We start from the raw sequence: 288,358 nt of genomic DNA on the forward strand, positions 1-288,358 counted from the left end.
AACGGCGTGTACAACTGCGTTATCTAATTTTGAATCTGGTCAAAATTACAAGGAGGTGACAGACCCATGGGTAATTGCTGCCTTAGAAGTATTGAATTGCTCCAATAAATCTTATATTTTGGTGTGGACAACAACTCCATGGACCCTTCCTTCAAATTTGGCAGTATGTGTTAATCCAAATATGATTTATGTTCGAGTCCGTGACATTAAATCTAAAAAAGTGGTAATTTTAGCTGAAAGCAGATTAGAATACGTATTTAAATCTGCAACAAGTTATGAAATTCTTGAAAAATTTGAAGGAAAAACATTAGCTGGTGTGAAATATAAACCTTTATTTCCATACTTTATTGAAAGATCTGAAACAATGGGAGCTTTTAGGGTACTATTGGATGAATATGTAACGGAAGACTCTGGTACTGGTTGTGTTCATCAAGCTCCATATTTTGGAGAAGATGATTACCGTGTGTGTTTAGCTAATGGTGTTATAACAAAGAGTTGCAGTATTGTTTGTCCAGTTGATGACTCTGGACGATTCACTGAAAAAGTTCCAGACTTCCAAGGACAGTACGTAAAAGACGCGGATAAAAATATTATGGCTAAAATGAAAGAAATGGATACATTATTTTCTCATGGCCAAGTTAGTCACAGCTATCCATTCTGTTGGAGGTCTGATACGCCACTTATATATAAAGCCGTTCCTTCATGGTTTATTCGCGTGGAACATATGTCAAAAAATTTATTGACTTGTAGTTCTCAAACCTATTGGGTACCAGAATTTGTAAAGGAAAAACGTTTTGGAAATTGGTTAAAAGAAGCTAGAGATTGGGCTGTAAAAACTGATTCTACATTAAAAAAAAAAAAACAAAATAATAGAATTCTTATTTTTAGGTTAGTAGAAATCGATACTGGGGAACTCCAATACCTATTTGGATGTCACCAAATGGTGAAGAGGTTGTTTGCATTGGAAGTATTGAAGAATTAGAAAGACTATCTGGACAAAAGATAACTGATTTACATCGAGAAAGCATTGATCACATTACGATACCTTCATCTGTTCCGGGTGGTGCCCCCTTGCGCCGTGTGAAGGAGGTATTTGATTGTTGGTTTGAATCTGGTTCTATGCCTTTTGCTCAGCAACATTTTCCGTTTGAAAATGAAAGAAAATTTGTGAACTGTTTTCCTGCAGACTTTATAGCGGAAGGAATTGATCAAACTCGTGGTTGGTTTTATACGCTGCTAGTTATTTCAACAGCTCTTTTTAACAAGCCGCCTTTTAAGAATTTAATTGCAAACGGCTTGGTGCTAGCTTCTGATGGGCAAAAAATGTCCAAACGTAAAAAGAATTACCCCGATCCCATGGATGTTGTGCATAAATACGGAGCTGATGCTCTACGCTTGTATTTGATTAACTCCCCTGTCGTAAGAGCGGAAAATTTGCGGTTTAAAGAAGAAGGAGTGAGAGATGTTATCAAAGATGTTTTCCTACCTTGGTATAATGCGTATAGGTTTCTAATTCAAAACGTTGTCAGATTAGAAAATGATGAAAAAATTCAATATTTCTATAATCAAGATCGTCATCTTAATGGTATTAAAACGGCGCCTATAATGGATGTTTGGATATTGTCATTTAAAGAATCTTTAGTTGATTTTTTTGCTCAAGAAATGAAAGCTTATAGATTATATACTGTAGTGCCAAGGTGATTTGTTCGAAATTGCATGATTATTTAACATAAGTTTGTTTGTATTTTTTTAGGCTTACAAGATTTATTGATCAGCTCACCAACTGGTACGTGCGTTTAAATCGTCGTCGCATTAAGGGCGAAACTGGAAAAGAAGAATGTATTCAATCAATTGATACTTTATACGATGTCCTTTTTTCGATGGTCAAAATGATGGCCCCATTTACTCCATTTTTGTCCGAGTATATTTTTCAACGTCTCAATTTGTTACAAGAAAAAACTTTAGATGGATCTGTACACTACCAAATGATGCCTATTGTAAATAAAACTTTCATAAAAAGAGATGTTGAAGTAGCTGTGCAACATATGCAATCTGTTATTGAGTTGGGACGTGTTATGCGTGATCGCAGAACTTTACCTGTAAAGTACCCAGTTCCAGAAGTCATAGTTATACATAAAGATGAAAATTACCTCAAAGAAATTCTTAATTTAAAAGACTTTATAATTGGCGAATTGAATGTTCGTAAATTAACTGTTAGTTCTGACAAAAACAAATACGGCATAACGTTGCGTGCCGAACCAGACCATAAGAGCTTAGGACAACGTTTAAAAGGCGATTTCAAAGCTGTAATGGCTGCTATTAAAAGTTTAACAGATTCTGAAATACAAAGAAGTCTTTCAAACAAGAAGTTTGATATATTGGGGCATGAAATTGATTTAGAAGAAGTCAGAATAATTTATTGTATATCGGAAAAATTGGGCGCTCATTTTGAAGCTCATAGTGACAACGATGTTCTTGTTTTGATGGATATGACCCCAAATGATGAGTTAATTGAAGAGGGTTTAGCCCGTGAAATTATTAACCGCATACAAAAATTAAAAAAGAAAGCTAAATTAATTCCAACTGATCCGGTTTTGGTATTTTACTCAATTAACCAGCAAGATCATGTAGTTAAAAAAGTAGCGGAAAAACACAAAGATTTGATTCAAGCTACGATTAAATCATCATTCTGTGAATTCGAAGACAGTGCGGCAGAAAGAAAAATTATTATAGAAGAATCTTTTGAGCTGAAAGGAACCGAATTACAAATATCTATTCGGTCTCATGAAGTACGCGTAATGCCTTGTGTTCCATGGACAAATTTAGTTTTAGATAAAAATTTACCTCTACGATTTTCAAAGTCACGAGAGGCTAGTTTATTACTTCAAAAACCAAGTGGTGAGTTTTTAACATTGGATGAACTACAAAATGAAATAGTGATTTTATTTGGTTTATATGGTATTAAATTTTATATAATGTCTGATAAAACCGAGTTAAAAAATATAAAGTTAGCACAAGGTAAAACTTTATTAGTGACAAAACAAAGCAGCAATTATATTGGAGATGCAAAGGAATCTGCTGGATATCCATTTTCTAATTATGTCAATTGCGAATTTGATGGTAAAAAATTCGTTATTTTTTATGAAAATCCAGTAGGAAAAAACTTTGAAAAGGAAAAGCATACACGAGAGATGTTACAATATATCTACCCCAATTACAAAAGCATTAAAGACGTCAAAATGCAATTTAATTCTATAAAATGAATCTACATATAATAAAATATAAAAGAAGAGTAACATCAGATTGCAAACTAAAAAATTTTCATTTTGTAATATTTTGTAAAAGAAGAAAAATAATAAATAATGTTATAAAAGCTTAGGTGCCAATTGGCTAAAATTTTACTAATATGTATATAATTTTCCATTATTCATAACATACATATGTACACTACTCCAAATCCACTAATTCTAAACAATCCATTATAATACATTATAGAGATAAGCGTTAAGTTAGAAATTTTCGAATGTAGAAGTGTATCACGTGATCATTTTTCTCAATTTTTTTTAAGGCTGGTTTAAAAAGTAAACAAAAATGTTCATGATTTTGGTTTTATTAATGAAGTTTGTAAATGAAAAAGAAAAAAGAGTATTATTTTTTAAAAATAATATAAAATGTAGAAAAAAGAACTATTTTTTTTAGAAAAACAAAAAGATGCATAAAAACAAATGGATGTTTTCTACCATATGCAAGTAAATATTATTTTTAATAAATATGTAAAAGAAATATTTGTTTTAGTTAATTCGTTACTCGAATATTTATCAAGTTTTTATTTTGCGAAAGAACATTTGTTTTTGTTTTGTTTTAAACTAAAATTCCGTGAATAAACTTCGAAAATGCGCAAACGACGTAAACTTTACAAAGTATCACATTCCAAAAAGTTTGGTAAAATCTCATGACAATATATGTAAATTCTTAAACGTCAAATTTTACAAAATCTGAGTTGTCTGAGTTTACGAATACTCTACTGCGTTTTTACTTTCAGTCAAAGCTCAAATTCTTAAACGTTTAAAAAAAGTCAAATAAGCGTCAAAATTGTAGATTTTTTTTTTTTACATGCAGACAGTCTGACGTAGTAATTCAGTAAATAAATTTAATGTATTGAGTGACTATCATTACGTTAAAAATAATATAAAAAATATTTTTTTCGTTAATTTTTAATATGTAAGTATAAAATTATTTTAAATCTAAAAAAAAATTTTTTTTTGTTTTGACGTTTACAGATGATCAAAATTCAAAGTCAATTACGGGTAAAAAGTTTACTACATTTCTGTCCATAAAAGTTTTATACGTCAGACAGTTTGCAGACTGAAAACAAATTTTGACGTTAAAGAATTTGCGGTATTCCTTTTCCAAAATGCGTTCTATACGTATTGGATACGTAAAAAAAAAGTAAATCGGATTCCGAAAAATTCGAGCACGCTTTTCTTATACATATCATACAAATGTTGCCAGAAATAACCAACTAAAGTTGCATATATTTTCAGCAATAAAGTGCTAGTTAAAGCGTTATGGAAATCACGGATTATTTCGGATGTCATGGATGACATTATCACCCATGTGGGGAAAAAGGCTCTGGTCATGTTTTTAAGATTTCAATAAATTCTACACTACAAGAAAAAAAAGTGCATTTCTTTTTTTTTCGAGGCATTAAGTTAATTTTTGTGCATTTTTCCAAATTTGAGAAAATGTACATTTTGATATTAACAAGCTTGCTAATTATGTATGAAATGTGTCCCACAATGTATACTCGTATAATAATATATATATATATATATATATATATATATATATATATATATATATATATATATATATATATATATATATATATATATATATTTCATGTGTATACTATATTAATTAAATTATTATGCTTCATAATTTATAAAAAATATTGTATGGGTATTCGCTTTTATATTAAAATTAATAAAACGAAATATTTAAAATTGTTAGTGTCTAATTCACTGATTTAGCTAAACAAGCGCATCAGGGACTTTAAAACTTATACAAGTTTCTTTACAACATTTTTTTGGTTTATTTTTATATAGGGAACAACTTGAAACGACACATTTTTTATAATGATTATAAAATTATAAAAGCACTGTAATAATTATAAAACTTAAAATCAAATAATTCTAAACTTAAAATTCAATAAAATTTTTATTAACTTTATTTTATTATTAACATATTAACTTATTTTATTTTTAACATATTCTATATTAAAAAATACAGCACCAAATTTTTTTTTGCGGTACATGCAGATATGGCGGTACAAAAAAATGGGGAACAAACTCGAAAATATATCAAAAATATAGTTAAAATTTCGGGTTTGGTATATTGTTCAGAAAACTCCAAATTTGATTTTAGTATAAAAATTTTTAGGTTTTAGTTAACTTTTCGTATAGAAATGAAAATAGGTAAAAATTATAGTTCTTCCAAATAAAAAAAATGGTTTTCAGAAATGTCATTTTGTCTTGATATTACAAGAAATCAGTATTTTTGTTAAATATATTAGATAAAATGAATAGATAAACACTCCAAATAAAAAAATAAAATAAACACGGTCCTTTTACGACTTTGACATTGCTTGGAGCAAAAAAAGAGACAACTAAAAAGAATTTGGCTTCATTGTTTTTTTTAAGACACTCTTTCCTTTTTAAGACACTCTTTAGTATTTCTAATTCGTTGATTACATAGATTTAGCAACTTTTTAACTTCCACAGCGACAAATCAAATGAAATTGAGACAGCTGCTTTTTTTAGTGATTTTTGAATGATTTTGATTGAAATTTAATGGCTAGCGACTCTTTTAATTTTTGTTCTTTTTATTTAATTTCAGTTACTTTCAAAATTCTAAAAATTGTACTAACTTTTCATCGCTTGCTGGAAGAATTGTTTTTGTCAGTAAACAACTCAAGTTTTTAAAAATGGAAACACAATTAATTTTCAAATTTGGCCTACATACTTATTGTGTTATTGCGATTATAAAAATAAATTGATAAATAATCGATTTTAAACTCGAAAATATATTTAATCAAAATTGTAGTCAATACTTCGAGTTAAAATTTGAAGTTTTGATATGTTGCTCAGAAAACTTCAAATTTCATTTCTATCACTGTTCTGGTAAATATTAGGTCATCGCAACGCAATAAAAAATTGTTCTGAAATGTTTCAATCGGGTTAACTTCGATATAATTTATATGTTTTTCTTAAATTTATTTTCTATTGAAATTATTTTTTAGTTTGAAAAAAAACTATTGAAGAAGTAGATCCTTTAATATAAATTAATTAAATTAAGGAATATAAATTAATTATAAGGGAAATTATCAATTAAAGGCATTTAATTGATCCGTTTTAGATTCTTAACTGAAACCTCTTCTTGAAATCTTAAAAATATTTTTTTTGTGCATAATTATAGTTGATTTTTAATAATTAAAAATTTTACTTTTGCAGATTTATTGCTTAAATGATATTAGTTATATGTATATACAAAAATATAACCAATAACAATAATATATTATTTCTATACTATGACTTTTTTAAAACTTGAAATATTTCTGTTGCGTATATAAACAAAATTTTTATTAATGCTTTCGAAGTTTATACATGCTATGATTTTCGAACGTACTTGTTTTTATCAAACATTTTGTTTTTGAAGATTTCAAGTTTTAATTTGTCGGAGATATATTGTATTAATTTGAAGTTAGCACTCATTATTCAAAATACCCAATAGTTTAGTTTTGAGTAAAAGTTTTATTGAAAGGAAAATATGCAATTTAGAATTTATTTTGATTTGTTTTTTCGTAATATAACTCAGTACCTTTTTAAATGTCAATGAGGAAGGTTTGTATCGAAAAAATTAATTTTAGGAAATATATTTTTAATTAAATTTATTTTGAATGCCTTCTTTTGGCAATTTTTTTTTCAAAACAACCAAATAAAACTTGAAAATTTATTTATATAAAAATATTTCTATTCCTCTACGTGGTGGTCTTATACTTACCAGGGCAGTGTTTCAATATAAATATTGTTAAGTCTTATTCAACATTTTCAAAGAAAATTCGAAATGAAAACAAGCAAAAATCGTCATTTATTATTTTAGGTACAGGCCTTGACTCTTTTTCAATGTCAAACCATCAATATTTTATTGTACATTCTTTATTGTATTTCTGTCAGCCGTGTGTACATATATGGTGTGTACATAGTCTTGTCATTGTAAAGTTAGCTAGCTATTTACCAGTTAACACGGCTGACGCGGTTTCCGTGACTTCAATATTGCTGTAAAAAAGATTTAAGTACGGTATTAATACGGTTGTAGTGCAGTCTCAGAGCTTTCAATACCTTTACATTGTAAAAAAACTACTAAAGCTTTTTGTACATTTTGGAATATAATTTTTACAATACTATTACATACTTTGACGTTTGTTTGAAAAGTTCAATTTAAAGTTTTATGCAAAAGCTAATTTTTCACGAACGTTACCAAGTTATTAAAAACATTGCATTTTTATGCTGCATTTTAGGAAAAAAACTTAATAACTAGCACTTTATTACTGAAAATAAATGTACATAATTTATTTAATTGGTTATTTATGGCAACATTTATATGTAAGAAAAGCATGCTCGATTTTTTCGATACCTGATTTACTTTTATTTTACGTCTTCACTACGTATAAAACGCATTTAGGAAAAGTGTACAATGTCAAGAGCTTTTACTAAACTTTTTGGAATTTGATACTTTGTAAAATTTACGTTGTAAGCGGATTATTGAAGTCAGGAAGACACACGGCTATTATTTTTATATGTCAAAGTACTATCTACTTATTGTGTTATTACGGTTATAAAACTAAATGATATACAAATTCTATAGCACCTTTCAGTAGAAATATATTATATGTATGTGCATGGATAATTTGTGTTAAAAATTTTGCTAAATCAATCTACTAAGAAATATTTTATAAATTTTAGTGCAACAGAGTATGCAAACTAATCAAAAGTTTAAGAAGTATGAGAATAATATGGAACGAATTCGGGAAGACTCCGCAGAAAAAAAGAATTTTTCAAAGTATGCTAATGCTCAAAGTAATTCAAATGTATTGAATAACTGGAGGATACCAAACAAAAATGTCGAAAAAAATGGTAAGAGCATACCAAATTTTCAAATTTACGGAACTTCTAGCAAAAAGATTAGAAAAAAAATTGAGTGTGCGGACAAGCCAAACTTTCAAAATAAAATGAATGACGGTGGCACAAGTAATATTTCAGGAAACAAATTTAATAACAGTGCCACATCTTTGAAATTGGATAGAGCTGTTAATGAAATGTTTCCAGAGGAACTAAGCATCTTAAATGAGGAACCTTTGAATACAACGAATCCATTAAAGGCAATTTTTGGATACGTTCCAATGGATGAAGCCAAATTGTGTAAATTTTCGGTAAACGGGGAATGTTTTAAAAAATCTAAATGTCATTTAAATCACGAAGAAAAATTATTGGAAGGATGGACAAAAGATAAGGTTGGTGTTGTAATATCAAACTGCAATGAGCCTACCCATCCAGCTTTTGGTACATCTTTCCAAGTTATACCAACATTCATAGAAGAAAGTGGCTATAAATTTTATGGTCAGATCATATCGCATGACCTTCTCAAATTTTATGAGTTAATGAGCAATATTAATTTACCAGAGGAGCTCGAAAAATTTGAAACATATTCAGAAAATCTTATTCCGACCTTAGCCGAACTAGTATTAGCTAAATATTCAGACGGTTTATTTTATAGAGCCCAAATAATGGATTATGATGAAATTACAAATTCAGTTTTTGTATTTTTTGTTGATTATGGTAACAGTGAAAGTGTAGCTGTGGAAAATATTAGAAAATGGAAGAGTCAATTAGATATTGTATCATTTCAAGCTTTGCATTTCACTTTAGATGGTATTAAATGTGCAAGCACAAAGGAAACTGAATTAAGAATGTTTGTTGAAAAAAATATATTAAACAAATTTTGGCATGCTTCTGTTGTAAATCATTTTGATAGTGTTTATATAAAATTATTCAACGATGACTGCGACATTTCGAATGAAATTTTAAAGTTAGGACTTGGTGAAGTAAATGAATCAGTCAATTTATTAAATAAGTTTGATAAGCCAATAAAAATACCAGGATAATACTTTATTACATTAAATATTTAATAATAATTAAGCTTGGACATGTTAAAATCGTTCAAAATTTGAATATTAGGAACGCGTTTAAGTCAGACATATTTTTAGATTAAATCACCTTTTTAATAAATAATATGAGCTAAACCTAAAAATTAGATTAAGAAAAAAATGGGATTCAAATAGTCAAACAAGTGAGAGAGCAACACCAATTGTATTTCAAATTTAATTATTGTAGTTTTGTACTTGGCGTGGATCTTATGTAATATGTAAACATTGTAAATAATAAAGTAAAGTTAAAAATTGCTAAATTTTTTTTTTTTTTTCTACTAGTTGCCTTTTTCCTCCGATAGTGGGGGGGCGTGATTCTTACCCTAAAAAATTACCCAAACTCTGAACGGATAAAACTGGTCCTACAGACCAACTATTACCTCCGCGCTAACTTGGTTTTTCCGTATAGGAATTAAATACCTTCCATAAGGAAATTAGTATTTCGTGTTAAATCGAATGCTTCCATATTTACATGCTGTTCTAGACGAGGCCTATACCTTGTAGCACAACTCCTAATTTCATCCACAACTAAAGGAATTCCTAAGTCCCTGCGGACATCACTGTTACGTATATATCATGTCGCATTTCCCATGCCCCGTAGAACTTTATTCTGAAAGATTTGAATTTTGTCAATGTGAGTCCTCTCGGCACAACCCCACAGTTGAATGCCATATAGCCATATTGGTTTAATAATTTGGCTATAAATTAATATCTCATTATCAATTGCCAAATTGGACTTACGACCTAGGAGCCAATAATTTTCTCTATATTTATTTTCTAATTCTATGTGTTTCTTTTTTATGTGCTCTTTCTACGTTATTTTGACATCTAAAGTCATTCCTAGGTATTTTGCTGAATTATAGATCGTTACGTTCGTTCCATTTAAGTTAATTTGTGGTGGATTCACTATTTTCCGATTGGTGAAGTTTATGTGCACCGATTTTGCTTCATTCAACTTCATTTTCCAATCCCTAGTCCACTGGCTTATTTTGTTACTTGCGTCCTGCAATTTTTTTGTCGAATCGTTAATGTTCCCTCCTACTGCCAATATTGCAGTGTAAAGCAGGTACTTTTTGGCTTCAATCTCCTTAATAGTAGTTTTTCAAAAAACTTAGACATTGGTAACAGTGAAATGTGTCGGTAAGACTTTGTTTCCCTCAAGGATTTGCCGGGTTTGGATACCATAATTATTTCTGTCACTTTCCAAGCAGAAGGAAGATCTGGTAGCTCTCTCAGTACTTCCGCAGTAATAAGATCAAAACCTGGCGATTTTTTCAACTTCAGGGATCTTATCTCTTCCGCAATTTCTAATTGAGTAAGTGGAGCTATGCTGCCTGCTTCATTTGCGATAGATTCTGCCAAACTTACATCTGAAGTTATTCTGTTTGGCGTGAATATGCTTTCGAAGTGATCAGCAAACAATTCGGCCTTCTCTATATTGCTCCCCAACTGCCATTTGTTTTCATCAGTGGCGGAGCGTGCTTAATCGATCTATTTTTGCTCTTTGCCGCCTTCCATAAGGAATAATTCGTTTCCTTCGTAGCTGACAAGTTCTTTATATAATTCGTATGTTGCCGATTTAAATTCTCGGATTTTTCTTTTAAGCACCTGGGAAAGTCTGTTTAAAACACTTTTATCATCAGGGTGACGCGAACGTTGCCATCTGCGTCTGGCCCTTCTCTTTTCACCTACTAAATCAGTTATTTCTCCAGGATAGATATTTGCTGTCGTTTTGTGCTTTGACATTTTTGTATTGTTCCATGCAGCTTTTTGTATGATTTTAATAAATCCTTCTTACTCCAGATCTAATTGTTCTCCTGATTGTATATTAATATTTACGTCAATATTATTTATTTCGTATTTAAAGCTCGCCCAATCTGTAGTGCTATTTGTCAAACTGGGGCTACGTAATGTTTTAGTTATTTTTTCACTTAGTTTTAATATGACAGCAGAGTGATGCGAGTTAAAATCATAATTATCTTCAAGGCTTAGACAGTTTTCTGATATTTTTTTGGTTATAAAAAAGTCAATAACATCAGGAATTTTGTTAATATCAGTAGGCCAATAAGTAGGAGTGCCAGTGGAGTGATAACAACAACCTAGTTCTTGAATAGCTTTTCTTAGCTCTCTTCCTTTGGTTGAGGTGATTCTAGAACCCCAATCTGTATGTTTTACATTATAGTCACCTCCTATTAGATTTCGGTATCCATGCTTGTACAGGAGATCTTTAAAACTATTTTTCTTAATGCTGCAATTTGGTGGACAGTATACAGCACCAACACTAAAGTTATGTTTAGTCGATTTAATTTTTATCGAAATGAGCTGAATTTCAGCCGTTTCAATCTTGAATTTTTCATTATGTTCTATATTTCCTTTTATTAGTATTGCACTACCTTCTCTTGGCTGATTGCTGGGATGTACCGCTTTATAGCAATTTCTCCTCCGACAGCAAACAAATATCTATATTTCTCGTTTGGAGAAAGACCTCCAATTCTTATTTCTTATTAAGAACACCATTAGCATTGCAAGTTACTATACGTACCTCATTTACAAACATCTTTTCTTAATTTTTTTGGTGTCCCCGTATACACCTCAGTGTATGCATTTTCTATTTTTAGTAATCTTTTAGAGATCTCGTCAATTTTAATCAATATACTATGCATCATTTGCATAATGTCTGCGTCAGTTATTTTTTTTTGTGGGATTTTGTTCTCAGGTTCCTTCTTTTTCCTTTTTTTTGTGGGGTTTTGCTTTGAAGCGCTTGTGAATACGATACTCCCTTTAACACCTTGATAGGTGTTGTTATTCTGGCTATTTTTAGAGTTCTTTGCTCATTAAATTTAACTTGATTTTGTTTTTTTTTATTCTTTTTCAATCTTCTTTTTTGCAATTCTTTTGCAACCAAACAACCTTGATAGCTAGCAGGGTGTGCCTCATTACAGTTCGCACACTTGGGCTGAAAATTATCCTTCTTATTGCACTCTGCTGTCATATGATTACCAGCACATTTTACACATCTAACCTCTCTTTGGCAAAACTTTTGTGTGTGTCCAAATCTCTGGCATCTGTTGCATTGCGGAATGGATTTGCTGCTTCTAAGACCTTCAATTTTTATTCTCATGTGCTGTAAGTAGTCTATTTTATAGATCTTGGTTATCTCTTCGGAATGGTCAAAAGATAATATAAAGAGCGGAAGTTTTACTGAAATATATTTTCCATTTTCTTTTTTCCTTTTGATTTTATTTACAACATCTAGACATTTAAAGCCTTTGCTAATGAGCTCTTTTTTTATATCCTCTAGTTCACACGATGGATGGGGATTTCTAGCCATCACTTTAACTGGCCTCGTCGGTTTATTCTCATACGTGTGCCACTTCAGGCTAGCCTTATTTATAGCTTTTTTTTAGTAATCTGTATTCATTTTCATTTTCCACATTTTTTTTAATTGGTCCTTATTCATTTTTTCGTTTATTCTTTCTTCTTTTAATATCTTAACTATGTGGGAGTAGTTTTTAATTTTGCTCAATATATCCGGTGGCGGCTTGTGCTTTTTTTGATTTTCAGCCTTTATTTTAGGGATGGTTCATTACTGTTTTTAACTGCCCACTCTGGATTTATTTCAGGAGACTTTTCCATTTTTCGCTTCTTTGCATTTTTCAGTTTCTCTAGCCAGTTCTTCCTCGTCGGTTTCATATACAATAACTTCTTTGTTTTTCTTTTCTGTTGATGCATATTTTATTTGATTTTTAAATCTACATTCTCTGCCTGTAATTTGCAGATCTCATTTTGTAGAACCTTACAAAGACTCTCTAACTCGCTTATTCTCGAATCCTAAGAATCCAATTTACTCTCCTGTATAAGATACCTTTTCATATTACCCTCTTGGGTTTTTTGTCTTCTGCAAACTTGTTAGACTTTTTCTCAGAGTTATCATCTTTAACTCTGCCATTTTTCTCTGCAATCACCAATGAGGGTGATCACATGACCCCCGATCTCCATATAAATGTGTCCATCAACGCCGATCTACTATGCAATAAGTGGCCTCCCCCAGAATCCAGGAGACCAGCTCCGAAGATTGTGGATTTTCCAGCAATACTGGCCACCTGGGGTATTCAATCCTTGTGTTTTGTTCATTGCATTTGTTTGTTTTATTTCGGAGTTTTCTTCTCCTAGCCTTTGAGAATAATTTCTTTGAGAATAATATGCAAGGCAGCATATGTAATTTCTGTCGTCCCCCAGGGATCAGTCGCAGACCAGAAAGCCGCTCATTGTGAGTCCGCCGCGTCTGGATTTCCATTGGGGTTTTAGAAAACTCTTACCATAAGCATACCTTACTGTGGGTATTTCGTGGCCCAATCCGCCGGGCGTAGGAAATTCTAAAATAAAGAAATATTTCCTTTAATTCGAAAAAGACACTTTATATATGCTAATTTTTTTTTTTTTTATTTGTTTATTAATTCGGCCAAAGTATAGATTTTGACTAGAACATCTTTATCTCTATTAAAATAATATTGGCTTATAAACTATTGATGAGCCAGGTCATTTAGCTTCGTTGCCAGTTGCCAGTAGGTAAAAGCTTCTTCGCTTCCTCATTTTGATGATTGCTTAATTTCTCTTTGTGTTTAGAGGCAAATCTTTTGATTTCATTCTCAGCACTTTTAATTTTGAGGTCCCTATGTAGATCTTCGTTGCGAACATACCATGGTGCGTCAACAATCTGCCTAAGGATTTTGTTTTGGAATCTTTGTATGATTTCTACGTTGGTTTTTTTCGCACAACCCCAGAGTTGGATGCCGTAGGTCCATATTGGTTTTAGCACTTGTTTGTAAATTAGGGTCTTGTGGATAGACAGACAGAAATTTCTGCCCAACAACCAATTTAACCTTCTTGCTTTCATGTTCAATTGCTCCCATTCCATTTTTATATGCTCTTTCCATCTTAGTTTCGCGTCTAGGGTCATACCCAGGTATTTTGCAGTATTTGAATGTGGAATAGTTTTAGAGTCGATAGTGATCGGAAGTGTTGCAATGTTTTTATTTGTAAAGTTTGCATGTGTAGATATTGTTTGTCAGTTTTATACGCCATTTCTTTGCCCAGCTAACAACGTCATTAACTGCCGCTTGATAACGGTATTTTCTGTTCGTTAAATATGATTTTAAGATTAAGTAATATTGGAGTGGGAGGTCGTGATGGATTTTAAATTTAAGACCTTCGTACCATACCTTATGGAAGGATTGCGACACATCTAGAAGAACACCAGTACAAATTTGTTTAGACTAAAGAGCTAGTTCAATTTGATTGGTAACTCGGTGTACCTGCTGAATAGTCATATGTCCTTTTCGGAAGCCAAATTGATATGATGTTGAATCGATGTTGAATTGATTCGATGTTGAATGATGTGAACTAATCTTTTATGCAACAGTTTTCCAAAGACTTTCGACATAATTGGCAGCGGCGATATAGGTCTATACAAGGAGACCTTAATAGGTGATTTTCCTGGTTTTTGTATAACGAAGATTTCAGCGATTTTCCATATTGTGGGAACGTACATTAGTTGAAAGCAGGAATTTACGATATCTTTGAATCTTGATAAAACAATGTCAGGAAGGTTTTTCAAGATTTCGCCATCGAAGCCCGGAAATTTTTTGCTACTGAAACTATTAACAACTTGAGTTAATATAATTAAACTATTACAAACTTGAGCTCGGCTAATGTTGTTAACGGAAGTTCCGAGTTAGTTGTTATATAGTTGTTATTTTCTTCATGGCTCAGTTTAGGGAAAGGTTTAAACAAACTTTTTAGATGAAAAGCAAAAATATCGGCCTTTCCCTTCTCAGTTTTTGTCCACTAACCGTCTGGTTTCTTAATTGGCGGATCTTGAATTACGGGACGATGAATGTTCTTTGTAGCCTTCCACAATGAGTACTCTGTTTCCCTATCGCTCTCCGGTTCACGTGGATATTTACTGATAGACTGATTTTTAAATTCATCAAGTAGATTTTACAATTTGTTGTTAAGTTGATTTAATTTCGTTTTATCTCCTGGTTATTTTGACACTTGCCACCTTTTCCCAGCTTTTATTTTATCCTTAATTAATTGTAAAATCTCGGAAGGATAAGTTTTTTGCACCTTCTTCGATTTGGATGGAAGAGTGCTAACGATCGCAACTTGCTGTATGTCAGCTGTGAGTTGCTCTTTGTCCAGTTGTCCATATGTGTGAATTTCGTGATAAAGCTGTAAAAAGTACGTTAGTTTCTCCTTTGAAATTGATAAGAAATTACAGTTTTTTTCCTTTGCTGCTTTAAATAGAGCTCGACCCCTAGGAGTGACTAGTCTGGAGCCCCAGAAAGTGTGTTTAGCATTGAAGTCGCCGCCTGTTATGAAGCTGTTATCGAGATGATAATGTCTGAAAACTTATATTTTTGGATGGAAAAACCAGGTCGACAGTAGATTGCTGATATTTTAAGTACCTTATTTTTAGTCTGAATACAAACGGTAGTAATTTGGATACTGGATGTTTCAACCTTGTAATCTTCATAGGGTAGTAAAGTTCTTTTTACAAGTGTAGCTGTAAAAAGAAGTTATAGTTATGAATATTAACATATGATTGACTGGCGCCTCAGAAACTAAGCATATGTCAATGTCGTAACAACTAAGAAATAATTGAAGTTCTTTTAAACGGGATAATAGCCTATTCGCATTCCATGTGGTTATAAGGAACGAATCATTACTTGTACTGTTTGTGTTCATTTCTTAAGTTGAACTGTTTGGGTTTATTTGTTTCACTTAAAATTTTCTCGTACAGCTTTTCATGTTAATCCAGTTTACTAATAATGTAGTTCAACAGCACCTTGATTGAGTCCTCATCAATTTTTCTATGGTTTTTTACAATATGTGCGTACGTTTTTTCGACATTGTTGCTGCAACTAAAGCTATTTATAAAGTATCTTTTGAAGTATTATCCTTCATAGTGATTTTGGCATCTCTCAATTTGCTATCATTTGCTTGGTTTTTTTTTTGGTGCGAAAAAGGATTTTTTTCAGATAACAAGTTAAGTCTATAGCTCGCCGGATGATCGCCATGACAGTTGACACATTTTGCAGGTATGGTTTTATTCACCACACAGTGATTTGATGGATGATTCTGGGCACATTTGACCCATCTGTGACTTCTGTTGCAGTACCTTTGGGTATGATTGAAGGCTGGGCATCTAGTACATTGGACAATTCTGCTGACCTTTTTACGAATCGGTTCGACTCTATCTCTAATACCCATGATAGAGGTAATGCTGTAGATCTTTTTTATTTCGTTTTCTTTGTTGAATGTTATAGTGAATAATGGCATTTTAATTCTTCTAACGGTTCTGGCACCGTTTTGGTTCATAATGGTATCATATTTGCCGCACTTATTATATTAAACCCCTGCATCAGCAGGTCTTCGAGGATGTCCTTTTCTTTACAGGACGAATCAAGCCCCCTTTCTACAACTCTAATTGGCCTAGAAAATTTGCCTTCGTAGGTATGGCATTGTGTTTGGAGTTGGTTCAGTCTCGCTGTAAGTGCCCTATACGAGTCACTATTTAGAGTATTAATCTTCCAGTTCTGATCCTTAATCAGGGTAAATTTACATCATTCATTTGATATAGAGGTTATTTGATAGAAGGTTTCAATTTAGATTCGTTTGTTTTAATCGCTGCTTTCAGCGATGTGTTTTCTCTTAATTCTTTGACTTCTATTTTAAGTTTTTCACATAATATTTCAATTTCTAACAATCTGTCTTTTAAAGTAACATTAGAGATTAGGTTAGTATCAGATTTAGAATACTCCCCAGATACACTATCCTCTAACCTTTCTTTTCCTGCGTCTTCACTTTGTTGACCCTTTTTGGATTTCCGCTTGCCAAACGCAATCGATACGCTAGATTTTTCGGATAAAGAATTAACTTCTGTCTTAGCTGCAGATGCATTTGCCATGGGCGGAGTTGGGTTGATTGACGTACTTCTATCGGAGATCATAGTTGTCGGATTTGCCGACGTCGAAGTTTCCCCCCTCCCCCTCTCTAGAATCCGTGGGGCCGACCTCCGTAGAGGGTCGATTTACCAAATTACTTAGATTTACCAGCTGGGGAATTCAATCCTTTTGTTGTTTTATCCATTGCTTCTTACTTTAATATATGTTAATAGATAGTTCGTGCGCCATATATCCACATTATCAAAGTTTATTTTCTACATATTTCGAACAGAAGAAAATTATTTCCTATTGCACACGAAATGCACTTTAACAATATATTGTTATAATTAAAGGCCATTTTCGAAATAAAAAAAATTCTCTTCACCTTGAAAATTTTTGAAAAATTGGAAATTGAACATATTTAAAAATGTAATTGCAATTATTTTGAAAGCAACTGCAAGAAATTGTAACTTCACACTTTTTTCTCAAAACTTCATTATTTTAGTTTTATAACATATTTTTGTGATACGTTTTGTAAGTGACTTCAAATTTTTAATTAAGTTACTTGATGACTTGCGATGTTATAAGTAGCCGACTGTTGCGATAATATTTTTCACTATAAAATAATCTAATCATAAAATTAATGAATAACTTCAGATCTAGAATATGTTGATATAAAACAAGTAAAAGTCAAACCAAAACCTTTTCATTCAAAAACTCTTCCATCGTATTGAGTATTAAACAATAAAATGTCATAATAAATACATATCATTAGTTATAAGTTAGTTAAATGTAAGATTTTAAGCTGTTGAAATTGATGGAATAACCGGGTCTCTGCACTAAAAGTGTAAAAAACTAAAAAATTTGTTTTTCGTAAACGTTTCGAAAAAATGTTTGCAGGTATTAAATATTTTTTTCTAGACGTTTTAATCACTTAACAAGTGTTTTTCCTGTGTAGATAAAACAACTTTTACACAATACGAAATGTGCTATAAACATTGTAAAAATAAAGTTCAAAAATGTATGTCTGAACATTTGTACAGTTTGGATTTTATTAAATACAAAGGCGAGCTAATCAGTGTAGACTATAACTTTTTAAGTGTCAAAGTCAAAATAATTGTTAATGCTGCAATTTAAAAAAACTGTCTTTTCGTTACTTACATTTGAAATATGTATGTTTTTTTAAGTGGGTAAAACTTAAAATGATACTTCTAAGAATTTTTTACTGAGTTTTGATATTTTTTATAAATTGTTATTTTTATTTTACGAAATTTAACAGAAATAAAATTTATGTTAGAAAAAAAAGAAGAAATGAAATATTAAAAATCTACTTTAAATTGTTTGATTAGTTTTACTTGCCTCTTGTATTTTCTAGCAGAATCTATTTTTTCCGTTGCAATTTCGAAACCAAAAGCCCCACCAAAGTTACAAAAGTTTTTGGGCCATAATGAAGTTCATTTTTCTACTTCACTATACCCTGCTGCTTTTCGTCATCACAAAAAAATGCTAATCTACTTTTTCCATTTATGTACAATAAAACAAAAATCGTGTTTTCGAACCTAAATATATATTAGTTAATAAGTCATTCAAAATTGTAATTAATTACTTAAGTTTTATAGCTCGAATTTTTATTCATATTATAAGTAATAATCAACATAATTTTTAAATATGTACATACATATGTATGTATGTATCTTTTATAATTAGCAATATCTATTAATTTTTATGATTTTTTTTACAAGTTTCAACAACTAAAAATTATTCATAAAATAAAAGCGTATAATCTGTAAAAGTATTGAAAGTGAATCTATTACTTAAAAATAAAAGAGAACAGTACATATGTATGTATGTATATGTTTTTAAGCAAAGTATATCTATTAATAAGTTATTCGACTCGTTCCATTCCGTTTGCATCTTGCTTCCAAATTCTTAAAATATTATATTTTTTTTAGAAATATATGGTAATAAGAGTTGTGTAGGCATGAAAGGAACAAAATATTGTAAACAAACCAGTGTATCAAAAACATTGAACTGAAATAAAATTAAATTAAGTTAGGTAAAAATTTTATTATTTTTATTTTGATAATAACAAAATTTATTTTATTAAAGTTAGGTAAAAAATTCGAAAGTATGAAAACAAAACAGTTCGAAATTTCATGTATGAAGGTTTACGTGCATGTACCTGGTACAGTAGGTAGGTTATCAGGTAGTAACGTAGAAATAAAGTAATTTATAAAGAAAAAAATCTGATGTGGTCAGCACACAACCGACCGCATTGTGTATTGCCTAATTAAATGAAAGTGTTACAGAATATTACAAAAATGTCTGTTTAATACTTCTTTCCAATTTTTAGGACATTAGTAAGCTTATAGTTAGCATACCTAGAAAAATGTAAATTTGGCTCTTAGTAGAGTTTCGCTTTGTGCTGTCCGAATTCTCTGAAATGCTCGCCGGTTAGTTTCGGTAACAACCAGAACTCAAATATCAAATTTCAAGAAATTCTATCAATTCGTTCCGTAGATAGGGTGAAAAATGTAAAATCGGCCCGCAGATCAGTTTTCGAGCCCTGATCTTTTCAAAAAATGAACATGTTCATTGTTTTAATACGTGGAATTCATATATTAAATTTCAATGAAATCGGTTGATTATTTCTCTTTATATACACAAAAATGTATATTTGGCCCGTTGTAAACGTCCAGTTGCCGATGCCTGATTTCTTCCAAAATATAGAAATTTCCGCGGACGGTCGAGCTGAGCTTATATATAAAATTTCAAGTAAATCGGTTGAATATTTTCTGCAAAATGTTCAAAAACAGGCCCGCTAAAAAGTGCAGTTCCCGAGGCCTGATATATACCAAAAGTTGATCAATCCGTGCCATGGTGGAAATAAACTTACATATAAAATTTCATCAAAATCGGTTCAGCCGAACTTGAGATACACGCGTGCACACACAGACCGACAGGTTGCTAAAAATAATTGGCAACAAATGAAATTTTCGTGTCGGCTTTTTTTCATCTCAAACACTTCAAATAATGTTTACCCATTTTTATAACAAAAATATTTTTTCCACAACTATTTAAAATTTTTTTTAATATTATGCGTCTTTTCAAAATTTATTTTTATTATTTTTCAAAATTATATTATATAAATTATAATAATTTTTTTAAACACTTTTTTTCTTCGCTTTTATAATATAATACACATTTTTTGCCACCTTGTACTGGAATAAGTTACAAAAATAAAACTCCCGCCTTTAAAATTCTTAATATTTTTTCCTATACTTTATATAGGGAAAAATACGGAATAATACTAAACTTTTATTAATGTGGTTTTTTTTGACATCAATTATGTAACAACGAATTAGAAATACTAAAGGAAGGAGTATTCTTGTTTCTATCTCCCTTGCACTCCCTAAAAAATCATACCTTGAAAAAAACGTAGTTAAGCCACAAACTCCAGGTAAGTATATGTCTTTGCTCTAAGTATATTGAGCCTTATTCTAGTTGTCGCGTCACTTACGTGACATTTGTCGTTGTCGCTGTCACATCACTTGAAATGTGGTATTCTAGTTGTCGAGTGACGTGACTGCGAGAAATAAACGAAAATGAAACGTTTCAAGTGAAATTGATACATTTTAAAAAGAAATTTTGGCGAGTAAAGTTCAAACTAAAAAAAAAATTCGGTGTATATATTTATATTTTTAATCCGAGGGAAATAAAAAATGTCTTCATTTGCATTATGGTTTATGGATTCATCAGACTCCGAGAGTAATGAAATTGAAAAAAAAACAACAATTAAGGATCAAAAGATTTAAGATTAGGGACAGCTCTATTGGATTTGCCAAATGGAGTGTTATTTACATTTACATTTACATTATAACCGGATGGGTTATCATAGCTTAAACGTTATGTTAGTATGTGTAACATTGCTTGTTAAATATTTGTAAATATTTTAATATAATGTGACTTAAAGGTTTGCGATCATAAAATGCGCAACAGGTATGTGGATGCTAATAATCCGGGATCATCTCATGATTCCTTTATTGAAAATTACCTGAAATTTATTGTACATAAATTAATTAAATTTTAAATTAAACTTATGTTAAAATTACCTTCTGCCATAAGCTTTTCTGTTAGCTGGTTCCATTTTGCATCAAACTCGCATTTGCTTATGCAGCTATTCTCAGCAAATTTAAGGCCTTTCGCAATAAAGGCGTTCTCCGTCATAAAATTTCCCAATTCTTCAAATTGCTTTCTTGTTGTTACTTTTAAGCTAAAAATAAAAATTAAATTATATATTATATGGTTTAATTTATGTATTAAATTACAAAATTTATTATTTTTTATATTTTTATTATATTTTTATTAAATTGTTTTGTTTAAACTTACATTTTTAGTGTATCCATCTCGCTTGTCACTTATTAAATACATTTCGACAAAAAACGTCGTTTCACTACGACATGTGTCGCTCTACAACGACAACTGGAATATACCTGAAACACATTTTCCCGCTATTCCACGACACGTGTCACTGTAATCGCCATTTAGAATATCAAATTCAAGTCGTGACGACAATTGTCGCTCTACTTCGACAACTAGAATAAGGCTCATTGTCAAACTGAAACTAACATTAAATGCCAAATGTGGTTGTTTTTTTTTTTTTAGAAAAGTACATCGAGCTTGCATAAAAAGTAAACAAAGAAGATTTTGTTATTTTATTTATAAAATTAGTGCAGTTTGTAAATAAAAAATTATAAAATATTTAATAATAACTGTTAAGAAAACTTAATAAAATATAACAAGTGAAAAAAAGAAAAAAATCTGTTGAAAATGAAAAAGGTGAACTATACACCTCATTCAGATTTGCAACAACAAATAGTTTTATTACACCATATTAATGTGAATATTATTCAATTCAATAATTAAAAGAAATATTTATTCAATAGTGCTTTGATTAATTCTTAATTTGTAACTTTATTAAGTTTTTAGAACTGCAAATTATCGCAACTTCTTTGATATAACTTCTGTTCGCTTGTTTAATAAACTTCCTAAACAAATACGTCCTACTAGAAATTTAAATAATTTTGTTAAAAATGTAAAAGAATTGCTTTTGGGTTTTGAACATAGGGAGGTAGATAATTAGTTAAGTAACCTAATTTGAATTAACCTTATTTTAGTAAAATCCTTAATCTAAATTCTAAATAATGTATAAGTAAGTCTATTAATGATAGTAAATGGTATGAATGAATTTTAAAATTTTTTAATTTTTTTTTGAATTTAATTATATTTTGTAACAGTAATAATTATAGATACATAGAAACAAATATTTTATTGTGAAAATTAAAATTTTTGTGGTATTAAGCAATTCTAGTTTATTATTATATAATTTTGGGGTAAATAATTTGTGGCATTTACACTATTTTCTTTCATAAAATAACGATGCCATATTTCTTATTCTCTTATTTTAAACAAACTTTTTAATGATATAGAGAATAAAGTTTTAAATAAATAAAAATAAATAAATAAATAAATTTTTAATTTTGCGAAGAAAACATTTGTTTTTGTTGAGTTTTAAATTAAAATTATTTCGAGTGACATCATTTTAGCAGGACTGGATTTTGTTAAGCAAAATGAGTTTTTGTTTGATAAAATGTAGCATATATTTTAAATATTTTAAATTGATCTTTTTTTGCATCACAGTTTTCCTAGAAATGATGAAAGGAAATATATTTTCCTTTATAGAGTGAAGATTTGGTCACCAAAAAATGTATAAAGACGATGCCGTTGCCGATTCTGTTGAATTCAGTAAGTAAAATAAAATTTTGGCGTGTATAATTTAAAAGATATATTGTTTTAGAATGAATTAGTATGTGAAGCTCAATTAATGAATAAGGAAGAAAACGACAACATACCATCTACTTCAGTGAGTAATAACCATCATATTAATTAAAATTTGTTAAAAATTATACTGTTTTAGAGTCATTAAGATTTATACGTATTTATATTAATTGTTATTAATATTGTTTAGAGTTTTATTTTGTCTTTTGAATTATTTTAACTAATTTATCATTATTTTAACCAAAAAATAATAAAACATAAAAAATTAAATTTATATTTGAACTATTGTCATAATGCAATTATTATGATAGTTAAACTATTCATTATTATCAAATTAAATCAAACAAAGTCTATAATACAATTTAAAATCACAAAATAATATATTAGAAAATACAACTAGCTTTTATATTATTTATTTAAAAATAAATTATAAGTAAGGTACCTATTGTATAAATTTAATTTTTTAAAAAAAAAAAAATTAAAAAAAATAAACTATGTGAATAAATCTCTTTATTAACCCCAATAACCAAATGATTGTGGAGTTGGTTTTGGTCTGTATACAGGTTGAAGTTGTGCTCCCGATGCTAATAAATCACCATTTCCACTGTTCCCTGATGAAGCTTGTGCTCCATCACATAATAACCAAAATTGCCCTTTTTTTAAGTTATTTGCTTGTACCTCTTTACATTTTATTTTTTGAGCATTTCCCTTAAATATACTTGCAAGTGAAAGAAGTACTAATAATATAAAAATCAGCAGCTAAAAATAAAGAAAATAAATGAAAATAGTTTATTAGAAAATTTTCAGTTTTTGTTTTAAATAGTTAACAAGAAAACTTTTACTATTATGTTGCAATTATGTGACATATGTACGAATTACGAGCATTGAGGTATACCAATTGCAGACGACTACTTTAAAAGTATCTACATAGGCTATACTAAGCTTCGTAGTCGCTGATTAATACAATATAAAGATCTATGAACATGTAGAATACCATAGAATATTTCTTAGGGCGAATTTGCTAATTTGAAAAATCATTATAGAAAAAATCTATTTTAATTTTTCGAACCTATTTTCACATTGGAATATTATTGATCCATATTAGATGCTTTTTCTAAAACAATCTTGGAAAATTTTGCCTATTAATTTTTCGTTTTTCATATGATATGTTGATAAATAAAACTTTTTTTGCGCGTTAATTAATTTTATATTTCAATTTCATAAAATATTTGCTTGGCTTTACTTACTCTAAACATGTTCAATGTAAAAAGATGCTTAAATTGTTATTTGCGAGTATTAATTAAAGCAACAATAAAATATCCTCTTTTTTTGATTTACTCGCAAAATAAAATTTTCCTATTCAATTTAGGTATTTAACTGGCTCAATTATTACACCAGCTTAAGTTTTTATACTTTCAAGATATGCCCACAAAATGCTTCTCATTTTTTTGTTTTGATTCGTTTATTAATTCGTTAATGATTTTGTCTTATCACGGAATTTCGGAAGGAGAAGAAATAATGAAAAAATCAATTTTTTATTTGTTTATTGTAATTTCACTTTTATTTTTGTTTAGTTAAAAATTATAAAAGCAAAATGAAATTTATAATTTTTCTTTATAACGGAATTTAACACCATTTTACTTGGATTTCATTATCAATTACATATTTAAACTGAAAATTAAGTTTTTACACAAATTTTATGTCCAGATGTATGTGTATATGTAAATAATTGTTGTCATCAGACAAGTCGTGACATATTTGTATACACAAATTTATATTGCAAGTTGTGAAATTCTGATGTATATATGTATATATGTGGATATCATGATGAATTGATGTATATACATATGTATGCACGTATGTTTATATTATAAACAACATGATTCATTTAGTTTAGGGTCTGATCGTCTATCTCGCTATTTTACTAGGAAAGTAAGAAGCAAGTGAGTAAATATCATATATGTACATACTTGTGCAATGTAATTTTCGAGTGAGAAGAATTATTTCGATTGCGTATCTCGTTTTTTTTTTAAATTGTATACAAAAGCTTTTCACTTTGTTTTTAAAAGTGAAACATTTAGTCGATAATTTAAGAAAAAAAGCAAAAATCTTATTTAAAAATGAGTAATCTTATTTGAAAAGTTAAACATCCATTAGAAAATACCTATAATTCTGATTTGAAAGTGAATAAAAATTGAGTAAAAAAGGCGAGATACACGATCAGGCAGTTAAGCTGGATTCATTGGTTCGTCGCTTTTGCGACGAGCTGATGTATTTTGTATGAATATTTGAATTTTTGACATTCTCTTTATTTTAAGTATAGCTTTTTTTCTTCCTCTCAAAAAGTTGAATCAACTTCAACTTTAGTGCGGAGGTTTTTTAAAACGTCAAATTTACGGATACTGAACTATTACAATTAATTCTTGTCAAAAAAGTATTAAATATGTACATCATAATAAAAAAAAAACGATCAGCTTTTGTCTGACAAACCAATGAACAATCAAGAGAAAAAATAATTCGACTACAAATAGCTTAGTATAGCAGTGGAAAATAAAATAAGACGTAGTACTCGTATACATATACAAAAAAATTTGACCTATTGAAAATTAAAATTACTCAAACAGATTAAAATTACTCAAACAGAAACAGAAATTTTTTATTTCTTTATCAGTTACCTAATTGATGTTAACTTTTTGTTTGGAGTACCGAAAGTTTTAAATTTCACGTAATCGTTATTCATCCGTACATATCTTTTGGACAATATTCGCACAGTGCTAAGTTGATCATTTTGCTCAGAATAAAATCACCATCTACTTAGGAAGCTAGTTCTTCATAAATAATTAAAGAAGTGAAAATGTCAATATTATTTATTCTTTTATATTATTCATACTATTTTATTTATGTCTCTAGAATTATTTTATTATAATATTAAAATTTTAAAATTATTTACAAAAATTTTTATATTACTTCCAAAATTTCGAATTATGTCAGATAACGAAGTTTAATAATTGAAAACGCTTCATGTTTTATTTTGTTGTTTATTTCAGTTATTTTGAATATGTAAAGTCAAGGTCACTCAATGGTTGTTGATATACATACATATGTTTTTATTATTGTATTTCCGTAGCATAAAAATCACTCAGCAATTATTATTAATGATAACATTTTCCATTGAAATTTCAAATAAAATAAATAACTAAATTTTTGGTGGACTAAGGCTAAAACGGGCCCAGTGCAAAGTCGTAATTCCGGGCCTATTTTTAGGTACGATAAATACTTTGCGTTTGGTGGTGTGGTTACGTGCGTATAGTATGTATGTAGTTTTACTCTCCATATCGGTAACAAAAATCAATTCTTAATAAAAATAAAGTTGTGTCAAAACAATAAATTGTAACTGGTTTGCAAAGTATGACTTTTCCCTTCAACAGGTGAAAATATTGCTTTTAAAATAATCAATATCACATAGGATGAATATCATTTAGGATGAATAATGTACGAATTCTTTGAAATAAATCAAAAAAAATTCAAAGAAGCTTTAATATAAAGCTCGAATTCGAAGGGTTAATTGCGTCAGTTAACAGAAATAATTATATTTTTTAATGGTATGGCATTTACCGTTAGCTTACTGTATTTATAGAAATTCGGAATGGTGCCGAAAATTCGAATTTTACGAATTTCGAGGGACGATTATTTATTATAAAAAAATAAAAAAAAACGGATTTTGGATAACGGGTAATTTTAACGGTCATTTTGTTTTTTTAAAGGTGAACGAAAAAGCACTTTTTTATACCCTGCACTTCGTGAAGGGTATATTAACTTTGGTACGGAGTTTGTAACTACTTGAAGGAGTCATTTGCGATATGGACATATGTATATATATTCTTGCTCAGCGTAAAATTCTGCGTCGATTTAGACATGTCCGTCCGTACGTCCGTCCGTCCGTCCGTCCGTCCGTCCATCCGATCGCACGATAACTCAAAAACGAATAATACAACCGACACCAAACTTTCACAAGTTTTTTCTTTTGTGCCAAGGACGAGCCCTATTGTTATTGGACTAATTCGCACAACGGGTTCGGGTAGCTGCCATACAACTCAAAGAGTTTATTTTAAATATTTCAAAAACTAATAAAGCCATAAATATAAAATTGTATACATGTGTCCAATTATACTCTACATGCTCTAAATATTATAATGGGATAGCTGCACCGGTTCGGGTGGCTGCTATACAACTCCAACAACAAATTTTTTATATTTCGCAAAATAATAAAGTCAGATTCATGAAACTTGGCAATTTTGTATTCTGTTATAGGTCAGATATATTTCTGAAGTTTTGGTTGAATTGCTTGACAGGTTTGAGTAGCTCCCATACTTATTTTAAGTATTTGGAAAAAAATAAAGTCAGATTCATGAAACTGTGCAGTTGTATGTCTAGTTATAGGTCAGACATATCCGTGAAGTTTCTATAGAATGGTTTCACAGGTTTGAGTAATTGCTATACAACAACGAAAGGTGCAGGGTATAATTCGATCGGTTTATACTGACTGAAACGGTTTTACTTGTTTTTATTTAAATTGCATTTAAAATTATTTTCTCATAAAGATATGTCAATAATTGTACATTTATATCATGTCAACGATAGAGTCAGATTTTTTCGTAAGCAGCAATATGTTGATTCACAGCGCTTCAAATTGTTGAGGTTCAACATTTAGTATACGTATATTAAAAGTGTATCAAAATATTTCTACTTCTATAAGTTTTACTTGTACACCTTATTACACGAGGGTAATATTAGCACGAATTACTGTTAGTTTTAAACATTGTATAAGCGGTATCAAAATTTAGCGCCGTGTGTAATGTGTGTAATGTGAAGCATGTTTTGTATTTTCATTACAATTCAGGCAAAAAATGTGGAAAGAAAATCTACTCATAAAAAGGATAAAATTTTTCGTTCCTTTAGTTTGCTCGTTACAAAAAAGATCTCTTACTCCATCGCATGTTATATAATGTTACAAACTACGAACCGATAGTTTGTTTCCATATTTTCGACACAAAGTCAAAATTCGTGACAAGTGAAGGATAACGAAAAATTCATTCATAATATTTCTATAGGTTCTTGCTTAGCAAAATCAACATAGTGTTGCTTAATTAGCATTAATAAATAACATCATATTGTTAAAAGTGTTAAAAGTTTCCATTACATACCTGTTTTCTGATAAACAAAATAACGTTAATAATTGTTTTAAAAATTTCCTATTTGATTTAATCAGTTTCTAAAAATGAAGTATGAATAATAAAATGATTTTTGTTAAAGATTTTCATTATTGTAAAAGTGTTCGAGTCGATATTGTTGTAAAAAGTTTTTGATTTCATTTGATTTCCTATAAAGTTTTTTTCCAGTTAAAGATCTTTGCATGTGGACTTAGCGTTCTTTTTATTTTGTTTTGGAACTGAGTAAAGAGAGTTGATGAGTTGGTTATTGGTGTTGATACTTCTTCAAAATTTCTGTACATGTAGAGTAGAATGGATACATGAATAAATTTTGATGTAAATACTCTCTTTAGAAAAATTGTTTGATTTATTCCTTTTTTAAAGTTTTTGTTATATACAAAAGTATGGGAAATGGCATTTTTTAGTAATAAAAATTGTATCAAAACTGTAAGAACTTTTTACATCCGCGGAGCCAAAGCATAAACTTACATTTCCTTTACCTTAAAATATCATAAAGAAATATCAATATTTCTAATAAATTCTGTTTTGCAGGACACCGTGAAATAGTTTGTGTAGTAACTTTAACTTCAACGATTTGAAGTTAAAACTACAAAAAAATAACGATTGAAGTTATTTTGCTATAGAAAATTTCATATTCCCCTTTTCATAAAAGCTCATTGATTGAATGTTAAAATATATTAATTTTAGGTCATTTGTTTTTTGGAAAATATAAACTTTTTCAGAATTCTGTAAAAAAAAAAAGTTAACAGATTTTATAAAACCTACTTAAAACATTACAAAATGCAAAATTGATTTTTAGCATCCATTTTTAAGCAAACGTCGATTAAATTTTTCATTTTTTAATACTATAAGTATTAAAGGTAAATGTGGTACTTCAAAAACCATTACGTATAGTTGCCCTATTACTGCTTATACCATTTGTGATACAACTAAGTTACAAAGTTTCTCACATTACAAAAATAAATTAATTACTACTTTTTTTTAATGAAAAAATTATCATCTTAGAATAGATGGTTATATGTATTTTGATTTTCATAGATGTAGATTCATTGATGCGATATGTTATTCTAAATTCCATTGAATCTTGTTTCATTGAATCGTCAAGTACATAATAAGTTTTAGGTTGATAAATTTTGTAGATATTTCATTACTAAGAATTATTTTTCTCAAAAACTTCAATATATATTCATTGGAAGTATGCAGAACTAAATCATGTAAACTTCGACAACATTAAAATTCATAATTTTTGTTAATTTTAGGTTTATTGATTTATTTTGTTAAAATTATATTGTGAAATTCTTTAGCCAAAAACAAATTAAGCTTGACCATGACACTGACTAAATGTATTTAAGAATTTTTCCGGCAATTGACCATTACATCCGTAACGTCCTAGTTGGTGGATAGCACCATGGTCATAACAATTTATAACACCATCTCCGTTGCAATCTTGACCCCAATTTGCCATGTAACCCTGAACTGTTTGCACTGCACAATTATAATCAGTAACACAATTTTCAAAAGCTGCAATTGAAAGAAATTTCAATTTTAAGAATCTATATAATAATTTAAATCATAATTATATAACTGGAACAGTTTTTAAAAAACCGTATATGTATATTCAACAATTAAAAATTATAAAAGTTAGAAAGTATCATGTATAGTATGTATGTAACCTAAGTGGTAATAAAAAAAAACCAGATTTATATGTTCTGATTTTATTACACGATATATATAATATATTCGTAAAATATATCTAAAAAATTTTGTTAATAATTAAATGATAAATTTATCCAATTAAAAAATACTATATTTGTTTTACAATTGAAATTAACAAAGTTAGAATTATAAATTCGCAAAATACTACTTTTTAAATTTCGGAATAAAACTTTTATATGGTAACTTCAAGTGAGAGAGTGAGAGAGTTTTACTATTTTCTTTACATAATTCAAAAGAATATTAATCTGTTTACAAAGTAACGTTACAAAAGAACATTTAAGAATTTAAATAAAGTTGGGTCAAACCAATGGTTTGTATTGTAGCAGTTTTCCCTTAAACAAGTGAAAATACTGTTTTTAAATACAGTGTATATATACATATCTACCACTATTAAAATTATTTTCATTCATAAACGAAACTATTTCTAGGATTGCATATATTTAGGATGAACGATTTATGGCTTTATGCAGTCTTTGAAATAAAGCAAAAATTAATATAAAAAGCGGTTAACATAATGCTCGATTTTAAGGGCTAATTGCGTGAGTTAAGAAAAATAATTATATTTTTTAATGTCATTGAATTTACGGTTAGCTTTTTGCACTTAAAGAAATTTTAAAAAGCTTGTGGTTTCGGAAATATAGAGCGTCAAAAATTCAAATTTTACAAATTTCAAGAGACGATAACTTGAGAGGGGATGGAGATGGAAAAAAAATTTCTTCTAACGAAATTAACTATTTGTTAATGTCTAAAAGCTCCTAAAATTTCAAGCTTCTACAGACTGGGGTCTAGAAGAAAAACTACGTCAAAAATTTGGAAAAAACGGATTTTAGATGACGGTAAATTTAAACGGCCATTTGGTTTTTTTTAAGTTTGACTATAGTATGCCGCGATAGGAGAAGCAAGGCACTGCCTTTCTGCGTTTGCAAAATTTGAAAAATGCTCAAGGTTTCACCGCAATAAATATTTAAAAAACGGCATTTTTAGGGTTTTGGGGAGTTATGGAATTTACCGTAATTTACCTAAAAATTTTCTTCTACAGAAATAAGTTTCTAGTAAAGATAAAATTTCAGCTTTTTACTTTCAAGAGTGTAGAAGTTTTGTAAACAGACACACGGACAGGCGGACGGACAGAGTGAAAGTAATAAGCACTTTTTTCCAAAAATTTTTCGGAAAAGTGCTAAAAATGAATGAATATTTATGATCCATTGGGTTGGGAAATAGATGTTGCCATTTCATTTGTATGTATATAAAGCTCAATGCCTCATATTGGGAATATTAAAAATCTATAAAAGAATGCTATTTCAAAGATTTTGTAATTTTTTTAAAACTTTCAGTTTCAGCTTTCACCGTATGAATAACCGAAAATCCTTCATCTTTTTGAAAATATTTAACAATTTAAGTCATATTTGTGCTCCTCATGTTGAATTTTTGTAATTTTCGAACCTATATTAGAAATATTTGCTACGTTTCTTTACTAATACTTTGGTGTTCGAGCTTCACTGAAGTTAACTAACTCTTTAGCAACTTTCTAAATATAAATTAAAATAACTACACCACTAAAAAGGTGTGAGTAAATTTTAATATGTTGGATTATTACACATGTTTGCATTAAACAATGTAAATTCAAGCAGCATGAATGCTATTCATACTTCATATATTAAATAAAGATGTACTCGTACGTAGTGATATAAAGTGCTATATGTAGGTTTTTTAGTTTCTCATATATAATACATTTTATAATTTATACATACATGCACCTTTATTTAATAAAAGGAACGAAAAACTTATATTTTTCATTTTATATCAATACATACATATTTAAAAATTCTAACTCGAAATCATTTGAAATAAGCCTTGATCACCTTGCTTACGATCATAGATAACGGAAATACGTTAACGGTATAATTTGACTGCCTGCTTGTTTTTATTTTATTTTTATTTCTATTTTATTTTACATGCTTAGGTTAAACATATTACAATATAATGTACATACGTATCAATTTACATATTTTGACTTACAGAAAACTAAAATCTATATTAAATCCAAAAAAAACAATGGTTGCAGAAAAAAAACCATACAAAAGATTACAGATATTCTAAAATTACAATACACTTATTATTATTAATTAAGTTAGAAATGTCTACAAAAAGAATGAATCATCTAGAAAAGAGAGTTTTTTTATAGAGTCTATTGTTAGTGTGAAATCAAGTATGTTCTTGAACATGTTAAACAGGTTCAACATTCTACTGACAGACTCGTGCCTCCCATAATTAGTTCTATGAAAAAGAACTATAAAAACACCAGGAGAACGAAACCTAACATTAAAATTGACGCCGATCTTATTAAAAATATCGGGAGAAATCAAATCATATTTCATATGCGTCTATTACTTAAATTTGGTAAGTCAATCAATTTGAGCCTGTTCTCATAATGAGGAAAGAAATGGAATCTTCCCAAGGTGATGAAGCGCAAATTGCAAAAAATTATTCTGAATCGACTCAATCCTATTATTATGAATATTGTAAAAAGTCGACCAAACTTGTGAGGCATATTCTAGATGGGAACGAACCGGAGGCGAATATCAAAATATAGGAATCTTTAAACTCCCTTGACTAGCGTTTGTCTTGACAAATCCCAGTATAGAGCTTGCCTTGCCAATCACATAGTTAGTTGTATGGTGATTAGCGAATTATAGCTTATTATCAAAGCAAACCCCCGGTCCATAATTGAATCAACCCCACTAAGAATTTGACTATTTAATGTGTAATCTGATATTATTGGCTGTATCTGCCTGGAATAACACATTTGCGCATTTACTAACGTTGATTTTCAAGTTGTTACCAGTGCAACTACAGAACGAATCATATTGAAAATTTTCATATTATCAGCATAAATTATCACTCCACTGCAATTCAAAACGGACGCTACGTCATTAACAGCTCTGATAAAGAGCAATGGACCCAGGAGGCTTCCCTAGAAAACTCCAGAAGTAGCCACAAGCGGGGATGACACCAATGAATAAAAAAAGACCCTGCATTTGACTTCCAGAAAGATAAGAGCCAACCCAACTTACACAATTATTCGGAAATCCTAATAACCTCAACTTCCAAAGAATTAACTCAAGATACCAAAGAATGGGTTTAAACGTCAAAGGCTTTCCTAGAATCAGTGTAAATCACATTGTTTGACACCCATCTTCCATATATTTAAAAAAACAGAGGCAGCTTCCACCAGATTAGTCATCGTTGATTTCTTCTTCAGAAAACCGTGCTGGCAACTACTAATAAATGCAATGCAATAGGAGTAACTGCTAATAGATATCATTAGTTCAAAAACTTTTGGAATGGTCGAAAGTTTAGCAATAGGACGATAGTTTACCACATCACTTTTATTGGCCATCTTATGAATCAGTCTAATGAAGGCTTCCTTTCTAACGGAAGGGAAAATTCCTGAGGAGTAAAACTTTTTGAAATTAAAAGATAGCGGAGCCGCTAAAGAAGAACAGCGCTTACTCAAATTTATTGCAGGAATGCCATCAGGCCCGGGAAAAGGGATGGAAAAGATTGAGGAGGTATTTTTCAGCTGTAGACGAATTTGTGGCCAAATTGGAAAAAGTGGTTTTTGGAAGGTTATTGATGTGTCGAAAATCATCCAAGTTCACTGCAAATGGAGCAGAATAGTACAATTTGGCGAAAAAGTCACGAAAAGTTGATAAATCATATAGCTATCACATTTCTTCTTATGATTAATAAATTTCCAAAAACTTCTAGGATTATGTATGATGTCGTAAGAAATTCTTAAAATATATCTACATACATATCATAATGTTGTTTAGCTACTAACAGAAAATTATCATACTCAAGCTAAAAGTTGCCATAATCAGTAGCACTCCCAGAAGAAAGATGTTTATGTCAAAATTTGTTTTTTTATTAACTTTCACAGTTCCTTAGACAATTATGGACGACCAGAATCGAAATCCCTATTCCTTATAGTTGGAATAAATAATTAAAACGCATCAAATATGATTTAATAAAACATACTCGTCATTGACTCGATATCAGAAGAAAAATCTGCAGAAAAATCGTAAGTAGAAAAGAAATCATTTAAAATCTTGAAATTAGCCTTGAAAATGGCTATCCTTGAATTAAACAGGTAGGAAGGGGCCTCGCCCGTATATGGTTAACCCTTAATCCAATATGCAAAACAAATTGGAGGATGAAAGAAGTCAACTTTAACCGATGATGGGGCAGAACGATCAGAAGTAAAAACCAAATCCAATTGCTTTGATTGGTGTTTCAGAACTGACGAAATTTGCTGGAAATTATTCAAGTGAAAGGAATCCACAAAAGATAACTCCAGCTCATCACCACAATCTAATGAAACCAAAAATGGTTCCTCGTTATGTGTCGTCCATATTATTTTAGGAAGATTTAAGTTTCCAAAACAGAAAATCTTGTCGTGTGAGCTAATAGAATTGCAAATGTTTTCAACTATTGAATAAAATTTAAAATATACGTCAGAATTACAATTTGGTGGTATATAACAATTTACCAGCACAAGTTTTTTAGAAGTTAATTCAATTTTAACCGCAATTATTATACAATTCAAATATTTCAATTCGACTGAATTCTGTTTGCTTTTGTAATATCGTTCATATGAAATATACATTCTCGCAGTACGAACATTTGTAACTTTTTCATTAACACATTATAATAATAAAGAATGCATAGAGTTTGTAAAAAAATTTTTTCCTAATATATGTACATAAATGTATTACATGTCACAAACATTCTTTTATTATATGAAAACAAAATTAGAATTGCGTTGCTGTAGTAAAGTTTTCTGTTAATTTCGTAAGTTAAAAACATACAGATGTGCATGAATAATAATTCACAACATTTCCCTTCAACTACTTGAAAAACAAATTTATCACAGTCGCTTTCAACACGTTAATTATAGGACTGAAATGCCACAAAATGTAAAAATTTAAATAAACCATAAATACCTGTAGGAGAGTCTATAGCTTCCCCGTTTATGGTATTATTTCCTCCATCAATCCAATATGGTTTCGTTATTCTAAATGGACCGCAAACATATCCGTCGATACATCCAAAATTAGGGTCACAACCGGTAACAGTATCGCAAATACATTTTAAACAATTTTCACTGACAGGTGGCAAGTCACCTTTAATAAAATTTAATAAAAAAATAGATTCAGGAAAATTAATTAATTTAAAACAAAAAATATGAATGCAATAAGCATTAAACAATGCAATAATATCAATTATTTTAATTTTGCTACAAATTTAAAAATGTCTACTTATAGGTTTTTTGTTTAATTTTTCATATATGTAATTATAATGTAAGTTATATAATTTTATCAATACCTTGAGCTATCACGACGATCATTACCGTTTTTACTAATAGAGCTGATGTAAGAATTAATCTCATTTTGAAAAAAGTTATTTTTCAACACTTAGAGCACTCAATACTTTGAAAATAAAAGTTAAACTAAGCCCAATACAGAACATATAATTATATTAAATAGTATTGAAGATGCTAAAATAAAAGTATGAAGTAAAGTTGAAAAAACAGAAAACCAGATTCAAAAATGTTAATGCAAAAATATTGAAAATATTTTAGTCTTATTTTTGTTTTTAGTAAATTGGCTTTGGTCAATATTTTATTCATATTGAAATAAAATATTACAAAAGAAAAAAAAAATCTATATCGATAAGAGGTGCTAATTTTAGACTTTCTTACGTACGATGTCTACCTAAACACAAAATTTTTTGGAATTTAATCATTTATGTATTTTATATTGTTAATTTGATGCAGGTATTCAAAACTGAGATCCTAAGATTCGAAAAGGTTAATATTTACAATGTCAATCGGGTTTTACTCTAACAATATTAGTAATCATTGGCAAAATCTCTTCGATAGTTTCTCTGACTTCCAAATTGCGTTAACAGTACATTACTGCTTAATTATCGCTTATACATACATTGAATTTTTCAGTTAGACTATACTGCTGCAATTTTAATGTGAGAGGTTTTGGAAATATCAACTTGCATATCAAGCTTTCATTTTTTGTTTTGAACGCATAGAAACATTCTTCTAGTAATTCTAGAAACGTTCATTTGTGAATTTGTCTCGAACATATTTGTATATGTGCAAATATTTAAATTGATTATAGCTTAATAAAATTAATGATTTTCGTAGCAGAAATTGTTTTTTGAAAAGAAATGTGTACTTCTAAACAAAAATGTATTAATCAAACAAAATCTGGTAAAAATATGTAGTAAAAAGATTTTCTATCACTGCCCGACCTTTGATGTTTTAACCATGTTGATTACGTAATTTTATTTGGCTAAAAACTTAAACTTTAAAACCAGTTTATTTTCTCGGTGATCTCGCATAACATTCTAATCGGGATTCTAAGTTCGTGATTTCTGAACTTTTTTAAGCACTAGGCATATATTTTTGTGTAAATTATGTATGTGTACGTACCGGTATAAAATTTTGTATACCAACAAGTCTATCCGCATACACGTTTATCACGCTTTAATTAGTTTACCTAAAACGTATTCATAAAATCAACAAGTAAAACTTATAAAGAAAATTACATACTTATTTTGTTTTAAAAATATTTAAAATAGAATAGAGAAACTTAATTTATAGATAAAGTTGTGTGAAGATAGTGAAAGTTATGTATCAAATAGGAAAATGTTTTGATGCTCTTATAATGGATCCTAAAGATTCTTATTTTTCCCCAGATTTAAGTATATCATATATAACTACGTGCAAATTAATACCAGTACCAGAAATTTTCCCAAACTAACTTTTTCAATTTTTATGATAATATTGTTGTAAGACTGAAATATTTGTGTGCTTTTTTTGTAATATTGAAATGAAGTTATTAGTATAAAAAGAAAAATGTGTACTACTAAACATTGGTATAAAATATTGATGCCCTTAATGATGGTATACTTTATGTCACTGATTACTTAATCACCCTGTATACGAGTATATATGTGTATGCTTGCATATATAATCGTCATCGGTTATTTTCAGTTACGATAAACAAAAATTCGGATTAAAATTTAGTTCTAATGTATACGTAGATTACACAATTAAAATATAATTGAATAAACTCAATCTCCGATCTAGAAAATTCAGTAAATATGTAAAGTGTGTAAATATTGTGACTGTGCACCTGTATGGGCTGGGGAAATCCGGCTCTGCCCAGAAAAAGTTTTTCGGGCACAGTGATAAAACTGCTGTGCACATCCTTTGCGACTACCCGGTACTGGCTGTCTGGCGGCAGCCGGCAAATGTTTGGACAGGGTTTCTTAAGCGTTCGGGAACTGCTGTTCAACTCCCTCCGTTGTCTCCGGTGGCCCGGAAAATACTCCTTCCTCAATCGATTCCTTTAGAATCTATTGTGACTGTAGCTTCTATAGAAGAAAAACTTTTACGCTGTAACGATAACGCAAGCCTCGTATGCTAATGTATAATGTATAGATGTACACATTCTCAATTCTGCGATTTTCTTAAATGGCATTATCGAATATACATATGTAATATAATATGTTAATTACGTACTTTTTAATGTACTTTGAAATGAATAAGATGCTTTAAGCAAATTTCGGCACAAGAATTTCAAATAAAAATATAAAAGCCGCAATTTAATTTATTAAAAATTTTATTCTTAGCGTTGTTTTTTTTATTTTGCTTTTTTATATAATGTATATATATTTTTTTTATTTTTTTCCTTTCATTATAACAAAATGCTTACAAAAAAAAAACTTAAAACTAAACAACAATTAAAAAAAATTATTTTTAGTTTTGAATTTTTTATGATAATTATTCTTTCCTTTAATTTTTTGTATGCTTTTGTAGTTTTGTTAGACATGGTGAAATGTTATGCTTAATAAGTTTTTATTATATAATACAATCAATTAAATTAGGTCGTATAACTAACTATATTATTACATATACTTACATACATATATATATATATACTTTTTTAAAGTAAATTAATATTAAATTAAATATTTGCTTTCTAGTTTCAATAAAATAATTAATCGTTTTATATGTTTTAACTATATTACAATAATTACAATTTATATAACAGGTACTTAAGCTCTTAAGCCCAGCCAATTTGACTGAAATGACACGAATATTCAATTAAAAGAAATTTTCCGCCTTACAGATTTCCTTTTTATGTTTCTATACTTTTTTTCCTGTTAAAATACTCTTACTTATGCCCTTTCAATGAATTTTTTTTCGTGCAACTTATATTTAAATTTTGCATTTTAAAATAAAAATTTGTCACAGTTTGTTTATACATTTTCAAATACAAATTGAAAATGATATTCTTCGATAGCACTTCACTTCCAAACAAAAATTGTTTTTAGGCTATTTATACTTGTTTAGTTGGTTTTCAAATTTTCTTGTTGAACTATCAAAGTTTTCATAATTGTTACTGTCAAATATACTATTAAAACAGTATGATGCTTGATAATAAAATCGAAGGCAATTTTCAATTTGTTATTTGAATATTTCAACGCTACTATTTATAATAATGGTTTCCTGCATTTACTATTAATATTTTTTTAAAATTTATGTTAAACTTATATTTATTTACTTATTTTAATTAATTTTTAATGTACGGATTCTTATTTTTGAATATTTATTTACAAAAATACTGCGAAAAATTCCCTTAATTATTTTATAAAATTTCGGTTTAATTTTGATATAGTTAAATAATTTTAATTTTACAATCACAAATATTTTTTGTCATTTTATATAAATAATTTCTAATCAATTTTTTTTAAATTAAATATTTAAAGCAAATAACACAATACACTATTCATTATGATTAAAATACAAATATACAAACGTATCCTTGTAATAATTTTGAATTTTAAATTAAAAATTTTATTGGCAGTAAAATTCCTTTGAGAAAACTGACTTTCAATTTTGTTTTAGGCCTTAATATTGTGTTCATATGAAGATATTCAATAATTTACAGAGCATTTTCTTTTTAAATGATTGAGTCCATTTAGGAAAGAAATCATATTTAAGTAAGAACTATAGTTTAGGAATTCCTTATAAGTTTTTGTTTCTTTATATATACATACATACATATATTAGTTTTTTGAAAATTTTGATTTTTCTCCATATCTTAGATTTTTAAACTAAAATAGTCTTAGAAATTAATCACATATTAAGATGTCACCGGAGAATTTTAAAAGCTCTGCGACGATTTTCACATAAGCTATTCTTTTATTTAAAAAAGTGCTTGACAGTTATTAGTCATGTTTTGCATTTACTTTTATGGGATACATTAAGTATATTTATATTAACATAGTTTTTGTTTTTGTAATATCCTTAATTTTAAAATAATTATTTATATATATTATGATTAAATTAATTGTTTAAAGACAGTTCATTTCATAAATAATAATTAGTCCATTTTTTTAAATATCTTTAAATTAATTAAATTTTTGCATTTTTACATAGTTTTGTAGTTTTTATTTGTATTTTTTAATAGTTTTTTCTTTATTAGTTTGCTACTAGTAAATTCGAACAGTTCTATTTTGTTGTTTTACAATGTATTTTACATATACATACATATATATTTTATTTCCTATATTTTTTTTCATTATTAAAATAAATTTTTTTTTCTTTATTGACTTTATTTAATGCCTTGCGGCACTGTATTGTTTTTTTTTGATTTAGTGTCTTAATCTATAATAGTCGCAACCTTTCAAGAAAACGTTTTGGTAATTTGCAACGTTTAAAATAAAAACATCGAATGCACTTTTTGTTTGGTTTTCCCATAATTGAAAAAATTTCTTATTTACAGCCATTTTAAAAATATATTTACACATACATATATATTTTGGTTGTTCACCCTGTATGATCCAAAAAATTGAAGAATTAAAAATGGGAAATTGATATTTTAAAAATAATTAAAAATTTTGTATTACAAAATTTATGTATTTTAGTTTGAGAATATTGAAAACCATTCCAAAAAACCCATAGATATTATGGCTATAACGAATATATTGAGTTAGTTTGGAAATGCTAAGTTAAATTTGGTTTTCCGTTAATATTGAAGGGAATGACAATTATGATACGAAACTTAGTTTTCCTTTTTCAGTTTTTGAAATGTTTGTTTTATTCCAATTATATTAGCATAACTTCTTGTTTTTTAACGGTGTATGAGGTTAAAAGAAATAGAATTTGATTTTTATAAATATGCAAATTTCTCATGCACAGTTATCATAAATTGTTTATCCAAGAAATGAGTACTTTGAAGCCCTTTAGAGAATCTAATTGAACGCTGACTTCAAAATTTCAAAGCTGTACCTAAATTTCCACAATTTTATCCTGCATTATATACAAATATTGAAATTATCTGAATTTATATCTTAACATACGTAATATATACCGATTGTTAGAGGAAATTGATTACATTTTAATGTGTCAAAAAAAAAAAGAAAGTTGCATTTCTATTCATTATCAGTAGAATTATCATCACCATTTTGAGATTCTTTTGAATTATTATGATCTAAAAGTATCACTTGTTCTCAGTCTGTTTGAGCTCCAATTTCACATGGTCTAAATAAAATAATTGCCAGCATTAATACAAGCATTATTGGTAAAATAATTTGTACAGCTAATTCTTCCGTTTTTTTTTCTTGTCCCGGTGAATCTGGTGGTGATGTTGTTAAGTCATTTACTTTGTTACCATTGAATGTCAATGTAACATTACGTACATTCAATTTTGTACGTAACGGTTCCATTTCCGCAAAAGAATTCGTATGAACCACTGATATTGTTTGTGTACAATTACGACCATAAAAACCTGGTTGACAATCACATGAATAATGAGTACCATGATCAAGACATCTAGCTTCATTTGCACAAGGATTATTTGATGGATGACAGAAATCAATTTTTGTTTCACAAAATTCTCCTAAAAAAGAATAAAAAATATTCGTTCAGTGATAGATTTTATTTTAATAACTTAGGGAATTCATTCAAGTAAGTAATAAGTTTACCTCTAAATCCTGGTTGGCAACGGCAAGTGTAACGTTCTGTACCTTCAATACATGTTGAATTATTCTGGCACATGTTCTTTGAGCAATCATCAATGTTTTGCTCACATCTTTCTCCTGCATAACCAGCTAGGCATCGACAAATGAATCGACCTTCTTCGAACAGACTGCAACTACCATTGTTGCGGCATGGATTACCATAACATGCATCAATTTTATGTTCGCATTGTTTACCATAATAACCAGATGGGCATTTACATTCAAATTCTAATTTTCCATCAGTTGATGGGAAGCACATACCACCATTTTGGCAAGGAAATGAATAGCAGAGATCGCATTTTACTAAAATTTCATTGCTTATTTTTCCATTGCATAAAAATTGTTCCACATTTGTATTCAAGACAATTTTATCAATCATTGATGGTGGTCCTTGACAGGTTGCAATACCTTCCTCAACATAATTAGTTTTTATCCAAGTTGAAAACCATTTTAAATTGCAGTCGCAATACAGTGGATTGCTCCCAAGTGCACTAAAAAGATATTAAGAAGGCATAATTCATTATTTAAAATTAATTCGCTAGAATGTGAATTAGTTAGTAATTTTATTTTATTTTTTTTCTTAATTTTTGTGTACGAATTTATTGTAAATGGTTATTCGCGTTTATACCAACTAAACCTTTTATTTAAGGGTAATTTATGTTGCATTTTATTAAACAAAATAAAAATATTTACATATGCGTTATTGATCTTAAATGTTCAAAAGTTCCCTCTGATATCATTGATATTTTGTTTCCATGCAATGATAAAATTCTTAGATTATTTAACCCAATAAAAGCATGTTCTTGAACGCACTGAATTTTGTTATTTGACAGAATTCTGTAAAAAAATATAAAATTGAAAATTTTGAAAAATTTAAGAAAAAAATTTTTTTTTATGATTTAAGAATAAATTTCAATACTTTTCAAGATTTACAAATACTTACAATGTTGATAACTTTGTTAAATTTTCGAATACATTGCTTGGTAAGATTAAGATGTGATTGCTGCTGAGATCCCTGTAATGGGAAAAAAAGAGACCAGTAATATAAATGATACTATATTTAAAATTATATTTTGGAGTTTTGAGTAATTGAGTAAATATATCATAAGTGAATAAACAACTCTGTTGAATTGAAAACATTATTTAATTGTAACCATCGAAGAAAACGTTTTCGGTTTGTCAATAATAATTTAAATACTTACAATCTTGTTAAAGCTTTTAAATGCTCAATTCTAGATGAATCTATTTCAATGATTTCGTTTCCTTCTAAAAATAATTCAGTTGTTTCTTCTGGAATTCCTTTAGGTATCTCTTCCAAACGATTTTTAGAACACCGCACAACAGTTCCCATGCAAGAACAGGCTGATGGACAATATCCTTCACCTAAGCAACCTTCATTATTTTCAATTGTACATTTAAATTCATGAACTGGTAAATCTTTAACGTGAGCATCAGCAATTTCAACAGGATAATTACATCTGGGGCTTCCTCCTATAAAATTTTTTTGCCTTAACCAATTTGAAAACCACGCCAAATGGCAATTGCAATTAAAGGGATTAGATTCCAAGTTTCTAAAGAAAGAAAAAGCACACGTAAATATTTCTTTGTTATTCATTTGTATTTTGGGTTTCTTATTCAATCCATCGAATATAATTGTACTTACAATGTGTGCAAAGATGTAAGAGAGTCAAACGATCCGGGCATAACACACGAAATCAAATTATCGTATAACGATCTAAAAAGAGCATATTTTTTACAAACTTTATATTTGAAGATCTTTAAACACAGGTTTTTGAAAAGATTTTATTTTTAATCTAATTAGTTTTTTACTTCAAGTTAAAGTACTTACAGCGTCTGCAAATTATCCAGACCAATAAACATTTTCTTATGTACTTCACGTATTTTATTTTCACCCAATAATAAATCTTGCACGGTTGTAGCGTTTTTAAATGCGTTTGGCTCAATTCTTATTATTTGGCTGCGTCTTAAGTCTAATTTGACTAAATTAGGTAGATTACTAAAAACTCCATTTGATTTAATATGACTTAATTCATTATCATTAAGTAACCTGGAAAATAAAACAGATAATGTTGTATTTTATTTATAAGTGGTTGAAACTTTAGAAAATAGAATGATAACTATAGCACTGCCCTGGTAAGTATAAGGCCACCACATAGGGAGAGCAGCTCTCATTGTCCTTTAATGATTTTTAAAAAAATGTATAGTTTATACATTTAGCCTCAGGACAGTGACTATAGAATAAAACAAACATTACATATACATATACAGTGCTGCATTTATGGGAAGACTCAACAGGGTATTCTACAACACAGCTTGCACCAAAAGCTCAAAACATTCTTTTTATCCATTTTGACCGAGCAACTGCCAAGAGAGAAAAGCATTTTCCAATTTGTATTCTAACTAATCCGAACCGCTAAAAAAATTCTAATCTTGTGTTTTGGTTTGTCAAATTGGTAAAAATTTCTTATTGTTTGAATATCCTATGTATAATTATTATGTATTAAAAAAATTTTCCCACTAAGAAGGTTATTTAAGACAAGTAGTTGATAATCTACACATTTTTCGCCCAATATAAAAATTCCAAGCCCTATTAGCATACCTACATAGTAAATTCGGCTCTGCATGTGTATACTGTAATGTTGATTTATATACATATAAACTTACAATTCTGTTGTATACTGTGGAATATCATGCGGAACTTCTTTGAGACCTCTTGCAGAACAATCTACTGTTGTACGATCACAACTACAACGTGCTGGGCATTCTGTTTCAGCGCGACAATCTCCCACATATTTGGTACGTGCTTCCTCTTCTAATGTACCTAAAAATGTAAAAAATTGGGAAGCATTAAAGTTTTTATTTTTTTTAAAAGTGTGAATCTACATACATATGCAGTTTAGAAAAAAAATTAGAAAAAGTTTAATTGTGATTTGCCATGTTGATCACATGTTTTTAACCAACGTGGAAGCTTAAATAATAGATTGACAGCATTAGCAAGCTACTTCGATGAAGTTGTGCATAAAATTAAATTTTTTTTTTCGTTTTAAATTAAAAATATTAAATAAAAACAAATTTTTTGTTTTCATAAAAAAATACGAAAAAATAAAATAGAAAAAAAAGAAAACAAAATCACTTAGTCATCGTTACACTCCGTTTAGCTTTCGAAATTGAGAATAAACAATAATATGCGAACTGGATAATACATTGTGAATGGTGAGGTCTTCAAAAAGATAAAAAAGAGATATAAAAGACATTTTAAGAAAAAAATTAATTAAATAAAGCCAAAAGACCAGCGAAGCAGGAGTGGTTGCTAATAGCCTTTAAGCTATAAGAGAATTTTAACAGAGGGAAAAGTATTAAAATTTTAAGCAATATAAAGAAGAAATAATTTAAAAAAAGAACATTAAAAAAAATTATTTAAAAGTGGGAGAAAATTTCAAAAATTGGGTCATTAGAAGGGATAATTAAAGGATAAATAAAATAAAAATTTAATATAAAACATTTTACTCTTTTATCTTGAAAGTTGTTTTCTTTAAAAACTGTGTTTTATTTAAAAACTTATTTGATTTGCTAACAAAATGATTAATTCGAATCTTGTTCTATCATTTGTCTTTCAAAATTGACAATTTGTTGGACATTTAGATGGGAAATTGATTTTATAAAAATTTGTAACTTGATTGGAAAATTTGAAACCTGATTGGAAGGGGCTTTAAAAAAAAGCTTTAAAAAGAGAAAATTTTACGAAATTTTGCTTCAAAACTTTAAATTTTGAAGAAGAAAAGTCAAGGATTTACTTAAAATGCCGTTGAACATCTATGAAAAAGAAATTTTTGATTCACTTTATGTGCTAATCTACATATATAGAAACGTTTAACGCATCGCTTAATAAGTCCGTTGGATGGCTAATAAAACAACAACATTTTGACATAATTTGATTTTATTCATCAACATAGTCTCCTTTTAAGGCTATGTCATTCCAGCGCTTCTCTAACTTTTCGATACCATTTTTGTAGAACAACTTATCTTTTCCTTCAAAATATGCTTCAGCTTCGACGATGAGCTCCTCATTCGATCCAAATCTCTTTCCTTGGAGCATCACTCAGCCACTCAGCCACTCAGCCGACTGTCGATTCGACTTAGGAGTGAAATGGTGGATCCATGTTTCATCCATTGTCACGTAGCGACGCAAAAAATTCTTTTTATCACGATGAAATAGGACCAGACATGCATCAGAATCATCAATTCGCTGTTATTGATCCGGTGACAAAAGCGGCATCCATTTCGAACAAAGTTTTCTCATACCAAAATGTAAACACACTGTGTTATGATACCTTTACGGCCTCGGAAATCTTCAATTTCAATTTGCTGTCGGATAAGACGATTTTATGGATTTTTTTAGTAACTGCCGAATTTGGGCGACCGAAGCGTTCAGCATCATCGGTGTTTGTACGACTACGTTAAAAACCACCGAATTTCTATATCTTGAATATCTGGAACTTTCTAAATGTCGGAGAATAGTTCGAGATAGAGGGACTCTCAATAAATAATACAAAATATACTGGTTTTTGCTTATATATTTAATAAGAATAATATGATCTTATCATAAAAAAATAAAAAACAAAATATTACAATAATGTGACTATTATAATGTACTTATTAAACTCGAATTTTTTATAGTTTCTGAATATTTTTTTAAAGAAATGATGACTGAACAAGTTGTTGATAAAATCTTTATTTTTTCTATTGTTGACAACGTACCTTTTGCCAAGTTGTATTTTAAACAAAGATTTTTTTAAATTATGAATTTTACTAATACAATATCATAGTTGCGGAATTAATAAGAATGTGCTTATTACACCACTTTCGGCGTCACTATTTAAATTAATCTTTTGTTTAATTAATAGTTATACACTTAATTTTCTTGCTGGCATTTTTAATTCGTTCAAGAATTTAAAACCTCTCGACATTAATGAAAAAGTTTATGTAAAGTAATAGCTACACTTACATTACACACACACCTTACAAAAAATGTACAGTTATTTTTATTAATTTTTACTACACTCTGTTGTAAAAACAAAAACACATGCATACATAATAATATAGCAAGCTTTTTTTTTGTTTTACTTCTTAGTTCGAAATAAAGAAACTTTGTTCGTCGAAATGACATAAAACCGTTCGAGATATAAAATATATGAAAACATATTTCAATGCGCTAGGTAAACAGAAATAGTTCGAGGTAAAGAAAAGTTCGTCTTATAGAGAGTACGAGAAAGAGATGTTTCACTGTATTATAAGAAGAAAAATGTGTAAAACTATCTGTTACAGAGTGGGTGTCACATACCAATCCGAGAAACAGAGAATTTATCCAGAACATTTTAACATGCTGAATTTTTTTTTTGCTTTACAACGTCAGTTCCAAAAAAGGACTTATAAAGCTGCTTTGAGGCATTGCAGATTTCTTCAACTTAGCGTCTAAGAGAATAATGATATTAAAAACACCGGTTTGACATAATGGTTAGTTTTAACTACATTTTATCATTTCAATGTTAAACTATTCAAAATTAATTTATTCAAATTGAAAAATTTAAATTTTCTATCTTCAAGGGTGTATAGAGGTTTTTTCAACGTAGGAACGGGCAGGCGGAGTGGAACTAATAACTAATTTATTTAAATATTCAGCACTTATTTAGTACTTAATTGACTGAAAAATTTGAAATCAATTTTGATTTTTATTTAAACTTTTAAACATTTGGAATTATTTTAAATACAATATAATAGTATTCCATGACTAATATAATACGTAATCAGAGTGGTAATTTGATTAATTCTTATTAATATAAATGTTCATATAGGATATCACCCTAAACTACTAGAGCTTCCCAAACTCTATATTAAAGATCAACACAAAATTTTGTATCTTTTTAAGTTATTTTTATAGGTAAAATAATAATACTAGAATATTATTAGGAATTAAATATAGAAAAATTACCAGTTACTTACATTTGAACTGATCATCTGTTAATGTTTCAATACGTTTTTTATGCATACGTTTTGGTCCCTCACATTTAGCACCACTAGTTTCAATAGGATTTTTATGTAAATAATCAGCTAGCCATTTTAAATTGCAGTCACACATAAATGGGTTCCTTGCCAAGTGTCTGTACAAAAATCAAAAAATTGTAATTTTAATGATTTGATAAGAAATTACATTTTACTTTTAATTTCCGAAAACAAAAAACTTATTCAAAGAAAGTGTTTTTTACAGGTTTTGACGAAAATTTAAGTTTTCGTATTTTCGGTATTCTAATCGGACTTAAAATTTATGTGACATAAGTGTTTTACATCATCTGTGATAAATTTTAATTTAATCGTTTACAAATATTAATTTTTATATTAGCTTACAGTGTTTGTATAGATTTCATAGATTCAAATGTTCCATCAGCCAGTGACTGAATATTATTATCATATAGAGATAATAAACTTAAATTAAATAGGTCGATAAATGTATCCTTTCGTATACATGATATTTCGTTTGCATTTAATAGTAACAATTCCAATGCTGTCAATCCTCGAAAAAGACCAGCAGGTAGATCCTTAATGCGATTTCCATAAAGAACTCTGTAAAAAAGGATATAAAATTGTAATAAATCTAAAAAAGTATGATTTTAATTTTATTTAAAATAGTAAAGTGGTTCCCTTCAAGAAGTGAAAATTCTGCTTTTAAATACACTGTATGTATACCTATCACACTATTAAAATTATTTTCATTCATACACAAAACTATTTCTAGGATTGCATATATGCAGTCTTTGAAATAAAGCAAAAATTAGTATAAAGTGGGGGTACTAACATAATGCTCCATTTTAAGATTTAATTGTGTGAGTTAAGAAAAATAATTATATTTTTTAATGTCATGGAATTTACCGTTAGCTTTTTGCATTTATACAAATTTGAAAAAGCTTTCGGTTTCAGAAATATAAGGTGTCAAAAATTCAAATTTTACAAATTTCAAGAGGCGATAACTTGAGAGAGGGTGGAGATGGAAAAAAATTTTCTTCTAACGAAATTAACTATTTGTTAATGTCTAAAAGCCCCTAAAATTTATAGCTTCTACAGGCTGGGGTCTAGAAGAAAAACGACATCAAAAATTTGGAAAAAACGGACTTTGGATAACGGTAAATTTGAACGGCCATTTTGTTTTTCTAAAGCTTAACTATAGTTTATCACGCTAGGGGTTGCAATAAATAGTTAAAAAATGGCATTTTTAGGGTTTTGGGGGGGTATAACTTCTAGAGGGGGGAGATAGGTAAAAATTTTGTTCTACGGAATTAAGTTTCTAGTAAAGATCTATGTACGTATTAAATTTCAGTTTTCTATCTTCAAGGGTGTAGAAGTTTTGTAAAAAGACACACGGACAGACGGACGGACGGACGGCCAGAGTGAAACTAATAAGCACTTTTTTTCAAAATTTTTTTGGAAAAGTGCTAAAAACTTCATAGAATGTCCTCCACGAGACAAAAATTAAAAATAACGCAGTTCAATTTTTTCCCTGAGAAGCATTAGATTTGTCATCCCGTTTTTTTTTATAAAACTGAGAATACTACACAAACAAATTCCAAAACAAATATCATATAGCTAGCTTTAATTTTATACAAATGATATAAAAGAATGGCGGTCTGATAAATTATTTATGAAACGAATAAGTCTCGAGGCTACATTTAAAATAAATTGATTTAAAAAAATTCTAATGTGATAATAACCGACCGCAAGGCTTATTATCATGCATTTTTGCTAACTACTTCCTTAGTCATGGTAAGAAATGTGAGATTGCTGATGAATGCTGCATCAAAACAATATGGACAACTATTAAAATTATAAAATTAGAAATTTAAAATTTCTTTATATTTCTGTAGCTCAGCTGGTAGAGGGTTTGCCTAGAAGTGGTAGGTCAATAGTTCAAGTTCATTTCGAAAAGAAAACTTTTCAGTTTTTCTGCCTCGACTCATTCATTTGCCAACTTCTGTTGTATGAAGAAATTTTTATTTTTTATTTCTATTAAATATACTTACAGTGTTGTTAAATGGCTTAGTCCTGTAAATGCGTCATACGCAATTTTCGAAATATTATTATTCGATAAATCAATTCGTCTCAGGCGGCGGAAATTTGCAAATGCTTTAGGCGGAAGTTCCGTAATATAATTTTGTTCTAGCCTCCTACAAAAAATAAAACAAGAAACGCAAAAATATGTATTTAGAAGTTAATTTTAACAAATAAAAATACTTCAACAAATTTACTTTATTAATACTTTGAAGTAAATTATTATTGTTATTATTATTATTATTATTAAATGTCATTTTTGATTTTGAAAGAATGTGAAAGTATAAACAAATTCTTACAGCTCTGTTGCATCTTCAGGTAGTGAATTCGGTACATTTGATAAACTTTTCTCACGGCAATCGACGATACCATCGGCACAACGACAGGGATGTGGACAGCTACTGGTCATACTACATTCTAAAGGTGCATTTTCTGCTAAACCTAAAAAACAGCATGTCGAAAACAAAAACCTTCATTAACATTTATTTCAGTAAAAATTTATGTATTATGTATATTAAAAGGAACAATAGAAAGAAGTACAAGAAAAGCATGTTTGCCTATTTCAGACAAAAAAATTACTAAAGATGGGGTTAAACAACAATGTTTGTAATAAAAAACTTCACATCTTCGCTTTTGGTTTGTTTACAAGGTTTTTACAATTTTTGAGATAGAAAGATAAAATTTTATATACAAATAGATTTCTGCAGGAAACTTATTTCTCTAATAGGCTAAAATTCTATCCATTTCTATTCTGCTTTGAAAAAGCCCTCAAATTCATAAAAATGTTATTTTTTTACAATTTATTATAGTGTTATTTTCCGCACCTTATTTTTCTGTAAAATGCTGGAAATTGCAAAAATTTCTAATATTTTACGAAGACCAAAAACTATTGATCAATGTCTTGCCAATGAAATATATAATTATAAATGTATTTATCTAATTTGCCGTTAAATTAGACTATTTTGTTGTCATTTCTTTTCCTTTTTATCGACCGCAGAATATAATTTTTATAGTAACCTGATCGTGGTTTGAACCCGAGACCCTTCGATTAAACGAACAGTGTCTCAACCACGGCACCAATGATCAGGTTGCACAAATAATTAGTATTTATACGAAATTGCTTACCAGAGCATTTGAACTCTTGATCCGGTAAATCAGCAACATTTTGTCCTTTTAATTGACTTGGTGATTGACATTTTGTGTGACCGGTCGTTAATAATGGTGCAGCGCGTAAAAATCTTGATAACCAAGCTAAATGACAATCACATGCAAATGGATTCTCTGATAATCGTAATGCTCTCAAACTATCCAAGTCATTTAAGACATTTTGGGGCAGAAGTGTCAAATTATTGTTGTTTAAAGTTCTGAAATGAAACCAAAATGAAATTGGAATTACATCGACGTTCAGTTTTTTTAAATATTTAAATTAAGAATTAAAAATAAAGCCAAAAATTAAATAATTTTAATACTATACTTACAATATTTCTAAATCAAATAATCCTTTGAATGCTAATTCATCAACACACATTATTTGATTGTTGTCCAATTGAAGAGTTTTCAATGACACAGCACCTTTCAAAATGCCTCTTGGCATCGCACGAATTTCATTGTTTGATAAATCTCTGAATGATTTTATTCATATAATTATGTAAAATTTGTAGTTGAAGCAAATAAAAGTTGAGAATAATTGCAAAAATTTTCAAAATCCCCATCAGAATACAAAATAAAGAAAATTTAAGGAAAATTTAATAAAAGTTCGGTTATTGAAAAGATAAAAATTTTTTAAAAATATAGAAAAATATATGAATATTTTCAAAAATATAGAATAGAAATTTATTTCAATCAAGAAAAAATTGAAGGAAAGAACCCAAGAAGAAAAAAAATATAAAACAGAAGATATAAAGTAAGAAAAATATAAATGGTTGTTAGGCCCTATCATCTAACTTTTTAATTATTATTTCTAATATTTATCTGAAAAAAAATGTTGTTAATTTATATTTTTTAACAATATGTATGCACTAATAATTTTTCAATTAAGTTCCCTTTAGTTCCCTTGGTTTTATGCATTTTACGGTAATACCATGCAAATGCGTTATGAAAAATTTGTAAACAATAATAAAACATTAAACTCTTTGAGTGCTGCAAAATCAGAAACGCATTTGCTTATAGTTGTATATGTATATGTAAAAAATGTTTACAAGTGGAGGGTGGAGGCCCGAGAAAGTAATTGGAAATTGGTATTTATACAATACCAAAAATGGCGTTTTATATAATTTAAATTGAACTTAATTGTATACAACTAAAATACTTTTTTTCGAATCTTTATTTAATGAAAAATCATGGCATGTATGTGTCCACTTACTTGCTCTGATGGACAATGTGTGCAACCGTGTTTTCTGATGCACAAAAATTCACGTGTTGGGCTAATACTTAAAAATGCAGCAATACTGTTATTTTAATAAGGATAGTTATATAATAAGAAATACAATCATGTAAAATGTATTTTTGTTTTTCTTTTTTTTGAGAGTAGAAAATAATGGATTTTTATTATTTTCTTTATGTAATCATTCTGTTATTCGTAGCCTTTTTTTTCATAAGCTTTTATTTTGGTCATATTTTTAGTCACGTTACTCGCCCTAGTTATTTGTCTGTCTGATCATTTGCTTTCTCGTGTATGCATCGGTTTGTTAGCGAAACTTATTTATCGCTTACTAAGTACATAAAGACGAGTGTTTTATAATGTGCGTTAAAAATTGTTCCTTTTTACTTATTTCTTTTTTAGATATAGATAAATTTAAATAAATATTTGAAAGACGTTATACTCGTACATAGGTAATAAAACATTTTGAACTTTTATAATAAAAGAAAAAAAAATTGTATTTTATTAAACCAATCAATCTCACTTTTAATTTTTTTTAATTTTGCAAAAAAGTAAGGAAAACTAATCTAAATTAAAAAGCATTTTAGGAAAAATTCATTAATTTGAAAGCAAATCAAATAATAAATTGCTAATATTTTTTTGCAAATCTAAAATAAAAAATTACTTGCATCTAAATTTAAAGAAAATTTTTTGTTTATGATAATTTTTCAAATTTTATTCAACTTGACACTCTCAAACTTCTAATAAAAAATAATAAAAATTAAGGTGCTTTATAATAAGTAATAATTTACTATTTTTAAAATATGTATAATAAAACTCTAAATTTGTTAACCGTCATAATACAGTGTATGTGTTAATGTATGTGTGCATATCTTGTAGTTATAAAAGAGCCCATATTTATATACATAATTTTACATAATTTATCAAATATAAAATTTAAAATAAAAATTTCCTAAAATATGCATTGAAAGAAAATATTTTAAAATTAATTAAATTAGAAAAATATAAATTTAAAATTAAATTAAAAGTAAAGAACTGGTAAACAATGTAGATTTTAAGAAACATTTAAAACATAAAAAAATTAAAAAAAAAATTATTAAAATTTACTTACAATCGCAAAAGATTTGCTGAATTCGTAACAAAATTTTCAGGAATTTCCTTAAGTCGATTGTTGTTCAATCGTCTGTTCACATGCATAATGTTTTTGATATATTTCAAATATTTTATATTTTTGTTGTGTATTTAAAAACCAAACAAAAAAAACAATAAAAAAAGAAAGAAAAATATTTTTTTGATAAAAAATTTAATCACACATTTTATTTAATACCAAATAAAAAAAGCAAAATTAATAAAATAAAATAGAAATGTAAAAAATTCTGTCATTTAAATAAAAAATATTTTGTTAGAAAGTGTGAATTTAGATATTTTTACATTATCAGCAGAATCTATTCATACGATATCTGTTGGACGAAATACGAAGATATATTTTAACGTTTTGATGAGTTAAGAAATAAATTTATGCATAATGTTTTAAATTTACAAACGGAGATTCCTCTATCCGCATATCGATCTACTTGTACCAGCGACAACCAAATAATTTCCCATCAAATTATCAACTTTTAAAAAATCGCTTTTATTAGTTATGACGCGAAATCTATTAAATATGGATTAGATGGAACTAGTGAGTAGTTTCCATACGACTTCAAGTCAGCAGATGTTCAGAAATTATTAGTAATAAAAACACTTTTATCGACTGAATTTGAAATTTTCAAATCGACAGATTTAGTTTTTTGGTAGCAACTTAATATTTTCCGAGGAGCGTGTACAAAGTAGCTAACATTTATACATGATATATTCAAACTTTTGAGTTATCATTTTAGGTTTTATATATTATTAGAACAATAATAACTAATAAGTTATATATCAATTATTGGAGTAAAGCGACGTATTTTTTTGACGAAAATGCTCGAACTCGATATTTGTATTCTTCTGAATTTGAGTTCGAAAAAAGAGGTGCTAAATAATGATTTTAAATTAAACCAATAAATGGCACATTTTTGACACTATTTTATATATAAATGTAAGTACATACTTGTTCATATTGGTCATTCATTTCCATACCTTTTAAAACTAACTAATCAGAAGTGTTAAATTAGATTAAACTGCAATCGCGTAATATGTATTAAGAAATAATTAGAAAATGCCAACCGGCAACAAACAACTTTTTTATTTTTCTAGGTGGCAATTCATAGAGGAACTTTAAATATGACAGAATCTTATACAGATATGTTTTTTACTTTTCAAAAACTGACAATATAATCGTAAACTATAATCAAAAACAAATGTGAGTATGTAAAACGAAGAATCCATTTATAGCCATACTGTAGTTTTTTTTGTTTTTATTTGTTTAATGAAAATTATCAATAATTAAGTGTTTTTATCGATCAATTTTCAAGTTATTTTTTATTTTAAGAGTTTTCCTTGTAAATGTATGTACATACTACCTATATGTATGCATTTACCTAGTTAATTTACTTTTTATTTGTAAGAGTTAAAAAAATGAAAAGTATCTTTAATATTATAAATATCTTAAAAGATTTAAAACCTTGGGAATATTTGACAGTTAACACACTTGTAGACATTTTCAAAAATTCTTTTAAAGTTTCTTATTTTTCGTTCCTTATATCCCGCGCTACATTTTTATTTAGAATAGAAAATAAAACTTCAAAATTTATGTTGAAGAAAGTTTTCAAATTATATATGAATGTAATTTTAAAATTTAATTTGTAGGAATTTTAAAACTTTCTAAATATTTTCGGCAAAGTTCATAAATTACGTTATTTCCTATAAATGGATTCTGTTACGCATACTTATTTACTTACATATTAATTATTTTAAATGCAAAAAAGATATTAAAACTAAAAAAAATTAATTATTCTAATAAATCTAGAATTAGTTTTTTACAGATAAGTAAAATAATTAAATAAGTATAAATTATTTCAACATTTAAATGTTAATACAAAACATATTAGGCAAAAGTGTTAATCAATTAAGGTTAAAACATAACGGCGCTTAATAGATTAACGAACTAATGGTAAATTAAATAATTTTCGTTAAAAACCAAATCATATTTAGAAATCTATGAAAATTTAAAAACTTTTAGGAAATTAAAGTGAAAATTAAAAAATTTTAATTAACTATCCACAAATTATAAAAAGAAGAACGAGAAATTATTGAAAATAAAAATAATTTAACGGAAAAATTAATACAGCATGAACTTTTAGAAATTTTAATTATACTTTTTGGGAAATTTTTAAAAATTTAGAGCTTAAAACAAAATTATAATCAATATTGCAATTCTTAAAAAAATAAATTTTAAAAAACAAAACATAATTGAAAATTGTTGTAAAGTATTTATAGTGATTTCTTACATTTTCTATCAATTAAATTTTTGTTTGCATTTTATCATTTATTATGCAATAATGAATTAAAAAATACTATACATAACATTCATGAGATTGATGGGAATACCGTATAAGTATATAATATTTGAAATGAAATAAAAACTTCCAAATTAAAAATGTTAAAAATAACAGAAAACAGAAAGAATTAAAAACAATTTTAAAATTGCGAAAAACTCACAATCTCACTAAGGAGGTTAACTCATTCATTGCACCCTTCTCGATTGTATGAATTTCGTTGTCTGTTATTTGCCTGAAAATAAAAAAACAATTATTTTTTTTTGGGACTAAAATATTAATAAAAAGTTTTTTACGCGAAAATTTTAAAATTTGTATTCTTAATATTTTTAATAAGTTCGATTATTCCAAAAAATTTAAAGAAAAACGGTTAATGTCACTCTGTCAACAGTCCGTCTGTTCATCCGTGCACCTTTTTACAAAACTTTTACCCCCTTTAAGATAAACCTCTGAAATTTTACATATAAATAGATCTTTACTAGACACTCATCTCCCAACAAGAAAATATTTACCTATCTCTCCCTCTGAAAGTTATAACTCTTCAAAGTTCTAAAAATACCATTTTTGATTATATTGTAACGAATATTTTTGAAGTATAAAATTTTAAACGAATATTTGTTTAAGAATATCTAAATTTTAGTAGTGTAAATTTGGTTAGTTTAGATGTTAGTGGGTAAAGTAGAAGTTTGAAATGTAAAGAAAGCCTTGTAAATATAAAAGCAGTCGCTTCCCTTGTATAAAGTACATTATTGTAATATTGTAAAGTTTGAACAGAGTTAAAATTTAGAAAATTTTTGTGCCGATACAAGTTTAGGTATAAGAAAAATATTTTACAATGTTTTGATTTAGAAGTATTCATTTTTACCGCAAAAATTTTAGTGCACAAAAAAAATTTTTAATTCCTGTTTTAAGAAAAAAATTGTAAAATTTAAGTTTTTAAACATTGCACACTTCATGTGCACAAAAGTAGAAACTGAAGTTAAATATTGAACCTGAAGCGAATTGTCGAATATGAATTATGGGTTAAGCTGATTATAATGGAAAACATATAGCTCAAAACATGAGTCTTCCTTCTTTATACAAAATTGATATCAATTTAATAACTTTTCAAATTCTACAAAGAAGAATATAAAACTAATAAAGTTGAGTCAAACCAATGGTTTGTATTGTACCACTTTTCCCTTCAACAAGTGAAAATACTTCTTTTAAATACAATCTATGTATACCTACCACACCATTAAAATTATTTTTATTTATATTTTTTAATGTCATGGAATTTACCGTTACCTTTTTGCGTTTATAGAAATTTGAAAAAGCTTGCGGTTTTGCAAGTATAAGGCGTCAAAAATTCAAATTTTACAAATTTCAAGTGACGATTTCAACTTGAGAGGAGGTGGATGTGGAAAAAAATTTTCTTTTAACGAAATGAACTATTTATTAGTGTCTAACAGATGTAAAATTTTCTAAAGTGTCTAACAGAATTTCAGGCTCCTACAACGTAGGGTGTTGAAAAAAAACGTGATCAACAACTTGAAAAAAACTGCTTTTAGATAACGGTACATTTTAACGACCATTTTATTTTTCTAAAATTCGAGTATAGTATGCCGCGATAAAGGAAGCCAGTCAATATATTTCTGCGTTTGAAAAATTAAAAAAATGCATATGGTTACACTACAGTAAATAGTTTAATAAATGGTATTTTTAGGGTTTTGCGGTGGTATAACTTTCAGAAGGGGGGGGGGGGGGGGGAGATAGGTAAACATTATGTTCTACGAAAATTAGTTTCTAGTAAAGATCTATGTACGTATTAAGTTTCAGATTCCTATCTTCAAGGGTGTAGAAGTTTTGTAAACAGACACACGGACAGACGGACGGACGGACGGACAGAGTGAAACTAATAAGCACTTTTTTCAAAAATTTTTTTTGGAAAAGTGCTAAAAAGCCACATCATAAATTTACAATACTTACAGTACTCTCAATCTAGATAAATGTTGAAAATCCGAATCAAATATTATTGTAATATTATTTCCGCTAAGATCTCTGTAATTAGAAAAACAAAATTTAATTAAAATAAATTGTATATAAAAATTATTATATTAGGGAATTTACTATAATTTGCTACTTCTTTAATTTAAAATTGATAATTGCCCATTTTAGTCACTATGGGAGACACACATTTTAGTTAAATATGGGAGTATATTAATACCAAAAGTCATGTGATATCTATATTATAAACGAGAATAAGGAGGACAGTTAATAGATAAACACTAGAACTGTTTGCTTTAGGTGGTTAGTGAAGTAATAAGCATGTGGATCTTATACAATAAGTTCCGTTCAATTAAGCTGAGCTTAGTTTTGCAGTCACCCATAATGTCAATAAAAACTTATATGCATTTGCATATTGCGTTTGAAATTGCACTTCGTTATATACTGGCATAACATTTCTTGAAATAAATATTTCACAGCTGTATTTAACAAATATCAAAATATGACGGTTTGAAAATATTTTTAAGTACATAAAATATAAACTAAAAAAATCTTGGAACGTAAATTCTTAAATATCGCAGTGCTTCTCTATAGTTATGATACGATTAGGATTAGTGTTATTACTAAGCCATTACTATGTTCATCAATTTTAAAATCAATATTCTACGACACCCAACCACAACAAACAGAGTACAAAATATTAATAGTACCAACTAATTTCTTATTTCTGTTATTTTTGGATTAATTTTTATTGAAGTTATGTATTAGCCTAATGGTTTAGTAATTTTTTTTTTTGTTGTGTATACGTACTTATATCTGGTTAATACAATACTGTTATGTATTGTTATATCTGCACATAACATAAAAATTATTATTATGCTCTATAGAATTTTGAAACATTTAAGAAGCTAGGGAAGTAATACACGATATCGTAGAACATAAAAAGAGGAATAAAGTAAAAAGGAATAAATTATATAGCATATACGAATTTTTCGCGTATAAAACATCTTATAAAGTCTTCCCATCGAACATATACGAGCACAAAGTGTCTGTCTCTAACCATATCGCAAACATCCTCTCTCCGCTTGTTTATTAATTTTTATAAACGGAGATTGGAATTTCTTCAAACGTTCTAACTATATACTTATATAAAATATGTACCATAATAATATTATATAAGACACTTTGAACTTTTTCAATTTACTTTATTAACATACATATATAACATATCTGTGGTAATAAGGAGAAATTCGGTATAACAAATATTCAGTAAATAGTTTAAGGATTTTAATTGATCGACTAAAAAAGTTTATAGTTAAAGTATAAAGTATAATATTTGCTATAGAAAAAGCAAATATTTTGGTACACAGAATTAGAAATGGAAGTGCTTGTGTATAATATAATTTTGACAATTTTGGGCAAATGGAAGGGAAATCAAACCTCCATTCATTGTCATGGACAACGTTTTGGTTTCATTGTTACGATGAATGAACAATGTTCAGGTTTCCATCTCTTTCTCATTTTACACCATTTTATAACTTAATTGAAATTGAACCTATCTTAAGTTGATTTAAACTGTTTCACTCTATACCACAGGTGCGTGGATATTGTTTAAACACAAAAAGGAAATACATCTTTCTAAAAGGAGAATATAACTGTTGTAGAATAATGATAATAAATGAGCACAAATCGAGATTTACTTCGTGAATATATACATGTATATATACATATTATATTAATAAATATTACACATTTATATATCCAAACAAATATATTGCAAGTGCAACATGCACATACATACACATTTACACATACACATTACACATTTACAGATGTATGGGCTTTCAAGTTAATATTTTGGAATTATATACTTTTTATTTTATAAATTCGAAGTCGAAGGAAGAGTCTATTAAAAAGGGTCGAGTACACATAAATAACTAAGCCGTGTACATTTATGTTCATGTGTATATGTATACGCACATAGCATATAAGAATAATATGGGGTGGAAAAGCAAGCATAAAGAAAACAAATAAAAGCAAAACAATAATAATAAGCGTGATTTGATTTTAAAAAGAGAATCTAGTTTTTGGGGATAAGACATTATAAGGTTCAATGTTGTAGATTCAACAACCCATTACAAATGAATTTTTTTTGTTTTAATACAGAAATTCGTTTTTGTTTTATTTTTGTTTTATAAATACGCAGTTTGCACACTAAAAGCAACATTTTTTTTGCCTTTAAGAAGAAGGTGTTAGACAGTTAGACGATTCTATTGATAATAAAACACCATGGCAAAGGGAAATAATCTTTTGCTACACTTTTTATTATAAAAATAAATAAGTGTATTATGGAAAAAAATTAATAATTTTCTCAGATTTGTAATAAAAAAAATTTTATTTTTTTGTAAATGTTTTTCGTTTTCTTTTTAGAAGCTTTTCATATTTTACTTAAAGGTTTTGTAGAGAGAAAAGAAAAATAACACTTTGTTAGGAATCGTATTTTATACTGGAACGAGAAATTTTTTCTCGGGTGATTTAGACTTTTTCGTGAAAAGGATGTTGAATAAAGGTAAAACTTCCGTACGTAGTTTGCGAACAACCTCAATAAGAAATCAACCAAAGATTGTAGAAAACACATTTACACAGTTTGTACATTTACATAGATGCCTTAAATAACAAATATGAGTATTAGAAATATTAATTATTTAGATAAATTATTCATAAAATATACTCGATACAATAAAAATAATAAAGATATTTTGTAAGTATAACATTTCATATATATTATAATATATCGTTAAATGATTTGTAATCTAGAATGATTAAATGGATGGTATATGTTTTGAATTATTTATGAAGAGCTCATATATGAATGTAAATTGAATATTAATATTTATAGCTGATATAAGCAAAAAAAATCTGGAAAATCCAACCAAATTGATGAACGAACAATTTAAACACAGTATGAAAAGAAGGAGACATAAAGAAGGGGGCATAAAATTAGAATTGATGTTAATATCAAAGCAAGAAATTATTAATTATAAAAATATGTATATATGTATATATTATATATACTGGGTGATTAAGAAAGGTATACAACAACATGTATTAGTCTAATGTACCATAATTTTTTTTAATGTTCCAGTACTTAAATTGGAGCTTAAGCAGCTGAGAACAATTCTATAAAAATAATTTCAAGGTTTCAAATTACGAATTTATCTTTCTTACGAATTTCTCTGGTTAAAAAAACGGGAAAATCAAATAAGTGAAAAATTTGATTTTACGTAGAGTTCGAATGCTTGGTATTCCGAAGGTACATAAAATACAAAATCAAACAGCATAACAAATTTAACTCTTACTAGGCCTTTCAGAAACTGTTTGTTTAAAGTTCCTATCTTTTTCGGAACGGAAGTTATAATAAAAAATACTGGGATAAGTAAAAATTTCGTGAAAATTCGTTAAAATCCCTGGAACTCGGAAACTCTTGAGGTTTAGCACCCAGTCCGGAACAAATGTGTTACCCATTTTCGATCCTCTAATGAATGGTGTATGTTGTTTTATACCTTTCAGAATCACCCTGTATATAATGAGTATATATACGAATTTCTGGAAAAAGATTTGTAACAATTAAAAAGTAAAAATTGTGTCCAATGAGACTTTTGTTTAACATGTACAAAAAAATTAAAGGCGAACTTAAAGTTTTTTTTTGCTACATATGTGAATATGTATGTATCAAAGCAGCCCTCATCATAGAGTAATAAATATTTAATTGTTATGTAACCAATAAAATGATTGTTGAAAATTTTTTTTCCTTACAACTGGAAAATTAATAAGTAATTTACAAGTTCAAATAATCAGTTTATTTTATAAAATTAACTTCCCTAATTTTATAATTAGGTCCATAAAATTTTGGTGTAGCTGATGGTTCTATATGTTCATTTAAGAATTAAAAATTTGCAATAAGAGATATTATTGCGACCTAACTTTCTATTGTCTGCAGAAGTCTTGAATTCGGTGTATTGAGTATTCCTCAATTTACTTTCCTTTATTCTGTTTTCATATAAGTACATTTAACATAAAATTTATTTTGAAAACTAATTAACTAATTCAATTATGTTTGCGGGTAATCATTAATTGAACAAACTTTCTTAGCAAGCACAAATTGTTGATTAATTTTTTTCTTTATTCAGTTTCTTCCCCTGGCCCCAGCTCAAAAGCCGCCTGGCCACATAAATTTACAATTAAAATTTAACATTATATTAATTATCCCCATTAAAGGTTTAATTTGAAAAATATAAAATTAAAACATATAAAATAATAATCAGTAATACATCGAAAAGTATAACATAAGGTAATGAAATATATATGAACTCAATAAAAATTTTCTGTTATTATAGAAAGTATTTTTATAATATTTATTTTATAAGCATAAGTATTCAATTATTAAAAATAATTCGTTCGATTATTTTCTTGAAGTGAAAGTACAAAGGTTGCCCATTTCTCTCAATTCACTTGGTAATTCATTAAAATGCTTTAGGCAGTTATATAAGCTATTTTGTTTCTGTTTCTCTGTCCTAAAAAACTTTTAGGGAGAAGTCTATCTGTCAGCCTGTTGGTATGTATATGCATCTCAAGTTGGCCTGAACCGATTTTGATGAAATTTCATATGTACGTTTATTTTGGCTATGGCACGGATTTATTTTTGGGTTATATCAGACGTCTGGAACTGGACCTGTTTGCGGCCCAATTTTACTTTTTTGTGTATATAAAGAGAAATAATCAACCAATTTCCTTGAAATTTAATATAGATATGAATCTATAGATTTTTTGTAAAGATCAGGGCTCGGATTCAATAATATTATACAACAATATTCCTTTTTTTCGATTTTTTCGATTTCGATATTCTCCGGGCCATTAATTTTTGCAAATGTGAGGAAAACTCGGTGGTTAAGTTGAATATTTCCATAACAGAAGAGAGACATCTTTTTGAACGACTGTTGTACATTTTTGTAAGTCATTGAAGAAAAAAATTTTGTATAAAATAAGATTTGTAGTACTCTATTTTTGCTCGCTCGCCAGCTGTGCTGAAATTGGAGAAAGCTTCAATGTTATGTCACCTAGAAAACTAACTTCCCAAATTGTTATTTGATTCCCAAATCTGAATACATTATAGTCAATGAACATATTCATTGGAAACCTCTTATTCTGGGAGTTTCAAATCATATTTAATAATGCACTTGTCTTACACACGCACGGAGTTATATTTAAAATTTCAAAAAAAAAATAAATCATTCGAAATTGTCTTTAAGCTAAGTGTATACAATGGTATATAGCAGTGCATTTTGATACGAGACACCTTGTATATGGAAGAAAAACCTTAATAAATAATATTGATTAAATGTCCTAGTTAATGTATCATTATTTGTAATAACATAAATTTTAATATAATTTTATATCTATTATCTTAAAATTTAATTAATCCTTTATTATAATTAGGTAACAACAACAAATCAGGGCATTGTGTACCAATGTAACCAAAACAAAAAAAAACACACTAAGAGAAGAACAGCCACCCCTTCTATTACATTTTTTTTGATATCATAAACACGAAAGTGTGTTAATTTATATGTAAATATGCAATACCAAAAATGAAACCCTTAATATTTTTTATATACATATGTATACCGTAAGTATATATTTTAATAATTTAAAAATAAACAACTCCGGTTTATAAAATATAAAAAGAAAGGAAAATAAAAATATAAAATACTGAGTAATAAACAACATAATGTTCATATTTAAACATGATTTTTAAATTTAGGGAAACATTTTTAAGTAAAACCCTCTTTTTATATATAAAAAAAAAAATATTAATATATTGTTTGGTTTTTAATTTCTGTATCGTTTAACGTAATTCTAGACCTCAACAATTTTCATAGTTTTTTATTTCCAATAATATGACGTGCATATTCAGGCAGTAATGGGGATTCAGCAGCTGACTTGCCACATTTGTGCATATTCACGTTCCGAAAGTGACACGTTTTCACGAGCTGTTATGGAGTTCTCAAACCTTTTACAATGTCATATATTAAAGTTAAGTTCGCTGTAGAATCAAAATTAGTGTCGAATTTATTGTTTTTGAATGGGTTAAAATAATTTTGCATATATTTTGTAGCCAAATTCAAAATCTTTTCCGGTGAATTGGGAAATTTTTATAGCACATTACAAATAAATGTTTTCTCATTTGGTAATGTTTTTATTTGAATACCAATAAACTTGTGTCCATCAAAATCTTCATTCTTTATTCAGTTATTGCCAATAGCTATATATATAAGTATATATACATATACTTTTACTACATCATTCATATATCAAAACTGAATTATCGACGAAATTGCTATATATATCAAATTCCTTTTAGTTTTACTTTATCTATGTAATTGAAATGACTTTAGCGCGTTTAACTATAAGATGTATTGAAATACGTGAAAGAAAAATTATTTCTACTTTGAATAAAAATAGTACGAGTTATCAAATATTTTATTTCCAGAGCAGAATATGATCTTCGAAATGGTTTATAATCAATTTAGATATACGTTTTTTTAATTATTTTAATATCCGCATTGTCTTTATATGTATGCAAAAATTATATATAATACGAGTATTATATATAATTTGGATAAATATTATGAAATGATTCATATTTCAAATAAAGACACATATTATAATATTCGATATACAAGAGTAACAATTGTATTTCATTAATTAAATATGGCACGTGCCTTAACTATGTTACTAAAAATGGACCATACTTACAATGCACATTACGTGTGCATAACCCACCCCTCGTATGCATATGTAAAAAGTCAAAATTTTGTACTAGTCTATCAATTCAAAGTAATATTAATATATTATGATATATATTATATATTATAATGTTAATATAAAGTGATACGAATTTTCAAATTGTTTAAAATGTATGCAACAGTGGCGAGATTACCTAAGTTATCTTAATTTATTTCTTTAGTTAATTATTGTACGAAAAAGGTCAAATTCAAATAAACGGCTTCTCTTTATTGGGTAGTTTAGTAAATCTGTTTGCTTTTTACGTTTTATAACTGACAGTTGTCTACCCTATCGTATATTTTAAAGATTGCACCTGAAAATATAAATACAATGTGCATGTTGCGTAATAAATTCGAAACAAACTATAAGTGGTTATATATTATAATAATATACTTATTTTCCTTTATGGTTAATACGCTTGTGTACCCCTGCAACATTAATTTTGTGCATTTACTTTAACACATGCACAATGTGAATAAAATGAGCAATCAATTCGCATTAACAAAGTTTAATAAAACACATAAATTTTAATATGACGAAAGTAATGAAATTTGTCTATTAAATAAATTAAAATTGTTAATAAAAGCAGATTTAGACTTTACATAAAGGATTTTGTCCTATATGCAGTCCCAGTAAATTATTGTAATAATAGGTAAATAAAAAAGAAATCAAATGACATATAACTTCAACATTGTGTTGACGCGTATAGAACTTCGCATTGAGGAATAGAAATACTGCCACACTAAAATCCCACATTTTCACAATATCATTATTTCTTTAAATAGAACGAATTAGTTTTTTTTCTGAGAGTTAGAATATTCTAATTCTAAAAAATAATCCAACGAGTTAATTTATTGTTAATTTGTTCTCTACGATAGCTAAATTTTTGATGGTAAAATGTTTGATGCCAAATTTTTTATTTAATTTAATTATATGTTTTTTTACAATTTTTTTATTTAACAGGCTTTAAGGTGATAGTTTTTTAATTATAATTTTAATGTAAACGACTGTTTTATTTACTTAATAAATTTCCCAATAAAATCCTACCTTTTCTTTGTATACTACTAATACTACAATTTGAGGAATTTTTAGACAAAGCGCTCAAATATCACTTAATATAAAATTTTAAAATTTTCATAGTACTTCGTTAATGATGATAAAAAATTACAATATTGAGAGTAACAATCTTCAAAAATATTACCACAAAAATTATTTGTTGAAAAGTCATTAAAAATAAATTTATGATTAATTTATGGCAACCCTTCTGCAAACAAGTCCCTTTTTAATTTGAAAACAAATTCGTAATTAAATTTATAATAACTAAGAAAATGTATTTATTTGACAAAGCACAACAGAACCGTTAAGGAAAAAAGGATAACGACATATCCAACACTACTTCTCAACAAATTGCCGTATACTGCCTTTGTTTTGAAATAATCTTCACTAAAATAACAGTTTATTGAAGTTTATGAAATTGAAATTATATAATCATTACAACATTGGTACAATTATTAAAAATTAGATTTGTAGTGAAATTGTTATTTGTTTTCTACAGTTAACATTACTTTGTAAATAGGTTTCCGTAAGATGTACGTAATTGTTATAAAAAAAAGTAAAACTAGTTAAACTATTCCAGAAGACTATGACAATAAGTTTTAAACACTTCTTTACAATTTTAAGGAGACTAATAAGTTTAATTAACATACAGAAAAATTTGATTTTGGCTCTAAGGGGAATTTCATTTTGTGCTGTCCGAATTATACGAAAAGTTCCTCAGTGACTTCTGGTAACAACCAGAACTCAAATATTAAATTTCAAGAAATTTTGTCAATTCGTTTCGTAGATGGGGTAGAAAGTGTAAAATCGGCCCCCAGATCAGTTTCCGAGCCCTGATCTTTTCAAAATATTTATAGATTCATTGCTTTAATACCTCGAATTTAAATATTAAATTTCAATGATATCGGTTGATTATTTTAAACGTCCAGTTGCTGACGCCTGATTTCTTCCAAAAGTTAGGAGGTTTCGCGGGGGGTCGAGCGAAGGTAATATATGAAATTTTAAGTAAAACTGTTCAATATTTTCTTCGTAATGGGCAAAAATGTAAAACAGGCCCGCTAAAAAATGCAGTTCTCGAGGCCTGATATATCCCAAAAGTTGACCAATCCGTGCCACAGTCGAAATAAACTTACATATAAAATTTCATCAAAATCGGTTCAGCCGAACGTGAGATACACGCGTGCCCTTACAGACCGATAGGTTGCTAAAAATAGTTTATTTACACTTCCTTACCACGGAGAAGTGCGTTCTCACCAAAAACGCGATATGTAAAATTTTTTGCCATCACATAACCTACCTATTGTACACACAATGCCGTCGGTAAAAAAAAATAAGAAGAAACATTAACGGAATGGTCGAATGTTCTTTCTAAGAAGGAGAAAATTTCGGTAGTTTCAATGAAATAAGTTGGGGAAAAAAAACTTTTTATAAATTAAGCTTTTGGGAAAAATTTTGAAAATTTCGGAAAAAACGAGTTCGAAATAAAAGTTAATTTAAGATTATTCAGGATTTGTAGTTATGGTTCATTTATTTTATTTTTAATTTGAATTTCATTGCGGTTTGATGGAAGGTGTCGTTCACAAAGGCTGTTTCATGCTTGGTGCTTTTTCGAATGAAACCTCTTCCAGCACTGTGCTTATACAATATGCCTTTTTTTTTGTTGAAAAAATTATAACTTTTAACCCTTATAAATTATGTCATGCTAAATTTCTTTTGTTGTTTTTACAGCAACCAGGTTCCAAATAAACAATCCATACTAATGATTTTTACGAACAAAATCAATCAACAATAATTATTCCTAGTGGAATGAATCTTTTTATCCTCTCTTTTGTATTTTACTTGGTTTTTTTTTTCAGCCTTTCTCATTTTATAATTTAGAAATTATCCTTTTAAAAATAAGAAAACAAAATATTATAAAAGTAAATTTTATCATTTTATACCCTTTCAACACTATTAAAACATTTCTTCAGCCTATTTCGAAGATTTCTCTCTTAGGATTTATTTCGTAAACCTATAAACATAAAATAAAAAATAAATACAAAATAATAAAAAAAAATCTGATGTGGCCAACACATAATCGACCGCTATAAATAATATATTGTCTAAATTAGTAAAAGTATTCCAGAAAATTATGAAAATAATTTAAAGTTTTAAACACTTCTTTACAATTTTAAGGACTTTTCCAAACCATTACAAAAATTAGGTTGATTATTTTTCGTTATACATGCAAAAATGTATATTTAACCCGTAGTAAATGTCCAGTTACTGACATTTGAATTCTTGCAAATGCTATAGCAAGTTTTGCGTACGGTCGAATGAAACTTATATACGAAATTTCAGGTAAATCTGTTGAATATTTTTTTCAAAATGATCAAGAATGTAAAACAGGCCTGTTAAAAAGTCCAGTTCCTGAGGTCTGATACATCCCAAAAGTTGATCAATATGTGCGATAGTCGAAATAAACTTACATATAAAATTTCATCAAAATCGGTTCAGCCTAACTTGAGATACACGCGTGCACACATAGGCCGACAGACCGACAGGTTGCTAAAAATAGTCTATTTACACTACCTTTCGGCGGAGAAGTGCGTTCCCACTGAAAACTCGATAAGCAAAATTTGTTGCCATGACATCGCCTACCTTATTGTATACCCAATGCGGTCGGTAATTATGAATACATGTCTGTGAGTATATTCACATATGTATGTGTCTGTGGTAAGTAGCAATATTAAAGAAAAGAAATGAAAATAAGTCCTAAAAACACAAACTAAAACAAAAGACAGTAATTCTTAAAGAATATTTTTAAGACCTAATTTTGCCGTAAGCATAATAATCACATACATGACAGATTCTTACCTAGTTAAAGAAAAAATTTTGAATGGAATATGTATCAAAGGGATTTGGTATTGCTTATAAGTATGTACCTTTATATATATAAGTGCATAATCTAATACGTATACAACAAAGTGACGTGCTTTTCTTAACGCAAGTAGGTATATTGAAATATTTTAAGTTTTTATTTTTTACAAACATACATATACATATAGATATGTGTAGCTTCAATTTCAATTCATTCGTTTAATATCATATTTGTGTGTATATAAATAACGTAAAATCTCATCACATCGCTCATCAGACCTTGAAGGCACACACTGAATTGGAAAGAAAAACAATTTTTGTTTCAAGCTTTATATTTGCTTAAGTTTTTTTCTTGTTCACTCATCCCTTTTTTATTAAATGGTTTATTCGTTTATGGATTATAAACACGGAAAAAAAAGAATCCAAAAGTAATACATTTTATATTGCAGATTTATTTTCTTGTTTTTATGATTAAAATATGCAGTGAGAAAATATAACAATGTGGGGACAGGGGAGTGGTAAATAGTATTTTTTATGGGGAACGTTATACTTCATTTGCCTAACTTAAATTTTTATGCCCCCTCACTGAATTTATAGCAAAGAGAATATAAAATGAAAAGTGAAATTTTCCTTATGAAGTTTAAAATAATTTGAACTTTAAATGAATTGAGTTACGAATTTGTTATTTTTGACCCCTTAAACCAGAAGAGGACTATAAATATATTTTAGCAAAACTGTCCAAAAGCAGCGAAACTCAACACTTTTTCCAAAACCAATTAATTTTCAACATTTAAAAATAGCAATAACTAATTTGATGGGAATTTTGCAAAAAGAAGTTTCTCAGTTTTCATAACGGAAATAATATTTTCCAATTATTTTGTTTAGATTTTAAAATTCTCAATTCATAATTTCAAATCATTATTTTGCTGTTGTCAAACTCAAAAATTTTAAAAAATTTGTGATGAAAAGTTGTAATATAAAATTTGGAAAAAGAAAAAATAAGATATGTGTGATCAATAAACCGATACATACTCTTCTGAATTAAAACCGTTAATACTCTTTTACGATAATTAAAATTATAAGCAGCTACATACATGTGATGTCGTCAAACTTTTTGCACAGTTTAGGCATTTTAGCTTAATTGGTCAATGTAACACACTTGATATTGTGAAATAGAATGCTAATAATTTGCGTTCTAAGTTATTTTGTTTAAAAATATTCTGATTAAAATATATCCAAACGGAAAAATTACACATTATTTGTGCTTATATTCTTAAATGTGAATAAAAAAGTGTAATAAACTAAAATATAATAATAACAAGTAAAAACGTTTCAATCGGTATAAACCGATTGAATTATACCCTGCACCTTTCGTTATTGTATAGCAATTACTCGAACCTGTGAAATCATTCTATAGAAACTTCACGGACATGTCTGACCTATAATTGGACATCCGACTGCCAAGTTTCATGAATCTGACTTTATTATTTTTCCAAATATTTAAAGTAAGCTTTTAGACTTGTATGGGGGCTACTCGAACCTGTCAAGCAATTGCATCAAAACTTCACAAATATATCTGATCTATAATCGGACACACAACTGCCAAGTTTCATGAATCTGACTTTATTATTTTTCCAAATATTAAGAATAAGCTTCTAGACTTGTATGGGAGCTACTCGAACCTGTCAAGCAATCCCACCAAAACTTTAGAAATATGTTTGACCTATAATTGGACACACGACTGCCAAGTTTCATGAATTTGACTTTATTATTTTTCCAAATATTTAAAATAAGCTTTTAGACTTGTATGGGAGCTACTCGAACCTGTCAAGCAATTCCACCAAAACTTCAGAAATATATTTGACCCGTAATTGGACACATGACTGCCAAGTTTCATGAATTTGACTTTATTATTTTTTCAAATATTTAAAATTAGCTTCTGGAGTTGTATGGCAGATACCCGAACCTGTCAAGCAATTCCTCTAAAACTTCAGAAATATATTTGACCTATAATTGGACACATGACTGCCAAGTTTCATGAATCTGACTTTATTATTTTGCCGAATATAAAAAATTTGGCGTTGGAGTTGTATGGCAGCCACCCGAACCGGTGCAGCTATCCCATTATAATTTTTAAAGCATGTGTAGAATATAACTGGACACACATATACAAAATTTTATATTTATAGTTTTATTAGTTTTTGAAATATTTAAAATAAACTTTTGGAGTTGTATGGCAGCTACCCGAACCTGTTGTCCGACTTAGTCCAATAACAATAGGGTGCGTCCTTGGCACAAAAGAAAAAACTTATGAAAGTTTGGTGTCGATTGCATTATTCGTTTTTGAGTTATCGTGCGATCGGACGGACGGACGGACGGACATGTCTAAATCGACGCAGAATTTTACGCTGAGCAAGAATATATATATATGTCCATACCGCAGATGACTCCTTCAAGTAGTTACAAACTCCATACCAAAGTTAACATACCCTTCACGAAGTGCAGGGTATAAAAAACGGAACAATGTACTAACCTCAAGACGTAGTGTAAATAGCTGTGCAGATAAATAGAAAGAGTATAGCAGAGATAGATAGAAAAAAACTCTTTTATTAGTTTTAGTATATTATAATAGTATATTACTATTCTTTGGGAAAGGATAACGCAAAAAGTGAATATTTATATAGTACATCATACTTTTTTTTTTAGAATAAGGCATTTATAAAGCATCACCTTGAACAGAATGGAGGAAAATGAGCAGCCCTGTTCGACTCCTGTTCGCAGCTCTATTTTGTCGCTCAGGCGTCCCTGATAAAGCACTGCCGATTCCGCATCTTCATATTTTGCTCTTATTATACTTATATTTTTTGAGGATTTCCTCTATTTGTTAGGGAACACCATAGTCAACAAAGGCGATGTACAACGACGAGTTCCACTCAATTGATTGTTGAATGATTATCTTTAGTATCTTAATGATTATCTTTAGAGGTTTTTGAAAAATGGGTTAAAGACGTTTTCATCAGTAGAACTGCAAATGTATACCAAATTATTGTGAAAACAATCTGATGTGGTCTGTGCATAACCGACCGCAATGTATATTGTGTATCGAGATTTCAATTTATATCTAAGTATTCTTTGAGTATGATACTATTTGATCAACTTTAGGAAAAAGTCAGATCTTTGGAATTGGCCTTTTACGTCGGAGAGATTTTAGGTTTTTGACTAGTTTTAAGAAAATAATCAGCGTATATTCCCGAAATTTTATATAAATTCCGCTTGACAATACAACATATCTTTTTGAGAAAATCAGATGTCAGCAATTGAACTTATTAATTCCGGATTTAGATTTTTGCTTATTTGCAGAAAATAATTATCTAGATATAATTGCTATTATTAAATTATTAAAACAATGAATCGAGAATATTAGTGTTCGAAAACTTACACACTAATGGCCGACTTTATATATTTGGTTATATCTGAGAAACTGATTGACGAAACTTCTTCGAACTAGTTCGAAAATATTGAATTCTGACCGCTAATGAAATTTTCTCGGAAAATTTGCAGGGAAATCGGATCACGGAAAATGAACTTCAACAAAAACCTTATTCACATTTTTCTAGGTAAATTAACTATGTTTACTTCTATGTTTGATAGAATTTAAAATAAATATCTAAAGAAATTTTCATAATCTTATTCACTATCTTAACAATGCGGTAATCACAGTTGTTCACACCAGATTTCTCTAAGCACAATCTAATCTAATTGTATCCATCCTTAAAATAAGTGATACCAAAAACTAAAATCGTATTCCTGGAGAGAACTGTTTTCTAGGGTACTAGGGTACTCATTCAAATTCTAAGGTTAAATTTTATATTTTTATAGCCTGAGTTTTCATTAAATCACAAAAGGCAAAAATATAATTTTTAAAAGTAAAACCTTTCTTGATGCGCCGTATTATTTTGTTGCCATTATTAACAACGATGCTTATGAGATTTGATATGATAATATTCAACGCTTTGCAAGTATAAAACCTCCTGGCCACGTAAGTGGACTACTTGCTGGCTACGTAAGTGGAGTACCTACTGGTGACGCAAGTCGAATATATATACAAATTTCAATGCTGAAATCATCAATTATTTTATAAGCGTTTTGTATTTACTTAGTTTAGGATCTTAGAAAACCTTTTTTGCGCAAGTATTTTGGATTTCTCACATTACGCTTAGCTCATTGAAAATTAATTTCAATTTAACACACAACTAAACGTTTAAGATTCCCATCAAATGTTTTGTAAATGCATAAAAGTACATGGCATATAGATAAATACTTAGGTATGGGCATGTAATAATCATAATAATGTACATACCTAATAATAATGATTAAACAAATTAAATAGATAGAAATTTTTGAAAAAAGTATGTATATATACACGTGTATGTATTTGTTTCAGCACCCTAAAATTTTCATAAAAATGCGTTTCTTCGAAGGCTTTAAATAACTTAATAAAAATATTATGATGAACATGGATTAAAGTCACAACTAAGATCCTTAAACAAGTAAATACAAAAAAGATACACTAAAAATAATCGAAAATATTGTTTTGGGGAAAATATTGAAAAAATGAGTAAAAAAAAGCCATAAATTGTCTGATTTCCTAATGCCATAGTAACAGAGTAGAATAGATTTCCCATTTTTTCTCTTGGTTTTTTTTTGCATGTTTCTTTGTTGTTATAAAAGAAAATTGATACTTCTTATCTATTTATTATCCTGTCGTTGATAAATACAGAAAAAAAATGTAAAATAAAAAATTCTGCATGAAACTTAGTGTATATAGTGATAAAAAAATATCAGGTTTCTCTGCCAATGTAAGAACATAAATCTACTTAATAAAATGTATTTTTTTAATAAAAATTTATTTTTGTATTTTTTAGCATTCTTATATCTTAATGTGCTTTGAAAACTAATTTTTAATTAAAAAAAAATGTTGTTGAGGCAAATGACCGACTCGATTTTTTATGTCGATCTCCCCCCCCAAAATACGTTATATGTATATACTATCTATAAGAAGTTTGTTTTATTATCAATTTTGTATACATATTTAAATTTTATTTAAAATATTTTTTAATGATCTCATTTAAATCTTGAAGAGATTGATTTTTACGTTGAATGTAATGTACATTAGTTTGTTTTACATTATTTAAATTTGTTTCTTCAATATTTTGTTACTATGTTACGAATTTTAACGTAATACGGAATTTTAACAATTACTTAACAGTTAACATGTTATAAATTTGGGCTTGGTTAATAATAAGAAAAAAAAGGCTTACACACTTAATTTGATTTGGTCGTTGATTTTATTTCATTAAAAAATACAGAAAACGAAAAAAATAGAGCTGACCATGTAAACTCTGTGATACCCGTACGAATTTGTTATTCGAGTTATGAATATCCTATAGCTGACTATGGTACATAATTTGTCATATTTACATATTAAGTTATGTAAAATTTCGGTACTGTGTGCTTTTTGTGTACAAAATTTAAGTACTTTTCAATATTTTCTAACATATGGCTGAACTACTATTGAAGCTGTACGGCAGCTACCACAAGGTTAAGCAATATCAACTATTCTTATCGCACATAACAGCCCTAATAACACACTTATTTTTACGAGATTTCTATATTATATTTCCAACAATTTCTGAGACAATGCCAAATACCTTTTGAAGTTGTATGCCAACTAGCAGAATGAGGCAAGCGATTTCAACGACTTTTATCAAATACACTGACCCTAAGATATTCGTTTGTGTGAAATTTCAATACCATAGCTTTTACAGTTTCTGAGATATAGCAAATAAATTTTTGAGTTGCATGGCAGGTACCGGAACAAGTACCACGATCATATGTTAAATAGGGTTCTGGCATTTAAGTACTTTAATAAATAATGATTTATTATGAGTGAATTTAATAATAAAAATTTCTATAATTTGTGAAATTTGATGAACTTAGCTCAGGACAAAAATATTTACTTGAGTCTATATCTCAGAACATTATTTCTAGGCATTACAAAAGGTAAGGCAAATTTAGTATACCCTTCGAACATATGTTCGTACAGGTATAAGCCCTCAATTCTTTTCTTACTTATTAAAATTCATGTTATGGTAAAAATTAATAGCATTTTTCATATATCTTAATAGAATTTTTCATATACATATGTATCCAGTGCTGAAGCCGGTAATTCAGATATAACATTTCCGCGAAAATCGATTCTGCTGAACTTGAGATACAGGACTATGATTACCAGGTTGACATTTCTCAAAACAGTTTGTATTTATGCTTCCCTACAATGGAGAAGTGGAATACCAAAGAAAAATCGACATGCGAAGTTTGAGGCCATTACAATAAGTTCCCTTATTGTAAGTCATGTGATCTAAATAATCTAGTATTGGCGTGCTCTAAGGTAAGTCTAGTATTGTACGTGAGTTATTGTGTTACTCGGCTTCTCTTGAGTTGTTAAAATATACCTGAACGAAAAGATTCTTCCCCAAATGTAGCTTCTGCTTTGCCTTTTTTTTGTTACGACAGCTTATAAAGCTAAAATGCTGGATTAGCTTGTTTAAGGTAACTTAGACTTTTATAATTTCCTTAAAAAGAATTAAAATTTCTTAAAATCTGGAAGACTTATTCCTTAATTAATTTCATATTATTATTTCTATGAATGAACAAACTATAAAATATCATCTTAATTTTTCAACATTTGCTTTTATTTGTTCACCATCTTTGGCTTTCATATAGACGTCCAATTTTATTATACAGGTATGCCAATAACTTTTTATAACATTGTCTAGAATTTCAAGTTCATTTACAAAAAAAAATTTATTAATTTTTTTGAAAAAGTCTTTGAATTTTCATAAAATTTAATTTAAGGAACATGAAGCATCTTAATAAATAATCCCTTCAAACGAATAAATATTAAGTGTTTGTAGATGGAGCGTTAAAAGTAATATAAATGAGCGAAAAAAGAAAAACTTCATTAAAATCCCACTTTAAAATTTGTGACAGGCCCAAAAGAAATGTTTTTAATGTTTTCATACAGAATTAACTGATCAGCAGACAATTGTATGCAAAATTCAACTCGTTAATGTTATATGAAAACAACAAGCACCAAGATTAACAATAAATCTTAAATATATACATTTATATATTAAGAAAGGTTAGTTTAAATAAGTGTTAAGCGAAAGGAATTTTTTGGTTTTGAAGGAGAATAGATCGAACTAACGGTGTTTAATTTGTGATACCCGTAGGAAAGAATGATTTTAAGAGTTGTATGATACTCGTAATTGGTAAACTTCTTCCTTTTCTTCTTTTTTTGAAATTACTTTTTTAATTCAATAACTTTTGAACCTGTATGACAATCACACATAGAGTTTATACAGTATCATAGAATTTTACTAAAACTAAAAGTCATAAGACTACAAATTTATTTTTAAAAAATTCCTTGTTTCAATAGCACATTCTAAAATATAAGCACAATTTTTAGGTTGTATGGCTGCTATCAGTCATACAATTTTAACGGATCTTTATCAATTCCAATACTGTAGCTTCAAATTAACTTACAAAAGACAACCATGCAAATCATTGTTTTGATTACATTAATTGATTAAAAAAACAATTGGTTAAATTGGCACTACCAAAATTGGAGCTCAGTAGCCGTATTAGTTTCGAATTTCCAATTGGAACCAATTTGGAAAAGTGTCAACCCTACTTTTACAACTATAAATATATAATGCGTATAGTTTAATTCCTGTATGCCGCGCGTCAGTGCTGTAATATTGATTTCCACATATTGTATGCTGCGTCGATTTAAATTTAGCGGTCATATAGGATTCTGGCATTTATTATAATTTAGAACATCTATGTATATATATATATAGATATATACATAGAACTATGAGATATGTATATCAACGTATATACATACATATACGTTATATAATTACAATTTCAATACTGTTTGAACATACATACGTTCATATGGGTATGACATGTAACAATAAAGAAAAGTATTTTATGTAAGAAGAAGCAGTTTTGATCAAATCAAGTTAAGAGTAATTTTTGGAAAAATGTGAACACTAATCAAAATCGAATTTAAAAAGTTCCCATTTTTCATTTACGATATTTTTCTACCGACGTTTTTCTTACTTTAATGTCAGCATTTTAGATCCGTAAAAATAAATCTCAATATTACCATTTTACACACATGTACATATGTGATACATTATCACATATGTAATGTATATAAGTGATACATTATCTGTGATAATAAAATAAAATTTGAATATGTGTTTAAAATGTTATTAATTTTACTTACAATTTTTCAACTTCGGGTGGTATATTTCTTGGTACTTGTATTAAGTTTCTATGTGAACAATCAACAGTTAGTCCGTCACACTGACATTGTCTTGGACAATGTGTTTCGCTAATGCTGGCTACTTCAAATCCTTCATCATTAATATAAATTTCAACTTCAGCATCAGCAAATGGTAAACAGTTAACTACACAATATGAAAAATTTGTTATACATACTAATAATATAGTTATAATTACATTAAATATTAAATTTTTATGTATTTTAATTTTAATGTTTATGTTATTTAAATTAGATTTATTATTGGTATTACAACAATTTTTCTTGTTTATAATACTATTTTTATAATTAAAATTTTGATTATTACAATTATTTTTATTATTATAAGAACTGTAATTATTACTATTAATACCGTTATGATTATTTTTATTATTAGTATAATTCAAGTTATAATTTTGACTTGAATTTTTTGTTCTATTTGATGATGTCATTTTAATTTTATTGTTATTATAATAATTTAAATTTAATTTCGTTTTCAAATTATGATTAAACTTTTTGGTACTATAAACTAACGGTGACGAATTTTCCATTTTTTTTGTTTTTTTTTTGTCACTCGTTTTTCACTTTTTATAAATGTCTACATAACACTTTGTGCCGTTATAAATATAGTTTATAATATCAAAGCATAATGTATGCTTGTTTTTGAGTTTGACTTTATTTTTTCTTACTCTATTTTGATAACCTTGTCATTACTAATATATTCAACACAGCGTTTTATGAAAATCAAATTAAATTACTTATAGCTATTCGATATTATTAATGCGAATTTTATAATGAGTTCTGTGTTATTTAAATAATTATAAATTTGGAAATTAATTTCTGAATTTCTATACTTTGCAATTTATGGTGAAATTTTTTATGATATCTTTTAAAAATTTTGAAAATAATTTCCATTTATTGAGCTGGGGTTATAAGATTTCCATATTTTCAAGTTGTTTATAATTAAAAAATATACTTTATATCCCAAAGAATTAATTATAACACCTTGCAAAAATTAAATCAGTTTAACAGTCCTACTCCTACACATGCAAGCGCAAATGTATTTATAATTTCTTTTCCTTCGCAGTAAAAAAATCAAAGTTAATTGATATTGAAAAACTGAGGAAATGCTGTCATATTTTAAGATTATGCTGCTTCACAAATTCACAATTAAAACATAAAATTATAATTATTTTTTGATTTACCACGAGGTATGATTTATTTTATAACTTATTTTTATGGTCCTGATGACGCTAATAGACATTATACGATTTGATAATTTATTGCAGATAAATATTTAAATTTCTTTTCGAAACTCCTTTCAATTGAATTAAATTAATTGAAGTAACTCTTGTGCGCTATCTTTTCTTCTTAAGTAAGTTTTGCAGTTTATTATAATTTAAAAATTGGCTGCAAAATTTTGTTCGAAATTTAATATATTGCACTTGACCAGTTTTGTCTTTATTCGTCCTTTTTCTTATTGTTTTTTTAGTTAAATATTTTTTACCTTTTCATATTTGAATTATTTTATGTTAAATTGTTTATTTATTATATCAATTTTAAAATTGGTATTATTCACTTCGGTTTACAGGCTTCCATTTGCAACTAAAGAACTGAATCTGGAAATAAAATTTGGAGAAATAATTAATTACAACAGAATTGTGAATTTGAAATAATAAAAATGACTTGTAAATCAAAAATCATAATATCTGTTTTGAAATTATTTTGAAAGTTGAAAATAATAATGAGAAATTAAAAATAATTCAATTTCTATTTGCTCTACTTCAATTTCAATATAATAATTCAATTTCTATTACAATTATAATAATACGAGTGATTAAAATAAAAAATAGTAATAATAATAAAAGCTTTTATTCAGTATAAAATAAATTGCAAGTATAAAATTTATTGTTTTTCTATGAAATTTTTTTAGTTCCTATTTGTGTTTCATTTTCAAAACCAAGAGTTTGCACGTACGATCGACGGACATAATATGAGTTCAAATTGTTTAAGACTTTCTAAAAATCAATTTTGTTTTGTTCATGGTGACTCTCCATTCATTTATTACCTAATGCAAATTTAAAGATTTTTGTCTGTTTTGATAATGAATACTTAGGAAGGTTGTAACAAATCACTAAAACCCGCTTCCATCGACTAACCGTAATACTACATGATAGTTATAGCAAACAATTTCTGATTAATAATAATTAAGTAAAAAATTATATATATCTCAAATTAATTTGAATTATTTGCTCTATCAAATAGCATGTGTGACAAAAATTATTCTAAAAATCACATCTATTTTTGCAAGCATTTTATACTTTTAAATTTTCCTCACATATTTCATTTCGGATAAAATTTATGGATTATAAAAATTTCTAAAAAGACTTCCACTACTTTATTATAGTAAACTTAAGTAATAAATTTTATTAGAAAATTAAAAATAAACTAAAACTGAAAGTTAAAAATATCTACATGAAATTTCATATAAGAAAGATCCCATATGACAAATTTTCTCTTTGATTAGAGGTCTCTGTATATTATATGTAAGTATGTACATAGCACCAACTATACACTTTTTTACCACATAGGAAAAATATAAAAAGAATTTGCAACGCTGTTTATGATATTTTTATATATAGGATTGTGCGACGAAGAAAAGAATTCAATAAAACAAAACAATTTCTTATGAAATTTAATAATGACATAAATTTTGTGTAACATTTTTATGATCGCTATAAAGAACAAAAAAATTTTTAGAACAGAAAGTTAAATAAACTTAAAGATTAATATAAGATTTTTGTAGGAAAAAAATAAATGTGTCCAAAATTTAATGAAAATCTCAAATGTCGAGTTGTATCCTAATATCCTAAAAGTAATTTAATAGAATTTTGTCTTTGGTAGTTAAGAATTTCAAGGTTCTTTAAGGTCGGATATTTCAATTTGTCTTAAGATTATCCCTAGTATCTTATCATTCAATACTCATTTGTATAGCTCGCAAAATAAAAAATTTTAGACGAAAAATAATAGAAAAAGTTCATTTTACAGAATTCATCTTGATCTGCTTAAGCAATTAATTATTTAATTTATCAAACAAATGTACGGAAGTCGGCCGAACTTCCAGTTTTTAAATAATTGCCACAATATAGTACAAATATTTTATCTGCTTTAACTCTTATAAATTCGCGTTGTTATACATTATTATTAGACATACATCATTTAGTAATGCATAAGTATACATTTAATGTCCTTCACGTTATTTTAGAATTGGCACATGAAAAAATATCGAAATTTTATATTATTGTATGCAACGTTGAATTTAATCTAACAGTCTTGTAAATTAATTGTGATGCAAGAACCTTTCTGTTATTCCCTTTTGAAATTAAAAACTTTATTCTCAATTTTAAAAGGCAATAGCAAGAGTTTTTTTTATTTCGTAATACCAAATTAACAAATTCGTGAAGCATTTGCTTTCAAAAATAAATGCTTTATAATCACTCAAGATTGTATATTAAAAAACCTTGAAAAACTCGATAAATTTTGATGTTTATGTTAATAAAGCAAGCTGAGAAAAATTTGTTTATTTCAAAAGTTTCCTTTTTTTTGTGTGTCTGATCGTTTGCGAAACTGACACATCCTTCAATGTAGCATATTGAAATTTTATGAACAAATTGTACTTATTTATTTACGAATTGGACTTTAAATGTCATAAAAATTTTTTCTAACCATTACAAAAGTTCTTCAAAATATTAAAAATGCACTTGTTTTACAGCTCACAATAAGGTATAGCAGACCCCTTAGTTAAACCATAAGGTTTAATACGAATATATTTTTTACTGTTTAATGGTATTAATAATTTTTAGAAGCAAATATGGTTTTTAAAGCTTGTTGAAGCTTTCTGTAAAATATTTGTCTATGTATATGGGAGCTTCTTTATTTTTGAGTCGACGAAAAAGTTTATTTACAAATATTTACTTGTTCCAATTTTGTTTTAAAATACATCGAAAATGTACATATGTATATATTTATATTGTTCATAAATTAATTCTCAAAAATTCAATTAGTTTATATCAAAGTGTGCGTACAATTAATGAAATTAGTTATTATTTTTTCTTTCTAGCCACTACGTTAAAAAAATAGGGAAAGAATTTCAATTCAAAGCTTTGCTAAATTAATACAATGACTTAATATACATTAAATAACTTTCATACATACCTATGTACATAAAACGATAAAAAAATTAAAATAACAAGGAAAATTTGTCGTCTTCTGAAAGAAAAAGTTCAGAACGAAAGACATAATTTGAAAGATTTAAGATGTGCGTTTCACTTACATATTATATGAATATAACCAATATGAACCATTGAACATAAAATGAAGAAATATATAAGCGCAGATTGTTTCAATCTGTGTTAGCTTGAAACGAGACGGTAAAGTATATATTACACTTTCATTTCAAAAGTGTCTAACATTACATACATATCTTTATTTTAATGCCTTCTTAGAAAATTTCAAGAAGTGAATAACAATGAATAAATATATCTACATAATTTTGTACGAAAAATTTTTGGAGTAATTGGTTAATTATTATGTTTTTCAAGAGTTTTTTTTTAAAACTACTGAAAAAATTTATTTTTTTTCTTGCATCAAAAAAAGCTCTTAAAAATGTAGTTATATTCTAGTAGAAAACCCTAGATATGTACATACATATATACAAATATCGATATTGGGTTGTTAATATATACATATATTAAATATGTTTATATATGTAGATAAACTTACAAATTATTATGATGGGAGTAGATAAATAAATTAAATAATCTAAACATTTGTTTATCTCCCTAGCTTTCGTATTTTTCCTATTCTTTTCTCTTAATTTTTCTTTACCATTTTATTTATCCCTTTCCCATTTTCGTGATATAAGAACGGAATTAAATCACATGCTAAGTATTCAATATAAACAGAGTGTTCCCTATCTAAGCGCTCTGCTATATACCATTGCATAGGCCGTTTAGTAGACAAAATTTTGTTATGTAGAGACGATATTCACAGATTAATAGATTCGAAGTTGCAGGCGCTTTAAGTGAATCTCGATCGATTTTTTAACTTTTTTAAAATTTTAAGTATAACTCCATGCCTGGGCAAGACATTAATAAATGTGATTTAGAAACCTCAGAATAATCTACACTGACAAATATATTTAGATTTCGGAATCACTTCGTTAATTTTCTAGGTGACGTAATATTCGAGCTTTATCCAATTTTAGTACAGTTGATAATCTTGTCAACTAAGCTTTAATTTGGTCTACGAGTCACCCTACCTACAAGAAAAATATCCATATACTTTTACACATATTCGAACTCGCTTTATAGAAACTCTTCTAAAATCACATAGTTCTCGACGTCAAAATGTCTAATTTCATTCAATTTCGCTCGCTTAAAACCACAAAATAAAAATTTGACAAAAGAAATACAAAAAAAAATTCAGAGGAACAATTCTTACTTTTTTAAGCAAAAAGTATAAATCTTTTCCTGAGCATGTTTCAGTATGTTATTAAGCGTGTTCGACTGTACTTTCATTCATATACCTTAAACTTTCAAAAATTGCATACATTTATAAGATAAGCAATGTATGCAATCTCTGAAATAAAACAAAAAAGAATTAAAACAAGTAAAAACGTTTCAGTCGGTATAAACCGATTGAATTATACCCTGCACCTTTCGTTATTGTGTAGCAATTACTCGAACCTGTGAAATCATTCTATAGAAACTTCACGGACATATCTGACATATAATTGGACATCCGACTGCCAAGTTTCATGAATCTGACTTTATAATTTTTCCAAATATTTAAAATTAGCTTTTGAAGTTGTATGGCAAGTACTTGAACCTGTCAAACAATTCCATCAAAACTTCACAAATATCTGATCTATAATCGGACACACAACTGCCAAGTTTCATGAATCTGACTTTATTATTTTGTCGGATATAAAAAATTTGCTGTTGGAGTTGTATGGCAGCCTCCCGAACAGGTGCAGCTATCCCATTAAATTTTTTAGAGCATGTGTAGAATATAATTGGACACATGTATACAAAATTTTATATTTATAGCTTTATTAGTTTTTGAAATATTTAAAATAAACTCTTTAAGTTGTATGGCAGCTACCCGAACCCGTTGTCCGAATTAGTCCAATAACAATAGGGCTCGTCCTTGGCACAAAAGAAAAAACTTGTGAAAGTTTGGTGTCGATTGCATTATTCGTTTTTGAGTTATCGTGCGATCGGACGGACGGACGGATGGACATGTGTAAATGGACGCAGAATTTTACGCTGAGCAAGAATATATATATATTTCCATACCGCAGATGACTCCTTCAAGTAGTTACAATCTCCATACTAAAGTTAATATACCCTTCACGAAGTGCAGGGTATAAAAATTGTTATATTTTTAATTACATGGCATTTACCGTTAGCTTTCTGCATTTATAGATATTTGGTAAAGCTTAGAGTTCCGCGGAAATATAAAATTTGTAAAATTCAAATTTTACAAATTTCAAGAAGTGATAACTCGAGAGGGTGTTGGGAGGTGGAAAAGTTGCTAAAATTTACGACATCTACAATCTATGGTCTAGAAGAAAAACGATACCGAAAATTTGAACAAAAAACGGATTTTAGATAACGATAAAGTTTAACAACCATTTCGTTTTTTTTTGGTTAAAGCATGGTATAACGCTATAGAAAAAGTCAACCACTACTTTTCTGCTTTTGCAGAATTTAAAAAATGTTTCTGGTTTTGCTACAATAATTGCTTAAAAAATTTTTAAGTCTCTCAGGAGCTATATCTTTTAGATATATAATGGTGTAGAAGTTTTGTAAACATGTCCACAGACGAACGGATGGACTGATGGAAGGTCGGACGAACGAGAAGAGTGAAACTAATAAGCACTTTTTTCAAATTTTTTTGAAAAGCGGTTAAGACGCTAAGTGATTGACTATTTCGAATCTACATCTTCTTTAAATATATGTAAAAAAAAGGTCGGTGAACGTCACTGAATGCAGGGATGTTAAATATTTATAATATTTATATACAACTTAATTAGAAAATAAATTATGATAAATTGTAGAAAATAAAAATAGATTTTGCTATTGATTTTAATTTTATATTTAAGGTTTATGAACGCAATTTCTTATTAGATCTTTGCATCTTGAGAGTGTATTTTATAATAAATTTAACATGCTTGTGCCAAAATAAATAAAATCGGAAAAAAGTACATGCAGATTGAATAACTTATATGTATGTGTATGTGTGTTTATAAAAATACTAAATGTAAACAAATACAAATGCTCACCTTTCTTATGGTTGTTAATTTTTCATACATTAATAAATCTGGGAAAGTTATTCAAAAACCTTTATACCACATACTCGTATTTTGCCTTTGTCTTATACACTAAGTAGTACCTATACGAAGAAGAATTCAAGTAATCATGAAAATGTAGTTGAACTGACTGGTGACACTAAAAAATTGGGAAGTAAATGACACACGTATAAATAATTGTAGATAAATATCTTATGTGTGTTTGTGCAATATTGATATAAATAACGCATAATATTAACAAAATTAAATTAAAAAATTTCAATCATTTGAATTAAAACGAATTACAGAAAAATACATACATAAAATGATTAATTTTTATTTGGATTTTTATTGCCATGATTTATAATTAAGTGGATATTTTTAGACTATCTTAAATGACAGAACACATAATTCAAAGAAACCGTCACAATTTTGATGGTAATTCTTGTTAGGTTTTACGAGATTTAAATAACAACACACAAAGTCCTACATGAAAAGTATATGAAAAAAAGATAATAAATAAAAAATAATCAAAATGTGTAAATTTAATCTTTTATAAATTTGAGGAAAATAGCATAATTTTTCTATTTTATAAAAAAAACTTTGAAACGTAATTTATTTACTGAAATGAAATGAATTTTGAAGCATATTACATAGTTTTGGTGAGTTTTTAAACCTATTAATGTAAGTGTAAGCGATGTTTTGACTACTTATTAAATTTTGTTTAAAATCAAATATGTGGTTGGCACAGGACGGAAGTGCATTTAAAATGTTCTACTTTAACCGTAAGAGTGTTACCTAACCTAAGCGTCACAAAAATGATGCAAGAGTTTGAATTGAAAAATTGCGCCGCAGCACAAAACTACCGCGCGCATCAGTGTGTTTTTGGTGCTTCGTGGTAGTGGACGTATTCTAACATCGCACATAACTTGTTACGAGGGTGCATATTTATACATTTATGCAGTTTTTATATATTATTAAGGAAAAATGGCCATGTTACTTGTTATTACTTCGGATGATGATTCAAACCCTAATGATATCTTGTTGAGATATGTTTCTTTATTATTTTCATTTCCAAAAGAAATAAAAAGTAAACGCTACATGATATTTTATGTTTATTTTTTATATAAGTATCTCAAAACATTTGTTCATTATTTTAAAAAAAAAGAATTATAGTAATTGATTGATATTTGTCTGAATTAATTATAAAAATAATTAAAAAGCAATTTTCATATATATATATTCACAAAAATTTTCATATATTGCTTAGCACTGAAACAGTTAATAAATACAACCTTTATTGAACTTTATAAATTAATCAAAGAATGCCTTACAATATTCAAAATTTTAGGAGGTTTTTCTAATTGGAATGTCATTATTTTAATTATAAGCAATGTCTTATGATTTCTTGATTTGCTCTTGATGTATTACGATACTTTTTTTATGTATGCTAAGCTAAAGAATGAAAAATACCTAATTCTACATTTTTTGCATCTTTTTACATTACTATAAATTAATGATGAATATTATAAATTTGCAAGAGTGTTATTTGGGATGTAAAAATATTCTATTTTTGTTTTACTTTTAATCTAGTCAAATTTACTTAAGTATTTTACATTTACATCATGATTCTGTAATGAACCGTAGTAATAAGTAAATTTGAGTTCCATATAGACAAATTTATTAAATGATCAATTCAAATATTTACTTTTTTGTTATAAAATTTGAACACTTTGCAAAAATTTCATTTATTCAAATTTTTAAGTTATGGGAGCTACCCGGACCAGTACCTCTATCACATACATTTTAAATAGGGTTCTTGTATTTACTATAATAAATCATTTGTGAAAATTTGATGAGATTCATTGCTAGCTCAATTTTTTTTTTTAGTAATTGTTGGCAAATGGTAAGGCAAATTTCGTATAACCTTTGGACATACGTTCATATACGGGTATAAAAAGTCTTTATTACATTTTTCCAACTGCAGTTGTTTTAGTATAATAACACAAGCAAAATTCATTTCATTCCTTTATATTAGGTTCCTATTAAACCTATTTACATACCTATTTACATACCTCGTATGTATGTGATATACAAATGTAAATACATACATAACGTAATATGTACAAAAACATTTTTGTTTAATGTATAGAAAAATCAAAGCATGCAGGTTCCTAGAGTTTACGCTTACTTCTATTACATTTTCTTATTTTTTTTAGATTGTACAAATCATAGTGAATATTTCTCAGAGGTATTCTTTTGAAAATAATATGTTGGTACAGGTACGAACGTATGTGAATGTATGTAGGTAATATCGAGTAATAGATTTCTAAAAAAGAAATGTTTATTTTAACTGAAGTAAAAATGGTTTTACGCTAAAATTAAAGCACGAACTTGAAAAAGACAGAAAAAAACCGTGTACATATTATGTATATGTAGTTTGCGATAAAAAAGTACAAAAATAAATTGCACATTCGAATTGGTTTTAACTGTAGTGTTATCAACCTATCATGTCATATATGCTTTTCGTATTTTTAAGTTTTTTTTTAATTTTATATTGGAATTAAAAGAAAAAATTTTTGTAAATCATATGCATAATAAACTGGCATATATGTATGTATATAATTGTATAAAAATTAATTTTATACATACATTATTTCAAAGTAACCTAAACAGTGATTCAAAATAATTTTTTTAGACTTAATTTATCTTTTAAAAATGTGTACGAGAATTCTAAAAATTGGGACCTAATGAAAATTGTCTATAAGGAGAGCCATTTCGATCATAAGAGTTTCAGCTATCAAACATCCGCTATAGCACTTTATTGAGACCCATAATCGAGATACTTTTTTAATACATTTTTAATTGCATAATTACGTTACACAAATTAACGAATTAATGTATTCAAAATAGCTAGAAATACTTTATATTTCAACAGGCCCAGATATAAAAAAGTTTGCATGATAAATAATTTTGCTAGGTAAGGATTCGGAAACGTTGATTCCATTTGAAATATCTTCACAAAAATTCGTTTTTTATTTAGAGTCATTTATTTCGCCTATATATAATTTAACTGCTTTCAACTAGAACCAGAAGAATTATGAATATACTTAAGTTTCATTTTTTTGAAATTAAGTATGTTAAAATTTTTTTTCGCCTTGCCAAACGTTGAGATTTAGCCTATATTGAACATATGTATTTAAATCCGGAACTGATTTTCGTTATTCGTAATTGAAAATGTACTTTTTTATGCGGAGCAAATTTTTTTCCAACTTGTTTTTACTTTTTTTTTGGTATTAGATTGCAGACACAAAATAAATGCTGGTAGACGAAAGCATAAATTTTTCATTATTATTGCACTTACATCATTTCATTACTTTTATAGCAAGTTTATTGGAATAGTCGAATATTTAATATGTATTATATTGACGGTGCTGCGGTAATGTTTTTAAAGTTAAAAATTTATTTTGTAAATTTGAAAAAAAAGAAAGAAAAATTTAGTTACTTTTCTGTCCATAAAAACTTAGATATAAATAAAATATTTGCATGAAAATAATTTCAGCCTATTGAGGTCAATGTTCTATGAATTTAAAATATTGGAATACCTGTTTGTGTATAAAAGTATTTATAAAGATTCTACATTTGCACAAAAATGTACATTTATGTATAAGAATGTGTACATAACAATAAGTGTAATAAGAATTATATTTCATGTCATAGATTCCACAATTAAGGTTCATATGAAAAATATATGTATTGAAAATAAAGAAGTAATAAAATATTTACTATATCATAAGTGTGTTTTTTGTGCAATTACAATTCATATTGTACAACAAAATAATTGAGAGTAGTATTTATTGCATAAAGTAGTGGAGGTTATGTAATGGCACAGAATTTCACATGTCAAGTTTTCGGCCAAAAAGCACCTCTTTATGGAAGGGAAATGTAAATAAACAATTTTTATAAAGATGTCAGTCAGTGGGTGCAATCATCAACTTCAGTTTCGGCTGATCCGATTTGAATGATTATTGAATTTTTGAGATATTTCAGGTCTTAGGAAGTGGCTATTTAGTGCAGATCGATTTAGATTTTTCATTATTTTTAAGAAAATATTCCACAGCTTGGCTTATATTCTATAAAAAAGTTTCGTTTGGCAATATCTATATTTTCGACGAAATCTCAGCAAAATATAATGTACTGATCTATAGATATTTTTTCCCATGTACAGAAAAATAATCAACCGATTTCCTTGAAATTTAATATTTTAAATCAGATTGAAGTAGAACATTTTTGGGAAATATAAGGACTCCAATCAATTTTATATTTTTTACTTTATTTAATTTCTTGAATTTAATATTTGAATTCTTTTTACTTTCAAAACTAATTGGCGAGCTTTTCACGGAATATGAATTAACATATTATGATCTCTACTAAGAATTCCATTTTTCTAGGTACTCGTATGTAAAGAACTTGGTTGTTATTCTACTTGTGTAGAGATTACTAACTAAGTGTTTACTAGCGCCCTTGAAATTTGAGAAAAGTGTTAAAACAACATTTTTTTATCTTGGGGAAGTATTTTGTCCAAACCAGTTCCGAATTTTCAAGTTTTTCCAAAAAAGGTGGCACGTAAATTTATTTTGAGTGAAATCGTTTCGTTGTTTTCATTTAGATTCGAATATTTATTTTCCTTGTTTCAAAATAATTAATGGGATAACGTATTAAAAATCGCCAAAAAAATTGACAAGTAAAATTTTCATTTAAACTAAATTTTACACATAATTTTAAACGCCAACAATGGATTATAAAGATAAAAAAAAAATTTTTATACGAAAAAAAATTTTTTTATAAAGATGATTCAGAGGCATTTTTTAGCCTATGATCCGACAAAAAAATGCATGAATTGATATTTTTATAGACTTCAATCAAAACCGCATTCAAAAAAACCAAAACAAAATTTTGTGTTCAAAAAGGAACATATCGTTATTTTTTGTTCGAAAAACCTTACGGTGGTAACGTTAAATTTTTGTTTCGAATTCGTTTTGTTTTGAAAAGTTTGACCCAAAACAAGTTACATACCGCACACTAGAAAATAAATTCCGAAATAAAAGGTGCTGATCACATCAATTTGTTTTCGTCTACTAAAATTCGAACAAAATCCAGGCGTGTCTAATGCAGAATTGTCTAGGTCTGATCCCAGAGGGACCGCAATGGAAAAAAAACCTGGCTCTGTTAATAGCCGTATAACTTATAACCAAATATGAAATATCCGATTATGACAATATAAATGCGATAGGGATATTTACCAAAGTGTCGGCAGAAGCCACGGCTGCCGGCGAGGGCTTGGTTGAATGTTCAAGACGCCAGTGGAAAAAAATCACTCAGCGGAGTTGATGAACCCTGAAACAAGGTAAATTCTACTGAATGCTAGTTACTGGGTCTGTTTGGTGGCCAAGAAATTACAAATAAAAAGTTGGGTCAAACCAATGGTTTGTATTGTAGCACTTTTCCCTTCAACAAGTGAAAATTCTGCTTTTAAATACAGTCTATATGTACCTATCACACTATTAAGATTATTTTCATTCATATACAAAACTATTTCTAGGATTGCATATATTTAGGATGAACAATTTATGCAGTCTTTAAAAAAAAGCAAAAATTAATATAAAGTGGGGTTAACATAATGCTCGATTTTAAGGGTTAATTGTTTGAGTTAAGAAAAAGTTATATTTTTTAATGGCATGGAATTTACCGTTAGCTTTTTGTGTTTATAGAAATTTGAAAAAGCTTGCGGTTTCGGAAATATAAGGTGTCAAAAATTCAAATTTTACAAATTTTAAGAGGCGATAACTTGAGAGGGGGTGGAGATGGAAAAAAAATTTCTTTCAACGAAATGAACTATTTGCTAATGTCTAAAAGTCCCTAAAATTTCAAGCTTCTACAGGCTGGGGTTTAGAAGGAAAATTAAATCAAAAAATAAGTTTTTAAGATCTATGTACGTATTAAATATCAGCTTTCTATCTTCAAGGGTGTAGAAGTTTTGTAAACAGACACACGGACAGACGGACAGACGGACGGACGGACGAACGGACGGACAGAGTGAAACTAATAAGCACTTTTTTTCAAAAATTTTTTGGAAAAGTGCTAAAAAGAAGGGCTAGACGCAAGATTCGTGTCACCCAAACTATAAAATGATTGTGAATAGACTTTCTCAAAAACTCAAAAGAAATATCTGTAATTTTAAATCAGTATCATAACAAAATTATATTAAGGGCTTATCGGCAACTAAAGAAACGAATTATTCGTTGTGGAAAGAAACGAAGAGTACCAAGAAGCCTATTAAGCGAATCCCCAACTGAAAAAAGCAGATGGATCATGGGCGAAAAACAACAGGCATGAAGCTGAACTATTTACTGATCACTTGGAAGGATTTTTTCAACCAAATTAACAGAATTCTAGTATTTCTTTTGTAGAAGATTTTGATATGGATTAAAGCACTATGGCTTTATTTAATGAAAAACAAATTTGCCAAGCGATAAAGTCTCTTAAACCGAATAAGGGCCCAGGTGTACCTCATTACTGCTGAGATATTGAGAGGCTGTTGAGAAAGGTTATGGCATGAAAAAATTGATAAATGCAGCAGTTAACCTTAGGTATGTTCCTAGTGCTTTAAAAGTAGCGGAATTTATTATGATAAGAAAACCGGTGAAAACGGGAATTAGGCAAAGTCATATAGACCGATCTTTTTACTACCAATAATATCAAAAATTTTTGAAAAATTGTTTTTAACCAAGCTGATGACTATAATAGAAAATAAGAAATTGATTCTAAACCATGAGTTTGGTTTTTAGAACAAAGCATGCAACAATTAACCAAGTACACAGAATAACAAATAATGTGGTAACGGCGTTTGAGGAAAGGCAAAAACGTTCGACAATATTTTTGGACGTGGTCCAGGTGTTCGATAAAGTTTGGCACGACGGTTTATTATTGAAAGTTAAGAAATTGATACCTTTGCATTGAACCTTTGAAATAAAAAACAAAAACAATTTTAAGAGGCATGGCATTTACCGTTAGCTACTTCGGATTTTTTGTTGTATAGAACAATAAATAAGAATTAACACAATGCGAAGTTCAACTACTCAATTACCAGACGGAATTAGCTGAAAGTTGTATGATTTCAAAAATGAATCAGCCACAAATATGGATAAAGTGCTGTGGCAGCATTTCTGTGCCTTCCTTCACGGAATCTAGACACAAAAACGCGATATAGTAAAACTAATGTTTAGGGGCATGTCCATTGTGGCCAGGCACCCAGGCAAGCGTTACTCTGTTTACGTTGTCGTCTATTATGACATGACCGCACACAAGCTGCGACTCTGTGTACTTCTCCTATGTACTTCTGCTATACCTTTAAACCACACTCCTGGGTTAATAGTAAACTTTGGTTGCTTACTTACTTGTGATAACTTATGTAAGGCTGGCCGTTTGCTAGATATTTTGTTATTGTTATGTTGTTATTATGTGAAAGTGTAAGACTGGATTCTGATAATGGCCTTGAGTTGACCTTTACTGCATCATGATTTGATACTACTCTAGGTGGTTCATTGTTTAGAATCTTCATAGGTAGAATTATAAGCGATGTAATCAGGCGTTTAATTTCTCCGTTTTTTGTTTTAAGTGTGACTACTCCTGTAAAATCATTGTGATTTTTATGCTCTTCTAATATTCTCCCTAAAGTCCATCTTGAAAGAGGTAGGTTATATTCGCGAATTAGAACTAATGAGCACCATGTTAAGTTATATTGGTTGATGCAAGTTTTAACGTGCTTAGAGTCTTACTAGGTATTCATTTGACCTATTCATCTAGAATTGCTGATTCATTTATTTTACAAGTTCCCATCGTCGAACTCGATTTTCTTGCATATTTATCACATTTTCTGTAGGTACATTAAATAGTTTTGAACATTCTATATCATCTACGTCTCCTATAAATAGTGTAAGTGAACGGAAGTTTAAATTAATTTTGATTAGGGTTGCTAATTCTTCAAATGTGAGTTAAATATCGTCAATAGTTTTTGGGAGATGACGTTTTACAGATTTTACTCTGATTTCTCATAGTTTACCAAAATGGGGAGGGCCTGGAGGAACAAAATGCCATTGAATTGACTGCTCTGATACAAAATGACACACTTTCTCTTTGGTTGTTAACTAGTTGTATTATACTACAAAGTAGGTACCGTTGTCGCTGTAAATAGTCGCCACATTTCTTAGACAAGGTGGAGAAATGGTTACTTTGGCTGCAGGTAGATCACCCATAAGTTGCCCAATAGCTAATTTCTGTGTTTTAGACAGTTTGTTCTATTTTGATTGTGGAACATAGTGCAATTTCCAATTCAGTTATTGTAAGTTGTCCAGTATTTTCCCATTTTGGATTTTTTGCGTTAGTGCAAACTCCATAAGCAAAGGCGATGGTTCTTTGGCGTTTTGGTAATGTTGAAAATCTTTCAATAGAGAGAGTTGTGATTTGTGTTCTTGTTGATGTATGGGAACAATTTTTTAATTCCACCTGTGTTGGCTAGAATGCCTTGTCATTCACATTTATTGTATCATTATGCAGCCATTCTGGTCCTGCCATCTAAAGTTTGTTTTCAATAATTCGTTATTCCAAATAGTCTTCCTTGGTGATTGTTAATTGATTTTAACGCGGTTGGAAACGAAGGTTTTCCACTTGCTTGGCTTTTCTTGAATTCAGTAAAGTACTACTTATTAATCGGTCCATCCATACAGTACTATATATGATACTTTTTAATCATCTGCGACCTTATTAAACATTAATAATTCTGCACCTTTTACTTCTAGTCGCGGAGTTAAAAGTTTTTGTATCCATGAATTCATGAAGTTCAATTAGTTTTCCTGAAGTGTAGAGAAGCCACCGTTGAACTTTTACGTGATCTATAAATTGGAATTAGTTTCGAAATATGATGTATTTGTCGTGTAAGCGTGACGGTAATAGTTCATCCCAATCAAATTTTTTTTCCATATGTCTTGTAGAATTTTTTTGTTGGTTAATACAACTCAAGTGGGTCGAAAATTCTGGAAAACTCTGAAAATTCCCATTTCAACGCTATTTAGGATACTTACAAGTTGGAATTTATCTTGTATGGCTTGTTCAATTGTACCGCTTCCTGACATTACGTCATTTAAATACATATCTGTTAGTAAAATTTTTGCTCCCACTGGAAACGTATTTTATTCATTTGTGCTTAGTTTTTAATCGAACCATTTCGCAAATATCTCCAGACGATTTTTTGCATATTCCTGTCTTTTTTAAATGTCTGCCGTATCTTCATCGGGTTATAACAGAATTTAAATCTTGTTGAAGCTTAGGCCCTGTCCTCATGACATCATTGATACTTATGTTGTTGGACAACTTACAAGTTCCACAACTACAACTCGAAGTTTCGTGGTTACGCTTACCGACAGGTTGCTAAAAATAGTTTATTTACACTTCCCTATTATGGAGAAGTGCATTCCCACCGAAAACTCGATATGCAAAATTTGTTGCCATCACAAAACCTACCTATTGTATACACAATACGGTCGGTAAATATAGAATTCAGAATAATGGTTGTTAAAAGGCAAACAAGGTTGTTACAACAAGTTTCGTAAACATGTCCACGGACGGACGGAAAAAATTTTTGAAAAAGTGGTAAAAATGAGGATTCTTATATAAAAAAAAAAATATCATGTACCTTTTTCGAGGTTAACCTCATCGAAAATTATTATTCTGTATTAAAATTTAAATTTCTTCTTAGGAAGGCATAAAATCTAGGTTGTCTGCATAAAAATGATTTTCAAATTATATATTTCGTTTTACAATTTCAGTTCAAACACAAATTTTTAATTTATGTTAAAAATAAATTTTATTCACGGAAGAAAATAAATGAAGGTTGTAAACCTCTAGTAAAGTGTACTTATTGACCAAATTGAAATTTACTTATTATATATTATCACAATACTGCGACATAGAGGATAATCGAATATATTAAAATATTTTCTATAACATTCATGTATATGAGAAAATGAATGACAAACATACTTTACGTTTGTTACGCCGACATGTGAATGGAAGAATAGGCACAAATCGGTTCGAAGTTGTAAAATACTTATTATTTAATATTAATTACAAATTTTTAAACATGTATGTCAGTTTTAGACGTATTTATTATATTTACTAAATTTGATTTTATGAGAGAAATTAAATAGAATAACCTTTCACCAAAAAGGTCTAATAAAACCTAAAAATTTAAGATAAAAAATTTTACAAAATTTGAATTTTTAAAATGGTTTTAAACAATCAATAAAATAAAAGACTAATCTTTGACAATATTAAATTCATTCTTATAAATATTTAAAATTTCATGGACATTTACGAATTGTAATCAAAAGTACTGAAAATAAAATACCTACAAACTATACATGTACATATGTACTTACATGTGTACATTTAAAAAATTTCTAATTATTTAATTTTCATTAGGGTTAAGAAAGAAATGAGTGACTAATGTGTAAATGCGAGTATGTTGTAAGTAAAATGTGTAGAAATAATTACACGCATAATTGCATAAATATAATAGTGAAATGTTTTAACGCTTGAGTAGAGTTGAAAATCAATTGTCTAGAAATATATTTATTTTTTTATTGTAAAATTTATTTTTTAAGCATTTAATGTTGTTTTTTATGTCTTTTTATTTTGACATTTCGTTTTTTATTATCTAGAATGTGCTCTTCTTGGTTTGTAATATTTTTATGAACGCAGAACTATTCTGTTACTCATTACTTAAGAAGAGGTTTTTTGGATATCTTAAAGTTTGTTTGCAAATTTATAATTCCAGATTCAAACTGCCTTCAAACATTGTTCCGAAGAAGGGTTTTCTTGGAAAAAAATTGATAGCGTAAAAGAAAGTATAAAAAAATAATCGTATGTCGCAACGTTACCTAGCCGTTCCCACACATGTGTGAATTTTTTCTAGCAAGTAAATAGAAAGCAAATTTAAAAAAAACGACAAACGTTGTTCTGTTTTTGGCTTTCATTTATATTTCTTATTCAACAATGTGACATTTTATAGATTCAAAATAGAAGAGGCACACACAGGATGCATCAAACATAAAGTTTGTATATTTTTCTTCTTCGATTATAAGTGCGCAGTAAAATTATTTTTATTATCTAAAATGTAAAATTAAATGTTTTTATTTAGTAGTTTTTGTTCTTTTATATTCTTGGTTAATGACTGATGGCAAAACAAAATTTAAATAAATAGTCTTCTATTTATTTATTTGTTTCATACTCATATACTGATATACAGATATAAACGTATACGTACACAATATTATATGTACATACTTAGTATTTGTTTCTTAGTTTGTTTACAATTTGGAAAATTTAATAAAGCCTTTGTGATAATTAATAGGTTTAAGTACAAATTAGAACAGCCGCAATTCGATTTATTTGGAAAAATTACAGCTTAAGTGTATTATATGTATATGTAAATCATTTAATTTATAAATTTTGATCCAGAGTATGAGTCTTTTGCAACTGACATTCCTCATAAATACCATAAAATTTTACATTTAATATTTTATGGTATTTATGAGGTTTTTGAATTCCTTAATCTTTCTATGGATTTAGATTTGTTATTTGAAGTCTAATTTAATTTACAAGTCGAAAAACTAAGAGAAAACTTAATTTAATTAATTTAATTATTTGTTAACATTCCTTTTTTGCCTTTTTTGTGTAATATTATTAGGTATTATGAAATTTTTATACGATTCCCTACTGAGATTTTTATAATCGTTAATGAAACTCTTTTTATTTTATAAAATCGATAATAGATATTGTCTTGAAAACTTCTTGTAAAATATTGTTTATAAACTGAAAGTATTAATTTCATGAAAAACAGAGGCGATTTCTTAATCTGACGTTAATTGGATTTTCATTGTACCCGTATACATAATTTACTGGATTTGACAATCATACCAAAGGCAGGTGCATACAAACTCAGGGTAATTTTATTTAAGTTTTTCTTTTTTTTATTTCGTGGAACATGACATGTGTTCAAATCTTGATGCGGATACGTATGTATAACATGTTTATTCATATTTCATGCATGTATGTATGTATATTTTACCACATGCAAATAGTACAAGTACGATATTAGGAAAAAAATTTAATTTAAAAATTAGAATGTTAAGAACATGCAAACTTTTCACTTAAATTAATATATAAAATGCAATAAAACCAATAGGAATATTTTATTTGTTAGGTCAGCGCAAAAGTAAAGAAAGCACTTTAAATGTCAATCATTTTGATAGAAAACATTATTATTCATTCGCATTTTATTCGCAATTCAATTTAATTATTAACAGGGAATTATGTTTTAAATTCTACACAATGATAGAAAAAAAAACTGTTGTTTTATAAACAAGGAATGCAGTTGTTTTTGAGATGATATCACTGAAATCCTTGAAATTTTTCCATAAACTTTTGCGAAATTACAAATTCAGTAGAGAGAAATTACAAATTCAGTATAGAAGAGATAAATTTGAACGTAACAACTTGTTGTTGCTAGTGCAAGTTCTTGTACAATCACAATCAAAATTTTTTTTCAAAACGTGACTCTTTACCAAAATTATTTTTACATAGTTTAATTTTTATATGAATTATGGTCTCGAATTATATGAATTATGTTCTCGAGTAAATTATTTTTAAAGGTCATTGAAACTAATGTTTCAATCGAATCAAAATTAAATAAGCTTCGTGCGATGATATTTTTAGTTATTTAAAGAAAATTTGGTTATCCTTGAGCGCTGTTATTCAGATGGGTAAGGAAATTGAATTTATTTATTTTCTATGATAAGACGAATTCTAAAAGTAATATTAATATCAAATTGAAAAACAAATTTGAATTTATTTTAATGTTGGTACATAAATGATTTCTTTAAAACTTTAATTTGTTCAATAGGCTAAACATGTAATCTTATATTAATCTTTGTCAATATTTAAATAACGAATAGACTTTTTCTTGGTAGGAAAAATCATTTGAAAAATTCATTTGAAAAAGAAAATTTATGGCTTATCATTCTTTATTACTTAAAATCTAAAATTGAAAGGTCACATATGAAGTGAATCGATTCATCTAAAAGTTAAAAACTTAATGTGTGTTCAAGTCTGATCCTATAATTGACTTCCAATATGAAATAAATTAAAAAAAACTTTATGGAATCATAATAATAATCTATTTCTCAATAAAGTTACATATATATGCATAGGCTACGTCATGTAGATTTTATAAACATTGTAGACATTGAACGTTACAAAACAAACTTTGAGTTCACAAAAAGCTTTGGAAGGAAATTCATTTCATATTATTAAGGTTCCAACTTACTTATTCATTTTTATTTTAAAAATTTTATTTCTTAAGCTTTGTTTATTCCTATGCTTAACATTCCTAAACTCTGAATAATAACTGGTATTAAAGGTATAGATACATATGTCCAACAATAATAGGTTTCTAAAATCCCTGCATAGTTTACAATTAAGATGCACGTAATAGTGCTAATTTTCTAATTTTGAAGAATATTTTATGTAGAATGTATTTGTCTTATATATTTGTATGTACGACATAATCTATGTGCTTTATAACTACTTTTACATTTTCTAAAATTCGAGTGTGTATGTGTGTATTTTTAAATTTTTATAACTCAAAAAAAAAAAATAAATATTGTAAGAAAATTTGATTTTCACAAGAATTTTTTGTCTTTTTTATATCTTAAATTTTGTACCCTTTGTTAGAATTTTTTTTTAACACACAAGTAGTAAAGAAAAAAAAACAATGTTCAAAATAGAATAAAATTACGAACGTGTGTTATGGCAGTATACCGTAATCTATAAGTCAAGTAACATAATATGACAGAGGTGAGTCGAATCGGATATATGTATGTAATAAGATGAAAATGTGTCTGTAAAAAAAAGGTATAAATAAGGATATGAGAATGCCAAATGATGTATGGATCTACTTTCGATTTCCGCAAACATTATTGACTTTGATTTGTTTTTTGTTGTTTTTTCCCTTTTCCTTTTATTTTTTGTATGTTTTGATAAACAAAGTTAAGAAAATTAAAGGAAAGGATTTACCGTATAAGTTTTGTGAATTATTGCGAATGTAAAGGTTAATAATATAGAGAGATTTGAAGAATAAAGTAATTTTGGGTTTTTTGAAAAGTTAGTCAATATAAAAAAGTAAGAGGACAGTTTTTTTTTGAAGTATGTTAATAAAGGTTCTTTAGGAAAGGCAAAAAAATAAAAGAAATGTTGTTAAGATCAATCAAAATTAGTCTTATGCTACTAAAGTGTTTAAAACTTCCTTAAAATATTTGAGTAAAAAAAACTACAAAATAAATTTTTCTTTTGAAAAAAAAATTTTAAAGAAAAAAAAATTTTTTTCCCTTTCTTTGAAAAATTGAAGAGTCATTTTAGGATTTGATTTACCCGAAAAAAAGAACTAAGTTTTATTACGAAAATATAATTATAGACTTATCAATTCAATGTGCCTATATAGATTTGATTGGATTAGAATACTTACGAGTATTTTTCTGTTTCCAAAGAAAAGGAGTTTTAATTAATGTTGTATAGTGAATGAAGTACATGTAAATAAAAAATATTAGTTTTTCAATTGATTTTATTGATTGTTTTGTTTTGATAAATAATAAATTTGTATGGAATTTTATGTTCCTATATCTATTATCTGTGATTGAATTCTCAAACTTTTTTTGAAAATTTTTAATACTCGCAATCGAATATATTTTTCTCTTGCAAGCAGTATGATGGGTCACAGTTTGAAGCTGAATGAGCCGCACTTTTTCAAGTGCAAAAATTTTTATTACAGATATACAATATACCTAGTGTATTATAAATTTTTCAATATTATAATTTTCGTGCTAATCTTTTAATCGGATAACCCGGTATTAACATTCTTAGTAATATTCTATTCGGATAATATTTGATCTTAAAGTTATAGGTTACTATGTGAGTGTTTTTGAAATTTATATATTCTTTTGTGAAAGTGAAAATTTTACTAAAAATTACAAAAATAAGAACAGAGTTACTGTTAATATTAATTATTTTCTCTAGAGTTTTGTGTTTCCATTGAGATACTACATTAATTTCCTCAACGAAATGTGACATAACCTTCTTATAATCACAGAATATTTTATCGTAACTATGGTATTCGTATAACCATTTAAATAATAACATATGTACGTAGTCACTTTAAATTGAAGCGAACGTACAAGTACCCAGTTGAGGAGTGTTGTTATGGAGTAGATTAAATTTCAAACATAAGAAGGTGATTCCACTTTTATTTCGATTTTAACTTCTACTTTGTACATAGCACATATATATATTGAATTGAGTTTATTCTGGAAAGATAACAAAAAACTCACATGTTATACATACAATTTTGTATCTTTTCAAAAAAAAATTGGAATCCCTTGATTCACTTGTAGATGTCTCCTTAACAACACTGTCAATGAACTTTTAAAGTAAAATATTTGAAATAAAATCCCAAGAGAGTTTCTAATTTCCCAAATATTTAAATCCTTTTCCAAAGTAGACTTCATAATTTGGAAATTAAGATAGAAAAATTAACACAATTTGAAATTAACCATATACATTAAAAATCAATTGTTGCTCAAATCAAAAATAGCATTAAATACATACTTTCTGTTATGGAGAAATTTTTTAGTAGAATATGATTGGACGTCACTTCAACTATTATTTGTTAAAAAACTTTTTTATTTTTACATTGCACTTCTAGAATCCGTTAACAAGATAACCAAATAACCGTTTAATCGTTTAAATGTAAAAATCCTTTTTTCGTTTCGTAAAATAATGAAATACTTATTTGGTTAGACTTTCTTTTAAAAAATGTAAGTTATAAAATTTATAGATTTAATTAAAGATATTGACTGTTAATTTTATGAAAAAAATCTAATATAAAACTTGAAATTGGACTATTTCATAGTATACTTAATTTGTAGGCACATAGTTTTTGCACGAAAAAACTTGCTTTCCATAATCGTATTTCTAATATTTTTATATATATATATATGTATGTAACCGACTAAAATAAAGATTAATCGCCTAAAAATATAAATATATGTATATAGATATACATATGTTACAAAATATTCTAAATAAAAAAATTTATAGCAGGAAATTAAAAAAAATATTTATTTAAACTTATCTAATTGAATCATGGCTAACCTAAAACAAAATTTTTTACTATTACTGGTTTATAAAGAAGCATTTTTCAGTTAAATGAATTTAAATTCTTACAAAAATTAATATTTTTCAATTTATTTTCAAAATTTCAAATGAAGTCGCATACTTAAACAATTTTGCATACTTATAGGCTAAAGTGTTAAAAGTATTAGCTTGCCAGTTTACCCCAGTAATATATATTTTAGGCAATTTAAGAAAATAACTTTTAAATTAGCGTGTTAATTTCTTTTATAAGAAACAATTTGACTTTTTGCTTTATAAAAGTTTAGCAGCGTTTATGGGAAGAAAATCGAGGTTGAATTCTGTGTTTTGATGAACGATTGAAAACTGTTCAAAAAATTAAATACAATAAAACAATCTAGTTGTGTTGAGATTTAAATGTTGTCTTTCGATAATTTAATAATAAAATGTATAAGGTCAAAACCTGGTCTTGTTTTACATTGGGAAATGAAAAAGAGAATTTTAGTTTCTAATCCTTTTTCCGAATTTTTCGTGTCACCAAAATTTAACAAAAAAAATACTTTAAAGTTCTGAAATTTTAGAAGAGAATTCTTTTAAATAAAAGCATTTTTTTATAATTTTTTTTTGTTTCTTAATAAAAAAAAGCAAAAAGAGAAAAGTTATCTTTTTTCAATTTTCTTTTTGATTGCGTACTTTTCAGGATATTTTTTGTTTTATGTTTTTGTTGTTTTTAAATTTTTGTTTTTAAAAATTTTAAAGTTTATCGTTTTACTTTCAACTGATTCGTCTTATATATGAAAAATATTTTTTTTTTATTCTTTCACATAAGACTTTAGGGGTGGTAATCATGCCATTTTTTTGTAGGGTTCGGGTTTTTTCCCTTTTTCCGTTTTTGTTGTTTGCTTTTAGCGAGCCAATTTTGCTTTTTCTTTTATTACAAAAATTTTTCATTGTTGTGTAATGCTATACCAATAATTTTTATGGAAAATTTTTTTTTTATTATTATCTTTATTGTTATTCATTCTTGTTGTTATTGTTTTCTTTTCTTGTATTTCTTTTCAGGCTTTTGTTTGCTATTCAATGGTTGAAATTTTGTCTGTGTTTACTTAGCTGAAGTTTTCCATTTTGATTTTTCATATTTTATATTTATTTGTAGTCGTATACGAGTATTTTCTATTGAAAAAGTTTTATTTTATTTTATATTACTTATAAATTTTTTCTTGTTGGCTTATTTTTTTTTTTGGTCACAATGGGGGTTTCGAAACAAAAAAAAACAGAAAAGAGAAAACAAATAAAACTTCATATTTCAATTGAGAAGCTCGAATGAATGCTTTAAAAATGACAACATGCTTTTCTTCAATCCAGAAAGAAAAAAAATTGAAGTTAGGAGATTGGTTTTTTTTTCTTGTGCTGGGACTTTTTCCTAAATTTTTACTCATTCTTCAATTATTTGACTTTGTACTTTTTTGTTTGTATTTTAGATTAACAATTTGTATTCTTATAAAAATATTTTCTTTTTCATTTTCGTTTTTGTGAAAATGAATGACGCACAGATTATGGTACATGCATAATTTTATATGTGTAAGTATACAGAGCTATGGAGGAAGGTGTTGGACATTTTCAATCGTTTATATTGGAAATCTAGCCATCAAAATCTTAGAGTTAAGGAAATTTACCAATTTCGTTTAAATTGGTTTCCACGTGAGAGTATAACAAGTAATAAAATGAATCACCTCAAATTTTACTGCTTTACACAATCTGATTAGAATACATTCAAAGTTCAAAAATCTAGGAAATTTGAGTTTTGCACTCAGTATAAATGTGTAAATATAACTATAATATTATAAGTAGCTATTTTTTTTTTATAAGAATTTCAACTATTGCATTTAGTAATATACTTGTCCCAACTAAATATTTGTTCTAACTATATTGCATTGCTAAATTTTTAATAATATTCCATTTCATTTGAAATTTTCTTTTGTCGTGGATGAATGATAATACATTTGGTTATAACGTATAAAGAATAGATTTAAGCTTAAAATTTAAACAAAATATAATAAAATAACAATATCGACTTATAAAATTTCAACAGTCCAACTCTTTGTTGGCGCCAGTGTATATTTATAAATCAAAATATTATGAAATATAATATATTTCATTCACGCCTGTGTATCTCTTTTTTTTTAAATAAGAAACTTTTAATATACATTATTAAAAGTTGTTTTTGATTTGTTTGAGCTGAGAAAATATAAAAGAAAAGTTAATAAGTAATAGAAGTAAAATGGAAAATTGACAATAATAATAGAGAAACATAGTTAGCTTATTTAATTTAAGTCCTTTTGGTAACTTTATGAATGAAAAGACAATATACAAATACTTGATAATACCATGGTAAACGTAAAATACTCTTGTAATAGTACTTGATAATAGTATGATAAATTGAGCTGCATTTTAATTTAGGATGATTGAATTTAAATCAGTGCTTGTACTACAGCAAAGTACAATAATAAACAAACAACAATAATACGCTTTTCCATTTATTTAAAATAAAAATTAACATTTTCAGTGTGATAACGCCTTTCCTTTGGACAAAATTGTTCTCCTGAGTTCTATAATGCTTTACAAATAGTGGATCTTTTATTTTTATGCATAAACGTAAAAATTACTGTAATATTATTCTAATATAATGTTAAACTCTTCATCTAATGGTATATACATCACTATGACACTATGCCTTTGTAGTTTAAGAATAATTACTAAATATGTACTCTTTTACTTCTTGCATACAATAAAGGTTCCGCAAACCGAAGTAGCAGTGGTTCGCCAGCGCTATTCTGCGTCGCACCTCCACACCGATGTCATTGGCAGAGTTTACATTGTTTCCCAGGTAAATGAACCCCTTAACTACCTCAAAATTATATGTGTCAACAGTTATGTTTTGGCCAATATCATGAAAAGTGGCGGGTTTATTTGCTGACAGCAAATACTTCGCCTTGGGCTAATTCACATTCAGACCCACGTTTCTTTGCCTCTTCATCAATCTGCGCAAAGGCTTCGAGTGAGCGATGATATCGGTGTTGGCAGTAAAGCCCAACAGCTGTACGGATTCAAATATTTGTTCCAACACCGGATTGAAAAAGTCGCATCACAGCGCATCCCCTTGTCGAAAACCGGTGCGCGTCCGGAAAACCTCCAATGTATTTTTTCCGATCACCATCGCACATGTGGTATTTTCTAGCGTCATCCGAGATAATCGGATAAGTTTGCTCAGGAAACCCAATTTTGCCGTCGCTTCATATAATGCGGCGTGATGGATGCTGTCATAGGCAGATTTAAAATAGATGAAGAGATGGTGAGTATCGACTTGAAATTCGTGGGTCTTTTCCAGGATTTGAAGAAGTGTGAAGATCTGGTCGTTGGTGGATTTCCCAGATCTAAAACCAGATTGATAGTTTCCTATTACGATGTCACAAAGTGGCTGTAACCAATATTTATTAGGGATATTGCACGATAGTTGTTGCTGGACTTGGTGTCACCCTTTTTGTGGATTGGCCGTGTGACGCTATCCTCGGACATATTTTCCTTCATCCAAATGCAGTTTATAATCTGGTGTATGCTCCTAACCAGAAAATCACCTCCAGCCTTGAGCAGCTCCGCTGGCAGGTGATTCTAACCAGCTGCCTTTTTGTTCTTTAGCTTTGGATGGCGTTGTTAACTTCTTCAAGGTCAGGTGGAATTACGTCTTCGTTGTTAACAGGGGTGTTTGATGTGAATGCTTCGCTTCCGGTGTATTCTCTATTCAGAAGTCGCTCAAAATGCAATATCCCTTCCTCATTTGTCATTAAATTTCCCGCACCATCGTGCAGAGCACACGTGTACTGCTTGAATCCAGCTGAAAGCTGCTTCGTTTTTCTATAAAAGCTCCTTACTTCTGCTCTGTCTCTAAGTTGTTCTATAATAGCCGCGGCAAATATAGACTCTGAACTGAGTCGATATTTGTCCCCATGATGGTCGCATTATATGGATATCTCGGTGTGGGAAATACTTGCTAGTTATGACCATGTTGAAGAACGCCGCCCGAACGATCAGGCGAAACCCAATGTCATTGGTTGTATGGTGCTGATGGTTTCTTCAAATACTTGTTCTCAACCCATCTTCGCATTAAACTCCCCTAACAAGATTTTTCATATTGTGAGCAGGCTCCATATGTTTTGTAGAGGATATCGTGAAAATTCTCCTTGACGGAATCTTCTGCTTCATTCGAAGGGGAATGTGCCCATATTAGGCTAATGTTATAGAATTTAGTCCTGATGCGCATAACGGCCAAATGCTCATTGATCTGGTTGACTTAAATCCGATGACGCTACGCTTAAGCGTGTCATCAACCACGATTCCGCATTAGATCCAACCAGTTTATCCGAGGCTTCATTTAAGTCTTCCATAACTATCAGATTTTACTGGTAAGGTTGTTAACCTTACGCCAACCCCAAGCCGGGGGATGAAGGCGCACCTACAGTTTTGGCCAGTTCCACCAGCGAATGCTCATAAAACTGTTACCAGGGGCAATCACGTGAAGGTATAATAAACATTTGCCCAGGAACTTAAAACAATTGCGCAACTGGGTTAGCAATCGAAAAAATTCAACACATTTTATAATTAATTTCATCAATAATTTATAATTGTTTTCATTAGCAATAGCAAGATTTATAGTCGAACCATTGTAGGTTTGCAGATTGCTTATTTCTAAGGGAACCGAGTTGGGCAGGAGTACCCCCCGGCTCACCGTAGCCATTCGCGGCTTATTGCAGCCCCATACATAAAACAATTGCGCCGCCAGACAGACAGTACCGGGCAGCCGCAAAGGATGTGTACGGCAGTTTTATCATTGTCCCGTAAAATCTGCAGTGGGCAGAGCCAGATTTCCCTAGCCCGTGAAAAAAATCGCAATAGCGCGAGCCCGGCTCCTGCTTATCGCCACCAGCTCCGCGTGGAGCTTCACCGGACATGTTGGAAGAAAAATTTTCGTATTCCAGCGCGAGCAGGCAGGCCAAGGTCTCCTCCGCGCCAGTTCATCGGCAACCTCGAACCCACACCCAAATCCGTTTTGGACCCGTCCGCGTACCGCAGACTTGAAGCCAACTCAATATATAACTTTATATAAGTACCGGGCCGCCTCGCTCCCACGTCCAACGATCGGAAAGCAGAACCCGGTACCTGCGGCCGAAATTCTATTGCGCACGCTCTCAATAAAATATTATTGCGCCAGAGAGAAGACGATAAGTCATTAGCCGAGGTTCCTTCACTTTATGGAACTGCAATCCAATCCTTACCTCCAATCATTACCTCCAATGCAGCAGCGGGAGCCATCTGCATCATAATTTAACAGTCGAATCATAATTTTACCGATAAATAAACACCGATCCTCTCAACTAGTTTATTCGGAGAATAATTTTTATTTGAGATTTACATGCCGTTTACAGTTTTATATATCGGCCAAAAAAAATTTAATAAATTCAATTTATCTTAAAGTTTTTAAAATGGCACTGTGAAAACTTATCAAATATTAATTCATTTTCTCTCTAGATGAAGAAAAATATTTTATACATAATCTTCATTACATATACTTTCACAGTAAACATTTAAGAGTAATATAAAATTTCAAGCTAACAAAAACTAATTTGTAATGTTTTGTTTTCTAGCAGAAAATAACAGTAAACCATATATACATGATTTGCAGACGATTCCTTCAAGTGTCTGGCTTCTTTTACCACGGGATACTATATTTGAACTTTAAAAAAAATAATAATCTTTAAAATTTACAGTTATCTAAAATCCGTTTTTTTTTTCAAATAAAAAAAGTTTGTAAAAGTCTGAAATTTTAATAGATTTTAGACACTAATAAATGGTTAATTTCTTTTCATGTTCATTTCAAAAAAAATTTTCCCATAACCACCTTTCAAGTTATCGCATTTCGAAATTTGTAAAACTTCAATTTTTGGCACCTTGTATTTCCGAAACCGCAAGCTTTTTTAAATTTCTAAAAACGCAGGAAGATAAAAGTAAATTCCATGTCATTAAGAAATATGATTATTTTTCTTAATTCACGCAATTAACCTTTGAAATCGAGCATTGTTAACACTTATTTCCTTTTGCTTTATTTCAAAGACTGCAAAGTCGTTCATCCTAAATGTATGCAATGTATATGAATGAAAGTAATTTTAATAGTGTAGTATCTAGGTATAATGTACATATGTTAGGTTGTTTTTAAAAGCAGAATTTTCACTTGTTGAAGGGAAGAGTGCTACATTATAAACCATTGGCTTCACCCAACTTTATTCATAATAATTTTTATTTTTAGATAATGATTAGCCGTTATCTAAAAATAATTCAGTTGCTGTTGTGAAATATTTCAGTATATTGAAAAAGTACTTTATCAGAACTTTTTTTAATGATTTCAATAAAATGTTCAATATTCATAACTTAAATATTTTTAAGTAGGTTTTTAAAAATTTTGCTTTGTGAATCTATAGACATTCTAAAGTACACTCAATTTTAAATTTAATTTTAAAAGCTCGCAAATAATCAAATTGTTTGATAGCGAATTTTTTGTTCAAAGTCTGATGACAATTTCACAATTGCATAAGATTTTTAGCTAGATTTGTCTTGTAAATTTTGCGCACAATTGGAGAGTTACTTTCAAACCCTTTTATTGAAGTCTTGTTTCTCACCTCTTCTTTTTTCAAACTATATTATACATATTCAACTTTTGTTTTAATTTTACATTATACTTTTAGTTTTGGTAAAAATCTATAAAATGTACTTTCATAAATATTTCTAAATATTTTTGTTTTCTTAATACCATCAAATTATGTCAAAAACTTTAATTTTTTTCGCATAATTTGAATTAAATTTGGCACATTTTGTATTGAAATTGCATAAAATTGTATGTATATTTCGAATTTTTATTGATAAAGTTGAACACAATTTTTGAACAGTTTTTGCTATACATTCAGAAAATATGATAAAAGCCAATTTTTTTGAGAATATGTTAATTGGTAACTTTGGTTTAGGATTTGGCTTTTTCAAATAAGTTTGTTCTCTCTTTTAAATGGAGAGTTTTCCCCGAGTCTTTTAGTAAATTATTAGTTAGACTTAATTTAGTGAATGAATTGCGGATATAAAATAATGGCAAATACTGAAAAATTTCAATTAAAGAGTTCAATACTTTAAAATGCAACAGCAAGATGTTTAAATCCATTTTTTAGTTAAAATACTTTTGTACTGAACTGTAAAAATTAAAATACAAATTTAATATCATGGGCAGTAGCAAAAACTTTGTTGATGTTTTAATTTCGTGCTCAAAAGGACAAATCCCGAACAAGTCTAAAAATCAAATTTAACAACGTCATTTGATTTTTAATAAATCTCCACTGACGATTATTAAAAGCAGATAGTTCACAATTTTTACCTTTGTAGCCAACTTTCTCATTTTGCAAAATTTTCTCACAACTATACAACTTGTAATAAATATAATATGATGCAAAAAAATATGTTCAGATGAAAATAAAAACCAAATATTAAATAAGAAATAAAAAAAAAAACAAATACTTCGTAAAAACATAAATTACAAAAATGTATTTTTATATGAAACAAGTGAAAGGTCCTTGAAAAATTATTCCTTTTTTTTCTCCTCTTAATCATATTAAAGTTAATAATTTTTTCTGCTTTTTTGTTAAGTTTACTTTTTTTATTCTCGTATTTGCAGTCTTATATCCTGCACACACAAACATTTTTTTATACCCTGCACTTCGTGAAGTATGGAGTTTATAACCAACTGAAGGAGTCTTTTCCGGTATGGACATACATATATATATATTCTTGCTGAGCGTAAAGTTCTGCGTCGATTTAGACATGTCTCACGATAACTCAAAAACGAATAAAGCAATCGGCACCAAACTTTCACAAGTTGTTTCTTTTGCGCAAACGACGGCTGCTATTCTAATTGGATCAATTCAGACATAATATCCGTGAAATTTCTATTAAGTGATTTGACAGGTTCAAGTAATTGCCATTTAGCAATCAAAGTTATTTCTAAATATTTCAAAAACAAATGTTTAAACTCAAATTGTCAAAGTGCTGGGTATTATTTAGTCGGTTTATACAGACTGAAACGTTTTTACTTGTTTTAATTTAATTTTATATTTTTAATGCTTTTACATGAGAAAAAGATTTAATCCAATCATAAAAGAAAGGAATGGACTAAGTGAAGCAAAAACAAAAATTAAAAAAAAAAATAAAACACAAAGAAACATAAAAAATATGAGAGTAGCAAACTCATATTCTACATATGGCACAAAGTTCATAATTAACATGGAAAAATGGTGACTTTGTTGCGAAATCAGTTAGCAACAAGAAAAAACCATTTTTTAACATGCAAAATAAAGTGCACTAAATTATACAAACATTTATTTTCCAAACAATTTAATTTGTTTCCAAGATCGGTTGTTTTGTGCTAGGAGAATTTTTGGCATGATGTACACAGCGAAAACGAAAATTGCAAAAAAAATTTAAGTATTGTAGTATTTTAACCGTATGCACATTTAAACAATTTTATGAAACACATGACTGAAATTAGCATTAAAATCAAATGCTATGATTAATATAATTTTGCATTGTTTTACAATTCTTAGTTGAGTTTTGAAAAAATGAAATTGAACTTTTATATAGTATTCAAAACGTTTACGAATTTCAGGTTTTATGAACTTCGTTATTAAACTGACATAATTATTATATATGTTACATTGTATGTAGAAATGGGTAAAAATAAAGCTGTAAGCTAATTCAAGAAATTAAGCAACCAGCTCTCTCTTTTCAGACTCATTTGGAAGATTTCCCTCAAACTTATGAGTTTTGCATAAAAATGAAAAGAAAAGTTGTTAATTGGCTGATTATCAACCACACCAAATTGATGAAGAAAATTAGTAAAAAAGGAGTGAAATGACTTTTTATAAAAAAAATTGAAATATTATTTTTAATGTTGTCCTTAAAATATAAGCACATCAATGGTCATCAATCATTTTATTACCATTATTATATAAAAATTTTTCTATGAAGTTTTAATTTTCTTTTTCAGGAAAATTTATGTTCTACGAGTACTACAGTTTTGCTAAAAAATATATAAATTTTTTAAATAAAAAAAGGTTCAAAGTTCAGAGTCTTAAAAATTATTTATGCTAGATAAAAAAATAAAACAAAAAAAATATTTATAAAAGTATACCAATATATTGTGTGGATAAATTTTATACATACAGGGTGACTCAAAAACAAGTGTGCAGTTAAGTACAGCATCATTCAGAGTCAAAGACTATTAAAAATTTTAATATATTTTCTTACAATGAGTACGTCTTTTTTGCCGTCATAATTTGCGATACTAAAAGGGATCAGATTTTCAGCTAATCAGATTTTCTTATATTAATAAAAACGAAAGTAATTGCACATGTTTGGGACAGATTTATATTTTGCAATAACATTTTGAAAAGTGTTGAAACACAACAAAATTAACAATAAACAAGAATAAAAGTAAAATCGGGTATATATTTATACAACAGAAAACTTACTTTCAGAAAAACTGGCCTTATTCAAAAATTCTCTTTGTGGAATTTGTCATTTAGTTTTAGTAAGCCTTAAAAACATAATTAAATTTTTATTTAAGAGAGTCATCGAAACATTTAAATTAATCTAGGCCAAAAATTAATAAATTAAGTTGATTTCGTAGTTGTGTGATAGGTACTCGTATTTTAGAAACTTAAGACTTTATGGTGATTATGTTATTAAAATTTTAAATGCAAAATTACAATTGTAATCACTGCCGCCTTACTACTTTTTGAAATATAATAAACTTATACAATTAGCGTTCAAACATTGAAACATATTTGGTACTGATATAAAAAAAATCATTAAACACCTGAATTTTTCCATATCTGTATGGTCTTGAAGTTCTGAAAGTTTTATAAAATTCAACAATAACCCGTTTTCAAAAATATCACTTTCAAAAGTTTTTAAACCTTTTATTTTTATTTCGACAAAAGTTTCACCAAAAAGGAAACTTTCGGGAAATATTCCCTTTCAAAGTCTATATTTCGAATTTCATTGAGCAAATGTAGTACAAAAATATTGAATTTCTTCAAATTTATGATATTAATAATAGCACAAGCTATCACAAATATAACTGAATAACCCTGTAGAAATGCATATAATATGTGATATTAAACAAAACGATTTACAGGTGTTCAACAAAATTGCTTCACAGAAATGCATACTTTTATGTTTAAGCAAGTAAAACCCTTGAGTGCAAATATGTATATTTAAGTTTAAAAAATAAATATGTAAGCATGTATATAAATACATTACATACTCATGTATATTATGTTTTGTGTACTTAAGGTATGTAAAGGAATTTTATAATTCAATAATGAGAGTTCCTTTTCTCTAACTTTTTGAATTAAAATGAATTTCTCATCTTTAGATGTGTACTTGTGCTATTTCTTATTTCAGAAAATAAACTCAGCATTATCATGTGTACATATATGGAAATTTTTTCATTCTCTCGGTACTATGCGTTTTCGTTTTTCTTCTTTTTCTCAAGTATTGTTGTAAATATATTTTATTTTTGTTCTTTTTAGTAATTTTCTTTTTTATTATTTTATTATATTTTATCCTTTTTATTTTTTGGTTTTTATATACTTCTTTTTTTTTAATTTTATTTACAGCAAATCAGTGAATAGAATTATTGTAGCATAACATTTTAACAACGTTTTCTAGTTTTTCTTTTTCATTTATATTACTTTTTTTCTACTTATCCTTTTCCTTTTAAAAATAAATTTATTTTAATTTTATTTCTGTTTTTGATGTTTTTTTACTAGAAAAATAAAAGGAAGTTGTAAGTAGTAGAAATTGCTTCACACTTTCATTAAATATCACAGCATCATTAACTAGGCTAAAAAACAATCTTTTTTAAAAAAATAGAAAAAAAATATACTATGCCACCAATATATAGTATTTACCTACGTCCTACCGTCATTATCGCAATAAAGCTTCAAAATGATTTTAACCATACTTTTGTATAAAATGATTATACAAAAGTATGATTAAAATCATCAACGATAAAATTACCATAGTAATCACCCATTATTATCAACATCATTACCACCACCCTTTTATTTTTTTAGATTTTGTAATCTGTATCTACATACATATATAGTGAAATTGGTATGACAAATGTTCTCGTTCATCTTAAAAACAGACATGAGAAAAAGGACGAAAGAGAAAATGTTTTTTGTATTTCTATATGATACAAACATTGTGTAGACAAATCGTTTATGTTATTAATTCAAAAAAAAGTAAAGAGAAAATTATTTTAAATTGTTGAACTTTGCAATAGCTATACAGGTTGATTCACCAACAAATTAGAAGCCATATATCACCGGGTAGAGTGCCGAAAATGAGTAAAATTTTGAAATTCTATTTTTTTTTAAAATGCAAGTTATAGATAAAAACACTTAAGTATGTTAAAATTTCGTCAAATTTTTTTAAAATCCCTGTATCTCGGAAACGGTTCCGATTTAACACTATGTTCGGAACAAAAATTTTGCTTATTTTTGAACCTTTTTATATATTATTATTATTATAAAATTTTTTTTTGATTTTCAAATTTAGTAGAGAATGAATACAACGTTCGCTGATGATACTGCAGTCATAGCAGTAGGCAATGGTAACGATAAATCAACTGAAAAATTGCAAAGGGCAATAAATAAGGTTCAAACTTGAACGAAAAAGTGGCGACTGCAGCTGAATGAATCAAAATCTGTTCACGTTGATTTCACGAACAGAAGAATAAATAATAAACCTGTTTCTAACAATGACGTAATTGTTCTTCATGAAAATAAAGCTAAGTACTAGGACATGACACTTAATGCTAAGTTACGTTGGAAAGAACACGTTAAAAAAAGAAAAAGAATGAAATAATGACACGCTACAAGAAAATGTACTTTCTTTTAGGAAGAAATTCCGAACTATCAACATATGTGTAGGTTGGTATTTATCAAAGGTATCAAAGAACCTGTGTGGACCTATGATATACAAATAATTCAAACATTTCAAAATAAGGTGTTGAGAGATATAGTAAATTCACCTTGGTACATATGTAACAATGACATCCATGGGGACCTGAAAGTGAAATCAGTTAAATCTCGGGTAGTGTAATTAAAGAACTCAAATGTATTTGTGACATAATATATCTGCTGTTAAAAAAAATATTTTTTTGAGGTGAGAAATAATTGGATATTGTAAATATAACATTTTATTTAACTTTTTGAAAATTCCTTAGCAAATTAGAGCCAACACAAAATTATTTTTAGTCATAAGTGACAAGATTATAATGTTATAAATGTTCAAAAAAAAGCATTTATTTAAAAAAAAAATTTCGAACTTCTACCTAATGGCTCCTAATTTATTGGTGAACCACCCTGTATATCACACAATTCACAAAAACACATAGCAAAAGCATCATTGTAGAGAAATTCCAATGCATTATAAAATAAAACATTCAACAGTATTACAATTTAAAAGTTATTATTTCAACTGATGCGGCTATTAATTATTTATTATACGCGAATATTGTAATTACATATTGTGATCGCAGTTATGAAATTAAAAAAAAATACAATTGTTGACAGATTGTTAAGCTTGTGGAGTTAAAATGTAAGAAAATAATTTTAAATTAGCTAAAATTTCTCATTATAAAATAGGTGGCTTGGTTTTTTCGCTCGACTTATATGGGAGAAAGGTAAAAAGCTTATGTTTATGACTTTTCTGCTTGCAATAGTTCTTATATAGTAACAAAACGCCCAACTTTTATAGTTAGAAGTTTTTTTTAACATAGTTTGTTTTTAACATTTCATCTTGGTTTTTAACATAGTTTACGTGAAATATTTTTGGTGAAATATACTTTACATTTTGACTTTATATAAATAAATAAATAACTGAAGTCATTATTTCAGGTTTCTTCTATTTCAAAATTTTCTTTCGATAACTTACTTTTATTATATTTTCCTACTAAAAAATATTTCTAAGACTTAAACAGATCGTTCAATTAAAGGCAAGAAAGAAAATAATTTTTACAGTTATTTAGTAAAATTTCAATATTACATTTTTCTTTACAAGGAATTATTTGTAAAGTTGTTGGTGCAAAAATTGCAATATTGTTCAAAAAACTGATTCCCCAAACCTCGGATTTTTTATTTTTTATAAAACAAAATAGAACAAAAAAACAAAAAATAGTTGAGAGTGGAGCAGATTCTTTTCTTCCTTCCGTCCTAGAATAAGAATAATAAAAATAATATAAAAACAAAATAATTTACATTTTTATTTTTTACGAACGGAAAGGGATGAGAAACATTAAAAAAGGAGAATTTATGAAGGCAAAAAAACAAAAAGCAAAAGCTAAGTTTATTTTTTTTACACACAATAGGCGTACTAAGGATGAAAATATATTTTCCGTGAAATTGTTGTTCTCTTGATGTATATATGTGGATGTGCAATACCCTTATTGTAAAGATTATGATTTGGTTGTAAAAGTTAAAAAGCGTGAAATATTATATGTTTTATTACGTCGTTACAAAATATATAAAGCTCTTGTATATAATAAATTTGTTTCACAATTTGTAATAATAAAAAATTTAGTGAGGATCAAGTTTAATATTTAAGTTATATTTATCAAATCAACCCCAAATCAATCCTATCAAATTCAATCCTAAATGTCTACTAGGATTAACTGATTGAGTCTTCTTGTCTAATACGAAATTATTAAATTATACATTCAATTCAATATAAAGTATTCAATGTAATTTCTATGCAGTTTGTCTGTATTTATTAAAACATTAATTAAAGATCAAAACATTTTCAATTACAGAATTGTTCTGGAATTCTTTCAGGGGATGATTTTTACTTCATAGAAACAAAAATAAGTAAAAATTATTTCAGAAATTTTTTGCAATTTTATATTCAAACGAGAATAAATATAGTTTATAAAACACAATAGCTCTAATAATATAATTTGTGAAATATAGACAAATAAATTTTGGATTTGTATGGTAGCTATAAGAACCAGCGCGTCGAACAAGTATAATTTAAATTGCGTTCTGGCATTTACTTATATTAATAATTTGTGAAAATTTGGTAAGGTTAATTCAATTAGATTTTGAGTTGCCGCTTAGGTGGACGGACAGACATGGTTAAATCGATTCAGAATTCGATGCTGATAAAAACTTATACTTGAGTCTGTTACAAACGGAAAGACAGATTTAGTATACCCTTCGAACATATGTTCATTCAGGTATAAAAAATATTTCGAAAAATTTTTCGTTTCTAAAATTTTACAATATGAGTGTTTTCATCTGAAGAAAATTTTAAATTAAATCAACTTATTACTAAGATCATCTTCTTTAAGATTAATAAATCTTTAATTCAATCATATATTGAGTCCATGCTTCTCGTTGAATATAAGAAAATGTGAAAAGAGTATAAACGTAATTATCTACATATATGTGAAAATAATATGTAAGTATATAATTATTCGTTTGGCTTTTGAAAAATATTTTGCTATTAAATGACGTCAAAATGAAAGAAAAAGAGATAATAAAAGAGAATTTTATACTCGTACATTTTACTGCTTATGTTTAGAAAATCATAATGACTTTCGAAATTACATTATAAATATACATATACATATGTATATACTTACATATAATAAGTTTATTGATACATATGATATTATATACATATGATTTAAAAAGCTCAGAATAAGGACCTTCTTATAAATATCCACATTAGTTATAACCTGTTTACAAGACTTTAAAGTTCGAAAAATTTTAAAATTAAACCTTTCATTTTTAAAAAACGTTAATTTCTCTTTACAATTTAGTGCACTTTGATATGAGATGTATATATACATATATGTATATATATATAAATAATATATATATATTTTATATATATATGTATATATATTTTATATATATATGTATATATATTTTATTATATATGTATTTTATTATATATGTATATATATATTAACTATATGCAGGAGCAGAAGAGGGTAGAAAACATTATTGTTTCCAATTCAAAAAATACCCTATAAGTACTTAATACACAAGTACACCGATCATTATTACAGCTTTAGAATGTTCATTTCATTTTGAAAGTTCAAATTTATTTTTTAATTTTCGAACAAAGAAGAATTCATTTTGTAGTATAAACATACTCGGTATATATACATGAATATCCGTATTTGAATTATGTTATTATAATAGCTTGATCATTAGTGGACCATCAAAAATACCTCGCTAACATCTGTCTCCTTCATTATTGATCTTCAGATATCTTATAGAGTAAATTCTCTCTAAAGTATGTACATATAAATCAAAGTATATATTAGTTATAAATGAATACATTTGTAAATTATAAATATTAGTTATAAATGAATACATATATATTATCAGGCCATCAAAGCTCTGAGCTGACATCTATCAGCTCAACAAGTTCGTAGGATCGCATATAGATAGCGATAAAAATACCGAATGCGTATGATTTTTAGAAAGTACGAACCAAAGTCAAAGTTTCATGACTTTCCGAGCATTATTTACCAAGTTAGTGTGTGAACGATTGAATTAACTTTTGTGAGTTGAAAAAAAATGGAAAAATCAAAATTTCGTGTGCTCATTAAGCACTGCTTTTTGATGGCAAAAAACACGGTGCAGACCAAACAATGGCTTGATAAGTGTTATTCGAACTCCACTCCATCGAGACAAATGGTTGAAAAGTTGTTTGCTGACTTTAAAAGTGGTCGTACAAAACCTGAAGATGCTGAACATTCCGGTCGCCCAAATTCAGCAGTTACTGAAATATAAAAAAAATTCATATAACCGTCTTATCCGACCGCAAAGTGAAATTGAATGAAATTGCCGAGGCTGTAAAGATATCAGAACGCAGTGTGTTTACTACATTACACGAACATTTAGGTAAGAGAAAGCTTTATTCGAAATAGGTCCCGCGTTTGCTAACACCGGACAAAAAACAACAACGAATTAATGATTCTGAGGCATGTCTGGCCCTGTTTCTCGTAATAAAAATAATTTTTTGCATCGTTACATCACAATGGATAAAAGATGGTGAATTCCTGCCCCATCCACCATACTCGCCTGATTTAGCGATTATTGGCTGTTCTCAGATCTCAAAATAACGCTCCAGGGAAAGAGATTTGTATCGAATGAGGAGGTCATCGCCGAAACTAAAGCATATTTAGAAGAAAAAGAAAAATCGTTCTACAAACATGGTATCGAAAAGTTAGACAAGCGCTGAAATGACTGTATCGCCTTAAAAGGAGACTATGTTGATGAATAAAATCAAATTATGTCAAAATGTTGTTGTTTTATTAGCTATCTATAATTCTATAATTCTAGCCATCCTACGGGCTAGAATGCGCAACGTTTGCAATTTTCGTTATCTATACCTTCCGAACCGCTAATTGTGCTAGGAATTCAATTTTGATTTATGTTTGTAAATTGTTGGGTTTTTAATTTTATTTTTCCCTACTTCAAATTTTCTATCTTTCTTTCCGCTTTTACAATATACGGTATTTTTCATTGTCCTTTGCAGTCCGCATAAAAATAGGAGCATACACAATGAATGAAAAATTAAAAGTGAAAGATCACTTACATATTGTGTGGCTTTTTAAAGCAAAAAGAAAAAGCAATTACAAAATTTCATATTTACAGTTATTTGTACGTAATTTAAAAAATATACTAAAAGAAATTTCAGAAACACGCAAATTTAGAAATATGGTAGAAATGGTGAGCGTAACTTAATGTTGTATTAAGCCATTCAGGCCTTATTGTATATTCATTATTATATTTTCCGTTAGTTGAATAATATCCCGTTATTCAACCTTGTTATGTACACTTTACTTAGAATGAAAATTAGTTTATGTTTTTTTATACCCTGCACTTCGTGAAGGGTATATTAACTTTGGTATGGAGTTTGTAACTACTTGAAGGAGTCATCTGCGGTATGGACATATATATATATTCTTGCTCAGCGTAAAATTCTGCGTCGATTTAGACATGTCCGTCCGTCCGTCCGTCCGTCCGTCCGTCCGTCCGTCCGTCCGTCCGTCCGTCCGTCCGTCCGATCGCACGATAACTCAAAAACGAATAATGCTATCGACACCAAACTTTCACAAGTTTTTTCTTTTGTGCCAAGGACGAACCCTATTGTTATTGGACTAATTCGGACAACGGGTTCGGGTAGCTGCCATACAACTCAAGGAGTTTATTTTAAATATTTCGAAAACTAATAAAGCTATAAATATAAAATTTTGTATACATGTGTCCAATTATATTCTACACATGCTCTAAAAATTATAATGGGATAGCTGCACCGGTTCGGTTGGCTGCCATACAACTCCAACAGCAAATTTTTTATATTTGGCAAAATAATAAAGTCAGATTCGTGAAACTTGGTAGTCATGTGTCCAATTATAGGTCAAATGTATTTCTGAAGTTTTAGAAGAATTGCTTGACAGGTTCGGGTACCTGCCATACAACTCCAGAAGCTAATTTTAAATATTTGGAAAAACAATAAAGTGAGATTCATGAAACTTGGCAGTTGTGTGTCCGATTGTAGATCAGATATATTTGTGAAGTTTTAGTGGAATTGCTTGACAGGTTCGGGTACTTGCCATACAACTCTAAAAGCTTATTTTAAATATTTGGAAAAATAATAAAGTCAGATTCATGAAACTTGGCAGTTGTATGTCGAGTTATAGGTCAGATATATTTCTGAAGTTTTGGTGGGATTGCTTGGCAGGTTCGAGTAGCTGCCATACAAGTTTAAAAGTTTATTCTTAATATTTGGAAAAATAATGAAGTCAGATTCATGAGACTTGGCAGTCGTGTGTCCAATTATAGGTCAGACATATTTCTAAAGTTTTGGTGGGATTGCTTGGCAGGTTCGGGTACTTGCCATACAACTCCAAAAGCTTATTTTAAATATTTGGAAAAATAATAAAGTCAGATTCATGAAACTTGGCAGTTGTATGTCGAGTTACAGGTCAGATATATTTCTGAAGTTTTGGTGGAATTGCTTGACAGGTTCGAGTAGATACCATACAAGCCTAAAAGCTTATTCTTAATATTTGGAAAAATAATAAAGTCAGATTCGTGAAACTTGGCAGTTGTGTGTCCGATTGTAGATCAGATATATGAAGTTTTGATGGAATTGCTTGACAGGTTCAGGTACTTGCCATACAACTCCTAAAGCTAATTTTAAATATTTGGAAAAATTATAAAGTCAGATTCATGAAACTTGGCAGTCGGATGTCCAATTATAGGTCAGACATATCCGTGAAGTTTCTATAGAATGACTTCACGGGTTCGTGTAATTGCTACATAATAACGAAAGGTGCAGGGTATAATTCAATCGGTTTATACCGACTGAAACGTTTTTACTTGTTTATTGTTTCCATTGCTATTATTAAATCGTTGCTTCCTTCTCTCCTCTTGTTTTTAATTTTTTTATTCATCCAAAATGAAAACTAAAATGAACAAAATGTTCTGTAATTATAAAATCTATACGAGTATACATTATGTACGTGGTTGTAACAGTACAGACAATTCACTTACTGTAATAAACAAAAAATTGAAAACAATATTTATCATGAAAATGGAAAATTTAAAATCCATGTTTAAATTTGTGAAATGAATTTGTTTCTCGTATGGATTTTAATTTTAAACATACATATACAGAAACATATTTATTTTGCGGGATGTTAACTCTATTGTAATTCATTTTGAAATTTTCCCGATTCAACGGAAAAACTAATTAAAAATGTTTGTGAATTATCCACTTTTTGGTAATACTTATGTTATAATTTCGACATAATTAGAAAATCAAATTTTCGATAAAAGATCGATTGCACCAAAAAAATTCACGGCAACTGACGAAAGAAAATTTTGTAGAATTAAGTAAAATACGAAAATTTGAAGCTCCTATACTTAATTTTTACCGACCGTATTGTGTAAACAATAGGTAGGTTATGTGATGGCAACAAATTTTGCATATCGAGTTTTCGGTGGGAACGTACTTCTCCATAGTAGGGAAGTGTAAATAAACTATTTTTAGCAACCTGTCGGTCGGTCGGTCTGTCGGTCAATTTCATATATAAGCTTTGCTCGATCATACGCAAAAATTCCTAATATTTGGAAGAAATCAGGCATCAGCAACTGGGCGTTTACTACGGGCCAAATTTACATTTTTGTGTATATAAACAGAAATAATCAACCGATTTCATTGAAATTTAATATATGAATTCCCCATATTAAAACAATGAACATGTAAATTTTTTGGAAAGATCAGGCATCGGCAACTAGACTTTTACTACGGGCCAAACATACACTTTTGTGTATATAAAGAGAAATAATCAACCGATTTCATTGAAATTTAATATATGAATTCCTCATATTAAAGCAATGAACATATAACTTTTTTGGAAAGATCAGGGCTCGAGAACTGATTTGCGGGCCGATTTTACATTTTTCACCATATCCACAGAACAAATTGATGGAATTTCTTGAAATTTGATATTTGAGTTCTGGTTGTTACCGAAACTAACTGGCGAGCATTTCAGGGAATTCGGGTAGCACAAAGCGAAACTTTACTAAGAGCCAAATTTACATTTTTCTAAGTATGTTAACTATAAGCTTACTAATGTCCTAAAAATTGGAAAGAAGTATTTAACAGACATTTTTATAATATTCTGTAACACTTTCATTTAACTAGACAATACACAATGCGGTCGGTTATGTGCTGACCACATCAGATTTTTTTTATTTTATAATGACTTCTAAGTCTATTATATTTTTTTTTACGACATCTAAGAGCTCATGAATTTTATTTGAAGAACTGAGTTGATTTTAATGTTGTCTTATATAAGATTTTGCAAAGACTTTCTTTTCATTTCCAACGATCCTTTGTTGCAGTAAACAACTTAAAATACAACATCTTAGTAGCTGTGTGGGTTTTTTAATATGTTTTTAACGGTTTTTCTGTTGAAATAAGAAACTGTTCTTGTATTTTACAGGAATTTCTTTAGATACAGAGAAAAATTTATTTCATATAACATCAACATTAAAATTTTTGGAATGACAAATAATCTATCTTTTGGCCTTTAGTTTTTTTTTACCTCAGCCTTTCACTCCTTTTTATGTATAAGCCTTATAAAAGCTTCCTTCCAAACGGACGTAATAAATTTTGCCAAATATATTTTACTGAAAATGTTGCTTAAGGATAAGTTCTGGATTGTTGGAAATTGTCGGGATTTACCGCAAAAGACGAAAAAGTATATGAATCAGCAAAGTATGTTCGGAAAAATGTCGATATTTTATTGCAATATTATATTTTTGTTTGACTATTATGTGTTAAAAATAAAAATTATGATTCAGAGAAAACATAAAGAATTGGGTGCGTTCAGCCAACCTATTAAAGTAATTTTCTGCTGAACGCTTATTTTTTTAATCGGTTAACTTAAGCGATTTAAAAATTTTGAAGCAAAAAAAAGTATCTTTAAAAATATAGTTAAGAATTTACAAATACAGTTTACTTATATTATAATTTGTATTATTATAAAACTTAGTTCTTTTTACTACTTATCATCATCATTCTTCATTCTGTTTGTCTTTTTAAAAATTCAAAAATGAAGAAATATAAAATTGACAGCCGTCACTCATGCTAAATGTCATATTTTTTTAAATTTTTTTTAAAATTTCCGTTTCTGAAATCCGAATAATAAAACACTGTTCGTGAAAATAGAAAAGAAGTATGCAGGCGAAGACCCAGTTTCATAAACTGATTTTACGATTTTCCGGACTTTAACTTTATTTGATTCGTAGTCGTTTATAAGCGGAATTTTCCAAAATTCTCTAGCAGTGTTGAATTTCCTCAAAGGATCAATCGTTTTAAGTTTAGTTTTTGTTTGGTTACTTTTTCATTAAATAATCTATACAGGTTGTTCAAGATTCAATGGTATTCCGAAAAGAAGGTGATAGAATGACTTCAGACGAACAAAAACACCTAGTGACATTTTATTTTTTGGGTCCTCCTTCTCAAGTTAAATTGATAAACAGGTAAAGCTAACTTTATATATTAATTTCAAAGATAACTAAATTCGTCTTCTAAAGGTTATCATATCTATTCGTTTCAAAAATATTGAAGTGCAAAGTCACAATTTTTAAAAAATTTTTGCAACAAATTTTACTTTAACCGTCATTTACTCCTAAAACCAGTTTACTAATTTATCGGTTTTTTTTTACAGGAAGATGAGCGTTGTATTCTAGCCTTCATTTTGATATAACACAATGTCCCAAAAATTCAGAAATAGTATGTATATCAGCCGAAAACGTGGAGTTAAAACATTAAAAAAATAACTAAATTTTCTATTGCTTCAAGTTTTAAAATACTAATAAACTTAGTTTAAAATAAATTTCAAAATTACATTTCAAAGATACTTTTGTATTTCCCTTTTCAAATTCAACAAACAAAACACAAAAGTAATACCCACAGTACCATACTTAAGATCATGTAAAAAATTTTAAGTCGCACACATTATCACTCGTGTTTAAACTTTAATTAACATTTTTACACCATTTCTAGAGAAAACATTAAACTCACACTTCACACATTAATTTTTGATTTTTTTTAATAATTTTAATTTCTGTATCTCTTATAGATAGAATGTGTTTGTAAGTTTAGTTTGCTTGAGACAAAATATGTGTAATAATAAGAAATACGTGTATGTTTTTAGCAATTAAAAAAACAAATTTTTAGCGTACCTCAAGTAAATTAAAAACACCCAGAAAATTTTTTGTAAATCCCAAAAGAAAAGTTCTATGCGAAAATTGATTTTTTCGTTCTTTCAGTTTCTCTGCTTCTTCGTATTTCTTCCGTAGCATATTTTCCTTTAAAATAACATGGGTCTATATTTGTACTTTATGTTTTTTTTTGTTTCGGTTTTCGAATGTTAGGAAGGAAAACAAAAAAAGTTGGGTCAAACCAATGGTTTGTATTTTAGTACTTTTCCCTTCAACAAGCAAAAATGCTTTTTTTAAAAACGATCTATGTGTACGAAACTATTTCTAGGATTGCATATATTTCGGATGAACGATTTATGCAGTCTTTGAAATAAAGCAAAAATTAACTGAAAGAGGGGTTAACATAATGCTCGATTTTAACATAAGGGTTAACTGTCTGAGTTAAGAATATAATTATATTTTTTAATGGCATAGAATTTACCAATAGCTTTTTGCGTTTATAGAAATTTGAAAAAACTTGCGGTTTCACAAAATAAAGTGCTAAATATTCAAATTTTACAAATTTCGAGAGGTGATAACTTGAAAGGGGGTGGAGATGGAAAAAAATTTTCTTCTAACGAAATAAAGAGATTTGCATACTCCTGTAACGTACGGTGTAGATGAAAAATGGCTTCAAAAATTTGGAAAAAAACGGGTTTTATATAAAAGTAAGTTTTATCGGCCATTTTGTTTTTTTAAAATTCAGAAATGATATGCCGCGGTAGAAGAAGCCAGTCACTATTTTCTGACTGCGTTTGCAAAATTTGGAAAATGTTTATGGTTTCACTGCACTAAATTGTTAAAAAATGCCGTTCGTAGGGTTTTTGGGGGGTATAACTTGTAAAGGGATGGAGATAGGTAAAAATTTTCTTCTACGAAAATAAGTTTCTAGTAAAGATCTATGCACATATAATTTCAGCTTTCTATCTTTAAGGGTGTAGAACGGACAGAGTGAAACTAATAAGCACTTTTTTCCAAAAATTTTTTGGAAAAGTGCTAAAAACAAAAAGAAATTTATTAAAGTGTAAATTTCCCGCTAAGTATTTTTTCTTTTCTTCTAATAAATTATTTTCAATCCTGAATACAAAAGTGAGTTATTTTTAATTTTTTTGCAGAAATTTTGAAAAAAGCTTGAAATTAAGCAGTCTTAGTATGAGGACGGATAATGTTTTATTTGCCGGTTACTGATAATTGTTTAATAAGTTATAATTAATTTAGTTTGTTGATTTAGAAAGAAGTTTTCGAAAGATTGATTGCGGAATCCAAGAGTTTCAAAAGATGTTTTGAAAGTATAAAAGTTTTTTTTCTCTGATAAATTTAAAATAATAAAGAAATTGTTCCATCTTAGCCATAATAAGTATGTTAGATAATGGATTGAATGTTTCGTTGTTTTTCGAAATTTATAATTTGATTTTGTTTTAAATTTTAAATTTATTGAAAGTTTATATTTTAAATTGGGGCAAATATTATTGTATTCTTGTTTTTATTAACTAAAATATTAAAATATAAAATCATTTTGATATTTTAACATTCAATTAATTGCCGATACAAATTGTAACATTATATAAAATTAAATTGACAAGAAAACCTCTAAAACATTTTGTGTGTCGATGGTATTTCCAAATAACTTGTTTTCTATTAATTTAAAAAGTAATCAATTTTGAGCAACAGTTTTTCAATAGAATAAAGAATAATACATTTGTTCCAATAAAATTTCTGTCAATGTAAAAGGTTTGTAAAAGAGAAGCAATATATTAAGTAATTTGTAAATTTAAAAACAAGTAATGGAAATTAAAGGTATTGTTTTTAGCACGAGTGTAGATTATTATTTCTGTATTTCTGTAATAGCATGTTGAAAAATGAATTTGAAGGTGAGGCTTTTTTCAGTTAGTTTTAATTTTTTTAAGCTAGAATTTATTTTGAGACATTGCTTTTGGATTTTGGTATAAATCTTTAGAATTTATAGTTTACTTAAAAAACGTCGAGCTGTATTTATAATAGTCAAATTTATGAGAATTAATGAATATGGAAGCATAATTCAGTGCAGCATATAGGAACTATTTTAAGAGCTTTCAATGTGCACACCAAATATAGATTTGCTTCAATATTTGAGATAATATTTGATGTCCATAGTCTTTCAGACTAAGACTTTACATTGTCTATGAAAAAAGCATAATATTCTGGACATAGAAGATATATATATATATATATATATTGAAAAGTTTTGTTCGCTATGACAAATTATAAGAAATAAAGGGTAATATAAAAAAAGGAGTTAAAACTTTGAAGATCTTCGGCAAAGCTTAGGAAACCAATGAGTAGTAAAGTAAAATGTACAAAATTAAAATTCATTATGGTCATTATTTTTTCAATAATTAAAATTTTAAGAGGGTAGATATCCATATGTCGGCCAATTTAACAGCTATAATGCATAATGTCATGATAGTTAACTCATAACTGCTATTGAAGTTATTTTAATTTCATCAAAATCAAAGTGAAATCAACAAAAAAAAGTAGAGCTCTTTAATTTTTCAATTTTGCTTAAAAAAAATCCAAGGACTGTAGACTTATAAATTCGCTAAATTACAAAAATATTCTGACAGGCAGTTCAAAAGCAACGTTAAATGTTATTTTAAAAGCATAAAACACAAAGAAAAAGGAATTATTTCTGTAGTGTGAGCGATGGGAAAGGGATTTAAAAAAAAATGTGTATAAAAAAACGAAGAAGAAAAAAATTTAAATATATATTACTTCGGTAAGGATAACAAAACTGTTGGGAAATAAACCTTCGTAATTTAAAAATAAAAACAAAAGAGAAACACAAACAAAAAAAGAAAAAGAAATTTGGTTCTTCTTCCTTTTTTAAAGTAATTCCACTATTTAAGTCTTATTCATTTACACATAATAATAAATGCCTACCAGCCACATCGAACCTGTAAACCTGTACAAGAGAAGAGCATAAAAAGAAATTTGCTAAATAAAAATGGTTATTATTAAAAATTCTTCATTTTTTTGGGTAGGAAATTAATCGATCAGGATATGGAAAGAAAATTAAAATGAAGAGAAGAAGAAAGCAATTACGATGATTTCCATGATGATTTGGTTGAGTAGTTTCACATATTTTTTTGTTTTGTTATAATAAGAAAGCAAGAAAGAAAAATGATTAAAAGGTGATGGATTTGAAAGAAAATCAATATAATTTTCTCGCAAAAATGGTAATAAAAATATTTTTTAAAGTCTTTTAAACTTTAAATAATATAAATTAGACCAGAAAAATTTTTAAGAAGGGGAAAAAGAAAGATAAATGTTATTTAAAAGTTCATCTGAAAAACACGAGACAAAGAAGAATTTGGGAAGAATGGGGGTGCAAATTAGGAAAAAATTTTGTTTGGCTTCTGTTAATCACTAGTGTTGCCACTGGAAGGAAAAAAAATCATTTTCATTTCCGTTTAATCCATAACCACTTTCGTTTTGGAAATTTAAAACGTTACCAAAATAACAAGGTGCTGTTATGTGATCAAAGTAAAACAAAAATCTTATGTAAATTTGACCTTTTGTTGAGACACAATCCTATTTCCCTGAAAAGTCTTTCAATTTTGAAATAGAGATACACGAAAAAACTGGCATTTCATTAAAAAGAATTTATTACGTTTTTCTCTTTATTACGAGAAATACATAATCCTAGAACATGTGAAAACTTAAGAAGTTAAATTTGGTGCCGTCACATAACCTTTTTCTGATTAAATATTGCGAATAATGTGTTTCTATTCTCTTTGAATTTCGTTCTTTAGGCAAGACTATACACATGTGTATGATTATTTTGGATAAATAGCAAAATTTTTTTTCAACCGCAGCAAAATTTGTGACAAATCAAGGAGAAGAAAGAAGATGTTCAAAGAACAATTTTTTAACAAAGAAAAAAAATTTCCATTTTTGAAAGAGAACTACTAACATGGCAACCTTGTTAACCACCTTTGCTCCTATTTCTTTGTTTTTTGTATTTTCTTATGGCTTTTAGTCTTCGACAATTATGAATGTAATTTAAAGTTTTGTAAAAGCAATCAATGTTGGTATTTATTTATTCCTTACAGCATGACGAAAGTTTTTTAAATTCTATAAATATTTCTATATGCACTTATTTAGAATATTTCAATTTTCATAAACGTATAGGTAAACGTTATTATTCTGCAAGTAAGTTTAAAAATTATTTAAGGACGCAATTATAGTAAAAAAACTTACTTTATCATTGATTTCATTGCGTTAAAAATTGTTGTAAAAATTTAAAATATTTTTTTTTTGTTACTGTTACTATTACAATTGTTATTTTTAATGTAAGTTAAAATTTCATTCATCAACTTTTTAATTTTTGATTCAGTGTAGCCCGTGTTGTTAAACTGACGGGTTGTCAATTATATAATTAGAAAATTTTGCTGTAACTTCGTCAGTATGCTAAGCATGAAGAACTTCTTTATTGGAACTATTTGTTCCAATAAAAAATATAAAATGTTTTAATAATATTAATAGATATGTATTTACCTTATATTTTTTTAAAGTTGAAGAATAAGAGAAAAATTCACTGGATTCCTTAGCTGAAATATAAAACAAAATAAATTTAGTATAAAGTAAAAGTATACGTAGAATAAAATGTGGTTCTGTGTAAAATACTTAATATAACACAATATTATTATTTAAGTTTGTAAAATTATGGAAAATTTTAACACTCAGATTTTTTTTGCCATTTACACTTGTTAAAGAGAAAATTGATGGCTGCATCATAATACTCCTACTACTTATATACAGAGCAGAGTAACTGCTATGCAACACTCACTGATTTTCATTTATACTCGTAACGTCAATAATGTAAGTAAAACAGTATTAGAATATAAGTTATCTCAGTTTGCAATATAACAGATGGAAATAAGGAAATAGTTACCGTTAAGAAAACCAACGATTGAACGACAGCGAAATTGGGGATTCACTCTGACATTTATAAGATGATAATAATTAAAGATGTTTATATTATTCGAAATAGTTATCCATATTATTAAAATAAAAAAAATTAACATGCAAACATGATTTTCAACTCTGAATAATTACTTAACTTACTAACAATCCAGACCAATCAACAGAAAAATTAAGAGATTGAACGACAAAGTGTGAAATTCACACAACTATTTCGAATGTATTTCTTAATTAGGACTTTCCCCTTGATAAAGTAATAATATTATTTTTAATGGTAGTTTACTTCATTATTTAAATTTCTTTTATTCACATAGCAAAATTCATATATTAATTGATTGCATATACTTTGGTAGAACAAAAGAAAAACATTTAAAGAATCGTTAGCGTAATAGTTGAATTGGACGGTTAAGTTGTTGATTCAAGTTAAATAATTATACTTTTCGATTCCATGGAATTTAACGTTATAGAAATTTGGAAAAGCTTGCAGTTTCCAGAAATATAAGGTGCCGGTAATTGAAACTTTACGGGTTTCGAAAGGCATGAGAGGAAATGGAGGTAGAAAAAAATTTTCTTATAAATTATTTATTGCCTGCAAGAAGAACGATATAAAAAATTTGAAAAAAAAACCTATTTTAGGTAAGGGTTTCTTTTGACGGCTGTCTTTTTAATACTCAATTGTGTCGCGCTGTAGCTGTGGCAGCAGAAGTATGTCGCCACATTTCTGTATTTGCTTAATTTAAAAAAAATTGTGATTTCTTAAAAACTGGCATTTTTAGGACTTAGTGAGGCGTAATAAAATTTAAGCTTTCTATATATCAAACGGTGTAGACGTTTGGTAAGTAACCATACGGACAGAGTTAAACTATGTATAATAACAGCTTTTTTTCCTATTTTTTTTTTGTTAAAGTGTTAAAAAATTACGTAAAAATCTTTGTATGCTAAATAGCAACTATTTTTGTTAAAATTTGAAAACGAATAAGAATTTCTTAACAATAAAAAGGCATATAAAGTGGCACTATTGCCAACTATTGTTTGAGTTTTTTTTATTTAAATATTTTGAAATATGGTGTGGCTAAAGCTAAACCGATATTGCAATTTTTTTTAACTAGTGTAAAAGCGAAAAATGAAAAAAAAAAAATTGATTTCAAATTTTTTTTTTATTTATACGTTCACAAAATGATGGCAATCACTTCACAAAAAACAAACAAAAATACAGACAGAAATATTTTTAACACTGTAACATTTAAAAAATAAAAACTCAACGTATCTGAATATATTGAAATTTCATGGTTTTATTGTTGAAATTTCACAAAAATTTTTATTGCAAGAGATTACAATAGCTGGCCATTGTATTAAATTCAAACCTAAAACAAATTTGAACACGTTACATATGCATATTGCCTAAAAGTAAATCGATAAAAGATCATAATGATTAATCTGTGGTTAAATAAGTGACGTTCTTTCGGCCACAAAGCCAAAAAAAAAATATTTTTTAAGCAAAAAAATGCTAATGCAAAAATTTTAAATTTCGCATTTATGCTCCGATTTTTTCAAATAAATTATTTAGTTTTTTTTTTCAAGAATGAATGATTGCTTGGATATATACATAATATACATGGATCTACAATCATATGAAAGCATATACATACATAAAAACTTTAATTTGAAAATTTATTACATAATTTACAAATCGCTTGCACATTGAGCAAATTTAAAGTGTTAAATTGCACTTACAATAAATGCATGCATAAGCAGTATAAAATTAACGAGGATGTAAATGAGGAGTATAGTATTTGAAGTAGGACGGAAGTAGAAAAATAATGAGGGGAATTACATGGCCCGTAATTAAGTCTTTATTAATATTTCAAGCTTCGATTAACTACATATATACATACATATATACTTTTTGAAAAACTTTTAAAAATGAAGGATGTGTTTTTTAATATACATGTAACCACAGGGTGTTTCACATAGGGTGGCAAATAATGTCAGAGTTGATTCGCATGTTCGCATATTTTTTGAGCACATTTAAGACGTTGCACTGGAAAAACTATGGGAGATTGAGGAAAATATTATATGGATTAACTTTTACATCTCATCATAGCGCATCGAAAAATATAAAAAAAAAAAAGATAATAAAAAACAAAAATTCTGATCTTAAGGAGATGTATCTCGAAAACTATGATTCAAATCAACTTAATTGTAAGTTCAAAAATAAAGAATCATTAATGATCTGTAAAATAAGCTCCTTATGGTAACTTTATGTTGTATATAGTTTCGAAGTATAAGCATTTATTTATATGCAGGAAAAGTCCGATAACAACAATATTTTGCTGGAAATGGATCAAAGAATCAGTCCTGAAATTATTTATACACATTTATATGAAACTCCAAGCGACACAAACAGTAGTCAGGTTTGGTTTTGGGAGTGGAACATGATTTTATATGAAAATTCTGCTAGTTAAAAATTGATACGCAAATTTAAATAAATATTAATAAAGTTGCGTCAAACCAATGGTTTGTATTGTAGCACTTTTCCCTTCAACAAGTGAAAATTCTGCTTTTAAATACAGTCTATGTATATCTACCACACTATTATAACTATTTTCATTCATATACGATACTATTTCTAGGATTGCATATATTTAGGATGAACGATTCAGTCTTTGAAATAAAGCAAAAATTAATAAAAAGTGGGTTTAACATAATGCTCGATTTTAAGGGTTAATTGTGTGAGTTAAGAAAAATAATTATATTTTTTAATGTCATGGAATTTACCGATAGCTTTTTGCGTTTATAGAAATTTTAAAAAGGTTGCGGTTTCGAAAATATAAGGTGTCAAAAATTCAATTTTTACAAATTTCAAGAGGCGATAACTTGAGAGGGGGTAGAGATGGATGGGGTATAACTTCTAGGGGTGGGGAGATAGGTAAAAATTTTGTTCTACGGAAATAAGTTTTTAGTAAAGATCTATGTACGTATTAAATTTCAGCTTTCTATCTTCAAGGTTGTAAAAGTTTTGTTAACAAAAAAAGTGTCCACAGACGGACGGACGGACGGGCGGATGGACGGATGGACGGATGGACGGACGGACGGGCGGACAGAGTGAAGCTAATTAGCACTTTTTTCAAAAAATTTGTTGGAAAAGTGCAAAAAGTCGATAATGATACAAATGTATATATGTGCAAGCGTCTATAAAAACCAGCAAACCACTACTTCATCACAGCTCAGCGTTTTATTTTATGGAATAATCAATTGATGTTTCCAAAACAATGCAATTAAGTCAATTGCAAAAATTTTGAAAATCACATAATTAAATTCCATTCTGTTTTAAACAAACGCATACACAATTAAACATACAAGTTCAATTAAACATACAAGTTAATTTATTATACTTAGTTTTTGACATTCTTAAAAAAATTGAAAATATTAGATTTAATAAAATTGTTATTTAAGTGGTTTTGTCGTTTTTTTATTTTCACAAAATTTATGAGTCATATAATTCATCATTCATTATGATGAGCGTATCTATTTAATTGCCTATTATTTAAGTCTTCACATACAAATATATTCTGTGTGATTTTGTTTACTTTATTATCAGGTGCAATGACATATTTGGGTAGAAATTGTTTTTTTTTTCAAATGACTAATTGCTTTTGATTCGATAAAAGAAAAATATCCAAATCATAAATTTATTATTTTTTGTCTTTAAGGTTTTCTTAAATGTGAGCAGTAATTATCCTAACGAGATTTAATCGAATAATCACAATTTATCAAATATTTAAACGTTATCAAAAAATTTAGATGTAGAACTACAAAATATTTGCAATTTAATAACATTAAATTTTAAAATTGCCTCAAATTCGTTTAACGAAACCATTTTCAATGTGATATTTACTTATTTAAAAATTATAGTAAGTGAGAGTTACGCAAAAATACTTCTGAATTATTTTCTTTAAAGTTTGATAACCTTAAAACTTTAACTGAAAAGTTGTTTTAAAATAAGGTTTTTTTGGAATTGTACGGTAACGAATTGCTTATCACATACATTCAATTAATTGTTCTATAATTGAACTACAATTTTAGGCGTTAATACATACAATTTTACTATTTTATGGAATTGATAAGAAAATATTATTTTCGTGAGTAACATAAGTAAATAATGATTTATATAGACAAAGACAAAGAGAAAATAAAAATTCAAGTTTATGTAATTAACATTTTTTGGACCATGACTCACGGAATTTTGGGTAAGAATCGCTGATATAATAAATTTAGCAAGAAACAATTAAAGTATGTAAGTATGCATTCATATTTATAATTTAAGAAGTAATTAACTTTTTATAACTTTCATACATATATTTCAAGTTTAAGTTAATTAAGATCATATAAAAGATCATATAAAAAGGTGAAGATCATATAAAAATATGACGTTATAGAACATGCTTAATTCAAAGTGAATTAAAAGAATGGTGTCACAGTAAATTTTCTACCATATTTTTCTATATTTGAATAGAATATATACATACATGTAATTAAGGATCTTAAAGATTAAAATAAATCGAGAAAGAATAGAGTTGACTTGTCAACTCTGTGATACCCGTACGAATTTGTTATCCTATGTGCGAATAAATATGCCATAACTGACTATGGGACAGACTATAACTTTAAGTCGCCGTATTTCCATATTAATTTATGCAAAATTTCAGTACTGTGTTTTTCAAAATACTATGTGTGCCCAACTACTATTGAAGTTGTATGGCAGCTACCAGAAAGAGCCAAGAAATTTTAACGAATTTTATCAAGCACATTGGCCCTACTAATATATTCATTGCACACAAGCGAATCATTGCACACAATCAATATTGCAGCTTTTATAGTTTCTGAGATATAGTCAAATAACTTTTGAAGTTGTATGACAGCTTTAAACAAATGCATACACAATTAAACTTACAAGTTCAAACCGGTTTGGGACCCCGATCATGCCCAATTTAAATAGGGTTCTGGCATTACTATACAATAAATCATTTCTGAAAATTTGGTTAAAATCGACTCAGAATTCGACGACGAACTCGACGCAAAAACATACACTTGAGTCTATATCTATGACCGTTATTTCTTAGCGTTACAAACGGTAAGGCAAATTTAGTATACCCTTCGAAAATACGTTCGTACGAGTATAAAAATACAATAAATTTGCGAAAACGCGACGAAATATACGAGTAATATACTTATGTAAATATTCTTATTTGAATTATTTTATTTAAAGATTATTATTTTTTATGTTATTTAACATAACAGCATAGTTAACTAACAGAAGTTAGTTATTAACTATAACAGCAGTTTCCAAACATTTCTAGTTAACGGCGCCCGGTAGTTATATGTGAGGAATCGCAAAGTATATAAAATATAGTATTTGTTCTTTTCAGTTCATATACTGTATTAAAATTACGGAAATTTAGTAACATAGTTATTTTTTAAATTAATGTAGAATTCATAATGAGCGAATGACGATGCTGTGAATAATTAGCCAAAATATTTATATTGTGGCTATCATACATATACGATGAATACCAGAATGTTTATGAAGCTCGTGACATTTGGGTTGGGAAATATTGTTTCACCTCATGGTTTAACCTTCTTTTCTGACAAATATTTTATATTTTTTAAATGCCCAGTAAAATTTTACTACAGTAAATTAATACACAAAACATTTTTAAGGGATAAAAATGTCAGCGTTAAAACCAACCCATCAGACTATTCAGAAAAACCAAATTTATGCAAGTCGATTACAACTTTTTTAAATTTATAAAAAAAATAAATAAAACATAAAACAGCAATAGAAAACCTCGCGAATCCTGTCAATTTCAATGTAAAATATCATTCTTAATATAGTAATCTCCTTGCCCTCCTCTTATAAAAAACGTTTTATTATTTTGACTTATGGCCAACCATACAATACCGTTATTATTTTCTTGCTAACATTCTTATTTTATTTTATTTTATTCTTTGTTCACGAAGAAAATAAAAACTTTTATAGAAACCTCACAAGAACTTTCATTATTATTTCAAGACCTCTTGTTTTCCCTTATTTTTCTTGTAATGAGATATCTTTTCTTGAAGGATTATGAAATAAACAAAAAAAGAAGTTTATAAAGAAAAATGCAAGAAACAAAAAGAAAATAATATTTCCTTTAGGCGTTTTAGCCCCGACCCTCTACGCTGATTTTTATTGGAATTCTTACTAAAAACACCTTAACTTAAGGTTTTTTTTCTTTTTCTGTCTGTCATAAATGAAGAAATTAAAAGTTTGACGGTGGTGTGTCACCGGAACATATGTTTTGCAAAAGAATGATTATAGTTTTCGTTTTTTAGAAAAGCGTTGTCTTCAAATAGAAATTTTTAAAAATTATTAGATTACCTACATACGTACAAAATTCAATTCAAACAAATTTATTTTTTATTAATTAATTAATTTTAAAACAAAAAAGCTACGAGTGGTTTCCGAGTTGATTAGGTTATCATTGCTTTTTTTTTTAAGTTACAAAACCTCGTGAAACTGCAGGGAAAAAATATAACTATACAAATTTGCAATTCGTAAATTAAATATAAACCACTAGAAATAACAATGTAAAAACAATTTTTGTAATGAAAACAGCATACAATTGAAGAAAAATTTTAATTATGTTTTTAGTAATAAAATACAAAACCTGGAATATTTGAATATTAAAGTTTTACGAATCGCAAAATTTTCAAATACGGTTCTAGTGAAAAAATATTATCTTAAAGCAGTTTTATTCATGCTGTAACTTTAATATCAACTTAATTTTGGAAATTAATTGAGTATAAATACATTTACTCAGTAAAAAAAGCCGCCGCAATAGAAAAGGTACTTTTTCTTTATAGAAGAATTTTATGTTTCAGAAATTTACATCGAAATTCTCTTGTTTTCCTGAGGTAGTTCATAATTATTGTAAATTATTATAGCATGCATTGAAAACATAAGATTTCCAAACATTTTTTTGTGGTTTTTCCTACAAGCAAATCATAACGACAGAATTATGTAGTTAACCAACCCATTTCATCGATCATTGTTTTATTGCATGTTTTATATAATAAAATCTCTGTAAATAATTACTTAAGGGTAATAGCACCTAAAACAAAAATTATATATCTCTGAATGTGAAATATTTTACTAAATAATTTCTGTTTAACAATATCATATATAATTCTAAAACAGTAATCAATTTCATAAATGCATTTTTATTGCAATTAGAAAATTTTGAACCAACTTACACAAGTTTAATATACATTGAGATCATACGGAATTAGAAGGGTCAATACCAAAGTTTAACATTAATTTATTGTTTTAAAACCTTAAGCAGAAGAAGAAAACAAATTTCTGAAAAAAACATCAAAAATACATTTTCATATAGGCGCAACAAACAACAGATCAAATGGTTAGTTTTCGTTTTTAAATATTTTCAACTTATTTTCTCATTAAATGCATGCAATTCTATATTTTTTTATGATAAATCTATATCCTACCGGGATTTCGAAATTCAAAAAAAAATAATGAAGAAAATCAACAACATTTAAGTGATTTGAGAGCTCAAAAAAAAAATGAAAAAAGAAAGCAGCGTTTTGGAAAAAAAATAAAAAACCAAAAATTAAAAATTATCATTTCTAAAATTTTATGAAAAAGTGCACCACAAAATATCGCTTCGATGTTTTCTTTTCGATTTTTCCTTTTGTTTTTGTAATTTTAAATGAAATATGATGATAAATTACAATCACTTTGTAACTTGTAACATTTTTTTTCAAACAATTTTCTTCTCCTCGTATTTCTTCTGGTTGGTTTGGCATTTTGAGTCAGTGTGAGGGCATAAATAAATATTTTACCTTATCAACCATTTTTTACGTTTATTAACATTTTCATTTTTTTCAACAAAAAATATTTCAAAAAAATTTATTTTGAGCTTTTCGTTCTTGAAATGAAATATTTGAAACTATTAAAATTATCTTTGAAATTCCTGATCATACCCTCAGCAGGTAAATTGTATGGCGTATTAGAAAAGATATACACATTGTAGAAACCGGGTACACGAGTTGAATTAAAATGTATTTTTGACTTTGCAAATTTTACGATATTTTTGGAAATACTAATTATTATTGAAAGGATGGCATTTAATGAAAAAAGATAAAAGTGTGAAGATATACATAGTTTAAACTGTCGTCCAGTATTTTAAATTATTTAAATTTGTTCATTCATGATATATGCTTTAAGTATGATCCGGAAATTAATTAATATTTGATTAGATTGGAAATCAATATGGAACAATAAAGGTTTTATGAAAGTATGTGAATAATTTTGATTAGATTCAATACAAATCTAATTTCCTATGAATTTTATTCTTTCTGCATTTTCATGATATATTTTTGGATTATGTTAACAGCGAAAAAACCTCATGGGTTCATGTTATCGGGGATTCTCACTATATATTCATATTAACAGGGAAAAACCCTCGAAATTTAAATTGCTCTTATCAGAAAATTGCTTATTTCTTTGGGCTTTCTGTAATTTCAATAATAGTTACTGTTTTTCTGTGTGAAAACATGACTTAAAATTTTAAAAAGTCTTGTTGCAAAACCATATGAAGAACAAACTAACATATAGAGTACTTATAGGATTCCAAGATTCATAGATTTTTGAAACTCAAGCAAAATTATCTTAAGTGGAGTCAAAAGTAATAATCCTTAAAAAAATTAGAATTTGTTTTGGTAGATTATATTTTTATAGTCACTCAAATTTTATAACCAACAAGATTATAATAAATTAGCGATTCTATTCAGCAAATTTTTGAGTTTATTTCACAGTTGTACGTGTGAAAATCTTTTGCCATACAAATATGCTCAATATTCGATTCTATTGCCATACAAATAAGCAATTGCATTATTTGTATAGCAATAGAATCAGTTCGTACTGTTTATTATTTCTTAGAAAAATATTTATTTGCAAATTATATGTACTGCAAAGTTACTGCAATATTTTAGTATATTTAAATTAGTATTGCCTACTACATGTGCAAACCGGCTCCAATGGCTACAACTCATCAAAGTTTCTATACCATTCGAATTTGAAATAGACATGAAATTAATTTAAGTACCAAAAGTATTAAAGTTTCTTTATATTCAATTTTTCTTTCCTAAAATACTGTTGCCATCAAATTAACATTATTCTAAATAATATTAAATTTCAATACCTGTTTACAAAAATATCCTATAGATTGTAAGTTTAACTTTTTTTTTCAATTTTTGTGTTACGTATTTATTAGTTTGGTTGGGCTCCAAAAATAATATAACAATGTATTAAATAATAGACAAAAAACAATAGTCGAATAAAAAAGTCTTTTGTGCTTTAGTATAATGTTGATAAAATATAGGTGGTGTTGATCACAATGATGATTATGATGAAGACGATGATGTTGGTAATTGTACATACAATAAAAATAAAAATTTTAACAAAAGAGTTCTAAAGGTTATTATTAAAACATTAGTGAGCCATGCAATCGATTATCATTTTATTTTTCATTCAAAGGGAGAAAAAAAAACAATATTTTTTTTATCGATCTTCAAGAAATCTTTCAAGCTTTCAAAGAGAAGTTCTAAACGAAACGAAATTTGAAAATCTTTTTGTTATACTCCCTTTGCTTTTTCTTCTAACCATGAGGCCTTATTGTTGAAAATGGTAAAGAAAAACAAGAAACCGTTTCAAACTTTTGAATTTGGTTGCAGCTATAATAATTAATTTACGTTTTTTGAACGTTTTCTTTTTTATTAAAGAGTTTAAAAATTAGGCATCAACCAAAACGACTGGACATTCCTACGAAAATACAAAAGATATGTTTTGATTCAATGATCGTTTGATGATGATATTTTGTGCATAGAATCATGGATGTACATATACATTCACACTTGGTGTATCTTTGAATTTTCATGTTTTTTTTATTGCTTAATTGTAGCTAGGCTGTTATGGTTGCGGTTGTAATTTATATTCAGATGTTAATGATGTGGTAATAATCTTTTTTATTTTTGAAATTTTTTTTCTCTTTCTTTAATTTTTTTTTGTCAATAATATTTTATTCTGTAGTAACTTGGAAACGATTTATTGAATCGCAGTTAAGTCAATTAAGTAAATTTGACTTTTCTTTTCGTTTAAGTTTCTTTATAATTTTTATATACAAATTATTCGTATACAATGATACGTACATATGAGCATGTGTAGATTTGATGTACATGTAGTTTCGGGGCTATTAACAATTAACTTTTTTTTCTATGTCATTTACAAGCATAGACAATTTTATAAGTAAAAAGCAATTAAACTATATAATTACTAATAAGCATAGAGTTTGGGTTGGTAGAAGATGGTTTTTGAACTGATATTCTTCCACAATGTAAATGACAACTATATCCATTGTACGTTTATGGCAACAATATTTTCTTCTCCTCTGAAGCCTTATTTTACTCATTTTTTAAATTAATTTTTTTTGAATTTTATTATTTCTATTACATATGTAAATAACCCGATTGCGAACCCGAATACTTTGGACACAGTTTTTTAATTCAAAACTAATTTTGACTTTGGCCCTATTGACTTTGTGTACAAAAATATTAAACTTGAATAATATATACACGTATATACATATTTCAAGTTCTTAAAACGCTATTAGAAACTCGCTCTAAAAGTGAATAATTGTGAAAAGCTCGTCTGCTCTCGAATGCTTTATAAATACATCTGAGAGCTTATCAAGCAATGTCAACGGGAAAATGTTTTTACTGCAATTAATATCAAATTGACTATTTATTTGGATCATCCTGTATTATTGCCCACGTGTGTAATAAAACAAATTAAAATATCTTGCTTTTTTACTCTATTATGGCATAGCGTAAAAATTCAAATATTGTTTTTAACTATAAGAAGACAATATTTGTTTAATGTATTTCAATTTCGGTTTTGTTTGTATTCATAAAAGATGAAGTAATGCAATATTAAGCAAGTAGCAGTTAATTTTTAAAGAATTAATGTGCCAAGACTTTATACAATTGCAAACGCAGAAAATGTTCGATCTGATTGTGATCTAATTATTATTCAAATAAAATTTTCGTTATTGTGATTTAAATTTTGAGTTGTAATGGGTCACTTTTATCACAACATTCAGTATAAAATAATTAATACACACTAAATACCTACATTTTTATAAAAGATTAGAGTTTCCGAATTCTAGATTAAAAGAAAAAAAAATGTCAAAGAATCAATAAAATGTCCAAAACAGATATAATGGCAATCATACGCGTTTTTAATGGTTACAGTTAAAAATTTTAAACAAATTTTGTCTTTTCATTTTTTTTTGTTTTTGGCCTCTATCGTCAAATTATTAATTTGATATTTGGCATTTTTGATATCTTTTTAACTTTGAAATAAAATTTTATGTCAAAAATTTTGACCTTTTCTAGAATATTTTTTTTTGAATATTGTTTGTCAAAATTTTTGAAGAGGGACCTTTATAAATTGCTAGTTCGTTAAATTTCAAATGAACAAAGAAGAAAGAAATTTTGTCTTTTTTTCTTTTATAGCAAGCGGAAAACAATTTTTTTTTTACGAAAAGAAAAAATTTTCCATATTGCTTTTTCAACGGCACTTATTTTGTATATTTTTTGATTATATTTTAATGTTAAATTAAGTACAAAATGTGGAGGAATAAAAAATACTTGGTATTTTCATTTCTTTTAAAACATTTTGCAGTAGAATTTTCGTTTTGTATCTTCTACTTAATTGCGGTTCTCTTAAATTTTAATTTTTTCCTTTATTTTCTTGTTAAATCTTTAATCATTTGTGACAGATTCGAAATAAAAAGAAAAACAATAATAATAAAAATTTTATTTATAGCCGTTTTCATATTTTTTTTAAATTCATTTGAAGAAATATGTATGTATATGTATATATATTATATATACATGAATGCATATATAGATATAAGAGGAGAAAAATGATTGAAGTGGGAATATTAATGTTCTGGGAACATTTTATAAGTATAGTAACGTACGTACATTATATGAGAGCACTTTCGAATAGATTTATTTGAAATAAAGCTGTAGCACGAAAAGAAAAGTTGAACATAGATTAAGTTTTATTTTTGGTAAAATTATTGTAGAAATTATTAAGTATTTGAAATATCGTATATAGACATATATATGTAGATTTATTAAATTTTCAAGAGTTCTATAAGTAGGTATATCATTTTTATTTAACTATTTTAATAAAAATTATATTAATTTAAATTATTACATAGTGAATTTCTTTAAGATTTAGAGAAGCTTTTTAGATACGTTACAGCTTTTACAAATTACAAAAATTCTTTAAAATTCTTAAAACTTTTAGAATATTAAACCAAAACACTATTCTAATAAATTTTGCTTATTACTCCTACTTGATTCCAGTTAATATATTAGCTATTATTTTGATCTGAAAAAAATGGAAATCTAGCTTTAATAAATAAGGTTTCCTCATTATTGCTTTAAATTAAAATGAGTTTATCTTCTATTGTAAGGTTTTTCTCAGTTCCCTGATTAAACAATAATGCTTAAATCATGTTTTTTAAAAAGAAATCTAATTGAAAAGTATTGCAATATTGTATAACAAGAAATAAGTATTTTGAATTGGGAGCTCGACCTATCACATTTGAAAACTGTTATGGTTAAAAACAAATTTTAAATATATTGAATCCAAAAACTTAATATTCAATCGAATTTTGCCGATACGCGAATAAATCTACTAATTTTATAGAGAAGTATATATGTAATTAAAATATATGTATGTAATTTGAAGGAATGCTAATTACATTCCACAGAAATATGTAATTTTAGAAATTAGTGATTAACAATTTCTGCACCTGAAAACAAAATTATACTACAAAGTTGATTTAAAAATTTGTTATATAGAAACCGGAACATATCTCATAGTAAAACTGTTTTAAATATATATATATGTATATATATACGATATGTATATGTATGTATGCGCACGTAGCTTAAGATCTAACTAAGAAATAAGAAAATATAAATAAGAAACGATAAAGATAAGAATGAAGAAAATCTAAATAAGAAAACGATTTATTGAAATAACTCTCTTGTTAAAATATAATTTTGCATAAATTTGGGAGAAATTTTTTAAAACTTTGCAGAATTTATTAGATTAACCTATTTTATATTGTATTTGCTTTTACTGAACTTCGTTAGAGATTACAGTATCAAAGGAATAAGAAGAAAAATTGAGATTTTCGAACTTTGAGGCATCTTTGAGAAATTTTTCCCTAGTGTAAAATAAAATATTTAACAATTATATATACACATAAATAATTAAAAAAAGCCGCTCTCGTCAAAAAAATTATGAAAACCAGTCTGAGATAACCGGTATATCGGTTCGCATTTGAATGACTAATTCGAAAAACTTTGAAGAAAAGCCGAGTAAGTCTGACACTTGTTTAGCTTTTTATGATAGAAAAATTAATTCCTATTAACAATTATGATGTAAAATTGCTTTTGTCAATTATATGCTTTTAATTTATACACTATGCTTTTGGTTTACATAGAATAGTTTTTTAATAATTTTTGTTTTCAGGAATAAGAAGACCTATTGCATGGAGAGGAGGGAAAATGCAAAAAAAAATTTTTTTTATAAGTGAAAAATGGTTTCGCTTTTGTATGTATAATTTAAAATTTAATCTTTTTACTTTAAATAGTGTAAACCGACAGACATACAGTGTGCACGTAATGTGTTATTGAATTCTATGAATGTTTTATTGAATTTTGCTAGGTAATTTTATATTAAAGTTTTCAATTTAAAATCAAGGTGTTACTGGAGTATACAATAAAAATTATTAAGCTACTTACAAAGGTACGTTCCAGGAATTTAGAAAATAGATTTGTAAAAGAAATATTTGTTATTAAAATTGATAAAAAAAGGAAGTGGAGTAAGCATAGTTTTTGTTTTAAAAAATGCGTAATCAAAAATTAGGTACGTACGTTCACATTTCAAAAAATCTGAAAGCTTATATTTTTTATTATTAATTTTCCTCCTACGTACGTCTGATTTGAAAAAAAAAAACACAAATCAATTCATATGTTTTTTTCATGAAAATTATCTAAATTTTTTTATTTATTTTTAACTTTTCTCTGTAAGAAGAAGAAAATGGAATTTCATCTTGTTTCAACTCAAAATTTTCCTTGATCTTTATATTGAAAATTGTATATTAAAAAAGACACACAATATTATTTAAAGGAAAAAAATTTTAACCAACCCAAAACACAAAAAAATAAAACAAAAAATCATAAAGGAGTAACTCTAAAGAATCAAAATTATATAAAAATAGAAAAAAAAAGAATAAAAAACATAATAAAATTAGATAATTTTCCTATTTAATAATAAAATTGTTTCATATTACGAATTTTCAGTAAATTTCCATTTGACATTTTTAATGTTCTTCTTTTTCATTTAATTTTGTTTTTTTTGTTCATTTTTCTACTTGATATCATTTTTAACACGCACAAATAACCTAATAATCAAGTGTTGAGACTAGATATATCATATCTCTCCAATATGAGACATAATACAAATGGTGTATAGTACACGTAGATTGTACATATGTATAACATAAATGTAAACGCCTGCTTTCATATTTTACTTTTATAAAACAATTTTTTTTATTTACTCAAATTTCATACATAATGTACACACACATGGGCACATCCACACATATAATATTTATGACTTTTATACATAAATTTTTTTTTATAAATTTTTAATATTCAGGTATCATAATATCTACTTGCACGTTAGAAAATCTACATATGTTCAATAAAATAATAACGAGAACATAATAAAAAAACAAAGACCAAACAAGAACCATATAGATAAAAGCCATTCGACATTTTACTTACATGACAATGAAAAATTCAATGAAAGTTTAATACAAAATAATAAAAATATAAATACATACGAGTATAACAAAAAATGAAAAACGAAAACAAAACAAAAAACAGAAATACATTTTTCCTCATGGGGAATGAATGGAATCTACTCCTAGTACATTAAATGAAAATTGGTAAAAAGGAATAATTTATTAATTGTATACATATTTACATATACATGTAGTACAAGCAATATGTATGTATGTAAAATATTAGCCTACAACAGTAAAACCTCTATATATAAAATAATGTTCTCAAGAGACTCATAAAAGTTTTTTTTTTGTTTTGGAAAGGATTGTTTGTTTTAGATGGTATCATAGGCAGTTTGATGAAAATTTAAATTTCAAGTTTAATTTAAAAATTGTTATATAATATAACACATCTTTTGGAAGATATTTTAGTCTTACACCTATCATCAGCATAATTAAATATGTATTTCCAAAATGTGTCTTAGTTTATAAATGATTTGACTTAATAATAGAACTCTCTAACCGAACGCATTTCGGAATCGCATATCGAATTTTCGTATATTTATAGGACAATATTTGGAAAAACTTTTGAATTCACTAATAAAAAACTTTTAGTGAATTGTACAACTTTTTCTGAGCACACTTTTGCAGGTCATCTCCCCTCGAACCATGACACAACGGCATCAGCATGGAATACTTCAAAGTCAGATGAATTTGCGTATTTTAATAAATGTTGAGAATTGGCAATATCGACGTCTGCAATGTCAAAATGAATTCATTCTATAGACATTTTATAGAGATTCTCCTGCTTATTATAATTGCAATATAATCTAGTAAGAAATAACAAATGAGCGATTGAATTTTGTAAAATGTCCTTTTTGTTAAAATATATAAACACAAAAATATGTACGCAATACAAATATGGAGATATATTATAATATTATGAAGCATTTATACCAGTATTGATTTTATTTACTTTCCCTTGTTCTATTATATGATAAAAGAAAAATATACTTGATATGTAAGTAATAAGTACACAAAATTAAAATACATTGTCTACAACATACACACAAATATAAATTATATAAGTATTTAGAAATAGAAAGTAATTAAATGAATATATGTATGGTATATGAGAATTATAATAAGTCTATATTCACATAACATTCAAATGTGTCTATATAGAGGTTTACTTAACTTTTCTCCACCTAATACTTACCCCCTCTATTTCATTTCATTCAAAGTTGTTATCATAATAAATACCTGAATTAAATATAAAAAATCATTTTTAGTTGGTAACTTTTTTCAACATAAAATATTTCTTGACGTGATTATTCTCAGTAATGTGGAAGTCATGATTGCTTGACTCTTTAGGTACATTGTCGTTGGGTACTGAGCATTGTACATACGTAGTTATTTATCTTCATTATAATAACATATCAATTTTTTATTAAGTATTCTTTTCAAATTTCTCTTAAGGGAAATATTTTTTTTTGCTTTTTTCTAAATATTTTTACTTTTATTCTATTTTTGTTTCTTTAGTCTGCGAATTCGGATCAATAATCAAATTCTGACAACAAAGGATAATTATTACATTTATATAATACGGTAGTTTTTCTTTAGTAGGTGCATAAAAGTAAATGATTATGAAAGCAAAATAGGAATACTTTATATTGTGGCTAGAAACAAAGGCAAATCATATAAGATAGAGAGAGAAGGAATTTGGCTTTAATATTACATAACTTACTTTTATTTGTTTAATAACCCCAGAAAGGGAAACGTTTTTAGTGTACGACTATGCAAAGACAAAATATGTATACATATACATATAAAAAACATGTGTAAAATGTGTAAATATATAAGTATGTATGTATATAAGTTTGGAAATCAATATGTTTTGTTTTAATATTTTATTTTTGGCTTTATTGTTTTTGTACTTTATACCGTTATCTAGTCTTTTTAATGACTAAGCGTATAAAAATGTCTCGTGTCTCTTAAAAAGTGCCTAAAATAATTAGAATTTTTCACTTAATGAACAAAAAAAAATTTAATATTAATGATAATCAAAATAAGCATACTTATTGTTTGAATTAATCAAGCGATTGGAAAGGATAATTATTTGTGTAAGTTGTTCTTCGATATCGGTATAAGTTTTTCTTCTTCTTGTAAAGAAAATTTAAAAATTTCTTTAACATTTCATTTTGTAAAAACTTTTCAAGCACCAACTCTTTGTTGAAAATTTAAGATAAGAGTACATTAAAATAAACATTAGTCGCTTGAGTAGTTTTTATTATAAATCTATTTCTATTTCTTTATTTTAAGGATGACCTGTCTTTAATTTAATAATGAATATTAATACTTAAAATACACGTTATGTACCTGCAAAAATTCGAACTGTTTTAATCGTTTAAGCAATTTAAGGAAGTTTTGTTACTTAAGTTACTTCGCAATTTCTTCACTGGAATGTCGGATGGAGAATTTTTTAGCGTGCACATTTATTTTGTAAATCAATTGAGGTACAGTATTTGAATTCTATTACAAATCTGGATTTCTCTCAAAAAGCATTAAGAGGTTACAGTTCCTTACCCTAAATTAGGTTACAACATCAGAATATGTGAAAAGATTTTCTCACACAGCTTTGTTGCAATGTAACGACTTGCTCGTTACAAAATCACTAGGTACGTAAGCCTTTTGTGAATTTGTAACAAAATTAGTTTTTATACGCATTAAATAAAAGTTTATATCTGAAGTATGATACTCGTATATTTAAAACAACTACAAATGGAGCAAGAAAAAAAATTTTTTTAATAAGTTGAACATTTTTTTCCTCCATCTTTATTAAAATGTCGGAATATAATTTCAATTTATTGAAATAATTTTTAACATACGACGGTGTTATAACATTGGACACGCAACTAAATCCATTTTAATAGCCATTCCCCATTTCTTTTTTTTTATGTAATTTATATACATATACATATGTATATACGTGTGTACATATGTATACTTTTTCGCTTTGATTATTATTATCGTCATCAGCGTCATCATTATCATCATCATGAAATAAGCTCTGTACATATTTTTTCTTGTTACTTTATGCGTTTAATAAAACATAGCATTTTGTTTGATATTATTTTTAAAGCATATTTATAAGCAATATTTACGTACATATTATGTATAAGGCTTATACATGTGCATATGTGATACATATACAGATTATAAAAAACTACAATAACAAAAATTCTGTTTAATCTTGGATGGTGTTAAGGACTTTACACTGAAAAAAAAAAAATCATAAAGAAAAAAACAAGCATATAACACTAAAAAATACGTGTATTTTTCATGTGCACAAATACTAAAAAAAGTTGGTATATAGTGTTCATTGTACACAGTAAAAAGTTTTAAATAAAAAACAATTTAAGGAAATCAGGAAACTTATTGCAGGACGATTAGCATCACAAAAATGACTTCATTCCAAAGATTTTGGATTATTGAACCGATTTTAAAAACTTTTCACAACTTACTTTGAAAACATTAGCAAAATAATGTCGCGTATATTAGTTTAAAAACAAAGAAAGCAAAGAAAAATAAATCGGAAAAAATTTCTATACTTTACTGTACAGTATTTGTGATCGTAAGAAAGAGAGTGTGAAATGAAGTGCAATGTAAAGCATATTCAAAACAGTGCAAATCAAAGAATACACGCATCTGTTTTATGGGATAAAGCCGCGCAAAATATAAGGATACTAAATTTAAGCAAATTGGTTGTCAAACAACTATTTATAATGCGTTAACATATTTTAATAAAATTTTATATGATATCAACACAAACTAAGTTTGGAGTTTTAAATTAATTTTTCATTTGTTTATGTAAACCTAAAGGGTTACAATACGAAAATGCGGCTTCGGTGGATAGAAGGAGAAATATTCTCTTTTCCAATATTTGTTCACAGAGATCTACAATCCGAAACTTTGTTCACTGTGTACTTACATAAAAATTTTATTTTCATATAATATTAGCGGTTTAGTGTTTAGTGTGCCTTAGTTACAGTGAATGTTTAATCTTCGAATCATATTTACGAGTAATGTACGAAAAAAGCACAAAAGATTATTTAAAAACTAAAAGACATAAAAATTAATTTTTAAATGATAGAAGTCTACTATCCACATTACTACTTCAACATCACAACAATATTCACATCTTTATTTCCATAATCATATTTAAATCCTTAAAATTTAATAACAGTAGTTATGTTAGTATGACGTACTGCATATTGTGCTCATATTTAACGTAGTTTTTGTATTATTAGAATATCCCTTTCTATATAAAAACAAACAGATATAAACAGGTTTATATAACGACTGTCCTGTATTAAAAGAATAATTTAATTTAATCGAACACACAAAATTCAAATATAGGCTTTAAAAAGTGAAAAAGTACGGAAATTCGTGTAAATAGATATGTTAGATATTATGTACACTTTATTATTTTAGTAATTGAATGAAATTCCGTGTATTTGGTAATAAAAGTCTTTTTTAAAATACACAAAGGCCAGAGAATATTAAAATTGTTCATCGTACTCAGAATTGCTCAGCTTAGAATTTATAACTTATGTACTTTTCGTTCATAGTAACAATATATTTTACCCACCAAACTGAGCAAAAGCGCATTAATTCCTTCTTATTAAAGTTCCAAAATGAGCAGATAAATAACGGGTTTTATTGGTATAACAATTAAAATCTGTACTTTGATCCTAACTATTAAAAGTTTAAATTTGTTTTTTCTGGCAAAACAGTTCATGTTTTACTGTAAAAGTGCTTTAGCGTAGTCACCACATAACCCACCACAATGTGTAAATTTCAAGAAATTCCGTCCAAGATACGGTAAAGAATATAAAATCGGCCCCTAGTTCTGTTTGGCAGCCTTGAGCTTTCCAAAAAGTTTATTGTTTGGTTCATTGTTTTAACACTCCAAGTTTAAATATCGCAATTCCAGTTTCCAAGGCCTGATAATCTCAAAAGTTAATCAATCCGCGACATAGCCAAAATAAACTTACATAAGTACATATAAAATTTCTTGCGTGCACACACAGACTCACACACTTCTAATAATTGTTTATTTACGCTTGTCTACTATGGAGAAGTGCATTCCTACCAAAAGTTCGACATCTGAAATTTGGTACCATCACATCACCTCCCTTATTGTATACAATGCAATACAACAGTTCTTTACTTTCCTTATCATTAAGTGGGAAACCTATGCATACATAGAATGTAATTATAAACTAAAGTATAAAAGAGAAAACCACAAAACAAATGAAATATTTAAGCTTTTTAACCAGATTATAATGTTATACGGTCACTGAAGTTGAATTTTTATTACATAAACTTATACAATTGCAAACGTACTTTTTTATAGGGATGTGTAAATGATTAAAAAATTTAGTTTCCATTTTTAAATTCAAAACTTGTTTTCCTTTGTTTAGAACTTTATTTAATGTTCATATATTTTTTATTTCATGATTTTATGATTTTTATGAATATTTATGATTTATATAACTTCATCGTGCCAAATGCAGAACGTATAATTAAGATATATTAAATGCAAATTTAATATCCGTGACTATTTAATTTGAAAGCAAAATTAAAAAAAAAGAACAAAGGACAAAACTATAAGCACATAAATAAATTTATGATGTTAAAATTATTAAAAAAACGGAAAAATTGGGCCAAAAAGTTTCACAGAAAACTGTAAATGAAATTATATTTTTATTTGAAAATTTGTATGGCTTGCACGAAAATTAGAAAATTAAATTTGAATGAACCTTAAAATAAATATTTCATATTTTAATATTAAAAGAAAATTAGACACTTTCAATAAATGTATTATATGCATTTGAGGTCAAAATAATTTGATATACATACATATGTATGTGTACTTTTAATGGATTGAAAAATTAATAGGTAAAAATTAAGAGAAAATTTTTTATTATTAGTTCATATCAAAATAACGTGGTTAAAAAATAATTATTAATACTTGTAGAATTACAAAATAAGTTTTATGTTTTTTAGAAGTTATTTAGTATATACACATATAAAAGATTTTCAAGCTATGTCGGAATTCACAGAATCTTGGCGTTTCAACTATTTCCAAAACAATCGCTACTTATAGTATGAATAGACTTCTTGAATTTGACTAGTGCGACATTAAAAAACTAACTTTTATTTAAGTGTAACAAAAATGAAAACAATATTTTTTCACACAAACAAAGCATCCAGAGTAGATTCAAATATTTTAATTAAATAACCGAATTAAGCTTTTCAACATTAAATTTCATAAATTCAAAACATGAAGTAAATATTATTTGAATTTTATGCCAAAAGTCTGATTAACAGAAAATTTTTGATAATCACTTAAATAAAACTTAAGTTGTGTTTAATTTAATTTAAGTTAATTTTAAATATGTTGCTAATTAAATTATTCGAACTAGCGTTTTTAGCTGTAAGCTAGAGATATAATAAAAATTTAAAGGCAAACAATAAAAATTAAAATTACATTTGAAACAAAATTGAGTTCCAATTTTTTTCAATTGGAAAAAAGTGATCCTAACAACTACACAACGGAAGTGTACATAAAATTTATAAGTACTTACATAGTTGCAGTAAAATATTCAACTTTTTAAGTAGCCCAATAAAATTGTGCAATTACATGAGCCATTTAACTATTTCACCATTTCTTCGGTGATAGAATTTTTAATATGCTAACTGTTGCTACTTTTTAAAGTTCAAAATTTATATTTAAGCGTTTAGAAGTTATGATAATGCTATTTAAATAACATTTCATTAAAATTTATTTTCATTGTTTCCATATAACATTTATAACCAGAAATAAATGTTCATTCTACCAAATCCCGATGAAATAAAAGAGAAAAAAATATTTTCTAATTATTTGCAGTTGTTTACTAATGGATTCTTATCTGAATAACAAAAATAATAAAAAACTGGAATGAAAAAAACAATTAAAACAAATATTTTTATCAATTGCATTAATCTTTCAGTTATTAATGTAGAGAAAATTGCAAATTCTATTTTTTTTATTTTGAATGATTATTTAAAGATGGCGATAAGAATTGAACATGACCTACTTTAATTTCTGTTTGATATTCGTTTATCAATTATTAGTTTATAAATTTTAATGATTTTCAACTTTAAAGATTACGAAAAGCATACTTGTATTAAAACTGACGTTCTTTTAAAAGCACTATTTCTTTTTTAATCAGAATATCCAAATTTCTTTTTATGGGTTAGATATAATGCACAAGCACTTGGACTTTAATTTTTCTTCTGCTAAATACTCAAAATAGATAAGTTTTTAAACGATTACTGCTATATGGTAACAGTAAGTTGCATAACGTTAACTTCTGAAGGAACTGAAATTTTTTCTAACAACTGTAATTAAAAAAAGAAGAGCTTTTTATTTATATTAATATGATCATTCAAACATCTTAACATTAAAGAGGTAATATTCTAATATCATTGCCATTTCCTAATATAATATTTTAAGAATCTGCATGGAATTATGGTCTCCCAAGGTTGCGCGATTAATTTTATTGATTAAAATGCGACATTAATGTAAAATTTCAAAAATTTTGGTTGTTGGAAAGTTCTAGATTATAAAAAACATGTTGGGAATGCAAATTTCTTTATTGATAATTGACATTTAAATTATGTTTTTCCTTTAACAATATTTTAAGTTGAAATTCAAATTTTCTTTTGAAAAGCAGCGTTTGAAATAAAGATTTCTTTTTGGAACGATAATCTGTTAAATCAAAGTCACTTGAATTAAGTTACCCAAATGCCTTTTGACAAAAATCAAAAAGTGTTTACTTTTCATTTTATCAAATTTCGAATTTTATTATTCCATTAGAAGTAATAAGTTCTATATTTTAGAAAATTTTCATTTTTAAAAAAAGTATTCAATAGATTGACTTCAAAATTTTTATATAAGCTTCGTCTGAAAATGCGACAAGCCACTACAATAAAGGGAAATAATCAACCCATTTTACTGTAGACCAGGTTATAATAGATGAGGTTCATAGAATGACGAATATTATAAAAAAAAGCTTAGAAAATATAAAAATCTGCTCTTCTTAATTCTAGACGTAGCACAGGCATTCGGCGAGGTATGGCACAAAGGACTTATATTTAATTTAGGACAAATGACACCATCATCATTTGTAGGAATTTTGGAATCTTACTTACCTGATAGATTATATAAAATTAAACAAGACGCTGAATACTGCACGCTAAGAGAAATAAGAGCAGGTGTGCCACAAGGCAGTATACGAGTGATCTAGCACAAATAGAAAATGCTACGGTATCTACTTTTGCTGACGATACTACAATATTGGCAGTAGGATCTCGAACATTGACGATTCGACAAAAAAATTACAAGAGACAAGTAACAAAATAAGCCAGTGGACTAGGAATTGGAAAATTAAGTTGAACGAAGTAAAATCGGTTCACATAAACTTCAACAATCGGAAAATAGTGAATCCACCAGAAATTAACTTAAATGAAACGAACGTAGCAATCCATAACTCAGCAAAATACCTATAGGAATGACTTTAGATGACAAGGTAAGGTGGACAGAGCATATAAAGAAAAAACACATGGAACTTGAAAATAAATATAGAAAAATTATTGGCTTCTAGGTCGTAAGTCCTTTGGCAATTGATAATAAGTTATTGATTTATAATCAAATCATTAAACCAATATGGTTATATGGCATTCAATTGTGGGTTTACAAAGTATAGGACTCGTCTAGAACAGCACGTAAATATGGAAGCCGCTCGGCTGCTAGACAATGGCGTTATGACAGAAAACGAATAAAATCTTTCGATTTAACACAAAATACCAATTTCCTTATGGAAGGTATTTAATTCCTGTACGGAAAAACCATATTAACACAAAGGTAATAGCTGGTCTGTAGGATCAGTTTTATCTCTTCAGAGTTAAGCTGATTTTATAGGGTAAGAGTCACGCTCCCCCACTGTCGGAGGAAAAGGGCAGATAGCGCCGTCCTTCTTCGTCTTCCGAGATTTTTTCACCTAGTGAAAAAAAAATCTTAGAAATTAACTGATGGAATTTTTTAAAATTTAATATTTGAGTTCCGTTTGTTCCAAATGGAAACTCGATCAACTTTAAAGCGAACTCGAATGGTATAAAGTGAATTTCTTCTAGGAGCCAAATTTCAACTTTTTTAAACATAATAATTAAAAGCTCAGTGGTGTTATTAAAATCTGAAAAAAATGTTTAAAAGATATTTTCCTAATTTTGTGCAAAACTTTCGCCTTACCAGAAAAAAACACTTTGAAGTCACTTATGACCATATATAATGAGGTAAGGTTATGTGATGGCACCAAATTTTGGATGACAATACACTTCTTCATAGTAGGGAATCGTGAATAAACAACTTTAAGAGAGATGTCGTACTGTCGGTCTATGAGTGCATACGTGTATCTCAAGGTTGGTTGCACCGATTTTAATAAAATTTTATATGTGAGTTATGTATATGTGAGTAACCGGATTAATGAACTTTCAAAATATGTCAGACCTCGGAAACTGAACCTTTCTCAGGGCCAATTTTGTATTTTTGCGTAGAGAGAAATAATCAACCAATTTCAGCTTGAGGTAGCAGTGGGAATTGAATTGTCAATATAATTTTCTAACAGTGAAAGATCAGGGTTCTGAAACCGAAATTGGGGACGATTTTCCATTCTTTACCATATCTACGGAACGGATTAATAATGTTATGTGGCTGTTATTGAAACTAATTGGCGAGTATGTCAGGGAATTCGGGTAGCACAAAGTGAAACTCTACTTAAAGCAAAATCTACATTTTTTTAGGTATGTTATGTGATGGCAACAAATTTTGCATATCGAGTTCTCGGTGGGAACGGATTTCTTCATGGTAGAGAAGTGTAAGTAAACTATTTTTAAGCAACCTGTCGGTCTGCCAGTCTGTGACATAACATTTTTGAAATATCATTTTATTCGTCATTGTTGGCACTAATAATATTTTGTTTTACAGATAGTGTTTTGGTATTTTCAGTCGGATTAAAACAATATAAAAACAAAAAACGCAAAATAAAATAAAAGGGGTCAAAAATTGTAAATTTATCAGCAAGTTTTACTATTGTTAAGATATTTTTTTTCTAATTCTTCTTATTTTTTTAATTTGTTTTACACAATGAAAAAAAACTGAGGTGTGTTTATCGACTTTACGATAGAACTATGCGGCTATTCAATATATCTAGCGGAAGAAAAGTGAAGTTATTGTAAAAAATCTTTATTCACACCCAAAAAATAGTGAAAAAGTAAAAAACAAATATTTATGGAAAATTTGTTCATTTTCTGCAAATAAAAAAAACACAATTAAAAGATAAATGTGTAAGAATTTTATCGCATTTAGATGCTTACAAAGAAAAATTTTACTGAGTTCAAAGTAACTTTGACATACAAAATAGGGGAAATAACTAATTATTAAATTTCTGTGATTTATAGTCTCAAAGAAGACTGAAATTGAAGAAATCATCTCGAGATAGCAGTGAGAATTAAACTGTTAATATAATTTTCTAGCGTGTCAGGATTACTCACAGTGAAAAGACTTAATGAATGTTTTATAGAGCTTTAAAACAAAAAAAATATCAATTTCGCATTTACTGTGCGCAGCGCATTATTTTGCACTACTACATAGTAAATGTGAAACTAGAACCTTAACAAATCCGTATTGTTTTTTTTAAGTTTCTGGAAAAATTTCTTCTTTTTGTGCGAATAAGTAACTCATACTTTTCTATTACGTTTATGTACCTTTGCTTGATTATTAAAAATAAAATAACTGAAAATTTAGTACAAAATTTTAATTAAAATAATTTAAAATTATGTCAATTATTTTCATAGAATAAAAATAAAATTAAGTCCTGTTATTTCCTCTTTATATAGCAAAAGATTTATTTCATTAAGGAAATACATAAGCGTAAAAAAATTTTATTTTATTACAATAAAATTTGAAATGAAACTGGCTGGGAGGTAACGATTCTTGAAAATTTTCGGAAAGATTGAGACACATGCCACAACTCACACAAGCGTGATGTGTCCTTCACAAAGAATCTGTGAAATTTAAAATATTTCGAAGAAGATACTTCCTAAAGAACATTTTGTTTTACAAAATGCAAATATTTGTTCCATGGTAATTGTACCCCATTTTCTTCTTGTACACTGAAGGGTTACTTCTCCTTTTGTGGTCATAAAAGAAATAATGAAATTCATTAAATGAAAATCAAATATATGTTATGTATTTTGGGTATTCGTCAAAATTGCTTAGAATTACTTTCTACATCAATACTCCAAACTAGGTTTTATGCTTTTTAATTACAGAGTTTTAATGTACATTTTCGACTTTTCAGAAAAAAGAAAAGAGAAAGAAATCTTCTCCACCAACAACTTCAAACAAGCAACTGAAAGAATAAGAAAAAATATATTTTTCCCTTTACACATTTAAGGTCAAAATAATCAGGAAGCAAAAAAGTAAAGAATATAATAATAAGCTATATAAAATAAAGAATTTCTTTTTCATGAAAATTTCCGAAAAATTTATGACCGGAAAAAATAATAAAACCGAAAAATTAACAATTAGAACATTTACAAAAAAAGTAAAAAATGTTTCTTTTTTCGATACCATAGAATACCCTTAAGTCTTTCAAGGAAATTTGTCAAATTTTATTGATTTTTTGTTTGCTGTTCTTATGTTCAAAAATGCGAAGCTGGACATTATTACTGCGTTCCAAAATTTATTAAAAAAATTAAAAAAAAAAAAGATATTGAAAATATTTTTAGTTAATTGAATATTCAAGGTGATAATTTAGTAATAAAAACGGTAGCGTAAATGAATATGTAAAGGTATAATAAAAGGTAAAAACAGTTGAATGTACGCATTTGATAAAAATAATTACAAAAGTCTTGTAATTAGAGAAGTAGCGAAAAACTAAGCATTTTCACTTTTATTTTGAAAACAAAAATATTTTATATTTTGCTAAAATATGTACACAAAGGTCTGAACGCGACCTTCAGTTCTGTTTTTTCCATTTTCCAATGCATTTAATTGTAGTTTAATATTAAAAGCGCATTGTATTTTATTATTTAAAAATAATTTAAGGTCAACTATTTAAAAATTAAAGAAATTAAATATGAGTATTAAACAAAAAACCGACAATAGAAAACATTCTATCCAACATGACTTCTTATTCATCAACATGCATTGTTAATTATTTAATACGATAATTATTTACAATTACAATTAATTATTTAATATGATGATTATGCATATATTCTATATGACAAATAAATATATCCAAAATCTTTTTGTATTTTCAATACTATTTTAAACACAGGAAATTAAAGAAAGTTTTTATTTTATTTGAAATATCTTGAAAAAATATTTATGTTTACTAAAATGCTTAAAATTTGAGGTGTTTTTTTTTTAAGTAATATTATAAGTAAATTTTGTAACAAGTGGAAGCTGATAAATATTTTGTGTTAAATTTTTTTAAATATGTATGTATACATGTATACACTACATATGTGTATAACAATCAACGTCAATAAAGAAAACAACCTGTGTTTTCAAATTTATTGTATTCAACGCCTCATTACGCTCCATTATAGTTTTTATTAATAAAAAAATATTCATATTAAGCAAAAACACTCTTATTGATTAATGCATGGTGTGACCTAATATGACATACAAAAATTTTTAAAATTCTTTAATAAAAATTAAGTTATACACAAATTTAACTATATTGTAAAATTAATAAAAAACAAAAAAAAAACGTTTCAGTCGATCAAAACCGACTGGATTATACCCTGCACCCCGATAATCTGAGTATAAAAACTTGTTTTTTTTCAATATTTAGAATTAACTTTCATGGTTGTGTGTGAACTATCCGAATCAGTTAACACATTTTCTTTTAATCAAGAATACATTATATACATGTTCGTACCGCAGAGCGCAGATGACTTCTTCCTTGTTATAAACTCCATACCAAAATTAAAATACACCTTACGAAGGTGCAGGGTATAAAAAATATTTAAATTTGATAACAAAAATTTAAAATAACGCGATACAAAAATATGCACAACCAAATGAATAAATAAATGTTATACAAAAAATTATAAAAAATAATGATTAATATGAGTGTATAGGAGTGCGTATGTATAAGTTTTTATATTAATGAGTGTAAAAAGCTGTAAAATTAAATATTGGGTTTTAAAAAAGTTTTTACATAAATTAATTAAATTTATTAAATAAATTTTGAAAAAAAAAGAAAAATAAAATTCATACTTTAGTAAAGTTGACCAATGCATTATAAATTTCTCACCTGAAATAAAATGAAAAAAAAAACAAAATTAATTTAAATAATTAAATTTTTATTAAAATATTTTAAAATTTACTTAAACAGTTTTATTATATTTTAAACTAAAATATTAAATTTAATGAGGAAAAGCAATTTCCTTCGGGTAACTAGAATATTATGCAATATTCAAAGACATGGCTTCATATATTGATTCTATGGTCCTTGAAAGTGCATATGACCGGATATACCTTTGAAGAGGTCTATTAAATACAAAAAATAAAACTACAATAACTTAATCGTAAAATTTTTAACGTAATATGAATTTCTTCAGTTTTTTTTGTTATGTTAAACATTCCTTCAGTGTACAATAATTTAATTAAAATGTTTCGGTTCAATAAAAAGTCGATCCCCAAATTGACTTTCAATTTTCAAGTGCTAATACACGTGGAGATAATTTCCGGAAGGTATAATAATTCTCAAGGTATAGAAGGTTCTAAGGTATAATAAATTTGTTTTACCGTTTATAATACTAATGTGGTCTGAGATCAGTGTCAAATTCTGAGTCGATTCTGTCTGCCGTCCGTCCCTCTGTCATAACTTTAACTCAAAAACTAATTATGCAAAGCTCACCAAATGTTCACAAATGATTAATAATAGTAAATTCCAAAACCCTATTTAAATTATATGTGATCGAGGTCGTAATTCGAGTATCTGCCCTACTACTTCAAAAGTTATTTGACTATATCTCAGAAATTGTTAAAACTATAATATCGAAATTTCTCAAAGGCAAATATATTATTAGGGCTGTTATGTGTGATAAAAATCCATTGAGTATTTCTGGTAACTGTGATTCTAATGCCTCTTGGTTATAACTTGGAAATTTTTGAAGCTACTGAAATTTGGCAAAAACAAATGTGGTAATGTGGCCATTATTTTTTGTAAAAGCTATTAAGATATCAAGAGCAATTATAATAGCTGCCATGAAACTGCTAAAGTTATTTTGCTAGATCTCAGATATTATAGAACCTATACAGTATTCAAATTTCACACAAGGAAGTATTTGATTAGATCTCTTATATTTGATACAACTAGTTGAAATTTGAATTTGTGGTGGTGGTACATACCATATATTTCCGAAAGGCATTTAGTCGTGTCTTGTGGAAGCTATTGAAATTACAGTGCTGAAATTTTGCATAAACGAATAAAAACGAGCATTACATATGGAACTCAATTAACACACAGTACTTAAGATTATTCAGTCGAATGGGTATTGCAGAGTTGACACGGTCAACTCTGGCTTTGGCTTGAGCTTGTTTTTAGTACTATTTCAAAATAATTTTAAAAAAAGAACTTTATACTTAGTTCCACATTATATGGCACTTATAATTTTTAAATTCATATTTTTAAATAAATTTATTTTTGAAAAAATTGAATAAATTTTTTAATGAATGAACAATCATTAGTTATCAATATCAATATCATGATGCATAGATTACATTGTTTATAGTACATAAATCGTTTTAGAAATTAAAAATTTCATTTAGTTTTTAGTTGTAAAATATATTTCAATAAACTGTATTTCAAAACATTTTGTATTCTGTATAAAAATTGTTTAATAATAAAAAAATTTTTATAACAACAATAATTTTTAATCAAATTATAGCATAACTATTAATTTAATTCACGATCTTTCTTTTAATTTAAATAACAATAGTGTGCAATCATTTTGAAAATTCGTTTTTTTTTACAACGAAAAGCAAAAAAAAACTGAAAATTAATTGTTTTATTTTTTTTCAAGTATAACTTTAACGCCTACCACCAAAAAATTTATAAGAAGCTAAAAATATAACGAAACTGTCACTGTTATCTATTCTTTTATATACGATTGTAGCAACAAATTCTTCATCTTCAAATTAAAATTTTACTGAAGAGGAATTATGAAGAAAAATAAAAATATAAATGAAGCTTTTCAATATTTAATTATTCCAGTTTTTTGTTTAATTTTGTATAAATAACTTTTTTTTTTATTTTTTTCATAATAATATAAAGTGGCGATATCATAAAAAAATTTGAATATAAATTGAATTAAAAGAAAAGAAATAAAACTTTTCTAATATTTTGTTCCGCTCATTAAAGCCAAAATATATTAAAGATGATATTAAGTAAAAAAAAAAACAATTTGGAGGGAATTTTTATGGCCATCAATTTAATTTTTATATTAAGTATATCTCTTTTTTTCTAATTCATAATACATTTCTATAGATATTGCATATGATGTGAATATATCACATCATATATTTACACATAAAAAAAAACCCATAATTCATTTGATGTTCCAAGGAAACAAACTGCAGAGTGTACTTCATTATTTGATCAAGTAAAATAATTGAAACCTACTGTATTTAATTTTCTTAAGAAAATCGTTGAAATGAAGAAAAGTTCGTATGAGTGTATATGTAAAATGTTTTTTATTTCATTGTGGAACATTTCGTTGATGTACTCGTACTTTTTGTTGACATTTTATGTTTTAATTTTTACTTATAGAGTAGGAATTTTAATAGACTTGCTACCTTACTTTAATTTTATCATAAATAGGAAAGCTACAATTCAATGACATAAATTGGATGAATATTTTTTAAAGCACATTATAGTTCAATTTTAAGTGGACATGTAAGTACGTAAAAAAACTGTACATACTTATATAAATTAAGATTTAATTAATATAAATATAATCTATAAACATAAACTTTTGAAAAGTTTTAAAGTAGATCACATTTCGATGAACTAGTAGGTAGTTAACGTCTTGTCGGTGTCATGCAGTTACGCTTCAAGTACGTTGGAATTTTTATTTTCTCATTTTGTATATTAAAGAGATTTAAGTAACTGTAGTATTTTTGCTCGAAATAAAGGGGAATATCAAAAATTTGACGATCGATGATTTGGTATTTGTGATGAACTCCTATGCTTTAATACCGTCACGTGTAACTTTTTACTGAATTTTTCCTTTACCATTCTTATTCGAACCTCTTTTCATGGTTCAAATTACTTTTTAAATCGAGTTCATTTTAGACTGACTTAACGTAATATACATATGTATAATGAAATGTGATTCGAAAGCTATGGATCATTAATTTTCCCCTAAATTTCATTGCAGGCCAAACCAGTTCTATTTGCTTTAACTTAGTTAGGTAAAGACAAAAAATCCTGCAAAGATAATAAAATCTTGTGAATGAAGTTTCCTTAAATATTTTAATATAAGTTTGTGAAAATTCCAAATTGTTTATGTTTACTTTAGTGCTTAAGACATACTTTCAAAAGTCTAACCTAACGAAAAAACCTTTTCAATAAAATCGAAGCCTTCACTGAATTCAATACACTAAATTCGATTAACGATATATGTACATGTATACATACATTATATACATATAGTAAATATTTTTTATACAATCATATTTCCAAAACATTTTAATATAATATTATATTGTTATATTGCAATCGTATACATATTTATATTTTCCAAGAAGAAGAAAAAATTTAATTTTTATTTCTTTCAAATATGTATGTCCATACATTGGAATAAAAAATATCGATTGCCCAATATTACGATTAACTATATTATATTTAAATTAATATGTCTGGCATTATTATAATACTAACTTATATACATATACATATACATGGTATACTTATTACATACACAAACAGCAATGTGTGCCAGTCTTGTACATTTTCCAAAAATCATTATTTTATTACAAATTATTTAGTTCCCCTTTGAACGTTTATGATTTATGTATGTGTGTAACGTAACATACTCGTACATCATCTTATAATTTAAAGAATTTTCCAACTATAGCTATAGATTTTTGAATATGGAAAATTGAAACTTAATCAAAAGAAAAACAAAAAATTTGGAAAAATAAAGAAAAGGAAATATAAAATGAAAGAGAATGAGGATAAAGAGAAATAGCTAATGACGGTTTGGTTTTTTAAATGTATACAGTTAAAGTAAAATACAATGAAATTATGTATTTTTAGCCCACAATAAAAAAAATGAGGAAAACAAAAGCAAAAAAAAAAAAAACTAAAGTCTAAACATGAAAGCTTTCCTCTTTCAAGCATAAATCTTTTTTTACTCAACAATAATCAGACTTGTGGGGTTTTTTGTTTTCTTGTTCTTATTGTGATGTATTTTTTGTTTTGGGCTACTTAATTATGCCAACCTATATCCGATATTGTTACACTGTTGTATGGTATTTGACATTTAATTAAAGCTTTTCCAATTCACTGTTCTTTTGGGATAAGCAATTCGTGGAGCCGACAACAGCATAATATTTTCTCTAATATAAAGTTACATACATACTCTGCTACAGCCAGTAAAATGAAGTCAAAAGGAAAAAACGAGAAATGAAAAAAAAAACTTTAAAAATAAGCGTTCAATTTGGGTGCTCTTTTATACTTTACCAAGGGATTTTAAGTAATTTTTTGTGATTTTATTCAAGTTTTTTTTTTTTTTGATTTATTTAATTGATTTTTTATAGACAGTAAATAATTTTTCATCGTTTTACTTTTTGTTTACGGATTTGTATTTTTTTTCTATTCAGAAATGAAATTTATGCGGTTGGTAGCGTTGGCATTTAGTTCGGCATTTATATATATAAATCTACAAAATTATATACTAGTTAATTTGTGTATTGTGATCAGTGGTGATATGTAAAATTTATTATAAAGGGCTCGAAGAAAGTTTATTCAAACAGGACAATTGGCATGAGATCTCTAGTAATGTTATTTTAAAATAAATTGAATGTTAAAATGATCTTTTTACAACTTTTTTTGGCCTTAATATACCTAGTAGTTTTTGTATAAAATATATATTTAGTAACAATTTGTCTAACTCATAAACATGCACGCATTGATAGGTAAAAGGCCAAAAATATTTGCATGATCAGTGGACCGTTTGGTCGTGTCGACAGTCTAAAATTTTCAGGCATACTTTCAGTTCAGGGAAATTTACAAAACACAAAAAAACTAATAATCGATGTTTTCTACCTTATGTATGATTAAAATGTTATGTGTCTGCCTTTATTAGCGGATGTTTGTACTTTTTTCATTTTACAAAAACGTTAAACCCTCTTTAATCAGGAAAATTTTGTACAAATAGCGTTAAGATTCGTTTGCACTTCTTTCCAACAGAATTTTTGTTAAAAAAGTAATTTGACATATTAAAGTTGTTATGATAGTAGCATGTACTTTGGTGTAAGCTATGGTCGGTAAAAATGTAATCCTCAGCTGAACCGTTCTAATTGCTTGAAGGAAATATTAATTACTTCAAACTGCAATATTTTTAAATCAGAAAATACTGATTTCAAATCTATCAAATCTATCCGATTTACAAATCCGATTTTGTTAAATCGGATAGATGTTTTGAAGTTTCTAATTAATCCACCACTGCATTTAAATGAAACTTCTTTTGTGAGGAATGATTTTGGTATGTATTCAAATATAATACAATATTTTACTGGATTTTTCTTTAATAAATTGAAATTGAAACGGTTGATTAGTTTATTTTATATACAAAACTAAGATACTTAAATTAGTATTTATGTAGGAAATTTGTTTATATTACATGCATACATATTAGATATACAAGATGTACCACATGCATACATATTAGATATACATGCATACATGTATTACATGCATACATATTAGATATACAAGATGTACCACTTGTTGAATATAATCTATAGGCCCTATCAGCATCAGATTTTGGGTAATTACTTTTGGTAATACCTTTTAACTTGTTTAATTTTCAAAAAGATGAGGCGAAAACTAATTATTGATAAATACTTAATTTTATAGATAAAATAATTCAAGAAGTAGCAATTTTTTACTAAAACTTAAATTGTAAATTACTTATTGCACAAAGACTTTTTTATATTTTGTAAATATTGCTTTTGAATTTTAAAAGAACATTTTAAGAAACTTTAATTATAATGTTTTTTCAGATTATCTTGACTTTTGATAAAATAAGTTCTAGCAATCCCTTAAATTTATCATTTTCTAAAATTAATATATATACACTCTGTATGTCTGGATTAAAGTTAAAAGTTAAGAAAAGTAAAATAAAAGTTAATGTATCTTTATACATTTATAGTTATGTTTGTGCGCGGTTATTAATGATTTTATTGAGAACTTGAGATTTTTTCATTCTTTGATAATCGATATTCGAAAATAATATGGTAATTGATTGACAGTAGCATAGTAAATAAAACTTTTGGTTTTTATATTGTATTCAACAAATTTATAATCTATCACGTTAATTGCGGTATACTCCTAAGAATAGGAGAATAGGAAAATCTGTTTGAATGTTATATGAACTTTAAATGGATATTTGATACAGAACTTCAATAACTACTCGATAGTTTTTGATAAGTAAAATCCAATTTAGATTGTTAGCTAACTATTTGGTTAATGTGAGGTTATAGAACGTATAACTTCACATTACATTGAATTTTAACGTGCAACTCTCCTACTTAAAAAAAATCATTAGAGAAACGCCATACTACACACAAAGGGAATTCAATCTAGAAATCACAAAACAATTCATTTTACAATACATGTAACGTTATGATTTAAAAATTTAATATTAACCATGCACTCCATTTAATCTATAACATTTATTTCTCATAACAACCAATCTTATTTCTTTAATTTATTTGACTATTTCTAATAGTCAAATAAATAGAATTATAGTAATGACTAAGTATAAACAATAAAATATAAATTTAAAATATAAACTAAAAACTCTTTTTCCAAAATTAAGTGATTAAATATAATAAAGTAAAATCTAATACTCAATATTAACTATTGTCGCAAATACCTTTGAATTTATTATAATGCTTATACATTCAACGGTTTAATCAGTTTTTACAATTTCATGCAACTAAAAAACTACTAAAAAACTAAGCTTAACGTACTGAATTTTAAAAAGAATTCCGCAGCAAATTAATCATGACACAAATTTCGACTATAGCTAATAAAGACACAAATTTCGACTATAGCTTATAGATGTTATAAAGATTTTATGAAATTTGATAAATTTTTTAAAATTATATATTAGACGATTGCTTAGCACAAGCGTCTGGTACAGCAAAACAAATTTTACATTCCACAAAATAAATTTTAACATTAAAAATAAAATTAGACGTGTTTGTATTTACAAACTTAGTATCACTCCCATTTCATATAGTCGATCATTTAATAATTAATAGACAAATGCAATTACATATTGAAATTTGGAATATTTAGAAAAAATAGTTTAGATTTTCTATAAACTAAAAAGCAATTTGCTGAATAAAACTGACGCTTTTTGTTTTTTATTAATGGTGCTTATGACGACTGTATTTATTGAATTCAATAGGAGTTATCACATAACATCGATTATGATAGAGAGTAGGAAAACTACTATAAAATTTAAAGAAGAATTAAAATAAGACAGTTACATTAGTTTTAGTAATTTATTGAGGAATAGCTATTTTATAAGTAAATATTCAAAGCTTAAAAAAAGCAAAATGGTTATAAAACCAAAATATCTGTTGCTCCAAATCGCAATCTTATAATTAAAAATGTGAATGAAACACTAAAGTTTACTAAATAAGTACTTGCTTAAAATAAATTTCTGGACAATATTAAATTATTTTCAACAATTTTCGTGGTTTTATTTATACAAATTTATTTTGTGTATGAAATACATATATAAAAATCTAAGTACAGTTTTATAATCTTTTGAAAATGTTCTTTAACATATGGAAAACAGAAATTAAACTTTCAATCGAAATGATATGTTATGTTAAAGACTACTTTTGTCAATAACCTTAGCATTTTCAAAATTCGGAGAACCGATTCAGTCCTTAACGGATGTCTATTTAATTTATTACATTTCATATTCAAATAACATGTTAGTTATAACTAATCCCGTGGTGTATTAAAAGATGACCTGGAAATTTTTTATCGTTGTCGGTTGTTGATAGCACACTACCCTGGTTTGACGTCGTTTATTAAAGATAATTGATTTTTGTGTTATCTATAAACAGTACTAAAAAAACGGCTAGTTTAAGTTAAAGTCGATATCATAATATGCTTATAATACCATCGTTGATTTGTCACAGTAAGGTTTTTATACTTATACGAACGAATTTTCAAAGGGTATACTAACCTTTGTTATTCTCGGACCATTATTTACACCGCTTGTAACGCTAAGAAATAATGGTCCGAGATATAGACTCAAGTATGTTTTTTCAAGTGTTTTTCAGAGTCGAATTCTGAGTCGAATAAGCTTTGTCTGTCCGTCCGCCCGTCTCAACGATAACTCAAAAACTATTTGAGCTAAGTTCACTAAATTTTCAAAAATTATTTATTGCAGTAAATGTCTGTACCCTATTTAAATTGGTTATGATCGTGGTACTGCTTCGGGTACCTGTCATAAACCCTCCAAATTTATTTGGCTATATCTCAGAAACTATAAAAGCTGTGGTATTGAATTTTGACACAAACGAATATATTAGTAGGGCCAATGCCTTTGATAAAAGTCGTTGAAATTTATTGGCTTCCTCTGGTAGCTGCCAAACAACTTTAAAAGTTATTTGGCCATATCTCACGAGCTGTAAAAGCTTTGGCATTGGAATTTCGCACAAGCAAATATTTTAGTAGGGCCAATGTATTTGATAAAAGTCGTTGAAATTGCTTAGCTCCTTTTGGTAGCTGCCACATAAGTACAAAACTTACTTGATATTATCTCAGAAATTATTGGAATTATGATCGATGAAATTTCTTGACAACTTCAATAGTAGTTTGGTCATATCTTAGAAAATATTGAAAATTACTGAAATTTTGTAAACAAAAACTACGCAGTACTGAAATTTTGAATAAATTAATAAGGTAATATGGCAACTTAAAGTCAGCTATGGGATATTCATAGCTCGCACATAGGATAATAAATTCGTACGGGTATCACAGAGTTGACATGATCAACTGTATTTTTCCCGTTTTTAAATAAAACTGGGAGCGAAGAGAAAAGAAATGTACCAAGAACTAATTGATTTTCAATTGTTCGGTAAAGTTATACATCACCTGGTTTTTCTTCATTCATTTTTTTTTAATTATTTCAAATATTTTTTCTCTTATATCTTTTATATATATGTATATAAGAGAAAAAATATATGTTGCTTGTAAAAGTATTCATGTATATATATGTGCATTCATGTTCTGCTAAGTATTTATATAATATTATGCCGCCGTGTCAGTGAAGTAATTAATGTTATAAAATTAAAATTTTTGTGAACGAATCGTGAAAAGTATAAATGTAAAAATTAGGCAAGGTATATCCGTATAATTTGAAATATTCAGCATTCAGCTATATATGTATATTACGTATATAAATTTATGAAAAATTTTAATTTAAAATCAATAAAGAAAATTAATTTCATATAAAAATGTATATACATTTACATAATTAAATGTATATAACATGTATTTAACATACATATTTAAATATATGAATTCATTTTTGTATACGAACACCTACAAATCGCACCAATAGAACAACATAAAATTACAAAAACTTATGTTATGAGAATTTAATTTTACAAAATTTTAAGATATCGGAAGATTTTCAAAGAAATCGGAAAATTGGAGATATGTAATTTAATTTTATAGTTAATTTTAAGGGTTTTTAAAAAATTTTTGGTTTACTAAAGTGATGACAAAGATCGTAATAGGTCATTTCGATAAACAAATTCGATTTACAAGATATCGTTAAATAATTTCATGCAGTAATAATGTTATGGTAGATACGATTCAAATTTAGACTTATGTATTTACTTTTAATGGAATTTTAGAAGTACATACAAAATATCTATTTAATATATTCCAGTTTTTTCTATACCATCATTCATGATTCTAAAATACATTGAATCGGAATGGAATTGTTATTGCTATAAGTATATATGCATAAATGCATTGCATACTAATGTTTATGTGTGTAAAAAGTAACTAACTATAATGTGGGTATACTTTAAGTGCACATTTTTTTAATTGAAAAAATTTTTTTTTATTTTTTTACTTTTCAACTTTTATGATTTTTGCAAATTAAAAAACATATAATCAACTTTATTTCTATTAAGTTTGAAGTACGCAATTTTCAATTCCACAAAACCGAACTTCAATTATGTTTTCATAGTTTTTTAATTTAAAATAAAAATAAAAAGAGAAAATCAAAAAAAAAGTTGAATGCAAAGTACATTGAAATTAAATTAGAGGAGTAACGAATGCATTTGAGGTAAATGGAAAATAATTAAAAATAAAATTACATACTCAAAGGTGTAAATATATACAAATATATGTACATATATGTACTTATATATAAAAAAGTGATTTTTATTTCAATTTGACACAATCATTTAAGATAAAAAACTGGGGATTTGTATGAGTATTGAAAGTTTACATTTTAAACGTATTCTAGAATATTATAAAGACGGCATTAATATTATTATAAAAACAAATATTTTGGTTGTGAATAACTATAATAATATTTTCTCCCTCCACCGAGCAAAAGAAAAGGAAGGGAAACTGTTTATGCTCTCCTAAAATTATATGTAATTGCAAAATAAGTACTTGATGCTTATTATTTTATATTATATTTCTATAATAATTCTATACTTAAAATTATTAAAAAGTTAGTTCGTTTTTAGTTAGAAATTTATTTTTACTTTTTTTTAGGAGAAAACATTGGCAGGTGTATATCGAATGAAGTTAACAAGTAATTTGACAAAAATTGTCGTACTTTTGGAAGGAAGAAACTATCATGGTAAACTCTTGCAAAATTAGTTATAAACCTATTCACAAAATTATCTAGTTTCGCAAAATGGGTAAGATTCTCGAGTGTGGATCGACGTGTTGTTGGGTGAAGCATTCAACCGGTGAGGGGAATGTAGGAAAATTGTATTATTAAGGAAAAATAACTTTTAAAAAATATTGTTCAGTTTACGAGAATTATTCTTAATTAAAGCACAAATAAGTTATATTATAAAATTTACTTATAACAAAAAGAAAATATAGGAAAACCACAACCATCGTGATAGTTTCTAATTCGTTATTGTGATACTATATTAATCATTGGAGCAACAATATCATGATAATACCGTAGTAAATTAAATTTATGTTAACACGAAGAAAATGCGAAATAATAAAATACAATTGAATAAGGAAATACAAAATATATTAAAAAAATAAGTAGCTCAATAAAATAATTCGAATTAATGAGAGTTAATTCAAACCAATTTATAAAAAAAATTGTATCATAAATGAATATTTTGCCATCCAGAACATCAGGAACTAACGAATTAGACAGTCTTTCAAACTAAACAAAGTATACTTAGGCACTTTTGGAAATTAAAAGCTTCGAATTGATAAAAAAGAACAGTTTATTTTTAAATTAATTTGAAAATACAATTAAAAGTAGATTCTTATTTTTTTCCAAACTGAAGTTGTTTAATTCTTTTATAACACCGAAAATACTTACATAATTCACATAATATTACATTTCCATAGGTTACATAATAAATATTACATATATTTTGAGTAGCTTATAGTTAGTATAACTTTTTGAAGTTAGTTTAGATAAGTATATTAATACTTGTCTTTTCATCAATTGCAGGACAATACAATATCTTATCGCTAATGCCAATGGAAGTTAAACATGTGTGTTGCTATATAGTTAAGTATAATAATATTCATACTTTTCAATATCCTTTTCAAAATTGATCTTATCGATTGTATATTCTACCCAATTTCAAATTCGATCAATAATGATTCTATCAAAATATTTATTACTTATGTCTATAAAAATTCCACATACATAAAAACGAACACTTTTTCTCTTCTACAAAAGAGAAGAAGTGTTCGTTTTTATCTGCCAACATCAAAGGATTTTCAAATTTTCTTGCATTGTACTTTACAACAAAAATTAATGTATAGTTTTCCCTTGCTTGTCATTTATTTTTGAAGAAAAAAAAAGAAAAACCAAATATTATTTTTTAGTACATCGTCATCATTATAATCGTTATAATATTATGGAATCATTCATTCATACATGTATGTTTGTACATACTACATTTGTAAGCATGTATTTTGAAAGTAAATTGTATAAAAAAAGAGTAAAAGAGTTTGAAAATTCCGCCGAGACTTCCTTAATATAATAGCATCTTTTAAATTCGAAAAAAGAAAAAGGCAATACAAGAAAATTCTACAATAAAAAACATGGCTGCAAATTAGTGAATAAATGGGATATTTCATTTTTATAGATACAAAAAGAGGAATGAAAATGAAATAAAAAAAATTACATAGAATTTATGTATAGATATATTGGTGTTATATAAATTCGTCCCCTTTGTCGTTTTCTTCTCTATGTTACATATTAACATCTTCAATTACATGAAATGAATATAAATTTAAAATACTAAAGTTCGGTAATTTTTCATATTTTTAAAATTTCACTTGATAGCATATAAAAAATAATATTTCATATTCAAATACATAAGTACAGAAAAAATCGGGGAGAAACATTTCAAAACCAGGGAGATAGAATAGAATGAACAATGTGCAAAGAGCATTTTATTTTTTTAAATAATATGCAAAAAATAGCTAGATTACAGACAAGAACTCTAAATATATGAATTTTTAACTCAGATAGAAATAATGAAAGGATAATTTTCGAACCTGCATTTATCAAAACCCTCTATGGTCGATAGAGGTTGTTCTCGCACCAGGAGAAATGATTGTATACTCAAACATACACCTATTCAATTTCCTTATTTCAGTATTAGAATTAATTAAAATTTCTAAGAAAACTAAAATTGTCAATACTTAATTAAAATCTATAAATAGTTAATACTAAGTGAAAAAAATAATATTAATTAATAATTGGGCCCTACTGAAAATATTATCATTTTTTATCTAACATATATGTATTTTTATGAAAATGTTACTCATTTGAATGACGCAATTTTGCTCTTAATAAATGTTTCTTTAAAAATTATTTGAATTGACGTTTATTAAGTCTAATATGGGTACAAGTTGAAATTCATTAATAATTCCCGTGAAATTATATTTGATATAAACTTTAAATAAAATAAAGTTTAAATAAAGTTTAATGTAATCTAAACTCATGAGTTCACAAGGACTAATGTTACTATTCTATCAAATACTTTCGTGTTATAATAGCGAAATGTTCTACTTTAACATTTTTCTATGAATTTAATCAATGTATGGAGATGTCATACGCATAATTCTGCTAAAATAGTTTTTACGTTTCAGTTTGAACTATGATTCCTTTATTTGTGTTGTTTTCTTAATTCTTTATGCATTTACAATATCTTCACGTCATATGGATGTGACCATATTAGTCATTCAAAAGTTTTGTCATAATTTTGCAAAAATAGAATTGATTTTAATATATTTTCAAGTAAATTTACAAATTTGTTGATTTGACATCATGTAATACTAAAAATTGATTCTTTGGAGTAGAATGAATTAGATGGTGTTGAATTTATATAAGAATGATATAAATTGCACTCTAGATTCATTTTAGACGAAATCTTTCTTATCTTGTTTGTCGAATTTATCTTGCAAAGTGAGCTTAAATTTACATCAAAATGAATATTGTTTGTTTGAACCGTTAAGAAAAAATGCGCTTGGATCTTAATATATAAAAGTTGACCTCACAAGACAGACTTTATAAGTCAAAATAAAGCCGATCATTTAATATACGTAGCTTGTCATAAAATATTTCAGTATAAAGGATTTATTTTTATTATTATGTTTAAATTCGTTATTGGTTTATTCAAGAACATGTCAATATTTATATAAAGTAGATTGTAGTCTTTTTAAATTTTATATTTCTAATAGTATTCCCTTTTATGCATACATTGATGTGTATGTACACAATTCGAACATGTACGGAGAGCAATTTTATAAAGAGACCCTTTATAAATCCTTATAATCTGTCAATACCCAATTTATAAATAATTACCTACAAAAAATTAAAAAAAAAAGGAAATTGGAAAAAAAGGATCTTTTAACATGTAAATATGCTAAAAAATAAATAAATAATAAAAAAAACACGAAAACGATTTTTATTATGAGGAAAATATTTAAATTTTATTTCACTTGATCGACAACGCTCCTATCATACACATAAGATATTTTACGTTTACAAAAACTGTAGGCTGCTATGGATATCGCACATGCATACGTTCGCTTACAGATATCGGTTTTAATAGGAAAGTAAAATAAGAATTGTAAAATGTAAAAAGGATTTATAAACGAAATATTTAACTTCTTTGCAAAAATTTACCAACCAAAAATTTATTATGTATGATACATAAGAGGCTAACTTTTTCATAAATAAAATATATTCCAATTATCAGACCTCTTATTATATTTTGAATTTATTTATTCATTTATTGGAAATTTTCTGATTTTACAACGAATGTAAGTTTTTGATGTTCATTCACAACCTACATTAACAATTTGTATGCAATGATATTTTGATGTACAGTACAAAATATTACAATAAAAAATTCCAATTTATACACGCTATTTTTGGAAAATTTTTATACATTTCTCTTTCTCATTTCAGATCTAATTTAAAATCAAATTCAATTGTTTTTTTTTTTATTTTTCATTTCCCCCTTTGAGCCTATATTTATAAATATTTATTAACAGTAAAATCTATTTTAAGACAAGCAGTTTGAGAATAAATGGGCACATATTACAAATTTTTGCGATAATTTGCAACTATTTCTAAGAGTTCTTGAAAATGAGTTTTCTTAATTAAGCTGAAATGTGGAATCTTTAAATAATGTATTTTGCAATGTCTAATTGAGTTTGTAGTTTCTAAGTAATTCATTAAGTGCCTAAATAACTAGAATTTCAATATGAATTTCAATAAGTTTTAATTTTTCATCTTTAATGTAAAACTGCTTGAGGATGAAAAGCTTGCAAATTACTGTAATCAAAATCTCTGACTAATTTAAATTTTACGAATTCATTTAACATTTAGTAAAAATTTTGTATATTATGCTAAATACCAAGTTTATTGAGGAAAAACCAACAAAAATCTGTATTTAACCCTTTTTTTCTTAATGTAGTAACAAACAATTCAAGATCATCATTTTTGTTTTTTAAAACGTATTGCTTAAGCTTTTTATTAATGGCATTAAATTTCATTCAAGATAATAAAATTTTAACATTAAAGAGTCTTGTAAACTATATAAAGTTTAATTTGATTTAAGTTACAGTAAACTTAGTAAGTAACATCCAGCCAAAAGTTTACTCACATCCTCTTAAAAGTTGTTTTTTATTTGGAGTAATAGCTAGAAATACTTGAATTTCAAGTGCAATTAGTGCAATACAATAAAAATTTTAAACCTCGGGTAGTACTTAGTTTTAGCGCCTTATGTTATGCATTTTATGGAAAAATGCTACATAATCAATATGACAATGTAGTCCGTGCATTGCATTTTATGTTTATTGGAAATTTAAAGTAATAAAGAAAAGTCTTACTGTACACCGACGTATATAAATACTTGTTTATATTCAACAGCAAAATGTTACACAATATCAAATATATATTTTTGCGCACATAAATACAGGCATATTGGGCATATGTATGCAATAAGTTTCAAAAAAAATAAGAGAAAATCTTTATAAAATATTTATAAGATGACTGAATTTTGGGTTGAGTCAAGGTTTATTTTGAAAACTCTTTTTGCTTTTATTTATTTATTTCTTTTGAACGATAAATTAGTATTACATTCGGTCGCTAGAAGTCTCCTTTTATAGATAAAAGTATTATTACAAAATTCCGTATTATATTATAGAATGTACTATAGAATATGTTGAATAGTGAATACACCTATATTAGTGTATATATGAAAATATCCTGTCATTTTATTTATTTACGTGTTTATGTATGAAAAAAAATATTGTGCATGTATCCTATGTGTAATAAATATAAAATTGAATCACAAATTTTGAGCCTCATATTTTGATTTAGCATTTCTTTTTTTTTTTTGCCATACTACAATTACATACATACACGTATGTATACATATGTATGAAATAAAATATAATATATGCTATAAGATCAGCGGATCAAATCCAATTTATATGCATGAATTTGCCTTGTGGTATAAAAGACATAAAAATAAAAAAAAGGCAGTTAACTATGTACATACATGATGTTACAATGTTAGTTATTTTTATGGGACTTGTGTAATGTACACTTATTGCAAAACGAGATACATTTTCCTATGAATACATGTAAAATAACGTGTGTGTGGATAAATATCCCATGTTGATAACACTTATGAAAGTCTTATACAGAAATAAGTCTTTAATTTCAGAAAAATATCAAACTTTTGATATTTCAAAAGCACAAAAATTTGTTATTTATTACAAATAAATCAAAAATTAAAAGATAAAGGTGATGACAAAAAAAAATTATGGTACATTTAATAATATATAATTGATTTTACTTTTATATTCCTTTAACATTTTATGTGTATTTATACAAGATGATGGTTTGTATAAAACAAGACTTTCACTGAAAAGAAAAAGAATCCTCTAAGAAGTGGTACTACCATGACGGTTTATTTGCGAGCAATTGAGCTCTTAATGTCAATCGAATTAATTGGAACAACTAAAAAGAGCTCTTGGAGGAAACTATTAGAATTAAATTACCTTCATAAGTCGTACATCGTTACATCGTTATTCCAACTATGCCCTTTATTTGAACAGGAAATATTAGACAAATAAAGAATTGTTTCAAATTTATAAATTTAATTTATCTAATTTATCATCATGCTTTCTAATTTTTCAGAAAGAAAAATTATTGCTCTACAATAATTGAAAAAAATCAAATTATTGTAGGAGTTAATAAGTTGTACTCAGAAACACAATACTAAAGAACACAAAAATTTTTGTCCATTTAACTATATGAAAATATTGCATAGTACTAAATCGAATATTGCAGAGTACCATACTGGATACTGCAGAGTTCTGGATTTTTCTAGGTATCGAATAATCCAGAATAATTTACTTAATTCCTTTAGTTTGTGTATAACTTGCTTATATTTGTAAATTATTTAAGAAATATAATTTTAATAACATTTATTCGAATTATTTCCTTAAAATACATTTACTTTTTTAATGAGAATAATTTCATTACTTACCTAAATATTTGAAAATGTTATAGTTTATTCTACCTTTTCGACATTTTAAAATAATCTTGAACTTTGGAATAACAGGGACTTTCTTCGAACTGCTTTCATTTTACTTTAAATTTTGAAAAGAGTTATTACTCATTACTAATTTGCGAACATAAGTGAACATTTAGATTAAAAATAAAGTAATTTTTAACAAAACACTTTTTTTAGCACTTTTCCAAAAAATTTTTGAAAAAAGTGCTTATTAGTTTCACTCTGTCCGTCCGTCCGTCCGTCTGTCCGTGTGTCTGTTTACAAAACTTCTACACCCTTAAAGATAGAAAGCTGAAATTTTATATGTACATAGATCTTTACTAGAAACTTATTTCCGTAGAACAAAATTTTTACCTATCTCCCCCCCTCTAGAAGTTATACCCGCTCAAAACCCTAAAAATGGCCTGTTTTAACTATTTGTTGCAATGAAACCATAAGCATTTTTGAAATTTTGCGGCTTGCTTCCCGTAGCGCGGTATACTATAGTTAAACTTTAGAAAAACAAAATGGCCGTCCAAATTTACCGTTATGTAAAGTCTTTTTTTCATATTTTTGATTTCGTTTTTCTTCTAGACCCCAGCCTGTAGCAGCTTGAAATTTTAGGGGCTTTTAGACATTAACAAATAGTTCATTTCGTTAGAAGAAAATTTTTTTCCATCTCCACCCCCTCTCAAGTTATCGCCTCTTGAAATTTGTAAAATTTGAATTTTCGACACGTTATATTTCCGAAACCGCCAGCTTTTTCAAGTTAATAGAAAGAGATTTTTACCCTCATTTCAACTTTTTTCGAAAAAAAAAAGCAAAATGGAGTGTGATTATATCGAATCGAAAACAATAAATAGAAACAATGAAAATAATTTTGAAAAATTAAAAAAAAAGAAAACAACGTCTGATTAAATTTTGTTTCTCGACATAAAAGTAGTCGGTTATTTAACAACCACTCTTAATTAATAAATGTATAAGTATTTTTTTTATTGAAATTCAAATGAATAAAGTTGGTTTTGAAAAGAAACACTTTCGCTTCAAGGAGTTGTCAATTTATATTACTGAAATTACTTTCAAAATATTTCTAAGATTGCATACCTTTAGTCTGAGACATAAAGCAAAATAATTGAAAGAGGCGTTACCATAATGTTCGTATTGCGTGGTTTAAAACAAATAAATATATTTGACGGCATAGGGTTTACCGTTAGCTTTTTGAATTTATAGAAATTTGAAAAAGATTGCGGTTTCGGAAAATTGTAGTGCTGAAAATTCAAATTTTACAAATTTTAAGAGGCGATAACTTGAAGGAGGGGGCGGAAAAAATTTTTCTTCTGACAAAATAAGCGATTTATTAGTGTCTGAGAGCTTCTAAAATTTCAGACCACTTCAAGCTGCGCTCCATAAGAAAAGCAATATCAAAAATTTCGAAAAAAGAAACTCTAGATAATGGTAAAACCTAAAGGTCATTTTGTTTTTTTTTAATGTTCAAATATGATATGCTACAAGAAGCCTACTTTCAAAAATTTAAAAAATGTTTATCGTTTCTTTAAAATAAATGGCATTATTAGGTCTTTGAGGGACTAAACTTTTATATAAAAATTTTTCTACTACAGAAATATGTGTCTGGTAAAGCTGGATTTATTTTTAAAAATTCAGTTTTCTATCTCCAAGGGTGTAGAAGTTTTGTAAGCGAGGCCATGGCGCAAAGAAACTAATAAGAACTTTTTCAAATTTTTCTTGGTAAAAGTACTAAGAAATTCCAAAAACAACAACAGTTGAGTGCAGATATTGAAGGGAAAAATCCCGCTTAAGTTGATTATCATTGACTGTATTTTACCCTATGACTTGGTAATGATTATAAATATAAACTTTTGAAATATTTAAAATTAGCTTTTAAGATTGCGCGGCAGCTACCTAAACTTGTTAAGTCTTGCCACAAAAACTTCATGCATATATCTGAGCTATAACTAGACCAGGCATGGGGAACCTGCGGCCTTAAGGCCGCATGCGGCCTTTTAACTGTTTTTTAGTGGCCTTTGTCCTTAAAAAAATTTATTTCTTATATTTCTTAAAAATTAAAATTTTGCTGCCAAATTTCCGAAAACAAATCAAACATTTAGAAAAATAAACCGTGCACATAAACTTTCAAATTTGAAAACTAAAAATTGGAAAATTCAAAGCCATGAAATTTCTAACAACGTTTGAATTCAAAATTTACATACATATTTGTTTGAAAACAAACCCATATTAATATTTAAATCCTATTAATATTATGAAATAAACTGTTTTATGTTATTTTTTATATTCTGACATAATTTTGTTTTCATCAACCTACACAAAGCAAAAACCTTTGGACTTTTTTTAAACATTGCGGCCTGATTGACTTTGCATTGACTAAAATTTGGCCTTATATAGAGAAAAGGTTCCCCATCCCTGAACTAGACAAATGACTGCCAAATTGCATATAATTGGCTTTATTATTTTTTCAAACAAGCTCAAACAATCCTGAAAGTAAATAGTCATAGTGTCGGTGTAGGGCCTAATTCAGTCAGTTAAGGTCGACAGATAAGTTTTTCCAATTTTCGTTATATTTTCAAAACTAGAATATATTATAGGAATTTAGAAAGACAGATGCATATTATACACGTAGTTCTCTTAATTTACTTTATGTTTAGTTCGTATGTGAAAAGGGATATCGCTATTTCAGGTATGTCTACGTTTTGTCGTTTAATAGCCTTATCACAAAATTTTAAGAACAGACAAACAGCACGGGAAAAACTTGTAACGTGGTTTGCTTTCTTATTATTCTTAAAGTTTTGTAAGATTTTCATGTTTTTTAATGAGATTTCAATTTTATTGTTTTTGTGCTTTTTTATGTTTCTCTCTTGTATTTTTGTTTATTTTCTTTATTGCCTTTTCGTCTTTTGTTCTTCAAATTGAGAACAAAGTTTATACATATAGGTTTTACATTTTTGCTCTGCTTAGTTTATATGCTTTAGTCAAGTTTTTCTTTTCACTGTTTTATTTATTTATTTTTTTTGTATAAATAAGTACATAAATTAATTTCAATTTATTTTTATTTTATGTATTTTAGATGGCATTCTATCAGATACAAATACGTATTGTATTATCTATTGTTGTTTATGTTGTTACTGTTATTTATGTTACTATTTTTATTATTTGATACTACTTCGCTATTATTAGTATTTGGTTTTCTTTCTTCTTTTTAATTCCTGTATTCTCAATGTAGGCAGTGGCTCGTTATAGTCACTTCACACCGACTTCTTAAAATAATATTGGTGAAATTTTGAAGATTAAAGTAGTACTTACTTAATTACAATTTATGATTTATTTTATATAGTTTTTAATTCTCAAGATTAACAACAGGTTTTGTTGTAAATATTAAGAATTTTTTGAAAGAATTCCTTTAATAAAAAAATATAACTGTGAACTCAGTCAAAATTCACACTGCAGAACAACTTAAAAAAATTTCAAAGTCCACAATATAAACAGATTTAAATTGCATGGAATGGTGTTAACGACAGTAAAAAACACGACACTGCCAATTTGTAATTTACAGACTATTTGAATTTTCTTATGTCGGCAACAAAGTAAAATTCTTTCAGGTCAAATCTAGTTGGTTGGAATTGTTAAAAAGCCTATTGAACAATTGTACTTTTGGTTTTTCCATATTTATTTGTTTTTTAGTTCCAATTTATATGGAAACCATTCAGAAATATTCTGTAAGCCGCTCATTGAACTTCTTTATTAACTTACAAAAAATATTTCTTTATTTTACTTTTTTATAAAAAAATAAACAGTAGTAATGACTAAAAGGCACATAATGATTTCTGTTTAAACGTGCTATCACTCACCATTTGGAAAAAAAATCTAAGTATAGCAATAATTCTTAAACGTAGTTTTTAAATCAGGTTTTTAAAAATGCGATTTCTTAATCATCGATAATATTCTTTGGAAATGTGTATTGTGGTAATTAAAGATTCCAAAAGGTATTCAATATACTAAGGTGTCATAACAAATGGGACACCCTACATGAATGTAATATAAAAATACAATATTATTATAACGTTGTGTGCTTAAATTATTGAGTCAAAAAAACATTAAGCGCCAAAATCAATATAACCAAGATGAGAAAAAATAACAACATTTAGAACACACAAGTGTGTATCTAAACACAAGTATATTTTATAAAGTGAATATTATGTACATATATTTTACATTGGTTTACTGAATTGATTATAAAAAATGATAAACATTATAAATGATAATGATGAAGCTTGGTGATTATGGTAAAATTTTATGATAGAAATATTGATTATCATGATGATGATAACAATCATAATTACGATTACATTATAAAATGTATTCATATTCATATAGAAACTATACATTCATATATATACATATAAATAGGCATTATTATAAATACGGATACATTGACCTAACAAGTGTTTATTTTGAATTTGAAATTAATATTGACTTTGGTTATAAATAATAATAATAATAATAATAATAATAATAATAATAATAATAATAATAATAATAACGATAATAATAGTAATAATGATAATAAAGAACATTAAATTCAATATAAATAATATTCATTTTTAAAAGGAAAATATGTGTACATGTTTGTATGTATAGGTACATGCATTAAAAAACCTATTTAAACGATTATTACCTAAAAAAAATATTTTTTTAAGTAACTAATTAGCTGTTAAATAATAAGCTTACGAGTACATTATAGAAGTATTTTTCTTATGTCAAGAAGTAAAAAAATTAATGAACAAGACTTTGTTAGAATTTAGTTTAATTTTTGGTAAAAGTTAGTGGAATTAATAATTTCCTCAAAATAAGAAACGTGTCACATGATAAAGATGAAATACTAGCAAGATTTTCTTCTTAAACTCTATATTTTATTTATGTGAATGAATAGCATTTGAAACAATTGAATATTTAAATAAATTAGTAAAACAATAATTTCTGTGATAAAAGCGAAATTTTGTAATAATTTGACTACTTTTTAGCATTTTTCCCAAAAAAAAAAAACTTGAGAAAAAGTGCTAGTTTCATTCTGTCCGTCCAAAATGATTAGAAAACATCTACATCCTTGAAAATAGAAAGGTGAAATTGCATACATACATAACTCTATGCTAGAATCTTATTTCCGTAGAAGAAAATTTTGACCTCCAGCCCTCTAAAAGTTATACCCCTCAAATTGAACTTTCAAATTGAATTGTATTTATTGTAGCGAAAACATAAGCATTTTTCAAATTTTGCAAAGGCACAAAAATAGTGGCTTGTTTAACTTAATGGAAATTTCTTCATGCAACTGCAGAACAGATGGATGACGTAATCAACGGAACGAGTTAAAGGCAGAAAAATTAATTAAAAAATTTTTCTCCTCGAACTGGACTCGAACCAGTGACCTACCGCTTTCTAGGCGAACGCTCTACCAACTGAGCTACAGAAGCATGAAGAAATTGCCGACGAAATGTTCTCTACATTGCTTATACTGTAATTCACATGATTACTAAGTATTTGTTTTGTTTACATTGATTGCTACATACAATCTACTATTGAAACACACAATAACAAGAACATATATATTTATAGGATTGTGCCTATTGCACTAATTAAATTATGAATTTTACTAATACAACATCATAGTTGAGAAATTAATAAGAATGTGCTTATTACACTAATAATTTAACTTAATGGAAATTTCATGGCTTGTTTCTTTTACCGCGGCGTACCATACTCGAACTTTAAAAAAATAAAATAGCTGTTAAAACGGTAAGTGCCATGCCATTAAAATGTATGGTTATTTTTCTTAACTCAAGTAAATTCGAGCATTATGTTTAAAGATTGAAAACACTGTTCAACCTAAATGTATGCAATTTTTATTATATATTCGTGTATAAATGAAAGTTATTTTAATAATGCAGTACATCGATAGATTGTTTTTTAAAGCTGTACTTTCACTTGTTAAAATGAAAAGTGCCACATTACAAACCATTAGTTTGACCCATCTTTATTTAATGGATTCTAGACGGCTTATTAAATATCATAACATAAAATTTGTATTGATTTGCTAAACAAATGCAAGCCATTCTTTTTCTCTTTCCTTTAGCCGGTATGTTTCGCAATAAGAAAAGGATAATAATTACTGTAAACTTATTTTCCAGAGAAAAAATTACAAATGTTATCATCAATTTATATATTTCTATATCAATTCCAAGTATGTCAATATTGGGACCAAGAAATTATTGATGCAATTTAAAAATGTATGAGTAATGAGTGGTAAAAAATGAGTAAAAACTGCATTGTTTAAATACTATCGCTTTAATGTTTGTAAACAAAACACAAGTACAAATATTCAATAAAATTTCCATAAAGAGATATTTTTGCATTAAAATAGTAAACTTGAGGTTTTCGAATTAATAGTCTAGATTAAAACTACATTTCTTAGTAAGTATTCAAATAAAACTGTAAAAACAATTAAAAAAAAATGAAATTTTTTTTTTAATTATATTTAAAATATTTTTTCTTCGCTACATATACGTAAGCATATGGTTTCTATCTTTAAGGGCCATTGACTATTTTATATAGGTGATGTTTTCACTATAATCCACCTGAAGTTATATAGTGAATATTTTAATATACTTACAAAAAATATAGTCATTCTTAAGTGCATGAGTTTTTTTTTGTTGGAAATATTTTAAAAAATATTTGTAATTCAAAAAAGTTTACAACAAAATTGAAGAAGAAAAATTTACAAAAATTTTGTATCTTAAAAAAGTATCCGAAAATATCGACAAGCATTTTATCATTTAAAAGCAGCAAAAGGTATTTAAGTTTTTGCTTTTATTCATCATATAGAGCAATAATATATCGTACTTAAACTCTGAAAGTACTTAAATTATTTAAAGCTTAGAAGAATTACCTAGGCATATTTAATAATATACCTTAGCGAGTACCAAAGTGTGTATATTTAAATTTGTGCTTTGAAATGAAATTTTCAGAGCAAAATAAAAAATAAATAAAGTTGGGTTAAACCAATAGTTTGTAATGTAGCGGTTTTCCCTTGCGAAAATTGCGTACATTTAGGATGAGCAATGAAGAAATCGTGGAAGCCTGCCTATTAGAGGAGAGGAGATAAGTAAAATTTTTTTTCTACTGAAATAAGTTTTTAGTAAAGATCTACATACGTATGTACATGTAAAATATCAGCTTTCTATGTTTAAGGGTGTAAAAGTTTTGTAAATACATCCACGGACGGAAGAACGGACGGGTGGACAGGGTGAAACTAATAAGCACTTTTTTTTATATTTTGGAAAAGTGCTAAAAATGCAACAGGATAAATCGCCTACTCAAGCAACAGAACAACGAAAAGTATATTTATTAATTTTGTTTTTTTTTTCCTTCACTCCTAGGAGGAGCAAAAGGCTAGTGCATGATTATCATGCCACAGTTTCATAGCGTCATAAAGTTAACTAGGTAAGTGACTAGCCTGCTGTAGTTTTTGTTTATTTATATTAAATATTTAAGTTATTAATATTTACTGTTTATTTTTCTTAGTTTTTTTTTAATATCGTATATTATGAACATTTGAAAATTACTTGTATAATGTTTATTAGTATTGTATATTACGTTACTGAATATAATTTTTATAGTGACCAGACCGGGGTTTGAACCAGAGACATTTCGGTTAAAGGACCGGTGCCATAACCACTACACTAATGGTTAGGTATTTTTATTAATTAGTTCTATAAAAAATATGGATATGTGAATAGATTTGACAGTTTAATGAAATGAACGTCGATTATATTTTTTAAATATATGTGTAAAATATTTCCATTTCATTATAATAAATGGTAGAATAAACTTAAGTTCCCAAATTCTTAAAACACTCTTTTAAGAGAAAACAAGGTTAGAATAACAAAAGTTAAGAATTAGCTAAAACTTAAGTAAAATTAAAACAAGTAAAAACGTTTCAGTCGCTATAAACCGGTCGAATTATACAATGTGCTTTTCATTGTTGTACAGCAATTACTCGAATTTGTGAAACCATTCTATAGAACCTTTACGTATATGTTGAGCCTATAATTGGACACACAACTGCCAAATTTCATGAATCTGACTTTATAATATTCCAAATTCTTAAATTTAGCTTGTGGAGTTGTATGGCAACCAACCGAACCGGTGCAGCCATCCTCTTAAAATTTTTGGAGCATATGTAAAATGTAACTGGGCTCACGTGTACAAAATTTCATATTTATACTTTTATTAGTTGAAATATTTAAAATAAATTCTTTGAGTTGCGTGGCAGCTACCAGAACCCGTTGGTCTAATTACAATAAAGTTCGGCCTTGGCACAAAAGAAACAACTTGTGTTGATTGCATTATTCGTTTTTGAGTTATCGTGCGATCGGACCGACGGACGGACGGACGGTCGCACGGATATGTCTAAATCAACGCAGAACTTTACGCTGAGCAAGAATAAATATAGATGCCCATACCGGAGATGACTTTTCAAGTAGTAACAAATTCCATACCAAAGTTAATATACCTTTCAGAATGTAAGAAGGTGCAGAATGTAAAAATTTTAAGACTGTTATTTCTTTATAAAAATAAATTGGGAAAAAAATTTACTATTTTAGGATAATATTTTAATGCCGTATATGTATATATTTTAATGCCGTAAATTTATGTAGGTATATTTTAGTATCTACATACATAATATTAAGGGTATGCATAATGAAAAACTTGCCAAATTTAAAAAATTGATTTTATTTGTATTCGCTTAGTTGGATATTTTTACTTCTATACTTACTTAATTATAAAAAAAAGTTTAGTAGTATGCATATTGCGTGAACGTATAGTAAATATCATATATATATTTGGCATATAGTATACTATATGTATTCGTTTTAATTAGACCTGCAAAAACTAATTTTGCCACCTGGTGTTAATAAATCGTTCCGTTAACAACAGCAAAATCTTTAACTCTTGGTTTTTAAGATGTTTTTAGTTTGATACAAATGGATATCGATTCATATTGCATTTTTAAAATACTTGCTATTTATCATAAAGTTGCAAATATTTGTGTTATATTGCTCAATAAGATTTTTTAATACACCGAGTATAGATGATAGCAATATTTTCACCAATTTATTCCGATAGATGGGTATATATACATATATAAGCACACATACTTCAATAATCATGTACTAGCCAAATACTCGTTTTTACATTATGAAGTTTGAAATAAATTTAATATGAAGTTCATTATGAAAATCAAATTAAATTGAAATTAAAGCAGCTTTAAATTTTATCCAAAATACAAGGATGTCACACTTTAAAACCATAAAAAAATATTCATCTAATTTTCATTTAAATAAGTATGGCAATCAGTTTTACGGATTAATAATGAAAATTTCCACATAACATTTTTTTTATGAATTATTATGTCATTTGTTTCTTTTTTTCTTTTATTTTTAGAAAAAAAATTGTTTTCAAGGTAAATAAGAACGCCATTCAAATCTTCCGCATATTGTTACATACATTAATATACCGTCATTTATAAACCGTCTTTCATGCTAACTTATAACTAAAAGTATGTTTAAACACATACTCGTATCAAACACAAACGAATAAATAATCAGTACAAAAGTATCCTAGAAAAGTCCTTTATGTAAATGATAAATATATTAGGTACGTTTGTGTTCATACAAAAGTACAAAGTATATGTGTGTGTAATGGAATATAAACTCATTTATAATAGACAGGCAAGCAGGCAAACGACAAAGGAAAAAAAATGTATATAAACTTCAAAATTTATTATTTATTTTTATGTCAGGTAATTTAAAGGCTGGTTTTTTAAATTACCTTGTTATTTTTATATTTTCTGGTTTAAATTTATATTTTTTTGGTCACAAGGAATAATATAAACAACTAAAAACGTTTCAGTCGGTATGAACCGATTGAATTATACCCTGCACCTTTCATTGTTGTATAGCAATTACTCAAACCTGTGAAACCATTCTATAGAAACTTCGCGGATATGTCTGATCTATAACTGAACACACAACTACCAAGTTTCGTGAATTTGACTTTATTATTTTTCCAAATATTTAAAATTAGCTTTTGGAGTTGTATGGCAGGTACCTGAACCTGCCAAGCAATTTCACTAAAACTTCGCTAATATATCTGATCTATAATTGGACACACAACTGCCAAGTTTCATGGATCTAACTTTATTACTTTTCCAAATATTTAAAATAAGCTTTTGGACTTGTATGGGAGCCACTCGAACCTGTCAAGCAGTTCCACAAAAACTTCAGAAATATCTTTGACCTATAATTGGACACACAACTGCCAAGTTTAATGAATCTGTCTTTATTATTTTTCCAAATATTTAAAATTAGCTTTTGGAGTTGTATGGCAGCTACCCGAACCTGCCAAGCAATTCCACTAAAACTTCGCAAATATATCTGATCTATAATTGGACAAACAACTGCCAAGTTTCATGAATTTGACTTTATTATTTTTCCAAATATTTAAAATTAGCTTTTGGAGTTGTATGGCAGGTACCCGAACCTGTCAAGCAATTCCACTAAAAGTTCGCAGGTATATCTGATCTATAATTGGACACACAACTGCCAAGTTTCATGAATCTAACTTTATTACTTTTCCAAATACTTAAAATAAGCTTTTGGAGTTGTATGGGAGCCACTCGAACCTGTCAAGCAATTCCACCAAAACTTCAGAAATATCTTTGTCCTATAATTGGACACACGACTGCCAAGTTTCATGAATCTGACTTTATTATTTTGCCGAATATAAAAAATTTGCTTTTGGAGTTGTATGGCAGCCACCCGAACCGGTGCAGCTATCTCATTAAGATTTTTAAAGCATATGTAGAATATAATTGGACACATGTATACAAAATTTTATATTTGTACCTTTATTAGTTTTTGAAATAATTAAAATAAACTCTTTGAGTTGTATGGCAGCTACCCGAACCCGTTGTCCGAATTGGTCCAATAACAATAGGGTTCGTCCTTGGCACAAAAGAAGCAACTTGTGAAAGTTTGGTGTCGATTGCATTATTCGTTTTTGAGTTATCGTGCGATCGGACGGACGGACGGACGGACATGTCTAAATCAACGCAGAATTTTACGCTGAGCAAGAATATATATATATGTCCATACCGCAGATGACTCCTTCAAGTAGTTACAAACTCCATACCAAAGTTAATATACCCTTCACGAAGTGCAGGGTATAAAAATGAGCTAAATAAGTTTACGAATTGAGAATTTTTCGTACGTAAAAAACTAGGCAAAGGTTGAATTTGGGATTGAAAATTACATTGAAAATACAAAATACACTAGAACGTTTCTACATAAAAAAATAATTAAAAAAAGACTGTCTCCGATAAATTTAGAGATTAGAAAAAAATATTTGCTACCAATAAATACTTAATGTAAGTTGCTGATTATGTGTTTTTACTTTGTAACATAAATGCTTTACTTTGTAAAATATGGAGAAATGCTACGAGCACAATGTAGATCTTCATTTGCTCTTTATTGACTATAAACAAGCTTTTGATAGTGTAGATAGAATTAAATTAGAAATAGCACTGAAAAGACAAGGAATACCGCAAAAACTTATAAATTTAATGATAATGACAATAAAAAATTCAAAAGCCAAAATAGTTTTACAAGGACAAACCTCGGGTGCATTTGAAATTAAAACTGGTGTGAGACAGGGAGATGCACTATCTGCACTAATGTTTAATCTTCTTCTACAACATGCTTTAGGAAAATGTTATACTGATGGTAACATTTTTTCAAGAACGTCACAAATAATGGCATATGCAGATGATGTTGTTATAATTGGGAGAAGTGTCAGGGCCATGTGTGAAGCGTTCGTAAAAATCGAAAATGAAACATCAAAAATCGGTTTAAAAATAAATGAGGCAAAAACAAAATACCTAGAAATGTCTAGAGCACCGAGAAGGCGACAATTACAAAATATGACAATTGGTCAATACAATTTCGAACGTGTAACAAGTTTTAGCTACCTTGGGGCTGTAGTTCGCAACGACAATTGTATGCACTATACCATAAATGATAGAATACAAGCGGGCAACAGGAGCTATCACGCCAACAAGAAACTCATACAATCGAATCTACTGTCCAGACGAACCAAGCTAATTATATATAAAACAATTATACGTCCAGTTGTGACATATAGTAGTGAGACATGGTCAATGACAAATGGTGATATGCTAGCCCTGCGAGTATTTGAGCGAAAAATATTAAGAAAAATTTTCAAAGCAAGAAGATTGGATAATGATGAATATGAAAGACGAAGCAATAGTGAATTAGAGCAGTTAATAGGGGGAGAAGATATCGTTAGATTTATAAAATTACAGAGATTAAGATGGGCAGGACACGTGGCCCGAATGGATGATGAAAGGGCACAGTTCAAGATTTTTAATGGTCGTCCTTACCTCAGTCGTGCAAGAGGTAGACCAAGAACAAGGTGGGTCGACAATGTAGAAAGCGATGCGCGAAAGCTAGGGATCCAAAATTGGAAAACATCGGCGCAGGAAAGGACAACTTGGAGGCAAATTGTGCAGAAGGCCAAAGCCTACCCCGGGCTGTAGTGCCAAATGATGATGACTTTGTAACATATGCAGACAAAAACGTACATGTCTCAATAAATTTAATACCGCAAACCACTTACCCAAATCCAGCTTGATACGGAAAGATATAATATATGTTGATATTTGTGTTACGAACACTCATATATTGTATATTTTTTAAATCAAAATTCTATAATTTGTAGATTTTAAAAAAATTTTTTCTGCTATTACTTAAGCTATCGTGAATTTTCAACTTTTAACTTAAATAATTGATGCAATGTTTTATTATTGTTGCTATAAACGAGTCCTTTCTTTGTTAACTACAAAAGATAGATGCTGTTCATATAAACTTGTTACAATGACTATACAATTTGCGAAAGATTATTGAAACGTGTGTTAACAGTAGTAATTTGTCATTACGGTTTCGAAAAATAAAGAAATCAAAGTTAAAAGAAAGAACGTTAAGGTTCTTTGCAATTTAATACAAAGAGTATAATACAATTCAATTTTACAATATTGTTCTTGTTGATCTCATTTTTTAGCACTTTTCCAAAAATTTTTTGAAAAAAAGTGCTTATTAGTTTCACGCTGTCCGTCCGTCCGTTCGTCCGTCCGTCCGTCTGTCCGTGTGTCTGTTTACAAAACTTCTACACCCTTGAAGATAGAAAGCTGAAATGTACATAGTTATGTACATTTCAGCTTATGCATTTATATGTACATAGATCTTTACTAGAAACTTATTTCTGTAGAACAAAATTTTTACCTATCTCCTCCCCTCTAGAAGTTATACCCCCCCAAAACCCTAAAAATGGCCTTTTTTAACTATTTGTTGCAATGAAACCATAAGCATTTTTGAAATTTTGCAAACGCAGAAAAGCAGCGGCTTGCTTCCCCTAGCGCGGCATACTATATTTGAACTTTAGAAAAACAAAATGGCCGTTCAAATTTACCGTTATCTAAAGTCCTTTTTTTGCAAATTTTTGATGTCGTTTTTTTTCCAAACTACAGCCTGTAGAAGCTTGAAATTTTAGGAGCTTTTAGACATTATCAAATAGTTCATTTCGCTAGAAGAAAATTTTTTTCCATCTCCACCCCCTCTCAAGTTATCGCCTCTTGAAATTTGTAAAATTTGAATTTTTGACACCTTATATTTCCGAAACCGCAAGCTTTTTCAAATTTCTATTAACGCAAAAAGTTAACGGTAAATTCCATGAAATTAAAAAATATAATTATTTTTCTTAACTCACAAAATTAAACCATAAAATCGAGCATTATGTTAACCCCACTTTATATTAATTTTTGCTTTATTTCAAAGACTGCATAAATCATTCATCCTAAATATATGCAATCCTAGAAATAGTTTTGTATATGAATGAAAATAATTTTAATAGTGTGATAGGTACATAGACTACATAGACTGTATTTAAAAGCAAAATTTTCATTTGTTGAAGGGAAAAGTGCTACAATACAAACCATTGGTTTGACCCAACTTTATTAAAATTTCAATAATAGCTAATTGTTTTTCTGAGCTACAGCTGAAATTTGTAATACTTACTTTATTTTTACATACATATTTTTTAATTAAATTTTAAATTAATTTATTTTGTCTTACGAAATAAATATCGCGGCCTTGAATTTGTAAAATAATGCCATTTAATTAGTATTTATATTTAAAAATGTATTTCTTTTTAATAATAAAAATTTTTTGAAGAATTCTCATTTTTTTAATAGTCCTTGCACTTTGATGTTATTTTCTTCTGGATTTTGTTTTAAAATTTTTTTTATTTGAAGAAATTAAATTTTTATTGCATAATTAAAGAAAATTACCGACTTTGTTATTTTCAATTTATCAAAATTGACATCGTGGAAGAGGTCGGTATCATTTACTAAATCAGTGAAAGAGAAACTCACTATTGAAAAAAAAGTAGCGAAAAACGAAATTTTTTTTTAATTCGTAAATATATGTCTTCATTTGAAATGTTCGTTTTAATTATCTTGAATTGTAGAAAATAAAAAATGGTAGACAACATTTACATAAACTTGTGAGATCGAACCTATTGTAACATCGCCTTGTAGACACCTCTTAGTCAAAATTGATTTGTGTCCTATTTTAATTTGAATCCCTTGATGGCTTAATTTTGAGAATCATTGTCTTCTTCTTCTTCTCTCTTTGTCGTTGTCTAATATTTGGAATAGGCTCTCCTTGTCCTGCCTCTATAGGAATTCCTATCCTTTCCAGGTTGTCGTCATTGATGTCTTTATTTATAATGTTAAGCTATATGGCGGTTGGCCTTCCTCTGTTCTGGTTGGTTCATCGATGTTGAGTGCGGTTTTTACGATATGGTTTTCGTTCCTCCTCATTATATGTTTTTCTGTTGGTATTATAAAATGACCCTGTAAACGCAAGGTGTTTTTTGGATTCTTATGCGAACTCTCGCCAAATAGTAAGAAGAGATACTCATATAAAATGTTCCATGGCATTCGATCTTTAATTTCAGATGCGAGAAAATTCATCACTAAATTAAGTAGAAGAGGACTAAGCGCTGACCCCTTGGTGTATAAGGCTTTCCCAACCCGGTAATCAACCTTGTTAGGAATGGAGTCTGTCATACCACATGTAGTTCGGATCTGCGTAGTTCTATTCGTATACATATCTTGAATCAAACGTACAAAGTTTTCTGCGACTTTGTGTGATCTTTTCACACCAGCTCTTCTTGGTACATAATCAAAGGCCTTCTCGAGCTTCAGGAAAACCATGAAGTTTTGTTATTGTCAATGAGATTTAAAAAGATTATACGAAATTTGAAAAAAAATTTAAGTAAGAATAGCAATTTTTCTCTGGAACACATTTAATATTAAAACTTTTTCAACTAAAATCATACCTTTTCAACTCAAATTCTTGCCAACATTGCCTGTTCCATAGCTAGAAACGGATTGATATCAGCTACTTTAAACTATCGATAGACGCGAAATTTCGAACAAATTATTAATATTCTCTCTACTAATTCTGTTTGAGAACTGTTTTGAACATCGTCTTTCATGTTTCTACATCCTGAGAGAAACTTTTTAAAAAAACATGCTAATATGGCCATGCCGTTTACGGTTGCAATGGTTTTGAAAAACTTTGCAAAAAAAGTCCTTCTACAGCTTAAAATAGGTGAGTATTCAATTTTGACAAAAAATTAACTTTTTTATTTTTAGTTCTATAAATATAAAGTCACGTTTCAAATTTCAAATCGCACTCGTTATTGAATCAAAGTTCATCCAATAAAATTCACAAAAATAATCTAAAATACCTGGCATAAATGAAAGATATGCCTTTTTTGGATAAATATAAAAACGAAAGAAGAAGAAAAGCATGCTAAGAACCATATGGTGATCAAGAAGAATAACAAAATACTCGTTGAACACTTCTAAATTTCCTGATATACATTCATAAATAATGTTTAATATCTAAATCCAGGCAAGAAATTCTAGATGGATGTATAGTTTTTTTTGTTTTTTTTTTGAAGGTATGCATGATTATACATTTCTGTCATATCGAAGAAAACAAAATAAAAGACGTTTGTAAAAAAACAAAAAATGAAAACATTGTTAAATTTTTCTTCTTTTTTTTGTTTTGGTTAATCACCTCTGCTCCTTTCATAAAAAACGACATGCAGACATGTAAGCTAAAAAAAGATATGGTTTTATTTTTAGCATATATGTAAGTATTGGTGGCATAATATGAGTTTTCAGAATAACGCGTGGTAATAAGACCAAAAGTTTTTCAACATTGAAAGACTTTTGATTGTTAAGTAAGCCATCTATTGCTTCACTAAACTTGAAAATGATGATTATGAATTTAAATGCTCTGCATTAGCAATTTCTTTAAATTTTTTTTAAGAAAGTATTTTATCCATTTTTCACAAGAAAAGCAAGTTCTCTACATTTATATGTGTTTATATATATATATTTAAAGAAACCGCATCACATAATTCAAAGTTATCTCATAACAAAAACATTTATGAATTCTGATGTAACATGCTTTGAGAATTTGTAAAATATCACTAAAATATAAAGATCTTTTAGGCCAATTAAAAAAAATTAGAATTTTTTTTGTAAAATAAAAAATGAAATTATGGTAAATGAAATGAAGTCGAACAATTCTGGCGCAAATCCAAAGGATTTTACGTTTTGGAACACAAAATTTATTTTATCAAATCCTAAAAAAACTGTACTTAAGGCAGAAATATAGTTAGACACGCAGTATTCTAGGTTTATTCCTTTATAAATTTTTGTATAGATTTTATCGCAAACAAAATTGATTTATGCAAATATTTATAGATCAAAAGGATATCAGTAATCTTATTAAGAGTTTTATTAAATGATTGTTTGTATGTATATATATAGTAGTAGTACTTTCAACACATTTCCAAATAATGTGAGAATTAAAGTGTTAAAGTGTGAAACTACTCTGTCCGCTCATCGGTCCCTGCATCAGCCTGTTCTTCCTACATGTCTGGACATGTTTATAAAACTTTTTCATTCTTGAAGATAGAAAGTTAAAATTTTATATACATATAAACATAGATCTTTACTAGAAACTCATTTCCGTAGAAGAAAATTTTTGCCTACCTCCTGCCACCTCAAAGACATAAAAATGCCAATTTTTAATTATTTATTGTAGCGAAACTATAAGCATTTTTCAAATTTTGTTATTTAAAATCCGTTTTTTCAAAATTTTTTATATCTTCTGCACTAAAGGTGGAAAAAAATTTTCTTCGTTAGAGAGGGTTTTCACCCCCTCTCAAGTTATTGACTGTAGAAATTTGTATAATTGGAATTTTTGGCACTGTAAATTTCCGAAACTGCAAGCTTTTCTAAATTTCAATATAAATTCAGAAAGCTAACGGCTTTAATTATGTTAACCCCTCTTTCAATTTTTATTGTTTTACTTCAAAGACTAAATGTATGCATCATGTATCTTTCAAATATATTCGTATATGAATAAAAGTAATTTTAAAAATGTATTATTAGTTAGAGTAGTTTTAAAAGGACTAGATATATTTACTAGATTAGTTTTAAGAGGACTATTTTCTCTTATTGAAAAGAAAAGTGCTGCATTACAAACCTTAGGTTTGACCCAACTTTATTTATGTGTGAAATTAAGTTTACATTGTTATTCAATAGCAGTTTAAATTTTTAATAATAAAAGAAAAAATTAATGTAAGCGAGACTAGAAATTTTAAGAATAGGTTGATGAATGAACCATCAAAATTATTATCTAAGATTGGAATATTTATTAAAAGTTTTTAATATTATTTGACATGATTTGAGATCAGATGAAATTGTTTTTAAATTGAATATTAAAATTTTAAGCTTCAAAGCTTCAAAAATTTAGGACGTATATAAATAATTCATTTGAATGTTAACTGTGTGGTAAAGTTCTTACTTCTATTTACAGATTACAACGTCACAAATTATAAATCTGCAAACGAACAAGCAAAGATTCCTCTCTACTATATATTTTTTTGAAATCTTTTTTTTTATTAAGTAAGTACTTATTACATTTACGTACAAATATAAAAAAAAATTGTGCTAGGAAAATAAACATTTTAATTTATATCCATTAAATAAGCAAATTAATATCATAAATGCGTCAAACTAAATCTACATACTTAAAGACGAAGTGGATAATTTTTTTGAATTGATTTTAGTCAAGCCAAGTTGTAAATATGAAACAATTTATTAACATCCCGAAATCCATTACGTAGTTTTTCTTCGTGACGTCGAAGAATTTATTATAAAAAATCTGCAAATATATTGTAAGTAATAGTTAGATATGCATAAATATATTATAAGTACCTACACTTGTCTTTAAAGCTTTCCCCAATAACGAGTATAGCAGGGTTTTAAAATATCAGAACTAAAAAAATTCTAATGCATCAATTTAAGCAGAAAATTTCAATTTAACCCTAGAAATCATAATGCTCCTTCTATATTTTTTCTTAATTTTCAAAAATATTATTTTTTCAAGATTTAACCAAGTTGGAAAAAAGGATACACTTCAGAAGCACACTCCTTTTTTAAACACAAATGTCATTATTACGTTTATATTGTTTTCGAATTTTATCATTTATTTTTCACTTGCTACAAAAATATATTGATATTGTTTTCAATAGAAACGTTTTATTTCTTTTTTTTTTATTTATATACTAAACTTGTAACTGCCGATGTTATTATAAAAGCACCCCTTCATTTTTTCATTTTCTTATTTTTATACCCGTACGAACGTATGTTCGAAGGGTATACTAAATTTGCCTTACCGTTTGTAACGCTAAGAAATAACGGTGTTAGATATAGACTCAAGTGTACGTTTTTGATCATCGTCAAATTCTGAGTTGATTTAGCTTTGTCTGTCCGTCCGTCCGTCCGTCCGTCCGTCCGTCCGAACGATAACTCAAAAACTAATTGAGCTAAGTTCACCAAATTTTCACAAATGATTTATTGTAGTAAGTGCCAGAACCCTATTTAAATTGGACATGATCGGGGTACCGGTTCGGGTAGCTGCCATACAACTTCAAAATTTATTTGGCTATATCTCAGAAACTATAAAAGTTATGATATTGAAATTTCACACAAACGAATATATTAGTAGGGCCAATATTTCCCATAAAAGTCGTTGAAATTACTTGGCTCCTTCTGGTACCTGCCATACAACTTCAAAAGTTATTTGGCTATATCTCAGAAACTATAAAAGCTGCGATATTGAGATTTCACACAAGTGAATATGTTAGTAGGGCCGATATGTCTGGTAAAAGTCGTTGAAATCACTTGGCTCCTTCTGGTACCTGCCATACAACTTTAAAAGTTATTTGACTATATTTCAGAAACTATTAAAGCTATGGTATTGAAATTTCACACAAACGAATATATTAGTAGGGCCAATGTGTCTTAGAAAAGTCGTTGAAATTACTTGGCTCCTTCTGGTACCTGCCATACAACTTCAAAAGTTATTTGACTATATCTTAGAACTATAAAAGCTGTGATATTGAGATTTCACACAAGTGAGTATATTAGTAGGGCCGATGTGCTTGATAAAATTCGCTAAAATTTCTTGGCTCTTTCTGGTAGCTGCCATACAACATCAATAGTAGTTTGGCACAACCAGTATTTTGAATAACACATAGTACTGAAATTTTGCATAAATTAATATGGTAATACGGCAACTTAAAGTCATAGTCTGCTCCATAGTTAGTTATGGCACATTAGTTATTTGCACATAGGATAACAAATTCGTACGGGTATCACAGAGTTGACAAGGTCAACTCTATTTTTTTTCTCGTTTTATATTAACTTGGCTTCAACCTTACATTTTTTATTCAGAATACGAACTGGCGTTAACAAGATACTATATAGAATATTGATTAAATTGATAATAATGGCGCTTATTTTACCGTTTTACTTATTTTTTCTCCCTAATCTTACATTCACCATATTGCTTCCAAGTGATAACGACCTCATCATTACTATAAGGAAATGCTAGCCGAATTTCGATTGAAATTAGAATAATATTAAAATTCAAAAAAAAGAGTTGATGATTCAATTGAATACAAATTGATAAAAAATAAAAAGGAACATAAAAAAACACCTTAAATTTTAGAATTTTTTTAAGAGAACAAGGAAGTTAAAATTGTTGAAAATGAGTAAAGAAAAAAAAAAAAACACTTAAAATATAACAGAAAAAATAAATAAAAAGAAGTGAAAATTGAATATATTCTAGTCATTTAAATGATAATAAAATAAATAAGGACAAATTGTGTTTAAATTTTAAAGTAAATTTTCAATATGTTCAAATTCATTTTTATTAAATTAAAATCTCAAATAAACTGCTTTCAACACAATGCATAAATGAATTTTTATCGCATAAGTATTTATGGATAAGTAATTGAATTCTTAAAAAAATAATTTCAAATAACCTTCCAAAATATTATAATATTAAGTGAGACAAGAAATTAAACTTTGTGGTTTTGTAATATGCATTAGTTTCTCAACTTGAATTTACAACTTGTAATTTTTCTAGGTTATATTGCGCAGAATTACCTATACAAGTGTAACAAAACCGAAGCCAGTCATGACTTATTGTAGACTCTCTATGTTCTGTCTATACTAGCCTATACTAGCCAGTACCCTGACACATTCTTCAATTTAATAATAGCTAATTATAATACTGAGAAAATGCTGAACAAATAATGTAGGCCTCCTGCCAGCCAAAGCTGAACAATCACTCAAAATATGTATAAGCGTCTCCTCGTCGTTCCGGTAGAATCTATAAAAGAACAAGTCATATATACCCAGTTTATGTATAGACGATAATTCAGCGAACAATGTCTAGTAAGAAAGCTAGTAATTGTAAACCTAATTTTAATCTTCCCCTTGCAACACCAAGGAAAACTTCCCTGAGTTAGTTTGAACAAAAAAATTTACCTGATAATATCCCATCGTAGCTTTGCAGCAAAGATTCCACGACAAGCAAAATGTTAGGTTTGCCTTTAATAGTATGTATGGAAAGTGCTAACAATATAGCTCTGCTGTCTAAGAAAAGTTGTGTGTCTCCAGTTACGCAATTTGTACATACACGTTAACTTCGGAATTCATATTGGCCTTCTAATATACCATACCCTTGAACCAGTCTCAAAAATCAGAACACAATGTCCCCAGGCTGATAAGGAAATACTACTTTATATTCACAATCAAGATTACAGTAAGTACAATATGTATACCTATCCTATGAGTAGTTTACGAAAATATGAAATTTTATATGACGTCTTCAACCATGTGTGAACATTGAACATTCTAAAATTTCCCTACTTTAATTTGTTAGCTTCTTATAGAAATATAAAATGTCTACATAATTATTGCCAAAATATATTATTTTTAATATAAAATTTTGCATTTTAAATAATTAATGAACATTTTCATTAGCATATATATATAAAATATCGGAAAATATTAAAGATTTCGATATTTTTCCATAATATCAAAACTTTTAATTAATTAACAAATGAATTCAACATAAAAATAGAACGTTACTCTTTTACAAATTATGTTTTAATTAAGTATATGATTATTATTTCATCACGAAAAAAAACTTATAAGTAAGTATGAATTTACAATTTATTACAATTACTTATAGCTATAATATACTTAAATACGCTTGTTTCTTAAAGCATAAAGCAAAAAATTTAGGAAAAGGTATGCAAATATTTATGTTTGTATAATTATGTCGACAATAAATTTAATGTTTTTTTTTGTGAAAGATTTTTAAAGACAGTTACTCGTAAGTGTGTATATATAACTTTCATAAAAATATTTATTATATGTTACATGCTTTAGAAATTGAAAAATGGTGTTCATACATTTAACGTATATGTAATAAAAGCAACATAAAATATATTCAAAATTAGGTAAAGTTACCTATATTATTATTGAGAGGTTAAAGGCATTTCTTATATAGCAAAAATTTAAATATAAAAATAGATTTTGTTAGATTTTCACACAAAATTGAGGTTAGAATATATACTTAAAATTATTTTACTGATAGAAATTTAGACTGTACTTTGGAAAGCATTAATTTTTTTAACCAATTAAAATAAAAATTAAGTGAATTTTACGTGTTCAAAATTTTAACACCTCTTTAGTATAACAAGCCAAAATTCTATGACTCATAATTAGTAATTTCCAATGAATTGGCGCTGAAATAAGTACTTGAAGTAATTTTCGGCAAAATTTAGAAAACCGTAAATTAAAAATCGAGTTTGTTAGAGTTTGTTTGAGTTCTTAGAAAATTTGAGTTAAACTTTTATTAACATTTTTTAAACCAACTAAACAAGATTTTCCGAAATCGTATTTGCTATTCATATATTATAAATTGTAATAGGCATTTCGAATTAAAATATTAAAAAAATGCGATACTTTGGTTTTATGCTAAGCAAACTTAGACACTTAGTTCTAGCTTCTATTACTCCATTCTGCCATTTATTTTTTACAAGAGGTCTTTAATCCGTTTTATAAAATTTGAGTAATAAACTATCTTCATTAAAACTGATACATACGGTATATCTACAACTCTTTATGTTCCGTAATATATTACAAAAGTATTGCGACGGTAATGGTTTCTAGTTCACTAATATGAATTTTGTGTCATATTGTTGAAGAGTGTGCAGTTAAAATTTTATTAGAAGAGTAGAATATTCGTTAACGTTATTTTTGTGATTCAAAATGTATACATTTTTTTATTATTTTTATGTTACATATTTTTAGAAATTACATACTTATTAAGAACATTAAGTATTTTTTAATTTACAGGGAACAAATTGATGAAATTTAGATATTGGAAATGTACAATACATGTATATATGTAATTCCGAAAAAAAAATTGCTATGCAATACTACAAAAGTTTAGTCAACTGTTTTCAATAATAAAGTATATTATTTACTCTACTGTACTTTAATAGTAATTTTTTCTAAGTTAATGAACGCTAGGATTACGAAGCATAATAAATTTTTTTTGGAAATTAAAAATAAGCAAAGGAAACTTACCGAGTGGGAGCATATTTGTTGACACTTGATTTTTAAAAGTGGTGAATGTGATACTTTTTCTAAGAGAATTATAACACTCATTAATCAAATATTAAATATTCCATAATTTTACAGTACTTAAATGTCAAAATTATTTTTAACTAAATTGACAGACACTACAGTAGTTTGGCAAGTGAATTGATATACTTTCATATAAAATTTCTGTGCGAAATTTTGAATAACAATTTAAGTACTTATCACTTTTGTTTTAAGAAATAAATTTCTTATATTCTAATATAAGAACTTGAGGATGTAAAGGAGCTGTGACATTGAAAAATTTGTTTTATACTTTTCCCATGCGAAATTGGATGTTTATGTAAATTTAATCCTCTTATTTTAATAAATATATTTAAGAACTTACTATCTTCGAATTTTTATTAAAATTTTGTATGAATTTAAGACTTTTGCTTTATAGAAGTATGTAATGTATATAGCATAATGTATATACTTATACATATTTAACTATGTATGTAAATTTAATTTTGAAGCCAAATGTCACTTAATTATTTTGGATTTTATTTAAAATGATAAATTTATATTTTGTGTCAAATAAAATTTTAGATGAAACGGTACATGGGAAGAAATTTTAAGTATTTTACTGAATAAAACTCAAATTTTATTTACTTGTATGCATATACATATATATACCAAAAGTATTACTTTATAACTGTATAATATCTAGATATTTTCTATACGTATAAAAAAAATTTAATTTAAAAAAAAATACTTTTTTTTTTAATTTTATGTTGCAGCTGCACTTTTTTAACGTAAACCATTGAATCAAATGAATTTAATTTAAGCGATCTAATCTCTCGAATTTTAATATATATATATATATATATATATATATATAAATATATATATATATATATATATATATATATATATATATATATATATATATATATATATATACATATATATAAAAATAATCCGATTAAAAATATTTTTCTTTTATATAAGTAATTTGGCAATGTAAGTTATGTTTGTGTACATTTTCATTACTCAAGTTAATATATATTATATATACATACATATACGTACGTATAGGAATGGTCTCAATAAATTAGAGTTAAGTGTTGAGAGTGATTTTCATCATTGCGAAAAGAAACTGAGTAGTATACAAGAAATAAGTGTAATTTATTTTTATTTAGTACAATATTTAAAAATAAATTAATATTGGTAAAAATTACAAATTCTTTAGTACTTAAAATGTGAAACTGTAGACTTTACATATATATATGTGTGTATACGTATTCTGCAATACTTTCTATCTTTCTTCCTAAAATTTTTTATACCCATTGAAAATTTTAATTTTCAACACTTTTCCAAAATTTTTTTGAAAAAAAGTGCTTATTAGTTTCACTCTGTCCGTCCGTCCTTCCGTGGACACTTTTTTGTTTACAAAGCTTCTACATTCTTGAAGATAGAAAACGGAAATTTTATATGTATATAGATCTTTACTAGAAACGTACTTCCGTAGAACAAAATTTTTACCTATCTCCACCCTCTAGAAGTTATACTCCCCCAAAACCATAAAAATTGCCATTTTTAACTATTTGTTGCAATGAAATTATAAGCATCTTTGAAATTTTGCAAACGCAGAAAGGCAGCGGCTTGCTTTCCCTAGTGATTTTATCTACCAAATTTACCCTTATCTAAAGTCCGTTTTTTCCAAACTTTTGATGTCGTTTTTCTTCTAGACCCCAGCTTGAAGAAGCTTGAAATTTAAGGGGCTTTCAGACATTAACAAATAGTTCATTTCGTTAGAAGAAAATTTTTTTCCATCTCCATCCAAGTTACAATCCCAAGTTATCGCCCCTTGAAATTTGTAAAATTTGAATTTTTGACACCTTATATTTCTGAAACCGAAAGCTTTTTCAAATTTCTATAAATGCAAAAAGCTAACGGTAAATTCCATGACATTAAAAAATATAATTATTTTTCTTAACTCGCACAATTAAACCTTAAAATCGAGCATTATGTTAACCCCTCTTTATATTAATTTTTGCTTTATTTCAAAGACTGCATGTATGTATCATCCTAAATATATGCAATCCTAGAAAGAGTTTTGTATATGAATGAAAATAATTTTAATAGTGTGATAGGTATACATAGACTGCATTTAAAAGCAGAATTTTCACTTATTGAAGGGAAAAATGCTACAATACAAACCATTGGTTTGACCCAACTTTATTTTTTTATTTGCTTACTTATGCTACTTATGTGCATGTTTACTTAATTATTTATTTGCAATAGTTTACTTAATTATTTATTTGAATTTCTTGATTTCAAAACGTTTTTGTTTTGAAAGCAGTTTCATATATGTAAGTAAAAAAATGTATGTTTTTGTGAGTAAGTAAGAGGGATATTTGGATTGTCTATTTTCCGTTTTGTTTGTCATTTTTTTCTGACGGCATGTCAAAGAAGATTTAGTTTCTACTTTTTATTTATAACCACCTTTGCCTCCGGATACATATTTTTCTGAGAAACGTTTTTCCAATCATTAAAAAACAAACATTTTTATATTTTGAATTTTTGACGTACATATATCCCCTCTATTATGTATATCGGTATCGGCCGATAAACGATAATTTATCGGCAAAATTTTGTGTTTGTATTACCAACATTGTTTATCGGTAAATTTTATCGGAGTCGGGAAAGCTTTTTTTCCCTGTATAGAAAACGTATTAGCTGGTATTATGAAAACGACAAATTGTCGGATTTTCCCCGATTTAAAAGCGGGTACAAATTTTTAGACGACAAATTTTTTTTTTTGTAAAATCTTCATTTTATCAAGGAAACTGGTGTAATTAATTGCTTTTTTAAAATGTAAGCATTTTTTCTAAATTATTTTCTTTCAAAATGTTATTCATATATTTTATTTTGGAGTAAAATCGTAAGCAACAAAAAACAAATTGCACGGTTAGGAGAAAAAATGGAAGAGGACTTAAACCTGGCAAGGAATGATAATCTGAAATTCTGGATAAACCTAAAAAATGTGTACATATTATATAAATAATAAAATAAAATAGGTACATAAACATACATTTTGTTATCTAAATCCAATGGATTAGTTGAATCTCTTATATGTGTCTTTGAATAGCTTGCGTTTCTTCATTTACTACCGTTTCTTCACTTTCAAAATATAATGCACGCGACATTTTCCCGATATATGTATATTTTTATTTTACAAATTTAACAGAAAATAATTTGCTTACTACAACTTTTTAGCACATCAAAACCAAATTAAAAATAATTTTTAAAATTTTTTGAAAATAACTTTTGAAAGAAAACAAATGTCATTAGAAAAAAAAAACATTTTCTCCAATTTACAAAAACAAAGATTTATATGAAAAAGCTTCTTTTAATCGGTTGAAATATTTTTATCGGTATCGGTTCATAATACAGAAGAAACCTAAAACCGATTAGAACTGCCGATAATATATCGGCCGATACCGATGTTCATAATAGAGGGGAATATTTTTTTAGCAAGCCTGTTTTTGATTTTTAGAGACTACTTGCCCAATTATTTTGATTACTTTTATTTAAAAATGAGTTCAATGTATTTAAGTGTATAAAAACTCAGAATTATGTAAGCAATTTTGCGATTTTTTCAAAGATAACTTGACAATACAATCTCTTCTAATCTTAACTTCCTCACAAACATAGCCTTTTCTAATTATTTAAAATCTTACCAAGGCCTTTCTTTTCGATACCTGCTCTTTTACGGGATTTAACAGGTGACATTTCGAGCATAAAGTCTCTCTAAACCAAATTCGACTAGAATGCGGTGTTCAATCCTAGTTATGCTTTTTTTACTAGAAATTTTATTTATGCTAGCTAGAACTTCACTTGTTGTAACTAGACTACGAAAAAAACGAGTACGCAATAACTGAAAATCTAGTTAAATTTTTTTAATCCATTCATAATATCTGAGATTCTAGTTGAAAAGCTGGTAATCCAAGCAATTTAGTTTCACCAGAATTCAACTAGAATTTAGTTTTACTAGAATTCAACTAGAATTCTAGTAGAAATTTTAATATAAATATGTACAAATTGAAAGAAAAAACGCTGTTGATTTTGGTTTTTGTTGTATTCTAGTTGCCTTCTCTTTTAATTCTCTCAAAGTTCTCAAAGAGAGAGAATTTGTTGATACAGTTACAAAAAATATTTCGCGTTTTGTTTTTTAAATAAAATTGATCAGTTGTAATAATATTCTAATTTGATTCTTGTCGCGCTTGTTTCTTAAAAAATTTTTGTGAAAAAAAAAAATTTATAAAAAGTATTTTAAAACATATTATAAAGTGTATTTAGCTGTGTATAACTAAAATAATTCGTGGAACTAAAGAATTTGACATTTTATGCTATTGATTTTAAGAATTTATTATTAAAATAAATAACAATGTCAATGGATGCCAACCAATTATTTTATTTTTTTACAAATAATGGAGTGGATGAAGAATCCGCAGCTTTATTAAAAGGTAAGTAATTTTATATTTAATTTCCAATTTCTAAAGAAAACAAAAAAATATACACATATGTTTTCGTATATATGTGTATATATAAATAGACGCAACATTTTATTGTTTTACTAAAAGTTGTGAAATAACCTTCATATTAACACAACAACATTAACGATAACTAGATATCCAGTGTACGCTACTAGTTTCCAGTGTACGCTACTAGATTTCCAGAGTACGCTACTAGATTTCCAGAGTACGATACTAGATTTCCAGTGTATGCTATACAAAAAATGTTTATCTCTTTGAACAGATAAACAGTTACACTAACTAGAAAAGTATTTACATTAGCTGAAAATCTAGTAACCGTAACTTGAAATCTAGTTGCTAAGTATTGATTGTTGTTTGTGCTACACTCATTAGAAGCACAGTTGACATTCTTGTTGTTGTATTAATATTCAGTTTATTTCACAACTTTCTTGAGTGTGTTTAAGATGAATGTAAAATTAATTTGTTTTGTTTGCAAAAAGAATTGCAATAATATAAGTATTTAATATTTTAGAAGAATATTTTCTAATTAGATATTTTTTGTAGATTGAAGATTCTATTGATGGCGTTGTAAAGAAGCTATTCAATCCATATCCATATATAATTTGCCAAACAGACAAAAAAGGAGATGTAGGCGAATATTACGTTATCTTACAAGAACAAGTGATTTAAAATCAAAAAATTAATAACATTACTTAAAATATTATATTATTAAAAAAAATCATAAATATTTAAAAAAAACAAAAGCTGACTGGAATAATTAAGTTTTTTTAACTTGTAGTAGCAGATAAATATTTTAATAAGATACTTTGTCTGTGTATTAAATAAAAATTTAAATTTATCAATATTAAAAAGTTTTTTAAAAAAAGTAAAAAATTTTACTAAAAGCAATTTCTATTTATTCAAAACTATTTCCCAGCTATAGTACCCATATTTTAAAGTAAAAGTGCTAGACATGCCTAAATTAAATCCAGCTAACCATACCTAACATTTCCTTTCAAATTCTAGTTCCAAGAGCTGTAAATTCTAGCTGAATGCTGTACTAGATTCTAGTTAAGCTAAAATCTTTCAGCTAGCTTTTCTAGCATGATGAACTAGTTTTCCAAGTTATTTTGACTAGAATAAACATCTACGACAGTGGTTATTCTAGTAAAAAACTCTCCTAGTAAAAAACTCTCCTAGTAATAATACCTAGACTATCTAGTAAAGCTAACTAGGATAGGACTAGAAGGTCTAGTAAAGAAATTTTACTAGAATCTAGTTACTATTTTGTAACTAGATTGACAACTAGAGTCCTAGTGACTCCAATCTAGTGACTCAATCTAGTTATGACTACCCGTTTTCTAGTCGATTTTGGTTTAGAGAGATACTTATACATACTTACTGCAAAAATTACTTTCCGTTTTCAAACAAATCTAAGTTTAACTTAATGTCTTTATTTTAATAATTTAGTTTTAGTTACTTAAAATAAAACGTAAATAAAGTTTCCAATGCTAGAGCTAATTGAGAAAAATAAAACTGTGAATTAATAAAGTAAATAAAACTGTGAATTTAATGTCGTAAATATGGAAACTGTATAAAGTAAATTCAAAAACAGATTCCAAAAACTTTTAAAGGACTAAATAATATAAGGTATTAAGAGTAGCCACTACATATTTCTTCTTATTTTTGAAAACATATAAGTATTTTAAATTTGGAAAAGTATATGGAACATAACTCTAAATCAGTGAATGATTTTAATTTTATTTAGACGTTTTGATTTTCAAATAAGATACGTTTGTTAAAAAAAAAATTAAAATTTTTTAATTTGCTTTCACATTACTTGGTACTTACGTTATTATAAATGGCATAATACCATTATTTATTCCATAAGTTTACGCTGAATTGGTAGCTTACCTGAACTTTTGTTTGTTGCATTTTTCTTATTTATGCACACTACGAATGAGTCATAACAAAATTTGCTGGTTCTTATGATTTTTATTAAGTTTGTGAACAAATAAGCTATTTTGGTTCAAAAATGTACAAAAATCTTAATTCTTTCTTAAAGGTTTTTTAAATTTGAAGTTAATTTATAAAAGCCAAAGTTTTCTTATGGATCGTAAGTATAGATAACAAAATTTATTGGCAGATGACTATTATAAATTTTGATGTACTTAGTTCAAGTTGAAATTACTTTGAAATTTTCAATTGACTTAAAAATTTGATGAACTCACTGGCAGGTTTATGTAAACAGTGCAGTGAAAATAAACACATTGAAAATAAATACTTTTTTATAACTTTTTAAAAGTTTTAAATAAAAATTTATAAAAAGTAATTATATAAACTGTGATTTTGATCTTCATGACTAACTGGATTCGTTTATATTCTAACTAACAAAAATAGTCTTTTTGTATGCTACGAGTTACGACTATAAAGTCAAAATGCAATCAATCCATATCGAATCACGAATCATAATATTTACATATGTATATAATTAATCATAAGGAAAGCAAGTATAAAATAAAAAGAATAAGTAAAATATATTTTTTATTTTAAATTTTTTTATGACTTAAAAGGAAGTAAAAAGCGATTAAATTGAGCAAAATTTTTCACGTTTTTTAAATTTCAATTCATAAGTAAGTAATTAATAAGTTGATTCTTCTGCGATTATAAATTTAGTTAAGTCACAAAGGCATAACAAATAACGAAAAAAATATAAGCCCTATTTTACTTAACTACTTGTCCTGTAAGAAATTTTTTTTTTGCAATTTGCCAAAGTAGTATTAAAAGCTAAACTTCAAAATCATTCTTTGAAGAATTAATGAGAATGAGAAATGGAGATTATTTATGACATTTTCTGATACACGCGTGCAAAATTTTAATTCTTCGAAGAAGTGCTTAAGTAATTTTGTGTTTTTTGTAGTCAGTTAACTTAATACTCATAAAATATCGATGGAGATAAGGAGTTTTTATTTTGTATGAATTTTTCATTCTTCATTTAAATTCATTCTATCGATAATTTAAACACGCAAAGTATTTTGAAATTTTAATGATCGGATTAAAATCGAAACAACCAAAAAGGTTTTAGGAAGTCTAAATTTATTTATATTATTTTAGCACACATTTCAGTTTACTACTTAGCAGTTATTATACCCATACGAACTTATGTTCGAAGGGTATACTAAATTTGCCATACTGTTTGTAACGTTAAGAAAAAATGATCTGAGATATAGACTCAAGCATATGTTTTTGATCAGCGTCGAATTCTGAGTGGATTTAGCATTCGTTTGTCCGCCTCTCAGAAAATTTAAAAGCAGTGGTAAATTTCGCACAAGCGAATATTTTAAGTGTTAGAGCCATTGTGTTAGATAAAATTCATTGAAATTGCTTGGCTTCTTCTGGTACCTGCCATATAACTTTAAATGTTATTTGGCTACATCTCAAAAACAACAAAAGCTGTCGTATTGAAATTTCACACAAGCGAATATATTAGTAAGGCAAATGTGTTTGATAAAAGTCGTTGAAATTACCTACTGATAGCTGACATACAACTTATTTGGCATTATTTAATTTTTCAATGGCTACAACAAATAGTTAAAAATAGTTAAAAATGGATATTGAGGGGCTATAGTTTGTAGAAGAGGACGGGCGGACATGAAATTTGAAATTAATAAGCACTTTTTTTCAAAATTTTTTTGGAAAAAGAAAAAAAAGGTCTTATTAAGTACGTTCGTGAACATGTTTCTATAATAAAAATTTCTACGTGTTACCCGAATTCCCTGAAATGCGCGCCGGTTAGTTTCGGTAACAACCAGAACTCAAATATCAAATTTCAAGAAATTCTATCAATTCGTTCCGTAGATATGGTGAAAAATGTAAAATCGGCCCGCAGATCAGTTTTCAAGGCCTGATCTTTGCAAAAAAATTTATATGTTCATTGTTTCAATATGAAGAATTTTAATATTAAATTTCAATGAAATCGGTTGATTATTGCTCTTTATATACGCAAAAATGTATATTTGGCCCGTAGTAAACGTCCAGTTGCTGATGCCTGATTTCTTCCAAAAGTTAGGAAAAGTCGCGGACGGTCGAGCAAAGCTTATATATGAAATTTCAAGCATATTGGTTGAATATACACTTTAAAATGGTCAAAAATGTAAAACAGGCCCGCTAAAAAGTGCAGTTCCCGAGGCCTGACTTATCCCAAAAGTTGATCAATCCGTGCCATGGTCGATATTGTAAAAAGTTATTTTAGTTTTTTATTATTTGAACTTTTGTGTAAAAGATATATAACAGAATAAATAAAACATTTAAAAAATTTGGTATACATAGATTGTTTTTAAAAGTATTTCACTTGTTGAAAGGAAAAGTGCTACATTACAAACCATTTGTTTTATCCAAATCTATTTTAGTTTTTTTTTTTTAAAAAGTGCTAAAAAATATGTGACATGATTTTATTTATATATATTGCTAATTGTTACAAAGGCGATAGCAATTTAAGAGAGTTTTTCATGTAGTCGGAAATAAATTTTTTTTTGATATTGAAACATTCAAGTTGAAATATTTTGCAACCACAAATTGGACTATTAGCTGACATACAGTTCACTAAATACAGTTTATGGTCACTCACTTCAACTAACTTTAGTAAAACATTAAATACTTACTCTTTATAATGTATATGAATATTTCATGTAAGTACATTTACTATTAATATTAATTAAGTTTGGTAAGTTTGTTTACATGATACGTAAAAAATTTTGGAAAAAAAATGCTTCAATTGGCAGAAATTTTAATCTAGAAATTTTACATATTATTGGCATAAAATTCACATTGGATTTGTATATTTAGTGTTTTTGCTATCTGGGGATTTGCCACATAGATGAAAATGTAATGTTATGTTACTTACTCATATTTTTTAGTGACATTTTAGAAACCAAAAGTATAAAAAGTAACATAAAGATTATTTCGCAGTAAGTGTATTTTTAATTGCGTTCCCTATGGTAAATGGCAATAATTCAGTCTTATAAATCTAGTTTAGTCCTAATGCAATTGTTTTCTGATAACTTTTTCATAAATCTAAAAGTATAAAATTATTTTAATTTATTTTTGTAATTCAAGTGATTTTTGAGCTTAGAGCGCTTTCCAAACGATGAATAGATTCGATTTTTTCTGTCAATGTGGTAGCTTCATCATAAATTTAAGAAAAAATATATTTTAATATTTTTCCATAAAATAAATACAATTTATTAAAAGTTTGAGTTTTAGAATATAGATTTAAATTTATTTTCCTTATTTTATACCTTTTTTACCATTTTTTACTAATTTATTTAAAATATTTAAAAAACTTTCGGACCGAATTAGGGAAATTAATTTTGGAATATGTACCCTAAATGGTTTTATAGGTTATAACTAGGTCTAAGGACGACTTTAAAATTTTTAAATAAATACTGTCTTAAAATTAATAAAATATTCATCTAAACTATAATTTTAAAAGATTTTTTTATTGTAGAAGATACATTATCATTCCTATGGTCTATCATCAAAGTTAAGACCGTCAAGATGGCACGTTTGTCCAAGTAGGGTGTTACAACAAGGGATGAAATAATGAAAAATATAACTTCACCTTATAATAACCTTTAGCAATATTTCAAGGATAATGTATACGAAAGAGATATTTCTCATATGCGAAAATGAGTAAAAATTCATCAGAAAATGATTTTTTATAGCTATAAAAAATCAATCAATGCCGAGTTTTGAAAATTTTATTATAAATGCAAAAACATACTTATTAAAATTAATATTTATTATTATATGCTGTAAACAAGTTACTTTTTTAATATGTTTGAAAATGATGGAATGCTCTCATTTTCCGGACGGTTAATTTCACAGTCTTCTGAAAATTAATTTTTTTTTCTTTTCTATTAAAACGTAGAAATGTATGTTAATGCGAGAGACCTTAACCTTTTTTTATTTTTTATTGAACGATATTTTCATAACTGACTATTTTGCAACCTTTGGATAGAAATTTAATATTTCAAACTTTCTCAAATAAATAGAAATTATATTTAATTTTTGAGCAATTTCAAATGAATGTCACTTAAGACTAGTTTTTTCCGAAATGGATTTGTTGTCATGAAAATTTCTTTGAAAAATTTGAAAGAAAAATTTTTTTCGTCTTTTTAATTAGAATATTCAATCGTGAAAATTGTTTCAATATTACGACTGGTTGTACAGCGTGTGACAAAAATTCGTAAAACTTACATATATTTACTTAAAAATTGTGTTTTAAAATTTTACCACTTTATTAGGAAAATAGTTCTCCATATTACAAACAAAAACCATATAATTAAACAATGATACACAGAATTTAAATGAGGGAATAAATGCATGAATTTCTTTACCACTAAAAATTGAGTTCAAATGTATTTGGTACAAAACTAGTTGCATTTTGCATAGGTACATTTTAAAACAATTTATCATACTTGTTTAAGCATGTGTACATGAATTTTCTTTTGATTGTTGTACTTCAACGAGATTTTTACATAACTCAATTCGTATTCTGTACAAAACATAAATAATTCTACATTTATGCATGATAAATATATATTCATGATAATTTATATAAATAGTATAATATATACTTTTATATAATATATACTTGTGTATAATCAAATAAAAATGGAGGAATTAGAAAGAATTAGGAATAAAAAAAACCCTGCATTTGATAGCAAAACTAAGTACTTATGATATCAGAAGAACGAAGGCTGTTGAAAAGGAAGGAAGAGCAAAAGAAAAATTGAAAATACTTCATAAAAATGATAAAAACGTTTTTTTTCTTTTACTTAAAGATAACTATCATTTAATAATAACATTAAAGTAATAGTATTTTACTTTTACAGAAATGGTCGCAATAACACTGAAAATAATTTTTTCAAAATGTTTTTTACTAATGGTATCAAATACCTCTTTATAGACGAAAGAAGATTCAAAAGGGGCTTATCCAATAGCTAAGAATTTAGTTGATTCTTTAATACTATTTACTTAAAACATTTTAGATATAAGATGTAATTTTATAAGCATAATAATAAATATTTTATAAATGGAAACGATTGAATGCAAATGTATTTGCAGAAGTATGGATTGCGGCAGCCATTTTGCGAACTTAGTGCTTCAAAAATTAAAATTTATTTTATTAATAATTAATTTATTTTCTACCTTATATACTTATAAATTTAATCACAAATTAAAGTGAATAAATTTACTATTTTTACTGTTTTTTGATCGAGTTTTATTCGCAAAAAATGTGAAGTAGGATACGCTACTAATCTGTCGAAAAATTCAAGTTGACCAAATAGCATATGCAAATTAACTTTCATGCTAATTTAAAGTTACTTATAGTCACTTATAAATTCAAAAATTTTTAATAGTTTCACTTCAGCATTTGCTTTCTTTAATCACATAAGTAACTCTTATATTTCACCTACAATGTTGGGTGTTACGTGGTTGGTAACATATAAGTTTTATTGAATTTGCAGTTTTAAATAATGAGGTAATAAAAAATTACTCCATAACAGTAAAATAGCAAAGAACAGATAAAGCTTCTCTGCAATTACTTATAATGTTTTTGATAAATTGCATGCTTATATTAAGTGTCTTGAACATGCCTTAAAACATACATAAATTGGACCGTAAATATTAAAAATATTCCATGTGTTTAAAAAAAATAAAAAAAAGGAACCGTTCAATGGGGATAATGCAAGAAGCCTAAGTGTATACGTAATTTGTGAATTATGAAAAACTACTTGTGGCTGAAGAAGTGATAATTTGTTTAGATGTAACAAAAAAGATTTTATATTTCGAAATCGTAAAAAAAATATAAATTTGGTAATATCTGTCCTTCAAATTTATTAATTTAAATTCATGTACTTAAGTCCTTATCTTATGCATATTTATATTTTATAAAATATAAAAATGTAATTTAATAAGGATGTACTTACATATATGCATATATTGTTGAATATGAATTTGAAATTTCACCTGGTTCTATCTTGTCATGAATTACACAGTTTTTATTTGTATGTACATATATGTAGGTATTATACTGTTTATGTATATATAGATTATAGATAATATGTTTACGAAAGTACATATTCAAATCATATTTACTTACTTTTCTCAACTTACAGCTTTAACTTTAACGTGAACACATTGTTTGTTATTTTTGGTAGTTTTTTATGCACTCTTCTACCATATTGATTAAATTTTGAAATTTTAGTAAGAACAATGTAAATAGATTTCCTATTTCAAAATTTGACTCGAATCCTCAAAATTTGGCTGCACGTCATGTTTTTAAATTCGCACACATACACAATGAAATTTATATGGCTGTGTAAATTCTAATTTGAAAGTTCCAATAAGAATACTATGAAGTCCAAATAAGAATATTAAAAGAAATATTAATTTCTGCTTCTATGTTTATAAAAAAATTAATTGTATTAGTGTAATCATTTCATGAATGAGATTTTCTTTCTTTTGACTCCTTTGTTACTAAAACTGATCAAGATTTAAATTCAAAATTGGAGTATTGTCTATACAAAATAGTAAACGCAAAAGCGACATTTTTTGTAATTTTGAATCAACAAATGATTAACTATGCTTATGTATAATGTTTGCGTGATTTATTTATAATAATTTGAAACGTTGTTTGTTATGGGATTAATATAGCAAATTTTCTAGGGAGTTACAATTTTTGCTGTTTCGAATACAATTTTATTCTAAATATACATATTTTAAAATTTGTTTTTGAATTGGATTTATGTATAGTTATTTTAACAAAATTGACAACCGTTAAGAGTTTAGTGCAGAAAGAATTTATCTTTTCCAAAAACTACCAAAATAGGAACAAAATTGAAAAATGATGACATGAAGCAGTAAAAATTGTGTTGCAGAACGAAGAAGTTATGAATATTCTTTGTAGAAATTAATTTTGTTTCATAATTGTTATAAACAAAAAAAAAAAATATTTTATTTCTTCTACAACAAAACTATCGCCTTAGTCTCATCAACATAAAACAAGACTTTGTTATGGGAAATTTCCATAATTTTTAATGCATTTTTTTATGCCGAAATAATTTTATAGTTATTTGCACAAAAATATGTGTTTGTAAGTATACTTACTCTTTATATACGTTCACATACTAAAATAAGTACAGATGTAGTGACAAATAAGTATTTAACCTTGTATGACATGAAGATAATTACGATATACTTGCTTATAAAGTAAAGTAAATCAAAAGAGTAACAAATTAAGCTATTCAATTTATCTTATGCGTTATAATGACCTTTTGAAATAATCTTAATTGAATTCATATTTATATATGTACATATATGCTTACTTAATCAGCCATGTTCAAATTTATATATAAATATTGTTATCGTTGGCGACATTGGTTCAATAAAAATTTAAAATACCAATACTGCATTTTCACTTTTAGTTCTACTTGTAATAATTTATTTGGCTCCAATGAAGTTAAAGTCTTATTAGTAGAAATTAGAAATATTTAATAAATTCACTCTTCTTACTATCGATCGTTATTTTAAAATTAAATTGTGTGTCTTTTATAAATAAAACTAAAATTAATACACATTAAATATATTTAACGCACAGATAGTCTATGTCTATTATTTACAAATCTATACCCTGACATACTCAGTTTAAATTTTAACTAAATTAAATGTCGTTTTGAATATAAATATTATTAAATGGATAGTATGTACTTATGTACTTTTAATTTTGCTGTATTTGTACGTTAATTAGTTTTTCGATTTTATTCTGAAATTATTATACATAGTACTGATTCATATATTATGCTTTATCTGCTTACAAAATGTCTGAACGGATTTCAATTTTGTATTTAATTCATATGTATATGAAACACTTCTCCATGTATTTGTGTATCAATACTGTTATAACACAGTTGATTTCAATAATAAAAATTCTTATTGCAATTTTCAACATCTGTACGTAATTGTATAGTTAAAAATATCTACAGATAAAAGAAAACTTTAATTAAGAAATTATGATAAATGTGTACTTAAAGTTTTAAAATTATTATGCTTTTAAAATAAATGTATTTAGTAATTATTGCGGAATATTTCCTTAGATTTTGAGAAATAATTAAAGGTACTACTTACTTATTAAAAATTTTTTCTAATACTTATGCAAATACATATACACAAGTATAAAAAATTTGAAAAACTATGAAATAAATCAGAATTTATAATTCTTTTCCGCTTCGGATAAATACAATCAATAAACTTTTTGCTTTTTTTGGGAAGGTAAACATTTCTTTATTTGAAAATCAAATTATAATTGAAAAATAGATGACCAGAACTTCAATCAACTTTTGATTATGATTTAGCGCAAAGTTTTTAATATTATTACAAATAATATAGATAATACAGATTTAATACAAATAACTTGAGAGCGTCACTTAATCAAATGGATTTTTCATAATTTTTGTTTTGTACAGTGCAATTATTGTTCCTTTGGTTCATTAAATCGTAAAATTGAGTCAAAAATACAAATATTACTTATATGTAGGAATTGATATTCTAATTATTTATTAAGTAAAAATTACTAGAATCCAAGCCGATTATTTACAAATGATAAGTTTGCGCCGGAATATTTAAACGAACTACTTAAGGTTTTATAACAAATTTTTTGACCTTATTTGATTTACAACACGACACGTTGCATTTGTTTAACTTTATCTAAATAAATTTTTTTTGCCCTTGGATCGCACTTTTCATTTTACTTTTGTATATTTAACAGCAAAGGTATTCTAATTTATTTTATAATGTTAATATGTATATAATAAAATGTCACGAATAATGTACAAGTATCCTTTAAATTATAATTAAGTTATAAATATTAATATCTTCGTTGTAAATTTTTCTTTTACATGCAAATATAAAATGGAGAAAGAATAAAACAGCATTTTGATAAAGTGAAATTTTGTCTTCTTCGCAAAGATAAGTGCAGAAATTAAAGAACAAAAGGTTTTGATAAATTTTAGTTACTATAAAGGTTCTAATTAAAATGTTTGTTGCTATTTAAGTATTACAAAATTTAAATTTTGCATAAATACTCGTAATAGAAAATCTTTTGACTTCAAAAAGCATTCGATGGCTCTTTAATAATAAAACATACGTATGTATACACATATATATATATATATATATATATATATATATATAAGTTCAAATGTATTAAATATTCTTCTAGGTTTTTAATAATACTACATTAAGAAAAAGGTCAACAAAAGCAAAAAATAAAAGTAAATAAAACATCAAAAATTCTTTTAAATTAAGTTTTTTAAAATAATTTCCTACTTATTTTAAAAAGAGGTTTTCTTTTTTAAATAAAAATTGTTAAAGGAAAACTTTTTCGAATTTCCTCATTTTTAAGTAATAAGTATTATTTAAAAATAAAACTTTTTATCTTAAAAAAGAACATTGAAACTGATTTTGTGTATGTGAAAGCATCTACGAGTATGAATAAAAACTTAACGAAATCAGATTGCTTTTTGACCTTCTAGAGAGTTTCTTTGAGTTTCTTTCATTAACAGCAAGAATTTGTTATGGTTGCCTTCATGAATTTTTATTACAAGAAAAAAAATTTGTTGTAAGAAAGTTACAATTTCGGTGTTTTTTGGTTCGTGAAAATTTTTGATTTTAAAGTTATTTTAAAGTGCTTTTATAAATACAACTTGCTTAATTGAAATGATGCACAAACTATAAGCCATTTCTCATATAGTAGTAAAAATATTAAGCAGGAACATTTATGCTAAATGTAAACAGTACTTACTTAATATTGAAATTAATATTGAATCAATTACTTAATAAATCTATAACACCGATTAAGGATAACTTTTTTGGTTTTGTTCGAATTGGTGTTAAAAAGTTCCTTTTAAAGGTAAATAATTAAAGTTAATTTCTATTAGGTGCTAATATTGGTATACTATAATATTAGTAACTCGGTACAACAAAAAACTAATCAAGAAAAAAAAGGGAATTTGTAACGACCAAGAGCAAGGTGTTAATAAATTCACATATTTTACAAAAAAAAAATATTTTTTTTTTTTCACATATTAATATCAAGCTCAAAACTGCATATATATCTATATATTCATCTAAGAAAGTCTAAGTTAGTTACCTTAGACGTTCAATTCCGTTTGAAAACTACATTTTTTTCGATATTAAACTATTTCAGCTTCCCTATCAAAACTATATAATTTTAATTCATCAGTTTGTTTAAAATGTACTCAAAATGATAAAGTAGCAAATCGAGTTAATGGAGAAAGTTAATGTAAACAGTAAATGGAAGAAATTCATTTTCTCTACTAAATAGTCATGCCCCAGTTTCATTGCGTCATTGGGTTTAAAACTAGCCTCCCGTAATTTTTTCTTTAGATTTTAAATATTTAAGCTAATTGATAATTTATAAGTAGTTTATTTTTTCTTATTTTGCAGTTTATAGCGACCTGGTCGGGGTTTGAACCCGAGACCATCGGTTAAAGGAACGATGCCATAGTCCCACTGGCATATTTTATTTCTAATAATACAGAGTGTTCAATTCTAAGCTATAATTACAGACAATTTAAGTAATTTTTTTTTTATATTTTTTACATATTTTTTACATATTGCAGTATGTGTATAGTTAATATTTATTGGCTTAATGATAAAGAAGAAATCATAAAATTAAGATTGAGAACAATTAAAATTGAGTGGTTGGATTTTTAAAAAATATTTTGATAACTACCCGTAATTTGAAAATGTAAGAAATTGTTAAGTAAGTAATAACATTTACTAAAAATGTGAAAATGGCGGCCGTGAATTATTTGAAAAATTCTAAAACGTATATATTCTAATAGGATTTAAAATTTGTAAAATACAAACGTTAAATTGGGTCATAACTACTTAGTGGTAACAAAGGAACATGATCTTTACAAGGCAGCAAATGTTCGTTGTGTCTAATTACTAGTAATATAAAGCCCGGAATTACGAGGCAGGATCTTTGATTATTACAAACTTTAAACAAATATTAAAATATCAAGTTTTGGAGCTATTACTTCGGAAACATAAATTGTCTTGAAAAAGAAAAATCAAATACTTAAACTTCATTATTATTTCTTTTATTCAAGAAAACATGCAACTAAATATTATATTTTCTGTACTTAAACAAAAATATTTATGTACTTATATATTTCTCCTAACATAAAAAATTCTGTACAAAAATATATGGCTATTAAATATAAGTAAACCACACATTAAAGTCTGAAAAATTGAAAATTGAAGAGTTTCTTATTTTAGCTACCTATTTATGTAAATTATAGTATAATTAAGTATTACTCAATTAATTATCATGTACTATGAAAATAATATTACAAAATTATACATTATTTACATTCATTCGTACACCAAATAGGTATTTAATTAATGTATAAATTTTTAATTTAATATTGGAAAATTTATTTAGAACTTATTTAGATTTATTAATCTATGCAAAAATTATATACGTAAGTATATGTTGTCGGCAGATAACTGAAGTAGCGTCGCTACTTCATATCGAAAGTGTGAACAAACAAATTTTTACATTACGTAGGTGCTCTAACATATGGATTTCCTGAGTAGATGCAGTTTCAAGTTAGCTCCCACAGTAAGTATAGTAAGTTTTCAAAAAATTGTCTGTTTATCATTTTTCAAAGGAAACTAATTACAGTAGAGTCCTATTGAAAAAAATACTTTTTACTTTTTGTCAATCAATTAATTAAAAAATTTGCAAAGTTTCCGTGTCACCACCAAGTATTTTTTAGAAAAATTAAAAAGGAAAATTTAAAGTTAGTGCAATCTTAAACCCTACTTAATGTATTAAATAGCATTACATGCGAAAATTATAATCAACTGCCAACAAAAATTTCAATAGAGAAATTCTTATTTCTTATTTCGTGAGATATTAATAATTTTATTTAATATTAAAATTTTATTGTGCATATGATATAAAAAAAACACACTTATTTTGGTAAAAGTGTAGAATATACTTTTTTTTAGCTATGTTGCATTTTTTATCTTTTATATGCGCAATAAGCAATTAGTCGAAATACGGCTACTCGCTAATATGAACAGATCTCGTGTTCTTAACTTATTGGCTAGATTGGAAAAAATTTGCAATGCTTACGCACAAATAGTTTTTCGTAATTTTATTTTTATCTTAGACCTACTTATTTTATTAAAATAAATATGTAGCTGCTTTTAATGTTACTTTTTAATGTTTTTAAGTGATACTTATTCATGGAACTTAATATTTTAATAAAGAATTAAGAGTAAGTATAACTATAAATTCGGAGAGTTTAATAAAAAATTAGGTGTAAAATAACTACGTTACAAAAAAATACTTAAGCAACTATATTTTATAGCAAAACATTATGGTTTCTTGGTTGGACGATCTTAAATTTTTTATTACTTAATATCCTTCCTCTTGCATACATTACTAAATATATTTGCCTTTTAGGTATTGTTAAATATCCTATAAAAAAACTTGAGAAAAAACTCTATTAAAATTAAGACAAAAACTTTTTTTTATTAAAGACAAAGAAATAATTAAATCTTTAAAAAATATCCCAACTAAGTAGTTAAGTGTTATTTAAGAAAAGTTTTTTATAATATTTGAAATTAAAAGTTTAATTTTAACTACTATTCTTATAAAAATTAAAAATACATATAAGATGAGAAAGAAATTATTAGTCCCTTTACATTTGTTTTTACCTTTTTGGTTTTTTACAACGAAATAAAGTATCATTTTCTAAAATTTTACAGGTAAGTAATTTGTATTTGAAAACCGGTTTTTGATATTTTTATTTTCTTCCTTTTTTTTATATTCTTCATTTTTTGGTTTTCTGTACTTTAATGGTGTATTTCTCTTATACTGGATGGAAGGTGAAAAGAAGAAATTAACTCAAAATTTAAGATTTTGTAAAATAAAAAAAAAATCTTAATAATAATTAAGCGTTGTTTGCCATTTTTAGATAATGGTTTTGTTTTTTAATTCATTTTAATTAGAATATAATTTATATTTCCGGTTTTAACTTTTCAATAAAATTTTTTAAAATAAAAAATAATTTATGTGGTTACTTACCTTTATTACTTGTTGTTTTTTTATTTGTAATTTTAAATTAAAATTTCTTACTGAAGTTTTAATTAAATCTGGTTTAACTGCTGAAAATAATTTTTAGATCCAATTTTGTTTATATTTCATTCCCGAATTATGCAAATAAATTTTTATTATTAATTACAATTTTCATTAAATATCGATTATATTATAATAATTTTTATAATTATCAAGTATTTTGTTTAATCACATTTTTTTTTAATTTGCAAAAATTTATCGATATTAATTAAATGTTTCCGGTATTATTAAAGGTAAATCCATTTTTCCAAATTCTTCTTATTTTTTTCTTTACAGTAAAATAACAGATGAATATTACATTTATGTGTGTGTGTAATCAAATTTTGCCACAATATTTTTTAATTGAAATTCTTTTTATGGCATTTCATATGCCATCCGATACAAATTAATATTTAAATCAATTTTCGCACACAAGATTATAATTATTATTATTTTTTCTTTTTTTTTATTTCTAATAAAAATATTTTTTTTTTCTAAAATTTTTTAATATTTTTCTTTTTTCACTTCATACAACTTTTGCTTTTAAATTTTAGTATAATTTATTAAAGAACTTTTACAATTAAAGCCGGATATACATTTTTTTTAATAATTTTCACACAAATATTTAATAAGTAATAATATTTATGTATTTCATTACAAAATACTCATTTTATTAATTTTTATAATATGATTTGATAGATTTTTCACAGAGAAATCAATTCCAAAATTTTTAATTTTTAAATAAAAATTCTTTCCGTAACCGACAAATAAACGTACTCATCTAACTCGCACGAAAGGTATATTGGAACTGAATTGAGAGCAAATGGAAACAAAATACAAAAGAGACCGCTTAAAAACTGTTATTTTGCTATATTTTCATAATGCCATTCTGTTACATATATACATATGCAGCAGTAAGTACGATTTTCTTTGCAATATAAATTTGATATTGAAAAACTCTCTCGCGTGTATTTAATGTATGTTCGTCGTGTGCACTTACATAAATACGTAAAAATTAAAAATGGTTTTCTTTCACTATTTTTTTGCGAAACAACTCATATCGTCGTGGTGTCAAATTTTCGAATGACTGAAATGAAAATAAAACAAAAAATTAATACGAGAATCGAATTTCAGAGAGCAAATGAAAAATATATTAAGTTTACAGTATTTTCGAATATATACGAGTATCACTGTTATGTTATTCTCAATTTTATTTTATTATTTCTTATTAGAAAAATAATATGTACTTCATTGGATTACACAAGTTGTCGTTGATGATTTCCTCGGTGATAGTTTAATAAAAATCTCGTTTTTGTTGATTTTCACTGTAATTTTTAGCAATTTTCTTTTTGATGTACACTATTATCAGAAAAGAGGAAAAGGGAGAAGGAATATTTTTTTTGGAATGGTGTACTGGAAATTTAATGGAAATTTGTTTAAAAATTCTATTTTCGGAAAAGTTGAGCAAAATTTAGTTTTATTTTTTACTCAAATGAAACTGAAAGTTTCTTATGATTTATGAATGATTATGGTTGCTTGGAAGAAATCAATTTGAGTTTGTGAATTTTATTTCACGAATTATTGAAAACTAATTTCCAGAGAAGCAACATGGTGCTTACTCGCAATAATAAATAAATTTATAAATAAAAACGCGTGCTAACAAAACTTGTACACTCTTTAAGATAGGAAGCTAAAATTTTGTATACAATTGATCTTTAGTAGCAACTTTGCCTATCGACCTCCTCTTACTTTTTTAAGGTGTAGCCCTCAAAAAGTGCTAAAAATATCATTTTTTGACTATTATTTTAATGTATTGAAGCTATATAAACATTATTTTTTTTGAAGTAATACACGTTCTGTATTACGATCTTATGTATTTCAATTTTTTAAAATTATTTTTAATGAAACATTCCTCAGGCATAATGGAAGAAAATTATTCATCCTGAGGCACGGGAGACACTACCCGTGTGGAAGTATAATTTAAGTTTTCATAAGAATCCCCGCAGTAAATTATAGAACTTATTAGAAATTAATTATCTTGTGATCGTTTAATTTCAATCATAACTTAATAAGAGAGACACAATAGATTTGATTTTGAATTTCATTTAACTTTGAATTAAGTTTACGCAATTTACGCTTTTTTAAAAATATTAAAGAATATTACTGGGAAAAATTTTGAATTCGGTTGTTTTTCACACATTTATATCAAATTTACTAATAAAGTCTAAGCTGACAAAACTTGAATACTGCTGCATTCGTTAAATTTTATACACATGTAAATCACTATTAGATCACTTGTTAGAAAAACATCAAAGAAACAATAATTGAATTTTTAACATTTTAATAATTTGACGTTATAGTGGAAGAAACATTAGACACAATTTAGCTTGTAAAATTAATTGTACCCGATCTAGATCTATTCAGACGTGGCAAGTGGTAATTTTTTATATCACTCAAAATTTAAAGATATAAAAGTTCCAGAAAAGTTTTCATATTGAAAAATAAATTTAAAATTTTTTTGGAGATCTATAGCAGATAAAGATCTATAGTACACAATGAACACCTTGATATATGAAATCGTCATAAATTTTTATGATTTTCGCCATGACGAATGAAATGTGATCTGCACATATGCCATTGCCGCAAGAAAACAATTTTAAAATATTAGAGATGTAAGTTCAAATTATCACCATTTTTAATAAGTCTTTTTGCAATCTCTCGAATAACACGAGAACCGAAATTAAGCATTTATTAAAGTTTCTGTCGTTTTCAGTGCTTTACAATTTTTCGCTTTGCAATGAAAGTTTTAAAAAATTTTAGGAGTCAAACAAATCACAAAATCTTCTATTGTCTTTTGTTTTTTGTTTTCTCTTTTTTTGAAAGAAATTTTTGCTATTTATGTACCATGTAAGAAGAAAATTAAATTAATATTTTACATAATATACCTGATAACATAAATGCATACATTATATTATATAGTTATGTCCTTACAGTATATAATGATTTGTGTACATAAATAAAAAATTTAATGTGATCAGCGTATAACCGATAGCAAATAATGTGTGTTATCTATTTTAACGAAAGTGTTACAGAAGATTATGAAAATTCTTTTTAAACACTTTTTTCCAATTTAAGGTCGCTAATAAGCATTTAGTTAAAATTTTGGGAAAAATGTAAATTTAGCTCACACCAGAGTTTCAATTTTTGTTGCAATCAGAGTTTTTATGCCAAATTCAAATCTCAAATTCAAATCTTAGAAGTTAAATCTTAAATTAGTTCCGATATTTCCGATTTCTCAACTTTCCGAAAAATTTATGTGTTGGTTATTTTAACACACTACATTCAAATATCAAGTTTCAAGGAAGTTGGTTGATGATTAATCTTTCATATGTAGGAAAATATAAAATTGACCCGGTAAAACAGACAGACCGACAGAAAGTCGGAAAGGCAGACACACAGCCAGACAGACAAATAAACAGAAATACAGACAGACAGACCGACATCCCTTTAAAAATGGTTTATTTAAACTTTCCTACCATTGGGAGTGCGTTCACACCGAAAACTTGATATCTGAAATTTGGTGCCATCACATTACCTCCCTTATTGTATGCAACGGGGTCGGTTAAAACAGCATACAGCTATTTAAAATTTAAAGTATATATTTAAAGTTTTACAATCACACTATATACCAGACGTCCCCAAACTTTTCACCCGTAGACTCCTTGTCGTGTTTTTGAATTTTTGATAGACCTCCTGCTTTCTATGATAGACTTAAATTTCTAACTGTAGTAAGCTACACCCATAATATGAGAAAATTAAATAAAAAACGGATTTAATTAAATTCATTTTTTATATTAAATTCATTAAATATGATTAGTTTAGTTATTAAATTTAAATAATTTAATTAAATTTTAATCATTTAATTATTAAATTTAAATAAAAAGTAAAGTTATTTTCACATGAGCAAAACTAAACAAAAAATAAATTCAATCGTATACATATCACTGGCTTTTCGTGGGATCTCATTTGTATTTGATAGACCCCCAATTTTCTTTCACGTTCGTAGACCCCTAGCAGGTCTATATGGACTCCTGGGGGTCTATATAGACTACTTTGGGAATCACTGTTGTATACAATTTCTTTTTTCTCTCCTCATTTTATTATCATTATTATTACAGGTATGTTACGTATAAGTCGAAAAATTTAAGAAAAATCGACTATCCCAATTATTTTTGACAAGAAAATTTCCTGTTTTTCTTAATTTTTCACTTTCATCCTTGTAAGAAAAACAGGAATTTTAGAAACTCGTCTCCAGGGCAAATAATGTACCAATTTCATATATTGCGTATCATTAAAAATATGTGTTACGTAAATGCTCGCTATATAAGCATACAAAATAATACAGCGAATGTATAAAATAAAAAGCACATGCTTTATTTTTTATATACAAATAAAAATATTTATATATACGTTCATTTCATAACTACATATATGTACATACAAGCAAAAAAATTTTTGGTTCCCATGTGTATATGAAAAAATATTAATATGGCTGACGATATCAAAAGGATGAGTAAATCGTTTGCACTTCTCTAAAATATTTCAAGGATTCTAGTTTTAGTAAAATCAAATTTTTTTCAAAAGGTTTTAAAAAAAAATCAAATTCTTTTCATGTATTATGTACCAACTTACATAACATCTATGTACATACATGTGCATTCGTATGAACTACAGAAAAGAGTACCAGTTTGCATAAGAAAAGTTCAGCTAAAGCGAAAAAAAAAACAAAAGTGTTACTTTAAAAATTTCAGGAATAGAAAAATATCATACTTGCGCTTTCTGAGAAGTAAAACTTTCTTTTAATTACATATTCGTATTGCATTGCTGCACAACTCCATGATCAAATCTTTGTATTTAAAGTTAGAAAATGTATAGAAAGTTTCTAATATAAAATTTAAAATTATTCAAAAGTTGTGACATGTTACTTTCAAAGGTATAAACTGTTCCATGTGAAATTTGTTTTTACACTTTATCATTTTGAGAATACAACTTCTTAAATTTTTCCTCAAAAGTAAATAAACTTGCATTAAATTAAAGGTTTGTAAAGCAGCACAATTTACTCATAGACATAATTGAGGTTAGTTTAAAGCATGCTTTTTACATAATATATTTTTAAAATGTTTTATTGAGGTTTTTTTTTTCTAAATCAGAGAGACGATTTGTTCCAAACGAATTGAGCCATTTGACGAAACCTTAATTACAAAGTTTGATAACTTGTCTAATTCTAGAATAATGATATTTAAATTTAGAAAAGAAATTGATTCAAGATATAGCGGTAATTTTAACGGTAATTTTGTTATAGTAACATTAAGTTACTATAAGTAATTTAAGTAATTTTTAGGACAAATATATTATGCTTAAAGATTAATAAATATAGAAAATTCCAAAAAATACAACCTTCTATGAACGGACGAATGAACTGAGCAAATTTCATTTAAGATCAACAACAAGAAAAAACATTTTTTGTTTTCATTTTAAAGTAAAGCAGAATGTTCATTTTGTATTCATTACGAAATAGTTTTTTACTACTTGGTGTATATTTCTTTCGGGTATGGTTATAGTTAGTTGAAAAGTTTTACGTTATAGATATGTAATTTTATTTAAAGCAATTTTTAAATTTCAATTTATATAAAGCTCTCAGAACATTACTCTAATATCTTCAGTAAAAATAATAATTTTTTTAGGTGTTTGTTGGGCCTTTAAATATATAGATGCAAATATTTTGTTAACTAGATAGGTATTTCGTAAAGAAAATTTTATGGAATCCAAATCTACTTAAGATTTTATTGAAATTAATTTTCTTTTCCAGAGAAAGAAACATTAGTATTTAAAACATAATTTAAATAATGTAATTTATGTAAATATTTATGACCCGCAAATCATTGGAATGGTTCGACTCCGATATTATTTAGATTGTTTGCCGAGATAAATTTTTTTTTTAAATCTTAAAAAAGACGAAAGAAACTTCACCATTCAAACAGGGTAAAATACTCCCTTTTTCTACATACTACATTAGAATAGGCATTATTTTCACTGCATTTACTTTAAATAAATATTGCATATATTGAGGCTAAAATAAGGACACATGTTTTTAAACAGGAATTCCTAAGTCATCCTATGCCAAAATACCTTGCCAAATTAGAAATATTATTAGTTGTATGCTTAATTAACGAAGATTACACAAGTAAAAATTGCACATGTTTTGAGTTTTTTTGATATTATATAAATTTATTTTTATTTTCATCTTCGAAATTTCATTTTCTAATACCTTTATTGAATTTGAATTCATTGAATTTCAATTATTTTATAAATTACACATAATGTATGTATGTATATAAAATTTAAAATGTAAAGTAAATTTGTAGGTATAACACATATATATGTACGTACACTCACCGCTCGAATTTTATAACGAAAAGAAATGTAAAGAAACAAGTGTTTTATGGCATTTCAGTAAAACCATTTTAACTTGATACGTTACAAACATACAATAAAAAAAAGAAGAAAACTGTTACAATTTGGTGCCAATCAAATTGGCTGTCAATACACGATTTTTTTCTATATTAAAATTAATCAAAAAATATAAAAGGAAAAAAATAATGGGAAAGCATAATGTAATGGAGGACGGTAATGATAATGACAAGGACACATGTAAAATTAGACTCAGAAACAAGAAACATCATCGCATGTTAAAAATAATCATGTTGAATCAATTTTCTTAAAAATTTCTTAGAAATTAAGTCAGTCTCGCACCATAACTTGAAACACATCAAAGCATTTTTTTCTCTTATGTAATATCATTCTCATTGTCAACTATTTTCATAGATGGGGTAAGGCTGGAGAAGAAATCTTATTATAGCGGTATGTTTTCAAGACCTTTGACTTTAGAAAAAAAAAGGGAAGCAAATATAATTTCCTTTGACATCTTTTAAGTGAATCCGCGATCTTCTTTAATTTTGTATGCTTTTTTTTTGAATTCATAAAGTTCCTCCCATGCTCCTTCTAATATTTTCTTTACGTTAGATATACATTTAAGGACAACGTATGAAAATATAATGAAATATTGATGGTTTTTAGCACGTTTTAAAGAAACAAAGAAATCAAATGTGTGTGTAGTTAACTTTTTGTCTGTCTGCTGTGTTACTTTTGACAAAGTACATTTTCAGCTTGCAATAAATTCGAGAAGAGGTGTTTTAATATATTTTTAATTGATAAGGATAAACGAAAGGATAAACATAAATAAGGATAATAAGGATAAACAAAAAATTATTTCTTGTAGTTGGACGATAATAGAGCACTACCAACCGGTTAGGTAGTTACACTTGATGCTTGAAATGTATGTCATAAAAATTATTTTGATTGATTTTGAGATTTGGGACATATAAAGTGAGCTACAATTTACAAGTTTGAATCCTCACATTTATATTCATAATATGTCAATTTAAAGAGTACAGTTTTAATATCCGTTAAAATTTTTGATATGTCATTGAAAATTGTAAAGAATATTCAATTAGCCACTTAATACTAAAAACTTCATTGGCGCGGTTTGGTTTTAGTTCGGGGTTATTTCCAAAACAGTGAGTTATAAAAGACTTATAATTATTTTAATAAATAAAACGATTAAAGGATAAATTCCAATACAGTAGTTTCTGGAGTAAATGAAGAAATTTGTATAATTCTGTACTGTAGGAAATGCATAAAACTTAAGTTTGTTATTGTCTAAACGAAGTTATGTTTATTTGTATATTGCAATTGAATTATTTAAGAATAAAATCAATTACATGTTAGAATATGAGATTAAAGTTACATAGACTTACTTTTTTAGAGAATTTTAGAGCTAAGATTTTGCTTCATTTTTTCACTGAATGACTTTCTAAATAAGGTTTCCTGAACTCGTTTCAAAGTGAATGTATAATTTTTGGTAAGTAAAATTTTAGTTATAAAGCTACATAATTCAGTATATTTTTTGTTCTAATTTTCAACTTTTGTGATCTTTACTCTGTACAATAAAACGAAGCTAATTGTTATATGGCATTGCAGTCATAATGATATTAATTTACTTTTAATTAATAAATTAATTAGTTTTGAGCTTGAGAATCCATAATTAAGAAAAATGTGCTCTTATGCAAACAATGAATTTAATATTAACCTTTTTTTCTTTACTTATATAAAAATTAAACTAAACGAATATGCATACATATTTTTAGTACCCAAAAAGAGAAAAAAAAATATGAGGACATAGAAAGATGTAAATTGAAAAACATTACATGTTAAAACAAAAAAATTCCATTACAAGCCATTACCTCTGACTTCCACACCCACCCCTACAACAAACACAAAAAATGTACATATATAAATATATAATGTGTATATGTTTCACAGAAAACACCATATTCTAATTACGACACCATCCCTGTATAGATTATTTTGCATAAAAGAATATATTGTAGCTTCCATGTTTCCTCATCCTGAAGAGGAAATTGATGGTATACTTGACTACATACATAAATATACGTGTGATGGTAATTCCTACAAAAAAATGCCGAAAAGATCAAATAAAAGTAAGAAAATGTTAAAAAAGAATGTAAGAAAGAAGGCATGGCAAAAATGTTTTTTATCTTTATCATACGCACATTCCATTTCTATAATATAAAAGGTTACAATTAATGTAGATGCTCTATATTTATATTGAAGACAGTTTTTGTTAGGGAAAGCGTTGCAATACCATAAATTGTATGCAAATTAGTTACACTGGAATTCGAATTGCAGTAGTATGCAGTACATAACAAAATAATTCAGCAATTAACAACTATCAGTTAAATGATGTAACAATACAGTGTCAGTTTATTATTATTCATATATTAAAATGTCGGAGGTGCTTCTTAATCATATTTGAAGGTTCAAAGCTAGATTTTGGTCAAAATTAGGTACTAAGTTGATTAAGATAATGTCATGAAACATTCTACACAAGATTAAATTAAATGAAAATTGCGTATATCTAGGCTAAATAAAGGCTTCTCGAAGTAAAACTGAGGGAGGATGTGGTTTTATATCAAATATCTGCATGACATTTTCAGAAATGCACTATTATACATAAATAGAGTTGACATTGAATTTGCTTTTGATGTCTTAATTTTAAGACCGTATAGGTTGATAATTGCAGTTTAATATTTTGAGATTATAAAAATATCGAATCCAAATTTTCTTTTCTAAATATATATTTTTATTACCTACAATTTTAAAAACCAACAACAATTTTGCAGCACAAATGTAACAAAAATCGCTTAATTTAAAGGATCGTTAATACTGAGAGCGCGACAAAACCACGTTATCGCACTTATCCTAGTCCTGATTTACCTAATTTACGGTGCTAGGGAGACCATTACTACTGCAAAAGCGAAAGGAGGTCGTCTTGTCAAATTATTATATCAAGTGTTGAAGAAATCCGACAGAGGCATGGTATCATCCGCAATCTGGTAGCCCTGTAAGTGAACCTTTCTAAAATATTTGTTCTTTTACAAATTTGAAAACTTGTCATTCGTCTACGTATTGCACCTTTGAGACGTAGTTTTAAGTAACCTCTAAAAAACCGTATCCAACCATGCTCAGTAAAATCCAATCCTATGTTCATTTTCAAATTTTGATATATTTCTTTGTATTTGATATTCGCACAAGATTTATAAAAATTCACCCCCTTGTTCCTTGAATGTTCCTAATCTTTTTTTTTTTTTTATTTTACTTTTTTTGTATAAAATTTCGTTTTTGTATTCATAACGAAAAATGTGTATTTTTTTAAGGTTTAGTGAATGTTGCGTATAACACGAACAATATATTTCGAATCAGAAAGGAATGAGGCTTAATATTTTTTCTTCTGCTTCACTGTTTGCTATTAGAATAATTTTTCAATACAACGACATTGCTATGTTACACATTACGATGGAATAAAATGGATTGCTTTGGAAATTCTAAACTATAATTTAATATTCGTTTCTTCATTTCAAAAATAAAATTTAATTTTTTTTCCATGTTTTAGACATTTTTGGTATTTTGTGTAAAGATACAGTTTATATTATGAAAGTTTATTTATACTGAGCATACCCCTTAAGAAACATTTTTTTGTGAAAATAAACTTTAAGAAAAACTAAAAAAGATGAAGTAAAATAAAGAAATTCCAAAAAAATATGCAAGAAAAAGTTGGAAATAAAATCTAATATGAATATTAAACATACAAAACGAGATAATAAGGTTAAAACAAAAAAAGAAAGGAATAAAATATTACATATTTTGACAGCTTTGTCTTACTTAAACTTGGTAAAGCTGACACACTGTTCTGTATTACAAAACTTAGTATTGACAGATACAATTAAGAATTTAAAATTAACAAAAAGTTTCTCAAAGAAAAAGCCGATTCTAAAAATTGATACAAGATAAAGTTCAGTTTCGATCTACTTCTAGTAGATGGAAAATCACGGCAAGTGCTGTAGCACCTAATATTCGTGAACACCTAACAAATTGCATATTTGTGAACTGGTAGGCAACTGAAAACTAACATTTCCCAAAATTTTATAAAATGATAATTAGGGAGAGAGAACAAAAACAGCACTTTTGCAAGCAGTTAAAATTACCTATAGGTATATTACCTTTATGTATATTTTATTAAAAATTGTTAAAGAGTTAAAAACCGTTGAAAGATTACTTTGAGAGAATTACTTAGTATCACAAAAATGACGAACAGTTTTCTATCTCAATCACCTCCGAAACATTCTTCTACTTGGAAATGCAGTCGAATTTGTTTTTTACGCACTAAACAGTTGCGTGCACATTTCATCAGCCACCTAAATTTTCACTTATGATGTTAGACATTTCAGACACCTGTTAGTCAACAGGTGTTAGACAGTAAATGATGATTTGAATTGATATTCAAAAATGGTAAAATAAATTAAAATTGCAGTAAAACTGTGTTACTTTCTAATATAGCAATTAGAACTCATACCAACGATGCCGTATATGTTAATACCCTATTACTGAAATTTTAAAGTCAGGGAACCTTATAATTTCGGCTTAAAATTAATTAATCGCCCTGTGATAATAGCATAAACAGTTTTCTAATTATTTTCTCATGCAACTACAGCGTCAACCAACATAACTCAGAATTCGACAGACCCTTTGTGACATGACTTTATTTACTAAGGCAATATTATGTTGCCTAAATCAATATCGATTAATTTTAAATCAGCCATAAATTTTTCTCGTATCTCTTTCAAGTAAACCATTGATTCTATAATGATTCTATTGATTCTATAAATTCAATCGACTTCAAGTCAAAAACGTGTTTTAATTTGTGCATTACTTTTTAATAATATTGTAAATTTTCTTTTTATTTTTATTTTTATCACATTACTAATATTAGTGAAAAAAGAAGCTAATATTTAAAATCCAAAATGCAAATTACAAAAACATATATTTAAGTTTCCTCGAAATATTAATTTATATATACATATATCTACATACTGTCATACATAATACATTTAGTGAATAACTTACTAGCTTTAAGAAAATAATATTATAAAACGTACACCATGGTTAAAGCAAAATTGAAATTTTATAATGAAAAATTCGGTATTTTCATTGCCTATTGAATTAGTCATCAATGTACGTTAGGTATATGCGGCATTTTTATTATTATTTACTCTTAAAACGACCCCTTGAAAAAGTCTCGTAAGATGTAAAATATCTATGTTTGTGGCTATTTACTTATGTCTCATATGTTTATTTGTATATGCTATAGATACTATTTCATGCCAATCGTACTTTAGAATAAGTACATAGTATGTGCTTTTGATGTATGTACGTTAAATTATTATGCGTATGACGTAAGTGCTTCTTAAAATGATAACGAATTAAGTTTAAAATGTTCAATTTTCAGAACAACTAGTTTTATTATTTTTTAATAATTGTATAAATCATATGCTTATATAGGACATTTTATTCAAGTTATTAAATGGGAAACGACTAATGTAAACTCCAAAATGAATTTTGGAATAAAATTTGGTTTTTTACGCAGGTGCAATATGATTTTATTAATTTTCTTAATGTGATTCTAATGTAATTTTTTCTAAATTTTTGTAAATTTTTGTAATTTCTTTACTCCTTTTAATCACTTTGAGATTTAAAGTAAAATTAGAAGCAATTTTTTATATGTAAGTTTATAGTATGTTTGTATGCTTTACTATGTTATGCTTATATATACCATTTGGAATTCAGGTCAACTACCTCTAGAATCTATTTAATTTTTTGCGTTAAATGTAATGGTTCCAGTATCCAAAGTGTTTTAACCAAGCTACTGTTTTTGTTATAAAAATATGTATATAATCGTCATAGTTTCGGTGCCATTCTAATAAAGACAGATTATCCGTCTAACAATCATTTTTATAAAGAACATCATAGTTGTGGTGCATTACATTTTTAGTAAACGTCATCAATTCAATTATACATAATTAAAGCTGGTCTAAAGAAAAATAAGTATCAAAGATATTACTATAGTCAAAAAGTTCAACACTAACAATTCGTAATAATAATTTTGACATCGAAATGTTATTCAGCTTATAATTGTTAATAATTGCTGAATTGTGTAGTGATATAGTATTATTGTAATTTCAAAGACACGGTAATTAATGTAGCGGAACTTTACCTGAAAAAATTTTTCAGAATTTACGACACTATCTCAACAAATTGACATGATTGTATTTAATTTTTGTGGTGTACATACATATGTTTGTTTATTCTAATGTAAAAAAATAGGACTTCTGGTACTGATGATAATGTTTGTGTTAAATTTTATGATGATGAGGGATTCAAACCCATATTAAACGAAAAAGTATGTAATCGATGTTACTCTAAATTGAAAATTCTTTATGGTTAATGTATTTTTTTCTTATTCTTTTATGTGTGTGCAAACATTTATGTTCGTAGTTAAATATATGTTGGGATAAAGGTAAGTAAGCAAAATTAAATGAAAAATGGAAAATAAGATGAAAAAATAAAATTGAATTGAAAAATTTAACTTTAAATAAATATAAATAAATAAAAAATGAGGAAAAACCTAGTAGAAAGGAATTTTTACTGTATAATTTCATTTTTGTTCCTTCATGCTTTTATATTACTTTATGACAAATGAGAAATCGTTTTATTGGGACATAAAAGCTAAAAAGAAATATATATAAACATACATATATACAAGATTTGTTGCATAAGGAATGGCTTTTCTTAATATACTAATGGATCCTTATGAAAACATTGTATACACAGTTTTTGTAGCAAACCTATGTTTCGATAGATAAATTTAATAATTTAAAAAAAAATAATGTTTATAAGAATTTCAAATAAAAATGTAATGTTCTAGATTGTTAATTTAACAAAATTAATGTGGAATAAAGGTACAGTAAAAGTTTGAAATTTGCTAATATAAATATTGCTGTAACGCGGCATTGATGTATGCAATTTAATCTATGAATTGAAATTGCAGTATTATATGGAAGTACAGTATTACAACTTTAAATTTTCAAATGGCGGCTAATAGTTCTAGGAAAAATCAAACCATAAAGCTGTTCCACTTAACCGTTAAAGAATTGAAAATTAAGTCAAGAACAAAGTTCTGCAGTTTTCATTCTATTAGACTTGATTTGAAAATTGTATGTTAATAAGACGATTATTGCTATATACTGTAATAAAATTGAAAATTTTTCAAACTTAAGTGTATGTTAGATAACTAAAATCGAATAAATATTCAAGTTGTGAATCAAATAATTAGAATTAGATCAAACATAAATAAGAATTAGATTACTAAGCTATTGATAAAACTAAAAAAAATTTAATTGGTGGTCGTCACTCAATGAAAATTTGAGCCATATAAAAATCGTATAAAATTTCACATTTTTCCAATGTTTACTGTAAATTATCGCATGTTCACTGTTTGCAATATTTCGCTGTATAAATTATCATAAATTTGAAGATTTCCTATGTTTACATAAAAGTGTAAGATTTTTGAAATTTTTCTAATTAATTTTTAGATTAAAAATAAAAGATTTTATAAAGAGTTGGCTGTTGCTATTTTAACTGAATAAATAATATGCAATATTTTTCTATTTGATTTCTGTTTTACCACAGCTTTCAGAATCATTGACATTACTCATTCAATATGAAAACAATGTAGTAAATACCTTGATATTATATAAAATATTTTAAAATTATAAATTTAAACAACTTATAAAATTTATAAGCTTCTCATAAATTGCCCCGTTTCGTTTTATTGCATTGAAATATCAACATATCTCGACTTTGAAAAATCTCGGCGACTGCAACACAACAAGTGCAATATTTCTATGGAAGCGTTTTAAATTACACTACTTACGAGTTGAATTGTGAATTAATATCGTATTATTCCATTTCTAAAATGAAGGATAATCATTTATATAATCTGATTTCATTGCAGTTTTACAGAAATAAGCATTTCAACTTACTCAATCATTATTACAAGAAAATAATGCATGCTTTAACTATAGTATACCGACGCAACCCAGGATCTATCTTAAAGCATAAAAAACCTGTTGTTACTCAATATCAATTATTGTAATTGCAAATATTATTGTAACCGTATTTCTAAATGAATTGCATTTTAACCAAAAAAAATTTATTTATTCTGAACGTGAGACCTGACTTTTGCTTGTATTATTAAAAAATGGAAAATTATTTACCGTAATTTTTATAATACATATTAAAAAACATAATTTTAAAATACCAGTGTATTTTAATGTTTTTAGTATACTTGAAAACAATACATGTCTTTTCAAATTTTTAAGTAATCATGCATAAACCATGTAAGTCATATAGCTAGCCGTATAAAAATTGAAATATTCGAAACGTTTATTTCTTTGCATTATTTATTATTATAACCTTTTATTAATAACATATCCTTTTCGTTTATATGTATTTGCGTGTACGTATATTATGTGTGTTCGATTTGCAAAATATAAAAACTCATGCGAATTAAAAAAAAAATCGAGTTGAGAAGGAGTAAAGGAATAACATGTATGTGATGTGGTACCATTATTATATTTTTTATAACATTTTATTTCTTTTACTTATAGCTTACAGCGTTCCCCTTTCGGATAAGACTAAAAACACGAAACTGAAAAAAATATTTCTAACGTTTTAGGTTTTCTTTTCCCCTGTTTTATGCTTTATGTAGCTACATATATTTACGGCCGCACGAATGTATGTTTGGAGAGCATTATGAATTTGCGGATCCATTTATAGCGCTAAAAAATAGAGGTCTGTGGCAAAGACGCAAGTATATTTTTTAAAAGCGTCGAATTCTGAGTCGATTTGACCATGTTTATCCATCTGTCCGCTCGTGCTAGCGATAACTCCAAAGCTAAATGAATTAAATTTGCCAAGATTTTACAAAAGATGAAACTCTATCTAAATTGAATGTGATCGAAGCAGTCATTCGGATAGAAGGTTATTTGTTCATATCTTAGGATTTATTTTAGTTATGTAATATTGAAAATTTGCATAAGCAAATATACATATTATGTTAGGTTTCAAAAAAGTCTGACTCTTCTCGAAAAAAATCTCTCAACTCCCTGAATTAGCTGTCATAGAACTTCACAAATTATTTGGTCATATATTATGGAAACTGTTAAAAGCATTTTAGGTAAAAGTCATTAAGATTGTATGGTTTCATATAGAAACTGCCATGTATGTACAAAAAAGCACCATACATTTAAAAACACAATGTTTGTATAAAACTGTGAGGCAATAATTATAGAACTTTTAAAGTCATTGCGGATATCACAGAGTTGACACGTTCAATCCTACTTGTTCTCCTTTTTTCCTGTTTTTATATTGATAAAGTTATACAAATTTATTATCCATTTACATAAAAACAAGGACTACTTTTCAATAATTTTAACACGTTTATGTGATTCTCTGTTCTTTAGAAAAAAATGTGTGACATAAAATGTTTAAAAAAACACAAAATATAAAAATAAACCGAAATATCCTGTTAAAATATTTAACGTAATATGCGATATCTATTTTGTTGATGATCCATAAAAAAAAACCCACAACTCCATATAAGAACAAACTCCTTAGAAAAAGTTAAACTGAATAAAATAGAATTAATAAAGGTGCCATAATTGAAATACACGTTTTTTTTTTAAATTTATTTCAGAAAAAAAAACGAAACTTGATTTTTATAACTTATCAGAGTCTGTAAAAATTAATTTGTATGTGCAATAAAAAAAGACTTAAAAAGAGTAAAATGGTAAAAAAATTTAATTGAGTCATAGAAGTTGAATAATGAAATGAATACCATGTTGTAACTTAGTAAGGGTTGCTTCCTTACTCAAATCTTTTAAAATTTAAAATTATTGAACCATTTCATCTTTGACTTTCAGGATCAACAAAGTGGACAACAAATTCAGTAATTTATTAATAAAATAATATTATAAAATATGTATTAAAGGAATATATTTAATTTTTTTACACAAAATGGCGTATACATATTGGACGTACGATTGATTTCCACTATCAGGGAATAGCTATTATGGAAGGTTGGATATACATAAATTCTATGACTTAAAATGCGTTCCTAACTAACATTGTTAGTACGTTAAAAATAAGATAAAGATTTTATGTCAAGTCAAATATGTAGAAACTACATGGAGATCAATTGTAATATGATCAACACTAACGCCAACTATGTTTGATATTTAATTAAATTAATAAAAAATGTAACAAATCTGCCTATTTGTATATATTGATATTCATATACATATGTACATTACAATATACATTATGCATACGTAACCTAATTATTATTTTTATAACCTTTGAACAAAACACAAGTATTAAACTCAACAATTGTCATCTGTCCTGTTCGCACTAAAAGTCTTAAAAATGCAAAGCCACTAGCTTAAAAATATTTTTCTTTTTTTGCAAAATAAAGAATTTAAAAAAATATCAAAGAAAGTGTAAAACAAATATGGAATTCAAATATCTCATTCTTTTTAACTTAACGTTGATGAACTTCAAGTTTTGATAAATATTATTTTTTGAAGTCGAACTTATTGATTTCAATTTAAAACGAGTCCAAATGTTTTCAAGTACAGGAGTACTATGAAACCATCTAAATATTTATAAAATGAATATTAGTGATTTTTTTACTAATATAAAAACAGAACATATTGTTCTAAATCTAAAACGACAAAATAACTTTTTTTTTAATAATTTTTGTATGTACTTGCGCAAGGGAAAAGTATTACTTTACAAACCATTGGTTTTTGAAGAAGCACCTTTCTTATTGTTGAATTTTAAAACTATTTGTTTTTGCTTAAATTTTTCAAAATTTAGATATAATCTAATCATTTAATTTAAATCATTTTTAGTTATTGTTGTCATAATTTAAATAAATATAAGAAAAAACATTTTAGTGCTAGTCATCGATTAAATGTATACCAATGTAGCTTGCTTTCGCAAATATTGTATATAAAGTGCCAAGAATAATGTAGTATTTGTTTGAAATTCAGAAATTGACTGCACCTAAAATTTTCCAAAATGCAATGTATAAATTTTTCCAAATTATTTTTTTCGATGTGTAAGCTTTTATTATGCAATTCGTTTAACTTTGCATAACATTTTTGAAAAAGTTTGTTCGACTTTATATGATTTTTTGAAAGTTTTTTTATTAACTTTAATAATAATCTTACTCGCCATTTTATTGTCAAGATTAATATTGATTGAATAGCTTTTCTCTTTCTTACGGAAACTTTTATTTTAAGATTTATAGTTTTAACGTCATTACGAAATGAAAGGATCTGACGACCATGTGTATTTTTCCAAATTTGGACCTGAACAAAATTCTTGAGGATTTGAGGATGAGTTAAATATGTATAACGTATCGTACGAATATAAATAGAAAACTTTCGTAATTTTCGAATGGAAAATTTAATCTTAAATGGACGTATAGCTTTGTTTTATTTGTTAGTTTAATTGTTTAGGGTTCTGTCAAACTGTTTAAAAATCATTCTCTATTCTTTAGATTCCTCTACTAAGCGTTCCTGAAATCTGTCGTTTCCAATGTGAAACTCTAGATATTGGCTCATACGATTATAAGCCTGTTCGTATTTTAACAAGCTTAAGATATTAACATACGGTACCCTGATAAAATCCATTTCTGAAATGATAGTACGGGTTAAAAAGGTAACGTTGCTTAAATGATGAATAAATATTTTGCGATTTATTAACTTCTTTTTGTATTTGAAGCAATAAAATGAGATATTGAACTATAAAGTAAAAACTGCTCTATATGTGTACCAAGTTTTATTTGCACCAATTTTATTTGCAAAAATTTTAAAAATCTCTAAAAGTGGTTCAAATTTTTTATTATACTTTTAAATTTTTTTTTATTCTTGAATATTTATTTTCATACATTATAACAGAAATTATTCTAAAACGAAAATATTTTAAAAACCTTAGATCTCAGTATTCTCCAAACTGCATTGTTGAGCAAAAAAGAAAAAAAATTGAGTTGACCATATTACCTCTATGATACTCGCAATAAATAACAAAATAATAGAACGCTTCTATTACTAAACTTGATGCGAATTTTTTGATTTTAATTTTGCGAATTAATTTAATGCGAATTAATTATGGCAGCGATTATGTAAACCTTTATCAAATTTTATTGAAATAGTCACTGTACTGCAGCACGCGTTTATGGAAAGTTTAAGTATATGCTTAATATAGTTTTGGAGATATGAGCAAATTATTTTTGGAGTTGTATGGAGATTCTTGTAAGAACTACAAGATTACTTATTTACTTTATAAAACTACAAATAAATTTTACTGATGCAGTAACCCGGTTAACCAATTTATTTATACAAAATTTGAATACTGTTAGAGTTAAATATTTTATAGTTGCTTTGATTGAAATGGCTCCAGTAGCTACCAAACTAAATAAGGTTCTCGCTATAATAAATCTTAGTAATTGGTGACGATTTATGTAAATTAAGCTAATGGACATTAAGCATTATTACAAATGGACAAGCAATTTTATCATAATCTAAGAGTTTCTTATTTCTTACGTGTGTATCTTAAACCCTCATGGAAACAAAATAAATATTCATCAGAAATTTGAATAAAATAAAATTAAAACGAAAAAAAAATCGAGTTGATCGTGCCAACTCTGTGATACCCGTACGAATTTATTATCCTATGTGCGAATAAATATGTCATAGCTATGACTATGGGACAGGCTATGATCAATAATATGGGGCAGGCTATGACTATTAACCCTACAAATGTATTTGCTTGCGCGAAATTTCAATACCACAGCTTTTATAGTTTCTGAGATATTAGAAAGACCCAAATAAATTTGGAAGTTGTATCGCAGGTACCCAAACTAGTACCTCGATCTCAAACCATTATTTCTTAGTGTTACAAACGGTAAGGCATGTTTAGTAAACCCCTCAAACATAGGTTCGTGCGGGTATAAAAATTAAGATAAATTACATTTGAATGAGGTATAAGATGCCTACTTTTATTTACAGGGAACTATCAGAAAGAAGAGAAGGAAAAAATAAAAATTATCTCAAACCAAAATAAAAAAGGAGGAACAATTTTAAAGGAGGAAGAGAAATACGAAAAAAATATGAACGTGCTAGGTCTAAGGGTCAACAAAAGTTAAATGTCAGGAGAATGGAATAATAAGAAAGAGAACGAAAAAAGAAATTTAATGGGGATACAGTGAATCAATAACTGCATACAAGAAAGTATCATTGGATGCATCACTGCAATTAAATTATATTTTGAAATTGTTAATTCTAACGTTCTACTAAAAAAAATTTTGCAATGCAATTTTTTATTTTGGTGTTCTTTTGCTTTATTTTTTTAAATTTTCTTTGCTTATTTTGACCCGTATGAATAGAAAAGAATAAAAAAGTTAGACACGTCTGTTCACAGTACACGCAAACTTTTACTTTAGTGCTATTTGCTGTTTTTTGTGAATATAAGACTTTTTTTCTAGCTGACAATTTGTTTAACGAAATTCATGTTTTAAGAGAAAACCAAAATTATGCTGCAGTGTACTTATAAACTGATGGTACAAAATTTTTTCTGAATAAAATTAACTTTTTTGTATTTGAGTCAATGTAAGTTTATATGAATGTAAGAGAATTAGGAACACGAATAATCGGATTTACTATTAATTTTGTTTGGTTATTTGTTTATATAGTCAACGTTGCTGCACCTTATCATTACTGTCGTTCAAATTATCTTCGATCGTGAATTTTGTAAAATTTAAACTTAATTAATTTACTTATTTTACATTTGCTTGAGTAACCTAAGCTTAAAAGATGTATGCATTATGTAAACGAATACGGTCGCAGTAGATTCATACAACAAATAATGTAACTTTATATTTAATTAATTATAAGTCTAATATACCTTGATGTATGTTACCTTAAGGTACACCACAAAAGTAAGTTTTGTGTTTAGAAATTTTATTACATTTTAGTTTAAATTAATTTTGAAATTCATGCAATTAGCATAACTATTGATTAAAGCAGTTAATGTACTTGCAAATTCGGCTGGCAGCTTAAAAATTTTTGAACAATTTTGAAGATGGCAAAAATGGACCTAATATAATGTGTAGAATATTGCAAATTTTTGTACAAATAAAAAAAGATGCGATCGAAATTAATAAAATTTTCTCTTATTTAAGGCTTTATAACATTTTTTACGGAAAGATTCCTTAAATGTTTTAACTTAAGTATATGTATATGTACTTGATAATAAAATTTTAAAAATTTTATTTTAGAAATTTTAATCTACTCTCTATATATTTTTACAGAGAAGCCTATAAATATTATGTGAAATTTTTACATAATATAACCATTATATAATTAAGAAAAAATCCCATTTTATTCATTTAGTATTAGGATATTTTAGAAATTTAAAAATGGCATTTGAGAGTAAAATAAATATTTTACAAATAAATATTTTGATATATGAATGTATATGTAAGGCTCCACTATAAATTCTAAGATTTTAATACGCACATAATTCAATGAAATAATATAAAAAATTTTGGGTGGGCGCATTACTAAAATTTCCCCAGAGGTATCAAACCAAAAAAGAAAAGAAACAAAATAACAATATATACAAATTAAAATAACACAAAAATTGAGTTTAATGCAGGCAGACACAAAGAAATTCCCTTTAATAAATAACAAATCAAAATCCTTTTTTCTTTCTGTCTTTTATTTTATATTACGAAGATGTATATATTTGGACAAAAATTCTAATAAAGTAGTACAAATAAACAGGTTCATTGCACAAAAGGACTTTCTCCTGAAATATTTAAAATTTTTTTTCTTTATTGTGTTTTGTATAAAAATTTTTTACAGAAAAGTGAAAAAAAATTAAACTAAATATTTGAATATAATAAAAAAAATTTAATGTGGTCAGCACATAACCGACCGCAATGTGTATTGTCTAGTTATGTGAAAGAGCTACAGAATATTATAAAAAAGTCTGTTAAATACTTTTTTCCAATTTTTAGGGCATTAGTCAGCTTATAGTTAACATACCTAGAAAAATGTTAATTTTGCTCTTTGTAGAGTTTCGCTTGGTGTCATCTGAATTCTCTGAAATGCTCGCAAGTTAGTTTTGGTAACAACGAGAACTTAAATATAAAATTTTAGAAAATCCCATCAATTAATTCTTTAGATATGATAAAAAATGTAAATTCGAACCCTGGTTCGGTTTCCGAGCCCTGATCGTTCTAAAAAATATATTTTCACTCCAAATTGTTAGTATATATTAAAGTTTTTAATTTTAATAAAATTATTAAATTTTATGGAAATTGGTTGATTTTTTCTCTTTATATGGGCAAAAATCTAAAATTGGCGCGCAAAAAGTGCAGTTCCCAAGGCCTCATATATTCCAAAAGTTGATCAATCCGTGACATAGCCAAACACAACATAGCAAACTCATATAAGTTTAATTACACTTTCCTTCCATGGAGAACTGCGTTCCACCGAAAACTCTATGCGCAAAATTTGTTGCCATCACATAACATCCTTTATTGTATGCAATGTGGTAGAAACGAATACGAGAAAGGAAACAGAAATATACCTACACATTGCATATCTTACTGTCTACATTTATTGTTTGCATGTTTATCAGTTTATGTATGTGTAAAATTATAGAAGATTCTATTTTATTATATCCTTAAACATACAAAGAATTTTTCTCATCCTGTACGGGATATTTAAACAATGTAATATATTTTTTGTTACACCGGAAGCTAGAAAAGAAATTTTTAGTGTGTTGTTTTCTATTTTTCTTGTTTTGTTTTCCATTTTGTAATTATTGCACCCTCTAGCAATATTATTTCCTTTTAATACTAAGATATTTAAGGGGGCTTTTTGCTTTTCACAATATGCACTTAGTCTATTATAACGTACAAAGAGGGAAAAAAACATTAACGAAACAGAAAAAAAATACAAAACTTTTACAAAAAAAACGCAAAAATTAAGCAGCCGCAACGCATAACTGCCATCGCATAGCTTTGGTACATAATTTTTTTAAAATATTTTTTTACTATTTTTTATTTACTTCCAATAAAAAAAAAATGTTAATAAAAATATTTTATCTAAGAATTATCAGATAAAAATTAAAATTTTTGGAAAAAGATGACAAACTGTCGAAATTTTTATTACTCCATTGCGGTTATATAGCAGAAAATTTATTAACGTTAGTTATCAGTGTATCAAAAAAAAAAATCTATTAAATAATTTTTTTAACAAACTCAATTTAATAGCCTTGAAGTGCCGAAAAACAGGTTATATCGGGACACATCCATTAATAAGCATAATTACCCATTTTTCTTATAAAAAAAGTTTGGCTTATAAACACGATGTTCGCTCCCATGTAATTTTTTCACTCATATTCATATAATAGGTATGCACGTAGATTAAAAAATTTTGGAATAGATTGCATAAATTATGACAGCAGTAGTGTCAGAGGTGAGTTTTAAGTGAAATTAAATTTTTTTTTCATGTGTCATGAAAATCATGAAAAATACCTACCGTTTATTATTTGATATTCCCGCTTATTGAAATTTAACACCAATTGTAGTTCTTTATGTCGTGAAACGTTATTATGCATAGTATTTAAATTGCAACAAAAGATTAAGTAAAATATATGTATAATATGTAAAAATATTTTAATTCACAAACAAACAAATGGGGAGCGGGAATGAAAATCACGATATTTTTTTAATCAAGACTGTAGAATATCGAAAGCAACTAACTTTTTTGCAGCAAACAATCGATTTAAAAAATTTGGTCATTTAGAACTTTAGTTTTCGGATATCTTAATTTATATTAATAATATGTATATATATATATTACAAAATAACATATTACAAAAAACAGCGTTTTTATAAGAAAACAAGCAAAAAAGTCTTTAAAGTTTAAGTTAAAGTTTAAATTAGTCCTTTCAAAGAGCCGTATTTAAATAAGGGAGAGAGGAAATTTCTACTATTTCTATATGAATTTCTGATATAATTCGATCAATATTTGCATATAAATACTTCTACTTATTCTGTTATGTAGTTCCGCATTAAATAAAGTTGGGTCAATCCAAAGGTTTGTAATGTAGCACTTTAAACTTCAACAAGTGAAAATACTGCTTTTAAAAACAAGGGAGCTGCCTACATTATTAATATTACTTTCATTCATGCACGAATGTATTTCAAAGATTGCATATATTTCGGATGAGCAATGTATGCAATTTTTGAAATAAAACAAAAAAAAATTTGAAGAGTGTATAACATAATTTTTGAATTTAAGGGTTTATTGCGTGAGTTAAAAAAAAATAATTAATTTTTTAATGGCATAACATTTACCGTTAGCTTTCTGCATTTTTAGAAATTTGAAAAAGCTTGCTGTTTCGAAAATATAAGGTGCCAAAAAATTAAAATTTTACAAATTTCGTGGGTCTTGTAACGAAGTGAACTATTTATTAGCTGCTAAAATTTCAGACATTACAACCTGGGGTCTAGAAGAAAAACGATATTATAAATGAAAAAAAACGGTTTCAGATAACAGTAAATTTTAATGGCCATTTTGTCTTTTAAAGTTGAAGTAGAGCATGCCGCGGTAGAAGAAGCAACCTACTACTTTTCTGCGTTTGCAATATTTGAAAAATGAGACTGACTATGATTTTAAGTTGTCGTATTACCATATCAATTTATGAAAAATTTCGGTACTGTGTTTTCAATGTTTTCTAAAATATGACCAAACTACTATTGAAGTTCTATGGCTGCTACCAGAAAGAGCCAAGCAATTTCAACGACTTTTCTCAAACACATTGGCGGTACTAATATATTCGCATGTGTAAAATTTCAATATCACAGCTTTTACAGTTTCTGAAATATAGCCAAACAACTTTTGAAGTTCTATTGCAGCTACCTTAACCAGTATCCCGATCATATCCCATTTTAATAGTGTTTTGGCATTTACTATAATAAATAATTTGTAAAAATTTGGTGAACTTATCTCAATTAGTTTTTGAGTTATCGTTGGGGCGGACGGACGGATAGACGGACATGGAAAGCTAAATCGACTCAGAATTCGACACTGATTAAGAACATACACTTTAGTCTATATCACAGATCATTATTTCTTAGCGTTATAAACATTAAGGCAAATTTAGTATACCCTTTGAACATACGTTCGTACGGGTATAAAAATGCTACAATTAAAATGGATAGATCGCAATATTGAGAGCGCAATATTTATTTCATTATAATAAATTAAATGTTTTTCTTTTTTCGTATGAGCTTAATTTAAATCATTTTTATAAAATACAACTTTTTTTTCCTTAATATTTAATATATTGATAGAATTGATAAATAAATAAATATAAAGTATGTAATGGATTTTAAACATGATATCAAACACACGTTTGACTTGTAAATGCGAAAATATTAGCTTGATTAAGGCTCATTAAAGTCCATTTTCAAACAAAAAATGTTCCCGTATGTTCGGAACGAAGCATTGCAAATGCTCTAAAACTTTAAGGAACTCTTAATAAATTAATAATATAGCACTTAAAAGCTCATTTCAAACTTATTTCTTTTCAAACTACATTCTTCTTAATTGCATACATTAAGAATTACTTTAACTTTTAGATTACATTACTTTTAGATTATTTAAAAGCGTTAGTTTTTCACTCAATTTGCAATAAAATGTGCTGCTTCATAAGCCCCTGATTCGATTGACTTTATTATTTTTTCTTAAGTTATGTAATAATGTTAAAAGCGGGTTATTTATCATAGTGCACAACATTAGTTTGATAAATTTGATTTTATTTCTGGGTGTTTAAACATTATGTGAATATTTATTTATTATTTCTTTTTGTCTTCTCATTATGTCCCTTCCATTTTATCTTATTAATAAAATTTCCTTCCGAAATATTTTCTTCGTTGTCTCTTAATTGTCCTTTCATCAAACTAATATGGAATGAAGTAAAAAATTTTTAACGAAAAAATATGCAATCAAATTTAACTGGACGGTCCTTTGCCTATGGAATATACTATGGAATAACACAAATTATTAATCATATAGTAAAACTATATATACCCTTAAGAAAGTAGGTGGTGCTTATTTTGTTTTAAGGCCTCTATTGCTAGTATTTCATACTAAAAATTTTTTGCAAACAATTTGCATGTATAGGTATATAAAGTTGAGTCAAACAAATTGTTTGTAATGTAGCACTTTTCTCTTCAACAAATGAAAATACGGCTTTTAAAAACAATCTATGTTATCTACTACACTAATTAAGTTACTTTGAGTCATACACGAAGCTATGTCAAAGGTTGCATAAATTTAAGATGAACAATTTATGTAGTCGATGAAATAAAGCAAAAAAAAAATTAAGAGTTAAGAAAAATAATTATAATTTTTAATTCCAAAGCATTTACATCATTTTAGATTCATTTATAAAAATTTAAAAAAGTTTGCAGTTTCGAATATATAAGGTGTCAAAAATTAAATTTTGAAAAAATTTGATATTTGAAACCATACGAGTATTTTATTTGATTAAAAAAAATTCAAATTTTTCAAATTTCGAGAAGTTATAACTCTAGAGATGGAAAAAAATTTTCTTTAAACGAAATGAACCATTTATTAGTGTCTAAAAGCTGTTAATTTCAGACTTTTAAAAAATTTGAAAAAAACGTATTTTAGATAACGGTAAATTTCAACGACCATTTTGTTTTTTAAAGTTCAAGTATGATAAACTGCGTTAGAAGAAGCCAGCCACTATTTTTTCCACGTTTGCAAAATTTGAAAAATGTTTATACTTTAGGGGGATATAACTTTTAGAGGAAGGGATATTGGTAAAAATTTTTTTCTGCAGAAATAAGCTTTTAGTAAAAACCTATCTACATATAAAATTTCAGCTTTCTATCTTTAAGGTTGGACTGACAGAGTGAAACTCCTTCCATATAAACAATTCCTGCCTGACCGTCCTCTATAAAAATTTTCCATTTCTTTTGGAAAAGTGCTTAATAATGTGTTAAAGTATGTTTTTGTTATATTTTAGATTTAAAGAAGTTTAAAGATATATTTTGAAAGCATAGTTATTTGCTACGGTAATAGCTAAAAAAATTGCTTTTGAATTGGTTTTACGTGATTCAAATCTTTTCTTAATATTGCAATTGACAAGATAAATTAATCATCCATTATGCAAATGATATTCTTAACAGTCCAAGAGAAGCTTATGCAAACCAATTGAGATCCAATTGAGATTCTCAAAAATTTTAAATTTTGTTATAGAAACTTATTTTTCTGTATTTTTGAGATAATATTTAATTCTTGCTAGTTATAATTCTGTTGTAAGCCACTTATGCAATGTGTTTAACTTTTATATATTTTAGAGCCTTCAAGCATGTGTCAGCTATGTAATTACATATGTCGGCTTAATCACATAGCAAATAACTCATTTTTACCATATTTTTTTTCAAGGTTGTATAGGAAAAGGGGAGAAAAAAATATATTTTTTTAGGCTATTTTTAGTTGTTTTGGTTGTTAGAAAAAATGAGAGAAAAGTAAGTTATTCGAATTAACCGTCAATCAAATTTGTGTTTTCATTCTATTTTCGATAACTCATTTTTATAGGTAACTAAAATTTATTAGCCATTTTATAAATTAGGTTCATAATTCGTAGAATTGATTCTAAAACTCGTTGAATCAATCGTACGAATTATTAACTTAGCTACTATATGTAGATTTTTAAGTGATCACAAATTTCTTTCGTAGAGTACTAAATTAGCAACGGCAATATCATTTTTCGGATAGTAAAAATCAGTATTTTATTTCAATTGTCAAATATTTATTTATACAGGATGATTCTGAAAGGTATAAAACAACATATTCTATTAGTTAGAGGGTCGAAAATTTGTAAAACTTTTGCTTCGAATTTTCACGAAGTAGTTGAATTAAAAATCGTTGTTGAATTTTCATGAAATTTTTACTTATCCAGGTTTTTTTGATTATAATTTCCGTTCTGAAAAAGATAAGGCCTTCAAACAAAGAGTTTCTGAATGGTATTGTAAATGACTTAAAATAAACATGCTGCTTGATTCTGTATTTTATTTATCTTCGAAATACCAAGCATTCGAACTTTAGGGAAAATCAAATTTTTCACTTATTTTATTTTTTTAGTTTTTTTGAGCTAGAATAATTTCCGCAAGAAATTTTTTGAAACCTTGAATTTTGAAACCTTGAATTTTGCTCAGCTGCTTAAGCTTTAATTTAAGTCCTCAAACATTAAAAAATTTTTTATGGCACCGAAGATATACATACATATGTAGCACAAAAACCATTTCTAATTTTATTTATTTTAAGCGATGTAATTATAAAAATTAAAGACTATCTTTAATTTTGAATGACGAGAGTCACTCGAAAAAACAGTTGACATTTTTAAGAGCCGTTATTTTGATAAAAAGTGTGAATTGTAATGTTTTTGTCAAAATGTAACAAATAAAAATAAAATTGAAGCGAAATTTTTATACAAACATTTAACTTGAAAAACAAAAATTGATTTAAAAAAAAATTTGAAATTTTTAAAAAGAAAAACTAGAGTTTTGTTTTAGGAAAAACAAAAAAAAATCTAGTAATGAAAAATTTTTTTTCGAAACTTTTCTTGGTAAAAAAAATTTATAGGTTTTTTATTTTGCCGGTTTTTGTAAGAAATGGTACCTATATGGTTTGAAATTTTTAAACGCATTTTTCTGACATTGGGTGCGATTTAAAAATTTGAAAAAAATATTTTCGGATTCTAGACACCATTTGGCATCTGAAGTTATTAAAATTATCTAGCAGGAGCGAATTTTTAAAGACATGCCATACAAATTTTGACATTTATTCTAATAAAAAACAATTTTTTTTTAATAGGAAAATTTATTTTTTTTGTACAAAATGAAGTCTGCAAATGATAAAAAATTAACATTATGAAGCTACTAAATAATTAATAAATAATTTATAGGAATTAATAAATTTTAAACATATTACTACAAAAACTAAAATTTGTATACGGTTGATGCAACCAGAGAGGTGTTCCAGTAAAGCAATTAATTTTAAATATGCGATTGAATCGAAATAGATTTAAAAGAAGAAAAACTTAATTTTTTTCAAAATTTGGTGCATTTCATAGCAAAAGTTGGTGTTTGTTTTGAGAACTTTGTAAAAATAAAGGAATATTAAGTTAAATAAAAATATAATTTTAGTTTTATCAACAACTGGTTTGATTTTAATTGCGTTTTTGGCTCGCAATATTTGTCATATCTTCTGTACCATAAAAAAATGTTTAATGTTTTAGGACTTAAATTAAAATTTAAGCAGCTGGAAAAAATGTTATAAAAAAAAATCTCAAGAATTTAATAAATTTCTTACGAAATTATTCTAGTTAGAAAAAACTGAAAAAAAAATAACAAGGCAAAAATTTTATTTTTCCTGAAGTTCGAATGCTTGGTATTCCGAAGATAAATAAAATACAGAATCAAGCAGCATGTTTATTTTAAGTCCTTTACTAGAACTTCCAGAAACTCTTTGTTTAAAGTCCCCAAATATTTCAGAATGGAAGTTATAATAAAAAAAACTTGGATAAGTAAAAATTTCGTAAAAATTCGTTGAAACCCATGGAAATCGGAAACCGTTGATATTTGGCACCCAGTTCGAAACAAAAGTTTTATCCATTTCGATCCTCTAACGAATGATATATGTTGTTGTATATCTTTCAGAATCACTCTGTATACTACTAGTAAACAACTTTTAATAAATATCCTTTTGTATGAAAGTTTTGCAGTTTTTTTTTAAGTTTTTGAATATTTTTCAAAAGTGAAGAGAAACTTTTTAAAAAATAAGAATTCACTCTTCTTCATGGCAGCGTCTTTAAAGGAAGAAGAAAATGGAGAGTTTTTAACTTTAGAGACAAGCATTTTAAATTGCTTGTTACGTGTGATTACTTCTTTCGAAAGCTTTGACAAATATTTTTACTACTCGTACTAAGAACGTAATTTATGATTTAAGAATTTTAGGAATTCGGAATTGACAAAATCATATTCGTAATTTTCTGAATATCTGGACTTCAAACAAAATCCTGATATGACTGTATATTCTAACTGAAATTCGGTTTAAATACTAAATTAGGTAAAGAAATGCGTAAGCAACTATAGAAAATATTGTTACAAAATCTCCTCTGTAAAGTAGATAATATGAATTATTTGCTCTTAGATTAAGCCGACGGTTATTATGTAAGTTTAATGGAAAATTATTTGGTTCAGAGAAATTTAAAAAGTTTATCTTAAAAATTGATTTGATTATTTTTATATGATCTAGAATGTTTATGCATTTTAAATGTTAAAAAACCAGAAATTGGTAAAATATACATATACATTTTTTATTTAAAGCATGTGTGAAATTTTTTCTGATACTTTCATCTTACTTTAAAGCTATTATACTTAGGTATCTATTATTTTGCGTCAAATTTAATTTTAATAACAAAATTTTTTAATGAAATTATGTAAAACTTCTGATGATAGTTTGAGTCTAAAATTAAGATTTAGTTTCGTATAATTTTCTATTTTGGAATATTTTTCTTGATTTGTTAAAAAATATGTAATAGTTTTAAACAATTTTTTTATTTGTATTACATAAACACAATGTCTTCAAGGGCAATTGATAAAATACCGTCAGCATAAAATATCGTCAAAGCAAAATTCAGTGATTTGTAACAAATGTATTCCATTCTCCAATAAGGTTATTAGTATTTCTTCACTTGATTATGATTCTGCACTAGATCTGGATCTATAAGGAAAAAATTTTGTTTTAATCAAATCATAATTCGATTTGAAAAGGCTTGGCATAACTGAAATGTAGTCCACATGATTCACAAATTTAAGTGCATTGTTTTTCCAAAAAAAGGCCTACCAAATAATACATAATTTGATATGGACTTTTCCGAAAGAAAGCATACATATAATATGGTTAATATAAATTTCTGAATAAGAAGGGGAGGTTAGATCTCTAATTGTCAGAGATCGATATAAATATGTTTTTTTCTTAGTTAAAATTTTTGAAGTTTAAATTTACTAAATTATGTTTTTCAAATGATTTTTCTAAATTTTAATAATTTTATGGTGTAACAAGTTTTAAGCTGTTTGGAGTGACGCATATGCGGACGGAATTTCGTTCTTAAGTCTTAGCTTGCTTTAGTTTCCCAATTTTTTCTTCTTTTTGAACTACACAAAGACATTTTATTTTTATAAACCAAGCGTATTTTAAAATATTTTATTTTTACCAAATATTTTTTATTATTTCTTAATAGTGTATGAATTAAATATTGTATTTAATTCATACTAATGTATAGAAGATACCAAATATTATGGTAGATTCTGTACCAATTCAAATTAATTTTACCTTAATATTAAATTTAAAAATAGAACACAACAAGAAGGAAGAAAAAACATAAAGTAAATGAAACGGAAGCTTTTCAATCTGCTTTTCCAATTCACAATTTCTAAGGAAATTGGGAATTTAAGGTATTCGCGAAAAGAAGACAAAATATTTTTTTTTTGTGATTCGTGACTACCTGTTTTAGAGATTCCAGATTTTTTTTTATTTTGCGTTTTTTTTGTATAAAAGCAAAAAAGAAATGAAAGTTCAGCTAATTTTCATCGTCTGCAAATGTTTTCGTGTTTTAAATAAAATCACGATTTCTTTAAATTTTCTTCCTTTTGTTCTTTCCTAGTTCTTCTGATACCATAAAAGAAGAGGTTTTAGTCGTGAACCTTAATAACGTTAAATATAATTTTCATTAATAAAACTTTATAACGATTAGACAATAAAATAAAATTTTGTAAACGAATGGGTCCTATAAAATAAAGACGGAAAAACAGAAATCACCTCAATTATAAAATAAATTTTCATGCATACAAATAAGAGGTTTTATTGTTCAATCCATTTTTATCCAATTTGATTTTAATTTCAAATTTTATTCTATATTTTTACTTTCTAAGTTATAGCCGAAAGTTGTGTTGAGTCAACAAAGCATAAAAATGGTCAGTGTAACACTGAGTTTTAGATAATGAGTTGGACAGAAAAGTTAAAAAATTATTATGTATATTAATGTTTTAACTTTCCACGTTTTATGAAAAAATTTTCAATAAAACTGGAACATATATAGCGTTTTACTGAAAAAGCTTTGTGTAGCGTTTTACTATTTAGTTTTGTGTAGCTGCAATAGTTTCTGAGTTATGGACAAACAACTTATGAAGTTGTATGGCACCTACCACAAGCAGTCGAGAAACTTTTATCAACCACAGCAGCCCTAACAATGTATTTGCTTGCTCAAGTTTTTAAAAATATGCGCTGGGTACATTATTTCTAAGATATGGCCAAATAACTTCTTGAGTTGTGTGGCGGCTATCGCAAATTTAATGAATAAGCTGCCGTGTTAGCGTATTTCGTTTTGCAAAATTTCAATACTGCAGGTTGAACAGTTTTTAGGATATAGTCAAATAAATTTTGAAGTTTTATGGCAGCCACCCGAACTAGTACCTCGATCATATCAAATTTAAATAGAGTTCTGACATTTACTACAATAAACCATTTTTCAAAATGTAGAAAACTTAACTCAATCAATTATTGATTTATCAGATGACGGACAAATAGACGGGCAGGCAAACAAACATCGTTATTCTCAATAAAATCGACTCAGAATTCGAAGTCGATCAAAATCATATGCATGAGTCCATATCTTGGACCATTTCTTCTTAGTGTTACAAACAGTAACGCAAATTTATTATACTCTTCCAACATACGTTCGTACGGGTATAAAAAGTATAAGTACGTGTGTATATTCATAAAACAAAAAAAAATTTACATTGCTCTTAAGAACGTTTTAATTAAATATATTTCGTGGATATGTTTACAAAACTTCTTCACTCTTGAAGATAGAAAGCTGCAATTTCATATTAAAAGATTTTTACTAGAAACCTAATTCCGCGGAAGAAAATAAATACAAAAAGTGGTGGCAGGCTTCTTCTACTACGTCATGGGATTGTAGAACTCTGAAATAACAAAATCGTTGTTAAAGTTAATTTCCAGCACCCGATTATTGCAAATTTTTGATATCGTTTTCTTCTAGAAAATAAGTTTTATTAGTCTGAAATTTTAGCAACTTTTTGATATTAATAAATAGTATATTTCGTTAGAAGAAATTTTTTTCCATTGCTACCTCCTCTCAAGCTATTGCCATTCGATATTTGTAAAACTTAAATATTCGGAACCCTATCCGAATAGTTAAGTTTTACAAATTTAGAAAAAGAAATTCGGAAAGTTGCAAGCTTTTCTAAATTTCTGTAAATGCAGAAATCTAACGGTAAATTGCGATAAAAAACGTAATTATTTTTCTTAACTAATTGCTGGCTAAAATAGCCTTGAATTCGGGCATTATGTGAACGCCTTTTGAATTTGTTTTTATTGTTTTACCCTGAATTTATGAAATTTTTTAATAATTTTAGAATGTTTATGAAAGTAATTTAAAAACAGTATTTACTGCTGTTGAAGGAAAAAGTGCTACTTTACAAACCATTGGTTTGACCTAACTTTATTACCGACCGTATTGTGTAAACAATAGGTAGGTCATGTGATGGCAACAAATTTTTCATATCGAGTTTTCGGTGGGAACGTACTTCTCCATGGTAGGGAAGTGTAAATAAACTATTTTTAGCAATCTGTCGGTCTGTGTGTGCACGCGTGTATCTCAAGTTCGGCTGAACCGATTTTGATGAAATTTTATATGTAAGTTTGTTTCCACCATGGCACGGATCGATCAACTTTTGGTATATATCAGGCCTCGGGAACTGCACTTTTTAGCGGGCCTGTTTTACATTTTTGAACATTTTGAAGAAAATATTCAACCGATTTACTTGAAATTTTATATATAAGCTCAGCTCTACCGTCCGCAAAAATTCATATGTTTTGGAAGAAATCTGGCATCGGCAACTAGACGTTTACAAACGGCCAAATATACATTTTTGTGTATATAAAGAGAAATAATCAACCGATTTCATTGAAATTTAATATATGAACTCCTCGTATTAAAACAATGAACATATAAATTTTTTGGAAAGATCAGGGATCGAAAACGGATTTGCGGGCCGATTTTACATTTTTCACCATTTTGAAGAAAGTATTCAACCGATTTACTTGAAATTTCATATATAAGCTTTGCTCGATCATACGTAAAAATTCCTAACTTTTGGAAGAAATCAGGCATCAGCAACTGGGCGTTTACTACGGGTTAAATATACATTTTTGTGTATATAAAGAGAAATAATCAACCGATTTCATTGAAATTAATAAATAAAATTAATAATTAAAATTATGAATTCCTCATATTAAAGCAATGAACATATAACTTTTTTGGAAAGATCAGGGCTCGAGAACTAATTTGCGGGCCGATTTTACATTTTTCACCATATCCACAGAAAAAATTGATGGAATTTCTTGAAATTTGATATTTGAGTTCTGGTTGTTACCGAAACTAACTGGCGAGCATTTTAGGGAATTCGGGTAGCACAAAGCGAAACTCTACTAAGAGCCAAATCTACATTTTTCTAGATATGTTAACTATAAGCTTACTAATGTCCTAAAAATTGGAAAGAAGTATTTAACAGACAATTTTAAAATATTCTGTAACACTTTCATTTAACTAGACAATACACAATGCGGTCGGTTATGTGCTGGTCACATCAGATTTTTTTTTTATTGACATACTGTTTGATATCACATTAACAAGAGAAGAAAACTTTTTATAAAATGGTACAGAATTGCAAAATTTTAAATTTTGTTGGGATTATTTTTTTGTCATATTTTAACTCTTAATCAATCAATTTCAATTGTTTTTTTTTATTCAAAATAAAACAATTTCCATGTTTTTGTAATAATTTAATTAAATTAAATAGTTTAAGGTTATATCTATAACATTTCGGAACACAGGAATCGTATAAATTAATTGTAATTCTGGTACTATAGAAATGATTAAACAAGAACTGTTTCTTCTTTCTGCGAAGATTATTTGAATTTATTTGAAATTATAATCAATTCTCGAAGAAAAATAACAATAATTTTTTACCTATTTTAAGAATTTTTATAATTAATTTTATTCATTTTTTTGATTTTTATAACAACACTTCAACGAAAAATAACTGAAGTACTTGACACTCAATTAAAACTCTTCCACATTTAATTAAAATGCTGAACTTTTGTACTTTTTTGTTTTCAAATGAGCATTTAATAAAATTAAATTCAAATGTGACTCTCTATAATTTTATAATTAAAACTTTTAATACAAGCAAAAAGCAAATGTAACGTTTTTGTTAAAATAGGTAAAAGGGATGACATGGTGAATTTTTGTAATCTTTTCGAGAAAAAAAATTTTAAACTGAATTCATTATTTAATTTTTTTACTTGCTTAAAAATTTGTTATTCGATGACTTTAAATTTTCATCCTAAATTGTGTTTCATTTTTTGTTCTTCTAAAATTTTCAATCAAAATTATTTTAGTTTTTTAATAAAATTAAATAAATTGTTATTAATTTTAATTAAAAAAATATCAATTTCCTTTTTACTGAGCAAATTTTTGTGAAGCAAAATATGCTATACAATTGTAGAACTTTAAAACTTTATTGAGAACTTTTTTAAGACAATATAATCGATGCAATTTAAAGGGTGTTTGACGATTTACAATTTGATTTGTACTAACAGCATTTGATGTTGCCAGCACATAACATAGCAAAGGCCTCACTGTATACTTTCTGCATTGTACAGGAATCCTCCATTATAAGCAGTATTTGGGCTACAGTTGTTGCGTTTAAATCGAAATTGTTCAAAACGAGACACAGGTAAAAATTTACTTATAATAAATGTATGTCGTATCCATATTATAAGTAAAATATGTATGTGCAATTAAAAAGATATGCACTAAACATGTATAGAACGATTATAAGTTTGTTAGATTTAATTTCTTTTAGCAAAAATCGAATTGATAAAAGTTTATAAATTTTGTAATATCAATTTCCCTTGTATTACGTAGGTAATACTGCTTAAAAAAAAGGCATAACAAAAAATAAAGCAATTGCTTTACTTTATTGCAAAATCTTAAAAAATAAAAGCTTCAATAAACAAAAGAAATCCGATGTATATTAGGTTGTTTTTGAACGTGAAAGTGTTACAGAAGATTATAAAAATGCGTTCTAAACATTTCTTTAAAACTTTAAGAACACTAGTAAGCTTTTAGTAAACATATCTATAAAAAAAAAATTTGGCTCTTAGAAAAATTTCGCTTTGCGTGGCGCAAAGTGGCTCGAGTTCACGAGTTAGTTTCGGTAAGAACTAGAATTTCAACTTAAATATTATTTCAAGGAAGTTGGCGAATATTTCTCCATCATATTCGTGTTGATACATGTAATAAAAATTTTCGACTCTAACAAGAACTATTTTGGCTTTTTTTCATGAAACAATTGCGCCACGTTTGTCTTTTTTTCATTTTTTTGGGTCTCGTAAAAGTTATTTCAAATCAAAAAAATCTTTGGAATCCAAACTTAATGGAAATTTCTTAATGCAACTGCAGAACAGATGGATGACGTAATCAAAGGAACGAGTTAAAGGCAGAAAAATTATTTAAAAAATTTTTCTCCTCGAACTGGACTCGAACCAGTGACCTACCTCTTTCTAGGCGGACGCTCTACCAACTGAGCTACAGAGGCATGAAGAAATTGCCGACGAAATGTTCTCTACATTTACATCTCTTTGGTATCCACTTCAAATATTATATCATTGTGAAGAGCAGCAGCCCGGAAAATTTTTTGAGGCGCTTTGCATTGAATCACCCTTACTTCGGGTGTGCACAGCTTGCAGGAAATTGTGAGTGATGAAAATATTTTATTTCATGATGCGCATCAAGCGCAAGCAGAAAATGTATCTGTTCAGGGTTTCCCGTAGATGTTTTTTAGGTATATGGACTCAGCTCTTTGAAAACTGTTAATATGACAACATACTGATTCTTTGATTACTTTCGGCAATTTTGTTTTATAAGTGGTACTTGCTTCTTGATCTCTTTCTAAAATTGATATATTTTTATCAAATGACATTTCGGCAGCAGTTTTAACTATTTGGTGACTAATAGAAAGCTTGCTTAGAACAAAAAGTTGAGCAAACTTTCACCTTATCTTTCTCTAATATACGGCTTTTGTTTTAAGCCGTACATTGGAACTAATATCGTCACTATTGTAACCACGAAGTCGTTGACGCTTTCATTCTGTTATATTGTCATTTTGATTAATTAAGTCTCTCTGATGGATTATGTATGTCGTCTGCATTCCAAAATTCGTCGGAAATTTGTTTCGTTTTGTTTCATTTCAATTCTGAATTTATTTCAACCTGTAAATCATTGGGCAAAGAAGTTTCATTCCTTTGGCTCCTACAGTTTGTTTTTTCTAATTAGTATATTCCTTTCCTTAAATTTTTTTATTATTACCGTATACAGGTTTTTTTATTATTACTGTATACTGATTCAGAAACGTATACAACAACATATACCATTGGGTAGAGGGTCAAAAAAGGGTAAAACTTTTGTTCGGGAGTAGGTGTCAAATCTCAATGGTTTGCGAGATATAAGGATTTTAAGAAAATTTGGTAGAGTTTTTACTTTCTCTCATTATTTCACTTATAGCTCCTAATCTAAGAAGGATAGAGGCTTCGAACAAAATTTTTTTTAAAGAGCTTATTAAGACCTTTAAAATAAGGTATGACTTAAGTTTGTAAATTTTGTACTTTCGGAAAATAGAAACTACAATTAAGAAAATTTTCATTTTTTTTCGATTTTTTTTTTGTTTTTTTACCCCCACATTCTTATAAGAAATTTTTCAAAACTTCCAATTTTTTGTCTTTCAATTTTTGCCCTATTACTTAAGCTTTAATTTAATGCAAAAATAATGAGAACAACGTTTATGGTTCCAGAGATATGATAAAAAAACGATTTGTATTGGAAAATTTCAAAAATTTTATTTAAAAATAAATTTGCAAAAACTTATTCTAATTTTTATTTTATTCTTTTTGTTTTGTTATTATTTTTAACAACAATTAATTTATTATGTAAATTATTAAACAAAACATTTATTTCAATAATTTAAAAAAAAAAAAACTTCAGGTACATAAATAGTGCAATAAATTCAATAATGCAAAATAATGTTAAATTTAATGTTCAAAATGTCCACCTTCTTGTGCTATACATTTTTCTATTCTCTTTTTATTCTATTCTCACGTCCGATCCATTTGCTTCCAAATTTTGCTCCAAGTATCTTTTAACTTCTCTTGCAGAATGTGCTGGTGCCCATCATACATAAAATACATGTTCCTTCTCATGGCTAGTGATAAGTTATCATCAATTATTTCTTCAAAATGATGTTGAAGAAAGTTGAGATATGTTTGCCCACTTACATTTGGAAGCTCATAGAGACCAAGTAACACCTTTCCAATAATGCCACACCAAACATTTATTTTAAAACTCCTCTGGTGTCTGGTTTCCACTACAGAATGTGGGTTTCTTCGTGCCCAAATGTGGCAATTATGAAAATTGAAAATGCCATCCCTGGTAAAAGTTGCTTCGTCCGTAAATAGAATGTGGCTAAGAAAAGCTGGGTCAATTCGCGTCATATTTTTCATTATTTGGCAAAATGTTTTACGCATTGTGGCAACTCTAAACTCTGTACCGCCTGCAAATGGTATGGGTGAAACTTTTCTTTTCTAAGTGTTCTCCAAACAGATGTTTGTGGCACTTATCCTCCTTGTACTCGTTTCTGGCTTTCTTCTAATTTCCCTTAAAATTCGGTCCATTTCTGGTTGGCGGTGTCTTGTTATGAACCTTCCACTTTCTAAAGATTTATTTGAGAAGCTTCCTCTTTCTCTCAATTTTCTGTCGACATCAACGAAAGTGCGAGAATTAGGGACATTTCGGAGGGGATACATTTCTTGATAAATTCTTTTTGCTAAAGCTGAATTTTTTCCTGCCATACCATACACCAAGTGAATATCAGCATACTCTTCATTGGAAAACATATCAATTTTTTTAATTACAATAATTTATCACTTATCTAACGACCACTTGTAAGTCAATAAAGGGCATATTAATTATAAAATTAACAAAAGTAATAATTATTAATAACAGTGATTTTTAACCCTGTGAACTTTATCGGAAATAAAAGCAGTTTTATTCATATTTTGTCCAAATTCAATATTATTTAAACTTGGCTTTTACTCAAAGGGTTATTTCAATAGTACTTTTTTTTTTTAAATAATGTACCTGCTGAAGGTATTTCTTTTGCATTATCGAAAGCAATGCTTTTAATTTAACATTATTTTGCATTATTGAATTTATTGAACTATTTATGTACCTGAAGTTTTTTTTTTAAATTATTGAAATAAATGTTTTGTTTAATAATTTACATAACAAATTAATTGTTGTTAAAAATAATTACAAAACATTAAGAATAAAATAAAAATTAGAATAAGTTTTTACAAATTTATTTTTAAATAAAATTTTTGAAATTTTCCAATACAAATGGTTGTTTTATCATATCTCTGGAACCATAAACGTTGTTCTCATTATTTTTGCATTAAATTAAAGCTTAAGTAATAGGGCAAAAATTGAAAAACAAAAAATTGGAAGTTTCGAAAAATTTCTTATAAGAATGTGGGGGTAAAAAAACAAAAAAAAAAAAAAATCGAAAAAAAATGAAAATTTTCTTAATTGTAGTGCCTATCTTTCCGAAAGTACAAAATTCACAAACTTAAGTCATACCTTAATTTTAAAGGTCTTAATAAGCTCTTTTAAAAAAAATTTGGTTGGAAGCCTCTATCTTTCTTAGATTATGAGCTATAAGTGAAATAATGAGAGAAAGTAAAAACTCTACCAAATTTTCTTAAAATCCCTATATCTCGCAAACCATTGAGATTTGACGCCTACTTCCGAACAAAAGTTTTACCCTTTTTTGACCCTCTACCCAATGGTATATCTTGTTGTATACCTTTCTGAATCACCCCGTATATATATATATTTTTTCGATGTTATTTTACTTACAATTATTTTTCAATTTTTTAATTTTATTTCATTTTAAACTGGGTGAATTTGTGAAACGCTTTCGACTATTGTTTTCCTAATTAGTTTTCTCTGGAGTATCTTCCTTATAAATTTCCGTTACTTATGTCAGGTCTTGATCTAGTGGATAATAAATTTTTTCGGAGTAGATATTAAAAATTTACCAAGTATCAAAGAATGAATCAACATTATCATAAGCTTTCAAAGCTTGATTCGAACTTAAAGTTATTCTAAAAACCGTCTTAAAATTATTTGCAATTTCAGCATTAAAGCGCAATTTATATTTCGAATTAAGCTAGTATTGTTTTTAACTTCCAGTTCCCTTACATATACATATATAATACATAAATTGCAGCGAGAAATCAAGATATCAAGAAATAACGTACACAAAGAGAAAACAAAACATGGCAAAACAGTAAACAAAAAGAAAATGTAATCTCATCTCAAACCAATTCTCATAATAAGTTATTTGTAAATTATAGCGTTCCCACTCGTTAAAGCAAAATGTATCTAATATCGAGAAAAAACTCTATCCAAAATGAATCTAGCTTCGTAAAGTAGAATTACTATTCTAAGTCGTCTAATTTGCACAAATAAACTTTAATATTAAATTGTTTTGTTCAGTAATATGAGTTGTATTATTTATAGTAAATTCTTTAGGAAACAACGCACATGCTATATTGCATTTGTATTGTAAAACTTTAGGTTTATGCGGTAAAAAAGGAGGATTTATCATGAAAATAGATAAAATTAAAGAATGTGTACAGCCAATGTATCACCTTACAACAAAATGTTTCTGGTAAATTTTTGTGTAAATGTTTTAGATTTGAACAAAAAAGGTCGTACTATTTTTTCCACTTTCTTCTATAACAAATTTGTATATCTGTTTAGCAAAGCCGGCAAATAACTTTTTTTTTGAAGATAACGAAAAATTTGCAATTTAATATTAGCTTTACTTTGACACTTTTGTAGAACACTAAGAGCTCGTTTCATGGCACAGTTCCTTATTTCCTCATTTACTTGGGGGTGAATATCACTATTGCGCACATACCAGGGAACACCCACTATATTACGAAGGACCTTGTTCTGGAAAGTTTGTATTTGTTCGATATGTGTTTGCTCGAAACAACCCCACAGCAGTAAGCCATATGTCCATATAGGCTTTATCATTTGGTTATATATGAAAAGCTTATTGTATTTTGACAATCCAGACCTACAATCAAGAGCCAATAACTTTATCTGTATTAGTTTTCTAGTTCTATTCTTTTCTTCTTTACATATTCTTTCCATCTTAGCTTGACATTCAAAGTCATACCTAGGTATTTCGCTGTACTTTTTTTTTGTACTTTAGTATCATTCCAACTCAACTGTGGTGGGTTCACTAAATTTCTGTTTGTGAAATTTCATGTACGGATTTACTTTCATTTAGCCTTATATCCCATGTATTTGGCTATTGACTTATATTGTTACTTGTTCCCCATAATTTTTTTGTCGATTCTTCAACATTTTTATTCCCTGTACTATTTTTAGGGAAAAAATAGTACAGGGGAGAAATTGTTTCCATGAAACAATTGCACCACGTTCTTTCTACATTTAATTAATGTTTTACTAACCATCCATGCGTTCGTCTGTCTGTCCCAACGATAACTCAAAAAATAACGATAAAACCACATATCATACTTGAACTTTAAAAAACTAAGATTACCCTTAAAATTTCATAAAATCATATAAAATCCTTTTTTCCAAACTTGTTATGTCGTGTTTCGTCTAGACCGTAAATTGTAGGAGTCTGAAATTTTAGCAGCTTTTATACACTAGTTAGTATGTAGTTAGTTTCGTTAAAGAAAATTTTGTTTTTAAAGTTCAAATATGGTATTTCCTGGTAGAAGTCAGGCACTATATTTGTACATTTGCAAAATTTGAAAAAGGTTTATGGTTTCACTGCAATAAATAACTAAAAAATTCCTTTTTTAGGGCAACACGTTGGCCCTACTAATACATTCGCTTGTGTGAAATTTCAACAGTTTTTATAGTTTGTGAGGGTTCTGGAATTTACTGTAATAAATGAATAAATTTTTGGAAAAAATAATAAATTATTTTAGTTTGGTTATCACTTGCATTTGTTTTAATAAAAGCCTAAATTTTTTACAATAGTAATAATAAATTTTGCCAGTGTTGGTGTTGTTATTATGAAGCTACTTCTTTTTTATTTATAATCTACAAAAGTTAATCATTTTGGTTTTCAGCAATGAAGAAAAAAAATAGGATGCTAAATACATGTAACTCAGAAAAACTGTTGTTCAAGATAGATTGTTCACTTTCGTAACCGTTAATGATGTAAAATTAACAAAATGATTTACACAACCTTTCAATATTGAATACTCACAATTAAAAATGAGTTAAAAATTTTCAGTTTACCATCAGTAGTCCTCAAAAAAACATTGTATCTAATTCTATTCTCATTATACTTTATTAATTACTGTTAGATACCAAAATTCTAGACATTATAGTACAATATACGATAATTTAAATACCTCGTATAATCACTTCGGTAGTAAATTTTTTATAAGTCATTTAAACCTAGCTTAAAGCTATAAATTTTGGGTTAATTAATTCTCGTTAAAATAAATTCATTAATAATCATACTATTATAGGTAAACGACAAGCACGAATTGTAAAATATACGGAAAATAAATGAATTTTTAAAAATTGATACAAAAAATCAAGTCTTTTATTTAAATTAGATTTATTTGGAATGCCCTTTTTTTTAAATAATTAAAAAAATATTTTTATCTTATAGTGATTTTCTTAAGTTTGGGGCAATTTTCAAACACCATAGTCATTTTTGAAAACGTTAAATTAATTTTTTGAGGAGAATTGCAAATAAAAATTTCCCTAATTCTTGAAAATTTTAAATTATTTATTAAACAGTCTTCTGACGTAACTTTAACACCTGATAGCTGCAAATATTCCAAACTCTTCAAATTCTTTATAGAAGTTCCAGATTGCGCATTTGTACTTGTGTCAAAACCACTTATTCCATAATCAGTCACCTGTCGATTAAAGTAAAAATTACAAAAAATATTAATTCAATAAAATGCATTTACTTCTGAATCTCGATTACTTTTGTTTTCCAAATTTAAATATCTCAAATTTAATAAATTTTTTATAACGGCTTGTAGTCCAGCATCTGTAAGTAAAACGCGTTGCAAAATAAGCGTTTCTAAATTTGGTAATCTTTCACTTATGTTGATTATATCAGTTTCCGTTAAATTCATATCTTGAATTTGCAATTCTCTTAGTAACATATTACTTGCTAAATCAATGCTTGAAAAGCTATGAGATGGTCTTTTAAGTGCTTTTAATACTTTTAATTTTTTAAATTTTGAAATAGTCATCAGATTAAAATTATAAATATTTTTACAGCTAGCGGTAATTTCCAATCGCTCCAACCGATCCATAGTGTCAGCAATTAATTCTAAATCTAATTTTTTATAACTGCTAATTGAAACCACTAAGGTAATTAAATTAACATGAGCTTGTAAGAAGGTATCTAGACTTAATGTAGCTGGCGGGGAATAATAATTATAATCAAGTGAAAGATATGCTAAATTTAAATTGCGTATTTGATACACCGCCGACAAAGGTAATTTATTTTGATACATTGGAATATGCAATTGCTTTAATGTTGTTTTATTTTTCTCAATAATGGAACATAGAATATCTGTTTCAGTTGTGGCATCAGAATACGAATATGAACCCATTTTTCCAAAGCCAGGCTTAAAAATTTCTAAATTCATTAACATATTTGTTATTTTTTTTAAATTTTCGTAACATATCATACTTGTTTCTTGAAATTCAAAACATAGTAAATTATTCATTGTGTTTTTAATTGATTTAAGATTTTTTTCTTCGATATTTTGTAATGTATCCAATTCAAAATTACAGTTATAAATTGATAAACTTTTCAGATTTCTCATTCGATTCAATAAAATGCATAATTCTTCAAAGGTTAATGTAATATTTTCTAATTTAAAATACTCCAAGTCTTCGAAAATATTCGACATTTTTAAAAAAGTCTTCATACATAATTTGTAGTTTGAACTTTTATCACCATAATGTAAATTTGAAAACTTTCTTGTACTTTTTTGGAATACTTCTTCTGGTAAATTGCTTGGGTCTATTTCAGAATGTTGAATTCTGACTATAATATTTTGCCGAAACTTGGGTAATTGAGATATTTGACACCATTTCTGGCATACTGTTGATGATTTCTTTAAATCTGAATATGGTAGATGTTCAAATATTCGTTCAAGTAGCTGTTTAAAAAAGAAGAAATTTTAAGCAAAATAATAACATTTATCTAGTACACTATTTTGATTTAATTTATTTCAGTGATTTAATTTTATTAACTAAAATTTTTTTGGTTTGAAGCTACAGTTGATGCACCAAGAGACTGTTTTAGTGGCAGCTTTGAAAAATTCAGATTGTTGTATCATTGAGCAATGAAAGATCAATTACAAATCATTCTTCATCATAAAGTTCAAATCATGGTATGTAATTATTTGAAAATTATAGGTTGGTACTGATTTGATAATAGTTGTGTAATGCATTCAGAGTATGGATAACTTTGTGAATTTGCTGATTTTAATCTTTTTAAACAAAAGCAGTAGAAATTTTATAATGTTGAAAAAAAAAATTAGCTGGACTATCTACCTCAAGATGACTTCACCTTTTAGCCGTGACTACATACATAAGTATGAATTTGATCAGTTTTTAGCACTTTTTCAAAAAATTTGAAAAAAATAAAAAATGAAACCATTAGCATTTTGCGAATTTAGCAAACGCAGATCATTAGTGGCTAGCTTCATCTACCACTAGAATCTGTTTTTTTTTTAATTTTTGATACCGGTTTTTGTCTAGACAACAGGTTGTAGGAGTTTGAAATTTTAACAACTTTTAGCGCTAAAAAATAGTTCATTTCGTTAGAAGAACATGATATCTACATACCTACCTTAGTTAATAAAGTTGGGTTTAACATAAATAATAAACTAAATAGATATGTAAGTAGTTAAAAACTTAAATTTGGGCTTACTATCTGTTCGACAATGATTAATTAAAACATTTTTAAATTAGTTTTTATTCAAAAATTTTGCTCTCAAAAAAAGGAAATTTTTATTTTAACTCTTGAGGAACAAGTGCTTATAGTATTCGGTTATTGCTGAAAATTATAATCCTTCACTATTCTTTCATGTTCCACTTTACTTAATTTTTGCTCACATCACACATGTGTATATATGTACATACATATATAAGAAAAATATATAAGACAAAATAAATGCAATGCCAAATTTAGTTGCTATTTTGAATATTAATGTGTACATAAAATATATACATATGCATATTTATATAAAATACTTTTGCGAAAATGCTTAGGTGTTAGTTATTGGAGCGTTATAATTTATCCGTAATAAAATCTCACATTGAGTTGTTTTAAAGTGCCACACAGCTGTAACATTAATTAATACTATCATACATTAGTTAATTACGATTGAATTTGCTATATCCATACATAAGTCTATATTATATTACTTTGTATTTAATTATTGATTGCTAACATTTAGCGATTTAATTTTTTTATTTTCCAAAGCAAATCTCACCTCAATTGGTAAATCTGCAAAACTTTTGATATTACACTCATTATTTTCATCAGAATTAATTGGAATGCATTCACTTTTATCTTCAAAATTCAAGGACATTTTATTTTTAAATCTATTTTATTATAAGTTTAATAAAAATTTCAAAAACATTACTTATACTGTACAAAGGTATAAACACTAATTGTAAAATTTAACTTAAATGTCAAATGTAAGAGGTAAACATAGCACAGCTGTTGATTTCCTTCTGTTAAAATATTTTGTTGTTGGCTTCAACAAATTATTTCATTTTGTGCAAACAGCTGCTTTCTACAGCAATGCCACTAAATTGAAATTTTCTTTTAATTCTAAAATAACATTTGCCTGAAGATTTGTAAATGAACTTAAAATACACATTTTTAATTGTTTTTATCTTATTTCACCTGCACATTTAACAAATAGCACATTTTATATTATATAGTGTAAGCAAATGTCAACGGTGTTCATGGTAAAAAGTTAATATTAAGATTCGTACATATGACTTATGCAAAAACCTCTCAATGAAATTTAAGAATGTATTTATGTCCATATAGAAATAATTATGTATTTAAGATAATTTTTTTGCTACTATAGTATTATTATTTGAGGACTTTGAATTCTTACTTTTTAAAATTATATTATATGAATGTTATATACATAATAAAATTTAATTTTGAAAAATAATTTAAACTCTTGTTCACATATCTACTTACATTAAAACTAATCATATTATGCTATACAGATAAAACCCTTTTATAAAAATTATGTATAATTTTTCTGGTAATACTGCAGTTGTCAAATTCATTTTTGTATCGGCTACAATGTTTGCAGGCGTGTAGTTTACTTCCATTTTGCGTATGTTGTAGCATTGAAATGTTATATAAATAATATGTATCACGTAAAATTTAAATATGCTAGTATAATGAATGAAAAAAACTGACAGTAAAATAAAAAAAATCTGATGTGATCAGCACATAACCGACCGCATTGTGTATTGTCTAGTTAAATGAAAGTGTTCCAGAATATTATAAAAATGTCTGTTAAATACTTCTTTTCAATTTTTAGGACTTTAGTAAGCTTATAGTTAATATACCTAGAAAAATGTAAATTTGGCTCTTAGTAAAATTTGGCTTGTGCTACCCGAATTCCCTGAAATGCTCGCCAGTAAGTTTCGGTAACAACCAGAACTCAAATATCAAATTTCAAGAAATTACATCAATTCGTTCCGTAGATATGGTGAAAAATGTAAAATCGGCCCGCACATCAGTTTGTGAGCCCTGATCTTTCCAAAAAATTTATATGTTCATTGCTTTAGTATGAGGAATTCATATATTAAATTTCAATGAAATCGGTTGATTATTTCTCTTTATATACACAAAAGTGTATGTTTGGCCCGTAGTAAACGTCTAGTTGCCGATGCCTGATCTTTCAAAAAAATTTACATGTTAATTGTTTTAATACGAGGAATTGAAATATTAAATTTCAATGAACTTGGTTGATTATTTCTCTTTATATACACAAAAATGTATGTATATTTGGCCCGTAGTAAACGTCCAGTTGCCGATGCCTGATTTGCTTCAAAAGCTAGGAATTTCCACGGAGCGTCGAGCAAAGCTCATATATGAAATTTCAAGTAAATCGGTTGAATATTTTCTTCAAAATGGTGAAAAATGTAAAATCGGCCCGCAAATCAGTTGTCGAGCCCTGATCTTTCCAAAAACTTTATATGTTCATTGTTTTAATACGAGGAATTCATATATTAAATTTCAATGAAATCGGTTGATTATTTCTCTTTATATACACAAAAATGTATATTTGGCCCGTAGTAAACGTCTAGTTGCCGATGCCTGATTTCTTCCAAAACATAGAAATTTTCGCGGACGGTCGAGCTATAAGCTTATATATAAAATTTCAAGTAAATTGGTAGAATATTTTCTTTAAAATGTCCAAAAATGTAAAACAGACCCGCTAAAAAGTGCAGTTCCCGAGACCTGATATATACCAAAAGTTGATCGATCCGTGCCATGGTAGAAATAAACTTACATATAAAATTTCATCAAAATCGGTTCAGCCGATCTTGAGATACACGCGTGCACACACAGACCGACAGACCGACAGGTTGCTAAAAATAGTTTACTTACACTTCCCTACTATGGAGAAGTGCATTCCCACCGAAAACTCGATATGCAAAATTTGTTGCCATCACATCACCTACCTATTGTTTACACAATACGGTCGGTAAAAATGTTAATAACGCTAAAACTTTTTTTGCCGACCGCATTTAATACAATGACGTAGTTGATGTGATGGCACCAAATTTTAGATGTCGAGATTTTGGTGAGAACGCATTTCTCAATAGTAGAGAAGCGTAAATGAACTACAGTAGAAATCTGCTCGAGTGAACATAATAAAAACACAGGCTGTTCGTTCTATTGAACCTGTTCACTGTATTAAATGTCAAATAAATTAAACTAAAAAGTAGTTTTTAAAGCTTTATTGTTTCGAAAAGTATTCAGTTACTTTTTTTTGAATTTTTTTTTATTTGAAATTTTTAAAACAATATTTTCTCTTGTGTGACTTGGTCGGTTAACAAGATATCGTTGTCTGCAGCCCATTGTATAGTCTTATTTAGCGGTTCAAGGGCTTCATAATCAGAAATTTTTGCTTCAACTGTTTCTATCACATTTTCGGTTAAATTAGTAACCGAATTTGGCTTTTTAACTTCAGTTTTCTGCTATTAATCGCGCACACGGTTGATTTAGCTATACCAAATTTCTTAGATAATGTTGTAACACTTACTCCTGACTCTAAAGATTTTATAATTTTAATTTTTTCATTTAAATTCAAATGTTTCCTTTTAATATTTGTTTTCGGCATTTTAAAAAAAACTTGAACACTTTTATTTTATCGAAATTACACTTTAATTGAATGCCATTACCTAACACAATGTATGACTTATATGTTAAATAAACGAAATAATGCTCTCTTTTGTAATTCAACTTGAAAAATCCCGTTACAATTAGAAAAATAAAAAGAATAATATAAAAAAAAAACAGTTTTGTAAAATTTGTTCACTATACTGGGCACTTATAAAAATTTTTGTTCACAGTGTAAGGCAGTCAATGCTAAAATTTTCGTGTTCACTCGACTGGGAAGTTCATAAAGTCGGGCGTTCACTAGAGCAGATTTCTACTGTACTTTCAAAGAGATGTCATTCTATCGGTCTATGTGTGCATGCGTGTATCTCAAGTTCAGCTTAACCGATTTTGATAAAATTTTATATGTGAGTTTATTTTGGCTATTGCACGGCTTGGTCAACTTTTGGAATACACCAGGCCATGAGAATTGGACCTTTTTGCGGGATAATTTTACATTTTCGCGTAAACAAAAAGAAATTTATCAACTAATTTTTTTGAAATTTAATATTGAAATTCGGATTGTTAAATCTGTAAAGTTTTTGGAAAGGTTACGGTTCGGAAACCGAACTGGGAACATATCTACGGAACGGATTGATGGAATTTCTTAAAATTTGTTATTTGAGTTCTGGTTGTTACCGGGACTGACTGATGAACTTTTCGGGGGATTCTGGTGGCACAAAGCGAAATTCTTTAAGGAAGTTTAGTTTTAAGGAAGTTAGCTAAAAACTTGCTAAAAGGAAATGTTAAAAATGCATTTTCATTATCTTTTATAACACTTTCACTAAAATAGGTAACATGCATAATATGTTGGGGTCGGTTATGTGCCGACCACATCAGATTTTTTTTAATAGATGGAATTATTTGAAATTTTTGTAAATTTTTTTTATAAAAATTTTAAGGAAACCAAATAAATTGTGATTTTGTTCACCATTGCATTTAAACGTATTATGTATTTATATTCATACAATCTTTATAAAAAGATTTTGAAAAATTCTTTATAAATAAAAATATCGTTTTAAAATTAATTTTTAAAGTCTAGAAATTTCAAAATTTCTAAATATTTTACATTACGTACATATTTCTTAATATGTATTTTATATTATTATATTATTCTATTTCCGATATTTCTATCGGAGGAAATATTATGTATGTATATATATGTATGTATAACATTTTAATGTTTTTGATAACAGAAACACTGATTTTATGAAAAAATCTAAATTTAATAAAAAATTGTTTTTTGTTTTAAATAAAATATCTACCTGTAGTTTTATTACCCTTGCACATAAGCTTTGTTGACAAGTTAAATGAAACATGTCAACCAGTGATGTAAAAGTAGTCGGTATGAAATTTCATATTATTTTTCGTAGTTAATTTTGGAATACATACTTCTAATTGAAACACTTACGATTTTATTAAAAAAGTTTTTGTCTAATCTATTTTGTAAAATAGAAAACAATAAATTTTTTCTGCACATTTTCTAGAGTCATCTCATTTGAAATTAGCGTGAGTACAATCTGGGAGAAGTTACATAAGTAATTTGTCTAGTAGTTTCCTTTATCCAGTTACATATACGAGCATGTACATCCACATAACTTGCTGTATAAATAAGTAAGTTTAAGCTATTGATATTTTGAATCCAGTATTCTAGAAACGTTAAAAAGCTGAAACTCTGTTGTTTATTAATTTTAAGCGGAGAATATTTTTTGTACTGCCAATCTTGGATTTATGGGCCTATTTTTTTGACAAATACTTAAGTATTTTGTTCGTCAGCATTCAATTGTGTAAATCATTTTTTCAAATATGTCGTAAGACCGAGGTTGCTTGCTTAATGTTTTTACTTACGGTTTTGAAATTAACAACGGAAAATTATAAATTGCGGTCTTCATTTGAAAAGTTGAAAAAAAAGCAAGTTTGAACTTAAAGTTTGATCTTTTAATCCACATTGTACATACATAAGTATTGTTTGTATATGTTTGTACATGTTGAGCAAAAGAATTGTAAATCACAAATAGTTTTTTCGCAGGCAACTATTATTATGCACAGTTACTGTTCTATGAGAAAATATTCAAAAACGAAAATTTATTTAAAAAATGGTAAATTAACGTTCATATTAAAACATTGATACTAAGCGAAAAATGAATATTGCAGGCGTAAGCTTCTGGCAAATAATGTTTAAATATGGGTTAAAAAAATAAACAAGTTATTATTTAGGTATTTAATAATAATTATTAGTAAATGAATAAGCAACATATTGAACTAAATTTATGGGTCTGTCGGACGTCAAATTTTTTTATGCTGTTGACGAAGCAGCTAATTTTTGTTATTATAATTCCGAACGAGCGTGTTATAAACTTTAGTAAAAGGTGGTAATAGATAAAGTTGAACGTACCAATTCTGTGATACATCTGTGTTACGAATAAATGTCCAAAATAATTGACATACAGTCTCATAAAATCTCTTGTTTTTCATATGTCTATAGTGCTATTTTATAGATATGTGTATGGTAATCAATAATTACTATATATACCCTGAACAGCTTACGAAGTTGTATGGCAGCTACCAAACGCAGTCGAGAAATTTCAACGACTTCTATCAAATCAAACCATAAGCAAAATATATTTGCTTGTGTAAATTTTTAAAACTGTTCTCTGAATAATATCCGAGATATGACCAAATTGAGAGTTGTATGACAGCTATCAAAGTGCTCATGAGATTACAACAACTTTTAACAACTATAGTTGCCATTTTGCCATATTTCTTTTTGCAAAATTTTAGTTACAATCATTCCAGTACTGTAGGTTGAAAAGTTTTTAAGATATAGCTTCTATATGACGTGTTTTTCAAGTTGTACGGCAGCTAGCAGAAGCAGCCTAACAATTTCAACGACTTTTATCATACGCAATAGCCCTAATAATATATTCGCTTGTGCGAAATTTTAATACAATAGCTTCAACAATTTCTGAGATATAGCCAAAAAAATTTTGAAGTTTGTTGGCAGTTATTATACCCGTACGTTCGTACGGGTATAATAAATGCCAAAGTCACAATTTTTTGTTTGTTTCCTTAAGCCAAAATTCAATGCACTCTTCAATTCTTATATCTTGTATTTTAATTTTTGTTTTCTGTGTTTTTATTTTATTTATATACTTTTAAATTTTATATAAGATGTAAGTATATACATTTTATTTTCCACCTCTACATGAAATGGAGTAATCTGAAAAATGAACAGAATAAGATAGTCAATAATTTTCACATTCAATAAGAAAAATATCTAGGATATAAATTTTGTATTTTTCTTTAGGAATTCGCATGAAAGAGGGATTTGTACCTCATTCCACAAGCAAATTGTTTTCTTTTTTAACAAATGTATTTATGAAGGTATACCTCATAAATTGCTTATTTTTCATATACCTATAACGACTTACATATGTACGAGTAAGATATAAACATAATACGTACACAATTGGCACAAAAAATAAAATAAAAATAAAAGGCGTTTTTTTATTACTTTTAAAATTTTCCAAAAAAAAAAATATAATATTATATAAATTTCGACAAATACACGTTTTACCAAGAGAAATTGAATTTAAGTAAAGCAAAAGCAAAAAAATATATCAAGCATTGCGGATTAAGAAAGCAAAAGGAAACAATTGAGGCATTTTGAAATTCATGTGAATTTCTCTACGTTGTATAGATGAATTTAGAAGTACATGGTTCAGAAAAAGAAAAAGCAAAAAAAATAAACGTTTATATACATATACTCGTATGTATATAAAAATTCTAGATTTAAAATAATAGACCGAAAATTGGCACCAAACACGTCTCTAGAATTTTATTATTTCTTTTCTGAATCTTTAATAGAGAATACATTTTGAGTAATCTTTGTATATAATTGTGTATGATTTCATATGAATATATTGATGGACAATCTTCCTGACGATTAAAAGTTTTTGAAGAAGGACTAAAAGTGAGCATGAAATATTAAAAAAAAATTTACTTTTATCGTACCAAAAAGGAAGTTTTATTTAAAAATGTGCTACGAATTTATGAATTGTTGTTAATCGAAAACTGATTTGGTAAAATTAAAATCTAATACAATGATGTGTAATAAACTACATTCTGTATTTTCTCAATAACCATTAAAAATCAATATATTTATTTAAACTTTTAAAAAAACTACAAACTTGCAGAAGGATTAAACTAGTTGATGTATAACCAAATATATATAAATGAAGCATGGGCTTACTTTTTTTAATCCGAGTATTTTGATAATTTCTAAAAATAATTATTTTTTGGAAATTTTGTTATTTTATTCGATATGGTTTACTCCCTAGTATAAAATTAGTTCTCAAATCTGATTTTATCAAATATACCTGTTACTTCAATTTCTTAACAACAAGAATTTAAGTATGTAAATGGCGTATAATTGACCCCAAGTTGATTGATGTAATGTTCTCGGAAATTTCATAATTTTGAAATACTGTTTATACATAAATTTTTATAATAAATATGTAAATATTTTGGTAAAATAAAAGTTTTAAAATTCTATTAATATTCATTTAACTTAAATTGAAATATGTGAACGAAAAGAGCGCCAGCTATTTCAGAAAATCATTTTTTCCTATACTTTATCTAGAAAGACACTCGATGTATTATAGGTGTGCAAAATGTTGTCACTACAATTATTGCATATACAATGTCGTTTTCTCAACGGAGGCTTCTTCAAGCATGTCAGGACTAATACTTTTTTTTAAATTAAAATTTCTATTGTTTTTTCTATAAATTAGTTTTAAATGTCTCTTTTAAATTAAAAAGACCAAATATTATGAACAAAAAATTCAATATCGCTTTAACCGACCATTCAAAACTCGTTACAGTTGTAGACTTCTCAGTGTGTGTTATGAATGGACTAAAAATATTAATTACAAAACATTTGTGTGTTGGAATATAATGTATAGTTAGGTAAAGGTGATACATGTATTTCATACAGCGTTTTCCAATGTTGCATCGAGTGCAATTTCTGTAACAGGGAGATTAGAAGCTTGTCATGCTTTGTCTGCCATTTGAATTTGAGTTTAGGAGCTAATTAACATAAAATAAAATAATAATAAGGAATTCTACCTACCTACCTCTGTTTTCTACAATTTTTCCTAATAAAAATTATGTGTTATTTATTACATTTACAGTCGACCTCTGAAATTGAAATTTAGATCATAAAAGAGACCGGTTTTATTTAAGGGATACCATTAATTTGAGCTTAATAAATTCAATTCATAATTACTAATCAGGATGAGCTGCAGAGTCTTAGGTCATTGACACAGTAGTAGAGTAGAAATGGGAGAAGGATTTGTTTGTATTTATGTACTTACGTACATAAGAGGATGGTTATATTTAATAGATTATTTCGATGATTACAAAATTATAAAAAAGTATCAAAATGGGCTTGCACATATACGTATAAGTAATTAAATTATCTCTTTTTTACGTCCATACTATAGAAAAAGTAGGATTATTGGAGAGAATCAATTTATCATGTGTTCTTTCTATAAAATCGAAATTGTGAGTTGTGACTTGAATATTAGTTTATTACTGGTGTATAGTTTTCACAAATGCGGCAGATTCAACAATAACATAATATTTTTTAGTCTTTTCGAATTTTTGTTCAATTTATTTTGTTTTTCTAAAATTCGTTGTAAAATATGCATGTATAATATAATATGAATTATCCTTAAAAATCGATCTAGAATTTTTGCTCAATTCCGTAAGAAATATTTATTCTGAACGTTTTGTGATTTATCAAACAAAACAAAATATCATTTAAGGAACGTTAAAAGTGATGTTACTATAGCTAATTGATTTTTATTGTTATTATGTAAAATTGTATGTCTATACAGAGTGCCTTTACAAAGGAGTAGAATAGTGTGAGACTTTTTGACCAAATTTATGACAGAAATAAGTCGAAGTTATTTTTGTAATTATAAAAGACTATAGGTACAACATTTCATGTCTACAATATGAAAGGAAGAGTGGTGTATTACCGCACATCACAGCTTGAGCGGTCTCTAACATTTAAAGACTAATTCTGATTATACTATTTCAAAGCAGAGCTTTATTTTTTAGTTAGTTTTATTTTACTTTTGTTCATTCTCAATCAGCTTTTGGTTGTGATACATAAGAAATCATAAAATCGCTATATATTTTAATAAAACCTGAAATCAAATGAGCTTAAATTTATCTGTGTATTTGGCAAAGAATTAACGTGCACAACAGCACATATAATAGCGATCGGAAACATTTTATTTATGGTTTTTAAGCAATTACTCAAATTGAATTGTTGTTATTTGAAACGAATTTAAACATAAGTCCTGTTTTTTTTTTAATTTTTAGTTTTGTTAAAATGAATTTAAATTTATTTTAACAAAACGAAAATTTCTTAATCACTTATTTTTGTTTATACTCTACTCTAGATGAATAGATTTTTTGAGTTGAAATTAGATTTAAATTTGGATTTTTACATTAGAAAAACGAAATTTCAACATGAAGACGTAAACTTTAAAATGAAAATTTGAAAAATTTAAATCACAATAAATAAATTTAATACTATGTACAAAAATTCAACTTAACTTAGTTTTTTTTTAAATTCTTTTAAATTTAAAACTTAAAATTAATTCTATGTAATTAAAGCGAAATTTCAAAAGAAAGTCAAAAGTGGCAAATAGGTGATGCGTGTTCCAATATTAAAACACACAGTGGTTTTGATTTAAAATTTTCTTAAATAACATTTTCAAAGAACAAAATCATAGCAACTCGTTAAATAATCATATAGAAATCTTCAAAGTCTTAAAAACTATTATTTTGGATGTAATAAAACTTAAAATACCTAAGATCTCAGGAGTGTTGAAAACTTGTTATTTCATTTGTAATATTCAAATATGATAATGAGCGCTTAAAATTAAATATATATTTTGGTGCTTATTACATATTTAAGTATTACAATTACTCAAAAAATAAATCCTCACTTCAAAATAAAGGTCTGAACCTGAATGTCAACGCTCTCATTCCGTAAATTTTCTTTTCACTCACAAGAGAGAAAAAAATGAATTATTATTTGTTTCATATTTTTATAATATAATTTTCCAAATAAGAAAAATATGTTTCACATTGCATATATGTTAGTACCTACTGTATGATGATTGAATTTCGGAATGTCGAAATACATACAAAATTCAGTTATCATTCAGTTACTTTGTTTGGAAGGTGAAAGGTTTAGTACATATTTTACATACATGGAAACCACAAAATGCTTGAAGAGTTGACTAATTAAAATAGAGTGTATTTCCCAAGTTGTATTTTGAACAAGAAAGCTATGAACAAGAGCTGATAAGTTTCATTTTCGTTTTATAAAAAATTTCAGAATTTTGTATGGAAGGAAGTGAAAGTTTTGTAAACAAACACCTGAGTGAAATCGATGAAACTATTTAATATGAATGTTTTTAAATTTTTCTAAATTTTCCAGAGGTATAAAATATTATGCATTCAACGACTTTTATTCTACTTAATATATAGTCTGTAAATATATCTTATAGTACCTTTGATAACCCAATGTTAACCAAGGTTTTTATTTTTGACAATGGGCAAAGTAATGTAAAACTCTTAAAAGAATTTTCAATTTTTCATCCTGTGATTTCTTTTCTAATGAACTTGTCACTCCATGAAAGAAAATTTGAAGAAAAAGAGGGAGAAGAAAAAGCAAAAGAGAACTTTTATTTGTTCTTTCTCTTATTTTTTAATTATACAAAAGGAGTCAGAATGCATTGTACCAAAAAATTTTAACGATCTCTTTTCTGTACTAAACTATATTTTTAAAAAAATAATAAGTGGCAAGGGCTATATGTAAATGGTTTGAAATTATTCCACATTTTTATTATTCAGTGTTGTACAAAATACTAATGCTTCGTATTTTAAGACGTTGATTTTATAAATTTTAAGAATTTATTTTTCATAATGGTGTTTTTGAAATTTTTTATATTAACAATTTCATACGCATAAGCGCTCGCAAGAGAAACATTATTTAATTGATTAAATTTTAATAAATCTAAAATTTCCAACATTCAGAATGGCAATTTAATTACTTATATAGGTATGTATACGAAAAATACAAAAACAACCCTAGTGTACGAAACCAACAATTAGAGAAGAAAACTGTGTAAAAACTATTGTTGGAAAAAACGTTTTTTAAATTTTTACTTCTTAATTTCGGCTAACTTCCATATTTTTATATAATAATGCAATTTACATACACACATCAACTTTCATAAGTTATATGTTGTGTTAAACAAAAATTCCAGACTTCAGTTTTATAATGATATAATGCTTTTATCGGTCTGTTTATAATACAGTTTAATAAATATACCAAACATAAATTTGCTATATTATGGGTTTTACTGTGGGGTTTATTATGGGTATTTTTTCTTTATATAAAATATAGTAATAAAATAACTTTAGAAAAAATTAGAACAAAGTCTGGATTAGTAAAGAAATATTTATATTAAATGATATTAATGTAAACGATAGTTAAATTCAATTTAATACTCGAAGCGAAATCTTGATAATTATTTATCACCAATTAGGACAAAAAATTATAGAAATACTTCTTTTTGCTGTATTTTAGTGAGACGAGTATTAGCTTAGAAAATCACACTTGTTATATAAACGACAAATAGCCGACTTATACACATATACTTGCGTTATCGTGGTATTCGTTTAACAAGGAAATTTTCGGATCCATGTATTCTATTTCCATTCTAACCATAAATTTTATTTTTTTATAGAAATTATTAAATAAATTTCTATTCAAAGTATAAAATTATTTGACTTCAAATCTATATTTTGTTTTTTTAAATTTTAACTGGACCAACCCATTTTAGTGTTTCTGACATTGAATAAAAAATTTTTAATTATGTGCATAACTATTACTTATTTTATACTGTTTTGAATAATATGTAGTTTCCCCAATCTCGGTAAAAATTTGCAATTTTAAAGTATGAAGACAATTAGTAATTTTTAAGTCTTCTATTTGTTTGTAAAATAAAGCCTATATGTTTAATAACGAAAAAAAAAGAAATGTTCATAATTGTACATAATATATGTGTAGATACATTGGAATAACCAAAAATGGGTCTGGTTGGTAATAGTTTACGTACGTGTTGAAGTATAAAAGCAAATATGTAAATAAATATGTATGAATAATATATGTACTCGTATGTTTGTCTGCAAATGCATAAGAATGTTCATAGTAAAATGAAAATAAATAATGAAAATGGTGCATAATTTAAGTAAATAACAGAATAAATAAAGAAAATTATAACATTCTGCCTCACAATAAAAGGATAAGAGAGTCAACTTTATAATGATTCTTTAACTTAATATTAAATATGGGTGCGTAAACAGTTTGAATGTATAAGGTATAATGTTTCATAAGTAAATCTTCTAACACTCAATTTTATTTTGATTTTAATTCAGCACAATTATTAAGGCGCAATATTTAAAGCAGACAAATACAATTTCGTTGCTTAAGTTTATAATAAAGTTGACAAATAAAGTTTTCGTTGCTTAAGTTTAGAAGTTTTAATTTAATCTGGCTCCTTTCATTTCTTCATATTACAGGTCCATTTCTTACCCCTAAAATCGAATTCGCGAAAATACATAATTATATACTGGTTTTAAAAAACCATACTCAGTCAACATCAAAATGATGGAATCAAGACTACAAAAATAAGAATTTCTATGAATCTCATGAGCGGCTTTCAAACCAAGACTGCAATGTTGGTTGAAGTTGAAATATGTACTTAGGTTGTTTTGCTAAAAATTCTTTGAAAAAATATATGAACAAAAAATATTTTACGAATGGTATCAATTAGGCTTTAAATTAAATAGTTAGTAAAGAATACTGTTACAGAATACCGCTTAAAGAATATAGAGAAAATTAAAAAAAAGTCTGACCTACACACATACAAATCTCACAAAGCTAGCCGGCGAAATAAACCATTTAACAGCCGGTTAGGTAATTTAAAAGAAGCCGAGAGTTGTGAAAGAAACGCATCGTAGACTTCAACCAAAAAGCAAAGAATTTTTTATGTAGAAAACAAGTTACTATTAGATTATGTTAACACTTCTTGTAATTTAGTTGTAATTTTAATTTTATACTGTTTGGTAATTTATAAAAGATGCATAAACTTTACAGTAAAAAAATCTGATCTGATCAGCTCATAACCGACCGCAATGTACAGTATACGTCTTCTGGAATAGATTATGAAAATACGTTTTAAACACATCTTTACAATTTTAAAGACACTAATAAGCTTTTAGTTAACATACCTAGAAAAATGTAAATTTGTCTCTTAGCAGAGTTTTTTTGTGCCGTCCGAATTATGCGAAAAGTCAGTAACTTCTGGTAACAACCAGAACTCACACATTAACTTTCAAGAAATTTCTTTCAAGAAAATTTACAGATTCATTGTCTTAATACCTTATTGCCTCAATATTAAATTTTAATGAAATCGGTTGATTATTTTTCTTTATGTATATTTGGCCTGTAGTAAACGTCTAGTTGCTGACACCTGATTTCTTCAATAGTTGGGACGTCGCGCGTACGCTAGAATGAAGCTTAAACTTATATGAAATTTAAAGTAAATCGGTTGAATATTTTCTTCAAAATGCGTTTTCTGTAAAAGAGGCCCGCTAAAAAGTCCAGTTCCAGAGGCCTGATGTATCCCAAAAAATGATCAATCCATTCCATAGTCAAAATAAAATTACATATAAAATGTCATCAAAATATCGGTTGAACTTGAGGTAGACGCGTAAATACACAGACCGACAGTTTGTTAAAAATAGTTTATTTATACTTCTCTACCATGGAGAAGTAGGAACGCACTTGATATGTGCGTTCAAAACTTGATATGCAAAATTTTTTGCTATCACATACCATTGTGTATACACATATTGTATACATAATGCGGTCGGTAAAAATTGACAGAATTTAAAGCAAGATAAATATTAGTTTAATTAGTCCTGGGTCCTGTTTCATCAATATTATAAACGTTTATACAATATTCATTTAAAACTCTGTAACATTTTGAAGATAATTTTCGTTTTATTCTACATTGCAAAAATAAAAATGATCAGATATAATACTAAAAATTTGAGTAGCATCTGGGAAATTTTCATATTATAGAAAATAACATAAATGAAAATAAAGAAAGAGGAAACAATAGCAAAATACTGTAGATTTTATGAACTCTTAAAATGTTTAGACAAATCTAAAAGGAAAACTATATCTTTGTTTATACAAATATGTATAATATGACGTATAAATGTATACGAAGAACTATTTTATATGGGCATAGGGGAGACTTGTGGTCTAATTAAATCTGAGGATTTAAAATTAAGAGAAGAGTTAGATTAGTTTAAGAATAAAAACAGTGAGGAAATGCAGTACAAATTCTGGTTATATATAAGTAACGCAATGTACTATAATATATATGTACATTTATATTATACGTTGATATATGTATAACGTCCTAGTTTATTTTTCTATGTAGTTTTAGAAAAAATAGAATTTTCTTTATATAATTTTAACTCTTATTGTTTTCTTTCATGTTTTAATTTTAAGATATTTTTACTGTTTTTTTGTTTTTTGCTTTCATTTTACCAAATGGGACCCATTGTTGTTTATTGTGTAAATTCAATTGCAACGATAGATGAGTTTGCGGATATAGTAATAAAAATTGTTATTGTTTTGAATAAAATTAAAGTTGTTTCTAAAAATTGTTTTCAATTTACAATTTATAAAGAAAAAGCTAAACTAAAAGTACAGAAGGGAAAAGATTTTATATTTTTATTATGAAAAATGTAAGATCTGATTTATTCCATGCAGTCCTTATAGTCCAGTAAACTTATTTAAATTTTAATTCATATTTATTATGAAAAAGTTTTTTCTATTTATTGTTTAGATAGCCATAGGATAATTATTTCTTTGAGTTTTTTTGACACCTACATACATGTGTACACGTATGTATATAGAAATTGGCATGTGCATATATATTTATTTCATACAGATACAGGGTGATTCACCAACAAGTTAGGAACCGCATACCGTCGGGTAGAGGGTCGAAAATAAGTAAGATTTTTGTTCGCAACATAGTGTTAAATCGGAACCGTTTCCGAGCTACAGATATTTTAAGAAAATTTGTCGAAATTTTAACACACTTGAGCCTATATAACTTCCGTTTCAAAAAAGATAGCAGATTCAAACAAATAATTTTTAAAAGAGCTTATTCGTATTGCTATCCGATCCTACTGTAATTATAGTTTATTTGCATATAGATTATATTATTAGCAGAGTAAATTTTATAACTAAGGTTGGGAACTGTCAAGCAAATATTAACGAATTAGATTGTAGTTCCAAAAGTATTTAATGAAAAGAAAATATCAGATGGAAATTGTTTGATTCCACAACAGGAGACAATGTTTTAAATATTATATTAATTTAATTTTAAAATTCTTGCAATTTATCATTTCATTCGATTTGAACAAACCGTAAATTTTTAACTCACTGATAAATTGTTAAGATTTTACATTTATAATGCGTGGTATTCTATTCGATCAATAAAACGATAAAAATTAAAATATCTAATTGAAAATCTAATCCTATCCCGAATTGCAAAATTTTTTTTACAAAAGGATTTCGAAGTAACAACATAATTAAAACAGCATATGTAATATATAATATTATACATATAACAGGAAGATAAATACTTTATTTATGAACATATGTATAACAGGAAAATTAAGGTGTTATTCATAATTATAAATTTGCGATGAAAACGAAGTTGCTGTACACATTTTGGATTTCTATATATATAATATTTTGTTAGTTATTTTTGAATTTTTGAAGATGATTTACTTAAAATTACCCGAAAATGACAATGAGAAACTTAGAATTTCCCTAAATAAAATTTGATTCGCGTAAGAACTAGCTTCATATTATATATTTTAATACAATCTTAGATTCTATTTATATTTAGGCAGTGCATCTTCAAGCAACTGTAGCTGCTTTACATATTAGAGTAATGTTAATTAAATAATGATGTAGAGGTAAGACACTAACTGGTGACATTTTTTCGTTTTTCCCGCTACAAAACTTTTATTAATAAATTACTATACCTTCGAATGTGCATATCTACTACTATGAATACAGAAACTTTTAAAATTATTTTCTAATTAGAAAATTTATCAGCATATATGCACATGAAAATTCGTGGGATGGTGGAATCGTGAAAGGATTTTTTTTTAAACAATTTGATATCATGATATATTTCAATGCATGTATATTCCGATACATTTTTTTTCAAACTACTGGTCAATTATAAAAACTGTCAATATCAGGTTTTTACTGTCAATTAAAACTGCATAAATGAATAAACGCTGTGAAAGTTTTCGAAGATGAAATTGGAGAAAAAAAATCATAATGGGAAAAAGCGAAATCCTTAATGTGTTTTTTTGTTAAAAATTAATGGGAATCATTTTGATGCAATACCCAAAGCCACCATTCGTTTCTGAATGTGAATATCGTGAGGTATAATATAATTATATTTCCATTTAAAATTTTGTAGCTATATAATTTTACTTGTGCGTTATATTACAAATAAAAACATGTGTCTGAAAATAAATATAATTTCTAAAGTATAAATAAAAGTATATAAAGTTTAATACAAATAATTGATTTCTAAACAAAGAAAAAATTTTAAACGAAGACTACAATTTAACCTATTAATTAAACTTCGGGAAGCCTATGATAAGGTGATATTTTTTTTTGTGTAAATCAATTATTTTTTGAGCTGATTGAATTATTTTACTACACGTACACCACTGGTACTGTTTGGTCATATTGGTAAAGTTGATAAAAATTTTATTGAAAACTCGTTTCTATTATCAAATGTCGAAAGCACAAATTAAAAGAAGACGTTTATAATAATTAAAAAATTTCTATGAACATAAGAATGCCTTCAAGGGTTTGAAAACTCTTTTAAGTTGGACGAGTACATTGAACACGAAGTATACTTACTTTCGAATTCGTTGAAAAAACTAATTTTTTTGTGATAAATTTCGAACTTGAAATTAATCAAATAATTAGAATATTTGGGCTGAAATTTTAATATTTCAAAATTTAAAAAAAATTCACCCAAAAATTTTGACCTTTGCATCAAATTAAAGATTGACAGTTTTTCAGTGTCAAATTGTTTGCTTCCAATTTTTTTTTTTTTTTGAAAGAGCTTGTTTGTAATTCAAATGATAACTTTTATTAATTTTCTAAAACTACAGTTAATTTAACATTGGGTTTTGGTTAATTTTGAATGTTTTATAGCAAGCGATAAGTTAGTTGTGACAAATACCTTTTTCTGGAACTCTGAATGGCCAAAAGATTTTAAATTTCCCATAAAATCACGTTTTTTAATATTACAATTTTTTGGCAATAGTAGTATTTTTTTTTAATTCGGTGAAAAAGTAAGATGACACTTAAACCCGGAAATTAGCTCTTGTGTTTTCTTAAAAATTAAAGATCGTATTTACGCTAGCGAATTTAATATTTCTTCTAAAAATCTATAGGGAAATGAAAAAATTTCGTCAGCTGAGTTTCATTTAAAAAAAATACATCTCCGGAGTCAATTGTACATTGACCAAATTTTGATAGCATATAGTGATAAAAATAAACATAAAGAAACAAAAATTTCCTGAACGCATTTAGTTGAAAGTTTAAATTTACATTTTACACAACAATCATAAATTTTTACATATAAGCTTATTACCACGCAGCTAGAAGTTTTTTCGACATTTTAGTTTTCCCACTAGTAGAACGGCCAGACTTTTAAAAGCTCTTTTTTTAAATTTCAAAGAAGGTTTTTAAGCTCTGACATTTTAACTTCAAAATTGAAGTATTGAAAAACATCCGCGATTTTTAGGCTTATTAGTCAGATTTTGGCAAAATATTTATATAAATTTAAAAATGAAAAATTCTAATTTTTGAAAGGAAATAAAAAAAAAGTTAAGTCAAACTAGTGCGGTTTGTAGAGTTGCACTTTTCTCTTCAACAAGTGAAAATACAACCTAGTTATTAACATTCTAGCTTTTACGTTATTTAAACTAATTTAATTCATATACCGAAATATTTTAAAGATTGCATACACTAAGGATGAGGTAAAAATAAAATGGAAAGTGTCGTTAACATAATAGAAGTTAAGGTCTTAAGTGTATAAAATATAAAAATAATTATATTTTTTGATGGTATGGCGTTTTGGAAATGCTTAAAGCGGGCGGGCCAAAAATTCAAATTTCGATAGGCGATAACTTGAGAGATGACGGACTGAATGAAACTAATAAGCACTTTTTTTAAAAATTCTTTGGAAAAGTGCTCAAAAGTACAATTTGTTGCTTGTTAGCAATTTTAAACAGTAGCTGCAAATTTGGTCTTTTGACAATGATTTTGCAGCCTTATTGCATATTTTAATTTGAATTATAGCTCTATCAGATTAAAAGAAAATATTTTTGATTGATTGAATTTAATAAAACTTTAATATAAAATTAAATTTTTACTATATTAAAAACTTCCTTTTTGTTTAAATGAAAAAAATTTCTAACGTAGAAATTAATTAAAATTTTAAAAATTTTGTAAAGTTTTGTATAGTCAACCTAGGTATAAGAAACTTTTGTTTTATTTCATTTTCTTTATATTTTGTTTATTATAATGTTAGAAATTAGTTTTATAGCTTTTTATTTTACTTTATATCTGATTAAGATAAAATTCGTTTCAGAATCCAAAAGATACCATTTTAAACCTAAATCATTTCACCATACCTTCAAATTTTAAGTAAAATTAAAAAAGAGGAAACCAATTTATACTTCCTTTAAATCCAAGGCCAACCAAAGAACAGAAATGCAATCAAAATACAGAAGGAAAAAAGTAAGAAAAAAGGATAAAAAGACCGCAAAATTGAAAACACAAGAATTTTGTTACTTAATAGAATCCTTTTTTATGATCCCTTTTTTTTTATTTTTGTTAATTTTTTTGTTTTGTTTTCAATTTTGTATCTCAACTTACAAGTTTTTGTGTTAATATTAAAAAGAGAGAGAAAACTAGATTTTTATATTATAAAATGAAAAACAAGAAATAAAAGAGATTATCATTAAAAGTTTTTAATTCTTTATTACTTTTTTATGATGAAAAATTTGTTTTTTCTTTTTCTTTCAAGTGTCCTGAAAATTTGTGTACACAAAATGTAAGAAAAGTAGGACTTTAAAAAAAACACACATATAGACTATAGTTAACTTTATATGTAGCACTAACTTCCTTTAAAAATTAGTTTATTTTAAATTTTCAACCTTATAACACAAAAGCAAGCAGAAGCTTAAATTTTGACCACGAACTTAACAAACATAAAAAACTTTTGTTTAGGAAAAAATACTTCATTTTGTATAATAAACACGTATACCTCCAAAGCATAACATAACTGATGAAGAAACGGATTTGTCACTCATATTTTGATTCTTTTATTTTTCATGAAATTTAAATTTTTTTCTATCATGTGTTACATATAAAAATTTAAAAGAAAAACATCAATTTTATTGGTGTTGTTCTGGTTAAGTAGTTTTTTAATGTCTTGTAGTTTAGTCACAGAGAACAGGAGGTAAGAGTGTAATAGAAAAATAATTAAGAAATAAAAATTAAAAAAAAATGATTAAACATAAAAAAAACAACGCTGTGCGCAACTAGATTGTTTTTTCTTTTTTGGACCAACAGAAAATTAAATAATTAAAAGAGAAGCACATAAAATGAAACTTTCAAAAAACCTGAATTTATTTATTTATATATATGTATATATATATATATACATATATATTTGAATTGGGCCACTTTTAGCTTGTAGCTTACGATTAAGCATTTCCGTATTATGTAATTAAGGTTTTGAACTAGCAAACTTACAATCTAGAAGCCAAAAGGTTGCTCTATATTCGTTTTTTGATTCCATTCCTTTCTTCTTTACATATTCTTTCCATCTGAGTTTGACATTCAAAGTCATACCTAGCTGTTTCGCTGTGTTTTAGATTGATATTTTAGCACCATTCAAATTCACAAAAGAAAAAAGCTTGTGAAAGTTTGATTGATTCGAATTCCCTGAAATGCCCGCCAGTTAGTTTCAGTAACAACCAGAACTCAAATATAAAATTTTAAGAAATTCCATCAATCCGTTCCGTAGATATGCTAAAAACTGTAAAATCGGCCCGCAGATCAGTTTTCGAGCCCTGGTCTTTCCAAAAAGTTTTTATGTTCATTGTTTTAATAAGAAAAATTTAAATATTAAATTTCAATGAAATCGGTACATTATTTCTCTTATATACGCAAAATTGTATATTTGGCCCGTAGTAAACGACTAGTTGCTGAAACCTGATTTCTTCCAAAAGTTAGGAACTTTCGCGGACGGTCGAGCAAGGCTTATATATGAAATTTCAAGTAAATCGGTTGAATACTTTCTTCAAAATGGTTAAAAATGTAAAATCGGCCCGCAAATCAGTTTTCGAGCTCTGATCTTTCCAAAAAATTTATATGTTCATTGTTCTGATACGAGGAATTTAAATATTAAATTTCAATGAAATCGGTTGATTATTTCTCTTTATATACACAAAAATGTTTATTTGGCCTGTAGTAAACGTCTAGTTGCCGATGCCTAATTTCTTCCAAAACATAGGAATTTTCGCAGACGATCGAGCAAAGCTTAAATATGAAATTTCAAGTAAATCGGTTGAATATTTTCTTCAAAATGGACAAAAATGTAAAACAGGCCCGCTAAAAAGTGCAGTTCCCAAGGCCTGATAATATCCTGAAAGTTGATCAATCCGTGTCATAGCCGAATTAAACTTACATATAAAATTTCATCAAAATCGGTTCAGCTGATTTTGAGATACATGCGTACACACACCGACCCACAGACCGACAGACCGACAGACCGACGGACCGACAGGTTGCTAAAAATATTTTATTTACACTTCCCTACTATGGAGAAATGTATTCCGATCGAAAACCCGATGTGCAAAATTTGTTGCCATCACTTAGCCTACCTATTGTATACACAATACTGTCGGTTAAAATTTTTTGAATGGAAAATTGCAGCAAATAGAAGCAAATTGCAGTGTTGCCGTAAATGGTGTTAAATTGCAGCAGAATTTTAGAAATTGCAGCAAAAAGGACAACATTGTGTATGCACATTATAATGTACATGTTATTATAGCTGGATACAAACAATAAGTAAAACAATTTTAAAATGTTAATAGTTTATTAAAAAATAGATTGCTTCTTTTATATTTCTTAAGCACAGAATTTAAGTAAAGAGCTCACCCGATTATAGGTACTGGCGCGTTTTATTACATTTGAAACTATTTGTGTTTATTCTTCATTTCATTCACGTATTCACGTTTGCATACGAATGCATCTGTGGACTATACAGATTTATGTATGTACGTACATAATTAAATTTTGTAATCTCTGACGCATATATTTTTATAAGTAAGATATTACTTATAAAAATATATGTGTTATTTCCTTCAAGCGGTTACAAAACCCCATTACAAAATGAATATACCTTTCACGAAGGTGCGGGGTATAGAAATGGGAAAAGCAAATATGAATTTCTGATATTATGGCGGATTTGTTTAATTTTGAATAAAAATTATTGTTAGTTTAAGCTTAATAATAGCACAGTTTAATTTTTCTTTGAAATTTAATATTAAAATGAACTTTTTTATTAAAATTATATTGCGTTGTAGTTATATTGTAGATCTATTATGATCGGCGAAGCGAATGAAGTTTTTGGCGAATATGAATTTTTGGTATTATGATTAGCGAATTCGCCTAAGTTTTAAGCGAATGAGCTGTTAAATCTGTTGAATGAAAATTCTGTGTGATAAGCTTGGCGAATGAAACCAAAAATGAAAACAATACATAAGTGCTTTTTTTATTGGATATTATAGCATTTATGGTGATATAATGGAAAAATCTAATCTATTTGTAAAGTAAGTTTATAAAATTCTACAAATTATTATAAAAAATATTAATTGTTTAATTTTAATTTAAGCGTAAAAAAAGGAACCAAAAACAATTCGAGCTTTAATTATATTAATGCAGAACAATCCTTTAATTGCTAAAGGGATAGGAAAATTTAATTGTTTTTGCAAAAAAGCAAAAACAATGTATAAATGTGTGCTGTTAACCTCATTATTTTCGGTATGTTTTTGAATGTCTTGCGGCATCAATATTTTCGATCTGGCGAATGAAAGCATTTGTCGATTATAATTTAAAATGTCATTAGATTCGCCTAGTCCATTCGACTCGCCTAGCCATTCACTTCACTTGTTTTTGGTGCAGGAAGGAAATTCTTTCACGTTCATCATATTCGAATATTTCTCGTTTTGACCACAAAAACAAAAAGAAAAATTGTGGAAAAAACAATAATGGCATCATTTTCATTTTTAATATTTATTCTTTATTTTTTTTTTCAATCTTCCTTAATATCACGTTAAAAACTAACATATAGGGTTGCTTCTTATAATATGCTTTACCTTCTTTCTACATTATAAGAAATCTAAAAATTTTCTTTTTTTATTTTCAGTTTTTCCGGAACAATTTCCATTTTTACAACTATAAAATATAAAGAGCCTATCGAGACTCATAAAAAAAAAGTAGAAAAACAAAAAAAGTAAAAATGACTTCAAACTCTATCATTATCATTAAAAAGGATGTGTAATTTTACACAACCTTTTGAAAAACAACAACAAAGAAAGAATCATTCCTTCCGGCTGCAAAAAGATGTACGTTTGTAACATAAAAAGAAACCATCATTTTGGTCTAGTCAACAAGAAACTTTCGATTTTCGGGAAGAAGGAGAATAATATATTTTTCTAGTGAAAGATAAAGTAATAATTTAAAAAATAAAGAAAATCCTTTTTAAGTCAAGACAACCGTTATATGTACATTTACAAAGTAAAGGAAAATCTATCTATTTTTTCAACTTTATTATTAAACACTTTGATAGCCAAAAGAGCCAACATTTTAATGTACAATGTACAAATCCACTCACTCTTATTTTCGTACATGTTTAAACAACCTTAGATGTTTTATACATATATGTTTAAACATCCTGTATATGAACGTATGGTTAAAGTGCATTATAAATTTACATCTCCATTTATTATTCTAGGAAAGATAAGCACATGTATTCATGCTGAAAACTGTGTTCGAAATCGATTTAGTTAAGCCTGTCCGTCTGTTTTGGCGATAACTTTAACCTTTATTAATTATGTCACTCGCAAGTTGTCGTTCAGGATAAAATTGTATAGAACTTGAAAACGATTATGGTAGTTGTCTTGAAAAATATATCAGTTAGATTATATTATCTAAAAATAATCTAAAATTTAAAAAATAATTAAATTATTAGTGGCTTCCTACGGGTATCTTCGATTGAAAATTCTGTATTTTTCTTTTTTTCCGCAATATGTATATATATACGTTTTATGTTTAATATAATTCTCGTATTCTTATTGAATTCTTTTGGGAACTTTTCTTATTTTTCTACTTATTTCAAATAAAACAGCATATACACTCATGCATATACATTCATATGTAAATAATTCAAGTTTTTTTGTTTTCTTTATCATAAATGTTCAACCATATTCACATGTTAAAATAAATACAATGTGTGAGTGAAAATCGCTTACAACGACCTTAAGGGAGTGAGTTTACTTAAGCATATTGGACATTTTCCTATTTTCGATAGATCGCAATAACCAATATAATTTTATATACAATTATTGTAACTTATTCTTTTTTGTTATATTTACAACTATGAGCTAAAAAAATCATTATTTGAGGGTTGCTTTCATTTCAGTTTAAGGAAACACAATGTTCATAAAATAATGTTAAGTTTTGCTGAAGTGTATATATACTGCCATATACAATAGCAATGTTTAAAGATTGTTGTTTAAAATTATATAATAATTTTTAAATGCTATGTTTTTAAATAATTTTGGCAGTGTTTCTCTTCTAGATATGTAAGTGTGTCTTTTATGGTAACACTCAAAAAGTGTATAAAGTGTGCTATACATATATTTGTCAAACTGTATGTGTGAAGTAAAAAGACGTGTGTATATATGTACGAGTTATATAGTAGTAGTCCATATTAATATTTGCATTATTTTATTCATTATCTGAACTATAGCATTAAATAACAAAAGATTAATTTTTAAATAAAAAACAGAAGAAAATCTAGAATAATAATCTAATTAAGACTTTTTAATATTAATAAAAATATATAATTATGAAATTAAATGAAATCAGAGAATAAACTTTCAATAAAATATTTACTGCCTATCTGAGTCAAGATTACATTTAAATTTTAAAAAAGCTGTTTCTAATAAAAAAAACTAATGGTTGAAAAACTAAAGTAGCAACATTTATAAAAATTATTCAAAAATCAAGTGCAGGATCGCAGATGTTTATGACACACACGTCTGTACTTAAACAAAAATTTTATCTTTTAAAATTTGTGGTGATATTGACTTATGCGTAATGCGTAAAATAAGGAACATATAACAAACAAAATGGTAAAGATTGAAAATTATGTGGTTAACAAATTGGATTCAAAATGTTGTGCGAATAAATAAATAGTGATTTAAAATAAAAATGGCACATTTGTACCATTAACTAAACGGGATTGTCGCGCAAAAAGAATTCATAACGGAGTTTTGAAATCGACACTGGCAGAAATAATTCATAACGGAGCATTGAAGTTTAATAATGTAGGTTTATTTAAAAGAATAATCAGAAAATAAATAACCTGAGATTGAAATAATCCGAATATCAGTAAATATTATTTCAGTGATTAGAATTTCAAATTGCCATACTTAAGAAAAAATTGTTGTAGAAATATCCTGCTAACAGCAAAAAAACTTTTTGTTTCATTAATACCGCAATCAAATAGCCGTAATAATTAAATATTTCAGTGTCCGTTAAATGAAACAAATTCAAATCAAATACAAAAAACTTAAAATGAAAAATTGTAAAATAAGATTGAGAATTGACAATTTAATTTATTTTTTGATAATTAATAAAAATTGTGTTCGAGGAGTTTTACACATGTCAACTATATTGCTGTATAAACACTCTTTTATGCTTCATGGCAGTAGAAATAACAAAAGTTCAAATTTAGCTGCGATTCTTTGCGTACCCTAGAATCAATTTTTTTAACTTTTTTACTCTGAGAGAAAATAATAAATTTTTAAAAGCGTCGAACAACAACAAATTCGCAAATTATTGAAACTTTTGACGAAAATTCACTCAAATTTATAAAAAAAAAGTTATTTTATAAAAAAGATTTCAATTTTTCTTTAGTTGAAGAAAACAAATTTTCGTTTTTAATTTCCTTTTTGTTTCTTGTGTTAGAACAAAGTATATATTAGTACAGGCATAGATAACATTTTACGCTCGTACATTTATTATTATCTTATTTTGCTGTAATTGAAAACACAGTTTTGTAAAGAAAATTGTAAAATTTAAAAGAATTTCATTTTTTTGGTTCAAAGTTTAAATAAGGTTTATTGAGATAATAGTAGTATTCCCGAAAATGCAGTTTGCATGTTATTTAAAAGATTAGAACAGTTTTTGGTACTCATATATAAAACTGTTCTACACTTGTAACAAAATTGCAGTTAATTTTATATTTTTGTTCTGTACCGTAATTTAACAATTCGGAGTGCACATTTCTTTATTGGACATTGTGTTATTAAACAAAAACTTTCCTTATTTGGATTTAGAATTTTTTAATATTAAGGACAAATATTTCATGGCAAATTACATTAGTGGCATATGCCTGTTTTTAAGCAATGATGTACTTTTTCTTCCCTTCTATAATTTGTTTTTTTTTTGCAAACTTTATTTTATTGTTTGGTAAATGCAAACTCTGTAATATTTCATACAAATATTTGAGTTTATTGTTTTATAGAGCTTAATATACTCGTTATTTTCATGGAGTTTCATTTTACTTTAATGTTTCTTTACATTTTACTTTTTCATTTCGCCTTATACATTGAAAGTGTTTACTTAAAATATTGATAAAATACCGTATTTTTCTATAACAGAGGGTGACTTTATTAGAGTTTTGAGAATACCAAATTCTACTTTTCTTTTATGATGAACGCATATTCTAATATTATGTAATAATATGACTCCATGTTTGCTTTTAGAAATACTACTTTTTTTATATTGTACGGAAAAAATAAAAAAGTTAAAATCATTTTTGTTCAATGTCATAAAAACTTTTCAATTAATAATTTTTTTTTGGAAAAACAATTTTTTTGTTTTAGAATCATTTCAAATTTTCATTTTAATTTAACATATTGAAAAAAAAAGCGCATCCGTTCCTTTTCTTTGCAGAAATAGACTTGGGATGATGGAAGACGGATAATAAATAAAGCATTACAATATCTTTGGTACAAATTAAGATTTAAAGAGACGAAATAATATTCGGAGAAAAAAGAATGGATGGTGCAATGAACACTGTATTAAATATTTCATTTTTATTCAAAATAAATATTTCATTTATTTCGATTATTTCCAGTAATATTTTATTTCTCGAAATATTTTATTTCGATATTTTTCAGAAAGAGTAATGAGGCAGTAGATTTGAATAAAATCCTGTCTAACTGCAGTAAAAGTGAAAATTGAATGAAATTATGGTAAGCGTCCAACTTCAACAGCGTAGTTTGAGTGGCTTTCGGATTATGAATTTCGAGTTGTATATGTTATGTATAGAACTTACTATTGAAAGTAGTTTCGAATTTTACATGAGATCATGGTATTTATATTGTTATAAACAACAACGTTTATTAAGGTGGAGTAAAAGAAAAGTATTTTTTTAAATAGAAAATTAAGTTTTATTAATTTAACAAAAGCTAAAAGAGCCATATGATCTAGTCTTGGCAACATTTTAAGTATTTAATAACAAATTTTGGAACATGCACTCATACTTCTGTGAAATTTGCCTATAATGCTTACTAAATATTCTTATGGTATTTTTACGTAAAAAATTCAACAAAGTTGTTTTGAAAAGAAAATCTTTAATCTTTCTACGTTCTAATGTTTGCTTGAGTCTTACGGTGCAACTGGGCACCAGGTTAGAAATATATGGAAATAGTTTCGTCGGAAGCAAATGAAGAAGCTTATTTAAGGCATTCGTAAGTGTCAAACTTAATGCCACTGTAAT

The 288,358-nt window shown here is 27.1% G+C and overlaps 6 protein-coding genes across 10 annotated transcripts in view; 2 read left to right on the forward strand and 4 right to left on the reverse strand.

Annotated features, from left to right (window-relative positions):
* The window catches only part of LOC129606257 (isoleucine--tRNA ligase, cytoplasmic), a 4,511-nt gene extending 1,104 nt beyond the window's left edge, over positions 1–3,407 (forward strand). For all 3 annotated transcript variants that reach the window (XM_055516469.1, XM_055516472.1, XM_055516470.1), the window contains 3 exons: positions 1–829; positions 889–1,697; positions 1,754–3,407. The exon at positions 1–829 is cut by the window's left edge and continues 426 nt beyond it. In XM_055516469.1, coding sequence (XP_055372444.1) covers positions 1–829; positions 889–1,697; positions 1,754–3,263 — 3,148 coding nt within the window. In that variant the 3' untranslated portion in view covers positions 3,264–3,407. The remainder of the gene's footprint in view (positions 830–888; positions 1,698–1,753) is intronic.
* A 4,305-nt stretch (positions 3,408–7,712) lies between these two features.
* Positions 7,713–9,525, forward strand: LOC129606369 (RING finger protein 17-like). The gene is made up of 2 exons (XM_055516673.1): positions 7,713–7,952; positions 8,025–9,525. Exon 2 carries the CDS (start codon positions 8,036–8,038, stop codon positions 9,221–9,223), a length of 1,188 nt encoding a protein of 395 aa, XP_055372648.1. The 5' UTR covers positions 7,713–7,952; positions 8,025–8,035; the 3' UTR covers positions 9,224–9,525.
* Positions 9,526–29,582: 20,057 nt separating this feature from the next.
* LOC129606430 (lysozyme-like) lies at positions 29,583–35,490 on the reverse strand. The gene is made up of 3 exons (XM_055516762.1): positions 35,388–35,490; positions 35,006–35,185; positions 29,583–29,804 (listed from the first exon to the last, which is right to left on the reverse strand). Exons 1-3 carry the CDS (start codon positions 35,449–35,451, stop codon positions 29,599–29,601), a joined length of 450 nt encoding a protein of 149 aa, XP_055372737.1. The 5' UTR covers positions 35,452–35,490; the 3' UTR covers positions 29,583–29,598.
* Positions 35,491–37,907: 2,417 nt separating this feature from the next.
* On the reverse strand, positions 37,908–216,545 carry LOC129606173 (protein slit-like). 3 transcript variants are annotated; one of them, XM_055516310.1, is made up of 21 exons: positions 215,510–216,545; positions 126,385–126,437; positions 83,582–83,747; positions 76,198–77,852; positions 57,057–57,128; positions 55,252–55,323; positions 52,721–52,792; positions 50,708–50,851; positions 50,355–50,593; positions 49,529–49,670; positions 49,202–49,345; positions 47,535–47,750; positions 47,133–47,290; positions 43,797–43,953; positions 42,961–43,179; positions 42,775–42,846; positions 42,314–42,682; positions 42,055–42,126; positions 41,805–41,948; positions 41,076–41,602; positions 37,908–40,990 (listed from the first exon to the last, which is right to left on the reverse strand). In XM_055516310.1, the coding sequence occupies exons 4-21, from the start codon at positions 76,782–76,784 to the stop codon at positions 40,602–40,604; spliced, it is 3,795 nt and encodes a 1,264-aa protein (XP_055372285.1). In that variant the 5' UTR covers positions 76,785–77,852; positions 83,582–83,747; positions 126,385–126,437; positions 215,510–216,545; the 3' UTR covers positions 37,908–40,601. The 3 variants fall into 3 exon arrangements, with proteins under 3 accessions (XP_055372285.1, XP_055372283.1, XP_055372286.1); XM_055516308.1 differs by lacking the exon at positions 83,582–83,747; XM_055516311.1 differs by lacking the exons at positions 52,721–52,792; positions 83,582–83,747.
* On the reverse strand, positions 187,463–188,241 carry LOC129606444 (uncharacterized). Its single transcript, XM_055516779.1, has 3 exons — positions 188,203–188,241; positions 188,104–188,154; positions 187,463–187,942 (listed from the first exon to the last, which is right to left on the reverse strand). The coding sequence occupies exons 1-3, from the start codon at positions 188,239–188,241 to the stop codon at positions 187,463–187,465; spliced, it is 570 nt and encodes a 189-aa protein (XP_055372754.1).
* A 41,619-nt stretch (positions 216,546–258,164) lies between the features above and the next one.
* Positions 258,165–261,218, reverse strand: LOC129606410 (uncharacterized). Its single transcript, XM_055516733.1, has 3 exons — positions 261,058–261,218; positions 258,505–259,716; positions 258,165–258,450 (listed from the first exon to the last, which is right to left on the reverse strand). Exons 1-3 carry the CDS (start codon positions 261,154–261,156, stop codon positions 258,187–258,189), a joined length of 1,575 nt encoding a protein of 524 aa, XP_055372708.1. The 5' UTR covers positions 261,157–261,218; the 3' UTR covers positions 258,165–258,186.
* Positions 261,219–288,358: the final 27,140 nt, after the last annotated feature.

Source organism: Condylostylus longicornis, unplaced genomic scaffold (genome assembly GCF_029603195.1).
Source record: "Condylostylus longicornis isolate FDR11 unplaced genomic scaffold, ASM2960319v2 ptg000018l, whole genome shotgun sequence".
In the NCBI taxonomy this organism is placed as follows: domain Eukaryota; kingdom Metazoa; phylum Arthropoda; class Insecta; order Diptera; family Dolichopodidae; genus Condylostylus; species Condylostylus longicornis.

Excerpts from the sequence above, each read along its gene's own strand:
- LOC129606173 (XM_055516308.1), bottom strand. The coding sequence starts at position 76,784 with ATGGAAAATTCGTCACCGTTAGTTTATAGTACCAAAAAGTTTAATCAT. Across the intron at positions 47,751-49,201 it reads CTAAGCCATTTAACAACACT|AGTTCTTTATGGAAATCGCA; the intron begins GTAAGTATATTT and ends CCTTTTTTACAG. Across the intron at positions 41,603-41,804 it reads TTAAGATCAATAACGCATAT|TGCACTTGGGAGCAATCCAC; the intron begins GTAAATATTTTT and ends ATATCTTTTTAG.
- LOC129606430 (XM_055516762.1), bottom strand. The coding sequence starts at position 35,451 with ATGAGATTAATTCTTACATCAGCTCTATTAGTAAAAACGGTAATGATC. Across the intron at positions 35,186-35,387 it reads GATCGTCGTGATAGCTCAAG|GTGACTTGCCACCTGTCAGT; the intron begins GTATTGATAAAA and ends ATTTTATTAAAG. Across the intron at positions 29,805-35,005 it reads AGCTATAGACTCTCCTACAG|CTTTTGAAAATTGTGTTACT; the intron begins GTATTTATGGTT and ends TTTCAATTGCAG.
- LOC129606369 (XM_055516673.1), top strand. The coding sequence starts at position 8,036 with ATGCAAACTAATCAAAAGTTTAAGAAGTATGAGAATAATATGGAACGA.
- LOC129606410 (XM_055516733.1), bottom strand. The coding sequence starts at position 261,156 with ATGTCCTTGAATTTTGAAGATAAAAGTGAATGCATTCCAATTAATTCT. Across the intron at positions 259,717-261,057 it reads TTGCAGATTTACCAATTGAG|CTACTTGAACGAATATTTGA; the intron begins GTGAGATTTGCT and ends TTTTTTAAACAG. Across the intron at positions 258,451-258,504 it reads AAAGTAATCGAGATTCAGAA|GTGACTGATTATGGAATAAG; the intron begins GTAAATGCATTT and ends TTTAATCGACAG.
- LOC129606444 (XM_055516779.1), bottom strand. The coding sequence starts at position 188,241 with ATGAAAGACGATGTTCAAAACAGTTCTCAAACAGAATTA. Across the intron at positions 188,155-188,202 it reads ACAGTTCTCAAACAGAATTA|TTTAAAGTAGCTGATATCAA; the intron begins GTAGAGAGAATA and ends GTCTATCGATAG. Across the intron at positions 187,943-188,103 it reads CTATGGAACAGGCAATGTTG|CTCGAGAAGGCCTTTGATTA; the intron begins GCAAGAATTTGA and ends GTTTTCCTGAAG.